Consider the following 280,069-nt stretch of genomic DNA (forward strand, 5'->3'; position numbering starts at 1 on the left):
CCAGCCCTGCTCTTCCTACAGCAGCCATTACTTCCCATATTCCATTACTATGGGCCTTACAAAAGGCCAGGGCCCAAACTAGACCTGCCCAAATCAGAGCGCCCTCCTTTTGCCTGATGGGGGTTTCCAAGTTCAAAGCCAGGCTCCCTGGCCCAAGCTGCAGGGCCCAGAGCCCCAGCAGGTGCAGCATAGTTGCTAAGCAACATCTCCAGATCACTGTGTGTTCCTGTCACATGACTATTGTTGCTAAGGAAACAAGTCCTCTGGCATCCCAGGACACAGCCAGGCCTAGGCTGTGGTGTATTACCTGCGGCCTAACAAAAATCTTTCTGTCCCATGTTCCTGATGAGTTGTGAGTCCCTAACTGCTATAAGGGACTATCAGGTTGGTCCTGTCCTTTACCCAGGCTCTTAGAAGGGTGTGTCTACACTGGAGTCTTGGTCACTCACTGAGTACTCCTGGAGCCTACTTCTTTGGGGGAGGTCAGTAGTAAGAGTTGCTACAAAGGGATGTATTTAATATGCCAGGGTTCAGGAGATACTCTTACATCCCAGATTCCTCCACTCTTTACCCAGAGACTCAGCTATAGAGGCAGGAGGGAAAAGATCAGGACTGGAGGATGAGAAAGCTGATGAGGAGCTGTGGACAATAGCAGGGTCCCCGTACTATACCGGCAAGAGAGCCAAACAGGGATTTGCCCCCCATTACCACCTCCCACACCCACACTCAATCATAACAGGAGGATGAATGCGGCATTATAGGATGTCAGTCTCCCTGGAGGGCTGGCCTCCATGGATTCTCCAATCCAGACTTCCTGGGATCCCCTACCGAGGAGTGGCCCAGAAATGAGGTGGAAATGAGGAAACCTTTCTGAAAAGCAAAATGATGAAGAGATGGACAATAGAAGAGGAAATAGAATCTGAGCACCCATGAGGAGATGGAATGATTGAATAATATGAATTCCAAAAATAAAGAATGGAGAGAACAGATGGGAGGAAATTAACAAAGAAATAATAGAAATGAAAATGATTGGGATATCCCAGAAAAGATAGTCATGAGTGGCAAAGAGTGCAACAAACACTGAAACTATTTCTACCCTAAGTCACTTCTTTGGGAAGTATCAGATCCCTGGGGATAAAGAAGAGACCTTAAAAGCTCCCAGACTGTCAAAATATTTTCAAAAATCATAATGGCATCAGACTTCTCAAGTAAAAGATGAAAGATCATGCAGCAATATCCTCTAAATATCCAAGGAAAATAACTTCATCCTTCATATTATATCTGTTTTCATTCCCAAGACTTCTTTTTTGATCTGATTAATCCCCTTTTTATAACCCTCTTTTATTTTTTCATGGATGCAGTAGCTAATCTTTCCTCTATGTCATCTCGAACTCCTGTTAGTTTGTGTCTGCTTTTCACTATGGAGGTGTTCCTCAAATGATTGATGTCTAGTGGTTGTTTGAATTATTAGGTGAGGTTTAGCTATTTAGATTGCCTGATCAGACCTTAGAGTAAAGCACCAAAAATTGATCAGAAGCTCTTTGCACTTGGCTTGGGCATGAAGTTTGTGGACTTCACTGTAAGTAATCCACCCCTAACAGAGTCCATCTGTTAGGTCTAGCTTAGGCTGCCTAGGTTCCCCAGATTAAAGGGCTGCCCACTCGACTGCCTAGAGAGAATGATCCTGGCTGCCAGCATTCTAGCAAGGGTGAGTGAAGGAAAGGGTAAGTGTTTCAACTTTTTGTGTGCAAATTTACATCCAATCCCCCTAATTTCATCAGGGACCACCCCTGCCTTCAATTGTACCTGGCATCTCCCAATCCAGAAAGCCCTTTTTTACATTCTAGGGAAAATAAACCTGCAATCTTCTGCTGGGGTTATGGAGAATCAGGGGTCTGCATCTTAGATTTGTGGACCCTGAGAAAGAAGAGACCTACTAAAAAGGGCTCCTGGTGGCTAATTGGGCTCACAGTGTAGCAGCTATTTCTACACAAGGGGTTTCATGCAAACTGCACTTCAGGGAGAAGCCTGCACTGAATTGCCTACCTGCACTATATTTCTGCCACCTGACCCCTTAATAAAGGAGTTTCTGGAATCCTATTTCAACCAATAGGACTGAGGCTCTCTCCCTCCAATTGACTCTATATTCCCCCATCAGTTTCTTCACCAACCAATCAGAATAGGTCCATGCTGGCCAATCAAGACAATGCCTTTTGGACCAATCAAAGTTCAAGGATTTAGCATTCTCATTTGCATATGGATGGCACAATCAGGGACTGGGGCAGGACTTCTGTCTATATAAGTCAGCTCCCATCTGGCTCTGGAAGCACACGTTCCCTTTCCAAGAAGGCCATGTTTCCCCAGCTGAGCTGAAACACCGAAGATGTCTCTCCAGGGTAAAACAGAGTTGTCTAGCCTGAGAGGGACCTGGCCCCATGGCCACCTAACAGCCTGCTGATTACACCTCAAACTAAAAATGAGTACTGAATAAACTTTCCTTCTTCACCTCACCTCAAATTGGGGATTCCTGTTGGTGTTGAATTGGCACCAACAACTGACCGTAGGTTGACAACTTTAAACCAATCTTTCTGTTTTAGCCCCATCCAGGGGTGCTACAAATCTCTGAACTTTAGGAGTTTCTTCTGTAAAAACAGATTGGCTTTTTCCACAGCCAGTCTAGGATTCAGCTTTCTGGGCCTCCTAAATCAGTCACCATTCATTCATTTGCCTTCCAACTTCTAATATTTTTATTGCCACTCAGGGATACTCTCTCTCCCACCATCTTTATCTTTGTAGATTAAAACTTTTTTAAAATTATGGCACGATTATTTTAGTAGAATTTTGAGAAAGAGGGTTACTAATCAATTTCACTCATTCAATCTTCCATCTTGAACTGGAAGTCTTCATGTTGAATAACAGCCAGGCTTGAAGCTTGCATCCAGACTGCCTGGGTTGGAATGCTGGCTTTAGCATCCTGGCTATAGCACATTGTAGCTGCTTAACCATGGGTAAGTGTAGGATAAACAAGTGTTTTGGGTTTTTTTTTAATTCATTTTAGAAAGTAGAGAGAGAGGGAGGGAGAGAGAGAGAGACAGAGAGAGAGAGAAGAGAGAGAGACAGAGAGAGAGAAGGGGGGGAGGAGCAGGAAGCATTAACTCCCATATGTGCCTTGACCAGGCAAGCCTAGGGTTTCGAACCGGCGACCTCGGCATTTCCAGGTCGATGCTTTATCCACTGCGCCACCACAGGTCAGGCAACAAGTGTTTTTTTACAAGTTTGCTCGCTTGCATTGAGGCTTGTATTAGGGCAGTACCATGTGTGCATAGTCTATGGAAGGCCATGGGTGCTTGCCCTCAGGGTGGCAGATTGCAAATTGTAGGACTTCCTACCTCTGTGTGGAGAAGCAATTGTTTGCTATTATTTGCTGGAGAAGGGTCCCCCCCCCCCCAGCCTGTTTTGCTGGAGAGTGCAGAGAGAGAGAGAGAGCTGAGGGGCTTGGGAGTCCTGAGATTTCAGCCTAACATGTTTGGCTGGGGAGTGCTGGGGCTGGTGGGGGGTATGAGTCCGGGTGAGTCTAGTCTGGAATGCTGAGGGATTTGGGAGCCCTGCCTGTTTGCTCGTCCACCATTATGAAACTTTAATAAATGAAATGGCCTACCATTTTCTGGCTCCACAGTTTCTTAACAGTCTTCCCAAATCCAATGGGAACCTGCACGACGATGACCATGGCCACTGGCCTTACAGTAAGTTACAGAAATTTTCTGTGCTCAATTTCCTCATCTAAAATGTGGATAATAATAAATACTTCATTTAACTATTGTGAGCTCTTAAAACAGTGCCAAGCAGCCTGACTCGGCGGTGGCGCAGTGGATAGAGCATTGGACTGGGATGCAGGGGATCCAAGTTTAAAACTCTGAGGTTGCTGGCCTGAGCATGGTTCTCACCAGCTTGAGCGAGGGTTTGCTGGCTTGAGCGTGGGATCATAGACATGACCCCCTGGTCACTAGCTTGAGCCCAAAGGATGCTGGCTTGAAGCCCAAGGTCTCTGGCTTGAACAAGGGGTCACTGGATCTGCTGTAGCGCGCCCCCCCCCTTCAAGGCACATATGAGAAAGCAATCAATGAACAACTAAAGTGCCGCAATGAAGAATTGATGCTTCTCATCTCTCTTCCTTCCTGTCTGCCCCTATCTGTCCCTCTCTCTGTCACAAAACAAAACAAACAGTGCAAGCATATAGAAAACCATTCTGTCAAAATTATTATTATTATCATTATTATAATGTGTTTACTATGTGCCTGTAACTATGACAAAAATAATAGGTCTTCCACTCTTTCCAGCCTCAAACTGGTATGACCAGTTTCTCCAATCTGGTCTATACCATGTAAATACAATATGTGCCCTAAGTAAATTACAAGCAGGTGAAAGTTCTAGTTGTGCAAATTTATCTGCTACCAATGTAAATAGAGTATTCAAATGAACTGGAAGCCAAGTAACACAGGACAGTTGTTTTCAAATATGGTTCAATTTCTTCTGTTTAAGGATAATGTTGCCGGTATCGTTTTCCAAATGACTGACTCACGCATTTATTTCTGAGCATTCAAATCATGTTGTCTCTTAGTTGTTTTGCAGGGCAAATAACACCAGCTGGACAATGGAAACAGCACATGCTTAGGGCAGTGTCCCCCTCCCGCCCCAGTGACTTCAGCACTTCAGCAAAGTCTCCTCCCCCTTTTCAATGAGCTTCCCGTGTTTCCTTTCTTCTGGTCGGCACTGGCTTTTCATCTTCCTCCCTCCGCTCTCTGTCCTGCCGCGAAGGCGGCAGACCTGCAGGTTCTGTGATCCTGCTGCTCAGTTTTAAACCAAAACAAAACAAAACAAAAACCTCTGAACTTCCCCGTCCTGGAAGGCATAAGCCATCAGATCAGCCCTTTGGGAAAGTAGCTGCTATAAGCCCTTGAAATTGTGGAAGAAAAGACTGGAGAGAGGAAGAGAGACAGAAGGAAAAAGAGAAGCAGGGAGAGGAGGGAAGGAGGGAGCAAGAGAAAGAGGGGGAGACGACAGCCATTCCCCCAGGTAGAACCCTGTCCCTCAGCCTTTGAGAAACAGGGCTTGCCTAAAATGTATGCATATACCAGCTCAAGTATTCCCATTGCAGATTCAGTCAGTACCAAGCTGAAAATGACTAAACACTTTTAAAGTGATAGCAGCTGGGCCAATCCTGAAAGACGCAGTGATTCGGGTTATTATTGCTTCCACGCCTCCCACTCCCTCTGCTTGGAACAGTCTTCATTCTGTAACCTGTGTTCTGATGGCTCTTGCTCCCGACTTCAAACACAGAATTCCCACTTCCAGGATAGAATCTCACACCAGATCCAGAGATGCAGGGGTGGTCTTACATGTATTTACAGGCCTGGGAGGTTATCCTGGGACATCTGCAGGTATAGTCTTCTTTGGTTCCCGCCACCCTGCAGTGGGTACAGCCGTGTCACTAGGCAGCGCTCTTCTCCTCCAGCACTGCCGCTGACACTGAGATGCGCTGAGGGAGCAAGGTGTCATGGCGTGGGAACCCACAAAAGACCAACAGCTGTACTGTGGTTGAAGACAGGACTTTACGGAGTCCTACTGTAGCAGCTGGGATACATTTACAGTATGTTTTCACTCTGCAAAGTTTGGTATTCCCCCTCCTTCTCAATCCCCCCCCCAACACCTTAGCCTTCAGATATGTGCCCACTGGTCTCAGATCTAAGTGGAAGTCACCTCTCTGGACTCAGATTTAGCCAGGATAAGGGCCTCACTCACTAGGTCATCTTGTTTTGGGATTCCCTCTTTGTTGAAGGTGAGTTTTCTCCCAGGAAGTCCCTCATACCCTCAGGCCAAGAGATGTGTGGTTGCTGAGCTGAGCAGTTTTATAGAGAACATACCCGAACATATCTATACTCCATGCATGGACACAGCGTACACCACGACAGGCTGGCTTTCCTGCTTCCCTGTTGACTCCCGTGAATGTTTAGTCCCTTTTGTGCACCTCTGCTTTCATCCACTGATAGCTCCTTAATAAGTGAAGATGAGATGATTGTTCCATTAACCAGGACCCTTGAGTGCTTATTCAGGGCTTAGCTTTCAGGGACAATGATGCCTCACGCTAAATAACTCTGTGCTAAGCTCTAAGTACAAACAATAGCTGTTCTGACATACCCTCGGAACAAAGTGAAGCGGGCTCTACTCCTGCCCTGTGCTGTGGCCCCCTGTCTGGGAACCTGCCTCCGCCACATCTCGTTCACCTCCAGAAGGGGTGCTGATTGGTTTGGGGATCACCCTGCCAGGCCCTGAATTACATGCAAGTAGGCAGCTGTCTTTGGCTTAAAAAGTAGAAGTAAGACCATAAGAGTCATCTGGTTCCCAGCCAGAGTTTCTATCTACAGCCACGTCATCCTCAGATTGGCCTTCATTTTGGTTCTTGGTCAGTTTTTTGGCTGGTGAAGAAGACTCTCCTGTTTCCTTTTTGGACTATTTCTTCCTGCCTTACTCTTGATTTTTTTTTTTTTTTACTGTGGACCCCAGGGTACAAATAACACAGCTTTCCACCTGTTGTCTTTGGGGAGAAAACTTCTCTGTCTGCATTGCATTTGGCCTTAGGGTCCCGCTCTCTTGGGGGAATGTCTAGCACTTAAGTCATGCTGAGCCAACCAGACCTTTTTGCTCCCTCTCTAGGTTTTGAATCTTGAGAAAAAATGATCCAAGGACCAAGCTACTCCAACCAAGCTTTTTAAAAAAAGAGATGGCTAATTTCTGCTCCCTAGGTCCTGGAGCTACCTTTGTTCCTGATCTTTCCAAATGTTGACTTTTCAGCTTTCTTTTCAATCCTGTGACATTTCCTAGTCTCCCAATGACTCCCTTTTTTATCCCTCAGTTAGCCCAAGTCTCTATCCGTTGCTTAATTCCACAGGGATGGCTCTCTCTCTCTCTCTCTCTCTCTCTCTCTCTCTCTCTCGCCTCGGTGTCCTCGTCCTGAACCCATTCATTCCAGGGCAGGGAAAGCCCAGGCAAGTCCCAGCCAAACTTCAGCTTCTGGTTCTCTGTTACCTCCTTTCAGAAGCTGACCGTCCCCAGTTTAAATAACAAAACTGTTCTGCCCACGATCCGTCTGCATTAACAATACGTTTATCAGACAGGGCTCTACCAGGGAAAAAGAACCATGCTATGAATCCAAAGAAGAGGGAATCAACTCAGGGAATTGGTTATGTAAGTGATGGAAGAACTGATAAACCACAGTGAGGATGAAGCCGCAACACAGAGCTTAGCAACAACAGGGAGGCACGACCATGCCTAAGCCCTATGCAGGAGGGAGGACAGAGGAGGTGGCGATACTGGAGGGCAGGGTTTCGGGTCACTAGGGGACGACATGACAGGCATGTCTGATGAGAATGGAGTCACAGAAACGATAGATGCTGCTGGAAAGGCTGCCCACGGCAGAGAGGGAGAGCAGCACTCTGGGTCCTACTTCCCTCCCTGCTCTCCAGTCTCACGGCCGTGCCTCCCACGCTCAACTGGCTGTAACCCACTAACAGGGGAGCGCGGCTGTAACTCACAAACAGGGGAGCCCGGCTATAATCCACTAACAGGGGAGCCCAGCTGTAACCCACTGGCTGGGGAGCCCGGCTGTAACCCACTGGCAGGGGAGCCCGGCTGTAACCCACGGACAGCGGAGCCCGGCTGTAACCCACTGGCAGGGGAGCCCGGCTGTAACTCATGAACAGGGGAACCCAAGAAAGGAGCCTGTGGGGTCAGCCCCGCTGTGACACAGAGCAAAGCAGGCGAAGGACCAGGAATGGATCTGAGAGCAAGCAGACCTCGACGGCACGTGCTTCCACGTTTGACTTGTATTTCTTAGAGATTTATTTAATTTTTAGAAGGAAATTAATTTAGCACTTAAATAGCACTTAAGTCTATATCAACATTCAAAATGTATGCACTGGGTTTTTTTGTGTGTATTTTTCTGAAGCTGGAAATGTGTATGCACTGTTTTAATTTTTTATTAATTACAGATATTATCACAGAAAATGGAAAAGTCTTTTTTTTTTTTAATTGGAAAACTTGGTATCATTAAGAGGACAGTTCTCTCCAAGTTGGCTTACAGATTCAATGTGATCCCAACCAAAATGTCAGCCTGAATTTTTGCTCAAATTGACAACCAAACTCTGAAACTTATACAGAAACACAAATGATCATATAAAAAAACAGGAAGGTCTGTTCTCCTAGAAAAGGCTCTGTATCTTGATTATGTTCTTGACAGAATCACTGAACCTGTTCCTTTCTGTACTGTTCATATTGACGACACTTTCTTTGGCTCACAAGCCTGTAGGGCAGGGGTCCCCAAACTACGGGCCTGCGGGCCACATGCGGCCCCCTGAGGCCATTTATCCAGCCCCCGCTGCACCTCCGATAGGGGCACCTCTTTCATTGGTGGTCAGTGAGAGGAGCACAGGATCCATCCTCATCCTGTGTTCCGGGAGTACTGTATGTGGCGGCGCCACAAAGTGCAGCATGGCTCACGTACAGTACTACTTCCGGTGACGTGGGATGCACGCATCACGGCTCCGGAAGCGCGTCATATCACCTGTTACTGCTAGCAGTGACAAAGATGGAACCGGACATTGACCATCTCATTAGCCAAAAGCAGGCCCATAGTTCCCATTGAAATACTGGTCAGTTTGTTGATTTAAATTTACTTGTTCTTTATTTTAAATATTGTATTTGTTTCCTTTTTTTTTTTACTTTAAAATAAGATATGTGCAGTGTGTGTAGGGATTTGTTCATAGTTTTTTTTATAGTCTGGCCCTCCAAAGGTCTGAGGGACAGTGAACTGGCCCCCTGTGTAAAAAGTTTGGGGACCCCTGCTGTAGGGCAAAGGGATGCAGTCACCCCTCAACAGCAGTTTTAGGGATGTCCCATAGTCTCCACTCCTCCAGGCCCTGGAGAGGCAGACAACAGAGCAGCTACCATTTGATGACTGAGCAACACAAATCACTCAATTGATCCCTACCCTTCCTTGCCTTCTCCTCACCTATTTCCGGCCGCTGACGACTCCAAGCCCGCTGGCCTCATACCAGAGCCCGGACGGAGAAATGGGTGCGGCACCGCGAGGCGACATCAGCACAGTGACAAAACGGCATTCTTTTTCTTACTAGCCTAAGGGTCTGTTAGAATATATAGAAAGAAACATTTTTTTTAGGTGATTTGTTTTCATTCCGTCTCACAATTATAACTATAAAAGCGCTTACAAGTCCTACGTGATCTGAGCACTCCGTTTCGTCAGTCTGTGCTGGATGACATCAGGCTCCATCCAGCATTTGTAGCAGTGTACTTAATCCTGAGACTGGTTCTGGTGCGGGGTCTCGGCTCAGTTCCCCTCACAGCAGCGCTGGCCTTCCTGCAGCTGTAACGGAACAGCAAGCCCAAGGACGGGAGAGGGGAGGGCAGACACCGGGGACGAGGCTCCAAGTAAGTCCTCGCTGTTTATTACGTAAATGTTTAATGACAGAGACAGGGCCAGAGTCTGGGCTATAGGACTTCCCAGAGTCCCGGCGTCCTGGGCTCCGGTTTCCCAACTGGCACAGACCCTGGCTTTGTTCTCTACAGAAGCTGCTAAATCTCTCTGCCTGTAATCCATCTGGGTGTGGGTGGGTTTTCCAAGGGATCGTTCTTACAGTGAGTTTCCCAGTGGGAGTCTCCACCCGAATGTTCGTTCCATAGATGCCTAAAATGGTGTATTGATGTGTGAATTTGTTCATCTCCACCCCAGACCTCTCCCTCCGCGGTTTCCTTTTCCAGGTGCTAGTACTGCGGCCGTTCATCCGCCTATGAAAGGAACCAGGACATCGTCCTTGATGCCTTGCTCCTCCTGCCAGCATCATTACACCCCAAGCAGCATTTAATTTATTCTGTCGCCCAAACATCCCATGATTCTGGCCTCTTCTCTCCATCCCCACAGCCAGCACTACAGTTCAGGTCGCCTATTACTGAATATTTGGCTGACACGGTCAACTCCTAACTGAGGATTTTCCACAGTAGTCATTCGCCCGTTTACAACTGTTTACCAAGCACCGACAATGTGTTAGGTGCTGGTCATTCAGTGACAAGCAAAACAAAGTCCTAGTCCTCATCCTCGTGGAGCTGACATTCTTACAGAAGTCAGTTGTCCCTCCTAAAATACAAATATTGTCACTTCTGTCCCCAACTTAACATATACCAATGCCAGCCCACAAAATCCAGACCCTCTAATATTTCTACTGCTCTGGCTCATCTCACCTCACCAGCCCCTTTGCTTATCTTCCCAGGTGTGTGGAACCCATTCCAGTTGCTCAAATGCACGAAGGCTTTGCACACCCTGGAATAAGCCTCTGCCTATCCCTCCCCCTCACCCTACTCACCCGTCAGGTCTCGGCTTAGTGCTCTCATGGGCCAGCACTGCCGACTGTAGTGAGTTCAGTCGTGTTGGGAAGGACAGAATCTGAAGGATATCCAGGACTTCTCGAGACCTGAGACCCATCCTGCCACAACCACTGTGCCCATCCCTTCCCCCAAGCCTTTGAATGAGAACGAGGCCAGAAGTTCTTTCTCTGCGATCGTGGCCTCTAGTTGTGCTGGATTGAATAATGTGAAGATTTCTTTGACCTGGGCCGGAGGGAAATCAAACTGACCTCAGAGGAGGACATTTACCATTTTGGGCTGCTCGGCATCCGAGCTCCCATCCTATTTGCAGAAAACCAGAGCCCAGCACAGGGGAGGTATTTCTCCAGTGGCAGCGGAAACTGGCTGACCTGACCCGATGGGACTGTCCCTGTAGTACGATCTTAGCCAGTTTTCCAGCCTCCCTATCAGTTCCATGAGCTACTTAAGAGTCTTCCAACAAACCCCTCTCTCTTTACTATCACTGGTGATCGATGGTCTCTGTTGTTGGAAACCAGAAACCACAAATGGTTCTATATCATTCCCACCTTGGAGCCCACCCTTACTCTCTACTCTACTGGTGCAAAGTGGCAAGTCCAAGGACACATACGCTGAGCAGGTCAGAGATTTTAAGTTTCATAGTCGATTTTTTTTTTTTTTTTTTTTGTGGCAGAGACAGAGAGAGAGTCAACAGAGAGAGAGAGACAGATAGGGACAGACAGACAGGAAGAGAGGGAGATGAGAAACATCAATTCTTCATTGTGGTTCCTTAGTTGTTCCTTGATTGATTTCTCATATGTACCTTGACGGGGGGGGGGGGGGGGCTACAGCAGACTGAGTGACCCCTTGCTCAAGCCAGCGACCTTGGTGAGCCTTACTCAAACCAGATGAGCCCGCGCTCAAGCTGGCAACCTCCGGGTCTTGAACCTGGGTCCTCCACATCCCAGGCCGATGCTCTATCCACTGCGCCACTGCCTGATCAGGCTCATAGTTGATCCTGACTTACATACCCACCCCAGGTTTTCCTTGAGGGGCTGGAAACGCAAATCCTAAGTGGAAACAGACCCAGACCTTTTTCTTTCTCAGCCACATGAGAGAAAGAAAGGGAGGATTTCAAAAAATGACCTCATCCTAAAAAAAAGAAGATTAACCCTTAGCCCCATGGCCTTATTAGTATCCTGACCTGAGGCCCATCCTTGCTGGCGTGCCTCCTGTTTAAAGGCAGAGTCAGGGAGACAAGAGCTGCCCCTCTCCCCGGAGTCCAGCAGCTGTGGCTGAACAGAAAGTGTTGTCTTTCCGGGTATTCCATGGTTCCCTGAGAAATAGGCACCGTTGCTCTCTGCCTTTGTCACGTCCCCATGCTCATGATTTCTTGCCTTTCTAGCTCCACCTCCAGCTCGTGGCTTCTCCCTCCGGTGGGTGTATTGATTTCTCCTCTGCCTCCCAACCGTGTATTCTCACCGGGTCATAGCTTCTTGACAGGCTCCTTCTGTCCACCCCATCGTCTCTTCTGCCTGGTGACTCTGCTGCCTCCTTCCTTCCACTCACTGCCTTCTTTCTGTGGTTCTCAGAAAGTGAAGGTCACTCTGCTGCTTAAGTTAATCTCTTAGATCCCAACTTTCCAAAAGATGGTGTGATTAGATCTGTTGGTCACAACTCATACAGAGAAAGAAGCCTACTCCAGGCCTAAGGTCTATTGCCCCTTTGTTCAGAGAGGCTAAAATGTGGCAAATACACAGAACTAACAGATTCCGCTCTAATCCAGTGTTGCAGACTCAGCTTGCACAAACTGAGCACACCATCTTCACTCCCAGGTGTGTTCCTTTTCTTGTGTTCTTGAGCCCAGTGGATGTTCTGCTATTGAGATCTTGTCTTGAGAAGGAAGTCCTCTTCTATAACCTACCTTTCCAGCTTCATCTCCTGTCACTTGCTCTGTACCACAGCCATCTGAACTTCTCAATGGGGAATTCTAAAAGTGAAATCTGCTGTTCCAACTCTCTGGCCAGTGCTCTCTCCTTTCACCCACACTGCACACAGAGGAACTTGCTTTGGACTACTTTGTCTCCCTTGTTTGTTTGTTTTTTTGGTTTTTTTTTGCTCTGCAAAGAGCCCAAACTGGAATGCTTTAACATCCTCACGTGCTGGACCATGAACCCTCCAGGGCGGAAATGATGACTTGGTAGTCTTTGGGGCTGATCTACAGTGAGTGTCGGTGAGTATTTAAAGACCAACTCAGGCCCTGGCCGGTTGGCTCAGCGGTAGAGCGTCGGCCTGGCGTGCGGGGGACCCGGGTTCGATTCCCGGCCAGGGCACATAGGAGAAGCGCCCATTTGCTTCTCTACCCCCCCCCCTCCTTTCTCTCTGTCTCTCTCTTCCCCTCATGCAGCCAAGGCTCCATTGGAGCAAAGATGGCCCGGGCGCTGGGGATGGCTCCTTGGCCACTGCCCCAGGCGCTAGAGTGGCTCTGGTCGTGGCAGAGCGACGCCCCAGAGGGGCAGAGCATCGCCCCCTGGTGGGCAGAGCTTTGCCCCTGGTGGGCGTGCCGGGTGGATCCTGGTCGGGCACATGCGGGAGTCTGTCTGACTGTCTCTCCCTGTTTCCAGCTTCAGAAAAATACAAAAAAAAAAAAAAAAAGACCAACTCAGCTATGACCCTCAAACATCCTTCCCCTATGGCTCAGATCACATATGCCCCATTATGTGGTCCAGAAGTTCATCTTAAGGAAGTGTGCAAAAGTGAGGGTCTGAAGACAGCCTGATAGGGGTCTCACAGTTCTTCCCCTGGGCCAGAGACTGCCTGTGTATGAATGGTTCTGTGGGATTGCTGTTGAGAGCACTTGTCTGCAAAGAGTAGCAACAGTTGAGAGGACACAGTAGTGATCTAGGCGGTCCTTTGCCTGGCCTGCCTGGGACTTTAGGCTGCCTGGCTGCTCTACGTGCCTCTCTGTGGAATGAGCTAATTTCCTCTTGTTCTGTTGATCTCACTCATGATGGTGATGCTGCAGGACTCCTGGCCCAGGAGTGACTCAGCTGATTTGCTCTCCGACATGCTTGAATGGACTAGGAGCAGGGCAAAATGGTAGGAGGCAAGTTGAAACCAAAGTTTCAGTCTTACGGTCATAGGAGGCCTAGCCTTATGTCCATAAGACCATGAAGATGACCAGAAGGGTTAGACCTGGTCCTGTACTGACCCTGGAAGTATGGCCGGGTTGGAGAAACTGCCAGCCCAAGTAGGATTTAAGAGTTTGCAGGGTTCTCAGTAAAGTCCAGGCTCTGAGACCTTCCCAACAAGCAGCCAGAATTAGTGGTGAGAATCCAGCTGGCTGACGGTACAAGCAAGAGATATACCAGGCCCTTGTAGCAAGACTGGGATAGAAACCTTCACAGAAAGTTGGAGAAGGAAGCAAATTATTCAAAGAAAGGCATCAGAGTGAGATCTCAAGCAGGAGCCAGTCCTGTGAGGATGGGTTCAGGCTGATGGGGAGAGGAGATCTCAGGTTCGGAAGCATCGTCCTCCAATCATCGCCCTGTGCTAGGCACTGCAGATGCGAGATAACTGAGCGTGGTTTCTGCCTCGGAGGAAACCCTTGTTTGAGTTTGGTGGGAAACCCAGGCACACAATTTTTTTGTAAAAAATATTAAATTCTTTTTTAGAGGGGGGGAAGGAGAGAGGGAGAGAGAGAGAGAGAAACATCAAGTTGTTGTTCCACTTATTCATGTATTCATTGGTTGATTCTTGTATGTGCCCTGACCAGGGATCAAACCCACAACCTTGGCATGTTGAAATGATACTCTAATCAACTAAGCTACCAGGCCAGGGCTCCAGACATACAACTGAAGTGGTCAAAATAATCATAAATGCTCTCCTTGTTAGCTGGGTCAAGAGGATGAAGTTTCACCACACACAGCATAGGGAAGGGTAACCCTAAGAGGAAAGTGCTGGCCTGGGGTAGCTGGGACTGAAACCGCTTCACATTTGGATCTCCTGAGTCTCGCCGCTCTGACTCGAAGTTTCTCACGATGTATTTTCCTATGAAGATGTGAAGACACGGCTTCCCATCTACGTGTGAGCCCAGGGAGAAAATGCATGCGTCACACAGACGTGAGTATTCTGGTCCTTTCAAAAGCTCTATTGCTCATTGAAAACTAATTGACTGTGGTCTGGTTTATACCTTGGTCTAATGAGTTTGGTTAGTGTGACTCTGCCCTAGAGATGAATCTGTTCTTGGCGCTGACAAAATCAGGCTCCTGAGCTGTAAGTTTGAGAGTCTGACTCTGGGCTGTGTTAATTCATCCAGACCTTTTTGAGAAATGTCCGTCTAACTGCCTTTTCTGGGAGATAATCCCCAACATTTCATTGGCTGTGCAAGTATCTTTCTCAATAATGAGTGGTGAAGGTGACTGTCCCAGAAAGTCCATAAATAATAATAATTAATAATCACATCTACCCCCTCATGAAGCATTTTTTGGGAGCCTGGCATTGTTTTTTGTTTTGTTTTATTTTTTTTAGCACATTCAATGGACTATTTAATACCCAGACAATTTATATAATATAAACAGTATTAGTTTCTAATTTACGAGTGGAAAAAAGGAGGCCCAGAAAGATGGATAACTTGACTAAAATTACAAAGTCAGAATGTTATGATGTCAGAATTCGAACCCTGGACCATCTGCCTTCTTCTGTGCTTGTGTTTGTAATAGCTGATTATGACTCCATCTTGACATTTCTCTGTAGCTTAGAGATTGCCACTATTATCTAATTATTCCACGAACTATTCCAAAAATAAGTTCATAACTCCTTTCCCACCAATTTCCTCATGTCTTTTTGAATTTTCAGATCTTCGGTATTAAATGATGCACATGAACACCCTGTGGGTAACTCACGGGGACTTCCTGCCGAATCTCTCTTCCCAGGAAATGTAGGCCTCCATTCTTCCACCGGCTTCACGGCTGCTGTGTCCAATTTAAAATATAAAGGGTTTCTTGTGCATTGTCTTCCAACGGCAGCAACAGGCTGACACATTCCACATAAAGTCTTAGGCCTCAAAGAAAATGTCTTTTCCTTACTGGTTTCCAAAGTATTGATTTAGCTCTCTATTTTCTGAATGTGAATACAGAGCTTTATTTACCAGTTTCAGATGGTTTAGTAATGCTCAAATAACTAAAATTGACCAGCCTATAATTAAATGGAGTTATTTGGAGGATATAAAAATACTGTGCAATTTTGTTTCGTGTAGTGCTATTTTTATGAAGGCTAGAAAGTGTTCTGTAGACAGAACAGTGGGAAATAGAAAGGGAGACTGCATTGTGCCTCAGGAAGAAACAAGAGAGAATCCTGGTAAGAAAGAAGAAAAATTAATAATTGATTGTCACTTGCTGTTGCCAGTCGTTGTGTTAGATGCTTCATTGATATCATCAGGCTTAATTGCTACAATCACCCTGGGGCATATAATTTTAGTGCATCCATCTCATGGACTAGGAAATAGTCTCTGAAGGATTAAGTACAATAACTTGCTCAAGGCACACGACTAGTTCATGCAGAATTTGGAGTTCGGATGCAGTTTTCACAGGTACAGAAAGGAAGAGTAGATCACAAAACTCAAACTGAAGCTGAGCAAATAACTGGAAAAATCACAGTGAAACTACCTGGGGATGAGAAGAAAGAAGGATGATCAGAGTAACAGAAGAGGGTGCGCTAGCTGTTTGTCAGAGGTGTGGTCTCTGGATTTGTCAGCTGGGAGCAGGGCAGGGGCTGGTGGCTAGAGCTGGCAGTGATGGCGGTCAGGGTGGGAGATGGCTAAAGAGCCTCATCAAATCAGAGAAGCTGCTGGTCCCAGGACCGCTGAGGAAGGAGGATCTGAGTTAAGGCAAAGAGATAGTTGACCTGGCCCAGAGACCAGGGCTCTGGTCCTCTCTGGGGCAGAAATAGACTTGAACTCAGTGGATGGTTCTTTCTTTTTGGAAGAGCGCTTTCCTGGATAAAGTCTGCCATCAGTAAGCCAGGCTAAATTGCCAGGGTATCAATAATACCCCAGCAACCCATCAAGAGTTTCTTGATGATTTCATTGGGAATGCCACTGGAAGGTTCCAATCTATTCAAAAAAGTACATTTTCTATGTGCCAAGCATGACTTAAGGGACAGGGATAAAATGGTATGCCAAAATACTTGGATCCGTTCCCCTGTGGTGCTACCGTCCAGTGGAATAGACATATGCTAATTAAATGGTTATACAAATGCATGTAAATTTGAAATTTTAACTAGTGCTTCAAAGGGAAGATAGACAACACTATAAACACATTTTAAGTAAGGCTTCCCTGCGAAAGCAGTGCTAGTGCTGTGACACAGGGAATGAGTAGAAGTCAATTACTTGAAGGAAGAGTATTACATTCCAGATAGAGACACCATCAAGTGCAAAGGTCCCTTGTTTTTAATGTTTCATCTTAGAGGATGGAGGCTTAGTGCTGGAGGCTTTGTATGCAGCTTTTTTGTCTATTTGGACGTCTCCCTTCTAACGGGAGACTTGTCTACTGGGCAATAGTCCACTTTTCTGATCAATGATAGTACTTATGTGTTTTATTGTTTTATGATTTTAATTTATTGTGTTTACAAAGATTCAAGTGTCCCACCGAATATATCTCCCCCCACCCCCGTGTTCCCCTCGGCCCCCGCTTTTGCCCCCTCCCCTCAATGCCTTCCCCCCTTCCCTCCAGGATTTGCTGTCCTGTTCTCTATAATGCTGTGTTATGTATATATAATTTCATTAATCTCTTTCTTTTTTTTTTTTTAAGATTTTATTTATTCATTATAGAGAGGAGAGAGAGAGCGAGAAGGGGGGAGGAGCAGGAAGCATCAACTCCCATATGTGCCTTGACCAGGCAAGCCCAGGGTTTTGAACCGGCAACCTCAGTGTTTCCAGGTTGACGCTTTATCCACTGCGCCACCACAGGTCAGGCTCATTAATCTCTTCCCCTTCTCTGATCCTATCTTCTCTTCCACTTTCCCTCTGACCGCTTTCCTTCTGGTCCCTTTGATCCCGCCTCTGCCTCTGTTCCGTTCCTCAGTTCACATTGTTCATTTGATTCCTCAAATGAGTAAGGTCATATGATATTTTTCTTTCTCTGCCTGGCTTATTTCACTTAGCATGATAGTTTCCAGGTCTATCTATGTTGTCGCAAAAGGTAAGATTTCCTTCTTTCTCATGGCCACGTAGTATTCCATTGTGTGTATATACCACAGCTTTTTAATCCACTCGTCCACTGATGGACACTTGGGCTGTTTCCAGATCTTCGCTATTGTAAACAATGATACAATAAACATGGGGGTACATTTCTCCTTTTGAATCAGTGGTTTGGTATTCGTAGGATATATTCCTAAAAGTGGGATAGCTGGGTCAAAAGGTAGTTCCATTTTTAATTTTTTGAGAAATCTGCATACTGTTTTCCACAGTGGCTGCACCAGGTTGCATTCCCACCAGCAGTGCAGGAGGGTTCCCTTTTCTCCACACCTTCTCCAGCACTTATTCTGTGTTGTTTTGTTAATGAGCATCATGCTGACAGGTATGAGGTGATATCTCATTGTGGTTTTAATTTGCATTTTTCTAATGATTAGTGATGTTGAACAGTTTTTCATATGCCTATTGGCCATCTGTATGTCCTCTTTGGAGAAATGTCTATTCATTTCTTTTGCCCATTTTTTGATTGGATTGTTTACCTTCCTGGTGTTGAGTTTTACAAGTTCTTTATAAATTTTGGTTATTAACCCCTTATCAGATATATTGGTGAATATATTCTCCCATTGTGTGGGTTGTCTTTTTATTTTGTTAATGTTGTCTTTTGCTGTGCAAAACCTTTTTAGTTTCATATAGTCCCATTCGTACATCCTGTCCTTTATTTCACTTGCCCATGGAGACAAATCAGCAAAAATACTTCTTTCTTTAAGTGTAAAATATCAATCCATACATTGTCTACCCACTCACCATACAATCATTTATTTATCTATGTATCTATACATCTACCCACATTCTATTCTTCCATGTGTTTATATATCCATGTATATGTCCACTTTCCACCCACCTATTTATCCATTCATTTACCCATGTGTTCATCTATCAATTTATCCATTCATGTATCCATTTATTCATTCATCTGCGACATAAGAAATATATATGTTTGTTCTCTATCTCCAGATTCTAACACAGTCCTCCTAAAACCCTTGTAATTCCCTGAATGTTAGGGTGATAGAGTGTGTTACACAGAGCTCCTAAATCCCTTGGAATTTCCTGGGTGATAGGAACATCTTTTGTTCTGAAGAGGAGACTCTTGGTGAGCTCCTGAGTAGCTTCTGGTTGGGGCTGGTCACCAGAACGATCAAGCTTTGATGAGAAGCTTGGAACTTTCAGCCCTACCTTCCCTCATCCTCTAGGGCAGGGAGAGGGACTGGAGATTGAGTTAATAATCAATCATGCCTATGCGATGAAACTTCCATAAAAATCCCTAAACTCTGAGGTTCGGAGAAGTTCTGGGTTGGTGAATGCCTCCACGTACTGGGAGGTGGTGCACTTCAAATTCTACCAGGACAGAAGCTCCTATGTTTAGGACTCTTCTAGATCTTTCCCTGTGTACCTCTTCATGAAGATCATGGAGGCCTATCTTGGAGGATAGCTCCCATGCTTTATCTCAGAAAAAAAACAAACATGGAAACTAATTAATTTTAAAAACTGTAGTGCTTTATTCCTAGAGCATAAAACAGCATTGCTTCTTTTATTGTCAATTTGCAGATGGTAGTCCCTCTAAATTGTTCAGTAATGCTAATGGTAGAATTGCACAGAAGGGAAAGCATTCCACAGCAACTTGAGGCTTGGTAAAAAGCCTCAACTTGTGCAAATTTTCATAGCTAAAATTGTCTGTCACTGCAGGAGAGTACACTGCTGAGTGAGAATGAAGGATTTATGGAGCTGTTTCAGGACAGGGTGACCAGTGTTTTTAGAAAAAAATCTTGCCCAAGAACATTTGAGGTGTGAATTTCCACATATCATAGTTACTGACAGTATTTCAGATTTAACAAAATCAAAAATTGTAGTTGTGCTACACATGGGTGCGAGAGCTCTGCAGCACTTTAAGAGTTCAATCAGTCAGATCAATACATAAGGGATGGAGGCCATATATAAGCAGAAGTCTCTCTAAAAGACATAAGGTCTCTCAGACCAAAGACAAGAGGAATAGAGATTGACTTCAGTCAAGATAATGAGATTAATATGTTTCAGAAAGAACAAGTCAATAAAAGGGAGAAGAAGATCAACACAGAATGTGGGGGAAAGGGATGGAGGCCAGAAGAAAGGATGTGACAGTAATGTAATAACAACCAATTTGTTAAGCAGTTACCATGTGCTGAGTAGTTTGTATGAATCACTTAATCCACACAACAACCCTATTACTGGAATCAAGAAACTGTAAGTGAAGTGACTTTCCTAAGGTCACTAGTGGTACAGTTAGGATTTAACCCAGATTTCTCAGGTTCCAAAGCCTGTGGGTTCAACTATTCTTAATCCAGTTTTGTTTTGGGGAAGGGTGCTTTTGGCAGGTCACTGGCTGTACACATTCTCTTATTACTCTTTGGGAGTTCCCGCTATATGTCATGGGCCACTGGAATCTTCTCAGGGGCAAATCATAGACACATGATTTCTGAGCTGTAAGGAAGAACAGAGCTGATATTTTCCACTCTCCTTCTTTTACATCTGTCAGTTTATTTTTGCAAACTGCCATGAACCCCTCTCCGCCAGCTCTGGGGAATAAGGTTCATGATTGAGCTGAGGAATTCCATGTTTGGCCATAAGTGAGATGTGATTCTAAAGGGATGCAGTTCATTTTCTTACATGGCTTGTTATATGAGTCATGGTCTAATCAGAAGACAGAACACTGAGAGGTTAAAACAAAAAGACTGGGGACAAATAGGCCTGGGACCAGCACACCAGTAAACTGGCTGAGAACTATTTCCCACCCAGGGCAGCATTATTGTAAATAAGTGTATGGCCTCGTAAGTTATTATTATTTAAAAAAAATTTTTATTTTTATTTTTATTTTTTGTTATTTTCTGAAGTTGGAAACGGGGAGGCAGTGAGACAGACTCCCGCATGCGCCCCACTGGGATCCACCTGGCATGCCCACCAGGGGGCAATGCTCTGCCCATCTGGGGCGTCGCTCTGTTGCAACCAGAGCTATTCTAGCGCCTGAGGCAGAGGCCATGGAGCCATCCTCAGTGCCCAGGCAAACTTTGCTCCAATGGAGCCTTGGCTGCAGGAGGGGAAGAGAGAGACAGAGAGGAAGGAGAGGGGGAGGGGTGGAGAAGCAGATGGGCCCTTCTCCTGTGTGCCCTGGCCGGGAATCAAACCCAGGACTCCTGCACGCCAGGCCGATGCTCTACCACTGAGTCAACCGGCCAGGGCCTAAGTTATTATTTTGAAGAACAAAATTCATTGGGATGATATGAATTCATATCATACTTCAGAGCTCAGCTCACGGGCAGCTTTTCTGACCTCCTTGACCAAGGAAGATCCTTCCAGCATAGATTCTCACAGCACCGTGTGCTCCTCCTTTATGACACTTAGTGCTGTGATGCTTATTATATTTGTTTGATATATTGTTTGATTATATGACTAATGCCTGTCTCCTCCACAGACTGCTAGTCCCATGAGGGCTGAGTCTGTGCTGAATTTTATTCACCATTGTATTCCTAGCACCCTTGTCAGTCTGTAGACATTCAATTAAAATCCTTTTAATGAATGTGTTCAGTTTTAAACATCAATCTCTTTAGGTATCTGCCCAAGAGAAATAAAAACGTATGTCCACACAAAGACACGTATGTGAATGTTCATAGCAGCAACATTCATAATAGCTCCAAAGTAGAAACAGTTCAAATGTCCATAACCTGTTGAATAGATAAACAAAAGTGGCATATCTATACAATGGGAAACCATTCAGCAATAGAAACTAGTGAGCTGACAATACATTTTACAACATGGATGTACCACAAGGATTATGTTAACTGAAATAGTTCAGACACAAATGACTATACATTATACAATTCTGTATATATGAAATTTCTAGAAAAGGCAAAACTATAGAGAAGAAAGCAGATCAATGGTTGCCTGAGCCTGTGGTGGAAATAAGGATTGACTACAAATGGGAAGAAGAGAACATATGGGGGTGATGGAAAGGTTCTAAAATTGGGTGATCGTCACACAACTGTATAAATTTACTAGAGGCTTGACTTGGAGTGGTGATGATGTATTACAGAATAGTACACCTGAAACCTATGTAATTTTATTAACCAATGTCATCCCAATAAATTCAATTAAAAAATTATCAAACTGTACATTTGTAATAAGTGAATTGTATGGCATATAAATTATACGTAAATGAAACTGTTAACACTTTAAAAAATTAATCTCCTTACTTAGTTATTTTATCCCAACTTATGTTCTGTGGAACATTATTTCTGTGGGGAATTGTGCCAGAGGTTTCTAGTTGAACCTCTCAACTCTTTAGTGAAGGGACCTCAATTTTTTTTTTTTTTTTTTGTATTTTTCTGAAGTTGGAAACAGGGAGGCAGTCAGATAGACTCCCGCATGCACCTGACTGGGATCCACCCGGCACGCCCACCAGGGGGCGATACTCTGCTCATCTGGGGCGTCACTCTGTTGCAACCAGAGCCAGTTTAGCACCTGAGGCAGAGGCCATGGAGCCATCCTCAGCGCCCGGGCCAACTTTGCTCCAATGGAGCCTTGGCGGTGGGAGGGGAAAAGAGAGACAGAGAGGAAGGAGAGGGGGAGGGGTGGAAAAGCAGATGGGCGCTTCTCCTGTGTGCCCTGGCTGGAAATCGAACCCGGGACTCCTGCACGCCAGGCCAACACTCTACCACTGAGCCAACCGGCCAGGGTGGGACCTCAATTTTTAATGTGGCATGTAGTCAATCAGAATAAAATAGCATATTTCCCAGCCTTCTTTGCAGCTTGGTGTGACCATGTGACCAAGTTCTGGCCAATGAAACATAAGCAGAAGTGATGTGTAGTATTTCCAGGAAGATGGTTCCAGCTCCACTTTAATGCCATTTTGCCTTTCTGTTTTTCCTCCTAAGGTCATGTGGACTGGGGCTGCAGTAGCCATGTTGGGCCATGGAAAGGAAAGCTAAGGATGGAAGAGCAACAGTACTGCAGCCTGGATTGCTCATAGCATCATAGAGCTGCCATACCACTCTTGGACTACCTGCTTCCCAGTTTTCTTTAATGCAAAACAAAAATAGACTTAATCATATTACGTCCTTGTTCTTTTTTTCTGTTATGTATAGGCAAATCTAATCCTAATATCAGTTTTAGGAATTAAATGAAAAGGGTGTTCTCGGGTCAAATAATTTAGAGAACTATTATGTTACATTTAATAGATTTCATTAATTTTCAGAGTTTTCAATATGCTACTGAGCAACAAGAAGTGGCTAGAGTACGTACAACTCACCAAACTGACTTGACCCTCCCAAACCTCATTTTAATGACACATCACTTGGGATGATTTGGGGCAAAGGGAATTGTTAGTTTTAAAAATCTGTATTTTTTGCTTCCTCCTTTTAAATCCATTCTTTTAGGCTGCTAAAAGTATTTTCTTAAATATAAACTTGATATCACATCCTTGTTTAAAATCCTTGAATGATTCCTGCAGGATACGGTTCAAACTCCTTCTGTAATGAATAAGACCTTTTGTGATCTGGCCCTTGCCATCTGTCTAGCTTCACCCTAGCCACCTCCTTCTCACACATCTATCATTTGCACTATTGAGAACTATGTAGCTTCTCTTCAGTCTCTCTGCTCTTCACATGCCATGCCCCTCTGAATACATCACTTTCTATCTGTCACCCTGCCTGACATTCTACCTTTGATCCTTTAAGACCAGGCTCAAGTATCAGCTCATTCGCACCCATTTATACTTTGAGCAATGCCTACTATGTGTCAGGCATCACACAAATACTTGAGTTACAAAACCACCTGAACATGATCCCTGCCCCTGAGGGAGACAGAATCAAATGAAGTTAGACCGGTACTGTATCAGTCGGTGTGCTAAAAGCTGTGGCAAACAACCGTCATATTTCAGTGACTCGACACTGTGACACTTTATTTCTCCCTCACAGCACAGTCCACTGCAGGTAAGCACAGGGGTTCTGCTCCACGTAGTCAGTTAGGGACCGAGGCTCACTCCACTGCTATTTTCTGGGACCTCTAGGTCTTCCACTGGGTATCTTTGCATCTGGCCAGCAGATGAGGGATAGAGGAGAGTTTGCGGATCACATAGGAGGTCTTAGGGGATGCCCAGAAATGGGATAGATCTATCACTTCTGTCCAAATTTCATTACCCAGAGCTCAGCCACGTGGGCCTATCTGATTACTGAGAAATGTCGTTTTGCTTTGAGCCTAGGAGGAAAATGAAATGGCCTGATGAAAATAGCCTTTTCTCTGCCACAGTTACATAAATAAGAACAACAAGGGAGCTCACCATCCAGCGGAGGAAACAGACAAGTGGACGGAGGCAGAAAGGCAAGAGAGAACATGGTCAGGCGTGCTGCAACTTGTGTTAGTGGAGTTACTATTAGAATGTTCTACAACTGCTTAAAGCCTTTCTGTGGCTCCCCTTCAGAGATCTAAAGGATTTGTTCTTCTAGGGCCTTTGTAAACATGGACATGCTTTATGGTACAGAAAGTTGTGCATCACTGGTGTCACTCCCAGAGCAGACCTTCAGAGCCTCTTAGTGTCAACCATCTCTTGTTCCAGCAGTGGTTGTGGCATCCAGCTCTGCCCGTGCTCCATCTGACATGCAGCTGCACCCTGATATTGCTGTACCTCATGGCCCTGAATTTTGGGACTCTACAGAACCCCACTTGGCACCTGTGAGTGAACAACTGGAGTAAATTTTTAAGCAGTGGGGGTTGAGCTGGTGGATAAATTTCCTTCCTTCCCTTCCCCCTCCCATAGGCTGCACTGAGACTCATTTTATGCGGCTTCTCAGAGGATAATCCCTTGAGCAGAAGCAATCAGGCACATGTAGTAGAGGCCAGATGAATAACCACCCTGCCTTACTCCTTTTGCCTCTTCAACCTGCTGGGTAAATCAGGCTCTGTATTCTGGTGAACCCAGGCTATGACATCTCTACAAATGGTACTGCTAAAAGCTACCTGGCTGTCTCTGTTTCCCCTCCAGTGCCTGCCCACAGGTCCCTGGAAGCTGTGGCTTGTATTGAATACTTTAGGGACAGATTTCATTAACCCTGCTCAGTTCTGCAGGTAACTCTTTGAACGTCAAGCCTGCTACCTCTCCTGAGTGGAGCTTCCTGATCTTTCCTTTTCTGTACCTGTTCCACTCATCTGTGAATCAATCATGTACTCCTATTGATTTATTTAGTCATGTAATGTTTGCGTCTCTGTATGTTTAACTTCTTACATGTTACTGACTTTTCTCAAGTTTAAGAACAGAAATTACTGAGAGATCTACCTTCTCTCCCAGTACCATACTTCCTAATGCTGTCTCTTGCTTTTATGCCTTGGTATATACATGGTGCTTCCTCTGTCTGGATCTCTTTCCTTCCAACTCATTTATGTCATCTTTTGTGGATAAGGAACTTAATTGTGCAAAAGGAGGGCCATGTAGGACTCCCATCTAGGACTTAAGTCTGTGTCTGTTATAACTCTGCACCCAGACCCTTTCCAGAAACTAGAATGCACAGATCTGAGCCCCATGATCACTCTTGAGAATTTTGGACCCCTTTATTCCGGTGTCAAACTGGAGAGGTTGTGGCTACTGGCTGTCTGTCTTGCCTTAGTCCCTGTAGCAGTTGATTCAGGAGGGCAAGTATATTGTCCCTGTGAAGCAGGAGGGCAGAAGCAGCTCTCTGCATACTCACTCATCAATCGTTTGGCAGGACTGGAGGTCAACAGTGTAAATCTCCATCTTGCCCTCAACTAGCTTATGAGTTCCCTAAGGATAGGGATGTTGTCTGGCTTATTTAATGCTGTATTCCTTGTGTCAACAACAACACCTGGAACACAGCTGGGGCTTAGTAAATATTTGTTTAAGGAAGAAAGATGAGGAAGGAAGGGCCATGAGCCTTCTTGGCCAGACCTGAATCAAATGAGAGACAGACATATGCACAGGTGAAGTACGGGTGGTAGGTAGGGGGCTGCTTGCTATCTCTGTGTTTTCGAACTGGTGAAATCTCTGTTATCTACCCAGAAGAGAAGAAGTGGTCCTCAGAAGAGAGTTAGGACCACAGGCTGAAACCACAGGAATCTGGGGTTTCAAAGACACTAAAAATATCCTCTCTCTGGGGGTACAGTAAGGCTCTGCTAAAGCAGTACCGCTACCCCTGACAAAGGCACATTATGTTCATTTTAAATGTATCCGACAAACTGCTCTTGCAATCATAAGAACTCAAATCATTGCGACTTTAATTAGGATGAAATGAGCCTCTACAGTCAGAATCCAACCATTTCTTTAGCGGGTACTAAGGAAATACCTATAGTAGGGACAGGGAGAGGGTGATGGGCAGGTGACTCACAAGGTCCTAGCAGGGGGGCATTCATGGGATGCCATACACAGTACTCAGCAAGGCAAGGCAAGCTCCCCACCCCACCCTGCCTCCATCTATTTTCTATATAGCATTTATCACTGCCAGCTATTGTATTTATCGTCTTTCTTTCCCGTTAGCTCACCTATTCCTTGCGGTCTTTATCATATTGACTACTGTATCCCCCGTCTTAGATCAATGTCTGGCATTTAGCGGGCACTCAAAAATTAGCTGCTAACGAACGAATTAAAAAAATTTTAAACAATTAGTTGAATCTCTGCCATATACTGGGCCCTGTCCTTGAAGATGCTACAAGGATGGTGCGGGAGAGAGGCCTGAAAATATATACACCTTAGCTCGACACCTGCTTTCACGGAGATATACCCAAGGCGCTACAGGATCTCCGGGACTGGAAAACTCCCGGGGTGTGCGAGGGCCTTGGGAAAAAGCTGGTCGAGCGCCAGGAGTGGCAGGGAGCCCGGCGGAGTGGCAGAAGATGAGGCTGGAGACAGAGCAGAAGTCCTTGGCTCTTCGCTTGGCTTTTGCGCATCTTTTATTCTTGCCTTGAGGGATCCTCGCCTCCCCTCGATTCTGTCCGTGGGACCTAAGTCCCAGCGGAATCTCTGTCGCGGAACCATCCCCGCAGACGCTTGCCCGCTACCTGCGAGACGTCCACCTGCCGGCTGAACCCCCGCCCCGCCGCGCACCCTCCACGTCCCCGCCCCCTGCCTGTGGTCTACAGCGTGCAGGACCCCGCTCCACCCCCTAGGCCCTCCCTACAGGACCCCAGCCCCGCCCCGGGCTCCGCCGCTCTGTCCCAGGGGGCGGGGCCGCGCGCCTCGGCGTCTTCAAGGCGGGGGGCGCGAGGCAGGGGGCGGGGCGGTCCCAACGCCGGCCAATCAACGCCGCGCTCACATCCATGCAAATATGAGCACAATGGAGCGAGCCCATCACTCGCCCCTGCAAGCAAGCTTGAAATGGGCTTCTACCTGAAAGGCAGCTAGGCTGACCAATGACTCTATGTTTTGGGCTGGTGAAGCCCAATGATGTGGCAAGGGAGGCGGGCCCGAGCCGTGTTAGGGTGTCCTTGCAGGGTGTCTGAGCTAAACTTCACCAAATAATAGCTGTTTGTATTTTGGCTGCTGCAGGAGCCATTTTAGGTAAGTTCTTCTCTTAACTTTTTATTTTCCTCCCCGGCCTCGGGGGGCTGGCCTTGTCCGCGGGTCCCCGGCCCCGCCCCGCCGGCCGGGCTAGGGTGCCCCTATGAATGGAGTCGGGATGAGGGGCTGCGGTGGCGCCGAGGCCAGGCCCGGCCGGGGTCCGAGCGGAGCTGGCGGCGGGCGGCCTGGCGGAGGGCAGACGGCGGCCTGAGGCCTGGGAAGAGGGGCCGGCCGCCTCCGCGTCGCGCTCGCGCTCGCGCTCAGGCCGCGCTCGGGGCCGGCGGCCGTCCTTGGGAGTGCACCGCTGCTGGCCGCGCGGAGGGGCGGGGGTCCGGGCAGCCCCCGACCCTAGGCCTGACGGGCGGGGGCGGGGCGTTTGGAGGACCCCCCGGGACGGGCCGAGGAGGGACCCCTCCAGCCCCCCGAGCCCGGCCGCGCCGCGCTCGGCTCGACTCGGCTGGGGTGACCGCTATTCCGCCGCCGCCCCCGCGGAGAAGTTGCTCTATTGGCGTCCTGCGTCTGTTTGCAGGGGTGGAGGAGGGTCGGCTGGTGCCAGGCTGCTGCTTCGGGAGGGGGCGGGGGCCCCGGCGCGTCCTCGGAGCGCGCACCCCTCCGCCTCCTCCTTACGCACTAGCGCGCACTCGCCCCCAAAATTGGAACCCTGGAGGTGCCTAGCAATCCCGCAGCCAAGTTTTTATGCATTATTAGATTGCGTGTTTGAGCTTTTTTTTTTTTTTTTTTTTTAAAGGAAATCTGTCCCCTTCGGGGTATTTATTTCCTTTGCTGTTGAGAAGTAACGGAGTCTGTAGCTCCCAAATTTCCAGGGACATGCCTGTCAGATATGCAGAGGGTTGGCAGCGACTTGGTTTTTAAAAAAGACGCTATTAGGAAATCCACTCACTAGTGAGATAATTGAAATTTGAGTTTGTTTGCAGCTTCAGTTTTATTTGCTCCAATTAAAAATACATAAGCAGGCACTTATATTTGTGTACATAAAGTATTTCTAGTTCCAGTTATGACTGATGGGACTGTGGTTTCGATAGTGTGGGATCTAATAAGGCAGTATAATTCAATTTTGAACTTGTAGGCTCGTAGACCCGTGTGCTCCAAATTAAGGTTTATGAACCATTAGTAATCTGGCCAGGGGTTTTAGAGAATCCTTGGCATCTCCAGGCATCTTTGGGGCTGTGTGTATGCATTATTCTTCACCCCCTCAAACCTGCCCAACTCTGGTGTAATCAGATCTGTGAATGAGAAAATACACATTTAAAATTTTTACAATTTTCGTAATATCTGCCCTGTTGGTCTGAGATTTTATTGTTTCTCAAATATCATAGAAGAATACCATCCTAGCAGGCCCCAAATTTTGACATATTTTTTAGGGATACACTTGTGGTCCTTAAGAAAGTCCGGACAGAATCCACTTTTCCTGTGATCCCAAGGCTAATTGTAAATTATCTTTCTCACTGAGGATGTGTGCTCATTAAGTGCATGAACGTAGACTTTGTTGCTAAGCCAAATTGAAAGATCAGGGTGGCAAACTCAGGGAGCTAGCTTTTGTGAACTTTGAGGCTCTCTGGCAATAGAAAGGAGGTTTGAGATCCATGTATGATAAAACGATTAGGCATGAATCTTCAAGTAACATGTTTTATGCCAACCAGAACAGGTGGTTTCATATAAGTCATGCATGACTGTAACTGCTGGCCTTGCAAAATGTGGAGTGATAAAATTATTAGTTTTGGACTTCTTTCTGGACCAGGGCAATTTCCAAAATGAATTGTGATGAACTATTGAAACGTTTTTCTTGATTAATGGGCTATTAAAAGCTCTCCTTTATAACATTTTTTCCCATTTTGCTAACTTTGGAATCTCCCTTATAGTAGTAACCAGACTATGGTATTGTCCTTGCTGTAGGTTGGCCATGGGCAAAGTAAATCCAGACCTTTGTGAAATTGGTCGTGTCTCATCGTGGTCTCACAGTCTGTCTCGAATCACATCTTTTATACTGTGGTTATCTCTTTGCTTATTACATTTAGCTTTTTTGTTGTTATAGCACTGAAAATCTCAATATGATCACTTTTTACCACAACTTTTTAATCTATCTCTTTATAATTATTTTTATAATTTATTATTAGTAGAGTATAGCTGAAAGTCCCCTTGATCTCTTCCGTATAGTAGTACTTCATGCGAACCACCCAAGAAGTTGAAAGGCCAGTTGGAAGGGAATGGGGAAGCCATGACTAACCCTGCTGTATTACTGGAAGATACTTTGGCAGTTAGTTTTTTATGTTTAGTGATTTTCTTTTCTTATAACTATTTTAAATGCCAGATTAAGTCTGAAGCAGAATTGCATTTCTTTAGAAACTAGATCTCAATTGTGACTGTTGTCTTTACATTACAAGAAGCCTATCAGAAGCAACAGGCCCTTGGGCTGCTGTGTCATGGAACTCTTTGATTCATTGAAGTTTCAAAGGTTTTCTTGAAAATATGGCTCAGCCCTCAAGCAGGGTTTATGGTTTGTCTTCCGGGTGTTAAACCTTGACAGAAAAGGGTTTCATATCCTCAAGCTTGAATCTCACTGTAGGTGCCTCTGATTTTTTGTTTGTTTTGTTTTAGTTATGACCAAATGGAGTCACACATGGATCACTCATGTTCTGAACCCTTTTATAGGTGTTAGGATTCAAGGATTTTTACCTGCAAAGATATCTTTGGTATATGATAGTGACAGCATATAGTACAGTGACAATACCTAAGTCAAGTGAGGAGACTGTTCTCTTTTTCCCTCCCTTCTTCCCCAGGATAGCAAGGTTTAAAATAGTTTTACTTTTAATAAATATTTAGTGGTTCTCTTTATACTTTCATGCCTCATACAAAGCTTTAGTTTAATTTAGCTGAAGGGCTGAGTGAATTTCATGGGACTGCCTGAATTCTTCTGTACTGGTTACTGTGATAGCCTCCCTTAAGTCCCCCTTATCCATAGGGATGTTCCAAGACCCCCCAGTGGATATGTGAAACTGCCGATAGTACCAAACCTTTTATGTACAGTTGACCCTTGAATAACACGGGTTAGGGGCACTGAATCCCTACAGAGTTGAAAATGCACAACTTTTGACTCCCCAGAAACTTAACTAATAGTTTACTATTGATCGGAAGCCTTACAGATAATATAAATCAATGGTTTTCAGCCACCAGAAGTTTTGTGCTGGTCCGCAAAAGAGTTAACCACCTTGATGTTGTATGAAGGTTATAGTGTCTATAATCATTGGCATAAACACTGACATAAGTACGATTAGCCCATATTTGTATGTTACATGTATTATATACTTATAATAAAGTAAGCTAGAGAAAAGAAAATGTCATTAAGAAAAGTGTAAGAGAAAATACATATACAGTATTTCTGGAAAAGAAATCTGCATATAAGTGGAACAGTGCATTTTAGTCTGGGTTGTTCATGAGTCAACTGTATGCTTTTTCCTTATACATACATATGATAGTGTAACACAGGGGTCCCCAAACTTTTTACACAGGGGGCCAGTTCACTGTCCCTCAGATCGTTGGAGGGCTGGACTATAAAAAAAACTATGAACAAATCCCTATGCACACTGCACATATCTTATTTTAAAGTAAAAAAACAAAACAGGAACAAATACAATATTTAAAATAAAGAATAAGTAAATTTAAATCAACAAACTGACCAGTATTTCAGTGGGAACTATGCTCTTCTCACTGACCACCAATGAAAGAGGTGCCCCTTCCGGAAGTGCGGCAGGGCTGGATAAATGGCCTCAGGGGGCCGCATGTGGCCCGCGGGCCTGTATTTTGGGGACCCCTGGTGTAACATAAAATTGACACAGCAAGGGATTAACAACAATAAAATAGTAATAAAATAGAACAATTATAACAACATACTGTAATAAAAGTTATGTGAATGTGGTCTCTGGAAATATCTTACTGTACTGGGTACTGGATCTGCTCTCCTTTTGATGACGGGAGATGATATAGTGCCTGTGTGACTAGATGAAGTGAGTTGAATGATGTAGGCATTGTGGCAGTATTAGGCGACTGTAAGGGTAGCTCGAACACAAGCACTGCGATACCGAGACAGTAGATCTGATAACTCAGAAGGCTACTAAGTTGATGAACAGGTGGGTAGCACAGGTGGTAGCGGATGGAGTGTGGGGATGCTGGACAAAGGGATGATTCATATCCCGGGTGGGACAGAGTGGGATGGTGCGAGATTTTTATTTTTTAAAAAAATTTTTCTTTTATTAATTTTTAGAGAGGAGAGAGAGAGAGAGAAGGGGGAGGGAGGAGCAGGAAGCATCAACTCCCATATGTGCCTTGACCAGGCAAGCCCAGAGTTCAGAACCAGCGACCTCAGCATTCCAGGTCGATGCTTTATCCACTGCGCCACCACAGGTCAGGCAGTGCGAGACTTTTATTACACTATGCCGAACAGTGCACAATTTAAACTTATGAATTGTTTATTTCTGAAATTTTCCATTTAATGTTTTGGACTGTCATTGACTGTGGGTAGCTTGGAACTGCAGAAAGCAAAACCATGCATAAGGAGGGACTACTGTATATTGAAGACTCTTTGAAATACATAAAGTAATAGTGAGGGCTTAGATATCTGTTCCCTAGAGAACATACTTATGAGGGTAGCAAAAAGAAGTATCACTGAATGAAAATCTGGTATGTGTTCAGCACTCAGCCAGGTACTGGGGCTAGATAGAGAAGAAAAACTTCCTGTTTTCATAACCACGTGGTGAGGCTGGACTGCAGCTCAGTGAAATGAAGTAATTTATTCAAGGCCATAAAGTTAGTAAATGTTAGAGTCTGAATTTGAACCCAGATCCTCAGGTTGCAAAGTAAGTATCCTTTTCATCAGCAACCCTTTCTTGAGATTTTTTTCCAGAGCTGAAGTGTGCTGTCATATTTTAGTGGTAAGGTGCTAGGTTAACTAACTCACTTTGCCTGCGTTCTTCCATACACACATCCATTTCTATTCCTCATTTGAAGAAGTTGTCATGGAAGAGGCATATTGGAATATAGTGAGGGCACCCCTTCTCCCCTCGTCTCTAGTGTAGGAATGGTCTTCCTAGGGCTTAGAATTTTCAGGCGTAGCTGGGTACAGTAATAACCATGAAATGCAGAGGGAGAATGCAGGCACTTTTTCTTTGCCAAAGTGTTCTTTTCAGTAGTTCATTTTGTGGATGCATTGATACCATCATGAGAAATGCTGTTACTTCCGTAAAAGTCCCAAAGGTAGTACAATGATTATTTTAAAATACCCGCCCCTGTTCTCATTTCTGAACTAAATCTATTTGCATTAAAATGTAGAGAAAAGTATTTATTTTTGCTTATAGTACCTATATTCATTGGTTTTTATAGTTGGTAATAGTGATTCTTTATATCATTCTACATTTATTCCTTATATCACTTGTCATTATTGAGACTTAGAATCTTTGATAATGTATATGACATAAATAGCTCCTATTTTGAGGAATTTAAAAAAATTGATGAACCTTTTTTCTTTATAGTCATGACAGAGGACTTAAAATTTTTAGCAAGGAAAAAATGATTTTTCTATATATTTCCATGGTGCTTCTAACGAAAAAAGAAGTTTTTTTTTTTCTGCTCCTATATTAAAGATTCCTATAGAGCAGTGGTTCTCAACCTTTCTAATACTGTGACCCTGCAATACAGTTCCTCATGTTGCGGTGACCCCAAACCAAAAAATAATTTTGGTGGCTACTTCATAACTGTAATTTTGCTACAGTTATGATTCAGAATGTAAATACCTGATATGCATTGTGTATTTTCCGATGGCTTTAGGCGACCCCGCTGGGGTCGCGACCCACAGGTTGAGAACCGCTGCTATAGAGAGTATTCACTGATATAATATTTCATTAGTAAATTCTTAATATATGTTTTGGATTATCTTGTATACTATTTTGTATATGTATTTTTGGAATCTCTATGGTTTTTGATTCTAAGATTCTTTATGTAAAATATCAAGCTTCAGGTTAAAAGAATGTCTAACCACTGTGGTAACATTGACCTTTATTTCATACCTGTTATAGGTTGAGATCTTTATATTTTAATTAAAATTTTTTTTCCATTGAGAGAGAGAGAAAGGGGAAGCATCAGCTTGCAGCTCCACTCAGTTGTGTCATTGATTGCTTCTCCCACATACCCTGACCTGACTGGTGATCAAACCAGTGACAGTGCTTTATCCATTGAGCCACCTGGCCAGTGTAAGGTTGAGACTTTTTATCCTGGGCTTCATGAGCCTGTAGGGAGTCATTGACTGGTCTGTGAACTTCCCCAAATAGTCTGTGAAATTTTGTTTGTGCATTTTTATGGGAAGCAAATCCTTGCTTTTCAGGATTCTTACAGGGATCTGTGACTCCCACTTTCCTTTCCTCTCCCCCAATCTCTTCCCACAGGCCTGCAAAAACAGTAAAGGGACCATTGATTTAGGTCATTCCAAAACAGTTGTTTTGTCTGAGAAAAATCTTTTGCCTAGAGGCTGACTTGGTTGGACTCTTTTTTTTGTTTGTTTTGCCCTTTAGCACAGAGGTCGGGAACCTTTTTGGCTGAGAGAGCCATGAACACCACATATTTTAAAATGTAATTCTGTGAGAGCCAAAACAACGACATTATGCATTATCCAATAAAAATTTGGTGTTGTCCCGGAGGACAGCTGTGATTGGCTCCAGCCACCCTCAACCATGAACATGAGCGGTAGGAAATGAATGGATTGTAATACATGAGAATGTTTTATATTTTTAATGTCATTATTTTTTTATTAAAGATTTGTCTGCGAGCCAGATGCAGCCATCAAAAGAGCCACATCTGGCTCGCGAGCCATAGGTTCCCGACCCCTGCTTTAGCAGGTCCTGTGGTAGATCAGTTGTCTTTGTCTTGGGCTTGGGGAAGAACTGCTGCAAACCCCCCCCTCCCCCGCAGCATCCAGGCAAGGCTCCTCCCACAATTCTCCCTTGCCTTGTTACACGTACTTGAGAAGCTATTCCCTGCCCTTGCTCATGCAGTCGGATGGGTAAAGGTTGGAGTGGGAGGCAGGAGGGCAACTGCAAGACAGTCTTATAAAGTCCTGGGCCTCAGTTTCAGCCATCTGTCTCTGCAGATGGGACAGGAGGGGTGGCCATGGCAAAAGCTCCTGACATTTTCTTGCTTTGAAAACTACTTCTTATTCATTCTGTTACTACTTCATTCAATATGTTAGAAGGAAAAGGGTTTTCTTTTATACATTGTAAGAGGAGCACTTTAAAAGAATCCCTCCGTTTTTATATTCTTCGATTATGTATGAGGTACTTCACAATTTGCTGTTAATATTGTACATTTTATTTATTTATTTTTTTATTTTTTAAATTAGTTTTTTAAGTTTGGTTGTTTTTTTGTTTGTTTGTTTATTTATTCATTTTAGAGAGGAGAGGAAGAGACAGAGAGAGAGAAGGGAGGGAGGATCTGGAAGCATCAACTCCCATATGTGCCTTGACCAGGCAAGCTCAGGGTTTTGAACCGGCGACCTCAGCACTTCCAGGTCAATGCTTTATCCCACTGCGCCACCACAGGTCAGGCAATATTGTACATTTTAAATGGAATTTATCTTAAAATAATGTTTAGTTGAGTGTGTAATCTTACTTGACACGCTTATATGTCAAGTTCTAGTGAATCACTTTGTTACTATAGGAAAAAGAATCATATTAAAGCTCTCTAGGCCTTATAATTTGTTTAGGTAAAAGTCAAGCAAATTGGTAAAACAAAATTCTGGAGTGACAAGAAAATTCTAAAAGTAGTGTCTTTAGGAAGTGACTAGAACTTGAAGCCACCCTGCAGGTTTTCATAGAAGTCTGTTTGTGGAGCCAGACCACAGGTTGAAGAGTCTGTTTGGTTTGCTAGGTAAATTGGAGAAGACACCTGAGAATTAGGTAGTTCTTAAGTGTACATAGGTAAAGACGTGTGCCTGGACTCTTTACTTGGGGATGAAGGAAACCATCAGTATTCTAAGAAATCTTTTGCAAGGTTATGTTTGGTAAGCTGGGTCCAGATCATAAACTTTATTTACTGAAAGAAATTTTACATTATTTAACAGAAACTTTGTTTAATGTTTATTGCATATTTTAGCATAATACCTCTTGCAATGTTAGCAGCTTACATTTAACCATGAGTTAGCATGAAAAAAATCAAGCCATCTTGTTTACCATGTGACATAATTGGATTATATTATAACTGATGTCACGATCAGATTGCTTCTTTAAGGGAATCCTGTATAGTGCTGCTTGAAGGGACTCGGATATTCTGCGTAATGGAATTAACGGTTTTGCCTTGAGTTGTAAAAATCCACTGAGGAAATGATAGAGAATATGAAAGAGATCATTAATGACCAGGTCCAAAAAAGATTATTGTGAAAGTGTAAATAAAATAAGCTACTGAAAGTTAATCTGTGGATCTGTGCAGATCTGTGGACTATTTGTGACATGTCTGTGACGAGGTAGATGCAGAACTTGAAAGGAAGCATTTAGATACTTTTATAGCATTTTATTTAAATGACTTGTCTGTTGAATCTAATAGTAAATAATGTAAGTTTATAAAGTAGTCCTTGTCTTTAAATTTTTTTTCTAGTATTTTATGAAAGTATTGATCCAGACTATGGCCCAGTGGCTTAGAGGATAAAGCGTTGTCTCCGCACACTAAGGTCGTGGGGGTTCAATCCTGGATCAGGGCATGTACGGGAAGCAATCAGTGAGGGCACATCTATATAGGCAGAACAACCGAGTGGGACGGCGAGTTGATACTCTTCTCTCTCTTCTTGCTCTCAAATACAATAAATGGAAAAAATTTAAAAAAGATATTGGTTCACGATGCATTGGGAAAAATTGAAAACTTGTCCTTTACCATAGAGAGCACTATTCAGGATGATTGGCAATATTAGCATTATCTTGGAGCTTGTTAGACATGGAAATTTTTGGCCCCCACCCCAGACTCACTGAAATAAACTACCTTGGGTGGGGACTCAGTAATTTGTGTTATAACAATCTATCCTGATGATTTTCGTACACATTAAAATTTGAGAAAGTGTTTTATTGTAGATCATTGCTGTCCAGCAGAACTTTGTGTTGTGATGGAAATGTATCCATGTGGGACCTAGTAGTCACTGGTGGTTTTTGAGTCCTTAAAAGGTAGCTAGTGATGAGTGAGGGACAGATTTTTAAATTTTAATTACTACAGTGTGTCTGTAAAGTCATGGTGCACTTTTGACCGGTCACAGGAAAGCAACAAAAGACAATAGAAATGTGAAATCTGCACCAAATAAAAGGAAAATCCTCCCAGTTTCTGTAGGATGATGTGGCAGCATGTGCGCACGTACAGATGATGATGTAACACCATGTATACAGCGGAGCAGCCCATGGCCATGCCAGTCGAGATGTAGACGGTACAGAGGAAAGTTCAGTGTGTTCTGTGGCTCGCTAAATTCGAATCCGTGACCAAAGTGCAATGTGAATATCGGCGCGTTTATAACAAAGCACCATCACATAGGAATCACATTACTCGGTGGGATAAGCAGTTGAAGGAAACCGGCAGTTTGGTGGAGAAACCCCGTTCTGGTAGGCCATCAGTCAGTGGTGAGTCTGTAGAGCAGAGGTCCCCAAACTTTTTACACAGGGGGCCAGTTCACTGTCCCTCAGACTGTTGGAGGGCCGGACTATAAAAAAAACTATGAACAAATTCCTATGCACACTGCACATATCTTATTTTAAAGTAAAAAATAAAACGGGAACAAATACAATATTTAAAATAAAGAACAAGTAAATTTAAATCAACAACTGACCAGTATTTCAATGGGAACTATGCTCCTCTCACTGACCACCAATGAAAGAAGTGCTCCTTCTGGAAGTGTGGCGGGGGCCGGATAAATGGCCTCAGGGGGCCGCATGCTGCCCGCAGGCCATAGTTTGGGGACCCCTGCTGTAGAGGCTATACGGGATAGCTACCTAAGGAGCCTTAAAAAATCTGTGCATGAGCCCACATCGAACTGCACTGAATAGGTATGAAACTGGGAGAGTTTTCCTTTTATTTGGTGCAGATTTCACATTTCTATCATCTTTTGTTGCTTTCCTATGAACAGTCAGAAGTGCACCATGACTTTATGGACACACTGTACTATTAGGTAATTTAAATAGCCACATATAGCTAGTGGCATTAGCATTTGTCAGCAAAGAGACCCTTTAGTTGCCCCCCTCCCCGCCCTTTTTAGGGGGAGGGAGGTAGACTTTTTCATTCATTTAGAAAGGAAAATACAATATGGGGCTAGACTACCTTTCAGCCTAAAATGAGACTAAGCACATCATTTAATAAAATCTGGTACTGTTTGCCCATTTATATTTACCTATTTATTTTATGTAAAAGTTGATTTGATGTTACGAAATAGTAGGATCAGAAAATAAATTTAGGTCTGCGTCGTGTAAGGTTTTTTGCAAACAGGGTAGCTCTTCCAGGGAGGCCTTTTGGTCCTTCATAGCTGTGCCTGATGTGCGTGATGTCTTTCAGCATGACTGCTGAAGCTTTTTTTCTTTCATATGAAGTTTTAAGACAGGCAGCTTTTAAGTGCAGTGTTGTAGTTTTTCGGTTCTCAATATAAAAAGCTGGTTATTGAGGGTTCTCATATGTTTAGACTAGTTAATGGAGATTTTTCTATGTAAAGTATTTATGGTTTTTCAGCTTATCTAGAGGATGGTTTTTCAGTTTACAAGGGTTGTCTTTGTATTTAATAATACTCACGAAGGCTCCCTTGAAAAATTGAGACTTATTCTTTGTCCCCAATATATTTAAAAGTTGATTTGTTAAAAGAAAGGATTTATTTTACTCATTCAGGGTTGTATATGCTTCCCTGCCTCCAGTCTCACCTACTTGTACTTCAGATTTTAAACTCCTAATAATCAAGGATAACATCGATTCTAATATATTGCTCAGTATCAGTTGCAGTACTGGAAATTATTTTGTAATTGACAAGTAGAAGAACACATGGCTTTTGAAGTTCCTAGATGAAGAATGCACAAGTAGAATCTTAGCTTTTTAAAATGCTGTCCAGGCATAATAAAATGAATCTTTCTAACTATATCATAATTTTATTAAATATATTGGCCAGGTTTTAGATTTTCAAGCAGGAGATTATTAGTCATTTAGGCAGTGACGCTTGAAGCATGAGAGGCAGTAAGGGGTCCCAAGTGCTTTATACTCTCATAGAACGTTAGAATCAGAAGGCTTCTTAAATCTTAAAGATCATGGATAGGGCTGTAGGAATAACAAGATTATTGATGCAGTAGTGTCCATTGCTTTGTTTATGGCATGAATTAATGCTATATTGTCTTTCATTGGTGTTCATTATAAACAGCACTGTTTTTCCTTTCATTCTGTTGTAGAAACAGGCTTATATGCTCAAAGTCATGGTAGGTTGAGATGTCATGGTAGGTTGTCTGGGCAGGGGCTTTTGTTTAGCCGAAAATGACACAAATATCACTAATTGGGGGGCTTATTGCTTTGCAACATACTTTAGGCTCCTTTGTTTGACTTTCTCTGAAGGGTTTCAAGTTATTGCTCTCATCATATATTTGTATTACTGCTTCAGGGTCTTACGGGCTTGGAAAACCTGATCTGTTGCAATTGAGATCTGATAGTTGACAGATTCCAAGTTTAGAAGGTTTGAAAGTTCTTGTTTGAAGTGTATATCCATCACTGTTACTGGTTCCCAGAGCTGCTACTGGAATGTGGTGTGAGATGTTACTAAAAGACTGATTTCATAAGCCATACCCTAATACCAACCAGTCTCCTTATTTACACATAATAGTCAAACCCCATTCACTCTTACCTACTCCAACTTCAGCTTTCCTTCTAGCAGTGCTCCCTGCGTACTCCTGACTTTCTTCCATGTTTGCTCTTGAAGGAAGCTTTGTTACTGCCATTATTATAGCTGTGGTTGTGGCAGTCATTTCTAGTTCAAGATTTAATAAGCATTATCAGGTTTCACACAATTCAGCATCTTAACTAGGTTCTTCTAAACCAAAGCCTCTTTCTGGCTTCTTAGAATTGCAGACGAGTAGAGTTGGAAGGGACTCCAGAGACCATGAAGTCCAGTTTTGTCAGCCTAGGGCTGATGGCACAGAGTCCTAGTTGAGTGAATATTTTTTGAAGCCATAGGGCTGGTCTAAGCCAAGTTAGGATTAGAATTCAGTTCTCATCTTACTAAATAAGATTCTCCCTAACTGATCGTTAGGGAAAAAACTTACATAGAAGAATTTTTCTTAAGAACTTTGGGGGAGTCTGACCAGGCGGTGGCGCAGTGGATAGAGCGTCGGACTGGGATGTGGAGGACCCAGGTTTGAGACCCCGAGGTCTCCAGCTTGAGCGCGGGCTCATCTGGTTTGAGCAAAGCTCACCAGCTTGAGCCCAAGGTCACTGGCTGGAGCAAGGGGTCACTCGGTCTGCTGTAGCCCCTAGATCAAGGCACATATGAGAAATCAATCAATGAACAACTAAGGAACAGTAACGAAGAATTGATGTTTCTCATTTTTCTCCCTTTCTGTCTTGTCCCTATCTGTCCGACTCTCTGTCTCTGCCACAAAACAAACAAACAAACAAACAAAAAAACTTTGGGGGAAAATATAGGGAAGGTTTTGAAAGTTTATGTAATCTTTTTTATGTTCTCCAAAATAAAATAAAGATAATTATCAATGAAAATTTATGTGTCTTAAAGAGTAAGACTGAGTGGTACTATTTTGGGAGCTCTTGTTTACTAGAAACATTTTGGCATGTCTTTCCTTTTGGTAACTCTGTTTACTATTTTTTGCTTACTAGAAACTTTTTGGCATGCCCCTCTGTTATGTCATAAGTGAGATGCTTATAAATTTGCTTTGCTTTATTGCAAATAACCTGCATGTTAGATTTTTCGTATCTGCATATTCATTTCAGCTTTATGACTTAGGGTTATTAGAATAGGTTTTTCCTAGGCCCCTCAATAATCATGATAATAATAATAATAGCAGCTCTCAATCATCGAGGGCTTACTATATGTTGGGTGTGGTCCTAGGCTCTTTCCTGATATGGTGGTTATTTGTGCTGTTCACCCATACTTTGGGTCTCTTTCTTCTGGGTACATTGTTTGATTGCATTTGTCCATTACCTTGAAGTTGAGCATGGCTATGTGACTTGCTTTGGATATTGAAATTTGAGTGAAACACTTCTAGGCAAATGCCTTTTTTTCTGAGAGAAATCGGTAACAGTTACATAGTGTAAGCAAGGAAACTAATGCTTTAAACCACTGAGTTTTAAAAATAGTTTTAACTGCAGCATAGCCAAGTCATCCTGATGAATACACATGGATTATTATCAGTTATGCTGATAGCTAAGTGCTGATACTAAGCCCATTTTATAGGTGAGGAAATGAGACAGAGGAATTAAATTGTAAATGCAGAACTAGTAACCCAGCAGCCTGAGCCCTACATTCTTTTCTTTAAAATTGATTATTTTATTTATTTATTTATTTATTTATTTTTTAAGTAGATGAAGGGAAGTAGACTTCCACATGCACTCTGACTATGATCCACCTGGCAACCCACATCTAGGGCTGATGCTCGAATTAGCCGAGCTATTCTAAGTGCCTGAGGCCAATGCTCAGACCAGCTGAGCTATTGGCAGTATCCAGAGCCAAGCGTGACCCAGTTGAGCCAATGGCTGCAAGAAGGGAAGTGGGATAGAAGGGGTATTGGGAAGGGTGGAGAAGCAGATAGTCTCTTCTCCTGTGTGCCCTGACCAGGAATCGAACCTGGGATGTCCACACACCTGACCAACGCTCTATTCACTGGGCCAACCAGCCAGGGAGCCCCACGTTCTTAAGTACTACAGTTTGCTGCTGTTCTCTATGCTGTGCTCTCTCAGTACCCACCACTATATACACACTGTGGGCTCTGCCCATGGTAACTTCATGACAAAGCTCACATTTAACTCTTTGATCCCTTCCTACAGATGCTTCTGAAGTTCTAGTTCCAAGGGCGATTGTCTCTTAGCAGTGTTTGTCCTTCCCAATGTTGTACTGTAAAAATCCCCATTCTTTTCTGTCACCTGTTATCTACTTTTACTGCCCTCTGAAATTCTGTCTTTTCTGTGATGAGGATCGTTTTTTTGCCTTAAATATCTGTACGTCTAATATTTTCTAATTATTTCCTAAATTTCTCAGAAGGTCACATCTGGCTTTATGAATAGGAGTCTGCCTGGCAATCACACAAGCATTACAGGTGATGGTTAAATGCGTGGATTCTGCAGCCAGACCACCTGGGTTTGAATCCTGGCTCTGCCACTTACTGGCTATGTGAGCTTCTCTGTGTCTGAGTTACTCATCTGCAAAATGGAGATAAATAATACCTATCTCATGGCTGTTTTGAGGATAAAATGAGCTCATTTATTTAAAGTCTTGGAATATACCTGACATATTATAAGCATAGTATACGAGTATTGGGTATTTTATTTATTTATTTTTAAGTATTAGATATTTTAAAGAACCAGGTATCATAGAACCAAAGTGAGTTGAGATAGGTCATTATTGATCTTAATCTTTCTACTGTTAATATTGATATTAAAGGTTTAATACCACTTTCTATTCAACGGGGTTTACTGAAAACTTGACAAAGCCCTATGCTCTGGAAGGCTAGAAGCTGGGGCTGGGGGTGGGTGACCTAGAACTTGCCTTCAAAGAATTTAAAGTATAAAGAGGAGATAAGATATACTTACACACAGATAATTGTGCTATTACAATGTTGCCTGTAAAAAGTGTCATAAGATAAGGATGATAAAGGAGCTCAGAAAAGGGAGAGGGGGGAGTCAGAAAGTTTGAGTCAGACAGGGCATTTATTAGGGTTTCGAAGGATAGGCAGGATTTGGGTGTGTGGAGACTCGGTGAGGTTGGCAGGAAATCTCAAGGTGAAAGGTAGTGTTAGAGCAGAAACCTGTCATAAACCCATTAAAGTTTTTTTTTTCAGGCTTTTTTTTTTTTTTTTTTTTTTTTTTTGAGGAAACCCAGGGCAGCTAAATGATTTTTTCCTAGGCAAGGGGTCATGGTTTAGCTGTTATCCAAGCTCATAGTTCTCTGCCCTATCTTGGCCTATCTAGATATTTTCCTTCCTTGGAGACTTGAGAACAAGCCCAGTGTCTTCGTGGGATCTTCCCTCTGCATATCTGCCGGAAGCACTCTCTTTGCCTGTACACTTCTGGAGTCAGAGTTTGTCTATATAATAATTTGGCATTTCATATTCAACTGCCTTTCCCTTTTTTCATGTTGTTGCTCCTTTATTCCACATTAGGTGATGACCGTTTATTTAGTAAATAATTGTTGAACTTTCATTTTGTTTCAGCCATTACTGGGCACCGAGAAGTTGATCCCTGTCCTTGAGGAATGCACAGTTTATTAGAAGAGAAGGAAGTGTAAACTGCTACTACAAACATCATGGTAAATGTCAGATTAGAGCTCTGTCCAAAGTTTTGTTCGAACGCCAGAAGAGGGAGCACCCATCTATCCAGGGGAGTTTGTTAAGGATTTGGAAAGGAATAAACTTTTCAAATGTTTTTTGAAAGTTGATTTGGCATTTAATAATCAGAGACTGGGATTGGTGTCCGAGTTAGGAGAGTCTTGTAAGTATAGGAAGTATCCTGTGAGCAGATGGAAGCACCTGGCAAGTTCCTGGTGGTGGGAGTGCTGGTGGAGAGAGCTGGAGAGCTGTGATGGGCGATGGGGCAGAGAGCAGGTGGGAGACACTGCCAGCCTTTCAAGGTCATGGTCAGGGCTTTAGAGTTGTTTTGACAGTGAGGAGTCATCAGAAGTTTGTGTATGTGTGTTTTAATTTTTAAAAAATTATTTATTGATTGATTTTAGAGAGACAGAGCAAGAGAGGGAAGAGAGAGAAAGAGAGAGAGAGAAAGAAAGAAAGCATTCATTTGTTGTTCCACTTAGTTGTGCATTCATTGGCTACTTCCGGTATGTGCCCTGACCGGGGATGGAATCTGCAACCTTGGCATTTCAGAATGACTCTCTAATGGACTGAGCTAACCAGCCAGGGCCAACTCATCAGAAGTTTTAACTCAGGAGAGGAGATTGTATTCTACATTTGGCCAGCAGAAGTTGGTTTAGAACAGTGGTGCTCAAACTTGGCTGGGTATTAGAATTTTCTGGAGAGTTTTAAAAAATACCAGTGCCCAGGCTGCACACAATAACATCAGATTGTCTGGAGGAGAGGCCCAGGTATTGGGTTTTTGATAACTCCCTCAGGTGACTCCAGTGCGCACCCAGGTTTGAGGACCAGTGGTTTAGTGAGGCCTGATGACAGGTTAATGAATTCCAAGGCTGTTGGCAGTAGTCTGGCTTGGATTAAAATCTTTAAATTGAGACATTGGGAGTGCAGACAAGGGAAGATGGAGCAAGCCATTATTATTATTATTTTTTAATATTCCGTATGTTTGTCTTCTTTAGCAAAACTGTGGTCCCCATGAGCACAAGCTTCAGTCTCTGTACTTTGAATTCCTCATAGAGATTTGTACATAGGTTCTCAATAAATATTTGTCTTGACTAAAGTCAGTTTTCTTTTGTTCAGGTACTCATGGTTGCATGCTTAGAGCATTTTTTTTTCTTCTTTCCTTTCTGTTATTACTGGTAAATAGAAAATCCTGCCCTGGCCATTTGGCTGGACTGGTTGAAGCATCCTCCCGATGCGCTGGGGTTGCGGGTTTGGTCCCCAAATCACACATGCAGAAAGTCAACCAATGGATACATGGATGGGCAGGGCAGCGAACTGATGTTTGTCTCTCTCTTGTTCCTTCCATGTCCCCACCACTGGCTGGGAATTGGCCTTCTTATAGACCGAAGGCCAAATTCTAAAAGTGGCCCCTGGCACCCAAGTCAGATCTGCTGTGCACAACTTCCTGAGGGTAGGAGAGGCTTTGTCCTAAACAGGAGTCCTTTCCCATTTTTGGATTAGAGCCATTCAGGTCGCTCAGGTGCTTAATTAAGAAAATGTGATAGTGTTAAAGAGACTTCGAGAAAAGATTTTCCTAGTTGACTAAGTCACCTGAAACATTGACGCGTTAGGAGTCATCTTCCGCTGTTTCTTGAAGATCACAACTCATCATGACCGTGTCTTTTATAGTTCATGGGTTTTAATTTTTTAAAACACTATTAAGGACATCCCTAACCCTTTAAATATTCTCCAGTGGTCATGTTCTTTCGGTTCTTAGCCCTCTCATTTTACACTCCTTTCTTGACAAATGACTTCTTTGCTGTTGTTTCAACCCTTGATGAGTCTAAAAATCTGTTTCCATCCCCACCCTCTTCTGTGCTCCAAACCCTCATTTCTAACCACCTGCGGTATCTTTTCGTGTAAATCTGAGCACTGGTTTGAATACTGTGTGGGAGTGAGAATGAGATGGTGGACTAGGAACATTAGGTTCATGTCCCTTACCAGCCTTGCCCTCCCTCACCTCCTGCCACGGTTAACCCAAGACTTTGCTTACAACACCATTGCTGGCTAAATAATGGAGTCTTTGGAAGTTTGGCTTCATGAAGCGAGTTCTTTTAACCCAGGGTTTTTATTTTCTCTTCTTTTTCTGTGCTTATTGACATTTTATTTTTCATACTTTGATCCTTATTTTTTCTTTTTCTTCTTAAAGAAGACCCTTTAACATTTCATGTAATACTGGTTTGGTGGTGATGAATTCCTTTAGCTTTTTCTTGTCTGGGAAGCGCTTTGTATGTCCCTTGATTCTAAATGACAGCTTTGCTGGTTAGAGTAATCTTGGTTGTACATCCTGGCTTTTCATCACTTTGAATATTCCTTGCCACTCCCTTCTGGCCTGCAAAGCTTCTGTTAGAAATCAGCTGACAGTCTTATGGGAGCTCTCCTGTAGGTAGCTAACTGCTTTTCTCTTGCTGCTTTCAGGATTCTCTCCTTGTCTTTAACATTTGGCATTTTAATTGTGATGGGTCTTGGTGTGGGCCTCTTCGGGTTCATCTTGTTTGGGCCTCTCTGTTTCCTGGGCTTGTCTATTTTCTTCACCAAATTAGGGAAGCCTTCTGTCATTTTTTTCAAATAGGTTTTCAATTTCTTGCTCTCTCTCTGGTTCTTCCGGCACCTCCAGGATGTATTGGTACACTTGAAGTGGTCCAGGAGGCTCCTTATACTATCTTCATTTTTTTGGATTCTTTCTTCTTTTTGCTGTTCTGATTGGGTGGTGTTTTTTGCTTCCTTATATTCCAAAGTGCTGATATAATTCTCAGCTTGATGTACTCTACTGTTGATTCCCTGTAAATTATTCTTCATTTCAGTTAGTGTATCCTTCATTATGCTTATTTGCTGGTCCTTTTTTATGCTTATTATTTCTTTGTTGAAGTTCTCACTAGGTTCCTTGAGCATCCTTATAACCTTTATTTTGAACTCTGTATCTAGTAGTTTGCTTGCCTCCATTCTGTTTAGTTCTTTTTCTGGGGATTTCTCCTGTTCTTTAACCTGGACATGTGCCTTTGTCTCTGCTTTTGGGCTGTTTCCCTGTGTTTGTTTCTGTGTGTGAGGCGGAGCTGCTACACCTCCAAGCCTTGGTAGAATAGCTACCTTGTAGGGCCCAATAACACAGCCTCCGCAGGCCTGCCAGCTAGAGCCTCTGGGTGCACTCCTGTGTGGGCTGTGTGCACTGTCCTGCTGTTGTCAACCTTGTTTGCTGTTTGCCTCACTGGGAGGGATTGACCCCCAGCCCAGGCTGATCAGCTTTGGTGACTCGCTGCAACTGGAGCAGAGGTGCTGCTCTACAGAGCAGCAGGGCATTGGTGCTCACCGAGCCAGCTCCTTGAGTGTCACTGGTAGAGGTGGTAGGGTTGCAATCTGGTGTGACCCGAAGCTGACCACCAGGTACACTGGCTTTGGGATCTCTCAGAAGGTTCAAGATCAGCCACTGCCCGTGCCCTGCCTGGGACAACCCAGCACAAACTACAGAGCAATGTGCAGGTGGCCGCTACTTGTGCTGGGCTTGGAGGTGCCCAGGAGAGGCCAAGCTGTCAACCAAGGCTTGTTGCTGCTAGTGCCAGGCTGGGACCACTTGGCAAGGTGTATGCAGAGGCCAGATGCTGTTTGTTTGAGAGATTTAGGAAGTCCAAAGCATGAACCAGGACAGTCCTTTGTATGAAAAAGTCACTGAAAATGGCTTGGGTGGGTCTGCAAGTTGGGTGGGGTGGGGTGGAGTCTCAGAGAATCACCTGGGTGGGGCAAACTGTGTGAGCCAGGTTGGTGGAGAGTTAGTTATGGCGCCCTCCTGTGGGCTCTGGGGGTGTGTGTGTCTCAGAAGAGGAGCACTGGCCCCTGGCAACACTTTCGTCTGGGAGAAAGCTGCTCCCTAGCTCTTCCCTTGATGCCTGACAGTCTGGTTCCTCCCTCTATGTCCCTGGGTCCTTTCACGCTGCCGCCTTAGTGCTGGAGCTCAGAGGGCCTCCGAGTAAGTTTGTGCGAATGCCCTTTAAGGAGAGCTGCCTGGGACTCCCACAGTCCTCAGTCTCACGCAGCCTCAGTCCCCGCTGGTTTTTACAGGCTGGAGTTATGGGGACTCCTCTTCCTGGCGTGGGAACCCTGGGGTCGGGGTCCTGGTGTGGGTCTGGAACCCCTTGCTCATCGTGACTCCACAGCCACGATATCCCTCCCAGTTTTTATCTGACACGTCTGGGTGTGAGATGAGCCTGTTCAGTGTCTCTGCCCCTCCTACCAGTCTTGGGGTTCCTTTAATTCTCTAGTTGTAGGACTTCCATTCAGCCAGATTCCAGGCAGTTCTGAATGACGGTTCTGTAGTTTAGTTTTCATTTTGATGTGGTTGTGAGAGGGTACAAAGTACTGCGTTTACCTGTGCCGCCATCTTGACTGGAAGCCTCCATAACCCAGTGTTTCTCAACTTTTTTTTCATTATTGTTGCCTAAGGAGCCCTTTTAGACTATTTTTTTTTAGCATTATTGCCTTTCTACTCATAAAATTTTAATACCACATATATAGTGAATCTGTTTATGTGTGTATGTCTGCTTAATATAAATACATAAAGAAGTAAGATATTTTAACCCCCAAGAACCAAGTTTTATCTCCTTGGGGAGATATTGTCCCATTGAGAATGCATGTTTTAACCTAGAGACAAGGCAGGCCAGCGTCTGCTTGCTATCTCTCCTACCCACAAACAGTTTGCCTTCGGCTCTTATCTGACTGCAGAAGTTAGAGTTTGCTAATCTTGTTGTGACCACAACTCACAGTAATAACAGTGCTATATTGTGCCTAGTATACATAAGTATGTAATACAAACATTTTGATATTCAATATTTATTCTTCTACTTGTAACGGACTCTGCTTTTATTCTGATTCTTTTAAAAACAGCTATTGAGTTAATTTACATACCGTAAAATTCACCTGTTGTTTTAGTGTATATCTATTTTTTAATTTAAAAAGAAATGCTTGTCATGATTGATTTACAAAAGCATGACAGCCAGCAAGAAGAGCAGTGCCTAGGAGTAGCTGATCTAGAGACTACCCACTGTCCACCTGAGAGGCAGAATTCTAACCTTGAACCATTGTGCTCACTATAGTCATTGTACATTGTTTCAATAAATATACTTAAAATCGACCAAACAGGCAGTTTTCCTCCTTGGTACAGGGTGAAGGCTGGAGAGCTCATGGCAGTGGAGGTCTGCAGTGAGTTTTCAAGCCCACAAGTATAACTGCTCTGGTGGCAACCAGAGGGCTTGCCTTCTAGGAGGGTGACATGGGCATCTTCATTCTGTGAGTCGTGGTGCCAGCACCCCTCTTCCTGTTGAAATAAGAAAGAAAGAGATCAGAGGGGAGTGGAGAGAGGAAAGATTGATTTAATATTAGAGAGTAGAGCCTGAAATTCTTGAAATCCTTGTTACTTAACTGGGTTTATCCTTTAGAATATTTGAGAGAGTGACTATATAGATCTATATATCTGATTAATTTACTGTATCATTAATCTCTCTTTTTTAAAATTTACTGTCATTAATCTCTTAAAGGGATAGAATACTGGGGAAATGAAATAGGAAACAAGTTTTCATTAGGAAAATAGAAGAGGAAAGGGTCTAAAAAATAAGGTGTATTCATGGTGAGAGGGAGGCCCTACATATAGCTAGGGGGAAGCAGCCATGTAAGAACGGAAGTGGGAGGTAGAAAGGCCCAGAGAGTACGTTTGAGCCCAGTGCCAGGTAGGGCGGGAATATGATAGGACCAGATAAAACCCAGGCATCCTCATCCCATCCTAGAGCAGCAGAATAATTAGAGCAAACATTTAACTGACTACTATATGCTAACTAATTTAATCCACTAAAACTGTGTGAAGTTGTGGGCTGTTATTACTCCCTACCCCCCTCCCATTTTACTGATGAGGAGACTATAACTGAGGCACAGGAAGGTGAAGAAACTTGTTCTGGGTCACAGTTACTTGTTCTCACATATGCTGTAAGTGCAGGACCTTGGAGACCCTGTCCTGAAGTGAATGAACCCACTGCTCTGGGAGCATGTCTGCTGCACCAGACCTCTCTTCAGGAGCATAGCCTCTCTGGCAGGTTCCGTGATCTTCATTTAAGTCATTTCGTCTCCAGGTTGCCTCTCTGAAGTTCACTCTTAGAGGCTGGTGACTACAATACTAAAAATAACATCGTCGAGAGAATATTTATAGTTTTTTTCACTCTCTCTTGTTGAGTACAGACTGTGCCTTATCTGGGAAATACCACTTATTTTAGAACTCTGTAGTTGGACATTTAAATGGTAGGGCTTGTTTGGTGGTAGTCATATTTCAAGTCAGGTCAACAGATACTTGCATGCCTCCAAAGTATCCTGCCATGCACTTGGTGCTGGGTTGAGAAATGTGATCACAGTCTGGAAGTGTAACAGTGCCAAAATAGACATGACCAATATTTAAGTTGCAGTGCAACCAAGTATGTAGACTAGTAAAAGGAACGTAGAGGAGGGTGGGGAGGTTCAGAAGAACTTTCCAAAAGATTTAACATCTGAATTTGGTTTTGAAGGATGAATAGGAGTTTGCCAGGTAGATAGACAATTGCAGAATAATTAAGTGATAGTTGCTAGAAAGATGGACAGAGGCTTCCTTTTGATGTTATTGCTGATGTAGTAGAGCTTCCAGTTGTACAATTCCCTTTCTTCCCTTAGACTCTTAAAATGCCATTGAGATCCTGTGTCTCAGCAGTAGGGCAGGTCACCTAGGGATTATGTGGACCAGTTTTAGGAGGGAAAAATTGCTGCCCATTTAGTACCTTCTGGCACACTGCAAATTGGGGACAGCAGTGAATTTTCTGCTTATGTGGGGGAATGATGGTGTTACCTAGTCTGGCTAGGACTGATTGCAATTGTTTGCTGAGACTTTTGTTCTCTTATGAAAATAGTAAAATAATTACTGTTATTCAAGAGGTATTTAGGCATTCAGCCACACACATTAATGGAGCTATTTTAGTGTATATATATATATATATATATTTTATTTTTATTTTTTTTTTCATTTTTCTGAAGCTGGAAACAGGGAGAGACAGCCAGACAGACTCCCGCATGCGCCCGACCGGGATCCACCTGGCACGCCCACCAGGGGCGACGCTCTGCCCACCAGGGGGCGATGCTCTGCCCATCCTGGGCGTCGCCATGTTGCGACCAGAGCCACTCTAGCGCCTGGGGCAGAGGCCACAGAGCCATCCCCAGCGCCCGGGCCATCTTTGCTCCAATGGAGCCTTGGCTGCGGGAGGGGAAGAGAGAGACAGAGAGGGAAAGCGCGGCGGAGGGGTGGAGAAGCAAATGGGCGCTTCTCCTGTGTGCCCTGGCCGGAATCGAACCCGGGTCCTCCGCACGCTAGGCCGACGCTCTACCGCTGAGCCAACCGGCCAGGGCCTAGTGTATATATTTTTTAATTTAAAAAGAAATGCAAAAACTAAACATTTCTGGGTGGAGGGTAGGTTAGGTCGGACCATACATAGAAATTGGTTTTTGAAGTATAACATACATTCAGTAAAGTGGACAAGTCTCAAGAATACTGTTCAGTGGATTTTTTACCTGTATTACCACCACCTCCTCGTGCCCCTTCTCGGATAATGCCCATACTCCAGTCCCTGCCCCGCCCCTGCACTATTCTGACTTCTGTCACTACAGATTAGCTTTGCTTGTTTTTAAACTTTATTTAAATGGAATTGTACAGAATGTATGTTGTTGTTTTTTAATCTGGCTTACTTTACTCAACTTTTTAATTGAGATTCATCCAAATTATCAGGGAGTACTGATTACCAGACACATGGTTAGTAATAGACTCAGAATAATCACATATGCACTACACCATTGAAATTTAGTATGAATTATTTGGTAGCATTCAGTTATTCGGTACACATTTACAAGTACCACACACCAGGTACCTCGTAAGAGCCTGGGATCAAAGATGAACACGTTTCTGCCATGAAGGAGCTTTCAGGCTAATGAAGGAAATACTACTTTGGGAAGAAATTTTGAGGAAGACTGATGTCTAAGTTTGAGTGAGGTCTTAGGCTGGAGCCATGGGAGATGACCACTTCAGCTAATGGTTGTAATGTATCATTGTGGAGAAAGCAAGGAAGTGAACTTTGGTATTGCTGCAGAGCTAAGGAAAGGCGTCCAGCGGTGCTTTGCTGTTGATGTTGTGGAAAACTTTTATGAGGTTAGATAAAACTATAGAGGTGCTCATTAGGAATGTGGGTTTTTTTCTTCAATAATTGAGATGACTTGAGATGTCCCATTAAGCCAGTATCCACATGCGGTAGTCTTTCTCACTATCTCCCCTCTTCTCACATTAAAAAAAAAAAAAAGAAAAGAAAAAAAGAACCTAAACCAATAAAGCCAGATAGACATCACAAGGAAGGTAATTTCATAGCTCTTAATAATCTGTCCCAGTGCTGAACAAACTATATCCATCTGTCATTTAACCCTTTTCTTTGAGTGGGGTAGAGTTAAACAGCCTTGGCATTCTCCTTATCAAAACATTTGAATACCAAAGAGCTGGTTCTAAATCAGATCACTTCAAATTTTCCTCCTTTGTGTCGGCAGGACACTCTTTTCTCTAGCAGGATTTTATTTTGAATTTTTTGTTGCGATGGCCACCTAGGAGGTGGGACTTTTTCTTTCTTTTAAGGGCGTCTCTTTTTAAGGAAGTGATTTTAGATAGTCACATCTTAAACTGGTTTCACTGGAGACAGAAGTCTTGTTAGGGTGATTTTTTTCAGAGACTGCTTTTGTTTAATCTGCATTGGGATTCTGTGGTAGCAGATGAGACTTGTTAAATAGGTACCAGGAACCTGGAAAGCTCTAGTTTTCAGTGTAATGGTGTTTTTCATAATGGTGTGTGTCCTAGCGTCTCTGTAAGACCCTATTCCAGAAGTAGAACTTTAAAACTTAGAGGTTAGACCCAGCCCTGAACAGGGATCTTGGGAAGTCACAGCACGCTCGTGTTTTCACGTTGTATCTATATTAAGGATGATGCAGTTCTGTTGCCTTTTTGTTCCTTTCTTGTGGGCTGGTTGACCATGAATTGATTCTGCCAGGATGGCCTGGGTCAGAAGTAAGCATTTTAAAATCTTTGAACAACAGTGAAAAGTAGTCTTGTGTGGTGGCTCTAATTTCTGTTTATATTAATATAATACTTGTGTTATCTTTGACTTGCTTGGCTCTTTGCTGAGGAATGAGGGTTTTTTTAAAACAGATATTACTGAGTCATCGTTAAATCTTATAACAAGAAGTAAGTTCATTGTTTGAAATGGGTCACAGTTCAAAAGTGTATCCAGAATTTTACTTAACTTTTTGAAGAAACAACTGTCAGTTTCAAAATTCTCTCTGTTTAAGACAGGAAACAGTATTTCTTATACCTCCAGCAAATTGAATGTTGTAACTTTCCAAGGTTTTCTATTTTGTTTTGATTCTGTTTTCTACCATTTTGTTCTACTCCACTTTTAGATTTGACTCTATTCACTTTTTTGTGGTAACTTGTTAATTTTTTCTTTTTTATAAACTAGGTAGATAATACTATTCTAGAAAAGTGGTTTTTAACCATATATATGCTGACAGAACTCAAAAGCCTTGGCTATAGGAATCTATGACCTTTGGACCAGCAGTGGACTAATCTGAAATTCTGTGTTAGAGTTGTCTGGTGTGTGTGTGTGTGTGTGTGTTTGTTTTTTAGAAAGAGAAAGAGAGGAAGGGAGAGAGAATGAGAAGCATCAACTCATAGTTGCTTTACTTCAGTTGTGCATTTATTGCCTCTTGTACATTCATGCCTTGACCAGGGATCAGACCTAGGGCTCAAGCTGAGCTAGTGACCTTGGGCTTTTCATGCCAGCGACCTTTGGGCTCAATCTAGAGACCTTTGGGGTTGTGTCAACATGCATTGCTCAAGCCAACAAGCCCATGTTCTAGCTGACAACCTCGGGGTTTTGAACAGGCATCCTTAGTGTTCTGGGTCAGTGTTCTATCCACTATACCACCACCTGTCAGGCTGATCTAATTTTTTTTAAAAGATTTATTTATTTATTTTAGAGAGGAGAGAGAGAGAGAGAAGGGAGGGGGAGGAGCAGGAAGCATCAACTCCCATATGTGCCTTGACCAGGCAAGCCCAGGGTTCGAACCAGCAACCTCAGCATCCCAGGCTGGTGTTTTATCCACTGCACCACCACAGGTCAGGCCTGATCTGATGTTTTATTAGCGCCTTCCATCTGTGGAAATTCTTGGGTAGCTGCTGCCATATTTTTAAAACATGTCTCCTGACTTTCTTAATTTTTCCTCTTTTTAAATTAGAAGTATTTCAACAAACTAATTCAGATGGTATTCTACCTCTTAAGGGGAAAAGGGAGAGATGGGATACATAGGTAGCATTGCACTGGGGAGTGGAAGCTCCCAGTGTAGTGTCCCCTTGCTCCTAAGGAATTTTCTAATCCTGTGTTTTAGTTTGATTCTTTTTTTTTTTTTTAAAGCAGTAGAGAACGGGGTAGACAGACAAGCAGAGAGAGAGAGATGAGAAGCATCAACTCAGAGTTGCAGCACCTTAAGTTGTTCATAGATTTGCTTTATTATATGTACCTTGATCAGGGCCTTTCAACTGAGCCAGTGACTCCTTTGTTCAAGGCAGCGACCTTGGGCTCAAGTCAGTGACCTTGGTCTTCAAGCCAGTGACCTTTGGGTTCAAGCCAGCGACCATGGGGTCATGTCTATGATCCCACGCTCAAGCTGGTGAGCCTGCACTCAAGCTGGCAACCTTGGGTTTTCAAACCTGGGTCCTCAGCATGCTAGGTTGACACTATCCACTGCGCCACCACCTGGTCAGGCCAGTTTGATTCTTTGAGTTGCAAGAAACAGAAATTTAAGCTAAGTTAGTTTAGAAAAGTGGTGTAGAAGGTTGAGTTGTTGGCCCTGATTCTTTTTTTTTTTTTTTTTTTTTACAAGGACAGAGAGAGTCAGAGAGAGGGATAGATAGGGATAGACAAGAATGGAGAGAGATGAGAAGCATCAATCATCAGTTTCTCGTTGCGACACCTTAGTTGTTCATTGATTGCTTTCTCATATGTGCCTTGACCACAGGCCTTCAGCAGACCAAGTGACCCCTTGCTCGAGCCAGCGACCTTGGGTCCAAGCTGGTGAGCTTTTTTGCTCAAGCCAGATGAGCCCGCACTCAAGCTGGCAACCTCGGAGTCTTGAACTCTGGTCCTCCGTATCCCAGTTCGACGCTCTATCCACTGTGCCACCACCTGGTCAGGCTGGTCCTGATTCTTGACTCTCCTATAGTAGTATTTCACGGTCATTCCCTTGCCGTAAACTCATGATAGATGGAAGTATGTTCCTACCCTTTGATTTTGGGTTTGGCCGTATGACTCGCTTTGGCCCCCTAGAGTGTTTGTTACTGGACATGATAAAAAGTTTGCGGTATGCTTGTGCCGATAGGCTTGTCTCTCCTGCGCCTTTGCCATCTCTGTTTTGATTGTTTTCTACCATTTTGTTCTACTCTACTTTTAGATTTGACTCTATTCACTTTTTTGTGGTAGCTTGTTAAGAGTCCTGAGTAGCTGCAGCCTTTTCAGGGTGGGCCACAGTGAGGCCATAAAGCAGGGCCAGTCCAACTCCGATGCCTGAGGGGAAGTTAAATGCTTATTGTTGTGAGCCACTGAGATTTTGTGGTTTGTTGTTGTGTAGTATTACTGTGGCAGTCAAGAACTAAGAGTCACTCTCCTGGATCCAGGGCAGCTCCAGCCTTTAGTAGTAGCCCTTCTTGGATGGCCTTTCTAGTATTCTGCCATTTACCTGGTGCCCAGTGGGTCTGCCCCACCCTTCTCTTCTCACCCACTAGCTTCCTTATCCTAGGTATTACTCTCCTCTATAGCTTCTGCCTGCTTACATATATCTGTTCTCTGTTAACTTTTCCATGTCCAAGGCCCCATGTAGCTCCTCAGGCTCTCTCAGCCTCATGACTTTTCAGCTTCTACTCCTGTTGCTTTACGCCTTGTTTTATCAGAACTTTCCATTTCTAATTTCTGACAAAATTGATTTTGCCCAGCAAGGTTTTTTGTTTTTTTCCCACCCCAGATATGTCATGTCCTCAGTACTTGGCATGATTTTAGGCATTGGTGCCGTTGGATTAGGGATCCACTTGTGGTCCAGTTAGATGTCTGGGAGTGTTTGGGAGGAATGACTTGTCTTGAAATACATGGGTGCAGTGAGCAGCTTTACTCTTGGAGACTGTGAATGTGTGGAAGGCTTAATGATAAGACAAGTCTTTTACGCAGTATTGTGTTTCATCTGGGGATTTTAGTATTAAAGCTTGTCAGTTTCTGGATTCATCAGTTCACCAGAAGAGAAGCTTTTAACTTGGCTCTTGCAAGCTTTTAATTTTCTGGAGCTGCCTTCCATTTTTCAGTTTCCTAGTTCCAAGATGCCGTCACAGCATGAATTCTCAGAATGAATCTCTTCTAAGGGAAAGTGTGAGAGAGGGACCACCTACTGAAGGGAAAGCTTACTCATGCAAAACATTCCTCTGAAGTTTTAGACTATGGAGGCTTTTCCATGGCTTTTCTGTACAGAGGAGGAGACTGGTCAAGTTAAAACAGGTTTATAACAATTATAAGGTTGTGCTTAATTTCAGTTTATCTATAAATATTTCATATATTGGGGTACTGTTGTAAATGATGTGTTTTAAACATGTTTATAGTTGTTCCTTGCTAGTATATAGAAATATAATTCACTTTTGTATATTAATCTTATATCCTATGACCTTATTAAAATAATTTACTGCTACTAGAAGCTCTTTTTTTGAATTCATGGGATTTTCTACATTGATAGTTAGGTCAAATAAAGACAATTTTATTTCTTCCAGTTTAACTTGTATGCCTTCTATTGCACCGGTTAGGACCCCAGTGTGATGTTGGATAGATGTGATGTTTCCCTGAGTTTAGGGGAAAATAATTCACTCCATTTATATATATATTAACTATATGTATGTAGTTAATGTATTTGTTGTCAGTGCCTTTTATCAGGTTGAGGAAGTTTTCTTTTATTCCTAGTTTGCTGAGAGGTTTTTTTTTGTTTTTTTTTTTTTATCATAAATAGACCTTGGAGTTTATTAGGTACTTCTTGTGATTCTATTGAGATGATCATGTGGGGCTTTTCCCTTAGTCTGTTGAATTACATTAATTGATTCTTGAATGTTGACTTCAGCTGAGCCAGTGACCCCTTGCTCAAGCCAGCGACTTGGGGCTCAAGCTGGTGAGCCCACGCTCAAGTCAGAGGAGCCCATGCTCAAGCCAGCGACCTTGAGGTTTTAAACTTGGGTCCTCAGCATCCCATGTTGACACTCGATCCACTGTGCTACTACCTGGTCAGGCTAAAGTAAATTTGTTTTTTTCTGAAGTGAGAAGCAGAGGGAGGCAGGCAGACAGACTACGCACGTGCCCGACCGGGATCCACCCGGCATGCCCACTAGGGGGTGATGCTCGGCCCATAGGGGCATTGCTCTGCTGTAACCGGAGCCATTCTAGCTCTTGAGGCAGAGGCCATGGAGCCATCCTCAGCGCCTGGGCCAACTTTGCTCCAATGAGCCTTGGCTGTGGGAGGGGAAGAGAGAGACAGAGAGAAAGGAGAGGGGGAAGAAAAGTGGGAAGGGTGGAAAAGCAGATGGGCGCTTCTCCTGTGTGCCCTGGCCAGGAATCGAACCTGGGACTTCCATACACTGGGCCGATGCTCTACCGCTGAGCCAACTGGCCAAGGCCTAAAGTAGATTTTTTTATAGAATACATATTAACTGAGTTTTGTGATAAAATCTGCCTTTTAATTGGGGTGTTTAGGAAATTTTCATTAAATGTAATTATTGGTATAGTTGGACTTAAATCTCTCATCTTGCTAGTTACTTTCTATTTATACGTTTTGTCTGCTCTCCCTTTCCTCTCTTTATTCTCCCTTTAGATTGGGAGTTTTAAAAATTTCTTTTTATTTCTACTATTGGTGTACTAGTTACGCCTTTAAAAAAAATTTAGTGGTAGCCTTAGTTAGTACTTACATCATTCTACCTTCACGTAATAGTGTACTTCCCATTTCACATACAGTATGAGACTCTAACAACACAGTGTACGTATAGGCTTGTCCTCCTGTGCCTTGGCCACCTCTGTGAGAAGAGCCCTGAGAGCTGCAGCCTTTTCGGGGCGGGCCACAGAGTGAGGCCGTAAAGCAGGGCCAGTCCAGCTCCAGTGCCTGAGGGGAAGTGAAATGCTTATTGTTGTGAGCCACTGAGATTTTCCCTTACATCTTGTGGTACTGTTTTAATATATTTTACTTTTACATATTTTATAAGCTGGACAATACACCGTTACCACTCTTGCTTTTGAAAGTTATCTTTTAGAATGATTAAAAATATAGAAGAAAGGTCTTTTATATTTAATTCCATTTTTATCATTACTGGCAGCTATTAACTTCTTTATGTAGATCCTCCTTTTTGTCTGGTATCATCATTATGCATGCATTCTACTTTGAGAATTTTCTTTACCATTTCTTGTAGGACAGGTATGCTGACATTGAATTACCTCATCAGCCTTTGTTGGTCTGAAAAGCCATTATTTTGCCTTCATTTTTGAGAGATATTTTTGCTGACTATAGAATTCTGGGTGTTGAAGTCTCCCTCCTCCCCTTTTCAGTACTTAAAAGATGTCACTCCATTATCTTTTGGATTACATAAATTCTGCTGAAATTTTTGTTTATTTATTTATTTATTTATTTATTTATTGCCTCAGAAGGTAATGTCTTTTTTTCTCTGGTTATATTTAAATTTTAGCAGTTTAACTATTTAGTGCAGGGGTCCCCAAACTTTTTACACAGGGGGCCAGTTCACTGTCCCTCAGACCGTTGGAGGGCCAGACTATTAAAAATACTATGAACAAATCCCTATGCACACTGCACATATCTTATTTTAAAGTAAAAAAACAAAATGGGAACAAATACAATATTTAAAATAAAGAACAAGTAAATTTAAATCAGCAAACTGACCAGTATTTCAATGGGAACTATGGGCCTGCTTTTGGCTAATGAAATGGTCAATGTCCGGTTTCATATTTGTCACTGCTAGCCGTAACAAGTGATATGACACGCTTCCAGAGTCATGACGCGTGCGTCCCACATCACCAGAAGTAGTACTGTACGTGAGCTACACCGCCACATACAGTACTCCAGGAGCACAGGTTGCATCTCACTGACCACCAATGAAAGAGGTGCCCCTTCCGGAAGTGCAGGGGGTGGGGGCAGATAAACGGCCTCAGGGGGCCGCATGCAGCCTGCGGGCTGTAGTTTGAGTACCCTTGCTAAAATTTAGTGTCTACGTGTATGTTTTTTATTGTATTTATTTGTTTATATTCTGTAGCACTCTCTGAGCTTCTTGGATCTACAGTTTGAAGACTTTAGTTTTGGAAAGTTCTCAGTCACTTTTTCTTCAAAAAAAAATTTTTTTTTTAATAGAGACAGAGAGTCAGAGAGAGGGATAGATAGGGACAGACAGACAGGAACGGAGAGAGATGAGAAGCATCAATCATCAGTTTTTCGTTGTGATACCTTAGTTGTTCATTGATTGCTTTCCCATATGTGCCTTGACTTTGGACCTTCAGCTGACCGAGTAACCCCTTGCTCAAGCCAGCGACCTTGGGTCCAAGCTGGTGAGCTCTGCTCAAACCAGATGAGCCCACGCTCAAACTGGCGACCTCAGGGTCTCGAACCTGGGTCCTCAGCATCCCAGTCCAACGCTCTATCCACTGCGCCACAGCCAGGTCAGGCTTAAATATTTTTTTTCTACCTTGTTCCCTTCCTTCTCTTTCTGGGACTCCAGTTACATGTATATGATATCATTTAATCATATTCTACAACTCTTCATTGTTCTTTCTGTTGTCTCCCCCTTACCCTCACCTTTTTTTCTCTCTTTATGTTTCAGTTGGATAACTTCTGTTGACTCTTCCAGTTCATTGATTCCTTCATTGATTATGTTGAGTGTTCTGGTGAGCCCATTAAAGGAATTTTTATAAAAATCTCTAATACCTTAAAAAAAGAGAACATTTCTGTTTGACTCTTTAGTACATATTTTATCTTTCCGTTGAAATTTACCACCTGTTTATATGCATGTTGTCTACTAAATTCTTTAACATACTAATCATTGTTACTTTTTTTTTTTTTTTTTTTTGCATTTTTCTGAAGCTGGAAACAGGGAGAGACAGTCAGACAGACTCCCGCATGTGCCCGACCGGGATCCACCCGGCACGCCCACCATGGGGCGACGCTCTGCCCACCAGGGGGCGATGCTCTGCCCATCCTGGGCGTCGCCATGTCGAGACCAGAGCCACTCTAGCGCCTGGGGCAGAGGCCAAAGAGCCATCCCCAGCGCCCGGGCCATCTTTGCTCCAATGGAGCCTTGGCTGCGGGAGGGGAAGAGAGAGACAGAGAGGAAGGCGCGGCGGAGGGGTGGAGAAGCAAATGGGCGCTTCTCCTATGTGCCCTGGCCGGGAATCAAACATGGGTCCTCCGCACGCTAGGCCGACGCTCTACCGCTGAGCCAACCGGCCAGGGCCATTGTTACTTTAAAGTCTCTTAACTAATAGCTACACAGCATGAGTCATCTCTCAGTTTGGTTCTCTTCATTGCTTTGTCACAACGCCCTCCACCTCCTTGCTTTTTTTTGTATGTCTTGTAATTTTTGATCAAGTGCTGGACATTATTGTAGAACAGTAGAGATTTGAGATAGTCATTTAATACTGATGTTGAGACTACTGTTACTTTAGGGGTAGGTTGGAGGAGGGAAGTTGTTGTTATGTTTGTGCATATAGAGTATAGGACTATAATTTTGCTGTATTCAGTTATAAAATTTCACATTTCTATGTCTTGTTTTTTTATGTATCCCTCCTAGAAGTCACTTTATCATGACTTCTCCTGTAGTTCCTTCCTCCTTTATTTCTGTTCCTGCTGTGTCTAAAGCTCTTCATTAGTTCTGTCTGTCACACCAAATGACATTTGTTCACAGGTGTGTTTGTCTTTTCTTGACTAGCCATGATTTCTTAAAAGTAGGTAGAGTGTCATATTTGGATCTCTGTGGTCTTTTAACTACATTTTAGATATGTCTTTTTCCGGTTAGAATTGAATTGAGATAATTGAATGGCTTATATTCCTTAGCTGGAAATACACTCTGTGCCCCTGCCAGTTAGTGGGAAGATTGTCTCTTATTTTTCCATAAACAACTGTGAGGTATCTAAAAAATGCACTGGGGTAAGAAGTGAGCACTGGCCATGGATGAATTTGTGAAGAGATAGCTCTTACACAGGGAATACACTCATTTTCTCTACTAGTTTTTTTATGTACATTTTGTTTCCCTACTTGACAGTAAGATTTTGAGAGGGAATAGCTGTTTTCTGATTTTCTAGTATCTGCTAATAGTTACTAGTACAATGTGAGTGTACAGTAGATGCTTGGCAAGTATTTCTTCATGAAGTTTAACGATATGTAATGGATTTTGGAATAAGTTACCAATAGCTTTACTTTTTCTGTTTATACCTAAAACATTTTGAGCACTGACGATGGTGATATTATTCCATTACTTACCAGCTACTTTTTTTTGGCAATTTGCTTAACATCCTTGTGCTTTTGTTGCTTTATCTATACAATGGGAATAATAATAGTATGAGCCACATGAGATTATTTTGATGATTAAGGAAAACAGTGTAATACATGTTAGTTGCTACATTCCAGTTTATTATAAACAGTGCATGTTAGAAAGGCAAATCCAGTGAGTTTTTAGAAGCTAAGTTCTTTCAGTAGGAAAAATTTTAATATCTTAAAACTTTATCTCAGTGTGGATAAATGTAACTACTTCTGTATTAATTAAGGAAGTAACCTGTGCTCAGAATATTAACAGCAGAAGGGGATCAGAGCTAATTAATTTCTATCTTGCTAACAGTAATGTAACGTTGTACCTTCTCTCTTACCCTAGGAACAATGTGCCCTATTCCCAGGGGACTAAGATCAGTACAGAAGTAGATTTCCCTAGGACCAAAGGTACTTAATCTTACAGTTCTTTTTCAATTATATGTTAAAACTATATTCATTCTTACCTTTAGGCATTATTTGTTATTGTTTGTTTTTATAGTGTCTCTACTTTTATTACCACCAAATTCACCAAGTCTTGTTCAAAGATATATAAGCCCAGAGGGAATCATGGAAAGATGACAATAGTCTGGTAACACTTATAAAAAATTTTTGGCAGGCAGCTGTTGGGAAAATATTGTTAAGACTTCTAAGGTGCATTCAGGAGTTTCTTTAGATGTATAGTATTTTAGGGAAAAAAATCAATAAATACTTGATTTAAAAATTTATAAAAAGAAAAAAAGACTTCTAAGGTGCAATATTCTGGATCCACTGTTTTTCTTCCCTAACTAGAAGGGGTACAAAACACAGTTACAGACCAAAGAGAATTATTCCTTGCATGGCCGTGGTGTCTGTTTTACTGAACACCCCCCCCCCCCCCCCGCTCTTTGTTAGATGAGTGGTTATGACATTTGAACAGTACCCTCTTCTGTAAATGCAGTACACTTCAATTATATGTAGGATAAGGATAATTATTCCTATGTCTTTTAAATTTTGGAAAGAAACAGGTGATATATTTGATCTATAAATCTGTGGTATAATCAGTTAATGTTTTGAGATGATAATAGCATATGAGATGATAATAGCATAGCATGAGTTATGTTAGGAGCCATACGAATGGAGTAGGATTGGAAGAAGGGAAGTTTAAATAAACTTTTTTTTTTTTTTTTTTTCTTTTAAGGAAATACATTTTGGTCTTTTTTTTTTTTTAATTTTTTTATATTTATTTATTATTATTATTATTATTATTTTTTTTACAGAGACAGAGAGGGAGTCAGAGTGAGGGATAGACAGAGACAGACAGACAGGAACGGAGAGATGAGAAGCATCAATTATTAGTTTTTCATTGTGCATTGCGACACCTTAGTTGTTCATTGATTGCTTTCTCATACGTGCCTTGACCTCGGGCCTTCAGCAGACCGAGTAACCCCTTGCTGGAGCCAGCGACCTTGGGTCCAAGCTGGTGAGCTTTTGCTCAAACCAGATGAGCTCACGCTCAAGCTGGCGACCTCCGGATCTCGAACCTGGGTCTTCCGCATCCCAGTCCAACGTTCTATCCACTGCGCCACCGCCTGGTCAGGCTAAATAAACTTTTTTAAGTCACATTTTTTTATTGTGCTAAAGGTTATTTTTTGAACTTGTATAAAAACATATTGATTGATTGATTGATTGATTGATTTTTATTCAGTGAGAGGAGGGGAGGAAGAAAGACTCCTGCATTAACCCTGACTGGGATCTATCCAGCAAGCCCACTAGGGGGCAATGCTCTGCCAATTTGGGGTGGCGCTCTGTTGCTCAGTAACCAAGCTCTTCCTAGCACCTGAGGTAGAGACCATGGAGCTATCCTCAGCTCCTGGGGCCAACTCACTCCAATTGAGCTATGGCTGCAGGGGGGCAAGAGAGAGAGAGAGAGAGAGAAACGAGAGGGGAAGGTGTGGAGAAGCAGATGGGTGCTTCCTCTGTGTGTCCTGACCAGGAATCAAATCTGGGACATCCAAATGCTGGGCCAATGCTCTGCCACTGAGCCAACTGGCCAGGACCTAAAAATATTTACTGATATGAATGTTGGAGAAATGGAAAGATATAGAGACAGATTGCTAAAGACTTAGGACTATAAACACCCCATTTAAAAACATGTTTCGGTAGTTAGTTTTCTTGAATAACTTTTCTCAGGGTAAAGAGGGTAGGGAGAGTTCAGTTTAGTATCATGCCATCTAGTTTACACCTTTGTAATAGACCTTGGCCTGGTGGAAAGCACAGCTCTACAGGGATGTTGTAGGGAGAGTTTCTGCTGATAAAAGAAATCTGTCCGAAGTATCTCACATATAGTCTTTAAGGGCCACTAATGTCAGCTTTTTTGGTGGGTTTTTTTTTTTAAATACAGGTTTCTGCTCTTTTTCATGCCTCATGGATGGTGGCCATGAATTCCTGTCTGTTCTTTCCTTAACCTTAAAAAGATTTTTTTATTATTGAAGATTTTAAACATACACAAGAGTAGAGAGGATGATAGCGAATCTGTATAACATTCTTGTTTTGTGTATCCCCTGTTGTGTTCTTTTTGATCTAGAGTATTTTAAAGAAAGTCCCAGACAACCTATTATTTCCCCTATATTTTAGTGTGCATATCTATCAGGTATGGGCTTAATCTGTGGTAATTCACCATCTTATTATTATTATTTTGATTATGCTATCTATTTGTTGAAGAAACTGGGTCAGTCCCCTTTCCCACATTATAGATTTTGCTGGTTTTATTCTTGTGTTGTATAACATGTTACTCTTTTTCCATATTACTTGTAAACAAGTAGTTAGAGGGTTAACTATTTTTGTAATCATTCATATTTTTTATTTCTCATTGGTGTTATATTATACTTCCTATTCACATTAGAAGACAATAATCCCTGATTAACCCACTATGTATACTAAGAATGATTAGAGGGCTCATTTTGATATAACCCTTTGTTGTCAAGTTGCTTCCCCTATTTGACCAACAGAATCCATGGGGTGGTATCTGACAATCTGTGGATTTCCAGGTCTACCTTTCCTCTAATACTGTACTCTTAATTTAACATTCACTGATTAATCATTTATTTCACTATGTTGAATTTTAAGAAGACTGTAAAAAATGAAATGAAAATTGTTAAGAACTCTTTATAAAAAAAAAAGGCATGTAAACTCTGAGGTGTCTAGAAAATTTATTTATGCAAAGTATTTTTTCTCTGATTATATCTAGTAAAAGAAGTTTCATGTAGAAAAGAATGTTTAAAAATTGTGTGTTTAGCTAAATTAAATGCCCCTCTATTTGTTTTTGAATGAGTTGTCTTTAACAGGTTTTATGATAACAGGTTTGAAATATTTTTATCTACGTTGGGGCTTGCTCCAAGGTTTTTGAAGTTCTAAGGTTACTTTGGTTGGGGGTTAGGGATCATGAATGCATATAGGTCACTTGAATCCATGTAGGTCATTTATTCTCACTGCTGATCACATATTTTGCCTGTAATCCTACCTAGATGACTACTGTATAAATGTCACTAGTAATATTTGACTTTATGTAGTGCTTCTATATGCCAGACACTGTACTTTGTAATTTGCATGTACTAATTTATTTAATCCTCACATAATTATTATTCCTGTTTTACAGAGGAGGAAACTGAAGTAGAGAGATTAAGTGGTTTGCCCTGATCACACAGCTAAAAATAGCTAGCGCTAGGATTTGGACTTCATTTGATTGCAGAATTTGTGCTCTTAGCAGAACAGTGGATTATATAGTCTCTCTGTTACTAGAAAAATACCTCAAGTGCACTGTCCTACTAGCCCTGGAGGATAATCTGTTTATGTTTTATGCAAACAATCTACATTTATATATATTCTGTTTGCTGTATGTGTCTGTATGTAGAGACAGACACCTACAAACATAGTATGTCCACACAGAGGAGCAAGTGTGGGGGGTTTCCCTAGGGAAGTCCTTCTTATTCGAAAACCTCTTGACTCTCTTAACTTGACCTTAGAGGCAGAAACAGCCCAGGATCTGGTAATGTCTGGAATAGAGGGACTTAGGAGCACAGGATAGATGGAAAGGGCAAAAGGAAGCCGAGCAGACAGCTTGAGGTCACAGATTTACTCACAGAGGCACAGGCTGTGACTGTCCTGAGCACCCCTTCTGCCTGGAAAACCAAGTAGCTTGCTCTCTAAACAGCCACCCAGATCTTAGCTACATAATTTCAGATTCTTTTTGGAGCAAAAAGTCATATAGCTAGTATCTGGGACCATAAAAGAAATTTTTAAGTTCTCCAAATCATGATAAATAGCAGCCACATATCTCTGTTACAGAACGAGGAGTCAGGAGGCATTGTAGATAATCTTGTCCGGTTTATCTCTGCTGTCTCTTTGCTAAGTGATTTTTTTAAATTGAGGTAACGTGTCTCATATTTTAACAAACTATTAAATATGCAATTCTTTTTCTCTCTTCCCATCAATCTGTATTTATTTTAGCAAGTGAATTTATTACTTCCACCAAATATCAGCTCAGATGGGAGCATGGAATAATTTGAGTGGTCATGTTCTTTCATTTAAAAAAAAATCTCTGTTTCTTTATGTTTTTTATTTGAATTATGCTGTTTTGTCCTGTTCCAATAAGAGGTTAATCTATGTGGGTAAGGAAATTACTGGATTCTCAAGAACAATCTCAGAACAGATTGTTCTGTTGTAACAATCTGATGGTTTGAACAGTTAGATATCATAGATAGGGTTAAGAGCTAGTCTATCCTCCTTAGGTCAGGAGCTGAATGAGATGGTTTATCTAGTTGTCTCTTGGTCTGTGTCTGAAGCTTCAAGCAGTTTTGTGCCAGTGGTAAAATTAACAGAACAGTCCTGAAGGGATTGACTCTCTAGGTGTAAAAGTGAAGATGGATTTAAAGACAACATGTTTCTTAATATTTTAAATTCTATTTGCAGATTTAAATATTGACACTACAGTGTGTCCATAAAGTCATGGTGTACTTCTGACCGGTCACAGGAAAGCAACAAAAGACAATAGAAATGTGAAATCTGCACCAAATAAAAGGAAAACTCTCCCAGTTTCATACCTATTCAGTGCAGTTCGATGTGGGCTCACACACAGGTTTTTTAGGGCTCCTTAGGTAGCTATCCCATAGCCTCTACAGACTCTTCACTGACTGATGGCCTACCAGAACGGGGTTTCTCCACCAAACTGCCGGTTTCCTCTGAGTACTGTAATTCTTACGTGGTGGCGCTTCGTTATAAACGTGCCGATATTCACGTTGCACTTTGGTCATGGATTCGAATTTAGCGAGCCACAGAACACACTGAACTTTCCTCTGTACTGTCCACATCTCGACTGGCATGGCCGTGGGCTGCTCCTGCGCACATGCTGCCACATCATCCTATAGAAACTGGGAGGGTTTTCCTTTTATTTGGTGCAGATTTCACATTTCTATCATCTTTTGTTGCTTTCCTGTGACTGGTCAAAAGTGCACCGTGACTTTACGGACACACTGTATATAATTTTGGTAATCATTATTACATGGTTACATTTCCCCAAATTTAGAGAATTTCTCAAAGTAAAGATGTTCATGCCTTCTAATTGAAATAAATTTCCTGAATCATCTTCCTGGCTTCTGTGCAGCTCTTCCGTTTTAGTAAGTGTTTTTGAAGGAAAAAATAAGTTCATTACACTATATTAAAAAAAAAAGGTAGTTTTCTTAATCACCTAAATATTGGAAAACTCAGTGAAATAGCGAACATATTAATGTTTCTGCACCATTCATTTTCTATAGTTTTTTTTTCTCTTATGATGTAGTTATTATATATTATATATAAGATTTTAGGACATAGGATCCTTAGGGAAGGATTTCTTAAATCTTTGGTCAAACACCCTCTTTTGTAGTTGAAGAAAGAGTCAGTTCTTTTTTTTTTTTTTTTAGATTTTATCCATTTTAGAGAAGAGAGACAGATTGAGAGAGAGAGAGAGAGAAAGAAAGACGGGGCGGAGGAGCAGGAAGCATCAACTCCCATATGTGCCTTGAGCGGGCAAGCCCAGGGTTTTGAACCTGTGACCTCAGCATTCCAGGTCGACACTTTATCCACTGCGCCACCACAGGTCAGGCAGGAGTTGGTTCATTAGTTTCATTGGTTTTGCGTCTCCTCTCCTTTTGATTTCTGAGTAAGGTGGCCAGCTCCACAGATAGATGATAAACCATAAACCAAGATTGAGAAATTTGAGAAATGGTTGGATTTGGTGTAACAGGGATTCAAGATGAATATTATGTTGGGCATATACTAACATAATTCTCTAAACCTGAGTTGCCTTTGTGTGGGCTTTTGTCTGACTGGTTCGTTCCATTATGGCACTGAGCTGTATACTACAGGAGGTTGGCTGTCACGTCCAGCCTGTTGTAAGTGAGCCTTTGCCTTGGCACTGGTCCCTGAGTAGTAGATTGGTTTCACTTGGTATGCATGACATGAACAGCAGCAACTGACACATGAAGGAAGCTGGATGTCTCTTTCCGCAGTTATTGATGTTTGCATAAATATATATATATTTTACTGTCCCTCTTCAAAACCCTTTTTCTTTTTTTTTGTCTTTTCATTTTTTTCTGAAGCTGGAAACAGGGAGAGACAGTCAGACAGACTCCCGCATGCGCCCGACCGGGATCCACCTGGCACGCCCACCAGGGGCGGTGCTCTGCCCCCCAGGGGGCGATGCTCTGCCCATCCTGGGCGTCGCCATATTGCGACCAGAGCCACTCTAGCGCCTGGGGCAGAGGCCACAGAGCCATCCCCAGCGCCCGGGCCATCTTTGCTCCAATGGAGCCTCGGCTGTGGGAGGGGAAGAGAGAGACAGAGAGGAAAGCGCGGCGGAGGGGTGGAGAAGCAAATGGGCGCTTCTCCTATGTGCCCTGGCCGGGAATCGAACCCGGGTCCTCCGCACGCTAGGCCGACGCTCTACCGCTGAGCCAACCGGCTAGGGCAAAACCCTTTTTCTTGATTCTCATAGTTCTCAAATTGTTTCTTAAGGGCTTAGAAGAAGAACAGTCATATTGTATATAAATAATAATTTTGCATCTTTCTCTCCAGTTTATACATCTCATAATTTCCCCCCATATTCTCTAGAATATCCAGAGCAATGCTTGATTGATGGTATCCTTATCTTTCCAGATTTAAGAGGAGTGCCTTCAGCATGTGACCATAAGATTTGACTTGGTTTCAGTTGGATATTTATAAGGGTTCGTACTGCTTTAACCAGATACACAAAATATATGGAGTATTAAATAATAATGTTTATATTAAATATCTGGGAATATTTATCCTGGAGGAGGATAAAAGAACTATGGATTGATTTCATTACCCTCAAGTATAGGTAAGTCATGTGCTGGCAAATTAAAGCTTCCAGGTCATCTCGGAGAATGAGAAAACAGTCTAATGTTCTGTGCTTGGATGGGATCAGAGCACCACCAGATATGTGTCCTTAAATATTTTCACTGGTGACCATGGAGCAGGAGCAAAAACAAGCAAAAGCACTGCACTTAAACCAGAAAGACAAGTTCCCTTCCTCCTGCAGTGTCCCTCCAGTGTCCTCTGCTGACCAAGCCTAACATCATTCTCTCCGTAAAGGAGAAATGCTTAAGGCCAAGTGCCTTATCACAGAGCAGATACTGAAGGGTAAATCTGTAGTTGAGAGGCAATAAATTGATAATTGGTACAGAAGCTGCACATAAGAGTACATACTGTTTAATTCCACTTTTACAAGTTACAGAAACAAGCAAAACAAACCTGTACGATTAGAAGTTAAGCTAGTGATTAACGTCGGAGAAAAGTTGTAGTCGCCAGAAAGGAGCCTGGCCAGGGCTCTCTTCACGCTGATACGTTCTGTTCCTGGGTGTGGTTGCTGCTTACACAGATGTGTTCAGTTCATGACCACCTATACTTGTTTTAAAAATGCATATTATACTTCAATAAAAGTTAAAATGTGGTATAGTCTGATTCCAAAAGTAAAATTTAAAAACAGCCATGGCCGGTTAGCTCAGAGGTAGTGTGTTGGTCTGGCATGTGGGTGTCCCAGGTTCGATTCAGGGCACACAGGAGAGGTGACCATCTCCTTCTCCACCCCTCCCCCTCTCCTCTTTCTATGTCTCTCTCTTTTCCCTTCCTGCAGCCATGGCTCAGTTGTTTCAAGCACATCGGCCCTGAGTACTGAGAATGGCTCCATGAAGCCTCCACCTCAAGTGCTAAAAAAACAGCTCAGCTGCGAACATGGCCCCAGATGGGCAGAGCATTGGTCCAGACAGGGGTTGTTGGGTGGATCCTGGTCAGGGTGGGTGCAGGAGTCTGTCTCTCTCACTCTCTTCCTCTCACTTGGAAAAGAAGGAAAAACAACAACAAAAAACCCTTAAAAACAAGATTCTGTCTAGGGGAAATACAAAATAATCCCTGATATCTCATACCTTTTTTTACTTTTTGAAACCTGTTTGAGGGCTGTCTAACTTAATGTCAAAACACAGGTATCTCATTCATTCAGCAAAAATATTAATTGCCAGACCACCTTTTCTTTTCATTTGGGATCAAACTGTTATTGTGGAGCAACTTACACTTCCTTCTGTTGCCATTCTTACCACATCTTTGAATAACAGCTTCTAAGTTATATTTTTTTATGGCCTTTCAGATACTTCTGTTCTTAGTCTACATAAAATACCACTGCTCTCCTCTGAAAGCGTTGTCTTTGCTTTTGTCTGTGTCATGATATACCCTTCTTGTAGCAGCTGGTAAATCACCAGATCTCTTTTCCTGGCTAGGAGATTCAGGAGCACACAGTGTAATGCCCGTGGAAGGGGTAATGATGATGGGAACCATGGAGTTTGGCTCAGGAATTAGTAGTGACAGGAGAGACTCAGTGTGTGGTTTTATCAGCAGACGCAGCTCAGCACACTGACTGATTTGTTCAGGAGTGGGTAACTCTGGGTGCAGAATCCAAGGAATCCACCGTGTTGGGAGTTGAACCTGGATCTGGGAGATGGATATGGAATCTAGATAGCAGTCTCATTCCTGGAAAGCAGAGGTTGCAAAGGAACTCCGGCATTACAATGTGGAGAGAAGGGTGAATTTAAATGTGGAGCCAGCTATTGAAAGCCTAGTCATTGTTAGATTAAGTTCAAGTGAAGAGTAGTAGGAGACTTGGAATTACTTACCGTACTTATATAGAGAGAGCTTGATATCTCCACATCTACAGGATATGAGGTTATTTTTACACTTTGGATGGCTGGTGGTTTTGGCCAAGGCAAGAGTGACCACAAACGTTAACACAGAGGGCTGAGAACCTAAAGTGAGTCCCTTGCAAAAATGAGTGAGACCCTTACGTGATTTGAAGAGTAGAAAATAGTGTGAGTGGTGAAACGAGCAAGTGGGTCTTTACATTTACAAATTCAGTCCATGTACTCACCCAGCCAGTAAATGTGGGTATTTATTAGTTCTTAGGCCCTGTCCTGGGCACTGGGGGCCCCAAGGTGAGTCCGATGCAGTCCCTTGGTCCTCTGGAGGGTTATTATTTTGTATTCCTCTGTTTGAGGGCTGCCATTATTATACTTGTTTATGATGTGCAGCTTTATCACCAACTCCTTGAGGATTCTGTTGAGCTCTTAAGAACTGATCCTCGGATTTCGTATCCAGGCTGAGGAGAACGTTTCCAGATTTATTTACTTCCTGTTATTACTGGCCTGCATATTTAGCATCATAGGGAAAGGTGCTTGTGATTGAAGGTGTAAATCTCATTCTGTGCCTGTACCCCAGAGTGGCAGTTCGGAAGTGTGCTGTCTTCCAAAGTGGTCATCTGTATCTAGAACAATCTTAAATTACACTGTGGCTGGTTCTCAGTGCTGGTGCTGATAATGGAAGGGAGCATGGGAACAGGTAATAGAAATGAATGTGAAATAAGCAGGACACGGAGGGTATTAAGTCATTTTCAGATGGTTGTCTTTTCATCTGGGAATTGATACTAACCAAGTAAGCTAACAGGCTCCTCTCCGTGGCTCCCTCGCTCATTCTGGATGAATTGTGTTATCTGTCACACCAGTCTCTCTAAAATAGCACCACATGCCAGTCTGAAAACTTGCTGAGTTTTATTTCTAGTTAAGTATTGTTTAGCTGTAAGAAGTCAGTAACTTTAACAATACAGTGTTTGCTAATATGTTAATTTAAAATAGATGACTACATCTATACCAATTTGTAGGCACATTAGATGGACCACATATAATAATGTAGATCAGTGTTTTTCTACCTTCTCTCCGTGGACCCGTCCACCAGAAATTTTGTGCCTGCCCGTGAAAGAGTTAACCACCCTGGTGCTGTAGGAAGGTTATAGACCCAGTGATCTTAGTCGAATTGGCTTTAGCTCAGGGTGATTTCTGCCTTAGCAGTCCCCAAAATAATTCTCCTATTTTCACTGGTCCCCACGTGTAAAAAGGTTGAAAACCACTGATGTTGATGGTGTTAACAGATTTTAGCTAACTTGCTTAAATGTCGGTCCCCTTTTAAATATTCTGCTTATTACCTGCAGTTTCTGCTCCTGACGCAGCACAACCAGGGTCAGAGTCCCCGAGCACGTTGTCCCAGCGCTGTTCTCGTCCTTGCAGGTCTCAGGAAAGGGGGAATTGAGAGTGAGAGAGGATTAAGAACTGTCTTAATATTTCTCTAAATCTAGGGCTTAAAAAATCTTTCTCAATTTCTGTTAAAACGAAAATTCCTAGACCCTAAGGAAAGGGCAGGAGGTGCCAGAATGGAACAGCTTCTAGGAGCCTGAAACGACCACGGAATCCATCAGGGTGCAGCATCCTCCTGGGTTTGCAGCAGGCAGTGCAGTGTAGGATGTGGAAGTTAGGTTTCGGGGTTTGACCTTAAAACTTGAAGGAAATTTGTGTCAGCTTCAGAATCCATTGTTTGTCTTGGTCTTTAAACAATAGGAAAGAATACTTTGGAAAAAATTCTGAGTTTTAAGAAAACAGAGTCTCATCTTTTTAGTGCTAGGAATTTCACAAATGTCCTTGATAAAATGTTTTCAGATTATACAGTGGTTTGCAGTTGGGCAAACCTATAAAATAAAGAGTGTGGAGCCTGGATGACAATAAGTACGTTATTTTCCTTCTATTACTCATCTCCAAGTAGAAACTCTGAGTGTTGTCTGTGTTACGATTCTGTTGATGTGTTTACTTTTTTCCAGCTGTCATGGATAGCTATAAGATACATTTTGTTCCTAATTATAAATTGCCCGAAACATTTTTGTTTTAGCAATTCAGAATTCAAATGAAAAACTTTTTGAAAATAGATAAATAATTTAAACAGAATTACTTGCAAGTTATACCCTAAAGGTTTTATTTATATTTATTGTATGAATAATTTGTATATTTTGTTTTCTCGTTTATAATATCTGAAGGGTTCATCCGTCTTGTCTAAAATGTGCTTAAAAGGTTAACATGAATGATAGTTAAAAAAATTTTTTTTTAAATTGATTTCAGTGAGAGAGGGAGGGGGCAGGGGAGAGAGAGACAGGAACATTGAGCTGCTCCTGTATGTGCCCTGACCGGGGATCAACTGGCAACCTCTGTGCCTTGGGATGATGCTCTAACCAACCACGCTATCTGGCCATGGCTGAATGATAGTTTTATCAAGCTGTTTTAATTGCTTCCTGTTCACCCCATGGATGGATTAAATTCATCCTCTGCTACAGCCTGCATTTTTTGTTGTTGTTGGCATTTGGGCTTTCTTTTTTTTCAGACTGCTGTAATTTATCTACAGAATAGCTTTCTAACCTCTGCCCACACTCTTGAGTGTCCCAAATAGAACATCTCCAAATCCTGACTTCTCATGCTACTTTTATTTGATGTAGGGCTGAATTGGAACCCAGGAAATCTAATTCTTGTACTCCTGAATAATTGTGAGCTTTGGGCAGCCAGGCAGCTCTGACTCTTAGTTTCATTATCTTAAGATAAAAGGACTGCATTGCCTGAACTTTAAGTTCCCTCCCTTCACTGTGTTGCAGTCTTACTGTTCTTTCAAACTTAGCCTGTCCAAAATAGAACTCATCCATCTCCTCTCCAAAAAGATGGTTTTGTCCCTTTCCTACAAATGACAATCTCCCAGGGAGATCAAATAAATTGTACAAATAATACTACCTGAGTATTCAGAACCTAGATATTGTTACTTCCAAGTCTACCAGGTTATCATCTTCCTCCACAAAAGGCATTAAAGTGTAACAAGTCAAAAGGTTTTATGTTACCGGTGAGACCTATTGAGACTGAATATAGAGTGTCATTTATAACACCTTTTGTCTTCCCACAAATGGTTATACCTTGAATTTTCAGGGCTCTGATCCTTGAGTGGGCTGGACTGTCAGGGGATTGGTTTCTTCAGTCCTATGTTCACAGATGTGATCATTCCTGATCTGGATGAGTTGACATTATGGTGTGTAGGGTCTAATGACAAAAAAAGAAGTGCAGTCAGGTTTTACTTTACAATGTGATATTTGATAGCTCTGGCAGTACCTGGCCATTTGCTTCTACTATCCTTAATAGTGATTCTTATCAAGCAAGTTGATTTTTATCACCAGATTAGGAGTTAAAATGATTTTCTCTGATTGAAAAGATGAACTGGGATTTAGAGTTGATATTTCTTCTCCTGTATTATGCAAATATGTTTCATTCATCAATAAAATCCAAGTGTTTAGCTACATAAGCCCAGAGGTCCCATTCAGTTCTGATTCTGTGAATGCAGTATTGTTGGAGTGTTTCTAGTCAATAGAGCTTTCTTTGTTTACACCTTTACACTATCTCAGGCACAACAGATTGTAGTAAAGAATTATAGCTACACAAGACATTGAAGTCAATTGTAATTAGTTTAAATAATGAGAGATTGATTCAGTTAGTAAAAGCCTTGTTATTATGCAGTTGACCAATAAGAAGCCTTTCAAAACAGACTTTTCTAAAACCCTTGATCCAGTAACAGTTTACTAGAAGGTTTTTATTACTCTTACTGATGATTGTCTCCTTACAGACAAGGATTAAAATCACTGCTCCTGACTTGTCTTTTTAAAAATTTTATTTATTTTTATTTTTTCTGAAGTTAGAAGCAGGGAGGCAGTCAGACAGACACCCGCATGCGCCCGACCGGGATCCACCCGGCACGCCCACCAGGGGGCGATGCTGTGCCCATCTGGGGTGTTGTTCCGTTGAGGCCGGAGCCAGTCTAGCGCCTGAGGTGGAGGCCATGGAGCCGTCCTCAGTGCCTGGACCAACTTTGCTCCAGTGAAGCCTTGGCTGCAGGAGGGGAAGAGAGAGACAGAGAGGAAAGAGAGGGAGAAGGGTGGAGAAATAGATGGGCGCTTCTTCTATGTGCCCTGGCTGGGAATCGAACCCGGGACTTCCACATGCCGCACTGACACTCTACCGCTGAACCAACCGACCAGGGCTTACTCTTGACTTGATTTTTGACTTACATTACCCACATACCGAGTAACATACAGAGTAGGGTAGCTTTTACAGGCAGTTCCTGGATTATGAACGAGATAGGTTCTGTAGGTGTGAAAATGTTTAAGTATTTATATGCACAGAAAGGTAAAAATAAATACTGTGTTAAGACAAATATCTGTCTAAGCTGCATTTAGATTTTTTATTCATTTTTTAGAGAGAGGAAACAGAGAGAGAGACAGAGACAGAGACAGAGAGAAGGGAGGAGGAGCAGAAAGCATCAACTCCCATATGTGCCTTGACCAGGCAAGCCTGGGGTTTTGAACCAGCGACCTCAGCATTCCAGGTCAACGCTTTTACCCACTGCACCACCACAGGTCAGGCCTAAGCTGCATTTAATAGGTAATTGTACCCCTGTCCCTATTTACATACAAATTCAACTAAAGAGCAAAGCTACAGAATATATCTTGTTTCCAACCCCGGGACTGCTTGTACTGTAATACGTTATGTGTTTAAAACACTTCTTCTGAGGAGTGAAGTGTTTAAATTAATGTTGGTGATGGTCATGTGCTTTCCAGCCAGCAGAACAGAGCCACCTCAGTTTGGAAGTTGACGGTACTGTGCCTTCTTACCAGTAATGTCTGGCAGACATTTCAATTTGGGCATTTATATTTTTGGAGAGAATGGTTTTTAGTCCAAGCCTGGTATGTTTCACTTAAGTCAATACAATCCTTCCTTTTCACCACCCCCATTGATAAATTATGTGTAATATTAACATGAATTTATTCAGCAAATACTATACTAGAAATCAGCTATGTAGTAGTAGTCAAAGTAGAGAGGTACCCATAGCCAAAAAAGTAAAAAAAAAAAAAAAATTAAAAGCTATTAGAAACCCCTCCAAGTATCTATCTATATAAATATATAGATATATATGTATTTGTATAGATATGTATAAAATCTCCATCCTCAGTGTTTTTTGGTGATTGGCCACATTGAATGGAAAACTTCTCATCCAGAGCCTTGAAAATATAGGAAATCCTTAAAATCATTACAGAAGAATTTTCTCACATCAGTTTGAATTTTCTTGTTGTGTAGAAATGTTTCCACTAGATCATAGGGTCTCTTTTGAAAGGAAAGAATGACCATTTGTAATATGAATGTCCTTCCATTGTTGGTTAGTTGGCATGAGCTTAGGAGACAAAAAATAAAACATCAGAGTACCAAAAATATATATATTAAATGTTAAAAATGTTAGTCATAAAAATAAAGAAGGGCTAGAAGATAAAGTTTGAGGAGTCTCCCAGAAAATAGAACACAGAGATAAAAACATTTTTGAATGAGAGAAAATTAGATATATAACCCAGAAGATCCATCATTTAAATATAGTAATAGGAGTTCCATTACAAGAAAACTGTAGGGAGGGAATTATGAAGAAATAATACAAGAGGGTTTCTGAGAACTGAAACAAGAATTTCCAGATTGTGATAGAATCCACCAGATGCCTAGTCTCATGGATGAAAATGGCCCCAAGGCACATGATTCTGTCAAGATGATCCTAAAAGCTTTCTGAGAAGAAAAAGAGGTTATATACAAATGGTTAGATCAGATGGTTCAGACTCCTCAACAGAGGTAGTGGAGGGAAGGAAGAATGGTACAATGCTCTCAAAACTCTAAGGAGTAATCACCCTAGCCTGTGATTTGCCACCCACCAAACTATTTAAGGTATGGAAACATTCAGACATGGTGGTCTCAAAAACTCCTCTCTTTCATATATTTCCCAGTTACTGGACGTGATTTACCAAAGTGGGAGCAAACCTAGAGAGACAAAACACAGCAGCCTATCTCGAGAGGCAGAAAGGAAATGGACCCCCAGGAGGATGGTGGTGGGAAGGCCTAGGAGGATGGCTTAGACAGAATTGAAGCCGATGAGGGAGAATAAGACTCCAGATACAGTGACCCATAACTTAGGTTGAGAGGAGTTTAAGGTTTTGTGAGAGAATTTTGAGTAGTGATTCAAAGAAAACAAAACAAATTTTAAAATAAGGTATTTTTAGGGGGAAAATTACAAAAAATTTTCATCTATTATAGTTCATGGCTCAGCTGTGAATTAAATATTGATTTAATAAATAATGGTAATAATAACTATATTGGGGATACCTGTCTTTGTAAATAAAGATTTATTGGAACACAGCCAGACCCATTTCCACAGTGTCAGAATTGAATAGTTGCAACAGAGACCGCAAAGCCTAAGATATTTATTACTACCTAGCTTTTCATAAATATATTTGCCAACTCCTGTCCCATAGGAAGGAGCCAATAGAATAATGTTTAAAATGTGAGGATAATCTAATGTCAGTATTAGCTTATTTTTTAAAAAATATTATGTAAGTAGCAGAAGGAACAGCTAAAGATCAAATGATTACCTTTGGGCAGAGTGAATCAGGAATGGCATGGAGTAGAGTCAAGGGGTTGTTATTTTTTAAGCTCTATATTATTGACTTCTGCTAAGCACATGTGTTTGGAAAGTCTGAATGAAGAATGCTGAGAAATTTGATTGGCCTAGAATAAACAGGAAATGAAAAAAAGGTACAGGCCACCAGTTAAGATGAAGAAAGCAGGAGCTCAAAACCTTTTCTGTACACAGGCTTTCTCATCTATTCTAATGTTCCACTTTCTCATTTATTCATTCACTCATTCCACAGATAACCATGTAAGAGGCCAAATGTCAGGCACTTAAGAGCTGATGGCACGCACAGAAAAGACAGTATGGTAATATAGCTACTTTAGTGCTTTTCACGGGATGCTTTCATGGTTGAGGCAAGATGGGTAAGGCATCCTGGAGAAGATGAGACCAGAGCTCAGCTTTGAAGGACAATAGATGGGAAAGGAAGGGAAGTGGAAGGATTTCCCAGATGGAGGCATAGCCTTAACAAAGACCTGAGGGGACAGGGCTGGTTTCAGAGTCTGCCAGTAGTCAATATACAGGGTCCTCGGGTTATGACAGTCTCGACAGCTGGCATTTTAAGCTTACAACGCTCACTCCCATAAAAAACTTTAAAAAATGGAGATGTGAGTGTTTGGGCTTATGCCGTTGGCTAGGGTGTGTTTTGACTTACACCAAAATTTGGGTTGCGTCACTGCCGTAGGAACAGAACTGTGTTGTAACCCGAGGACCCCCTGTATAGTTAATATTTTAGGATAGAGTTGAACCGGTTTTTTTTGTCAAGGAGAGAACTGTGGAAAAAGAGTTTTAGTGATAACCTAAAGAGAGGCAAAGATTCTTCCATTCAAAAGGTGTTTATTGAGCACCTGTTATGAGCCCCCCAGTGCTATTCCATACTCTGGGAGCAATAGCATGAACAGAACAAAACTTATAATCATGGGTCTCACCGGCCCTAAATTTGTGATCAGCTGGACATTATGTAATGTCAGGTAATAACAAGTGCCAAGAAGAGAACTAACTTAGGGTAAAAGAGAGGGGGTTGGGGATGGGGGGAAGGCGTTTTCTGTAGGGTGCTTAGGGAAGGCATCACTGCTAAAGTGGCGTTAGAGGAGAGACCTAATGAAATGAGGAAGGACAGACTGCAAAGTAATCTGGAGTCTGCGGTGGCTGAGAAATGGGAGAGGACAGGTTGCAAGTGCCAGTGGGAGGAGTTGTTGACCTCCAGAGAGGGCTCCTTCCTCTGACGGAGGGAAGCCCAGGACAGCCGCCCCTAGTGTTCGCCATGCGGTAGGCGCTAGACTCTCCCTTCTACTTCTGAAATGCTTTGAGGTTGTTATTGTCACCATTTTACAGGTGAGGGGAAAAGTCCGGAAGAGGTTTTACCTGGCTAATCATTATTAGAGCATGGACTTACACTCTGCTTTTTGACACTTCAGACAGACCCTTGCTGTTATCCTCCTGTAGAATGCTCCAAGTGGAGCAGAAGACAAAGATACATTTGTCTAGGTTGTGAAAGGTGATGGTGAAGTAGTAAGTTGAGGAAGATCTTGCCCATTTCACCCTCTTTGTGGTCAAGGATGTCTGTCAAGAGTTTTTTGTTTTTGTTTTTTTGTTGTTGTTCTAATGGCAGAGACAGAGAGAGTCAGGGAGAGGGACAGATAGGGACAGACAGACAGGAAGGGAGAGAGATGAGAAACATCAATTCTTCGTTGCGGTTCCTTAGTTGTTCATTGATTGATTTCTCATCTGTGCCTTGACCGTGGGGCTACAGCAGACCAAGTGACCCCTTGCTCAAGCCAGCAAACTTGGGATCTTGAACCTGGGTCCTCTGCGTCCCAGTCTGACGCTCTATCCACTGCGCCACCGCCTGGTCAGGCTGTCAGGAGTTTGATAAGAAATGGATGGAGAGGGGTTTAAGGAAAGTGGCATTCTTCGAGACTTGACTGCCTTCCCAAATGAGTTATTATTCCCCATGTTCCTTTCCTATTTCCTTCTAACACCCCCACCCTGTAACAGTGCCTGCAGCCAGTGCATTATTTGTGCCTGCTCATGCTAGAGTATTTCTTAGGAACCAGCTTTGAGGTTGAGGGTGGGCATACATAGATTATAAAAATACATGTTCATTGTGGAAAATTTGAGGTGTATCTGAATTTATAGTTGCTTTCCCCATTCTCCTTGTCCCAAGGGGCCTAACAGAGAGGAAGGGACAGGGCCTCTTAACAGCAAAGGTCCCAAGGCTTTCTGCCGTCAGTGTGTCCTCTTCTTTTTGCATATAAAGGACCGTGGTAGCCGTGGGCTGTGTGTGAGCACATCTCTGCGTGTGCATGAACTTGCACTTTCATAGTGAAATAGGCTGAGGGGACTGAGCAGCCATTGTTAGGATGGCATAGAAAATATAAATTTCTGTGGATGGTGGAGCAGTGTGTACCTGATGTTTTATGAGTTTTAAGTGTTTGTAACAGCACCGAGGAACTTGAAATGGCACAGGCACTGTTGCAGAATTTTTTAAATGAAGAGAGAGATAATAATAAAAATAACTTTATTTTTTTCCAAGTTGGAGGAGGGGAGAGAGACATTACTGTCTGTGTCCTGACCAGGATCCACCTGGCAACCCGTCTGGGGCCGATGCTCTGCCAGTTTGGGCCATGCTCGCAACTGAGATCTAAAAATAACTTTCAAAATGTTCTTTTTTGCCCCTGGCTAGGTAACTCAGAGCATCAACTTAATATGCCAAGCTGGCAGGTTCCACCCCTGGTCAGAGCACGTATGAGAATTAACCAAAGAAGGCATAAATAAGTGGAACAACAAATTGGTGTTTCTCTCTCTAAAAATTAATCAGTAAATTTTAAAAAACGTTATTTTTGCAACCTGGTACCCCTCCCCCCCTTTTTTTTTACCTTAAAAATTTTTTTTATTCCCTGGCCGGTTGGCTCAGCGGTAGAGTGTCGGCCTAGCGTGCGGAGGACCCGGGTTCGATTCCCGGCCAGGGCACATAGGAGAAGCGCCCATTTGCTTCTCCACCCCTCCGCCGCGCCTTCCTCTCTGTCTCTCTCTTCCCCTCCCGCAGCCAAGGCTCCATTGGAGCAAAGATGGCCCGGGCGCTGGGGATGGCTCTGTGGCCTCTGCCCCAGGCGCTAGAGTGGCTCTGGTCGCAACATGGCGACACCCAGGAGGGTCGCAACATGGCGACGCCCAGGATGGGCAGAGCATCGCCCCCTGGTGGGCAGAGCGTCGCCCCTGGTGGGCGTGCCGGGTGGATCCCGGTCGGGCGCATGCGGGAGTCTGTCTGACTGTCTCTCCCTGTTTTCAGCTTCAGAAAAATGGAAAGGAAAAAAAAAAAATTTTATTAAATGTATTGGAGTGATGTTGGTTAATAAGACTATAACAGGTTTCAGGGGCACAGTTCTACAGTACATCACCTGTATGTTGTGTTGGGCATTCACTACTTTTTCATTAATGGCAGCATCATTAGGTGGGTGAGAGGAAGAGGAGTGGGAATTTTATGTTGTTTTCTTTTTAGGTTATTAGCTTATCTTCTTGTGAAGATAATTAAATGCTACATTCATACGTAAGCATTGAAGTCCTACCAGTTTTCATATCATTCAGAAGTTGTACACTTTTTTCCCCTGCTGACAAAGTTCTTGCTTTGCCCACACAGTTAGAAGTTTCAGAATATGTTTGTATTACATTTCTCATTAAGTTTGGATGCTGCAATTACTGTTTAATTTTTTCTTTAGTGAGCCAAAAGATTTAATCACAACTTTTGAACGTTGACAATGCAGCAACAGAGGCTGTAAAGCCCTTTCCAGTGTTGTGAGGAGGTACGTGCTTTACGGTGGAGCTATTTATTCATCCACTCCAGCTGCATAAAATTTAGCCTTACAAAATGATTAGGTAGTTTGTATTTTTTTAAATGTGCGCCGTAAAAGAGGTAAAATAATAATAATAAATAAATAAAAGCAGAGGTATTTAAGAGAGAGTGCTTTGTAAATTATTCGGTACTACTTGGAGAAATAAAAAGTCAGTAAATGCTTGCTGAACACCTATTGATGTGGTCGATGACATCTGTTATCCTGCAGAGTGGCAGCATGCTGGTGTGTGACAGTCCATCTGGGTGCTATACACAATTTCACAGTAATAACATGTGGTTCGCCAGATACTGTTTTCAGTCAGCTAGAGCAGTTAGTTATTCTTATAGTAGCGTCACTCCCACCATTGAAATTCACACGCACAGGCACAGACACACACCTCACAGTGTGTGATGGGCTTATCTGTACTGCACGAATACTGCTGAAGATGCAGGTGGCAATATCTTGAATGTGAGCAAATTGGAGGGAGGAATATTTGGTTTCACCCATCTCTTCCTCCAGGCGGTCTCTCTGCTGAGTAATCAAATTCAAGCCACACGTGAGTGGGCCCCACCTTTTCCCCAGTCTTTCCCAGCCTGTGTTCATCTATCTGCCTTCTCCGATCGTCTCGGGCCCTGTGATGACACAGGCCCAAGGAGAGGTGGGCCTGCGTGATCCCTGTGCCTGTGTGACCTCCGTGACCGTCTCCAGTGCCTGAGCTCTGCTGTTACAGGCATTTTCCCACTTTGCCTGCCTCATCCCTGAGCTCCTTTTAAGGTGCAGGTTTATTTCCTCCTGGCTTGTGGAATTGGCAGAGAAGACGATGCAACAATGTACCGATGTCGCGGCACAGGGCCTGAGTGCTCTTCAGAAAGCTTGAAAGAGTTAAGAGTGCCATTAGCAGTGATACGGGGGACCTGGTTTCTCCACGTTTCTGGCAGTGTGGTGGCCCTGCGTATTAGTTTGTGGTGCATCATTGGAAATTTTTTTTTTGATGTCTCTACTGCATTATACTTGTTATTTCTTATATTAAAAAGTAATTAGCATTTAAAAATTATTTTTTAAAATGATTTTATTTTGTTGGGCAGAATTTTATTTGAGTACATATGTCTGATTGCTGATAATATATATCCCTTTTTATTAGCTGGATTATTTTTCAGACATCTTCATTTTGGAATTGGGACAGTTTGGAAGTGTTGAGAATGTTGGTTTTCTGGGGTATAATAATTTAAAGTTGAGAAATAAAGGAGATAAATTTGTACTAACATAATTTACCTAGAACTCACTTCACTGTTGTAAAGATAGGGGGTAAAATTTATTTACCTGCCCTGATTCAGAGCACTTACCATTTGTCTGGAATTTAGTTTTCTTGAGGTGAATAACTGTTTCAACAATTGCTAATCCTCATAGTGATTCTTTATCTTTTTTCTCTTCTTTTCTAAGTGAGACGAGGGGAGATAGAAAGACAGATTCCTGCATGTACCCTGACCAGGATCCACCCAGCAACCCCGTCTGGGGTTGATGCTGTGCCCATCTGGGGCCATGCTGGCAACTGAGCTTTTTTAGTGCCTGACACAGAGGTACCAAGGAGCCATCCTCAGAGTCCTGGGCCAGTGCACTTGAACCAATCAAGCCATGGCTATGGGAGGGCAGGGCAGGGAGGGAGAGAGTAGAGAGAGAGATGGGAGAGGGGAAAAGGGTGGAGAGGCAGATGGTTGCTTCTCCTGTGTGCCCTGATTGGGAACCGAACCTGTAACATCAACATGCCGGGCCAGCGCTCTACCACTGAGCCAACTGGTCAGGGCCCACAGTGATTCTTAAAAACATCATTTACTAACTTGACTTTCCTTTTCCAAATTCTTCTATGCCCTTCTCCATAACCCCCATGGTCTAGGTAGGCTCTGACTGCCCATTTTGAAGCTTGTTATTACCTCTTTGGTTGTGCTGCTCTTTTTAAGTAGCAATATTCTTGCAGCATTTTAGGGTCATTTTAATAGGAAATGCCTCTGACTCTTAGAGGGGGAAAAATCTAAATTGACAGACATTAGACTAATAAACAGTAATTGTGACCCCAAGGATGATTGGAATCACAAGTCCTTCATTTTTCTTAGCTTGCATCAAACACACGGTGAACACAGAAAATGGGACCATCTCACTTTAATCCTAAAAGTTCTACTTAATTGCCTACATAGCACATCATTTGGACATGAGAAATCATTATGCCGTACTGTAATTACGTGCCTCTGTGATGGTCTTCTGAGGGTGTGGTGTTCTGTAGCTCTGTGGGATGTCTAGGAAATCACAGTAAACAATAAATGGGAGGCAGTGTGTATGTCTGGGCTAGAACAGGCAGCTGAGATTCTGTGATCCCTCCATTGTTTGTGTATGAGGAAGGTGAGAATTTCAGATCGAAGGCAGTACTACTAGTTAGTTATTCATGCAGCTACAAACTCCAGGTGTCCTAGACTAGGGTTCTTTCTGTTCCTCGGATGCCCAGTGTACTTGTAAGACCTCTGAAGCCGACAGGGTCTCAGTGTTATGGTGCTCCAAAGTCATTCATGAGGAAAAGGACAATGTCATCAAGAGCATTGTGGTTGGAAATGGGGGCTTAAGTCCTGGGTAGCATAAAAATCAGTCATTTAAAAAGTCACATGAAATACTGTCATGGAATTTATTTTATCAAGTAATATATGATCATGATTTTAAACAAATAATAAAGGAAAGCATATGAGGAAATGCAAGCGTGACCTGTTGTATTTTACACCAACGCCTCTCTGACTTTTTCAAAAGAACTGATTTTAACTCTTTTAGTTCTTTTTTCTATTGTGTGTATTTGTATTTCTATCCCCTCTCCTCCGCTCCTCTGAGTGTAGTCATGCCGTCATTCTTTGCTTCCTATTCTGGTTTCCTTTGTAATTTAATATGCCAGCATCTTTTATAACTCGTCTACAAAAACAGTATCTTTTTTACCCCACCCCCTCTGGAGCAATCGTAAGGGTGTGGGGTAGGGTTGGGTAGGGTCAGAGCAATCCTTGTGGCTCTGGGGGTGTTGGGCTAAAAGACTACTGATTAGAAATGTTCTGTAGAAGTAATCCTTTACTCTGTGCTTTTCTCATGTCACAGTTAATTCGGAGATAATCGGAAATGTTTTATTTTGGATTTTACCAGAATCTTTGCTTTTTTTTTTTTATGTTTTACAGAAATAAGTGTCTTCCTTCAATAGATGATAATGAAAATACAGAAGAAAGAGAAGCAGGTAAGTGGTCTCATGTATCTTTTACGAGAACACGTTCAGCATACACGGATGCTTTCCTAACGAGAGAGCTGGCAGTTTGGGGCTCATCTTTTAGCCTCTGGTAGTTACCCTGCTGCCTGTTTCCAATTCTGCACGTGGTGACTAAGAGCTCGGCTCTGAATTACTTAGTATACAGATTTTTACTTGTGTTCAGGCTGGCTCTATATAAGAATACCTGTAATGAAACTGTAAATCAGAAATTTATTCGAAAAAGGATTCTCATTCTTAAAATTCCTAGTTATGATGATCTGTGGATGTTTCCTCCTAGAGAAAACAGTGCACTAATTGAAAGGATGTAAACGATAACTATTTGGTATTTGGTTTCTGCAGAAGATAAGCAAGTTAATAAAAACATTTGGCTCTGTGACCCATCCTGCCAGGATCCTTTTCCTTAGTTGATATTTGTGCTCCAGAGACCCCAACCAGTGTGGCTCACCTGCCTCACTGGGGCTCCTGCCTCTGTCTCTTGGAAACGGGCCATGTCTGGGCTGGTTTTCCTTTTCTGGAATAGGATGACAACCTGGTAACCCAGGGGATCTGAATTCCTGCCCTTCACTGGCCCCCTGTACAAATATGTTGGATGGGACCAGCCAACTTGCCTCTCCACTCTGCTCCTAGGGAGCACTGACCAGTTAGATAAAGGGCAGCGTAAGGGATTTGATTACAAGGACTGCCCTCTGGTCTGTCCCCAGTGGATAGGTCCTTGTGAAACCAAAACATCCTATTCTGGAAAATTAATTGACTGATCTGCTGCCAATTCTTAACAGGAAGAGCAGTGATTAAACACTTTCTATACACTGATTTCTTTCTGTCCAGCCCTATGGAGGTATTAGCTGGTCGACAAAACACTATAGAGAAGTGGTTTTGAACTGCCGGTCACAGACTGGTGCTGTTCCACCCGAAATTTCGTGCTGATCTCCAAGAGAGTTAAACTGGAAAAGAATCACATGTCCATCAAAAAGGGGACTATCTAAATCATAGCATATCCACTTAGTGTTATATCATGCTGTTGTTAAAAATAACACATTACTGAGGGGAACCCCAAATGCTCAAAACAATCAGCACATTTAGTTTTTATGACATTTTTCAAGGTAAACATTTATTTCAATAGAAACAATATTTACCAAAATTACCAAAATGAATTAGAATTTCTTTCTTTTGAGATTTTACTGGTTCATAGTAAGACCTTTTGTATGTCAGCCAGCTATTAAGTAGCCTCAGTTAGAGGGCTTTTCGGTTGATGAACAGGGCAGGATTTTTGTTTAAAAGTTAATATATTAGCTGTGATAGAAGAGCAAGTCAAGTGGAGACATTTTCAGGGGGATTGATCCTGTTTCTCCTGTAGCACAGGTGACAGGCCATACTGATGACTGAACTCCAGAGATTGCAGAGCATGACAATAGAAAATTACAGTCATGCTAAAGCAATCCACAGACTTCAGGACTGAGCGTGTGTGTAGAGAGCTCACTGCCTGACAGAGAGGAGGCCCCTCTTCTGGGGTGAACTTGGGCTTTGATTCCAGTAGAACAGGATTGAAATTCTAACTCTGTCACTTTGTAACTTTGGACAAGTTTAGCCTCATTTTTTTAATCACTCAATTGGGAGCAGTCATACATGCCTCATAAGGTATTGATAAAGATTAAATAAGGCAATTCATCAACATACTTGTCATCCAGTGTGTCATTGCAAGGAGATCTTTCAGTATAACAATAAAATTAACCGTCAAACTTGGTCCTCTCTTACCACAATTCTAAGGTATTAGAAGTAGCAGCGAACAAAATGCCCACTCTTGACTCATCACTGTCAATTTCCTTTCCTCTTCTTTGGAGAAAATAACATTTAAATATATTCTGATCTTGAAAACTCATCATTTCCTTGTCCAAAATGTTATCAAGGTAAATTAAACTAAGATGACAAATTTTACAAGTTAATCAAAACTCAGTAAGAAGTAACCATGCTTCTTAGTTACTAGAAACAGCCTAACAAGAGTAATGTGACTGTGCCAAGAGCAGTGGGTAAAGATTGGTTTTGTATTGCTTGAGGAAGGATTGTGAGAAAAAATAGACTTAATAAAACATTAAAAAATGAATCACTGGCTATAGTCTTTTATCTATGTATATTAAAAAAGAAACTGCTTTGAAGAAATGTATATTTTAATACCTAAGATGACCAAGTAGTATCAGGCAGAAAAAAATTAGCTAAAGAAATAAAATGTGAACTGTAATCATTTGAAAACCTGTAGCAGTACAGATATATAGTATAACTAAAAATAACTTCTTTGTGTTGGACAAATCCTGATGTTAGTGATAGAACAAATCTGTAATGTGGAAATGCTGATTTTTATTTATCCCAGCTCCTTGTTTGGTACTGAGAGAAGTATAAATATGATGATTTTATGTGATATGTGATCGGTGTTATGGTCTGCAGGCACTTGTGATCCTAAGGGGTAGGTGGGTTTTGGGTCACGTGCACAATGTAGAGGAGAGGTAATAAGCATGAATGCAATAGAAGTCACTTATATAAGTACAATTAGAACTTGGAGCTATGGCCAGGAGTTAAAGTCGACTTGCAGTAGCTAGGAGAGAAAAATTGTGAATAGCGTTGCTGTCCTGACCAAAGCAGTCTGGGCAGTTCTGGGCTCAGAATCTTCAGAAGCCCAAGACGACAGTAAAATGACAGGTGGGCCAGGAATGAAGAGGTAGGAAAATAATCTTCACTCTGTCACTACTGTATGTGTTGAGCATCTATTTCGCTTAGAAGATAGCACAAAAAATTTCTAGAAGAGGTCTCTCCTGGCCTTGGTTGGTGAAACAAACATTGCACTTTGGCAGATAAAAGATACTGAATCACTAAGGTTCTGGTTTGTCCAAAGCCATAGTTGTTTGAAAATAAAACTTACCGTTTCTAAAGATAACACAGGCACTTATTAAATATTATTTTTTCTCTGTTCTCCTAACTCTTCCAAGACTATCTAAATTTAATAATCTACCTTCCTTCAGTTTTTGTTACTGCCTGGAATTAACAAAGCTTAGATTGACTTTGCCTATGGATTTAGAGAAGTGAAATATTTAAGAGTCTTGAAACATCATAAGAGAAAAAAATAAACCACCACTGTACCCACCCCACCCCCTTTTAATGCAAAAATAAAATAGAGGTGGAGACTGGAAAGGACAGATTCAAGGGTCTTGGCGTGGAGGGGAGATGTATCAAAAGTTACATTTCCAAATCTGTTGATTACTCTTCAGTCCTTAACTTGCCTGCTTTTCAGCAGCATTTGACACCTGTGATCATTCCGTCTTGAAACACTGTCTTCAGGCTTCAGGGATACCACGTTGTCTTACATTTTTCCCACCTGTAACCCTGACCTGACTGCTCTTTCCCACTTTCTCTGTCGGTTTCCCTTTCTCAGAGGGACCCTTATATATTAATGTCCTCAGGCTCTGGTCCTGTTTCCTCTTCTTTCTTTATCTATTCTCTGGAGCAGTTGAATTCATCCTTGTAGAATTCTCTCATGGAAAGTATATCCAAGACCAACTGGATACCTCTACTTAACTTACCCTTAAATGCCTGAAACTGAGCTCTCCTCCTCCTAGTGCTAGCCCCCTGCGTGCAGTGAGGAGCCACATCGGAATCCCCATTTTCAGTGTGGCCATTTAATGCCCTTCTTGGTAGAGCTGAAACAAAGACTTTATTTAGGTTCTTTGCCTTTTCTGCCCGCTTATTTTGAGACACATGGAAGAAATAGTTTTTGTCTTATGTTTTTTAATCCTCAGCAGTTATCTTTTCCAAACTCCCAGCAAGGTGCCTTAAAAAGAAAAAAAATAGACCTTGGCTGGTTGGCATCAGCCAAGTGGTAGAGCATCAACCCGGCGTGTGGATGTCCCAAGTTTGATTCCTGGTCAGGACATAGAGGAGAAGCAACCATCTGCTTCTCCACACCCTCACCTCTTGCTCCTCTTTCTCTCTCTCTCTCTCTCTCTCTTTCTCTCTCTCTCTCACCGCTCCTCCCACTCTCCAGTCTCGATTGGAGTGAGTTGACCCCAAGTGCTTAGGATGACTCTTGGCCACTGCCTCAGGTATTAAAATAGCTCTGTTGCTGAGCAATGGAGCAACACCCCAGATGGGCAGAGCATCCCCTGTAAGGGACTTGCTGGGAGGATCCCTGTTGGGGCGCATGCAGGAGTCTGTCTCTGTCTCCCTTCCTCTCAAATAAGTAAATAAACAAACATTTCTGGTGGGTATTAACAGATTATAATTTTATATTTTTTTCTTACTAATATCTGCCTTTTGTGGAAAATCCTCCTTTTCATCATTGATTAATTATGCTGCATTTCTTGGGTTTTCCTTCTCCCTCTGGGATGTCCCAGCTCTGCCACTCTCTAGGAATGTAACTGTGACAGATTGCTTCATCTCTCTGAACTGATGGTCTTGTCTATAAAATGTGGGGTAGACTAGATGACTGACTATGATTCCTGGGAGTACACTTGCTGGGGCATCAGTTAGGTATATGTTTAGTTTTACAAAGAACTACCTGACCTTTTCCCAAAGTGGTTGTATATGCCATCACACATAACATTTCAAACCAGGTTTGATCGTACTGGTCTGGTGGCCCAGCAGTCACTGTGATTCCATAGGATGCTATAAAGTGCTCAGTGAAGTGAGCATTAGCTTTTAGCCAGCAGATTCAGGACCAAGCTCCTCACTCACTAGCTTTATAGCCTTGGGTACATCATTTGATATGAATAATCTTCCGTTTTTCTATATACAAAATGGTATCTTTATACTAACCTTATAGGATTGTTGTGAAGATTAGAGATATCATGAAACATGCTTTGAATAATAATCCATATATGTGTCCAGTAAATGTTTGCTGCTATTGTTATTGCCGGTTCCTATGGATTGAACATCCAGTTGCCTGCACCTGCATCAGCTTCCTTGGAGAGCCCTGACCTTCACCCCTGCGTGCTGAAGCACAGACCTCTTTCCTGAGGGCCAAGGGTCCTGGCACAGAACTTTGTATACCAGGATGGTGTGCACTCACAGGGTCTGAGCTTTAACTGGGCACCTGTTACTGCATCGTATTTTCTTTTCTTATTGTTGTGGTAAAGAACACATAACAAAAACTAACATGTTAAGCATCTTCTTGTATTCCATTTTAAATTCCTTTTACGTTACTCAGCTCCTCCTTAAGCCTGCTCAAATACTAAAATCGGCAATGAGGTAGTCCAGCTGACTTGTTTTTCTTGTTTCCTCTGGCTGTAGGCTTTTTTATGAGGCTGGACTTTAGTTATGATAAAAAAACCAAAAAAAAAATCCTAGGCCCTGGCCGGTTGGCTCAGCGGTAGAGCGTCGGCCTGGCGTGCGGGGGACCCGGGTTTGATTCCTGGCCAGGGCACATAGGAGAAGCGCCCATTTGCTCCTCCACCCCACCCCCCTCCTTCCTCTCTGTCTCTCTCTTCCTCTCCCGCAGCTAAGGCTCCATTGGAGCAAAAGATGGCCCGGGCGCTGGGGATGATTCTTTGGCCTCTGCCCCAGGCGCTAGAGTGGCTCTGGTCGCAGCAGAGCTACGACCCAGAGGGACAGAGCATCGCCCCCTGGTGGGCGTGCCGGGTGGATCCCCGTTGGGCACATGCGGGAGTCTGTCTGACTGTCTCTCCCCGTTTCCAGCTTCAGAAAAATACAAAAAGAAAAAAAAAATCCTTTTCTTTCATCTTTTTCCTCCTGGGACTCTCAATGTTAGGTTTGGGAGTATCGGACGAGTGGGGGGAGCTGGAAGCGACAGAAGGGGAAATGTGCAGCTGAATTTTGTCTCTCCGTCACTCCCAGGCGGGGCTGGGAAGTCTGAGCACAGATTGAGTAACCAGAACGCTGGAGGCAGACCTCACCACCTGGGACAGTGTCTGTGCCTTTTCGCACAAGCCAGGCCTCTTGTTAGGAGAGCAGGCCACTCCCATATGGTGCTGTGCCTGAGCCATCTGAGGTCCCTGTACCAGGTTCCTGGAAAGCCCGCTCGTCCCTCCCAGGCTCTCCTGAAATCTCTTTGTTCCTGATCCGGGAGATGGTGCTGCTCCGTAAAACTAGCACCCATGTTATTATCAGGTTATTGCCAGCCTTAGCTTGGTTATGAAATGACTGCCATAGTTTGCCACACCAGGCCTGGAAGCATGAGGAGACTGCACCTTTATTTGATGGTGCTCAGGAGCAGCCGCTGTTTTTGTTTTTGAGGGACATCCCGTGGCTAAGCCCCCCTTGTGAAGAAGGAAGCTTGACTCTGTGCAGAACAGCTCCGTGGTGGTACGGCACGGCTGTAGAAGAGCTCTGGGGGCAGGGGCTCTGGGAGTGGGGGGGCTGGGGGTTCTGGGGGCAGGGGCTCTGGGGCCAGGGCCTCTGGGGAAGGCCTCTCTCGGGCTGGATAGGTGTGCTCTGCTCCTCGAAGGTCGGCTTCACTCTGGCGATGGTGCTCCAGCTCGGCCAGGGAGACAGAGCCTTCGGTCCTTGGTGGGAAGGGGAAGTGCGCTCAGAAACAGCTTTGGAACTTCCCTCTTAGGGTGGCCTTCAGCATCTCTCACACATATTCTTTCCAATGGCATCCGTCACGGTAACGCTTCCGCCTGTATATGTAGTTTTCTTTTTTTTCAAATTTGTATTGATTTTTAGTGAGAGAGAGGACGAGGGGGCGGGGCGGGGTACAGGAACATCGATCTGTTCCTGTCTCTGCCCTGAGCTGGGAAGGAATCGGCAGCTGCTGTGCTTTGGGACAGTGCTCTAATCAGCTGAGCTATCTGGTTGGGACTGGAGTTGTTTTCTCAAGTGACCAAGGGTAGTTTGGTGCTGAGTCTGGTGAACAAGTTAGGTGATGCTGTAGCAGGACACCATTTTTAGTTAAAAATAAAAGGTGTGTGTAGTTTTGAATGGTGCAGATTTTCTTGTTGAAAATCAAGCCACTGACTGTTGGTGCTGCTTGACGTACGCGAGAGCAAAGACTTGGAGCCATAAAGCAGCATTCTGAGTTTGACCCCACATATCTCCCAGTAATTCCGCCTTTATCCGGGAAGACATTTGAACAGATTGTGTGTACTGTATTAGCATGATGAATGCAATTCTGGGTCAGAACAGTGTGCCTAAGGTTTTGTGTCTGTTAGTGGCATTGAAAAGTATTTGTGAGAAGCTATTTTGTTACCTGTTCTAGACATGGAACTTAAAAGGTGTTTCAGGTTCCTGCACATAATGTAAGAAACCCTTGAGGTTTTTACATAGGAAGTTCTTACACAGTATGCTAACAAGAACTCGGTATAGCTCCACCAGGACAAAGACAAAACACAAATAATGTGTGTCCTGTTTGCCACCATCTTCCCAAGGCCTAGCCCAGGAGGAACTAACGCAGTAGGAACTCAGCACATGTTGAACAAATCCATGCCTTCAAATTCAACAGCGCTCTTTGCATGAAGCATGCAGGGGAAGAGTAATACTCTTATTTCTTTCTTTTTTTACAGTTGTCACATTTAAAAGTTCTGAATCACTCCCCAATGTCTGATGCCTCCGTCAATTTTGACCACAAATCCCCCTCCCCGTTTGACCACAGCACCGATCAGGAAGAGAAGGTTGAGGATGTTGCCAGTCACTGTCTGTCCCAGAAGGACCTGTATGCCGCTGAAGAGGAAGCCGAGACCCTTTTCCCTAGGAAAGTGACGCCTCATAACGGGATGGAGGACAGTGGAGGAGGCGGAACTGGCGTGAAGAAAAAAAGGAAGAAAAAGGACCCAGGAGAGCAAGAGGGGGCAGCCAAGGGAAGCAAGGACAGGGAGCCCAAGCCAAAGAGGAAGCGAGAACCTAGAGAACCAAAGGAGCCCCGGAGGGCCAAGGAGCCCAGGAGGCCCAAGGAGCCCAAGGAGCCCAAGCAGAAGGACGGAGTCAAGAAAGCACGGAAGCCCCGGGAGGCCTCGGGCCCCAAGGAGCCCAAAGAGAAGAGAAGCGGCGCGGAGTCAGCCGCCAGGACGAAGTCCAGGAAGGCCAGGTGCGTCCCTGCTCCCCACTCCGCTCTGAGCGCTGGGCTCGGTCTCCACAGAGCAGTTTGCCTCTGGGCTTCCTCCAGCCCATGCACGCAACTTCACTGCCTTCAGCCAAAACGAATTACTTTCTCACCTCCTAATGACATAACCTGGTACTGGCCCTGCAGTTTCTTGCCACTCCTTCTGAATTAGAACTAAATGATCATGCCCAGGGTCACAGGTGTGATTCGGGTTGAAGGCGGTTCTGGAACAGCAGCGGTGTGCAGTGGCAGAGGGGGTGTCCAGGCCGGGAGTCAGTGGTGCGGGGCCCGGGGGGTGTGCAGTGGCAGAGGGGGGTGTCCAGGCTGGGAGTCAGTGGTGCGGGGCCCGGGGGGTGTGCAGTGGCAGAGGGGGGTGTCCAGGCCAGGAGTCAGTGGTGCAGGGGCCGGGGGGCCCGGGGGTGTGCAGTGGCAGAGGGGGGTGTCCAGGCTGGGAGTCAGTGGTGCAGGGGGCTCGGGGGGCCCGGGGGGTGTGCAGAGTCTACACCGGAAAGCACTGGCCAGCTTCCCTAGACTGGGAGCTCTCCAGTGCAGGGCTGTTCGTTCCTGGTCTTCTCTCTCGTTCAGTAGTTAACATGGTGCCCGGCACATCCATGGGTGCTCAGGACGTGAGTGAGTGGGAGCAGAGGCGACACAGAGATGGCAGAGGGAGAGCAGAGGCCACGGGCACAGGTTCCGTGCAGGGGGTGGGTGATAGCCGGGGCGCTGGCTGAGATCCTTCCGGGACCCAAATGCACTTTCTCCCTGGGGAACTCAGCGTTGTCCTTTGTGTACAAACGTAATGTTTTACATCTTGTTTCTCAGTTCTTTGTGCAGAACCTATTTTGAGGACATACAAAACAAAAATTATATAACTTGATATATATATATATATTATATTTTAGAGGAATTTAAGTTTCTAAAATCTAAGTGCAGAGGTAGAATGTAAACGAGGGACACCCAGAAAAGCGCAGGATGTGAATGCTAAGAGAACATAGAGGAGTGAGGCCATCAGACCTGTGGGGGTGAGGCACGGAGGAAGCAAGTTTTAAGGGGAAAAAGCCTTGTCGGTGTAGTCTGCTGCGACTCAGAACTTACTACAGGGTTCAGTTCATTTTCAGCAGGACAGTTGGTTGGGACTAGATGGGTGATTTTGTGATCCAAGTGACGACTGTCTTATCATAGTCACTCCCTTCTGCCTGGCAGGAGAGTTGTCTTCTGTCTAGCATAGAGGCTTGGGTGGGGTCCTAGGAATGTAGCACCTAAAATACCTTACAGAAGGTCAAGAAAGACAGGTGACACCAAGATCCTGACTAATGAGAAACTTGTGGGCCCTGTTTCTCAATGAACTTCCTGAGTATACTCTGGTCTCTGGTGTGTGTAGGGGTAGAAGAGCGAGTTTCTGTCTTCTGCCAGTAACTTTCCTCTTCAAATTACTTTGGAGGAGCTGAAGTCGTTCATAGGGTAATAGCAGGTGTGAAAAGGAGAATCAGACATGAGCTAGTGGAGTGACTTATTTTGGTTATTACAGAGAACAGAGAGGAATCCTTGGGGATAATGTTTTAGAATTCGAGTAATCGGAGGAGAGTTCCAAAGCTGTAATAAAGGGGTTGGTTTGTGTGTAAGAAGACTATAGGTGTCTGAGCTCCCTTTAGCCACTGGTCGCTGGTGCTTACAATTTTCTTCTCTTTCTAAAAAGAACTCGACATTTACTTAGTGTGAAACATGAAACAAGGTGATGGAGGCATTCCCCAAAACAAGGTTGGGTGTCAAAATGTATGTGTAGCAATATTGAAGGAACCTGATTTTGATCTGATTTAATCTGTATAAAATATAAATGAGTTGGAGAAGTGCTTGGTAGTGTTTTCAGTGGCTGCTAACTTAGAAAACAGAAAACTTCTTCAGGTTTAGAAATTCAGAAGACATCCGACACCCTTTAAGAGGATTCTGATGGATACATATGGCTAGTTATTCCTTTAGAAATGTGGGCAAGTTACATGAGGCTTTCTTTGTCTTGATTTGTGGTCTGTGGAAGAGTGACTTGTAACATTATAGAATTCTTCTATGTAGCCCAAATGGAATTCTGGTGGTGAGCCTTTCATTTCTTGTCCTTTATGTATTTATAAAATTGCTTTGGTTCCTTTAATTAATGACCCTGCTGGTCAGCAGAAGCAATTTTAGTTATGACAGGATAACATTAATTGATAAAAATATATGTTGGTAGGCCTTGGCTGGTGGCTCAGTGGTAGAGCATTGGCCTGGCGTGCAGGAGTCCGGGGTTTGATTCCCGGCCAGGCCACACAGGAGAAGCGCCCATCTGCTTCTCCACCCCTCCCCCTCTCCTTCCTCTCTGTCTCTCTCTTCCCCTCCTGCAGCTGAGGCTCCATTGGAGCAAAAGTTGGCCCAGGCACTGAGGATGGCTCCATGGCCTCTGCCTTAGGCACTAGAATGGCTCTGGTTGCAACAGAGCAATACCCTAGATGGGCAGAGCATCGCCCCCTGGTGGGCATGCCGGGTGGATCCAGGTCGGGCTCATGCGGGAGTCTGTCTGACTGCCTCCCCGTTTCCAACTTCAAGGGAAAAAAAAAAATTATATATATATATATATGTTGGTAATTAAGTCTCAGTTTTTTGAGCTCTTTGATTTATTCTCCTATAGATTGGCTCAAGTCCATGTTTTGCTGTGAGCAGTTATTGATTAGCCCCAGGTAATACTTGATGATTTACAAATGGTTCACTGAATGCTTGGATTATTGTTGTAAGGGCTTCCAGCCTTCTTCAGTCATCTTGCTGGCTGTCCCCTGGCTAATAATCTCTGAAGCACTGCTGTTATCTTATTCATGTTTGTAGTTGGTGGTGTAAACCAAACTTCCTATCCCCCCCCTCTTCATTCACACCAGTTGGGAAGTAGTCAGCAGAGATGGAGATGCAATTAGCAGCTTTATTATTGGTAAACTGCACTGAAGACCTTCCCATTGGCTTGTGGCCAGAATCGGGAGTTTACCCCCCAGCACTGTGGTGTGTCCCTGAGTAGAGAGGACGCTTGGCCAGGTGTGCTCCACTCCTTTTTCTGGTCTCACCAGTCCAGCAGGTCCCTAGTCAGAGGAGTGAGAGAGGTTTGAACAAGAGCTGAAAGTATGTTTCCAATGTTGTTCTCTGCTTGGAAATAAAACATGATTTTTCCCATAAAAACATGGTTATGGGGAAATGGGATTCCCTCTAACAGTCTGTGCCTGCTTAGAAACTTCTGGCTATTCCTACTACCGCCAGGACAGACGCCAACTCCTTTCTCTGATATTTAAACCCTTGGGGTCTGACTGCTCCCTGCCTCTCTGCCTCTGACCACAGACCTCGCTAGCTAGGTTGGTCTCACTAGTCCTTAAAGGTACTTTCATTTCTCCTTCTGATTGCTCGTGCTCTTTGTCTCACATGATGCCCCTCGTCCTTCTCCCAGCACACCGAGTCCCCTCCGTTTCTTTTTTTCCCTTTTTTTAAGAAGAGAGGAGAGGAGATAGGCAGACTCCCACATGTGCCCCTACCAGGATCCACCCGGCAACCCCACCTGGTGCCAATGCTCAAGTACCTAGCTACTTTTAGCACCAAGGCTGATGCGTTCCCTCAGGGCCTGGGACAACTCTCAAATCAGCGGAGCCACTGGCTACGTGAGGGAAAGAGGGAGAGAAGGAGGAGAAAGAAGGGGAGAGAAACAGGTGGCCACTTCTGTGTGCCCTGACTGAGAATTCAGTCCGGGATGTCCAAATGCTGGGCTGACGCTCTATCCACTGAGCCACCGGCCAGGGCCACCATTCTTTCAGTCTTGGTGCAAGTCCCAGTTCCTCCACAGAGTCCCCCAGACCAGTGTGCTCGTTCACCTCTTCTGAACTTCCATAGCCCTTGGAACCTCACCGCATTGTCAGGTGGAGACGTTCGCACCTGGGAAGACTGAAGGGGACCTCGTCCCACCCTGTACTGCAGCCAGGGAAGCAGAGGCCCACGGAGCAGCGACTTGCTTACAGGAGTGTGCTGTGAACCCAGAGCCCCGGATTCCCAGTCCTGTACATGTTCCTCTGCAGTGGCCACCTCTCAATCATAGACAGGCAGGATCTCTCCTCAACAGAGCTGAAGTGCCTGAGGTCAGGACCACCATGCTCTTTGTTTTTTATGACCCTGGGAGTCAGTCACCAAAGAGGTTTGTCAGGTTATTAGATACGTGGGCATACAATTTATTCTATATAAATATATTTAATTTACATATAATATAAATTTTAATTTATGTATATAATATATATTTATATATTATAAATATAATTTTACTATGATATACAATTTGTTTTCTTAAAACAAATGGATAGAGCTCTTCTCCCTGAAAATAGGACCCATATAGGACACCATATAGTAACTTCTGTTGTTGTCTCCATTTTATAAATAAAGAAACAAAAATCTTTAAAGTGACTTGTGCAAGGCACAAAGCTAATGAACTGTACCATCCGGATTTGACTCCAGGCTCCTGCAAATCCTGCTGCTCTCTCCCATGGCTCAGTGCTCGCTGGGGAGATGGCGGGAGGGTCCAGGGTCAGAGAGACCACTTTATCGTCTATGGGAAACAGCCCCTCTTCCGTGCAGTTTCTGTTTGTGCACTCTACAGTAGCTGTTCTCCTAAGGACTCAGGTGGCTTCTGCTTTTTCCTGAGTGTGTTCTCTTTGTGTTTGAGGCAGCAGCTAGATAAGTGAACATTAAACAGGTGATAGTTGGAGTCTAGCACATTTTCTTTTTCAGGAATGATATTAATAGTGATAAATACTTACTTATTACTTAGAGGGAAAAGTTCAAAATGCCCAAGTGGGAGAATCCTCTTTTAAAAACCACCCTCTCTTCCTTTTCTTTCTAATTATTTTGGAGCGTGAGTTCATTTCACTCCTTTGTTGTATTAAACTCAGGTAAGGAAGCCCCTCCAAGAAGCACAGACGGGCTCTCGGTCACATCCCTGACTCGGGAACGTCAAGTTCACTTAGCTGATTTGCTTTTATGGTTTTTTACCTCTACCCAAAGAGGATGGGGCCACTTGCGATAAGAAGACATACAAAGGTATACACGTGTGTGTACATACACACACACACACAGAGACCTAGGCATGTTTGGGCCACATGCCTGTATAGCTGCAGTGGCGGGGGTGGCGGTCAGAAAGGTAGGCAGGTGTCAGATCTTTGGGGTCAGGTAATATGATCAGGGCTTTGGTATTAGAAAAGCACCCCACCAATTCCTCAGGGAAGCCAGATTTTTACAGGTTGAGAAAAAAGTTTCTCTTGATGGGGAACATTACATAATGTAATGGATATTGTCCTCAACGAGAGTTTTTGGATCAAGTGCTTCTGTGTGTCTGTGAATTGCATATTTCTCTTTCTTGAAATAGCCTTTAGTAAAAGTCAGCTTCTCTGCATCCAGGCACGACTCTGAGCAGGAAAGACGGCCCATTCTTGTGTGCGCGAAGCCATTCGGTGCTCTTCACTCTACCTGGGAGTCCTGAGGAGTAGGGGAGCCCTCTAGGTTGTACTCTCTGGAGCTGGGAGCTGAGCGTTGCCCTGAGCTGGAGGTTGCTTTTAGAAGCTGTGGTCTTGAATATTGGTGTTCATGTTGTTGATTGAGGGCAAAGCATAAGCATTAGAATTTTCACAAATGGCAGAATGGCTTATATTCTCTCTCGAAAGTCAGGAAGTTAGTCAGGCCCTGGTCAGGTGGTTCAGTCGATAGAATGTCACCCAGGCATGCCAAGGTCATGGGTACATTCCCCAGTCAGGGCACATATGAGAAGCAATCAATGAGTGCACAACTAAGTGGAGCAACTAAGGAGAACAACAAGTTGATGCTCCTCTCTATCTCCCTTCCCTCAACCCCTCTCTCTTCCCCTCTCCCTCTTTTTCAAACCAATGGGAAAAAAAATTAGTATGCTGGCCCAAGTGGAGGCCTGTCTACCTGGATCTCTAGTTCCCGCACTTGCTGTGCCTAAGAAATCACCTGGACAGCTTGTTAGAAAAGGAGGTACCCTGACCTCGTGCCCATTAGGTCGAGGTGGAGCCCAGGAACGTGCAGTCAGAGAAGCAGATGAAAGATCACTGGAAGTATGGAGAATATTTATTTTTCATATTGAACATCTTCTAGGAATTAAAAACCGAAAAGGGGGAGAAGTGAATGGTGTGATTAACACTGTGAATCACTAAGAAATACAGTATATGTATTGGTCTTTGCCCCAGTTGCCAGCACAAAGTTCCTGAAACCCTTGTAGATTCCTGAGTGATGAGAATACTGGGAACATCTGTTATTCTGGTACTTGTATTTGACCCTGTCGCTTACATGTAAGGCTTCTGAAACCATTGTAATTTCCGAAGTGATAGGAGCACTAGGAGCATCTTTTGTTCTAATGAGGCGATTCTGGGTGGGCTCCGGCGTGGGGACTTGTCACCATGGTGGGAAGCTTGGGATTCTCAGTCCTGCCCCTCATCCTTCAGCGAGGAGGAAGGGCCAGAAATACACAGTTAATTGATCATGCCTGTGTGAGGAAGCCTCAGTAAGATCCCGATAGTAGGGGGTTTGGAGAGCTTTCCAGTTGGTGAACACATTCACACGCCGAGAGGGCGATGCACCCCAGCTCCACAGGGACAGAAGCTCCCGTGTTCGGGACTCTCCCAGACCTTCCCCTATGCATTGCTCCCCTATATCCTGCACCATAGCCTTTAACAAACTGATAAATGTGTTTCCCTGAGTTCTGAGGGCCGCTCTTGCAAAGTAATTGAACCCAAGGAGGATGTCATTGGAGCCTCTCATTTATAGCTGGTTGGTGAGAGACATGGTGACAACCTGGGCTTGTGACTGGCATTTAAAGTGGGGTTGGCGCAAGCCGTCTTGTGGGACTGATCCCTTAACCCAGGGGTAGTCAACCTTTTTATACCTACCGCCCACTTTAGTATCTCTGTTAGTAGTAAAATTTTCTAACTGCCCACCGGTTCCACAGTAATGGTGATTTATAAAGTAGGGAAGTAACTTTACTTTATAAAATTTATAAAGCAGAGGTACAGCAAGTTAAAGCACGTAACAATAATTACTTACCAAGTACTTTATGTCGGATTTTCACTACGTTTGGCAGAATAAATCTTTATAAAACAACTTACTATAGTTAAATCTATCTTTTTATTTATACTTTGGTTGCTCCGCTACTGCCCACCATGAAAGCTGGAACACCCACTAGTGGGCGGTAGGGACCAGGTTGACTACCACTGTCTTAACCTGCTATCTATGGGTGGAGATTCTTTCTTTCAGAAGACTTGTTCTTACATTCTAATCACTTATTAGAAGAAAGAAGACAATGAGTAGAGACCCTGACTTTGAATCTGCTGGGCTTAAGTAGGGAAGGGATCTAAATGATAAGAACAGAGACCCACCTCTGAAGCCTCGACCAAGTTTCCATTCCTAGTTTTCTAAGAGCACCTGGAGTGCTTACCCTGTCATCTCCAGGGCTTTCTAATTAGGGGCTGGTGTATGGTGGACTTGCACCCACTCTGTGAGGAAACAGTTACTAAGTAATGCTGTGTGACTTGTTTACCCAGCATATAGTCAGAGCTTCCTGTGTGCTTTGCTTGGCTTAGGAGTACTTTTGTTGGGAGGGGAGGCAAGGAAGGAAGGTGTCACAGAAGGATCATCTATGGGCTCTTTCCCTCAGAGGCTGTCAGGAGTTAGAAGAACAGCCTAGCAGGTATTCAAATAAAAAAACAGGCAAAAATACAAGCAAACGGAAGAACCTAGTGTAACTGTGTACAGAACAGCTGAAAGGATTTAGAGGATTAGGAGTGTTTCAGTTTTGGTCCAGGGAGTCCCTTGGAAGAGCTGAGTATTGAGCCAGGTATTAAGGAATTAATACATGAGGAAAGACAAAGCAAAAGACCAAAATGCACTTAAATAACTGTTCTTTAAGGGGCGTTTTCAGTGTTAAGATGATAGACTGAGCATACTTTTATTTTTCCTTTGCCATATCTTACTGAAATGACTGGAAGAACAGAGGGAATACATTCTTCAAAGATGAGCAGTGTTAGGGATTTCTGGATGAGGAAGGCCAGTGGTGTCATACGGATGGATAAATGCTCTGGAGGGCACCCCAGCTGGGAGCATGTGCAGGAGCAGTGTTTGTAGCAAAGGCAGAAGTGTTTCCTCCTCATAGTGGACCTGGCGGCTTGGAAAGGCTGCGAGGGGGACAGGAAGTGCAGGCGGCTGATTAAGGGACTATCTGCAGAGTGGCTGTGGGGCTTGTCGGCTCCAGGCTGGAGTCAGGCAGTTAATCTAGAGATACTGAACTGTTTGCTCTGGGGCAGGGTTCAGGGCTCCAAGTGGAGACACATCCATGAGAAGGGAGCGAGGGGCACTAGCTTCTCTTCCTTTTCCTGCCCATACCCTGCCCATACCCTGAAGAGGGGCGAGAAGGGCAGCCACCTGTTTATGAACAGTCCCAGGCCAGCCCTCCCATTCAGGGGTGCAGCTTGTTGGAGAAAGCGACTTATTAGACAGCAGACAGCCTCACCAGCCACCTGCGTGGTCAGCCTCATTCATTTTAAATAAGAACAGTCCTAAGGTCACAAGACCATGAAGGAGAATAAAGAGCAAAGAAGAGGAAAAAGAGGAACGAGCAGAACAGCTGTCTGCAGAAGAAACAAGTCAAAGAAAAGAACTTGGTAAAAGGTTTTAAGTTAGAATCCTCAGATTCAAGATGAAACTTGCAAACCAAGGATGGGTTATGGGCCCTGGCTAGTTGGCTCAGTGGTAGAGCATCAGCCCAGCATGTGGAAGTCCCAAGTTCATTTCCTTTCAGGGCACAGGGGAGAAGCAACCACCTGCTTTTCTGTCTCTCTCTCTCTCTCTTTCTCTCTTTCCCCTCCTCCTTCCCTCCTTCCTTCCCTCCTGCTCCTTCTCCTCCTGCAGCCATGGCTCAGTTGGAGCAAGTTGACCCCAGGTACTGAGGATGGCTCCATGGCCTCACCTCAAGCGCTAAAATAGCTCAGTTGCTGCCAGAGCAAGGGCCCCAGAGTGGATCCTGGGGCACATGCAGGAGTCTGTCTCTCTGCCTTCCTGCTTTTCACTTAAGAAAAAAAAAAGAATGGGTTATGAAAAAGGAACAGTCATAACAAGAAAAATTAATGAAAATTTGAAACATGCTTGCCTTGACTAAAAGAATTCAAAAATACTGAGTAGAGAAAGGGATGGGCAAATATATGAGATCTAAATTCGTTAACTTTCATATCAGGATGTCAATAGCTAGTGCTTAATGTGGCTAAATAAAGAACTAGAGGCATGACCATGTCTGAGCTAGGAAAGCATCAGTGAGGAGCTATTCTGTCTAGCAAGTAGAGATAACTTGTATGTTTCATTTGAAACCTTTCTATACATTTTTGAGTTTTTATTTTCATTTACTTTTACCACTTTTAATAACATTTGTTAAAAAATCTTTTCCATCGTATAAGTATATAATGTGTTTGTTTCATCTTTTTACTAGGATAGCATAATCTTTATAATCCTTGTTTTGATGTTTTTAAAGGGACTGAGGACAGGGTGCTTTGGTTCTCATTTTGTCAACAGCTGACTGCATCTGTACCAAAACAATTAGGTTTTTTCTATATATTTCTTTTATTCAATATCTTTAAAATCTGTGCCCAACTCAGTTCTTTGGAAATAGGCTGAACTAATAGGCTAAACTAAGTAAAAGTTGAATTAAGTATGCAGATGAGCTCTTTGAGGGCAATATCCATTTTTGCGGTATTGCCCTCCTGGGAGTAGGATCAGAGCCTGTGGCGAGGCCTGGACTGGAAGCTTTTCGGAAGAGTTGTTCCCAGAGTGGAGCAGCGGCTCTCGGGCGGGACCCCCCAGACAGGTGCATGTCTGTGAAGGCAGTGATTGGCGTCATGAGCTATTTTCAGTCTTCCTGAATTTGGGAATTATGGTAACTCACTATGGCAGTAACGGATTCTTTTCTAAGACTTTGAGGGACATGTTATAAGATTTAATTTTAAAATTTGAAGAAGAATCTTGTTGAAATAATGCAATTTGTTTGGTAAAATAAAACTTTTTAATACTCGGAATCCTTGGGGGCAGAGTAATAAAAAAGTCGTTGTAGTACAGTATTGTGACACATGAGAGAGACCTTTTCCCTCATACAGACCCAACACCCAGTTTCTAACTATCAATTCTAGCAAAGAAAGCTAGAGGTTGAGAACTGGAGATAGAGATGGGGACAGTCTGTCTGTCTGGTACTTTAATACCATTAGGTAATTTCCCATTCGGAAGTTAAAAAGAGTACTTGTTTTCTTAATACATACTGCAGAGAGTAAAAGATGCTAAAATTTCCTGGTTCATGAAGCTGGGGAGAAGACAGAAGGAAGCCAACTAATAAACTGGGTGGTGATCATACCCGACAGTTCTCCTGCTTTGAGAGTGTAGTTTATATATATTGCAATTCTCTTGCATGTTATAAATAGATGCTTTCTTTAAAGTAAATATATGTTTTATTATGAAATCAAGTTTGATTTTGTTACTAAAAATAAATACCTTGAGCCTAAAAATATCTTATCTGCCACTTTTTTCTGTCCTGCAAGTTAGTTGGTTCTAACTCTGAAAGCTAGAAAAGAGGATTATAAAAATAAGGTTGCTTTGACTCAGCCTCACGTGCCATTAAATGGTGAGGGTTTTAGGCCTTTGTATTATTTAGAACTCTCTTGGTTACAGATGACATAAACCCAACTTTAATTACCTTAGGTTAAAAAAATAAATAAAGGGGGGTGTACTGGCTTGAGGAATGAGGACCAGGAGTAATAGTCAAGGATCCCACCACAGTTCTTCATCTGCAGCCCTTCCCTGCACGTCTCTGGGTGTCAGTTCCACCCCTTGCAGCTGCTTTTATTCTCAAGGTTAAATTGTGGCTGTCGCAACAATGGGCGTTTCACAGCTTAACAGCCTTGTGACCTACGAAGAGCAAGATTTATTTTCTGACCCACTCCTGCCAAAAATTAACTTAAAAAAAAAAGACTGGCCCTGGCCGGTTGGCTCGGTGGTAGAGCGTCAGCTTGGCGTGCAGGAGTCCCAGGTTTGATTCCCGGCCAGGGCACACAGGAGAGGCATCCATCTGCTTCTTCACCCCTTCCTCTCTCCTTCCTCTCTGTCTCTTTCTTCTCCTCCTGCAGCCGAGGCTCCATTGGAGCAAAGATGGTCTGGGCGCTGGGGATGGCTCTGTGGCCTCTGCCTCAGGCGCTAGAATGGCTCTGGATGCAACAGAGCGATGCCCCAGATGGGCAGAGCATTGCCCCCTGGTGGGCATGCCGGGTGGATCCCGGTTGGGCGCATGCGGGAGTCTGTCTGACTGCCTCCCCGTTTCCAGCTTTGGAAAAATGCAAAAAAAAAAAAAAAAAAAAGACTCCCAAGTTGGTTTGGCTGGGTCATTTGTCCATCCCTGGACCAGTCACTACGGTGTAAGGAATAAGATACCATACCCCAGCCTGAACTTCTGTCCACTCTTGTAGCCTAGGGCAGTGTTTTTCTTTTCTTTTTTTTTTTTTAATAAGTTTTTATTAATGGTAATGGGATGACATTAATAAATCAGGGTACATATATTCAAAGAAAACATGTCTAGGTTATTTTGTCATTAAATTATGTTGCATACCCCTCGCCCAAAGTCAGATTGTCCTCCGCCACCCTCTATCTAGTTCTCTGTGCCCCTCCCCCTCCCCCTAACTCTCTCCCTCCCTCCTTCCCATGTCCTCCCTCCCCCCACCCCTGGTAACCACCACACTCTTGTCCATGTCTCTTAGTCTCGTTTTTATATTCCACCAATGTATGGAATCATGTAGTTCTTGTTTTTTTCTGATTTACTTATTTCACTCCGTATAATGTTATCAAGATCCCACCATTTTGCTGTAAATGATCTGATGTCATCATTTCTTATGGCTGAGTAGTATTCCATAGTGTATATGTGCCACATCTTCTTTATCCAGTCTTCTATTGAAGGGCTTTTTGGTTGTTTCCATGTCTTGGCCACTGTGAACAGTGCTGCAATGAACATGGGGCTACATGTGTCTTCACGTATCAATGTTTCTGAGGTTTTGGGGTATATACCCAGTAGAGGGATTGCTGGGTCATAAGGTAGTTCTATTTGCAGTTTTTTGAGGAACCACCATACTTTCCTCCATAATGGTTGTACTACTTTACAGTCCCACCAACAGTGGATGAGAGTTCCCTTTTCTCCGCAGCCTCTCCAACATTTGCTATTACCCTTCTTGTTGATAATAGCTAATCTAACAGGGGTGAGGTGGTATCTCATTGTAGTTTTGATTTGCATTTCTCTAATAACTAATGAAGCTGAGCATCTTTTCATATATCTGTTTGCCATTTGTATTTCTTCCTGGGAGAAGTGTCTGTTCATTTCCTCTTCCCATTTTTTTATTGGATTGTTTGTTTGTTTGTTGTTGAGTTTTATGAGCTCTTTGTAAATTTTGGATATTAGGCCCTTATCTGAGCTGTTGTTTGAAAATATCATTTCCCATTTAGTTGGCTGTCTGTTTATTTTGATATCAGTTTCTCTTGCTGAGCAAAAACTTTTTATTCTGATGTAGTCCCATTCATTTATCTTTGCCTTCACTTCTCTTGCCATTGGAGTCAGGTTCATAAAATGTTCTTTAAAACCCAGGTCCATGATTTTAGTACCTATGTCTTCTTCTATGTACTTTATTGTTTCAGGTCTTATATTTAGGTCTTTGATCCATTTTGAATTAATTTTAGTACACGGGGACAGGCTGTAGTCGAGTTTCATTCTTTTGCATGTGGCTTTCCAGTTTTCCCAACACCATTTGTTAAAGAGGCTTTCTTTTCTCCATTGTGTGTTGTTGGCCCCTTTATCAAAGATTATTTGACCATATATATGTGGTTTTATTTCTGGGCTTTCTATTCTGTTCCATTGGTCTGAGTGTCTATTTTTCTGCCAATACCATGCTGTTTTGATTATCGTGGCCCTATAATATAGTTTAAAGTCAGGTATTGTAATGTAGGGCAGTGTTTTTCAACCTCTGGTCTGCAGACCGATCTGCCAGAAATTTTGTGCCAGTCACGAAAGAGTTAACCACCCTGATGTTGTATGAAGATTATAGACCCAGTGATCTTAGTCAAATTCGCTTATACTCAGAGTGATTTCTGCTTTAGCAGTCCTTGAAATAATTCTCTGGTTTTCACTGGTCCCCAAGTGTGGAAAGGTTGAAAATCATTAGTCTAGGCTCTAGGGCAGAGGTCTCAAACTCGCGGCCTGCGGGCCACATGCGGCCCGCCGAACAATTTTTTGCGGCCCGCAGACTAATCCACGAACTACAGTTTCTGGTCGTTTTGTGACACTGAAAAGTGTTGCGTAACAGTTGCCTTTTGTAGACCTAGTGCGGCCCGCCGAACGGCTGTGATCTTGCTCTGCAGCCCACATGCTGAGTTGAGTTTGAGACCCCTGCTCTAGGGGATTAATACTGGTTATCAGCAAAAAGGTGCTGAACAAACATGGTATCTCTTTCAGCTGTGAAATAGGTATATATCAAAATAAATTATGTTTATATGTATTTGTATATTTTTTTCCTCAACCATTTGATAATAAATTAACTTAAGTCTTTTTATCCCTAAATACTCCAATGTGCCTTTCCTTAAGAGTAAGGTCATTTTCTTTTTAAAGAATTAAAAAAAGCCTGACCAGGGGGTGGTGCAGTGGATAGAGTGTCGGAGTGGGATGCGGAGGACCCAGGTTCGAGACCCCGAGGTCGCTGGCTTGAGTGCAGGCTCGTCTGGTTTGAGCAAAGCTCACCAGCTTGAGCTCAAGGTCGCTGGCTCGAGCAAGGGGTTACTCAGTCTGCTGTAGCCCCACGGTCAAGGCACATATGAGAAAGCAATCAATGAACAACTAAGGTGTTGCAATGCGCAACGAAAAACTAATGATTGATGCTTCTCATCTCTCTGTTCCTGTCTGTCTGTCTGTCTTTGTTCCTCTCTCTGACTCTCTCTGTCTCTGTCACACACACAAAAAAAGAATGAACAAAAACCCCGGCCCCGCCCCTGTTCCCCTCTACTACCGCTTTCCCCTTTCCCTCTGGCGGTCACCACACTGCTGTCTGTGAGGTGCTTTATGTTGTTGCTGTCTTCCTTAATTTGTAGAAAACATGAGTTCACATCGATGCCTCCAGCCTCGATTCTTCCCACAATATTGCCCTGGCCTTACATTTCTTACTTCCACCGTTTCCACTTTTCCATCTTGCCTCTTCCTCTGTGAGAGCCCCAGCTCCCAGTGCCGACGCTTGTATACGTTTGCCTCATGCCATACCGCGTCTGAAGTGGTTTCAGAATTGTTTTATCTACATGCCTACCAAAAATTGTTCAGGATTTGTTTGCCATTCTCTCCACTTCTCCCAGAAGCTGAGAGCATTTAGTCGAATACTGTGTTCATAAATTCATGAGGTATTTTTGCCCTTTATTCAATGTGGTTATGTCATTTGTTTCAAATACATTTAGATTCATTTATTTCAGGTTGTTTTCCCTCTTAGGGTTTTTTGTTGTTGTTGTTTTTAATACGGAGAACTTGAACATGTTTTCAAAAGTCAAACCCCTGTAAAAAGATGTGCTCAGAGAAGTGCCACTCCCCTTCCTATCCCTTCCACCCTTTCTCTGTGGCTGTCCCTTTTGGGTGATCATTGTTGTTTGGCTTATCTTCCCTGAGTTTCTTTTTGTAACATAAATAGACGTATGCATGCTTTCTTTACTGTCTATTCTTTCACAGAAAGTCGCATACTCTTCTGCTGTTTTCACTTAAGACTGTCTTAGAAATCATTCCATATCAGTTCATAGAATTCCTTTCTAATCATTTTTTTTTAATACCTGTGTGGTACTTCATCACATCTGTTTGGATGTTTAGACAGTGTTCATTATTTTGCAGTTACTAAATAATGCTGCAGAGAATAGCCTCATACAGGTTGGGTTTATATTTTGGGAGTGTCTTTAGAATATATTCCTATAAATGGAGTTGCAAGATCTAAGGGTATATGTGTACATAGTTTTGTTACACATTATTTGGCCACTATTTTTGAAGAACCTGGCACTTTAAAGATTCAAACAAGCGTTCACGACCCAAATCCATCTATGGGTATGAGGATCTGGAGGCTAAAATATCTGCCTCTGATAAAATTCTCAAGCATAAGGTTTTCAAAACTTACTCCAAAGAAGAGAAAACACGTTTTATCTAGTCTTCCTGGAAAATGATTTTAGGTGATATTTTCTTGATGTCCTACTTGAAAATCTCATTTTTAAGCTTACTAGGAACCTGTTCTTCCTGACATTTGTCTTCATCAGAAGAGCTCCAGGAGGAATTTTTGGAACTCAAAATTGGTTCTGTTGCCAAAAGTAACCTCCAGAAAATCACTTAGAAGATTTCTCAGGTAGGGTATCTCCTTATTTACCCCGGACTAAATAAGCAGTTTCACCAGTCATTTTCCTATTTTACTGACATCTAATTTGCCAAGTTCCCTCCGTTCCACCCTGCCCCCAGCCTTTGGCTAGACTTGACTTTGGAAGCAATTCACTATGGCTTCTCCTTATTTTCATTATTTAATGGGTTTCTGAATACATGGAAGGCAAATACATAGGAACCTAGTAGTAAAGTTTCGTATTTTAAGGAGGTTTTATTTCTTAATTGTGGCTTGAGCTTCTTTAGTATTGGGTATGATGTTTCACAGTGAAGCGTGTATGTCTGGCATATGAAGATGAAACGTACAGACCAAGTTTTCTAATATGATGAAGTTATATTTATTAGCTCGATGAAATTGACTTCAAATGTTGGAAGGAAGGCTTTAAGATTTTATGGAAGATTAAATGGGGCTCTGAGCCTGTGATTATTGTGGCGACTTTGGGTATAGCCTGCTTTTGTTAGGAGGTCCATAAAATCTACCACCAACTATGGATTTTTGAATTTGGGGCCATTGGAATGTTTGGTTGCTGTTCTTTTGGTCATTATTTTGAAATTCAGGTGACATTAAAGGAGATTTGAGGTTTTTACATTTATCAGAAGGGAGACAGATTTAAAAGGAAGAGCCAGGAAGCAGGATGTGGAGTGAAAGCAGCAGTGGGTTGGGAGTCAGGAGCTGCGAGCACGAGCACGCAGGGTTTGCTCTGCGGGTGGCCTGGGGCCTCTGCTGCTTTTAAACTCCTCTGGAATGTGAGACTCTTTGCCCTGGCTCTCTCCGGAATCATGATTTGAATAGTTAAGTGAGACTCAGAACGCAAAAGTGCTTTTATAGCATAGAAATTGCTGCAGTTTTCTTAGTGAGAAGCCACAAAGCATGAGATAAATATTCCTATCATTTAGTATCTTTTAGACCAGGGGTCGGGAACCTTTTTGGCCGAGAGAGCCATGAACGCCACATATTTTAAAATGTAATTCCGTGAGAGCCATACAACGACCCTTGTATGTTACGCATTATCCAATAAAAATTTGGTGTTGTCCCAGAGGACAGCTGTGATTGGCTCCAGCCACCCGCAACCATGAACACGAGCGGTAGGAAATGAATGGATTTTAACACATGAAAATGTTTTATATTTTTAACGTTATTTTTTTTTATTAAAGATTTGTCTGCGAGCCAGATGCAGCCATCAAAAGAGCCACATCTGACTCGCGAGCCACAGGTCCCGACCCCTGTTTTAGACTGTTTCACCCAAGTGTCCTGTCCTGAACTGATCAATAGAAGTAGTGTCCGTGTCCCATCCCGCCCCCCCACCCCCCCTCACCCCGTTTGCGAGTACCACAAGCGTCTTGTTAAACTGTATCATCCTGTGAAATGGCAGGACCCTGTGAGTTTCATTGTCTCAGATTGGAGCAAAATACTTTTCATCAAGACCTTTTCTAATAGGTGGGCCAGCCATTCACTAGCCTGGGGGATTGAGGGTGGGCTCTGCTGGTGCCGACCTGGTTGGGGATCCGTGAGGGCCGAGGGGTGTTTGAGGGAGGCAGGCTGATTGGCAGTGTCACTGGCTGGTGATGGCACAGTTTATTGTGCTGGGTTTCCCTCCTCTGAACAAGGCTCTCGGTTCTCCTCTCCCCTGATGCCTCCCAGCAGCTCACCTGGTGGAAAATACCAGTAATTTTGGCTCTTCCTCATCATTCACGTTCTGTCATTTGCCCAGACTTACTGGTTCTACTTCAGCTGCATCTTTAAAATAATTTTCGCCTTTGAGTTTTCATTCATGTGCCCAGCCTAGGTCTTCATGCCCTGCGTGAGTGTGCCATCATGGCCTTTTCACACAGAATGAAGTCTGTACCCTAGGCTGGTGTCCCCCTGCTTTCTCTCCAGCTCTCTCACTTGGCACTTCTGTCCACTTCCCTGTCACCCAGCTACACAGACTATTTTTCACTAAATGTGCCCTTACCACTCTTCCACTCCCCAAGAATGTCATGGTGGTTAAAAGCATGGCTGGGTTCAAATCCTTTCTCCACTCTTCAGTAGCCATGTTACCCTGAAAATCTAATTAAACCTCACTGTGCCGATTGATAAAATGAGAATACTGTAGTGAGACTATCTGCCTTAAAAGGTTGTTGTGAAGAGTAAAGGAGGTAATCTGTGTAAAGGACTTAGCAAACTATGCCTGCATGTATTATATAAGGCAGAGGTAGTCAACCTTTTTATACCTAACACCAACTTTTGTATCTCTGTTAGTAGTAAAATTTTCTAACCGCCCACCGGTTCCACAGTAATGGTGATTTATAAAGTAGGGAAGTAACTTTACTTTATAAAATTACTAAAGCAGAGTTACAGCAAGTTAAAGCACATAATAATAATTACTTACCAAGTACTATATGTTGGATTTTCACTAAGTTTGGCAGAGTAAATCTTTATAAAACAACTTACTATAGTTAAATCTATCTTTTTATTTATACTTTGGTTGCTCTGCTGCCGCCCACCGTGAAAGCTGGAATGCCCACTAGTGGGTGGTAGGGACCAGGTTGACTACCACTGGTATAAGGACTAGCAATGATGATGATGATGATGTTGATGATGATTCCCATCTTCTGTCAAAATTCTATATATATATCCCCACTCAAATGCATTTTTCAAAATATCCCCAATGATAAGTAATCCATCCATTGATGCATCCATCTATCTGTATATATTCAATAAATATTTATTTAATACTTACTGTGTATAATGTATAAGACTGCTTATGGCGAGGAATACAAAACTTAATCAAGTACATATTGTTCTCTAGCAAAGGTATAAAATAGTCCTCCATTCGGCAAGTGTTTCTCAGTAACTGCAAAGGATCCAGGTACTGTGTGGTTCTGAGCCTGGTGTCATAGCTCACGACTAACCTTGCTGACAGATCAGAGCTTGAGTACCTTAAGCAAAGAACAGTTGAAGTACTTTGGTAGTGGAGGAAAGAGATTCCCTCAGCTAGGAGGGTCAGGAAAGGCTTTTTAGAGATGTTGCCATCTTAGCAGAGCAGCAGGATGGGGGACTTGGCCCGCCTCCACCTTGCTCAGGAAGCAGTCGTCTGCTTCTTTGGGCCGTGACTCTCTGTGGTCTTTGGAATTTTCATAGTTGTAACTTCCTCAAGGGCAGGAACAGTGTTGTCCCATGTTTGAGTTTTTAGTACTCCAAGTCTTAGACATACACTAGAGGATGATGACACTTCCCATGTAATTTAAAGGGAGATTGAAATCTGATGATTTCTCAGTATTTGCAAAGCAGTTACATTTCCTAGAGAAGATATTTATATAAACTGAAAGTGAGGTATTTGGTGATGTTCATATGACTTTATTTCTTATCACATTAATCATAGCCATAGTAGTCATAATAGGAGTATAAAAAATTCTGCATCGATTCATGTAGCTCTTTCTTCCCATAGTTTTGTATATTTCTGGGAAGAAACTTGTTGATTCCATTAAAGGCCTACCCTGGTCCAAGAATTCCAGGATGTGATATCATAAGTTTGGTCACATGAGAGATCTTAGTTTTAAAAACTGCCCCACAGTTTTAATTCTGAATTTCTCCTTGTAGCAAGGAGCAAGGACCAACCCCAGTGGAGAAAAAGAAGAAAGGAAAAAGGAAAAGTGAAACCACAGTGGAGAGTTTAGAGCTGGATCAGGGCCTGCCGAACCCGTCCCTGCGGAGTCCTGAGGAGTCCACTGAGTCTACAGACAGCCAGGTACAGCTGTGGCCGGGAGCCTGGTGGAGGTTACAGCTGCCAGGGGGGGTCTTGCTGGCGCTGATCCTTGCTTCTCTCTCCCTCTGTCAAGCTTGCATCCCTTGTGCACGAGCCTGGGCCGGGCGTTCACTGTTTGGTGGGTGAGCACCAGAAGACCACAGGCCTTTCCCTAGCATCCTGATCTTTAGCATAAGATTATCAGCATAAAATAACCTCCTAGTTCCCTTTTTTTTATTTTTTATTCATTTTAGAGAGGAGAGGGAGAGACAGAGAGAGGGGGGGGGGGGGAGCTGGAAGCATCAACTCCCATATGTGCCTTGACCAGGCAAGCCAGGGTTTCGAACCGGCGACCTCAGCATTTCCAGGTCGACGCTTTATCCACTGCACCACCACAGGTCAGGCCTAACCTCCCAGTTCTTTAGTGGTGCTTGCTTCTTTCTTGGAAAGTAGCACATTCGGCTGCGGAGAGAGTGAATGTGGAAAATGGAGTTGTGAGCCAAGCTAGGTAAGGCTCAGGGCCCTGTTTTGCCCTGTAGGTAATGCCTTTTGGACTCAAGGCTGGACCAGTCTACACAAGGACATTTTTATAATCCCAGATACTGGAAAATTTAGGGATATATTTATTATGAAAAAATAGGAAGGAAAGTTTTGCCAAACATGAAAACAAGGAGTTGCTCACTTAAACAAGATTCATAAAAATAACGCTGAAGTGCACCCATGACATTGATAGGAATGTTCTCCCTCAGTTGAAGCAACGTCTCTTGGACTTGAGTTCTAATGTTTGAAAGTGCTCTTTCCTCTGGTGGCCACAGCAGTTTATCTGAACTGTGCTGCTGCAAGGAGACCGTTTAGAGCAGGGGTAGTCAACCTTTTTATACCTACCGCCCACTTTTGTATCTCTGTTAGTAGTAAAATTTTCTAACCGCCCACCGGTTCCATAATAATGGTGATTTATAAAGTAGGGAAGTACTTTATGTCGGATTTTCACTAAGTTTGGCAGAATAAATCTTTATAAAACTACTTACTATAGTTAAATCTGTCTTTTAATTTATTGGTTGTTCCGCTACTGCCCGCCATGAAAGCTGGAACACCCACTAGTAAGCGATAGGGACCAGGTTGACTGCCACTGGTTTAGAGTAAGACCAGCTTTTTGCACCTTCAGGTATCGTCTGGACACTGATAGGTTTCTAGGTGCTCTTCGTTGTAGGAAGCTGTTAGCTCCTGATGTCATAGTGGTAATAAGTAGTAGTGTCTGGGGTGTCAGGGTCAGGATCCTCCTCACTGCCTATGAATTTGAGCTGTGGCTGTTAGATATCCTGATTGGCAGAGGAGAAAGCACATGGGTTTATGGAAGTTGGCAGGGCGTGAAGTGTTTCTAGGATGGTGATTTGTACGTGGAATTGGGGGCAGGTTTTCATGTAGAATCCTTCACCTAAAATCAAGGTGGCACAGAGAAGAAATAGCGGGGACACGGAGAAGAGCCTAGGAGATGTCTTTTAGAAAATAAGAGAGGTGGGGTGTTGCTTCTGTTTTTGTTTTTCAAGGTGTCAGTAATTGAGAGTGAGCTGGCTGGTGGGGGTTCCCAGTGTGTTTCTGCTGCTGGGATACTGTGGGTGCATAGAGACAAACCATGTGTTTTCCTGTTGGGGAAAGCCACTGGGCTGCTTTGTTGCAGAATGTTGTCTCTAAAAGGTCACACGCTACTTAATTATAGATGAGCCTTCAGATGGTGACTCACAAGTCTTGTTTTGTCACACTCAAGATGTCTCCTTGCATTTCAAGGGGAATTATGAGAGTCTAATAAAATTGGCATTATTTAGGAGTTTATGTGGTAAGTATGGTAAATTCAAGCAAAAACATTATCAACTATCATATCATTGTCATGAAATCAGAGCATCCAGCTATGTTTGAAGGATTTTCAAAGATGATGGAGTTCCCCTCCTACCTGCTTTCCTGGAACAGAAACCAACTGCAGAAGGAGGTGAAAATCCACTGCCATTGCTGAATAAAGCACATGTCACGGGGTGCTCAGACTGCACCTCCGTTCCTGGCAGTCTGGATTCCCTCCCTCAGCTAGACCCCATTTTGAGTGGATTGATTCTTAAAAGAGTTGTGTTGAAGGAAGATTCCTTCTGTCAAGTCAGAAAGGTCTCCTTTGCACATTAGTGAGTGTAGCTGAAGGTGTTCTTGTACAGCTCTTGCCTCTGACTCACAGAGCTTCTCTCTCTGACGGCATGTTTGCCCCACAGAAGCGACGCTCCGGGCGGCAGGTGAAACGCAGAAAATACAACGAGGACCTGGACTTCAAAGTGGTGGATGACGATGGGGAAACAATCGCTGTCCTCGGGGCCGGCCGAACGTCGGCCCTCTCGGCTTCTACCCTGGCCTGGCAGGCAGAGGTACAGCCTTTGCATGGGGTGCTGGCCCACCTGGTGGAGTTGTTCTGTGGCTGTTTGCTGAGGCCTCAGTTGGATCATTTTAACTCCTGCTTATAACTTTCAGACGGTTTTCTGTTGCACTTAGAGTAAAATCCAGGCGTTCTTGTGCCAAGCAGGACTCTCTGTCATTACTACTCTGCATTTTGCCAAATACGTTTTTCAGATAAGCAACTTTTCCTCATCCCTCCCCTGACTCTTTAGCCAAAAGACTTGCCACCGTTTAATGCCTGAACTAGAGGTTCTTTCCCACCTCCTGGCCTTTGTGTGTTTGTCCCTTCTTCCTGGAATGCTGTTCACCACGTGCTTTACATTTTACCTGACTGGTTCCCATCTTTTAAAGTAGGTCCGTGCTGCTCAGCCCAGTGATTCTCTGTTTCACTCCTGTGGACTTCCTGCATAGCACTTGCCATAACTTGTAATTTGGATTTATGATTTTATTTTATTTGTTGTCTCTCTCATTAGAAAGGAGAAGTCTGATCCATGGTAAACAGTTGTTCAGTGAATAAAATCACATGAGTTAGTAATTACAGTTGGAACTCGGATTCTACAAGTGTGAACTGAGAGTCTAGTGCAAGGCCAGGTCCTGTTTACAAGGATAAGCATGAAGGGATGGCGCTGCCTCCCACGAACTTTACTGAGGAGAGGAGCATGTGGCTGGACTCCCACTGTGATGGGTGCAGCCCTAGAAGTGTGTGCTGGATGCTTAGCTATGCAGAAGGGGGCCTGAGCAGAAAAGGGAGGGCGGGTAGGGCTTTAGGGGCGATGGTTTCCGGCATGAACTAAAAGCCCCAGAGCCTGAAGGGTACCACCGGTTGTGATATGACAGGTAGACAGGCTTGGCTGGATGTTGACCTCTAATTTGAGGAGCAATAGGAGATGAACTCTGAGGCTAGAAGTCACATAGGACAAATCCTTGAATGTCAGGTAAGGTGTTTGGCCTTTATACTGTAGATCAGAGAGGGGTAGTAGGCATTGATGGGTTCAGGCAGAGGAGCAGGGTGGCCATGTTTGCATTTTCGGACTTTCCACCGGCAGCAATATCAAGGAGGAAGAGGACTGCATTAGGACCCGATGCCCAGATGCTAGAAAGGAGGGGTGGCAACTGCAGAAGAGGAGGAGGTCTGTGCCAGAGAGCTCACAGAGAAGAAATGAGAAGCAGGCTGAGCACGTAGGAGGGCGTCATTGCCGGCAGCATGTTCTGGGACACAGGCTGTCTTTTGTTACGGAGTCGCCGTCGCTGACTTGGCAGAATGCACGCTCTGCTTGTGCCACAGCAGCACAAATACCTGTCCTTGCTCCTGAGCACCAGGGGCTTACGGAAGCCGGTAATACTTTATCTCTGCAAACCACCTGGCCTTCTACTTGAAGCATTTTTACATCATTTCACGTGAGATTTCACTCTGTTGGCGTGGCAGGTAGCTAGGAGCCGGGGTCGTGGTCCCTTCTGTAACAGTCAAGAAACAGGCCCAGACTGGTCCAGGTCGCAGAGGGTTTATGACCTGTAGCGGTTGATGAGTGGCTAGCACTAAGAGTTGATTTCATGTCTCTGTGCTAAGGGTTATCCAGCTGATGCATATAACACTTAATAGGAACGATACTGATGTATTGTCATTACAGTACTCTTCAAGCAAATAGTTCAGAACTGCCCCCACAGGCTGCCGTGAGTTGATAGGATTATATTGCTTTGTAATCGGTTTTCCTTCCTTGGAGATTTTATGGTTGGTTTGGTATTTTAAAAACTATAAGGGATTTTATTTTCTCCTACTAGCCATTTAGCCTAAGTCATTAACCATATTTCAGTTGTTGTTATGACTTCTCCCCTGGTACCTGAAGGGCAGAATTAGCTGATCTGACAGAAACAATTCAGGAAATTTTATGTATCTCAAAGTTCGTTTTATCCTCTTTAGGGTACAGCAAGGAGTGTTATATATATATTATGAAATACAGGATAGAACCTGGATTTGCATTAATTATGCCTCAAAACTTGTTACTAAATTTAAGCAAGAAAGAAGCCTGACACATGGTTTTGGTACTGATGTAATAAAAGGAACAGGCCACAGTTCTGACCGACAGGCTTGGCCCAACATGCAGGGCAGACCAGACAGCTTGCAAGGGAATGGAGGGGGTTTCAAAGTCAGTGCTCTGTGGAGCCTTCGATTAGCTGCAGAACCCAAATGGCTTCTCTTGCATCTGCCGGGCTTCCCGAAGACTCCCCAGGCCTGTGCAAAGCTTGAGAGCCTCGGAGCTCATCCTGGACTCCAGGCAGGCCTCACAGCATCCAGTGGCACAGAAGATCAGCTGAAGAAGATGAGGTTTTTCTTGTCTGTCTCCCGAGCCTCTGTGGATGGTTCCTACTTGCTGGCTGGCTTTAGCTCGGGGTAGGGAAGGGTGTGGAATAGGCACAAAAAAGGCCTGTCTGGCACCTCTTTGCAGTATCTTATCAGCATGTTCAGCCCGATTCTGTGGCTGCTGGCCCCTGTCCCAGCCCCGAATTGCAACCTCAGCATTGGTTACCTAGTGGTGAGTTGCTAAAAACATCTTTACATATGATTCATTCTAGCTCAAGACTGGCAGATTAGCACCGCCTGCTTTAGAGGCCAGACGGTCCCAGACGGGGAGCTGATTCAGGGGCTGGAAATAAGTTTGCTTCCTGACACCAACTCCTTGCTTTCTTCTTCTTTGTCACACTGATGTTGGTGCCTGAAACAGACACCTGGCACAGTAGCACAATTACAATGTATAGGTTTTTACAAAGTTGTCTGGGTTTGTGCCTCCTACACTTGGTGTGGTTTGTATAATTTTGCCTTCTGGAACCAAAGGACTTGAATTTGAATGAGATTTAGCTCACAGTGTCCGCCTGTGCGTGGCCGCCATGTCTTTGCTGAGGGGATCTGGCCTCTTGCTGTGCCTGGCAGGCCAAGCTCAGCCACTCCCTCCCCCAGGAAGCGCCCTGCTCCCCTGAGCTGGGGATCAGTGTCCCTCTCTGATGTCCCATAGCACTGTAATATGATTAACTTTTTAATTATCCTTTCAACACCTGCCAATTCTTTGTTTCCTTCTAAACCAGCAATTTTCAACCTTTTCATCTCATGGCACACATAAACTAATTACTAAAATTCTGCAGCACACCAAAAAAGATACTTTTTTTGTCCATCTGACAAAAAAATTAATATAATTTTGATTCATTCACACTGGACGGCTATTGTTATGTTGGCTTTTGTCATTTTTTAATGTAATCTAAGGGAAAAGAGGTCAGTGCTCCTGACTAAATATAGTCAGGTGGTTCATGTTTTAAAAATTCTTATGGCGCCCCAGTTGAAAATCATTGTTCTAAACTGTAAGCTACTTTAGGATAGGGCTTGTATCTTTTTATTTTCTTCTTCCCTAAAGTAAAATTTACATTACTTCCCAGGAACTATTCAGACAAAAACTCAGTTATGCTACTTTTTCATGGTGTTGCAACTGTTGTATTTATTATTTCCAAAGTCAAGAGTTACCTGGAACCCATGTTCCATGTGTTCAGAGCCTGTGACTGTTTCGATTTGTCAGTGCCACATTGTTCTGAATGTCACTCCTCATTGTTCCCTTGGTCTAATTGTAAACTTTTGCAAAACGTGTCACCTTTTACTTTTAGTTTAGCATAATGGTCACCTCACATAGGTAGTACTTTTTATTAGATAGTAGCTGACATAAAGACTTGCACTCAGTTGTACTTACTATATTTTTTAATATATGAATAATGAATAATATGCTTAAAACGCATCATGTGCACTCCTAGATTGGAAAGACGAGAACGGGGTGTTTTCCTTTTTCCTCCCAGGCTCTTGTTTTCTCCATTTCTTTACACTGGCAGATTGGCGTACTCTCCCCAGTGGCATTCACTTACCTCTCACTCCAGGCAGACACTTCAGCCTGCAGACAGACCGCCTGGCAGATAGATTCCTCGGTGCCCTTTGGCATTGCTCTCGCTTTGTGCCAGCTTCTGGGATTGAGCACTCTGGCTCCTGTCCCCGTGGCTTGCGTGGGTGGATGGTCTTGATTCTTCCCGATTCTTCGTTGGCTGCAGCCATCATTTCCCACCCCGAACCTTCCTGCAGATGGTCTCCTGCATGAGTGTCCTCTTGGTTTCTGCTGCCACCCCTTGTGCCGAGGCCAGTGTTCAGGCTCTTGAGCACACACTCTCACAGTTCCCTTCTGTGCTCTGTCCTTCCTAAGCCGTTACCAGACTAATCTTCTCACAACACCAGAGAAACTTCTGGTGTTTCTTGATGTCCCACTCAGGAATCTAATAAAGTGGTTAGTTACTTCTTAACTCCTATAATAGATGGAAATGGCCCGATTCTTTAAAAAATGTGGCTTTACCTGTTTATCGTCACTTATTTCCACTCCTCATTGTGTCTAATGGCCTTGCTCTACTAAGACCGGATATTGAGCATTCCAAATATGCATCCTACTTCCCATAAATTTGCTCATCCTTCATCTGGGTTCATTTTGGGTTTCCTTCCTATTTGCTGTCCTCTTATGAGCCACTTCTCTTTTGGGCCCAAGTAAAATGACTCATTCTGTGAATTCCAAACTGCATTCTTGCCTTCTGCATTCTGGTTAGACTTATGGTTACTCTCACAACAGTTAGCTTTGCCCTGGGGCGTGTATAAGAAAAATATGTTTAATTTTGCTTTCCCTGAGTGTAAGCCCCTGAGACCTGGCGTCTTGTTTGATGGTACTTCTGTGCCCCCATGCCACTTGGGAAATACTCGATGATTGGGAAGTGATTTGCTTATTGCTCCAGTCTCTCCTTGTGGTTAGCTAAATAGAAGTAAATCAGGTGGTTGGTTGAGGTTAGGAGCAAATTGGTTTGAAAATTTTTGGAATTTTCCCTAAGAAAAAATGTTATACGAGTCTCTGACATGAGCGTGAATGAATTAAAATTGTCTTCTTTGAAGAATAATTTGAGAAAATTCCAAGCAGTTGAGAACAGATGGCTGTTATGGGAGTGTGTTTGGCAAGCAGATTCAGTTTATAGCTGTGTGTGTCTGTATACACTGAGTGTTTATACACACATGACCGTGCTTATGCACAGTCTCTGTCTAGGGGAAAAGTCTCCATCTCCCAGTGTCCTTCCTACTTTGGTATATATTTTGGAAATGCTGCTCTCTTTTCCTCTAGTTAGGATAGAGTGAAAACCTGTTCTCAGTATTTTGATGATGATCATTGGTTCTTTAAACAGTGCCAAAAAGTAAATTGAAATTTTATTTCAAATTTCTTTTTACTTTAAAGTTTTTTATAATGAAGAATGTTTTAAGTCCTCTATCCTTTTAATACCCAAAGTAAAGCCCTGTGCTTTCTTTTTTCTACCCATGTGTTAATGTTTCCTTGAGTTTGGTCTTGTTAAAAACTCTATAAATAGCAATCAGAATCCTACCACCAGAAGCTGTATTTTTCTGATCTTCATGGTAAGTAAGCATAAGAATATTTGAAGCAATCTGCTAGTGAGGGAGAGGCATTGTTCCCCTCAGTGTGTATGAATGCTGACTTGCTTGCTGGACTGGGTTATACTAGCGTGGGAGTACGTGGGAAAGGTAGTCAGCGACTATGAAACTTTAGTGCCGGCTAGCAGAGGTCTGATTCAGGTGTCGCTGCATTTCCAAAGCCTCTGCTAATTTTCCCACGTGCTCTGGCATCAGTGGTCCCCATTGCACTTTCTTTATACTGGTACCATGCTGTGTTTGCAAAAAAATCTCTTAACATTATTTATCCAAAAAATATTTATTGAGCACCTACTATTGGCAAGTAGTATTCTGAGTGGTGGAGATAACATTAAGAAACAAAAGAGACAATTTCTGCCCTCTTGTGGAGGGAGGCTACCATGACTAAAGAAGAGATTTGCATCTAACACATAACCAGTCTCTCTCCAGATGTTTGCCAGATTTTGAACCTACATGGGATGTGAAGCCAAAGGGATAAGTTCAAAACTCCCAAAGGGTAGAAATGTCTAGGGAGAGGCTAGTAGTAAACCCAAAAATAGGAAAATTGTGTTGTTAGTGTCAATGATGATAAGTGCTATGGAAAAAAAGATATCAGAATAAGAGAGTGATGAGGAATTCAGGAGTGAGGGTTACAATTTTAAATAGGGTGGTCAGCGTTGGCCTCACAAAGGTAACATCAGAGTGAAGAGCTGGAGGAAGTAAAGGAGCAAGAGAGTCACATAAGGGAGAAGAGTATTTTGGACAGTGGGAATAACCTGTGCAAAGGCCCTGTGGTAGAAGCATGCCTGGTGATACAAGGAACAGGCAAGAAAACCTTAAAGGTAACAGATGGGTTTGGAGGCTGGGTACAGACACTGTAGAGTTTTGGAAGATTTTGGTCCTTTTAAACAGTTTAAGCAAAAGGTGACAGAATAAAAAGGACCATTCTGAATGTTGGTTTTAGAACAGAGTAGCAGATCAGGACTGGTGAGGAGGCTCCTAGGAATAATCTGGGTGAGAAATAATGGTGGTTTAGGTCAGGGTAGAAGCAGTGGAAGTGGTGAGAAATGGTTGGATTCTTTCTTTTTTTTTTTTTTTTTTAGAGAGAGAGAGAAGGGGGAAAGAGCGGGAAGCATCAACACATGGTAGTTGCTTCTCATATGTGCCTTGACTGGACAAGCCCAAAGTTTTGAACCAGCGACCTCAACATTCCAGGTCAAGGCTTTAATTTATCCACTGTGCCACCACAGGTCAGGCTCTGGATGTATTCTGAAGGAAGAGCCAACAAGAATTCTCACTAATCAGATACAGTGTATGGAGAGAAGAGAGAAGAGGCAAGGATTACATCCAAATTTTTGGTTTGAGCATCTACAAGGATGAGTTCACTTTAACTCAGGGGAGAAAACTGATAGAAGGGGTTGGGTGGGTGGTTGGCAGGAGACCAAGAGTTTAGTTTGTGGGTATTTTAAATGTGAAATATTTCTGAGATACTCAAGTGGCGGTGGTAAATAACAGTTAGATATATGAGACAGTAGTCAGGGTTGAGGTCCTGAGCTGGATATATAAATTAGGCAGGCATCACAGTGAAGCCAGTATTTATAACCATGAGACTGGAGAAGACCATCAAGAAAATGAGTATAGGCAGAAAACGGAAGAAAACCCAAAAACTAGGCCCTAAGGGACTCCAGAGATGAGAGTTAAAACAGGAGGATTTCTACTTCCAGGTGAGATATAATAGTAGGTCATGGCAGGCCAGCACTCACTGCAAAAACAAACAATAAATTACAAAGAACTTATTTTTGAAGACACAGTCATGGAAGCAACAAGAATTAGATGAACTAAAGTTTTAGACAGTGAGGAGCTTTCCTTGATGAGCTGGCAGTTGTTGACTCTTCTCTGGGGACAGTCACAAATCTGGACATGCGTTGTGGATCAGGGTTGGCCCAGATGGCGACTATCTGTGTTGAGGAACTGTCTGATCCTGCTGCTGATTGATTTTATGGGGCTGGTGGAGTGATAGGAGACTAGAGGAATCTCCAAAGCAAGGGAACTCCCCCGGGAGACTTGGCTGAATTCTGGAGTCGCCCAGAATTCAGGAATGAGGGTTACAAGAAAGTGTTAAATTACATATGTGGTTTAATGAATGACTATGGTGGCAAGTCATTTTGTGTCCTGTTTGATATTCCTTAAACAGGACACAAAAAATACCTAAGAGAAAAGATTGATAAGGTGGATTATAGAGAATGTTCATCAAAAGACACTTACGGATTGAAAGGCTCCTAGATTGGTAGAAAATGTTTGTATATCTGATAACTCTTGCAAATCAAAACAGAGGACAATTTTTAAAACAAGCAGATGACATGAATAGGAGCTTCACAAAAAGGAGAGCCACATGCTCTATAAGCACATGCAAAGGTGTTCAGCATCCCCAGTTATCAGGGAAATGAATACTACACACCCACTAGAATGGCTAAAAATGTGAAGACGGACAATATCAAGTCAGCTGAACTGCCCATACTCTACTTACTGGTGTAAAAATTGTTACAGTCACTTTGGAAACAATTTTGACAGAATCTGTTAAAACTAAACATATAACCAAACTCATAGTCTAGCAGTTCTACTCCTATGTATGTATCCACGATAAATGAATGCATTTGTCCAACAAAAGACATGTATGAACATTAGAAACAATCTAAATATTCCTCAACAGTAGAATGGGTAAATAAATGGTGGTGTATTTATACAACAAAATACTACACAGTAATAGAGAAGAATGAACCATGTACTATATGATTCAATTTACATGAAATTTAATAATAGGTAAGACTAATTAATAGTGATAGTATTCTAAATAGTAGTTATTTTCCATGAGGGCACAGAGTCTTTCAGAACATTAGAAATGTTATATAACTTGATCTGGGTGGTACTTATACGTGTTTGTGTGTAAAAATCCATCAATTGTACACTTGAGGTCTCTGCATACTGTATGTACGCCATACCTCAGTATCTTTTAAAGCATTATGTTAGCATGTCTGGTTGTTCCTTGATAATGAAGACACTAGTGCATAAACTTAAGAGATGCTCAGTATAAATGTGGAAAAATTAGGAAGGAGGTTAGGAAGTTGGTTCATTAATCTAGCACCTGTTCCTTTGCTCACTGTCCACTGGCCATAGAGTGCTGTTTGTTGACCACAAGGTTGGGGTATTGATCTTGACTGCTCAAGAAAGTACACCTAGCTTTGGCCCTTTGATGTTAGCCATCCTGATAGTATAGGATAGGTTCCAGTATATGGAGAAGGGGAGACTTTTTAATTAAGTGATATAGATTGGGAATAATAACTATCTCCAGTCTGTGGTCCTGGTGAGTTTGATGCTTTATTTCCTCATGTATTTCTTTTTCTTTCTCTCTTTCTCTTCCTTGTTAGTTAGCATTCGATATTCAATATTTGGTAGCCACTCACTGTTACCTGGCCTTTTTGAGGCATTTAACTACATCAATGAATAAAATAAATAAGGATCTCTGCCTTCAAAAGGTTTATATCGGAAAAAAAAAAGGTTTGTATCGAATGGGAGAAGACAAGCAATAAACAATAAACTGCCTCCTCCTTTTGTAACTTGTGCTTAAGAATCAAGCAGAACAAATACTTAAACAGAAAAACAAAAGCTTCCTCCTATTGTATGGCAGGCATAGTTCCCTCGTCTTCTTGCTGAGCGGTGGGAAGAGCCTTGTCGTTTTGGATTAACTTCTGCGTGGCACCTAGCACAATTCCATGTGTCTAGGGGAATGGAATAAATAGTTGTAACCTTTGGGAGCATCTGTCAGTGCCTGCTGATTTCCATACTTCTTTTCTACCATCCATCTGCCTCCTCATCCTTTTTTTAAAATTATTATTATTTTTTATTAACAATCACTTTTCTGAGAAAAGCCTGATTTAAGATCTGAGGACCCAGGTGCGAAACCCCGAGGTTGCCAGCTTGAGCGCGGGCTCATCTGGTTTGAGCAAGGCTCACCAGCTTGAACCCAAAGGTCGCTGGCTTGAAGCCTGAGGTCGCTGGCTTGACCCCAAGGTCGCTGGCTTGAGCATGGGGTCACTCACTCTGCTGTAGCCCCCGGGTCAAGGCACATATGAGAAAGCAATCCATGAACAACTAAGGTGCCATAACAAAGAATTGATGCTTCTCATCTCTCTCCCTTCCTGTCTGTCCATCTCTGTTTCTCTCTGTCACAAAAAAAAAAGTACTTAAAGCCCTAGGAAGAGTGTTAAATGCAAGAGTGTTCTGATTCAGTGCATCTTCTTTTTTGTTTGTTTCATTAAAAAAATTTTTTTATTAAGGAAGGAAGCATAGTAGTTGCTTCTCATATGTGCCTTGACCGGGCAAGTGTGGGGTCTTGAACTAGAGACCTCAGCATTCCAGGTTGATGCTTCATCCACTGCGCCACCACAGGTCAGGCTGTTTTATTTCTAATACAGATTTTTAAAAATCACATACTCTGGCCCTGGCCAGTTGGCTCAGTGGTAGAGCGTCGGCCTGGCGTGCAGGAGTCCCGGGTTCAATTCCTGGCCAGGGCACACAGGAGAAGCGCCCATCTGCTTCTCCACCCCTCCCCCTCCCCTTCCTCTCTGTCTCTCTCTTCCCCTCCCGCCGCCAAGGCTCCATTGGAGCAAAGTTTGCCCGGGCGCTGAGGATGGCTCTGTGGCCTCTGCCTCAGGCGCTAGAATGGCTCTGATTGTGGCAGAGCAACGCCCCAAGATGGGCAGAGCATCGCCCCCTGGTGGGCATGCTGGGTGGGTCCCGGTTGGGCTCATGCGGGAGTCTGTCTGACTGCCTCCCCGTTTCCAGCTTCAGAAAAATACAAAAAAAAAAAATCACATACTGTGTAGAAAGGTATTTCATGGAGTTTAGGAGACTAGAAATGTTGATGTGTGTCTAGGGTAGGAAAGGAAGGAATTAATTTGTTTTCGATTGGGACTTATAGTCAAAGGATGATCAGTGATACCAGCCATTTCCAGGCACAGAGGGAAAAGATGGTACAACTTAGAAGGGAGTAATTACACCTTCTGCTCGCCTAGTGATTCTCTCTAAAAATGTTTTCACTATGCATTTTTAACTTCTGTATTAATCGATTTGGAAACCATGAGGTGTGGGTTGACTTGCCCAAAGTCAGTAGCTGGTAGGTATTAAGAATTGGAACCTTCTGATTTTAAGGCCCCCAGACTCTTTTACGTTAACACCTTTCTGAAAATTATATGTGGCAACATGTAGCTGTTCTGGCAGGGGAAGGAAGTCATCGGACCAATTTTTGTGATGCTAAAGAATTTTGATGCTAAAGGCAGATCTGAAATTAAGGAGTCTGCAAAGTGGAGTAACTTCTCAGCGTGTGTGTGAGAGTGTGGGAGGGGTGATTAGGTTGTGCCCAGAGGTTAGTAGCTTTCCTAGTTTTTGATCACTCTGTAGTCTGATAGGAGGGAGGCCTTGGTATTCAAAGGTGAACTTTTGGATGCAGTAGTCTGTTGTAGTATTTCTTAACAGGATGATTTCTTGGATTCTGGGGTACAGTGATTCTCTTCCCTTTTAACCCCCATCTCCAGGAGCCCCCAGAAGATGACGCAAACATCATTGAGAAGATCCTGGCATCTAAGACTGTTCAGGAGGTCGGTGACCCTTGTTTCTGGCTTTTACATCACTAGCACAGATTATGTCCTCTGGGAAGAGATACTTGGCTGGGGAACCTGGAATGCTCACTCCCGGCTGGAGTGAAAGCTAGGCATGAACATTGTCTGGCTAGTCAACACTTATTTTTACCCCGACAGAAGATATTGGGACGTAAATTCTTAAATATTTGAGAATGGCCCAAACTGATTTTTTTCTCCATTGCAGTCCTAGCAAAAGATTTTTACCCCTTAGTTTCTGTAGCCCACTGAAAGTCATCAGAGAACCAAGAAGAAGAGATGGCAAGAGTCCTAATGAAAACTCCGGGGTTCTTTCTTCTTTAGCTTTCCCATGGCCATTGTAGGGATCCTCTAGGCAGTTCCAAGTGAACACCATTAGTGAAGGCCGGTGGGGGGGATGGGTGTCCAGAGATAATACATACTTGTTCTTACTTCTGCATAAGGCTGTGCTCCTGATAAGTCTCAGAGCCCTGGGCCAGTGTGCAGTTATCTGCTGAATGGTGTCTCAGCCTGGACCTTGGACACCAGGAGAATCATTGCTTCTTTACCTTATATAGCCAGTAGTATATTCAGCCTTAATAAACCTGCCCAACAGCTGTCAGAAAAAGACCTGCAAAAATGAAAACATCCTCAAGAAATCGGTATTAAAAAAGGCAGAGATGTTGATTACCTGTTTTCTTTTGGAACAAAGGTGATCTGGGCTGATTAACTGCTTCTTCTTGATTACAGGTTCACCCAGGAGAACCCCCATTTGACTTGGAGCTATTCTACGTTAAGTATAGAAATTTGTACGTCTATTTAATGTAGTATTTGTATTTTAATTTAGATTAAAACTTCCTTTCCCTATCACATCGTCTGTATTTTTCAAGAACAGCCCCTAAGGCATGACCCACAGATGTTAGCTGACTTAAATTTACCATAGGCAGAAGCGCTCAGTTTTGCCTGTACATATAATCATTTGAGAGCTTTGAAACTACTCAAGGCCTGTTGACTCAGACCCTGGGAGGAGGTCCCAGGAATTGGTGTTTTTTTTAAAACTCCCTGTGCGGTTTTCACTTGCACCTAGGGTGGAGGACCGCTGTTTTTATAGCCTATACTTTCTCTGCTCTTGATTTTTCTGTACTTCTCTGCTCCTTGCCCAGCCTCCCTGACGGGAACCAAGGGCAGCTGCCTACATCTGCCCTCCCTGTGCCCTGTGCCAGTTTCTGTCGAAACGGCAGTCTTCCGCGAAGCTGCTGCACTGTTTCTGCTGCCTTTGCCTGTCAGGGCAGAGCCCTTCTAGACCCCGTCTGCATCCGTTTCACAGCAAACCGTTCCGTTGCCTCTGTGTTCGATGGTTGCCCTGTGTATTGACACACTTGAAGCCCCAGGACTTACTGGTTCTGTGCTTGTCTCACAATTTGTGTCCTTGGACAGTTCCTACCTACACTGTAAATGGGCCACGATGGAAGAGCTTGAAAAGGATCCTCGCATCGCACAGAAGATCAAGCGATTTAGGAATAAACAAGCCCAGATGAAGCACATTTTCACTGAGGTGAGCAATGGGGACTGACTCGTTTGACCACTGCTCTTCGTGTGGTATTAAATTCTGGATGTACGTTTCCTACAATTGAAGTGTTGTGCAGATCTGTTGCTCAAGTCAAATTGCTAAGTGTGCACTGATTTATAACAAAACCAGTCCAGATTCAAGCCAAAGAAAACAAATGACCCACCAAGGCATGAGGAGCAAACCTTCCAGACTGACAACCTGTAAGAGCGAGCATCTTGGTCAGAGTGCCAGGAAACAGCCAGGGCAAGACGAGGTGCGCACCGCTCTCTCCCCCCTCGCCCCACCCACAAAGGCCATTCGGAAAGACCCAAAGTGGGATCAAAAGCCAGGATGCTAGAAAATAAATAAATACGTTTATATAAACTCGGGAATTTCTAAGTATGGTACCTACAGCAAGGGGAAGGATTGGTAGATTGGTATGTTGACAAATCTACAGTATCTATACATTAGAAAATGCCACAAACAAATCTTAAATATGTATATATGCATAGTTCTTAATGATACACATATGCATAGTGATCAGAAAACATGTATATGCATCATATGTACATACATACTTTCTAATTATATACTTAGACACAAACATACAGTGTATATTTTATCTTGTATGAGTCTTCCTGTTTATATTTTTACATGTACACACGATATACACACACATGTACATATGACCAGTAGCTTAATGAGAAATGCACTTATAATTAAGAAAAATAGCCCTGGCTGGTTGGCTCAGCGGTAGAGCGTCGGCCTAGCGTGCGGAGGACCCGGTTCGATTCCCGGTCAGGGCACACAGGAGAAGCTCCCATTTGCTTCTCCACCCCTCCGCCGTGCTTTCCCTCTCTCTCTCTCGTCCCCTCCCGCAGCCAAGGCTCCATTGGAGCAAAGATGGCCCGGGCGCTGGGGATGGCTCTGTGGCCTCTGCCCCAGGCGCTAGAGTGGCTCTGGTTGCAACATGGCGACGCCCAGGATGGGCAGAGCATCGCCCCCTGGTGGGCAGAGCGTCGCCCCTGGTGGGCGTGCCGGGTGGATCCCGGTCGGGCGCATGCGGGAGTCTGTCTGACTGTCTCTCCCTGTTTCCAGCTTCAGAAAAATTAAAAAAAAAAAAAAGAAAAATATAACATACCAAATAGAAAAAAATGAACAAATTACCCATATAAAAATGTAGTCCGTTTTACTAGTAGTCAAACAAATGTAAATTAAAATGGTAATCTTCTAGTTTTCCCTTATCAAATATTTGAAGGTGTTTTTTTTTTCTTAAAAGTATTGTCCGTTGCCCATGAGGGTGTAGGGAAGAGATACTCGTACATCTCTGGGTAGGAGTATAGCATCGTATGACCTGTCAGAAGAGCAGTATGACAACAGACATCAGATGTCTCAGTATTTGCATGTCTTCTATCTCTGCAATTCTAATTCTATTACTTATTTTAAGGAAATTATCAAGTCTTTGTGCAAAGATTTAACGATGACCAACAGTTGTTAATAATAAATTTATATAAACTTGGGAATTTGGTGATAAATTGAAAGCAAACTGTTAGATAACAAATTTATTACATTATGATACATCCCCCAGAATGGAATAATACTGTACAGCTAATAAAAATGATGTTGGAGAACAGTTATTAATGACATAGAAAGTCTCTTCTCTGATTGATGGGATTGTGGTAGTTTTTATTATTTTTTAATATGTAAGTTTTCAATTTTATTTAGATAAAAAGAAGCAATAAAAATTATTCTTAAATGTATTCATAAGTACTAGGCCGTAAGAGTGTATACTCAGATGCCATCAAATTATAGTGAATTGCTGCACATCCTTCCCAATTCATAATTCATGTTGTAAATTACTTTAGGATAATGTCAGCAAGCATTCTTCTGTCCCAATGTGGAGCTCTCCTTCCCAGCCCTTTCCATGTTGTTCTAAAGCTTGTGGGAACTGTTGTTCATGTTATTGTTCATCTGGTAGAGAATTGGGGAAAGGAAGGTGACGACTAGAATTAGAAAACCATCTAGAAGCCCTGTTGTATACTCTCCCTCTGTTCTTGGAACATTTTCTTCACACCTCTGTTTTACTTTACTAATTTATTTTAAAAACTTTTTATTATTTTAGAGAGAGAGAAGATGGGGGGAGGGAGAAAGAGAGAGAGAGAGAGAGAAACATTGATTTGTTCCACTTATTTCTGTATTCATTAGTTAATCCTTTTGTGTGCCCTGACCAAGGATCGAACCCACAACTTTGGTTTATTGGGATGACACTCGATCCAACTGAGCTACCCGGTCAGGGCCCACATCTCTATTTTAGCAAGTATTTGCAGTATAGTAACTTGCTTACAACAAGTGTATCTCCCTTTTGAGCCCTGAGAGACAGACAGGGCTGGGCTTAAGTCTTCCTCATATTTCTATCCCTGGTGCTAGGCACAGGGTCAGTACTCAGTAATTATTTGGCTGTTCACAGGTAAGTGTGAGGTGTGGTTGATTCCTTTAAATTAGTCATGGAGAGCAGGATTTAGAGATGGTAGGATGTCTGTGAGGTGATTTTATTCTCAGTGACCTATTTCCTGTTTCTTGATAGGGCCCAGAGTAGGGGCTCCTACTTAGTGGTAAAGCCCTGGAAGTGGGATTTGAGGGCAGGGGGACACTTTTAAACTCTCCTCCTATGTTTGCATTAGCCTGATGAAGACTTGTTCAACCCAGACTATGTAGAAGTTGATCGCATCTTGGAGGTGGCCCACACCAAGGATGCAGAGACAGGAGAGGTGGGTGTTCTGCTGTGTTGACTCTCCTAAAGTGTCTTCCCTCCCTACCTCTTATTTTACTTGTTTTGTTAACATGCGGTCTTTGTCATATGGCATTCGTGTATTGTATCGTAGGCGGGTTTTCCATAGGTTGTGCCAGGGTAGGATTGACTCCTTTATTCTGGCACAAAGAACATGAGTTTCTGTCCCATTTCCCACCAGGAGGTGACGCATTACCTGGTGAAGTGGTGCTCGCTGCCTTACGAGGAGAGCACCTGGGAGCTGGAGGAAGACGTGGACCCTGCCAAAGTGAAAGAATTTGAGTCTCTTCAAGTTCTCCCAGACGTCAAGCATGTGGTAATTCACCAGTTATGCGTGGAAGTCGGTGCTTCACGGGGAAAGATAAAGTCATGAGACTGCTGTTGTGTCTGTGGGGAATTGAAGGCTTTCTGCCTGATGTCCTGACTCTAGAAACTAATCAGAATATTTGACCCACTGTACTTTCCTGATCTGATACCACAGGCACAAAGAAATAAAAATAAATTCTGTGTATAGAAACCAAAAACCTGACTAATAATACTGAGCTTGCAGGGAGTGACAATCTAAGAGTTTAATAAAACAGTTGAGCACAGGTTTTAGGTGGGTCTGTTTCTCTTCATTAACTGCTTGCAGACTTGAAAGAGGTGTTCTTAGTGTAGTCTGGTGAAACAGGGACACCATAGGGCCTGCACATTGCTCAGAAAACAGCCACTGCAGTCGGAAGCCAGTTTTCGGCAGTGTTGTGAGGTTTACCACCTTCCCCATCCTTATTCTGTGTCCCTCGCTGTGCTCTGCTTCTAAAGCATCTTTCTCTGTGTGCTGTGCTGTCTGCTCTTCCCCACTAGGAGCGGCCTGCTTCAGACGCCTGGCAGAAGCTCGAGAAGTCTCGCGAGTATAAGAACAGCAACCAGCTCCGGGAGTACCAGCTGGAGGGGATGAATTGGCTTCTTTTTAACTGGTATAACAGGTGAAGTCCCAGAGCCAGTCCTGTCTTCCTGGGCGGTTGTTTTGTTTGTTTTTGGTGTTCTTTTTTTGAAGGAGACAGACAGAGAATCAGAGAGAGGGACAGATAAGGACAGACAGACAGGAAGGGAGAGAGATAAGCATCAGTTCTTTGTTGAGGCATCTTAGTTGTTCATTGATTGCTTTCTCATATGTGCCTTGATGGTGGGGGTGCCTACAGCAGAGCTAGTGACCTCTTGCTCAAGCCAGCGACCTCGTGCTTCAAGCCATTGACCTTTGGGCTCAAGCTAGCGACCATGGGGTCATGTCTGTGATCCCACGCTCAAACTGGTGACCTAGGGGTTTTGAACCTGGATCGTTTTCCCACTCCAACGCTCTATCCACTGTGCCAACCGCCTGGTCAGGCCATGGGTGATTTTTACCAGAAGTTTCTACCTGGAGGTGGGCAGCTGGCTTGGCTGCTCAGTGCCGGTGGCAGAGTGCTGGGAGTCCGCGCAGCCGCGGGCCAGGCTCGCAGCCTGCACCTCCGCTGTGCCAGGACCGTTTCTCTGTCAGGTAGTTCTCTAGCCAAAAGGAGTGGTCCGTACACATCGACTTGTGCCTTTTTTCTCCTTTGCTGGTCTAGCCACAAGGTTAGGCTTTACTTGGGTTTTGCTCCAAAGATCCTTTAAGCATGTTTTCTATCTCTAAATCTTTAGCAAAAGTTGTCTTTAAAGTGGCCTAGATCTGGAGTGTAGCCCCAGCTCCACTACGTGTTTGTGAGTCACAGTTGTTCTGGACTGGTCCCGGGGCACTTGGTTCGGTCTCTGTGCTTTGATTTCTGTCAGAATTTGATGAAACAGATGAAATTTGAGAAGGATGGGTTGAGATTTTCTTAACATTCTAGATGTCACCCCAGTATTGACTTTGAAGACAGCATGTTGTAATGGGAAACACACCGAGACGAGACTCTGCAGGCACGTGTTCTAGCCTCGTCCCTGCCACTTACTCTCAGTGCCTCTCGGAGCACAGCTCCGCCCGTGGCTGTCCAGGTCCCAGGCCGCCATCTGTGCAGCGAGGGTGAGGCCGGGTGGGGGCCGCACCCCGGTGAGTGTCACAGCTCTGGGCGATCTGTGACCCTAGGTCACCAGAAGAGACCAACATTTTTGCTCTGATGAGGATCTTATTATGTGGATTAAGTTTACCTTTTGATCAAACACAAATGATAGACAATGAGAATCATGTAGCTTATTACTTTATTTTGCTTTGGTGTCCATTAAGTGTGTTAGGTACAGAAACTGGCTTTGGTTTCAGACATATTTTTGTTCTCTGTTATTTTAATTTTTAGTATTTTTAATTTATACTTAAATAGACCCATTTCATGTATTTTTGCACAATTTCTTTAGTTCCTTTGTGGAAGTAGGCAGAGTATGAATAATGATAATAAAAAGTTGCCTCAATTGCATCTCCGGAAAATGCTAAGGAGGCCTCACTGATGATTTGACAGGTCAAGGTGTGCTTCTAAAGTGTCTTTTAGTTATAACCAACTCTACCCCTTTCTTGTATTGATGGTCAATTACCTGTATTTCTTACTCTCTGCAGAAAAAACTGTATTTTGGCTGATGAGATGGGCCTAGGGAAAACCATCCAGTCCATCACATTCCTTTCAGAAATCTTCCTTAGGGGGGTCCACGGCCCCTTCCTCATCATCGCCCCCCTCTCCACCATCACTAACTGGGAGCGGGAGTTCCGGACGTGGACGGAGATGAACGCCATTGTGTACCACGGCAGCCAGATCAGCAGGCAGATGATCCAGCAGTACGAGATGGTGTACAGGGATGCACAGGTGAGCTCCACGTGCCGCAGGCCCCGCTGCACCCGATGGAGGAGTTCTGTCGCTTGTCTTCTGGAGTTGTGCCGCCTTGTACCCTGGGTTCTGGCCGACGGACTTGAGAGACGTGCTTACTGAGGCAGACTTCTTGCTCATCCCTGGTCGTTTAATTTAAAATGCAGTATTTTAGGGAATGTTTTTCACTCTCTGAGATATGTCAGAGGTTCTTTTTAGGACTCTGAAATCTTGGCTTCTTGGTTGGCTTATGAAGTTGCTTTTACCTGCAAAAATTTTATCTGAATTGCTATGTGCTCAGTGAAGAAAGTGAGCGGAAGCAATAGTGTATAAGAATGGGTTCCCAGCGAGGGAGTTTGGAGAGAAGGTTAACTGATTTGACAGGGAAGGATAAAGAGAAAACAGGATCCAGATTATTAAAAGCACAATAGAATTTTTAAAAATCTTTTGTTAAGTGTCAGCATTTGCTGAGTATGCTTATATTCTTGTCTTGAGCACTGGGTTTTATAATTAATCAAGGTGAAAATTAAATGAATCTTAGAGGAAAGCTAGGCAGGAGCTTTATAAATAGCAGGAGACCCTTGGAAGAAATTTACGATGTGCCTGCTCCTCTGCTCTCTTAGCTATGATGGCAGCACCGAGACAGGCTAACAGACAAAGAGTTGCCCTGCCTGGTAGCACCTGTCCCAGGTGAATTAAGACCATTACTTTGAATCTGTGCTAGAACCCAAGTTACAAGTCGAAGTTAATTATATCTGAAAAGTAGCAAAGAAGGTTTCCTTGGGAGTTGAAGCTATGCGTGGTTTAGGCAGACTTGTGACTGAGACTGTGTGAGTCAGTACCCACCTGCTTTCCTGGCAGTTAATAAATAAAAAGCTTCCTTGCTGTGCCATCCGTACTGCTCATCTGTCTCACCTTTGTGAGGGCACGTGCTCTCTTGCTTCTGTTTCATCGATGCAATGAGATCTGTCCCTTGTCGAAATAGCTGGTTCACTCTTACGTTCTCTCTTTTCTAAATGGAGGAAGAGCAGTGTTCACTGGCTTCCCACCTAGGTCCTAGCATGTCTGGTGCTGGCTCCTCCAGTCCAGCGGGTGCCCATTAGCTGAATTCTATAGCCATGGCGTAAAGCTTTGCCTGCTGTTGTATCATCCTCAGGGAAACCCCCTTTCAGGAGTCTTCAAGTTCCATGTCGTCATCACAACGTTTGAGATGATCCTGGCCGACTGCCCAGAGCTGAAGAAGATTCACTGGAGCTGTGTGATCATCGATGAAGCACACAGATTAAAGAATAGGAACTGCAAACTGCTGGAGGGTCTAAAGCTCATGGCCCTGGTGAGAGTTGTAAGCTCTTCACATAAGCACAGATTGCTTCTCTTCACTATGGAGGAAGCATTCTTCAGCCATGCTGCATGTAGCTTACTTGTGTGTGGTCTGTTTACTCTAGATTTTCTTTTTGCCCTCTATAGCTTAATGTAGGAATCAGATGTTTTTTAGCAATGACTTAACAATTTGACCTTTGCCACAGTTGATTCCCAAAAAGACCCTGGGGGAATCTTAAATACCATGAAATTTGTGACCTGGAAATGTAAGGTGTTCTGGTTTGTTTCTGGGTCCCTGAATGATCTGGTACTAAAGATGATGGCCTTTTAACATTATTGTCTTGGCACAGTGCCCAGTTTGTGGTGGGAAAGCCTCAATAATACTGAATGAATGAACGGTTGCTTTAATTAACATGAAATTGCTGCTGTAATTAGTAATGTGAAAGGAAGGTTGATCTGTCTATTGACTGTACTCCCATGAAATGTTGGCACCCTGTCTCTTCATTAAAGCAAAATGTAATTGTCCCGAATTGAACACAGAATGCCCTGGCTTTGTTTTCCCACCAAAACCCACTGATTTGGGAGCTCAGACACTCTTCACCATGTAGTGTTACTTCGTGCAGGAACACAAAGTGCTGCTCACGGGGACACCCTTGCAGAACTCCGTGGAGGAGCTCTTCAGTCTGCTCAACTTCCTGGAGCCATCACAGTTTCCTTCAGAGACTGCTTTCTTGGAGGAGTTTGGAGATCTGAAAACAGAGGAGCAGGTACATGGGGGCCTGCAGGACTGGGGGGACGATGTGATGATTACTTTCACCATCCAGGAAGAAACAGCCCCTGTGGGGACAGGAGTTTGCAAGTTCTAACATCCTTTATCTAATGTATTTCTTTATGTTGATGAAGTAAGATGATTATTAGCAATTTTTATCACTCCAAAGAACAAAGGAAACAGCATCTAAAATATGTTAACATAACAGGCCTCTAGCCTTTCTGATTTCACATATAAGTTCAATGATTTTGCTCATAGCTCTGGTTTCAGGGTCATGGTTCTTTTTTCTGCTTTTTTCATCCTCCTTCCTTCCTCTGACATAATCTGCAACATGCCGTATTTCCCCATGTATAAGTCGCACCCTTTTTCGGAAAATGTGGGGGCTAAAAACCGAGTGTGTCTTATACAGTGGTTGTGGCATTTCAAATGCCATAGATGGAACTGAGGACGAGGCAATATATGAAAACAGTGATTTATCATCAAACTCAGATGAGGACAAGCTAATGGATGGGAGTTTTGACAGTGATGAGGAGTTGTATGAATTTTATGATGAGTAAAACTTGAGTTCAGTAACTTTATGTAATACTGTACTTTTTTTTTTTTCTTCAAATTTCGGGCCCTAAAATTAAGGTGCATCTTATACTTGGGGAAATACAGTAATTCCCATGCTTACTTGTTTACTACAACACAGTACTGAAGAGCAGTGAGACAAAGGGGACAGCCACATACTAGAGTAGTTGGTAAGTCCAGCTTTGTCCATGTTAACTAAATTTTACCTCATTTTTCAAAGATCTAGTCCGAGTCTGACTTATTAGACTCAAAGCTGATTCAAAACAGCTGACTTTAATAGCTATCTACTGTGGGTAGAAATCTTTACTAGAGATTACAGAAATAAGCCAGACAAGTTAAATGTCACAAGAGGGACAAACAGTGGAATCGGGGACTTAAAGGAGAGAAGGTTCGCTTCTGTCTGGGAATCGAGAAAGACTTCATGGAGAGATTACAATTTGAGAGTGGACTTGAAAGAGTGGGTAGGTTTTCAGTAGGTAGAGAGAGAAGAGATGGTGACCACTTCTACACAGGAAAAATCGGAATTTATTATTTATTAAATGGAATGTATTCAGGAGGAGGGAATCATCCAAGTAAGCTGGAAACAGGATGGATGACTGGTGTGTGAGGACAAAGGAGCTTAGGATTGTATTGTGGGTATATCTTAAAAGACAAGTTGAAGAATTCAGTAGATATTAGAGAAGCAGTACAAGGCTTTGATGGCAGGAGTGACAATTTGTTGCGCTAAATTAATCTAGCAATGGTGTGAGAGTGGGTTGGGGCAGAGAATTTGGGGACCGAGAAGGCTTGGGAGTTTTTCACTCACAGATGCCTAGAGTATACTCTGGTTCCAGCCTGTTTGTTTCTACTTCTATGGCACGTCAGACTTTGAGAGCAATAAGTAATCAAATTGAATTTCACTTCTGTACATGTGAAGTCTCTGTTGATCCTTCAAAAGCCAGCTCCAACCCTCTCTCCATGTTTGGCCCGTTGGAAACGCAGCCTCTTCTCTCGTTGCGCTTATTTTGTGGTATGCATCTTTTCTTCTTTCTAGACCATGACCTTCTTGAGGAAAAGGTCCACATCTTCTCCAAAGTTGTGTTTGTTGTACTGACCAGCAAAATGTCTGGCACATAGTATACTCTTAATGATCCAAGGTATGAACCAAGTGAAGGGCAAAAGCTGAACTAGCATGTGGAGATTGGCATTTGTGCCTGTCCTTAACAGTTAACTAGCTGTGTCTTTTCTCCTTGGGTTCTTATATCATAATTCCTTTGGGGATTAGATTCCTAAAAGCTATTAGTTGGTAAAATGAAAGTCTCATAAGTGGGTTAGATTGAAGATTGGGGTTAGTTAGGAGAAAAGCACAAAAATGATGTCAAATGTCTGTATTTTAAATCACAGTAAATAAAGTTCTAGAAAATACCTGCTTCCAACATGAAGCATATTCGTCATTGTCTAGGATCTGCTCCAGTAGGTAACTCTTCTAAATCACTCTCTTCAGGAAGCATCGGCACTTAGCACACAACTTATTTACGGGGAGTCCACCCCTTTAAAATATTTTGGACACCCTTTTGTAACTCAAAACTTGATCTTTTGCACTTCCATCCTCCCTTATTTTGTTTTCCCACCAGGATTAATCTTACAAGTGTTATGTTTTAGCTCAGGGTTAACTTAGGTGCCTTGAATTTGAATCATTTCTCAGTTGGTGTCTTCTTGGGAGAGGGGGCAAGTCTCCTGGTCGGAGCAGTCAAGTGAGTATAGAGATCTGCTGTCCAGGCCTGGGCTGGTAGAAGAACAGGAAAATCACAGCAAGGAATACTGTCAGGCTCCAAGTGCCCCTGTTGTGACAGCTTGTGTGATGGAATGGTAGCTCTCACCTTACAGCATTAGCTCTCTACATACTGTTGCCCCCTAACCATGTTTGCTGCCGTTGCTTACACGATGTACAAAGAATGTTTCTAGATTGCCCTTATTTTCCTTGCGATATAATTGACAGACTAGTTTCTCATATACCTCATGATTCATAGTCTGTATATGTTAGGAAATGATTGCAGTAAGTCTAGTTAACATCATACCTCACACAGTTATACATTTTTTTCCTAGTGATGAGAACTTTTAAGCGCTGCTCTCAGCCACTTTCAAATACTGTATTATTAATTATGGTCACCATGCTGTAAATCCTCAGGGTTCATTTGTTTTATAACTGCAAGTTTGTACCTCTTGACCACCTTTCTCCGTTTCGCCATCCCAGATTGCCTCTACTTGTTTGTTCTTTCAGCATCTAAGTCTTCCCTTATGTCTCTTATGCCTCTTCACGTGGCCTGTGAATTCCTCAGTTAATCGCTGCACTCACATGCATGTTAGAGGGAGAGAGGTTTGTGTTCTCCATGCTAGAGAAGATGTACTGTTCTTTGTATTTTTCTTTACGTTTTGTAAGGTTGCCACATAGTTTCTCAGTAAATACCAGTGAATGGAAACCAGACCCCTTTTCCATTTCAGCTGCGTGTTCATGGATCGGTCACGCTCTTCCATTTAGGCTGCCACCCCCGTCCTGTGCTCGGGAGATTGTAGTGATGGTTGGGATACCCCAGTAATCATTAAATCAGGGTTTCCCTGGACAGGTGAAGAAACTGCAGTCTATCCTGAAACCAATGATGCTTCGGCGGCTGAAAGATGACGTGGAAAAGAACCTTGCTCCCAAACAAGAGACGATCATTGAAGTAGAGCTGACCAATATCCAGAAAAAGTACTACCGTGCCATCCTGGAGAAAAACTTTTCATTCCTGACCAAGGGAGCAAATCAGCACAACATGCCCAATCTCATCAACACCATGATGGAGCTGAGAAAGTGCTGCAACCACCCCTACCTGATCAACGGTGAGTGGGGAAGCAGGGACATCTCGGGCCTCCTGTGGGCCCCTGCCACACAATGTGGTAACCAGTGATCTGAGGTGGGAAGTTCCCATTAAGTGCTAGGGTGTGTGTGTTCTCACCCTTTACAGTGTTACACTGGGGTTCAAAGAGGTTGATGGATCTACCTCGGCAGTCTGACTACTGAGTACACAGAGCCACACCTTAAACCTATCTGCCTATCAGAGGATGAGAAAGTTAGTCATCAGTCTGCTACCCTTTATCTGCTTGTGGTTTAGCCTACATTTTCCACTGTCAGACGGGGACCTGTGTTACTTCATTGAGTAAATGGTTATAATGCAATGAGATTAAAACTATAGATAAATGAACAGTTGCCTGTAGCAATAACAGAACCTGTTGGAACCTTTTTTTTTTTTTACAATAAAACATGATAAAATTTTAACTCAATATGTGGCTTGCATTTGCATATAGCTAAGTTTTTATGACTTTAAAAGGTACATCTTTTTGTCAACTTTCGTTGAAGGTTTCTTTACGTGCACAAGTCTGCTTGGTATCTCAAATCCCTCTTCTGCCTGGTGACACCTCCCAGGAGAGCAGAGCAGCTGAGCTCCCATGCCCGGTAGTGCAGAGCCCTCTGCTGAGGGCGGGCGCAGAGCAGGGTGCTCACCGTGGCCTCACCGGACTGTTGGTCTGGGACTGGAGAATCCACTTTGTTTCTCCTGGGATCTGTAAAGCAGAGAGCAGCTTGTAGTTTGTTCAAGGAATCGTTTTGTTGTGATTTCTTTTCAGGGGCAGAGGAAAAAATTCTGGAGGATTTCCGGAAAACCCACAGCTCCGATGCCCCCGACTTTCAGCTGCAGGCCATGATTCAGGCAGCGGGGAAGCTGGTGCTGATTGATAAACTGCTCCCCAAGCTGATTGCAGGCGGCCACAAAGTACTCATCTTCTCCCAGATGGTGCGCTGTCTGGACATCCTGGAAGATTATCTCATCCAGAGAAGGTGAGACATGTTGGAACTGGGCGTCAGATGCTGCAGGCACTTCCTTTCCTTCCAGACCTTTCTGAGTCAGTAAAAAATTGTGCTTTAACAACAACAAAGCATTCAAAAAGAGAGAAAAGGAATCTCTTAAAGATTCACTAAAATTCAGAGTTAAATCTTATCCAAGTTTAACTGTCTAGAGTGAATTTCATAGCCTATATTGTAGAGCCCTTGCTTTGCTTGAAAAGGATATTCTATGTGATTATTTATATTCTCCTTAGTTGGAAGAACCAATTCAAACAGCATTAGACAAAGTTAAGAAAATAATGTATTTACTCTTTCTGTTGTTTTTTGTTTTGCTGGATAATGATGAGAGAAATACATCCTGGGAGCGGCACTATGTATCTACTGAGTTACTAAAAGAGCGAGATCTGACAGCTCACAGGAAAATAATCAGGATATTTTATGTCCTCCTTCAGCAAGCCCTCAAAGGGTTTGTGACACATTAGCTCTGACATCCCAATTTATTTTCTTGTTCACACTCCTATAATTTCTTGAACCTGAATCCATTACTCATGAAGGTGAGAAGTCTCTGGGGTTGTTTGGATTCTGTGTGGGCACGGCATGTGTTACATTATACACTGTACCTTCCATTTCCAGCCATTAGGATACATCAGTGATCTAAAGATGCTTAATGATAAAAGATTTTTCAAGATTATAGAAACTGTTAGCCTAGGCATTGCTAAGTTTAAAGGAAATTTTTGTTTTCTTAAAGCAAAATCGTAGTAAATTATAGCTATCTGAAATAGTCTTGTCCTTGAAGATTCTGCTTGCTCTTATAGCTTGTAATTTATAGAAAGAGTATTAAATGTCAAAATTAGCTATACAATATGCTGACATTTAATGTTATATAAATAATTCTCTGAAATGGGATTAGACAATAAAAGAATTTCTCTGAGCCCTAGGTATTTTAGGGTAAAGAATTCTTAAGACTTGTATTATTATTTTTTCTTTGAGGAAGTTGTAATGAACAAATTAAAATGAGTAAAGTAGTTTCATTTTTTTATAAATTCACTTTAGATTAGGAACCCACTGCCAGAACACTTGCTTTTTATACATATTTATTATCTTTTCAAAATATATACAACTCCTAGTTTGCAGTCTTTTTTAAAGCCCCCCCCCAGTAAGTAACAGGATAATTAACATGCTTTTGCTAAGTACAGATGTCCTCATTTAGCTCCCTTTATGCTGTTTTTGTCATTTATTGTTCATTTTGATTTCAAGTTCCTTAAGTATTGCAGTCTCTTCTGAAAATACAGGCACACATAGCACCACCACCTGTGCCCAGAGCCTCCATTCAGACTTGGGTGTTTACTTTTTTAGTCATTTTCCTTGTGCATACATGGATTTAGTTTTGTTATTTATTGCTCAAATATCCTACATCCTATTTTGTAGGTCACATTTATGTTGAGAAATTTTTTCTTTATTTTCCTAAAGCACAATTTTGATGACCTATATCATATTCTGCCTTACGTGTTTTCAGTTTTTCAGCATTTTAAGGAACTCCGTCAAACACCCCCTTTACGTTAATTGTGAACTTTTCCAGTCATTTCCTTAGGATGAATTCTGACATTTTAAGCATTTGGTACATATTTTTTCATATATGTTATCTATTTATATTTCTTTTTTTGTTAATTGTTCTTGGTCTTTCTTTGTTTTCCTTTGCTCTTTGCGTTTTTGTTTATTAATTTAAAGAATTATTTACTTAAGAACATGGTCCATATACTTCCCCAGGATTGTTTTTCACTTTTTGTTTATGGGTGTGCATTTTTGTATGTTTATTTTTAGAAGTGTTAAGTTTTATAATAGATAAATCTCTCAATCTTAAAGCAGCTATAAATAAATTCAAATGCTTAAATGAATATACTTAAAAAAGGCTTCACTTACCTGTTAACCACTACAATCGTATAAATATTCTGAAATATTTTCTTTTATGGTTTCCTCACCACATTGGCATCTAACAGGGTTCTTCTGGGCTTAATATCATCATTACATCATTACTTTTCTCTAATTCAGTTTTTATTTTCATTAAAATTATGCATGCTATAACTTAAAGAGCCAAATTATTCTATTAGACTTACGAAAAATTACATTTCCTAATTTACTCTTCCTGGCCCCCGAGTTTTCCCACTCCCAGAAACAATTGCTTTAAAATCTTGATGCTATTTCTTCTGGTATTTATAGCTATTTTTAAAAAATGTTGGTAGTTATCATTTTCTTTAGTGTTAAGTATTATCTGTTCTCACTGTGGTTGTCTAAATCTTCTTGTGTTCAAGCACATCAGTGTCATCTTTTCAGAGCCTCCTGGGACCTTCTCATGTGCTCCTCCTGTGCGGCTGCTCTTCCTGCCTACTACGCAGTTGTCATCTGTGGTCCCCTTCCTTCATCATGCTGACAAGTTTCTTTCCCACTGGAATCAGATCTCCTTTTTTTTTTTTTTTTTTTTTTTTTTTTTTTTTTTTTTTTTTTTTTTTTTTCATTTTTCTGAAGCTGGAAACGGGGAGAGACAGTCAGACAGACTCCCGCATGCGCCCGACCGGGATCCACCCGGCACGCCCACCAGAGGCGACGCTCTGCCCACCAGGGGGCGATAATCTGCCCATCCTGGGCATCGCCATGTTGCGACCAGAGCCACTCTAGCACCTGGGGCAGAGGCCACAGAGCCATCCCCAGCGCCCGGGCCATCTTTGCTCCAATGGAGCCTTGGCTGCGGGAGGGGAAGAGAGAGAGACAGAGAGGAAAGCGCGGCGGAGGGGTGGAGAAGCAAATGGGCGCTTCTCCTGTGTGCCCTGGCCGGGAATTGAACCCGGGTCCTCCGCACGCTAGGCCGACGCTCTACCGCTGAGCCAACCGGCCAGGGCTCAGATCTCCTTTTTGGTGGATCTCATGTTCCTCTCTGGGAACCTCTGAGAAAGGCTGAATGATAAGTGAATTTTGAGGCTTTGAAATGTTTATGGTGTACTCTTATTCTTGAGTAATAGTTTGGCTGGGTTTGAGATTCTAAGTTAGAAATCATTTTCCCACAGAATTTTGAAGGGTTATTTGTCTTCTAGCTTCCAGGGTTGCTGTTTAGAAGTTCAAAAGTCTTTCTGATTTCCCATTTGAATGTGTGACTTTTTTTTGTTCTGTTTAGGAGCTTTGATATATTGTCTTTGTCCCAGTGCTGTGAAGTTTTGCAGTGAACTGTTTTTTGCATGGGATGCATTGAATTAGAGACGGAGTAGTTTGTTCTGATCTGAAATCTAAGTTCTTCAGCTCTGGGGAATTTTCTTGAATTTTTTCTTTCATTATTCCTTTTTATTTTGTTTTGTCTTTGTGGAACTCCTGTTATTTGTATGTCAGACATTCAGGATCACCTGTCATCATATTTTGCTATATCTACTGATACAATTCCTTTACTCTTGCTTCCACCTTTAACTTGAGGTTTTCATTTTCTTTAACCTTTCAGTTTTTTTGGTATTCCACCGGTTATTTCACAGATGCAGTATCTTCTCTTGTCTTTCTGAAATTAATCGTGATGAATTGTTTCTCTTCCTGCAGTTCTCTCCCAGTCACGATTTTCTTTTTGTTTGTTTATATCTTTGTCTTTTATATTAGAATTCTGGATTGGCTTCTTTTTTTTTTTTTTTTTTTTTTCTCTCAACACCCTAAAGTGTTATTCCACTGTGTCCTGGCCCCCTGTGGTTTCTGATGAGAAGTTCTGCAGTCATTTAAATCGCTGTTCCCTTGCACATAACGTGTTTACTTTGGTGAGATTTTCTTTTGATTTTTGATTCTCTGCAGTATGACTGTGATGGGTTGAATTCATCCTGTTCAGAGTTCATTGAGCCACTTGGATATGTAAATGTACATTATCAAATTTGGGAGGATTTGGATCACCATTTCTTCTATTTCTTTCTCCTGTTCCCCCAGTCTCTTGTTTCTTTGTAAAACTCCAGTAACCTGTGTATGACCTTTTAGTATGGACCCCCCCAGTCCTTGGGCTGTCTTCTCTGTTTTTTCGATATTTTTTCTCTCATTTTGATTTGTCTGTCTTCATGTTCTCTGACTCTCTGTTATTTTCTTCATGCTTATTAAATAGCTTGTCCAGTGCTTTCTTTATTATGGAGATTGTATTTTAGCTCTAAGATTTCTAATTCTTTCTTTGTTTGATATTTCTCTCCCGTGGTTTCCTTTCTTTTCATTCATTGCATGCATTCCCTCACCTTATTGAGCATAAGTATAATAGCTGATTTGAAGTTCTTGTATGATAATTATAACATTTTGGATTTGACATCTGTTGATTGTTTGTTCCCTTGAGAGTGGGTCACATTTTTTCTTTTTCTTCATATGTTAGATATTTTGGTGTTTCTCCCTGGACGTTGTGAGTGTTTTGTTGTGGAGGTTCAACATGCTGTTATGTTGCGTGAAGATACTGATGGTTTTTATTTGGAGCATTACAATGAGATGTGACTCAAAAATCAGATTCTGTCACTGTCTCTGGTGGGTGGCAACTGCAGTCTCGGCTGGGACTGCCATCAGTCTGCCCCACGCAGGTGTGAGTCACAGGTCAGCCAGAGACTCGTTTACGTCGAGTTTGTAGCCAGAGTTTGAGGTGGACCCTCTCTGTCTTTCTTTTTTCTGGAGATGTCTTCTCACCCTCTGCAGTCCTGGTTGCCCCGGACTCCATCCCCTTGTGCCTCTGGTTAGAAAGACAGCAGGTGTTTTGGGTTTCATTTTTTTATTATTATCAGATTTCTAGTTGCCCTGCATCTCTGCCACCATAACTGTGGCTTCTCTGATCACTACAAGTTTCTGTTTCTTTCCAAAACCTGCCTGCTTCCCTGAGCTCTCCAGTGCCCTCAGCAACATTTATCTGTTCATTTGTTTTCTGTATTGCGTCTGCATTTTGTGGTGGTTATTTGCTGAGGGTTGGTGTGTTGGGACCGTGCCCCTCCACAGCGGAAGAGGAGCCTCTGTGTTCGGGATCACAGGCTTTCCTCCGTTTGGTCTCAGCCATCTGATGGTGGGCATTGACGAGCTCATCGGAAGCTCTAGGATAGTGGGCTAGGCTTGCTGGCTCTGGCTTCATTCTCCATATGTAACCACTAGCCATCTCGATGGACCACGTCCTTGGGGAACCTCCAGTGTCAGCATTTTGAGGTGTTTCTCTTCCTCTCTCCAGCTTAAAGTGATGGTAACTTAGATTGTACCTGGAGCCGACTGTGGGGAAGCGGAGTGAAGAGAGGTAGGGAGTTCCAACATCTGTCCCTCTTCCCCTTCTTCATTCTACTACTTCTGTCTTTAACTATGATTTGGTACCAACTAGAGTATTAGCGAGGGGTCTGGGTCTCCTGATTTACCCTCGCAAGGCTGGGGTGGGTGATCTAGCAGCTGCTGCAGCCAGGCCCCTAGTTTTTAGATACTTCGCACCGCCATTGTCAGAGGTGCCTGCTGCCACCGACGCCTGATCCCTTTGGGTATTATGCAGTATTGAGTTAGGTTACTTCTCACCTGGGATTCTGCTTTCTTTAAATTAAATACCATCTGGCTGACCTTCCAGCATCCAGAATTTTGTCATGACTTCTCCTGTTCTGTTTGTGGGTTTAGTTGGGGGTGGGCATTATTATACATTCCTTAAAAAATCCTTTTACTGTCATTTTACTAGAGGTTTGGGAAGATAAAAGTATCAAGCGTACACATTAATTCATAATCTTTATTGGATTTCTTTGGAGTTGTGTTTTTTTTTTTTAACATTTCAGCCATTGCCCTGGCTGGATAGCTTGGGTGGTTAGAGAATCGTCTCGAAGTGCAGAGGTTGCTTGTTCAGTCCCTGGTCAGGGCACATACAGGAGCAGATTGATGTTCCTGTATCCCCCCCACTTCCTCTCTCTCTCTAAAATCAATAAAAACATTTCAATTTTCAATCTGTCTGTAATTTTGATAAATGGTATCCAATGAGCACCTAATTTAGTTCCTTTCCAAATATGTTTAATTTTCTATTTACTAAATAGTCCGTCTTTTCCCCATTTATCTAAAACACTATCCATAAAATAGACTGAGATTATATAGGCTGGGTATATCTCTAATCTTTCTATTCTTTTGATCAATATTTCTATTCCTTTGTGGATATATTATTGCAGGTATACTTCAGAATTATTCTTTTTTAATCTGTCCCTGCTTCAGTCCCTCACTATTAAAAAGTATTTGCACATCTGTGTTTATATATACCCATTTGTTGAGATTTTGATTGGCTTTTACACACTTAGTAGAGTGGAGTTGACATCTTTGCAAAATTCACTTATCCAGGTCTTTTCTAGACACTGTTAATTCAGCAAATATTTGGAAGGTGCCCCCTTGTGCTGGAACCTCTGTAAGTGTTAGGAGATGCTGAACAGACCAACGTGGGCCTGCTGTCAAAGTGCCACGCCCTTCCTATTTCTTACTGGTTTAGTCCTAAGTATTTTACATGTTTGTGGCTGTTGTGAATGGGAGTTTTTTCAGTCTTTATGTTTTTCAACTGGGTGCTTCTGGGAGACGAGAGAAAGCCATTCATTTTCCTTTAGGCCTTGTGAAAACAACATTTCCGTTGTGCTGAGACGTGTTACTCCACCATTCCCTCCTCCCAAACAAAGCACACAGAGGTTTTCCAGATTACCACCTGCTTCTCTTGATACTTGGACAGTGACTCAGAATTACAGTTTGACGAACCACATCAACTCCTAGGGATTTTGTTTAAAATAGTTGATGTAGGGGTTAATTGCTGCACTGATGTTTGGTGTGGAAAATTTTAGGGTATCTGATTTCTTCATTCAGACTTACTAGTCCTCAAGATTTTCTTTGTTCTTGAGCCTTGTTGCCTCTCCAGCTGTCAGCTTGGATTTATTCCTGTTTAATTTCATGCCACACTCTCATCCTTGCTGAGGGCGTTAGCTATAGGACCTAGTAGCTCAGAAGTGAGGAGGATGAGGAGCAATTCAAGACTCAATTGAATTTTTGTTTTAGTTGTGTGTCCTTTGACAGTACTCCCTCAAAGCTGAACAAGTGATGGAAACGAGGGTTAATGTTCCAGTCATCCTGCACAGTTTCTAAAACCCTTGTTATGCCATGACTGGCGGGACACGGTCTAATTTTATGGAAATTTCTTCTCTGGGTGATGGCCGCACTATGTCATCACTTTCATTGACTCCTCCTTCTCTGCAGCTGTGCCCTGCCTCACTCAGGTCCGTGGGCACCTCGCTCGCTAGCGGCTGGCTGGGGGTGTCTTATCAAAGAACAACAATGTATCCTCTGTGCCTGTGGTACTACTCGTCTACATGTGTGGTGGTGGCGGCGGTGGTACTGCTTTGTTGTTCCAGCCCTGTCCCCAGACTCCAAACTCGTGCTGCTTCTACTGCATCACACATGGGCCAGCTGCTGTGAGAACCCGCCCCAGCCAGGCCCTTGGGGCACTGATTTATCAAAATCATTTTGATACCTGTAGTTTCTTCTTTAGTCCTCCACCAGGGCTACAAGTTTCCTAAGTGTACGAGTATCTCTTATTTAACTTTCTCTTTTAAGTTCTTAGGGAACCTTTCTGTCCTGCTGCATTGGAATGTAGGGTACAACCTGGAGGCCATACAGCAAACTGGTGCGGAGTGTGGACTTGGAGTCAAATGGATCTGAGTTCAACTCACCAGCTAGGTGACTGAGCGAGTTACTTTGCTTGTATGGGGGTTTTGTTGTTACCATTGTTTCTGAAGTTTCTTCAAGTGTAACAGTAACACTACCTTGTAGGATCCTGTGAGAGTTAAATGTGACAATGCACATAAAGAACTTGACCCTGAAGTTGCTGCTGATGCTGTTTTTGTGGCTGTTAATAATAGAGATAATTATAATTATATCTAATTACTTCATTGTTTTGTAGAATTCCAAATATAAGCCTTAGCTTTTATCTTATGACACAGATCTTCTTAGTCTGCCTTTATGACAATCCTGTTACCACCACTTGTTTTGTGTGCTACTGTAGTTTCACATATTATTCTTAAGTTTCTTACATTACAAAAGGAAGAAGACAGGGAAAGTGTGCACCTGTGACCCTGGGCCTGGGTGCACTGTAGCTCTGTGAACGGCAGATGTTTTCGGACTTGGTTCTTTGCTGTGTTACATGCCCCTTATGAGTGAGTTGGTCTGGTGTCTTCACATGTACGTATTCCCTTGGATGGTTTCTTTACATGGTTTTCCTCTTCCTCAATGAAGTTAGGATCCTGTTGCCCAGTTTAGTTTTTTAAGTCATCCTCACACATAGTAATCTACCCTCGACTGATTTATCCTTATTCTCTTGCCAATTATTTGAATTTTTAGAGATCAGATTTCCCCAACTCTGAGCTACTGATAAGATTTTCATCAGGGTTCATGTTCTTGGTGTTGTCGGGTCTAGGATGACTTAGTCTTTTTCTCACAAGGTTCTGTTACTTCCACTTAACCAACCAGTTCTTGCTCAGAGGTCAAATTTGGCCCAGCGTAACATCTCCTTGTTATTTCATTTGTTTTGGGATAAATAAGAAAAGAATAGCCTGACCTGTGGTACTGCAGTGGGTGGAGTGTCAGCCTGGGACACTAAGTTCTCAGGTTCAACCCTGAGGTTGCTGGAGGACAGGTTCATCCGGCTTGAGCACGGGGTCGCTGGCTGGAGTATGGGATAATCAACATGATCCCATGGTCACAGGCTTGAGCACCGGGTCGCTGGCTGGAGTGTGGGATAATCAACATGATCCCATGGTCACAGGCTTGAGCACGGGGTCGCTGGCTGGAGTGTGGGATAATCAACATGATCCCATGGTCACAGGCTTGAGCACGGGGTCGCTGGCTTGAGTGTGGGATAATCAACATGATCCCATGGTCACAGGCTTGAGCACGGGGTCGCTGGCTTGAGTGTGGGATAATCAACATGATCCCATGGTCACAGGCTTGAGCAAGGGGTCGCTGGCTTGAGTGTGGGATAATCAACATGATCCCATGGTCACAGGCTTGAGCAAGGGGTCGCTGGCTGGAGTGTGGGATAATCAACATGATCCCATGGTCACAGGCTTGAGCACAGGGTCACTGGCTGGAGTGTGGGATAATCAACATGATCCCATGGTCACAGGCTTGAGACGGGATCGCTGGCTGGAGTGTGGGATAATCAACATGATCCCATGGTCACAGGCTTGAGCAGGGGGTCGCTGGCTCGGCTGGAGACCCCCAGTCAAGGCATGTATGAGAAACAATTAACAACTAAAGTGACGCAACTACAAATTGATGCTTTTCATTGCTCTCCCTCCATCCTCTCACTAAAAACAACGAAAAAAGGGAAGAATAAGACTCTTAGCAGCTGTCCAGGTTGCTCCAGTATTTTCATTTTCTGTTAGTTACCTGGTCTTCGTCATAAAGGAACCTTCTGTGTTTTCTAATTGGATAGATAGCAGTGGAATCCCATAGCAGATTCAGTTCTCATTCTTTTCCCGTTTTTCCTCTCCGTAATGCTTTCCACCCGTATTTCTTAACTTCCCACACAGGTGTATGCCTTCTTAATATATTTAACTTGGTTTCCTCACTTTATTTTCTTTTAAAAATTCTTTAGTTCCCTCAGCTCAACGCAGCACAAAACATTTTCTCTGATTTATCCCCTTTTGCTTAGCAATATACTGCCCGGAAGACCTTGGTTTCAGCTGTACATGCAGAGGTTGCTGTGCACCTCGAAAGCTTTGAGGAACTGTCAGGCTAGAAATGACCAGCCCAGGCATAATGGACTGCCTGTCTGTGTGCTCTTCCCATTCTCAGTTTACCAGACAGCAGCTACTGAACCTAGGTGGTTGAGGCTTTTATTTGCTTTTCCGGGTCTTATGGTTACATTCAGTGCAAGTAGAACCTAGGAACTAACTTGAGAATAAGGTGCTTGGGCAGTGGGGATTGATGTTCTTTACGTTTAGTTTGTGGCTGGTTTTTGTGTTGGTTTGGTTTTTGTATGTTTTGTGGGTGGGGCAGTCACGATGCAGTTTTAGGTGTCTGCCCTGTAAGCATATGGACAGGGTGGGATTCCTTCTAGGCTGCTGACATTTGGTCCACATTTAGAAATGAAGGATTGAAGGCCATTGGTCAGCAGCCTCCTGCATTGTTTGCCGTTCTCCTTTGAAATCATGATTAACGCCTGGGCTTTCGTTCGTTTGGGTCCCCTCAGATACACCTATGAGCGAATTGATGGGCGAGTACGGGGCAACCTGCGCCAGGCAGCCATCGACCGGTTCTGTAAGCCAGACTCAGACCGCTTTGTCTTTCTCCTGTGCACGCGAGCGGGAGGCCTGGGCATCAATCTCACAGCTGCCGATACCTGCATCATATTTGATTCAGACTGGAACCCACAGAATGACTTGCAGGTAACCATTAGGATGATTGCTGTTTGCCTTAGCCCCTGAGTCCAAGGACATCGTGCCGGGGCCTCGCTCGGCCATGTCTGCCATGCTCTGTGCGGTGGTGTCAGCCCATGGCAGGCTCAGGGCCTCGGTCACGGGGCAACTGAATGAAAAGTAAATGTCCACCCTTCCCGCTAATCAGAGAATGGTTCTTTCCTTTTACTGTAAATCAAATGCTGTTTCACAATGTAGAGAAGGACTACTTTGTTATCATCATCACCAGACATAAAGTTACGGCGCTTGACCAGTCATCGTGAGATGGCCGTGTCATGGACAGTGAGGGCAATCGCTCAGAGTGGAAGGTCCCACGGTGTGGCAGAGGCCACAGGGCATCCTCACTGGTTCATCTGCTCTGCATGTAATGTAGAGTTTACATACACCCTTTTAAGTGAATTTGCAGATATTTTCTAGTTTTAACCAAATTACTGGTGGCATTAAATAATTATTGCAAAGACAGCTTATTGAAATGATTGAAGTTATAACATTTTAAAAGCAAGCATAAACAAACAAAAAGAGGGCAGAGGTAACACTTGTAGTTTCAAGTTCATCAAGCCTGTTTGAAAATAAAAACAATGACTAGATCAGACAATAAATCAGTCAAAGAGATTCTAACGTGTCAAGAAGATCATTTAGTGTATAGATTTATATCCATTATCATTAACGATGAGCCTCGCCCTAAGTGTACCCTGGAATATTTGCTAATACTCGGGGTGTGTGCGTGTCCGGAGTATAGGGGGTGCCTCACAGCCTTTTTCATGGCACAGTGACTGGGCTGAGAAGCTTGGAGGCCTCTGTTTCCGCAGACTGAAGAGGTGCGGGGAGGGGGGGGTACCACAGGGAAGGGAGGCGGGGCAGGAGCTCAGCTGGTCAGTGGTGGGCGGGACTTCTTCACTGGCCACCACTTCACAGTCGCCCTGCTTTGTCTTTGTCGTTTAATGAGTTTCCAAGTAACATTTTACCTGAAGAAAGCAGTCTACTAGTTGAAAAACCAGTGCTTTAAATGATTAAATCAGTGACAATTGGCTAAAACTCAGGGAGAAGTTATTGTAAAACAAATTGTGTGACACTGTGTTGAGTAAATAAGGAAAAATACATGAGTTACAGAGAGCAATACTTACTACAAAGAAATAAAAGCAGAATAAGAGGATAAGGATGAAGGGGGTGCCCTGATTTAGAGAGGGATCTGGAAGGTGACATAACTGAGCGGAGAACTAACTGATGGGGAATGATCTTAAATTATAAGGCCAGACAGGGAATAAAACGTGGAACCAGGTCAGGTGAGGAGGAGCATAGGCGGCACCCCCCCACACACACAGGTCTAGGGGGGCACTTCCTACACAGCGTGGTCCCAGGTGGGTGGTCCCAGGTGGGTGGTCCCAGGTGGGTGGTCCCAGGTGGGTGAGCCGGCTCTCTTCTGAGTCCTCTCCTGCCTCTCTTTTCAGCGTCCTCTCTTTTTCACTCCCTGCTGCTGCTTTTCTGCTGCCCAAAAGCATCCTTTTCCATTTCCCATGCTATCAGCTCCTCTCTCCCTGTTCTCAGCCAGCTCTCGCCTGATTGATGGACGCATGTATTGAGCCCTAGACACCAGGCTAGGCCCCGGAAGAGCAGAGGTGCTCAGGATGTTGATTTGGGTGCCTCAGCTGAATCACAGAGGAGAACTAGTGATTCTGTTTCAGTGGGCACATGTCTGCCCTGTTTCCAAAGACGTTTACTTTTTAGGCAAGGGAGGATGATGCCTTTCCCCAAGGAATAAATCTGGAGGTAGAAATTTCAGATTCCAAAGGCAGTCTGCAAGGGAGGGCCCTTTGCTGGTGCTTCCTGATTGGTGCTGCAGAGAGCCTGATTCCTTTTCTGCAGGGGAAGGGGACCTGCAGAGGCAGACCTTTAGATTGACAGGGGAAATGTAAAATTGCCAGGCTTGAAATAAAATACCTGTACGTAAAAACTGGGCTGGGACTGACCTGTGGTGGCGCAGTGGATAAAGCGTCAACCTGGAAACACTGAGGTTGCCGGTTCGAAACCCTGGGCTTGCCCGGTCAAGGCACATATGGGAGTTGATGCTTTCTGCTCCTCCCCCTCCCCTTCTCTCCCCCCCCCTTCTAAAATGAATAAATAAAATTAAAAAAAAAAAACTGGGTTGGGACATTATACCAGCATGCTAACCGTGGTGGGGTTCAGGTGGCAACTGTAGTAATTTTTTTTAACCTCTCTGATTATGCAAACTTTTCATCAAGAAACAAGTAGTATTTTAAAGTATTAAGGAAAATGTGCTTTTAAAATAGAATAGAGTGAATGATTTGAAAGGTAGTGTAAGGGTCAAGAGAGGAATCAATATTATGCTTGGTTCTTTGTACCAGCCATTTTATTTTCACATGATTGTAAAGACATGGCGTGAGGTTTTGCAGCTTCTCAACTTGAAAGTGACTCATAGTAAAGGCCTGAGTCAATTTGAAGTCTCTCACTGTTTGGGCAACTGAGCCACTCCCCCTTCCTTCTCATTGCTGTCACTGGGTTCTGAACGTCACTACTTGTTTCTCAGAGGCCTTTGTTCACCTCAGGTAGGCTACAAACTACAGGACAAACCGTGGGCCTGCACATGGTGCAGGAGCGTACAGAGCGTCCTGACTCCCCGTGGGGCAGCGCCGCTGCTCCTGCTCCAGCGTCCTGTATTTCTGCCTTTGCTGATGGGTCTCACTTGGACTTCACTTTTATCTCAGTTGCTGCCCTAGTTCTGAATGTTTCTCTCTTCACCACGTTTTTCGTATGTGAGTTTATTTAGATTAGGAAAATGAGGAATATATGACTGTTTGAAATTATCTGACTGTAAAATGACAAGTCTCTTAAACACGACAGGACTCATCCTGTTATCTTTCAGGTAAGTCATCTTAGTAGAGCGTTTGTTTATCTCCTGGTATCTTGTAGTTGCTTGTGGCAGCGGCATCCAAATCAGAGGTTTGTTTTTTTCTGTTAACGAGACATCCAAAGATGGGTAGTCCAGGACTAGTGAGGTAGCTTCAGAGTGTCCTCAGAGTCCCAGGTCCCTTCTGTGTTCTGCTCCACTGTCCTCAGTGCGTGTGGCTTACATCCTTTGGTTCCAGGGTGGATCCTTCACGTCCCAGGCAGGAAGGTGTGCTGCTGTGTCAGGAGAGCAGCACCTCCCTGGACATCCCCAGTAGACGTCCACGGCTCGCTGTCAGAACTGTACCCCTGCCATCCCTGGGAGGCTGCAGGTGGCCTCAGCGGAGCGCACTGCTGCCCTTTGCAAAAGCCAGGGCTCTGGCAGTGCGGAAGAAAGGGGGTGTGGGTGCCACAGAGGTGATGAACGTATCCTCAGCACTCCTCTTAATAGCCCTTTGCTCAGAACATTTCTTAAACTTCCTCTTGTCATTTACTCTCAGCACTATTGAGCCAGAAAATCAGTGTCAGTGCTTACGGCCACATATTACTGCGTTACAGATCCCAGAAACCAGTGTTTTTCAGCTGCTGGTCCACAGATTAGTGCCAGTCTGGGCCTGTAATCTTCATACAGCAGCAGGATGGTTAACTCTTTTGCGGACCAGCAGAGAATTTTTGGTAGACAGCACCGGGCCAGTGGTTGAAACCGTGCAGTAAACCGTATTACTTATCTCTGTCCCTTCCTTTATTTGCCAGGTTAGGCACTGAGTCCTCCTCTAATACTAAAGATTTCCTGCCACCAAAGACACAGAGCCAAAGAGGGAACAACTTACTTATCCAGCAATAGAAGACTGATCATCTAAACCAAAATATGTATAAAACAAAGGAATATTTTTCTGCACACTCCTGAATATAGTGTTGGGTGAAAAATATAAGGTGGAAAAAGTATGCATACTATGCTAGTACTTATCTAAAAAAGGCTATTTCTTCCTCTCCCCATCTCCCCTCATGGAAAGATAAAACAAACAAAACTTGATTTTTAAATGGTAACCTATAGGGGAACGAGGGAACAGGATGAAAGTGACAGGGGTAGAAGCTAGTTTTTCCAAATATGCTTTTTTGCATATCGACTCTAGAACCAGCCTAAGTATTTTACAACATTATAAAACAAAATTAATTTTTAAAAGCTTTTCTGAAAGCATTTTGATTTTAAAAATGTTCTAAATAAGTACAGAGTTCTAGGACCCTTCGCCCAGCTTCCCCTAATATTTTATATAACTATTAAAACCAGGAGATTATCTTGATACGTACTGTACAGTCTACAGACCTTCTTCATATTCCTTCAGTTTCCTACAGATGTTCTTTTTCTGGTCCGGGATTCTATCTAGGATCTCAGTGTCCTCTTGAAGTCATGACTCCTTAGCCTACTCCAGTCCGTAGCAGCTTTAGTCTTTCCTTATCTTTCATAACCTTGACATTTTGATGGGTACTGACCAGCTGTTTTCTAGAATGTCTCAGTTTGTGTTCGCTTGATATTTTCTTATGATCAGATTTTGAAGTTCTGCATTTTGGGCAAGAATATCCTGGATGTGATGTTATGACCTTTTCTGTGTACCACATCATGGGTGCATGATATCAGTAATCTTGTCACTTTTGATGTTAAGCTTGATTGCTTGGTTCAGTTGGATTTACTAGGTTTCTGTTTACAGGTTACTATTAAAGTAATTATTTTTACCTTTAAAATTAGTCAGTATCTTAGAAGGAGATGTTTTGAGACTTGAACCTGTTTCTCATCACATTTTTGCATATTAATTTTAGCATCCATCAATGGTTCTTGCCTTCGTTAATTATGATTATGTTTGGCTAATGGTAATTTGCTGTTTTAGTACTTCTACATTTATTAATTGCAATTCTACTATAAAGAATAGTTGCCCTTGGCTCACCATTAATTTATATCAGTATGGACTCCAGGATACTTATTTTACTTTATGGGTTATAATTCATTACTCTCATTATTATTTTGTTCCGATTTGGTCATCTGGAGGTTTTTCACGTTGGCTCCCATGTCATTGGACAGGCTCCCATCAGTTTTTGAGCACTTCCTTACTTCTCGCACCACAAGATGTTCGGGTTCGGGTCCCATTTTTCCTGTCATAGCCATGGAATTGACTATTTCTTGAAGGATTCCTGGTTCCCTTTGTTCAAGAATGGCATTTAGAATCTAAGATTTGGTGACTAGGTATACCATTGCTACCTAGTATCACTGCTTCTAGACTCTGAGCAGACAGAGCTAGAAATGTATGTGCGTGTGCGTGTACTAACGCAAACACTCATCCCACGTGTTTATATTTATTCCGTTTCTGTCCATCAGTGGGGAGATTTCACCACAGAATTCTTTCTAGCTTCCTCTCTTCCTTGATTGTAACTCCTTTTTCTGGCTGTGAGAATTCTGGATCTCATTATCGTAACAAGGTGTATTCTTTGTTTGATCCTAGTGTCCATTATGTAAGTTGTTTTATTTTTCACTTTGAAATAAGCAGTTTTAGAGAGTTACTTTGAGACTATATATACCTTGTCAAAGTTTCACCCACTGATTTTAGTTTCCATTGATTATTTTTTTGCCTGAATCAGTCATCATTATGCTGCTTGCAAAGTAGTGGTTCTCTTTTACCCTATGTTTTGTTGGTTACATTCTGCTGTAAGGAGGAGTTTTCTCTTTTGTCCGATTTATTTATGTCTCTATGTTCTCATGATTTTTTTTTATTCAATGGGATATAGTCCATTGCTGTCTTTACTTATTTTGATGTTCAAATAGTTCTAGACTTAGCTCGTTGTAGCCTCCTCAGGTTTCAAGTGTTATTTTGATATGTCTCTATCCTTTGAGTGCTTCCTTACAATCCGACACAGTAACATGTTTCAGACTCATCGTTTATGTTGTCTGCCCCAGCCCTGGAATTAACCATTTCTCTAACTTCCCTTTGTTCTGTCTTATGAACAATGGTATTTAGAACCCCAGATCTGAGCATTAGTTGTATTCTTTGCCACTGTCATGCCATTGCTTCTAGACCCTCAGTGAACGTGGCTAGAGTACAGACACACACAAAATATAAATACACATATATACTATACACGACATGTCTTCATATGTATATATGTATATATGAACTTGTGTATATATAAACTTAACTATGAATACACACGTATCCACATCTATTTCTATGTCTGTATATATGCATGTTTGTATGCACACATGTGCACACCTAACCATGAGTTAATGCTGATACACCGCCACCTCCAAATCCATTCTAATACCACAGTTGTTCTAGTTTTCCTTCTTTCCATATTCTTAGCTTCCTATTTCAACAAGAAAAACACTGACTCCTGTTACCCTCAATATATGTAGTAATTTGCTCAATCCTAGATTACACAGAAAGTAGTTTCGAAACTACTAACTCTGCCACTGTGAAAAAGAAAACTATACCTGCAAGGTTGTATTTAAAACACTATGATTTAGCCCTGGCCGGTTGGCTCAGTGGTAGAGCGTCGGCCTGGCGTGCAGGAGTCCCAGGTTCAATTCCCGGCCAGGGCACACAGGAGAAGCACCCATCTGCTTCTCCACCCCTCCCCCTCTCCTTCCTCTCTATCTCTCTCTTCCCCTCCCGCAGCCAAGGCTCCATTGGAGCAAAGTTAGCCCAGGCACTGAGAATGGCTCTATGGCCTCTGCCTCAGGCGCTAGAATGGCTCTGGTTGCAACAGAGCGACGCGCCCCAGATGGGCAGAGCATCGCCCCCTGGTGGGCGTGCCGGGTGGATCCCGTCAGGCGCATGCGGGAGTCTGTCTGACTGCCTCCCCATCTCCAACTTCAGAAAAATACAACAACAAAAAAAAACCCACTATGATTTGACTCTACATACTTAGTGAGTATAACCTTCAATGGGGGAAAACAAAAATCTTAAATAGTTTTCAGTAATGATGTTTTGGGGAGATTATAATAGTGCCCTTTTTTCTGAGACATATGTATGTATTATAGGATAAACCAAATAAGTGATGATACTATTGTGTAGAGAACTGAGCTTTTAAATGTGGCTAAAAGAAATATAGATACCTGCTTAATGAAGTTTAAATCTCATAGTACTGAATTTGAATTTAAAATATCAGTGTGATCTTATTATGTGTTCTGTATTACATGTGCATATGGCTGTATATACTATACACACACAAACACTTCTGTTTTTGCCCCCAGAAAGGGCCTAGAAACAGTGACCAACCTAGTAGCAGCGAGCACCTCTAGAGAAGCCAGACTGTGCTCTCTACTGTCATTTTCCAATATAAGAAACTAGGACTGCTTGAAAAAAAGACAATCTCTATAGTTCTGGGCAGGAAATCGGCAATGGGCGTGTGAAACACGTTGTCATACCAGAAAGCAAGGGAGCTTCAAAGACTGCTGGTCTCTGCTATAACATGCAACCATAAACATAGACATGTCCTTATGTTTTTCTTTATCTCTATGTGTATGTATGTATGCACACTCACACATTCTAACCTTGAGCTCACCCTGATACCGCCACATGCCTTCTAATACTGTAGTTTATTCTAGTCTTCCTCTTTTCCATATCTGACTGGATCATGTCAGAAGAACTCAGAAGCCAACTTGAAGAGGTTCTCACAGGCCACTTTTGAACAGCAATAAAAATAATAACAGCAATGCATATATTTAAATGCAACTTCATTGTGTTCCTTAACAAAGTGATGATAAAAATCTCCCTTGGTCACTTTTGGAGAATGTTATTTTGGAAACTGATTAAATAAAGGGAAAGAATTAAACATTTAGCTTGACTCTCGTGTATGAAGTGTACGTCAGGGCAACCAAAAATTTGGTGAGGAAATTGTAACCTCTAATGAGATAATCAATCTAGACAGTGATCAACAGATCAGAATAAAGACAACCAGACATCATGTGCCTCTTAATGGAAATTCAGCACTACCTATGAAATACACTTGCCAAAAATGAGATCTTATCCTGGTTAAGTCTTAAGATATGACTTCCAGTTTAGAGAGATACAGGAAGAAAGGAACCTATTCTGTGACATAGCCAGAATGAAGACAGCAACATGCAGGCTGTGAGAAACTGGAAGACAGATACCTGGTGTCTTCAAAAAATAAATTGCATTTGGAAAAAGTATCAAAGGCAGGGATTAAAAGAGACTTGAGACATACCAAACAAATACAACTGAATGGCTTTTATTTGTGTTCTGATCCAAGCAAGCTTTAGAAAACATATTTGAGATAAGCAGGGAAATTGGAACCTAAGTATTAATTTTTTGAAGTATGGCAATGGTAATATGTTTTACAGGAGCCCTTATCTTTAGAAATACATATTAAAATGTATAGAGATGAAACAATATGGTGCCTAGGATTTGTTTAATAATAATCTTGGAAGGTAGAGGCATCAGAGAGATGAAACAGGGTTGTCTATAGAAGTTATCGTCATTTTCTCTACTTTTGTCTGTGTGTGAAATTTTCTAAAGTAAAATGAAAGAGTTAGAAGGTGGTGCCGCCAGCTCTGAGACAGTTCCCCAAAGCAGGACAGCGTTCTGGGAGTAAGTGCCTCCACTAGGGTCACAGGCGCGGGTGGGAGTAAGCCCATTCCTCTCATCACTTCGCCTTAGCGCAGTCGTCACTCAACAAAGAGTGGGTCACTCAACAAAATAAGGGACCTTGAAAGGGCGGCTCATATTTGGATGAATTCTGTTCTTAGGTCAGTCCCAGGACTTATACCTGTGACACCTGGCCACTCATAGCATGGAATTTAAGCATTTCCCTATTTCTTGGGCCACTGTCTTTATATCTGGTGACATGATGTATATGATCCTCCTTTCCTCCTAGGCTCAGGCCCGATGTCACCGGATAGGCCAGAGTAAAGCCGTGAAGGTATATCGCCTCATTACTCGGAACTCCTATGAGCGAGAAATGTTTGACAAGGCCAGCCTGAAGCTGGGCCTGGATAAGGCTGTTCTTCAGGACATCAACCGGAAGGGCAGCACCAATGGAGTGAGTATGATGTACCTGCTCTGGAGCCTTAAGCGTTTGGCACACAGCTGGGGCCTCACTGGATTCATCTTCCCCACAGCTGTATTATGATTGACTTCCACTAAACTGAGTCAGGCCATGCAGGTTTGTTGGGTAGTTCCCTACAGTGGACGGTAATTCAGGGTCAGGTCTTTGATTTGATAGATGGATAAAGGAAATCTTGAGGAACAATTATGAGGTAGGGTTGCCCAACATGCTGTGACGTTTCAGTAAACAGTTCAGATCAGTACGTCGTAACATTTTTAACTCTAAATTGTCTGTTGTCACCATGCTTTGCCTCATACTCCAGATTTTGAGCTCCCCAAGGGTACAATAGAATCTATTTTATCTGTGTTCCCCAAGCCCTCTAACAGGCCTTGGCATGTTAAAGATTGTTCAGTGCCTGATGATCAGTGAATAAATGAACGAATAGATTAACAGCTTGAAATATGGCCATTAATAAAATAGTTTTACTGCTCATGGAGGGAATAAAAATCGCAGCTAAGATTCTTACATTGTTTTAAAGTATAGGCAAACAAAGCAGAAGATCGCCTTAATCTCTGGGTTTAGGCTTCAAAGGTGGAGGATGAAAACCTTCTAAATGAGCTGTCTTTCGTCCAGATGTTCTGTATCCTCTTAGATGTGCAGATGTTGCTGAATAGAATCCTCCTCGTTACCAGTGCTGCGAGTCATGGAGTTCCCTCTTGTGATTGATATAAAGAGAACCAGATTCTTAATTAGAACCAGGAAAGGGTGTTTTGAACTCCCATTTCCTGTTTTCAACAAGAAATCGAGAAGATCACACTTGGCACAGAATCCTTTCTTTAGTTAAGAAATGACATCATATCCAATACTAATGTATTTATTTAATAATCAAGAAATCATTCTTCTTTAGCTCGTTTGGTACATCTGGAGATTTTGAAAGGTACTAACTCAAACTAAAATAGAAAATAAACATTAAATATGTCCTCTTCAATAGTGCATAGTGTTCATGGCTTGTGGCATTTACTAACAACCAACGTCCTGAAGAACATTAGGGTCATGTGCTGGGATTTAGTCCAGGGCTCCCTATAGAGGATTGTCCGCCTGCCCTCCCCGTAGTCCCGTGAGTGTCTTTATCTGGGTTTTATTTTCTGAAGCTTGTTGCCCATGTCTTTATTCTTCTGACATGTGCAGTTAGTGGAGGTACTGTGTACTGTGTCACAGTGGCCCGATTTGAGGCTTTCTCCTGTGCATATTCTGCTTTGTGAGTGCCCTTTGGTGACTGTCCAGGTACAGCAGCTTTCAAAAATGGAGGTTGAGGACTTGCTGCGGAAAGGTGCTTATGGAGCCTTGATGGATGAGGAAGACGAAGGCTCCAAGTTCTGTGAAGAAGACATAGACCAGATTCTGCAGAGGAGAACCCATACCATCACCATCCAGTCTGAAGGGAAGGGGTCCACTTTTGCCAAGGTATCGGACCTTCCCTCCAGAGTCCGTGTTGGCGGGGAGCGCAAAGAACATTGTGTATGCTTTGACCTTCATCAGCCAGGCTTCTGTTTCTCTAAGTGCAAACCACTGATATTGTCTGGCTACACATTTATCATGTGACACTGATGATATAGGTTCTTAGAAGGAGTGTTAGTGATGAGCCAGAAGCTACAGAAAGAACACGCCACCCCTGACCTTTGGGCTGGTCTTCGGCGGGTAGGATAGACGCCCGAGTTTGCAGCTCGCCCTGTTGGCTCTGTTGGCTCTGCTCACCCTGGTTCCCTTGCGGAGCAGTCCTTGGTCTGTATTCCAGTGAACACTCCAGTCCTTAAACTCAAGCAAGTATTTTGTTCATTTCATGAGAAAAGGGATTTTTCTCAAGACTCCCAGCTTCTAGTCCAGGTGTCTATTCCCTCAGCTCTGCAGGTCACTGGATTATAATTCAGCTCATCAGGTCGCTCTCAGGGTTCCCTGCGCACAGGATCCATGAGCTTTGTGGCTGTCTGATTAAACCCCCTGTTTGGTGACTTATGTGGGACATGTTCAGTGGCTGTCTTAGGCTCTGTAGCCAGTGCTCATCTCAGTCCAGTTCGTACTGCCCACCCCGGTGCCTTTGCTGCAACAGACCTGTGATAACTGGTGAACCGAAAGAAAAGTGTTATCTAGGGAAGTTTTAAGAATTAATTCTTCCACAGAAAACTAGACATCAGGTAATACTTTGCCATTGACTGCAGGGCTTGTCTTCTTGCTTCCAAGTTTAAGTTCCAATATAATATAATATAATGGTCCTGTAGGTTAAAATGGTAATTTCTCCACCCAGTCATTTTTTAAAAAAGGAGAAGAAGAATAGCTGTGAGATTTTCACATTCATTTTGGAGGCTCTGTTTGAGTTTCTAGTGCATTTAGACCAGTGGTAGTCAACCTGGTCCCTACCACCCACTAGTGGGCACTCCAGCTTTCATGGTGGGTGGTAGCGGAGCAACCAAAGTATAAATAAAAAGATAGCTTTAACTATAGTAAGTTGTTTCATAAAGATTTATTCTGCCAAACTTAGTGAAAATCTGACATAAAGTACTTGGTAAATAATTGTTATTATATGCTTTAACTTGCTGTAACTCTGCTTTATAAATTTTATAAAGTAAAGTTACTTCCCTACTTTATAAACCACCATTACTGTGGAACCGGTGGGCGGTTAGAAAATGTTACTACTAACAGAGATACAAAAGTGGGCGGTAAGTATAAAAAGGTTGACTACCCCTGATTTAGACTAACACGGGTGTTTTATTCATTTGCACTGTGTTCAAGCACAGCTTATTGCCTTTTGTCTTTTTCACAGGCTAGCTTTGTGGCTTCAGGAAACAGAACAGATATTTCCTTAGATGACCCGAATTTTTGGCAGAAATGGGCTAAAATAGCTGAACTGGACACTGAAGCAAAGAATGAAAAGGTACAGCATTAAGAATACTTCATTCCGGCCCTGGCCGGTTGGCTCAGCGGTAGAGCGTCGGCCTAGCGTGCGGAGGACCCGGGTTCGATTCCCGGCCAGGGCACACAGGAGAAGCGCCCATTTGCTTCTCCACCCCTCCGCCGCGCTTTCCTCTCTGTCTCTCTCTTCCCCTCCCGCAGCCAAGGCTCCATTGGAGCAAAGATGGCCCGGGCGCTGGGGATGGCTCTGTGGCCTCTGCCCCAGGCGCTACAGTGGCTCTGGTCGAACATGGCGACGCCCAGGATGGGCAGATTATCGCCCCCTGGTGGGCAGAGCGTCGCCCCTGGTGGGCGTGCCGGGTGGATCCCGGTCGGGCGCATGCGGGAGTCTGTCTGACTGTCTCTCCCCATTTCCAGCTTCAGAAAAAAAAAATGAAAAAAAAAAAAAAAAGAATACTTCATTCCATTGAACATTTTCATTGGTGTCTGTAGCTCAAGTCATTATTTACTGAGCCTTCATTCTTAAACGAGGTGCTAGAGCCACTTACAACATGCCTAACACATAGACAGAGCTTCGTAGATATTGTCAGAATTTAAAATTACCTAAGGGGATGCAGTGAGCACCTGGGAAATCAGACAAAGGCACTTAGAACTGGAACTGGCCAAACAGGTCGAGTTTAGTCCTCTAACCCAAGCCGACACCCCATCCTTGGCATGTGACTATTTTACATCAGTTTCACCATTTCTGTGGAAGAAACTTCACCTCTGATGAATACTGGGGAGAGGGAAAAAACATGATAAGGAAAAATTTGTTGGCTTCCCTTCCTTTCAGTATCTTGAATTTTTCTATTTCTGTACATAAGAGAGAGAATATTCTTGGAGTAAAACCAGAGTCTGAATACTGGCTCTGCCCCTGGCTGGGTGTCCGCCACTGGGTAAGGTACTTGACCTCACTGAAACGGTGGAAAACGGCGGTGGTCAGGCCCATGTGGCAGAATTGGAAATAACGTTCGTGAATATGACCACCCAGCCCATTGTGAGGCACCCTTCAATACCAGCTTCCCTTCCCTCCACCTTGGACCCCATGGCCTCACTTTCGGATGAGCTTACGTCACCTCTTAACCTATCTTCTCAGGTGTCTGTTGAACGCCCGTGGACCCACAGACCCTGGGGTTCTAGCTGGTTCAGTAACTCTTCTCTTTAGGATGACCAGAGATTGCTTCTTAATTAACCTCTTTTCTCCAGATAGGAAATCCCTGCAGTCCTTTAGAAGCCTGTTTTACAGAGCCACAGTCAAGGAATTATTCTGTGGGCAGGACAGCTAGCAGAAGGGGGGAGAAAAGGGTCTTGCCCTAGAGGCAGTAAGAAGCTGTTGGGCATTTCAAGGTGGGAAGTGAGGTGATTGCAGCAGGGATGACACTAGAAATTGAGCTGGGCTACATGAGGAGTGTTCAGGAGCTAAGCAGACTGTGGGAAGAGCTTTGAGGGGGAGGGTGGGAAGCACGGAAAGATGGAGACTAGGGAAGAGGCGATGGGAGTGGCCAGGGGAGCGGCCAGGGTGAGCGAGGCTCCTGAGTGAGGCACTACGTTTTTGGTAAAAGACAAAAGGTTAGTATTTAGTGCCAATGGAAGGCAGAAAGTGGAACAGCAGAAATATGTTTGTCTTCAGAAAGTTGCTGAGCAGATGGAATTCTCCGACTCCTCTCCAGAGCGCAGCCTGCTTCTGCGTGCTGGGCAGAACAGCTAGGGGGCACCACTCCAGTCTTTGCTGGCGAGAGCAGACTGCTGCTCTGGGCGCTGGGGAGGCCTGGCCTGCCCATGCCCGTTAGAGTGACCACAGAGACAGCAGATGGTGGCGGACAGCACTGGGGCTGGGGATTGCGTCAACCTCGGCAAGTCCGAGAATTTCCTCTGCTTGTCGTGGACACAGGTGTGCTGGGGAGAGCCTTTCCTGCTGGAGGATGAGACGGGGTGTGGCTCCCTCCCAGTGAGTCCGAGGATGGGGCAGGATGTGCCTGGGCCTTGTGGGGTGGGGGCAGAAAGAAGCACGGCTCTTTCCCGAGCGGTCCTGTCTGTTTCTAGGAGAGCTTGGTGATTGACCGGCCTCGCGTGAGAAAGCAGACCAAACACTACAACTCCTTTGAGGAGGACGAGCTTATGGAGTTTTCCGAGTTAGACAGCGACTCTGATGAAAGGCCCACAAGGTCCAGGCGCCTCAATGACAAAACCCGGCGCTACCTCCGAGCCGAGTGCTTCCGGGTGGAGAAGAACCTGCTCATCTTTGGGTGGGTATTGGTTCTGCCTATTTGTTGCTATATTTTGGTCCCTGAGGTTTGTCCAGTGTCTCTTAGAGCAAGAGAGAACTGTGCTTTCTGCCCATGAACACCTCCCCTCCCCCATCATTGGACTCCGCTGTCGGATTGCAGACATGCCATGATTTTCTCATGCTTGTCACAGCGAATCTCTGCTACTAATTTGCTGGCTGGTCCTGATTTCCTGCTTTTTTCCCCCAAGGATATATAAGGAGTCAGTGCAACAGATGTTACCTTTAAGGCCTGATTCATGCAGGACTCTGGCTCTGGTAGAACAGGAGGTTTAGCTTCCAGGAGGTCGGTCACCATTGCTTTTGAATACTGCAGCTGGACTCTGTTTTAATTCCAGGTTTTTATTTCCTGCTCCAAATATTTTTGTCACTTTCTTAACAATGTAGTGACCATATAAAGCTCTCAATGTCCAGTGTCCAGGTCACCACAGTGATATTTGGCATGCTGTAACAGTTAGTCCTCCCAGGCCTTCCAGGACAAAGCCCTCGGGGCAGTTGGCAGACCCAGCAGAGGACGAGCTCTCTGGGCTCCTGTCCTGCGGTGCTGAGGGCACACGTGGCCCTTGCTCCTCCCAACACCCTCTGCATTTCACTCAGCTGGGGCCGGTGGAAGGACATCCTGACTCATGGGCGATTCAAGTGGCACCTGAATGAGAAGGACATGGAGATGATTTGCCGGGCCCTGCTGGTGTACTGTGTCAAGCACTACAAGGGGGACGAGAAGATCAAGAGTTTCATTTGGGAACTGATCACACCTACCAAAGACGGGCAGGCCCAGACTCTCCAGAACCACTCAGGTGAGGGGTGGCCAGAGAAACACAAGCTCTTCTGCATGTCCGCCCTTCCCCCTGGGTTGGTCGTGGGCTGTGCTTTGGGGGGGCCTCTCTCAGATGGATTTCAGAATGCTGCCTGTGGGAAGGGGGCGTCTTTCAGTTGGCCCTCAGAGCCACCAGTGCTACGGGGATGCTTTTTTTTTTTTTTTCCTGAAGCTGGAAACGGGGAGAGACAGTCAGACAGACTCCCGCATGCGCCCGACCTGGATCCACCCAGCACGCCCACCAGGGGCGATGCTCTGCCCCTCCGGGGGGTCGCTCTGCTGCGACCAGAGCCACTCTAGCGCCTGGGGCAGAGGCCAAGGAGCCATCCCCAGCGCCTGGGCCATCTTTGCTCCAATGGAGCCTTGGCTGCGGGAGGGGAAGAGAGAGACAGAGAGGAAGGAGGGGGTGGGGGGTGGAGAAGCAAATGGGCGCTTCTTCTATGTGCCCTGGCCGGGAATCGAACCCTGGTCCCCCACACGCCAGGCCGACGCTCTACCGCTGAGCCAACCGGCCAGGGCCTGGGGATGCTTTCTTAAGCACCACCGGGCCCTCTGAAAGTTTCCCACGCACCACTGCTGTCCCCAGACTTGAGCATCACAGGTTCCTCTTCTGAACTGGGGATGCACACCAGGCGCACCGTGCATCTTTGCCTGTCGGTGCCTGTCGGTGCTGTCTCGGCTCCGCCTCTGCCTCTGCCTTTGGCTGCACTTCTCCCCTGTGCTGGGCTACTGCTCCCCTTCAGGCTCCAGATCGGCCATTCCTTCCCTTGATTGGGTTGCAAGTTCCCAAAGAGCACGCCTTTCTTGATCCTCACGGGCCACTTGGCAAATTATTACTGAGTGAACAGTTCTGGGGTTTACTCAGTTGGGGACCTGGCACGCCTCCTCACCACCATTGTTTGGCGGACTGAGGAGTGGGGTCTGTTGTCCAGAGCCACCACGCACAGCCTGGCTGCCTCCTCGCAAGCCCAGCCCTGCTCTGTCTAACACCCATGTATAAGCTGCCTTGTCTTGTCAACCTGCCTCTCTGTTCCAGGCTTGTCTGCTCCAGTCCCCAGAGGGAGGAAGGGCAAGAAGACAAAAAACCAGCTGCTGCTCCCAGAGTTAAAGAACGCAGATTGGTTGGCCACCTGCAACCCCGAGGTGGTCCTGCATGATGAGGGCTACAAGAAGCACCTCAAACAACACTGCAACAAGTGAGTGTGCCTCCCCACCCCACTGCAGCGCCACCTGCTGTCCAGGCCCAGGGACGCCTGCGGAGCACTGCTGTTCCTGTGCTGCGTGCAAGGTCTGGAAAGGCAGGATGTGGGTCTAAGCTGGTTCATGACTCACTAGTTTTATAGCCTCTCTAATCCCATTAACAATCTTGCTTCTCCCCCAGAGCCTGACCTCTCTGCCGGTGCAGTCTGTACCCCCCAGGGTAGTTTTTTTTTTACTTGATTCGGGTGATTTCACTTTTCCCCTTTCCTTTCCCTCCCTGTGCTTCCGCGGTCATACTAGCATGAGCAGAAGACTGGCCATGGTAGCCACTACTCTCAGCCCCCAGGCCAAGTTACCTCCTCTTCTAATTTGCCTACTTTGCTGTTGCCATTCATAGCCTCCAGGTGTTTGACAGACATGCATTTGAGATAGTATTCTTACACCCCTGGCTGACAGCTGGGGTGGAGTAGGGAGAGAAGGAGGAAAGTGATAGGAAATGAAACTGTTCTTCTGGTGTTTAGTTTGAGGAGTTAAAGCACTCAGCCGCAAAAACAGTGGCAAGTTTGCACACAGACATGTGCATCACTGTACAGCACAGTGTATCTGTTAGAATTAAAAGGACCCTTGCAAACCACACAAGAATTATACCCCTGGCATTCCTGGTAGGCAGTGAGAAAGGCCTCTACACACCTGATTATAGAGTTTAGTGCCTTAGAAATTAAGAGCTTTTGCTAGGTTTTCCTTCCTCCTTGTAACATCGACCTAATGGTTCCATAATTGTTGGGGTTTTTCTTCTTTAACATATGAAGACCATCATTTCCCTTCATTCTTCCAAATTATTTGAAAATAGGTCTCATGTCCAGTACTGTAATAAAAACTACTGTATGCAAAAGTTCTTTGTAGACAGTCGATCTCAGTTGCAGGCGTAAAGGTCGTATGCTGTTGAAAGTAGACCCTGACTGGTGCGGGACCTGCTGTCGTATCTGATGTGACTGCATGTCTGTGTCCAGTTTGTTGAAATCCCACCAAGCTTGAGGTGTATGTAAAGCGCACTTGGAAAGTATAGTTCATGGCACCAAAATGTTTGTGTGTGTGTGTGTGTGTGTGTGTGTGTGTGTGTGTGTGTGTGTGTGTTTAAGAAAAATCAATATTACCACCAATATATTAATGGGTTTTGTTTGGCTAAAGTAAAGGTGTTGCAAACCTGATCCAGCTCTCCTTCCTCTGAGTTCAGATGCCAGCTGGGCTTAGCCTCTCACTCCGGCAGGAGGAGAATAAGAGGAATTGTCTGTCCACTGGACTGATTTGCTTTTACATGGAGAAGAAGTGACTACTGTTGGCGTTAAAGTCTCTTCTCTCATGCTATAGGTACTGCCGAGTATTATCGCCTTGGCTTGTCTTCAGTGAAATCAAAGCAGTTCTCTTTATCTGACATCTTCAGGAAAGCCTTGCACCTACTGAGCTAGATCTTTCTGCACCTGTGGCACCCTTGTTCCAGTCCTCACTAAGGAGGTCATCTTCCACTGCCAGCCAGGCAGAAGGATCGGTGATGGTTGTCAATTTCAGTTATGATTCTCTGAGTTATTTTAAAAAACAACTCAAAATTATTTGAGTTAATTGACAGCTAAAGTAAGGAACGGTTTACCAGAAAAATAAGGGTTCTTTCCAAACTAAAAGTTCACGCCGTGTGTTGCCACGTACAGTATGAGCCCACACTGGCATTTTCTATCTACATCTAAGAACTTATGCTTTCTTAGAGGCCTAAACCTTTTCTTATTAACGTCTTTTGAACAGATAATAGACATATGTGTTAAAAATGTTTTCAAAAGTAAGGTTTCCTCCCACCTCCAATTCCCCGTCTCCCTCCCCAGAGGCAGCCACTGTTGGCCTGGCTCTTCCAGAGATACTCTGTGCACAGATCAGCGCAGGTAACCATGCAGCCTTGTTTTATCTTCCGTAAAGTCATACACTGTGCTGTCCGTCTGTCTTTAGAACAGCCATGTGGAGCTGAGTTCCTGTATCAATATATGTGAGTGGCTTTGTGTTCAAGAGCTAGCCTTTACTCATGCTGGTATTGAGCAGTTACAGGTGCGAGTCTGAAGCACCTGCCAGAGTGTGGGCAGGTTCTCTGCCTGTTCTTCCTCTCCCCCGGTTTCTGCATCCCGGAGCCTTTCCCTCCCTCCACCCCACTGGCATCCTCTGGGTTCAGATTCTTTCTTGGCTGGTGTCATTTCACAGTTAGACTGCTGTGGGCTGCTCAAGAACATGGCTAGACTGCTTATTTCCGTTACGTACCTCACAGTGCCCAGCATGGTACAGGGCACACGGTATCTGCCCAACAGATACATCCGTCCTGGACTGCCTTGTCTCACACATGTTGGGGGCATTCCCCGTGGTGGGGCTTGAGTGTGGCCCATGCAGAATCACAGTGAACTGAGCATCTCAGGAGAGGAGACATTACTCTCTGACAGTATTGCCATGGAAGGGACTTTAAAATGTCCGTTTATGGACAAGGGAGACTGTTTGAAAGCAAGGTCATTCGGCAAGGCTCACTCCTCAGTAAGCTGGGAAAGTGGTAGCCAGCCTCTTGGGAGGCAGCTCTGCCTAAGGGGTCCCATGGTCCTGGAGAAGGGGGAGCGCGCTTACAGACCAGGAGGAATGCTTCTGCTGGGCCCCGCCCCACATGACTCACAGGGTGATGTAACAGATGCCTGGTCGGACCCATTTTCTAGTGGGAAGTGGGGGTGATCACAGTAACGTCTGCCACTGGTACTTGGTGTTCTTTTTTTCTAGTGCTTTCTCATGTGTTGCTCTCACATGCTACTCGTGCAGCATGAGACGTGGGAAGTGATGGGGGCTGCCCAGATTCCCCTGTGTCGGCGGGGATGGCACGTCCCAGGTTGCGCCAGGGTTCTGACGTGTCTGCATTAACGTGCTCACCTTTCGTAGGGTACTTCTGCGAGTCCGGATGCTCTACTACCTAAAAGCGGAAATACTGGGAGAAGCAGCTGACAAAGCATTCGAAGGAACCCCCGCCAGGTAAGACAGGTCAGCCCTCGCTCTCTGAGGTCAGGAGTGCCTTAAAGCACCTGCTCCTGGAAATGGGCACACGTGCCTGTGCCTCCAGGGGCCACGCTCCCGCCCAGCAGGGACCTAGAGGGGAGGGCGGGCCGCGGAGTGGGGGCAGCTCAGCCAGGTCCTCTGCAGGAGGCAGGAGAAACCTGTTTGACACACAGCTTCTCAGCATTTGTCCATGTCCAGATTTAACCACTCGAAGCTGTTCTGCCTTCAGATGAATAGTATATAGGTGGCTTTTGCTGGTTCCCACCTGAAGGTGCACATTAGAGCTACCTTGTGCATGCAGCTGCCACGGCCCCGCCCCAGACCGACTGACAGTGAGTTCCCAAGTGTCGGTCAGTCTGCGTGGGGCCTGGACGTCAAGTGCACGTGCAGAGCTGGCTCCCTGGGTGATCCTGACGGAAAGCCCTGGTTAGGAAACTGTGACCCACGGCCTACGCTTGTCACTTCATGTCTAAGCACGCAAGTAGGCCTGCGGCTTACCACGCGGGTTCAGCCAGCAGCTCTTACGTTGTTTTCTGTCTGTGTTGAAGGAACTCTGAGTCTACCCCTTCCTTCCACAGGGACCTGGAAGTGCCCCTGCCCGACATTGACTACGTGGAGATCCCAGTGGATTGGTGGGATGCTGAGGCCGATAAGTCCCTTCTGATTGGCGTGTTCAAACACGGTGTGTATTTCAGCGACTGTCCCCCCTTTCCCGAGCTCCACAGGCCTGGGGCACGTCTCTCTTAGAAAGTAGAGCCTTACCTGCCCTCTCGGAATTTCAGCCAGCTGAACGTGTCAGTGACGAAGTTCTAGTGAATGTTAGTTTCAGCAAAGAGCTTTGAAAGAGTAACTGTGGCCATAAAGACCCGTGTCTTCCTCTCACTGGCCTGTCTGCACGCTCGGCCTGGGACTGCCCGTGCTCATGTACTCCTTTGCTCCCGAAGGCTGGTCTAGTGCCGGCACATGGAGGGCACGAGTGTTTCTTGAGTGAAAGAATAAACGGAGAAAGTGTTCAGGTTTTAGCATCTCATATGTATTCCGAATTCTAAGGTCATCCTAGGTAACCTACATATTTCTAGTTTGCCTTATTGGGTATAAAAACTTGAGAACAGAAAATGGCATGGGCATCTTTTTTTTTTTTTTTTTTTTTTTTAATGCAGTAAGAATCTGAAGGGGACTGAGCAGTTTTAGAGTAGCTTTGAAAACTGAACTGAGTGGCCCGTTCCTTCACTCTGGCGCTGTTCTTAGCACCTGCCCTTGCTTCCAGCCAACAGTTAAAGTGACTGACACAAGTGCCAAGTGACAGTCACTGCCATGCGAGTGAGATGTCTCTTCCCTGCCAGGTGAATAACTGACATGCTAACCTGGAGAGCAGGGTCTACGGTAGGGAGAGGTAGTAACACCTGGCTTGTACTGCTAGTTCTGCCACTTACTTAATGCCTGACCTTGGGCACATCATAAACATCTCTGACCCTGTCCTTGCCTATATGGGGGAATATCATCCAAACAGCTGGCCTGGAGGGCTGTTTGAAGTTAAATGAGACACTGTCGGTAGCTGCCTAGAACAGTGCTGAGTACATGATAGAAGCTTGGTGCTGTCCGCTGTCGCTTATCCACTCTGCCTTTGGAAAGTAAACTCTCTAACACGTTCCCTGTGAGTAGGATTTTTCAACATTTACAGGCTAATCAGTTGCATTTCCTCTGTGTCTGTGGGTTTCACATTCCCAGACTTAACCACACATGAGTCAAAAATACTCCACACACACAAAAAAAGTCCCAGAAAGTTCCAAAACTTGAATTTGCCATATGCTAAGCATGACACTGAGTTCACGTGAATGAAGTGTGGTGTAGGCACACCCTGCTGTAGCCTCTGCAAAGAAGGGTTCTCTGCAAATACTGCACCGTTTTATGTAAGGGACTTGAGCATCTGCAGATGTTGGTACCCTCGGGCGCAACCTAGACCCAGTCCTCCCTGGACACGGAGGGAATGAGTGCACATATTTGAATGAGGAATCCCCGTGCAGCTTGGATTCTGGTGTTACCAGTGCAGGCTGTGGGAGCTGCAGTGCTGCTGAGCTCACTGCCCAGCCACTGGGCTTGGGCTAGCACAGAGCTGCTGTGGAAGTGCCTGTGATTATTGGAAGTCTAGTTCTGTACTGGAAGTCTGCTATGGCGGAGCCACATGTGGCTCCTCTCTTGGACAGTACAGGACTAGGACTCAGCTCTGAAGTGGGAGGAAGAAGCATGTGACCTCCCTATTAAGCACAAGGGGCCACAGTGTAACTGAAACTTGGTTTAATCTAATTTCGGAAAGAACCCAGAAGTGGACAGGCTGCCAGATTCGGCCGTACCCCGGAGCACCCGACCTGAGTGTGCGGCCCTGCGCCTCATTTCAGGGCTGGGTCGGAGCACACTGCCGGCTCCCCGCGAAGATGGCAGTTAGGGCTCTGTACTGAGTTTGTGAACACAGAGGTAACAAACCTGTTTCCTCCAGTTGGTGGCCGTAGTCCTCTATATTTCTTCCTTTGCATCTATCACTGTATTCAGCTTCCCTCTTTAATGTGTGGGATAAAATTGGACGATTAGAAAACAAGGCCCATGCAGGAAGTAACGAGGTGTCTGGAGTTGAGAGTGAGGGGAAGACCTTGTAAAACCAGCGTACTTCATTCCCTTTGTTGTCCCAAAGGAAGCAAGCGATTTTTGTGTCTATACATGTTTGGGACACGTGAGATTGAAGTAACTTTCATTTTTGGTCAGGCAATACTCAGAGCTGTCTACTTTAGCTCAAGGATCCTCTCTTGATAAGAAATCTTAACAGATCCAGTTAATCTTGAATAAGTATTTTTGTTTTGTTTTACTTAATAAGAGAAACAAAATGACTGTCTAGGGCCCAGGGCAAGTTTTGTGAGTTTGACACGACTTCTGACATTTCTCATGACTCCGATCAGGGTATGAGCGGTACAATGCCATGCGGGCAGACCCGGCCCTTTGCTTCCTGGAGAAGGTCGGAATGCCGGATGAGAAGTCCCTTTCTGCAGAACAGGGTGTTACGGATGGGACCTCAACGGATGGGACCTCAGACATTCCCGAAAGGTGAGACGCTGCCCAGGCCAGCTGTGAGGTAACATGTCATGCCACCAGTCTGTGACCCGCGCCTCACGTCTAGCACTGTCACAGTCTGGCATCTCCCTTAAACCTTGCCCTGCTGGAACGGCCTTCTGCATGGCTGCTGGGTTCCATACTGTCACACCCAGGCCTTTTCTTTGACTTCTGAGCACTTGAAGCAAGTACCAGTTCCTGTCCTTCATGGGTTCCCCAGCTGCTCGCCATCTTTGTCTCTCACTGGTAAGGGGATTCCTTAGGAGGAGCTCAGACCTCCCTTACCTGGCAGGAAGCTGAGAAGAGGCACAAGTACAGGCTTCCTGACCTTGCAATTTCTCCGATGAAATTTCAGCATTATTTAAGGATTGTATGGTCTGTGACTTAGGTGGATTTAGGAGCCACTGCTTGATGACCATGGCATTTAAGCCTTTTCCCTCGATTATGTGCAAAAAATATGGAAGTATCCTCTTTGGCTGAATTTTATTTACTGTTGTCATAACCTCCAGATGTGTAAATTTACAGGAAAGTTAAATAGCCAAAAACTGGCTCTCTGGGTGTGTGTGTGTGTGTGTGTGTGTGTGTGTGTGTGTGTGTATGTATGTGTGTGTGTGTTTAGAAAACATAACATGTATTTCTTTCTTTGTGTTTGGTAAGCTTTGACCTGATCTTCTACCCCCAGTGGCAGATACTGCTTTTCATTGCCTAGGCCCCTGGTCGGCAAACTGCGGCTCGGAGCCACATGCGGCTCTTTGGCCCCTTGAGTGTGGCTCTTCCACAAAATACCATGTGCGGGTGCTACCTCGATAAGGAATTTACCTACCTATGTAGTTTAAGTGTAAAAAATTTGGCTCTCAAAAGAAATTTCAATCATTGTATTGTTGATATTTGGCTCTGTTGACTAATGAGTTTGCCAACCACTGTCCTAGGGCTATGGCCAGGCCAGGGTGTGTGAACGGGCACAGCCAGGAGCCCTTTACTTCAGCTAAGGCTGAGATAACTTTCTCTACCCCAGATGTGTTTCCTATGGACAGATACCAAAGATGCAGAGAGTTAACAAAAGCCCAAGTGGCCCGTGTTGCTATTGTTAGATTCAAGGGCTCAGGGAAAACACTGCCTGAGTGAGGTACCTGAATGGTACACAGTTCATTTCTTATGGGTGGCAGTTCTTTCTGGGGTTAAGCAGTGAAGGTAAGAGGTTCTCCTGCCTCCAGGATCTGAGCAGCAAAGACAAGAATATTGGAGACAGGAACACTTCAAAGGCAATTTTAAAGGGAGTTAGGAGAAACAGACATCAGCAGTAGTTAAGTTCACAAGAGAGAAGACATCAGGCAGCTAACCTGGAGGCAAGTGATTGATGGTACAGAGACCAAACTGTCCTTTCTTGGAAGTTTCAGCAGAGCTCCCTTTCGAGGAAGTGATTGCTGCCAAAAGCAAGTGCTTCTGCGTGGGTTCCTCCCCCTGCAGTCCGGGGCTGGCGCTGGCTCAGGTTGCACAGCCTCCGACTCTGGAGTCTTCCTTTAGCAAAGCCGCGTGTCTGGGCAACCCCTGGTGGGTAGCAGTTACCTTTACTACGAGGAGATCACTGTTGTAGAGCTGGCTCTCGGCTTCAGTGAGTAGATGCTGAAGTCTCAGTTGAGTGGAGGTCCTTGCCCATAGAAGTTAAAAATGAAATTGGGATAAAACAAGATTTCAGAGCTGTGGGGAAAAGGATCTACTAATACTCCCTTTGCTCTGTGATTTAGGGTTTTTTTTAATAAGCATCCTGGTTGCCAAGTAGCTCCTAGGTGGTGTGTGATGCCTTTTTCTTGTTTGTTTTTTACCTTTTATTTAGAGGCAACACAGATAAAGAAGACAACGCTGAAGACAAACTAGATGGCCTCCAGAAACAAATGGTGAGTCAGATAGATGTGCTGTATCAGTAATGCCCACCATCTGTATATGAGCAGAGAAATCCCCGTCTTAGCAGTAGTCTTGGGGACCTTGATTGCATTGCTGCATTTCCCCCAACATTTCATTTTAAAAACTATCAACACACAGATGGCATTTTACTCTCATTCTAATAAAACTTCTGATTTTAAGGTAACTAGAGTTTTGGTATGATTGTAAGATACAGTGCAGAGTGATCCCTTGCACCGTTTATGTCCACTTCCCCACCTGGAAACATCTTGCAAAACTGTAGTACAATGTCCCAAGTAGGATGCTGACCTTGAGAGAGTCTTGACGTTTCCATGACCACAGAGATCCATCATGTTGCCCCTCTATAACCACCTCTGCGTCCCTCCTGCCTTCCCCTCCTTTTTAGTCCCTGGCACTACTAAACTGTTCTTCATTGCTGTCATTTTTGTCATTTTAAGAATGTGATGTAAATGGATTAATACAATATGTAATCTTTGGGAGTTGGTTTTTATCACTTAACATAATTCTCCACAGGTTGTTATCTGTAACAGTAATTCATTTCTTTTTATTACTGAGTAGTATCCATGGCTTGGGCATATCACAGTTTGTTTCATCATTTATCCGTTGAAGGACATCGGATTGTTTCTAGTTTCTGACTACTAATACCTCTATAAACATTTACATACAGCTATTGTGTGAACATTTCTATTTCTCTGGGATAAATGTCCAAAAGTATAATTTCTGGGTGATATGACAGTTACATGTTTAGGGGTTTTTTTGGTTGTTTTTTAAAGAAACTACCAAACTGTTTTCCAGTGTGGCTGTACTATTGTGCATTCCCACCAGTGATGTATCCTCATCCTCACTAGCTTTTTGTATCATCATTATTTTTTAATTGAGCCATTCTGATAGGCAATAGTGATATATCGTGGTTTTAATGTGTATTTCCTGAATGGCTAATGATGTTTAACATCTTTTTATATGCTTAACTGCCATACTGTACTTCAGTGAAATGTTTCTTCATGTCCTTTGCCCATTTTCTAATTTCATTGTTTCTTTGTTTTACTGTTGATATTTGAGAGTTCTCCATATGTTCTAGATTCTAGTCTTTTATCAAATATATAGTTTTCAGATATTCATATGACAGAGCAAGAAAGAAATATTGCTCTGTTGTTCCACTTATTTGTACATTCATTGGTTGATTCTTGTAAGTGCCTTGAGCAGGGATCAAACCCTCAACCTTGGTGTGTCAGAACAACACTTTATCCAATTGAACTGGGGCCCAAAACTTTTTAAACTTCAATGAAGTCCAGCTTACCTTTTTTTTTTTTTTTTTTTTTTTTTTTTTGTATTTTTCTGAAGTTGGAAACGGGGAGGCAGTCAGACTCCCGCATGGGCCCTACCGGGATCCACTCGGCACACCCACTGGGGGCAATGCTCTGCCCATCTGAGGCATCATTCTGTTGCAACCAGAGCCATTCTAGTGCCTGAGGCAGAGGCCACAGAGCCATCCTCAGTGCCCGGGCCAATTATGCTCCAATGGAGCCCTGGCTGCGGGAGGGGAAGAGAGAGACAGAGAGGAAGGAGAGGGGGAAGGGTGGAGAAGCAGATGGGCGCTTCTCCTGTGTGCCCTGGCCGGGAATCGAACCCGGGACTCCTGCACGCCAGGCCGACGCTCTACCACTGAGCCAACCGGCCAGGGCCATTTTTTTTTATTGATTATGTTATTGATGTCAAATCTAAGAACTCTGCCTAGATCTTAAAGATTTTATTCTATTTTTTCTAAAAGATTTATAGTTTTACATTTAAGTCTATGATTTATTTTAAGTTAATGTTCATATAAAAGGATAGCACTAGATTGAGGTTCATTTTCTCTACCTGTTGACATCCGATTGCTCTGGAACCATTTGTTTTAAAGAAACAATCTCTCTTCAATTGAACTGAATGTACCCCTTTGTCAAAAAATCATTTGATCATATTTGTGTGGATCTGTTTCTGGGTTCTTCGTTCTGTTTATTGATCTGTTTATGTATCATCCACTAATAGCATTGGTATTGCTTACTGTAGCTATATAGTAAGTTTTTAATCGTGTGGATGTATTCATCTCATATCTTTTTAGAAATCATTTTAGGTTTTCTGTTTCTTTGCTTTTCCATATAAGTTTTAGAATAACTTTATCGTTATATACAAAAATTTTTTTTCTGGGATTTTGATTAAGAATTGTAGCCCTGGCCTGTTGGCTCAGTGGTAGAGCGTCGGCCTGACGTGCAGAAGTCCCAGGTTCGATTCCCAGCCAGGGCACACAGGAGAAGTGCCCATCTGCTTCTCCACCCCTCCCCCTCTCCTTCCTCTCTGTCTCTCTCTTCCCCTCCCACAGCGAGGCTCCATTGGAGCAAAGATGGCCCAGGCGCTGGGGATGGCTCCTTGGCCTCTGCCCCAGGCGCTGGAGTGGCTCTGGTCGCAACAGAGTGACCGCCCCAGAGGGGCAAAGCATCGCTCCCTGGTGGGCAGAGCCAGGTGGATCCCGGTCGGGCGCATGCGGGAGTCTATCTGACTGTTTCTTCCCGTTTCCAGCTTCAGACAAAAATACAAAAAAAAAAAAAATTGTATTAAGTCCTTTTCTTTGAATATATGTACCCTGATTTATTGATGTCACCCATTAAAATAAAAATTTATTTATAAAAAAAAAAGAATTGTATTAAGTCCATATCACTTTAGGGAGAATTTTTACACCTTTACAATATTGATTTTTTTTTTCTTTTTTTCATTTTTCTGAACAGGGAGAGACAGTCAGACAGACTCCCGCATGCGCCCGACCGGGATCCACCCGGCACGCCCACCAGGGGCGGTGGTCTGCCCCCCAGGAGGTGATGCTCTGCCCATCCTGGGTGTCGCCATATTGCGACCAGAGCCACTCTAGCGCCTGAGGCAGAGGCCACAGAGCCATGCCCAGCGCCCGGGCCATCTTTGCTCCAATGGAGCCTTGGCTGCGGGAGGGGAAGAGAGAGACAGAGAGGAAAGCGCGGCGGAGGGGTGAAGAAGCAAATGGGCGCTTCTCCTGTGTGCCCTGGCCGGGAATCGAACCCGGGTCCTCCGCACGCTAGGCCGACGCTCTACCGCTGAGCCAACCGGCCAGGGCAATATTGATTTTTTTATTTTATTTTATTTTATTTTTTTACTGTATTGAAGCTTACTCTATATATCTTCCCATTTAGAAGAGATTTTGGTTTCTTGAGATTTTCTACATCAACAAACATGTCATCTGCAATTCACCTGCAGATAAGTATGGTTCTGATTTTCCTTTCTGATCTGTGTGCCACGCGTCTCCGGTTCTTGCTGTGTTGCACTCAGACTCCCAGCGTTGTGCATACGAAAGGCGAGAGCAGGCGCCCTGCCTTGTTCCTGATATTAGGAGGAAGGCGTTCAGTTTTTCTTTTTTTTTTTTCTTTTCATTTTTCTGAAGCTGGAAACGGGGAGAGACAGTCAGACAGACTCCCGCATGCGCCCGACCGGGATCCACCCGGCACGCCCACCAGGGGCGAAGCTCTGCCCACCAGGAGGCGATGCTCTCCCCATCCTGGGCGTCGCCATGTTGCGACCAGAGCCACTCTAGCGCCTGGGGCAGAGGCTACAGAGCCATCCCCAGCGCCCGGGCCATCTTTGCTCCAATGGAGCCTTGGCTGCGGGAGGGGAAGAGAGAGACAGAGAGGGAAAGCGCGGTGGAGGGGTGGAGAAGCAAATGGGTGCTTCTCCTGTGTGCCCTGGCTGGGAATCGAACCCGGGTCCTCCGCACGCTAGGCCGACGCTCTACCACTGAGCCAACCGGCCAGGGCTCGTTCAGTTTTTCATTCCTGAGGCGCTGCTTAAATTTTTAAGTCTATTTCTCTCTGTTGTTCACGTTGGGCACTTTCTGTTTTTCTGTCTTCTAGTTAACGAATTCTTTTCTCTTCGTTCTGCTGTTGAGCCTGTCCATGGAGAGTTTCTTGGTTTGATTTTGGTTATTGTATTTTTCATATCTGACTCTGTGATTCTTTGGATTTTGTTTCTTTGCTGGGACTTTGTTTTATCATTAGTGATGTGTTCAGAAGGAGTCATTGATGACTACTTTAAAGTCTTATGTCAGATAATTATAAGATGTCTGTCATTTCAGCGTTAGCATCTGTTGATTATCTTTTTTATTCAGTTTGAGGTCTCCCTGATTCTTGATATGATAAGTGACCTTTGAGAGAACTCTGAACATTTTGGTATTATATTGCGAGACTCGGGATCTTACTTATAACTTCCGTGTTAGCTGACTCCCGCTGACATCTCTCTTGCAGAGGAATGGTGAGCGGGGACTGTTCCTCCTTGTTGCTACCAGGTGGGAGCAGTAAAGTTCTTGTCCCCAGTCAGCCCCGATGACATCACTGTTGGGCAGGCAGGGAAGTTCAGCTCTCTGCATAGTCTTTAGACACCGTGAGTAGGAGTGGGCCCCTCGTTACTATCGGGGATGCAAGTCCCACTCCCTGTTGTCTTTTTGACACCACCCCAGCAGGGGAACGAGGTGCTCTATTACAGCCTGGTGAAGGTGGAGGTCAAGCCTCCCTGCACAGTCTGCTGGTATGAGTATCCTGAGCCACAGTTTTTTTCTTTGTCACTTGACTGGAATATAGTGGGTATTGTCATAACATTTTGTGTATCTCTAACCTGCCCCTTTCCTGGGCCTTTGCTAGAGCAGGCTTTTATTTTACTTTGGTCTGCACTATTGGTCATTTCCAGGTAGCCAGCTTCTTTATTTACCTCCAAAGCTCAGATCTGTAAGGCAGCAAAGAAAACCCAGAGAATTCACCACTGTGTCCTTCCTTTGGTCCCGGTGTCCCTAAATGGTCTGCCTTCTTCTCTTTACCTCTCAGAGTTTTATGTTTGTTTTCTCTATGATATCCAGGGGTTTTAGTTATACATAGAGTGAGGAATGAAGAACTATGCCACATTCCAGAAATAGAAGCCTGCAGTGCATTTTACAAATGAGTGTCTGGGACTTTGCACGGGAGGGCTGAAACCTTACCAGGACCCACACACCACTCACTACATTGTCTCTGGCTTGGAGGCGTGGAGCAAATGCATCTGTTAAAACTGCATGGATTCTGGGTCCCAGAGATTACTGTATCATTGTCCCCAACTTGCTCCTTTGCCAAAATAATCTTTCCACTTCTGATTACCACCTAGAAGTTATCAATTCTTTCCTTTCAGTTCTGGTAGAAAGTGTGTGATGTTTACTTTGGCTTCCCTCAGCTCTGGTTCCTGTAATAGCAATAATGACATCACTTTTCCCAAAGTAGGAAATCGTTATTTTTCAAAGCTGTGTTTCCATATTTCCCCCAAGGTTTGAGAACCAGTGGATTGAAGCAAGTCAGCATGAAGCTTCAGACCATGTACCTGAAGGAAATTGGGTTCTGCTGTTGACAATTAAAATCCCAAATTCTGCCGTTTTGGTCCCTAGTTTATACTAATACTTCTTTCGTCTAGAATTTGGGGTGTGTTTTCCCATAGGAAACAGTTCTAGAACCAAAGACGGGAAAGTACTACCTTATACTTAGGAGGAGCTTTACTCCTTCCAAAGTACTTTTCCCACTTGTTCATCTGATTTTCATCTCACCCGTGTGAAGCAAACCCTTCAGGTGCTCCTGCCCTCCTCTGAGAGCTGAGCAGTCAGGCCCAGGAGGTTAAAGAACATTGCCACATTGCCACGTTCTCACAGCGACTAGATGTGAGCATTCCAACCAGATAACCTCTCAATATTCTGGTACTCTTTTCTCCATCAAGGATTCTTTTCATAAAAACCAAGAAAGGAGAAAGTATTTTGGCTATATGCACATGAGAAAGGGCAACCACCAGACCACCTGCAGGCCAGGCCGGCAGAGAGCTGTGCCCAGTAAAGTTGACCTGCTTAACCGGTCAGTCTTTGATCTTGGAGAGCTTTGGACACTGAAGCAGTTGTACCAGAACTGATTAAAAAAGAAAGAAATGTAAGTTTTCTTATGGTGAGGTAAACTGCCCTGGAATTACGTTTTGATTCACTTATCAAGTTAATGTCTATATTATTTATTTTGCTCTTCAAACACCTAAAACCTGGGCTATAAATAGAATATAATGAAAAGCAGATGGAATGGAGAGTGGCTTCCCCCACATTCTGAGGGGGACAGATTGTGTAACAGATTAAGCTTAACTTCTGGTCCATGTGCTGAAGTAACAAATGTAGAACAGCCAGCATCTGAAGCAGGCCTGCTGCCCCCCCTCCCACACTCACACACACACACACACACACACACACTCCCCACCCAGCCCACACCTCCTGCGCTGCTGCTTGGGTTTCCTTCTCCCAGTTCTGTCCTCGGGCAGAGCGGCAAGCAGGGCTAAAGCAGCCCGCAGAGCCTGTGTGCCCAAACTAGGGTAATTCCTCCAAATTCAACGGACCTGCCCATAGAACGGTTAATAGTCAGTAGATTGGGAGAATCTCAGCATTGTAAGGAGCCCTGACACACATCAGAGTGTTCCATCTCCTCTGCAGCTTCGCTGTCAGGAGTTATTCCAGGTGGGTTCAGGTACTTCCAGGAGCCCATGGGGAAGAGATGAAGAATGTGCTCCTTCCAGGGAAGCCCATTTCATTGTTGGGTGATACCCTTTTATTGACCCAGATATCTGGCTCCTAGTTGGTTCCATAGATTGTGTCTAGTTTTCTTGGGGCGGTGCTCTAACGACTGAGCTAATCAGCTAGGGTCTTATTGCTCTTTTTTCATAGCTAGTAGTTGGAAGTGTAGACTGCCATCAGACTACTCTGAAACCCAGCTCTGCCCCTTACTAGTCATGGAACCTTGGGCGGGTTACAGAACCTCTCTACAGCCTGTTTTCTGTGAGATGTGGGTAGCAGTTTGAGAACTAAATGAGATTCATATAAAGGCTTTGCACGGTGCTTACGTAACACACAGTCCTCAGTAATGTTAGCTGTTCTCACTGTTCTAGTAAGAAATGCATTCAGAAAGTGTGCCCCTGCTCCTTTTTGCCTTTTCCGAGTTTTCTCTCAGGTCCTCCTGTGGTATGAGGGGCCCAAGAGAGGGGTCTGAATGTTAGCTGCTGCCCATCGTAGGTGTCTCCGCATTGCTGCTGCTCCCTGCTACAGTCTCCTGCACTGTGTGCATGGGGCCAGGGCAGCGGGCCCTGCAAAGGACCAGATAGGACATTTCTTGGACGTTGGCCCATGTACAGCCTGTCACATATTCTTCTCCCTCACCCTCTCCCTTTTCCTGCTTCCTCTTCTTCTTCCCTTGAAAAATGTAAAACCCATTCTTACCTTGAGGGCCACACAAAACAGTTTGCTGGCCCTTATTTCTTGTCTGACCCGTGCTGATGTGGCCAGAGGCTTGAATCTGGGGTTATTCTCTCCTATCATTCAGGTCAATAGATTCTGGTCAAAAAGCATGTTTTCATGTTAAAAACGGAGTCCGGTGGAAAAATAGCATTCTCCCCTCCCACCCCCAAGCTCCCACATGCCTTATGTATATATAAGGAGCTTTTGAAGTTTCATTCCTGAGGCCAGGAAGGGGTTCGTGAAGGAATCCATCAGAGCCAGTTGACAAATGCTTCCACTTGGATAAACTTCATGCCTGTAATATCACTACAGATTCATTTGGAGCCTCAGATCGTGATTTTAATTTTAAATTCCTGATGGATTTTGCACCATCAGGCCTCATGCCTGGGGCAGTCGTGTTTGGGGAAACAGCGTCTGTGGCTGTGAAGTAAGCTAACCGCAATGAACCGCGGCATGGTACTTTCCCCAGCAGAAACGCAGGCACAACCTCTGTGAAGCGACTGTTAAGTTGCGAGTGACGATGGTTAAGCAAATATTTAAATTCACAGCTAAGATATTGCTTGTAAAGCCGGAGAGAACAGTCAAGTTCATCATTCTACAAGCTATAATTCTCTGCAGGCAGAATCATTCCACACAGTTTCGGGGGGAGGGGGGGAATGCTTATTTTAAATAAACTGCTTTCTGGCTCTTTTAAAACTGTGCCTAAGTGAGCTTTATTTCTCAGGAACCGTTCTGGTCTTTGAGAAGTTGATGGGCAGGAGCTCTCTCCGGGGCGTGTTCGCTCCTTCCACGTCGGGGCTGGCTAGGGTTTCTTCTGAGGGCGGTTTTGCTGACGGCATGGCTTCATTGATCCCTAGGAGAGTTCCAGAGATGGAGGTGATGGTGTCTTCGGCGAAAAGAAGGATGACAGCCGGGCAGGTGAGCTGTGTCCTTCTGAAGGCAAAGAAAAGTAAGGTCCTGGTTCATAGTCATGGAGTTCATACGTAATCCAAATGCTCTATTTTAAGGAGACTCTTTTAAAAAGCCAAGTAAGTTGACCTGCATTGAACTCTCCTGGAGTCACAGGAGACATGGCTGTGACAAGCCTTCTCTACCTGGCGTTGACATTCAGGGTGCAGTCTGAGAGAAACGAAGGAGTCGTGGTCTCATTGATTGATTGGTTTTTTTCATTTAAGTTTTTGGCAGAGGAGAAAAATGTTAGAGGGTTTAGTTTGGTTTGTTTGTTTTTGTTTTTATTTTTGGTTTGCTTTTCTAAATTCACACTTTATAGAGTCTCTGGCAATTAAAGACCCAGCTACACAAAAGGCCATAGTTCTCTATGGAGAAGGCCACAGAAAAACTGTTTGTTCCTGGCTTTAGAGCAGGGTCCTCGACTCAGTTTTGCCCCTACAGACAGACACGTTTGTATTTGAAACAGCCGCCAGCCACAACCAAGCGGTTTCTAAAACAAAACCGCGGCCCTATCAGCTCTGCCTAGCTCCAGAGCTGGTTAAGTTCTTGAGTCACTTCTGTTTTGGGTCTGTTCGCAAATACTAATGTCCTCACTGATGTTTGAAGCCCAGGATGGCTCCGACCCAGACAAATCGCCCTGGCCAGTTTCATCCGCGCTCACAGCCCGGCTCCGACGGCTGGTCACCATTTACCAGCGCTGCAACCGCAAGGAGCTCTGCCGGCCTGAAGTTCTGGGCCCAGGGAGCCAAGGATACTGGGTCCAGGAAGAGATGTTCAGGAGAACCTCCGAAATGGACCTCATCAACAAGGAAGCCCAAAAGCGGTAAAAGCCAGTGGCCCAAGGCGTGTTGAGTTGCCCGCTGCATAGAGGGGTCAGAAGGGAAAGCGGATAGTTCAAGGGCAAGTGAGCTTAGTGTCCTCATATGAAGTTAGGTGGCCTCCAGAATTATTAAATAATTAGCTTCCAGATGTTATTATTGTCCCGCTGACCGGGGAATCTGACGAGGTTGAGGACAGTAGTTTTTAACCACTGGTCTGCCAGAAATTTTGTGCTGGTCGTGAAAGTGTTAACCACCCTGATGTTATATGAAGAGTATGGTTATAAACTCGACTCTATAATCTGAAAAACACTGTTCTAGGACACCCTCTGTTCACAATTCCCTGACTTTTAAGATTTTACAACTTGACCCTCTTTCCTGAGTTGGACCACAATCTTTGGGGATGGGGTTTAAAAACACCGTGCTGGGTAAAGATGACAAAAAGCATGTGTCCGACAATGTTTTTTAGCAGCAAAGTGAAGTGTGTATTGACGCTGTCTCACTATAGCTCCCAGTCCTTGTCAAGCCTTTGAGAACAACTACAATAAAATGGCCAGCCTAGAACAAAGATATAAATGGCCAGGACTTGCTTGCCTGCCTGAGAAGGAAGCTACAAATGGCTGCAGAAGGCCAGCACAGGCTGGGAATGAGGCCACCAGGAAAATTAATGAAGCTGCAGTTCTCTGAGTCTTAATATCTCTCCATCCCTCTGATGCAGCATCCAGTGAATTAAAACAATACCACATAGTACATTCAGTTACTTCTTTGCACTCCCTCTGGTTTAATGAAATTTGGTAATTTAGGAGAAGTATTTCCTCCAGCCAGAGCCCCTCCTCCTCTGCTTCTCCCTCTCCCTCTGGGCCCCTCGGGGTGAGGAGTGCGGGCCCCAGAGCCCCTTCAGGAAGACTGGTGGAGTGTAATCTTTCAGCTTCCTCAAGTCGTCATCTTAGTCCTACAGGATTTAAAGACTAGGGAGCCTTTGTGTCCTAGAGAAAATAATGGATCCGGGCAGCCTGCCTTCATAACCAGGAAGAAAGCCATCGACAGGGACCGGGGGAGGTGTGCGGCTGAGGGGGTGCTTCCCTCCTGGACCAGTTTCCTCGTCTGTAAAATGACGGAGGTGAATGTAATGGTCTGGAAGGGCCTTCCAGGACTCTCTGATTCCGGATGTCATACAAGGGGGAAATAAGGCAAAGTGTAAGCATAAGTAGAAGTACATAAGCCTTTATTGCCCACAAGAGGAAATTAAGTAGGTGATTCTCAAGTTGATGAATTAGGAGATCACAAATATGCACACATGGTTTAGAAATTGAGAGAGGAATACCAGAGGAAAGAGCTGAGAGGTTTGAAAGTGCTGGTCAGGTGATAGGTTGTTTTCCTTATAAGCCTCTCAGCCCAATTCAATGTAAACAAAAATAGACAAGGAAATAGATCAGCTTTGCCTGCCTTCTTGACTTCACGGGCTCTTCTCGTATGGGTTTAATAAGTTAGTTGGTTTATTTTTTTTAAAGGAGTAAAACCAGCTCATGTTCCCTTTATGATTAAATCTCAGGTGGACAAGGAGGGAACAAGCAGACTTCTACAGAACAGTGTCTTCTTTTGGTGTCGTTTATGATCAAGAAAAGAAAACTTTTGACTGGACGCAGTTCCGCGTCATTTCTCGTCTGGACAGGAAGTCGGATGAGAGCCTGGAACACTACTTCTACAGCTTTGTGGCCATGTGCCGGCACGTCTGCCGTCTGCCCGTGTGGAAGGATGGGGGTGAGAAAACTCTGTCACGCTATTCCAGATGAGACCAGGAAGGAGCCCACTAAATTTCAAGGTTCAGAATTACTTTAGCTATAATTATAACAGTGGAGTCTACCTGAAGATTTCAGGTAAAGACAAGTGAGTTTTCACAAATTTACGAACTCCAAATTGGGTCCACCCTCTTAAAATAGAACTCTCTCCCAAAATGGTATAACTCCAACAAAAATTTAAGTTAAAATCTCAGAAACATTGAGAGACTATACTATTAATTTCCTTTTCCAAAGTATAGTTTTATTTCTTTTTTAAGTCTCCTAGAGTTTTATCCTACTCTGAACTGTACCTTCCTTAGATTAAATCTTTAAAAAAATTTTTTTCTTATTCAATGAGAAGTGGGGAGGCAGAGACAGACTCCCACATGTGCCCCAACTGGGATCCACGTAGCAAGCCTACTAGGGGATGATGCTTTGCCCATCTGGGCATTGCTCAACAACCGAGCTGTTAGTGTTTGAGGCAGAGGCCATGGAGCCAGCCTCAGTACCTGGGGCCAACTCGCTCCAATCAAGCCATGGCTGCAGGAGAGGGAGAGAGAAAGAGAGAAATGAGAGGGGGAGGAATGGAGAAGCAAATAGGTGCTTCTCCTGTGTGCCCAGACTGGGAATTATACTCAAGACATCCACACGCTGGGCCGACGCTCTACCCCTGAGCCACTGGCCAGGGCCTAGATTAAATCGTTATAACTATTTTCTCCCATGTTGATGTGTAGCTAGAGTAAGGACATGGCTATCATTGAACACCTAACCCTGGTCCGCTGGAGACCTTGGCTGAGAAATGTCTTTCTGGTTGGAATTTTTTGCAGCCGCTTTCTCCAAGACCCTCTCCAGTCTCCCACTTGTAGATAAACTTGCTCTGGGCCATGTGACTATATTTTAGGAGAGCTAAAACGTACATTGAGCCTACTCAGCAGGGTGCTGGACTGTTGGCAGCATGCAGCCCCCTTTTGGCCCCCGAGTGGCATGGTTAGTTAGTGTGTTATCATTAAAGCTGGGGAGCAGGACAGATTGGGAAGACCTGGACCTTGGAGTCACACTTGTCAGATCTGGATTTGAATCCTGGTTCTGCCACCTTGAGCAGGTTAGCTTACCTGAGCCTATTTCCTTACACAGGATGACGCTGGTATATCCTAGAGTTTTTGTGCGAACTAAATAACTGGTGCCAAGTACCAAGTGTAGAGGCTCGCAGTACGGGCTGCCAGAGGGGAGCTACTCTTATTACAGGGCTAACATTTTCCTGTTCTCCTGTGACCCTCGCTGGGTCTGATCCTTGTTTCATAGAAACCCCCCCTTCTCTTCTAGTTTTCCATGTAGCAGGGGCACAGCCACCTGAGGAACTAGGCAGTTAAACTGTAAGACCGAAGAGCAGGGACTCGGGTGGCCCAGCGGCTTCCTGAAGTGATGGGCTCTTTGTTTTCCTCTCCAGGCCCCTCAGACCCCACCATCTATGTGGAGCCCATCACGGAGGAACGGGCCGCAAAAACTCTGTACCGCATCGAGCTGCTGCGGAAGGTTCGGGAGCAAGTGCTGACGTGCCCTCAGCTGCACGAGCGCCTGCAGCTGTGCAGGCCCAGCCTCTACCTGCCCGTGTGGTGGGAGTGCGGGAAGCACGACCGGGACCTGCTCATCGGCACCGCCAGGCACGGGCTCAACCGCACGGACTATTACATCATGACCGACCCCCAGCTGTCCTTCCTGGACGCCTACAGAAACTACGCCCAGCATAAAAGACCTGACACCCAGGCTCCGGAAAGCCTCTGTTGCCTTTACCAGAGCAACTCCAAACTATACGACTCGCTTACATATCCTCCAGTGAGCAGGACTTCAGAGTCCCTTGAAAACGAGCCTGAGAATGTAGGGAAAGTAGAATGTAGGGAGGATCACCTTGGTCCACCTGGCGGCAGCTTAACTGACATGACTTGTGAAAACTTTATTTCTAAAGTTCAGGATATCATTTCCATCACCCACGACGAAAGTCTACTGCCAGAGTCCTTCGAGAGCATGATGTACGGGAAGAAGGTGCTCGGCCCAGAGCCAGGCCCCTTCCAGGACAGCCCGGGTACCCGTGCAGAAGCCAGGACAGACGCCGCTGCCACCCCGGCCAGCAAAGAGGCCGAGTGCCGGGCTGGCCGCCACGAGGCAGAAGTGGCTGTGGGCCCCTCGCTGATGGACAGTTTGGAAGCAGGAGTAGCTCAGATGAATATTAAAAATGGAAAACACTTGCTGATGTCTCTTGCCAGGGAAGGAGGAGACCTCTGCTGCAGTGAGGCCAGGCAGAGACTCGAGAGCATCGGGCAGTTGGAAGCCAAGTGCCTGGTGTCCCCTTCCTTGGATCAAGGACATGAAAGTGGGTTTATCGATATGTGTAATCTTAGCGTCTGTGACTCCAGAAGAAACCTGTCATCAGAGCAGCAATTAATTGACTTATTAGAAGATAAGAGTTTAGAAAGTAACCTGATTTTGAGTCAGAACCACAGTGATGAGGAAGAGGAAGAAGAGGAAAATGAGGAGGAGAGCTTGGACATGGCAGCAGGCATGAGGAGAGGGCCAGAGGTTTTGCCGCTGACCCAGGCCGCTGCTGAGGTGCCGAGAGAGTGGAGCCAGGGCTTCCACGTCGCCGAAGCCAGGAAAGGCAGCCTGGAGGCCGGGAGCCAGGAGGCCAGACTGCAGGGGGCTCTTCCTCAAGCAGCTTGTCAGTGTCACTGCAAGCACTTGGAGGGGTGGGCACGCGGCCTGGAGCACGAGGAATTTGAAGTGGAGAAGCCCAAGGGCTACACCCCAGAGCTGTACAAAAGCAAGACAAATAACATCACCGTGGAGGGTGAGCTCACCGCTCTTCCATCAGAGCCGTTTCAAGTGAAGCATGAACTTCTAAAAGAACCTTGGAAAGAAAGTGCAGAGGGGAAGAAAGTTTTCCCTGCATATCCTCCTGAAGGGAGTGAGCTCAAGTTGGAAGACATGGATTTTGAGAGTAAAGATGATTATGATAGAGACGGAAACTGCCACAGTCAAGGTACAGTACTCGGGACTTGCGGTGTTTCCGGTAAGCCAGTTCTCACACGATGAGGGGGAGAGGGCAGAGTGCTAAGAGAATGGCTTCTGACACGGCCCTGCCTACCCTCACCATGTGTGTCAGACCTGAGGTTCCAGGCCTTGGTCTGACAGTGAGACAGAGGACCTTCACTCTGGTCACTCCAGAGATGTGAGGAGGGTTGTGGACAATCATGGCACCTTTGCTGCCTCAGCCAAATGACTGGGGCGAGGGCTATGTGCTTTTTACACAACAGACGCTAGAGACAGCCCCACGGAGAGCGCTTGGTTATTATACTTAAACTCTGCATAGAAAAGGACAGCCAGAGACCCTCAGGCACCTGCAACTTAATACAGGGGTAATTTCTCAGGAACACCACAAAAATATTTATACAAATGTGGTCTGTATTAAGGTGAAGAGAGGTGGCACCGTTTCTCATGTTGTTGTCAAGACCCTCTGACTTCATGTTGGTGCATCAGGTTTAGAGTCTTGTTAGCTCAATAGAAATTAAAATAAAATTATAAGTAACACAACTAAAATACAAATAGATTTGATCTTTTCAAATAGGGAATCTTAGATAAGTGTTCAAGTCAGAGGGAATTTTATAATGTTAAGACTCGAGATGACCCTGAGAGGTTTATACACCTTGCAGAGATATACCGTAAACACAATGATTTCCTAACCTGTGGTGTTAGTCATTGTTATGAGGGATTATCTTGGGAAGTCTTTGGAACCCCAGTTAAACTTGGCACTCTGGGATAAGGACAGAGAGCTGAACTGAAAGTATCTTGCAGCCTTCGCTGACTCACGCGGAGCCAGTCGACCTTGCTTGCCCTCCTCACCCTAGGCCACAAAGGATGGCTGCCATGTGTTGAATTATAAAACCCACTTTGCTTTTTGAACCTGTCAGATGAGTCTGAGTCCAGGGTATAGAAGCGTATGGTTAGAGGAGAGCTGTTGTGCACTTGTGTCCTTTGGTGGCAGTAGCAGCCTTGTGCAGTTGAGGTATGAGGTGGTAATGAACTTGATAAGCTTTGGTGAGCTTCCTCATGTTTGTGGGTGGGGGTCCCTTGCACCAGTGCTTTTAAAAGGGCTTCTACAGCCCTCCGAAGGCATCCTCCACACTTGTGCGGTGTGGAGCGGGTGGGGCAGGGGGGGTGAGCCCTGCGGCTGAACCCGGAAGTCTACAGTTGGAGGAGCGGTGGTCGGCCGGCTGTTGGGGCCAGCCCCCAGAGTTCCTGGTGCCTTTTCCAGGGTTCTCTCATGCATCCTTTTGCTTTTCCTGAAACTTAAATTCAACTCCTGCTTAAAGCTTTTCAGTGGTGCTCCCATCAGGATCTAGAATAAATGGTACCTTTTCTTTCGTGACCTAGAGCAGTGTTTTTCAGTCTCCGCTTCTCTGACTGACACGCAACTCCTGTTGGGCCAGCGGTTGAAAACCACTGATCTAGAGGATTCTGCCCCTCCCGCCTCATCTTTGCTCCTTCTCCTGGATGTCTGAGTTCCTCAGTATGTCCAGAGCACCCTTCCCCATTGCCTCCTCATCTTCTTGGGGTTCTGTCCTTTGAGAGGCGCCCCCTCCCAGCCTTCCCTCCCAGTAGGTTTCCCTCGTATCTGCCACGGGACCTTGTTTCTTTCCCTTCGCAGCACTCACCGCGGTCCAGAACTGTCGTTACCTGTTATTGCTGGGGGTCTTTGTATTTGCTATTTTCTTTTCTTTCCCCACGAAACTCTTAAGATCCTTGTGGGACAGGGCCACATCGCTTGTGTCCTTGAATCCACTGGCCCAGCAAGGCCCTGTTCATGGTGAGTGTTCTCCGCAGCCCCCCATAAGACTCATAGTACAGTCAGAAGTGAAATCCGTGTGGTGCCCGGTGGGGACGGGAACTGCTGGGGACCACTGTGTAATGTCAACTGTGTGATCATCTAACCACTCTGCTGTACACCTGACACCAATACAGAATAATACTGAATGTAAACTGCAACTGAAAAGTAAAATTTTTTAAAAAGTGAAGTCTCTACCTGTCAGAGGATAGACATTCCTCATCATTTCACCAAGAAAAGATGTTCACAACTTTTCCTCCCCTGGGCATTTTGTTCCCCGCTGGTCACTCCTGGTCATATCTGATAAGCGGATCTTTAAGGATCCACCGGAGCTTGGAAGAATGAGTTGCGTTTCCATTTCATTCTACCTGTGAAATTATTTAAATATTCTAGGTTTCTTTGCATCATTTTTTACATGAATCAGGTCTGATTCACCGTTAAGTTTCATGACTTTTTACCCCTTTCATTAATGTCAGCCTCTTGCTCTGCACTTCCTGGACTGTGCCTTCAAATGCATCAACGTATTATAATGTTGAGTTCCTCTCATTCACTGCACCATGTGGGACGGTCTCTGTGGCGCTCTCTCTCCTCACTTTTGGATATACAGAACATCCCTTCTCTTTGATTTTCTTGTTTTTGTTGGGATGTGGAAGCAACTGTCAGGTGATTTCTGCAGGGAGCCCTAGGGCGGCACCTGCCTGTGTGGTTTAGCTGACATGCTTCTTCTGGAGACGGAAGGCATGTTAATTAATACTCACTTTAAAATAAATTAGCACAGACTGGGCTTATTAAAAAAAAAAAAAGCCCTGATCTTTCTATCACTTCTATCTCCCAAGTATCTAATTAATTTTTTAACCTTTTTTTCCCAGACTATCCAGGGAAATACTCAGAAGAGGAGAGCAAGAGTTCGACGTCGGGCATCACGGGGGACACCGGGGACGACCTGCAGGAAGCACGGGCGCCCACCATCGCGCAGCTGCTGCAGGAGAAGACCCTCTACTCCTTCTCGGAGTGGCCCAAGGTACCTCCCGGCCGGCACGCATCGAAAATCCTGTGCTTTTGAATCCTTGATCTTTCCTTTCAGAGTATTTCTGAGTAACAGGTTCAAAAAGATGTTTACTGTCTTTAAAAGCGTTAGTATGGTAACATTTGAACAGCAAAGGTGTACACAGTTGATTGATTAAATCACAAGACAAAAGTGTCTAATCATCTTATATTTATAGCACGATGGCTTTCGTTTTTATTGTCCTGACTGTGACATTTATTTTAAGGCTTATAAAGTGAGTGCTCTTTTTTAATTAGCTCATTCTGGTTAGAAATTTTGATCTCAAGGGACTTTGTGAATATGTATTCCTCAGAAATTTTGTCCTTTTTTTTTTTTTTTTTTTTTTTACAGGATCGAGTGATCATCAACCGCCTAGATAATATCTGCCACGTGGTGTTAAATGGGAAGTGGCCCTCCAGCCAGCAGTACGAGCCCTCGAGCGCCCTGCCCACCGCTGTGCTGACCAGCAGCGCGGGCTCTCGGAGCAGCCTGTCGGAGCCGGAGGCGTCAGAACACAGCTTCAGCCCCGGTGCGGCTCTGGGGGCCCCGATCCAGAAGGTGAGGGTGCGCTTACCAAGGTGTCGACCTTGGTATGCAGAATCGGGGACAATTGGCACTTCTCAATTGTGGCATTCATTCAACAAATAATCTACTGAATGGATAGAAATTTTTTTTTTTTGGTAGAACCATTAGTGTTAATTGAGGAATTTGGAAGTCTGCCTGTAGGCAGCGAAGAGCTGTGAGAAGTTTTAGAGCAGGGAAATGTGTAGTGAAAGAGGGTCCTGCAGCTCGCTGAGTGGAGCAGGCGCGTGGGAGAGGAGGGTCAGGACGCTGGCATCTGAAGAGCGCTTGAGGCTCTAGACAAGGTTGGTGGCCGAGTGGATACAAAGAAAGGTGTGGAGATCGGCAGGCCCGTAGGGAAGGGAGTCGTGAATGGATGGATTTGGTGTTCAACATTTGAAGGGCCAAGAGAAGGGTGGCAGCTGATAGAAAGTAGGCAAATCAAAGAAGGGTAATGACTTTTGTAAACTCAAAGTCAGGATTAATTTGAGATACACTAACAAGCACATTGGCCCTCGCTCTTGACTCCACGTTGGAGTTCACTGGGGCCTTGAAAAGCTGCTGATTCCGGTCTAACTGATCTGGGTTGTGGACCGAGGACTGAATTTTTTTTTTAACATCCCAGTTGGTTCTGATATACAGCTGAAGTTGAGATCCCCTAAATTATAGTCTTGCAACTCAAGTGTAGTCCATGGAGTAGCAGCTGTAGTAGCATCTGGAAACCTGTTAAAATGCAGACTCTTAGGCCCACTAAAGTAGAATCTGCACTTTAACAAGCTGTCCAGTGCTTTGGCACTAAAGTTTGAGAAGGCTGAAGTTAGAAGAACTTCTGAGAAGATGGTTAGAAATTATACTGGGCCCAAAGATATGGGGCCTGGAGAAACAATTGGCGTTTGGCCACGGAAGAGGCAGGCATTCACACCTCTTTTGCCACGTGTGTGTTCACAGGACAGCTTCTTGGCCCCAGTGTTCACAAAGGATGAGCAAAAGCACAGACGTCCGTTTGAGTTTGAGGTGGAGAGAGATGCAAAAGCTCGGAGCATGGAGCAGTTCTCTGCCACCCACGGTCACCCCCGTGTTGTCCTTAATGGCTGGCATGGGGAATCAGCAATAGACCTCTCCTGCACATCTGATGGGTCCCCAGGAGCCACACCCCCTTTCCCAGTGAGTACCAGCACCCCTAAGATTGGAGCTATCAGCTCACTTCAAGGAGCCCTTGGCATGGACTTGTCTGGGATCCTGCAAGCTGGCCTGATCCACCCAGTGACCGGTCAGATCGTCAATGGGAGCCTCAGAAGAGACGACGCTGCCACAAGAAGGCGGAGAGGGAGACGGAAACACGTGGAGGAAGGGACGGACCTCATCTTTTTGAAGGAGCAGACACTTCAGGCAGGAATCTTGGTGGGTATGCGAGGCTGTTAAACAAAAACATTGCCCTTTCTATACTGAGCAATAGACCCTTCTTTCTCAGACAAAATCTTTTTATGGTTTGTGGCACTTCTTCCTAGTTCATTAAGGGCCCTTAATCTGCAGGCAACCTGGAGAAATGGTTTTGCCATTTCAAATAGAAAGAACTCAGATCCTTCGGTATTTCGGAAGAGCCACGGGTGGTTGAATGGGCAAAGCGAAGCAGCGGTGTTGAGTGGGGGGGGGGGGGGCGGCTCCAGGCTAGCGGGCTGGCAGGAGCCAGGACCGGAGAGGGGTCGCAGTCAGGGCTTCCTGCGTGTTGGTCCTGGCTCCACTACCGGACTTTCGGGCGACGTGAAGCACGTCACCCAGCCGCACTTTGCTTCTCTGTAAAGTGGAGACTGCAGCATCTCCCACAGAGAGTCACTGTGCGGACTCACCAAGACCACACTAATGCATTCTGAACTCAAAGAAGATCGAGCAGTCAGGGGAGATTGCTGTAGACTTTGTTTAATGTTTTGAAGACCACTGACTTCTACTTTGGTTTTTCCCATTTATTTATTTGTTTGTTTGAGAGGGAGGCAGACAGGAAGGGAGAAAGATCAGAAGCATCAACTCATAATTGTGGAACTTTAGTTGTTCATTAATTGCTTCTTATTCCATTTATTGATTTTTGAGCTCTAACACGAATCACGGTTCATGTTTTCTTATTTTAAAAGGAATATAATCACCGGTATTTGTGGAGTACTTATTATGTGCAGGCACTGTGTCCAGGGCTTTCCATGATTGTTCTGTGTGATCCTCACAACAGCTCTCTGAAGGTGTTGTTATTTCCATTTTATAGATGAGAAAACTGAGGCCTGTGTGTATAAACTAATTTGCCTAAGATTATCCAGCTATTGTAGTAAGGAGCATATCAGGGAGCCAAACCAGGGACTTAGTTCTTGGGAGCTTTGTTACTAAGCTATAGTGTTTGGGGTGCGTCTTTTACTTAGACTCTCTGTATAATTTGGGAAGCTGAAGCGGCAGGTTATTTCCCCGCCCAATCCTACAAGCTTTTCAGCAGTTGTCTAGTTTCTTAGAGGTGCAAAGCCCTGGTTTCTCTGTGATAATGGTAGAATTCCATTGGCATGACTGCTAAAATGTTTCCCTTCAAAATGTTTTTAAATTAATGAAGCAACCATTTATGTAGCATTGACCGTATACTTTATTAGTAGACCGGACTGTAGACATGACCAGCGTTTACCAAGTGGACAGGAAAGGGAGCAGCATCTTCAGGTGGAGGAACACCCCACATGCAGGGCTTCTGTGTGGGTCAGCAGTGTGGGCGCGGTTCTTCCTCAAGCACCCTGCAGGGTCATCTTCAGGTGGAGGAACACCCCACATGCAGGGCTTCTGTGTGGGTCAGCAGTGTGGGCGCGGTTCTTCCTCAAGCACCCTGCAGGGTCATCTTCAGGTGGAGGAACACCCCACATGCAGGGCTTCTGTGTGGGTCAGTAGTGTGGGCGCGGTTCTTCCTCAAGCACCCTGCAGGGTCATCTTCAGGTGGAGGAACACCCCACATGCAGGGCTTCTGTGTGGGTCAGTAGTGTGGGCGCGGTTCTTCCTCAAGCACCCTGCAGGGTCATCTTCAGGTGGAGGAACACCCCACATGCAGGGCTTCTGTGTGGGTCAGCAGTGTGGGCGCGGTTCTTCCTCAAGCACCCTGCAGGGTCATCTTCAGGTGGAGGAACACCCCACATGCAGGGCTTCTGTGTGGGTCAGCAGTGTGGGCGCGGTTCTTCCTCAAGCACCCTGCAGGGTCATCTTCAGGTGGAGGAACACCCCACATGCAGGGCTTCTGTGTGGGTCAGTAGTGTGGGCGCGGTTCTTCCTCAAGCACCCTGCAGGGTCATATTCAGGTGGAAAGATTCAAAGAACACCTTACGCGCTTTCCTTTTAGAAACTAGGTTTTATTCTGTCACGATTAACTGGGCGTACTTGCTTTCCCTTCATCCAGGAAGTCCATGAGGACCCAGGGCAGGCCCCCCTGAGCACCTCACACCCTGACAGGCCTGTGCCTGCCAGCCCGGCCCCTGAACCGGCCCCACCAGCCGGCAGCCAGGCTGAGAAGGTCATTCCCAGCAAGAGCCTGCTCGACTGGCTGAGGCAGCAGGCCGACTACTCCTTGGACGTCCCCGGCTTTGGAGCAGTAAGTATGCTTCGGGACTGCCCGAGCTTGCTGTGTTCTTCCTGCTGACTCGGGTTTGATACGGAGTATGCTGGGGAGACCAGGGCGTTTGGGAGAAATCTCTGTCAACTGAGAACATCCATTTCTTCTAGAGTAAAAAAAAATATATAAAACCATGTCAGATACACTGCACCAGGAAGTAGGCATTATAGTCTAATGAAGACAGAAGGAGCCTAAGCTCAGCCCTCTTGCCCCTAGAATTACCACCCAGTGTCCAGCATAGGCTCACAGAAATCTGTCCTCTGCTGCTTCATGAAGATGTCCCTGTGTGTTCAAGTTAATACCTGATCACTTTTCAGGAGGCGTGTCATTCTCACACAGTGACTGCTTTGTGAGTTTTCCTCACGTCCTCTTACTGCCTTTGCCCAAAAGCCTTCAAGATCAGAAACCTGGAGGAGAGGGCTGCTGAGCACAGATGTCTTGTCTTGGCTTTTCTTTCCTTATCTGCCCATCTACGCCCCACCATCTTGGACTTGGGTGCCTCTACCTAATAAGAAACGGTGGTAGGGAGCTCACGAGAAAAGGAAGGGAATGCACTCTGAGACCCCCCCCCCAAGGACAGACAGCCTGCGGGTCGGTTAGCAGGGGAGAGAGAATCACTGAGTGACGAGGAGGAAAGGGCTGGGACTGAGCAGTTCCTGGACGGCCCCGGGGTTCCAGTCTGGTGGCCAGGAGGCCCGCACGGCCTGTCCTCCAACTGGCTGTCACTTCGAGAAGAGAGCCTCGGTGACAGCCAGGTGGCTTTCTCCACATAACCCCGCTGGGTCCTTTGCAGGGGGCCATTAATGAGGAAAGAGCAGAACCAGTCGGCAAGCACCACCCCCATCAGGAGACTCTGTGACAGAATGTTTTGTAATGTTGATTTCCATTTGTCTCCTAGAATTTTTCAGACAAACCAAAGCAGCGGAGGCCACGGTGTAAGGAACCTGGAAAATTAGATGTCAGCTCCCTGAGTGGGGAAGAGAGGGTTCCTGCTGTCCCCAAGGAGCCAGGACTGAGGGTAAGGAAAAGGGCCGTGCCCCTGTAGAACCCGGCCTTGCTGACAGGCAGAGGAGGCCCCTGGGAAGTGGGTTTCCCAGACGATGCCCAGAGGACATGTGTGCAGGTAGTTACAAGTGGTGCTGTGGGCATTTGTTTTCAACCTTGACCCACACAACTTTGGGTTTACTTTTGTACTTAACCCATCACCAGAGCTTGATATTTTCCTCCTATTTGTAGAGATCAGGGAAAAGATACCTTAACTCATCAGCAGTCTGTTTAACAAACTTAATTATTGGACATTTTCTTTTCTAATCTAAGCTTTCCTGGCTGCCATTTGAGACATTTCCTCCTCCTCTGCCCTGACTGGCAGTGAGAAACAGCTGGCTCCACGCGTGGCCCTCTTCCTATTATAGAATCATAAGTCTGGAAGAGACTTCAAAGACATCTGCAGAATACTTCTAGTATAACAAATATGAGTTAATTATAGTTTACAGATGAGTACAAATTTGGAGTAGAAATTTCATAACCTCTAGAGGGCGGCAATATCATTTCAACCTCAGAATGCGTAGAGCTTGAGTGAATTATACCTAAATGTGATTTTAACTTCCTAAATGTGCACTCTGCCCAAGGGGGAGGGGGCTCCTGAAGGTCCTCGGGGGGTCTGCTCTTCCCGGTTGTCCCTGAAGTCGCAGGCTTTCTCAATGCCTGCTCCTTAGCCGGCCGGCCACGCCTTCCCGCGGTGACATGGTCTGGGTGTGAGCTCCTTGTTTTAGCTGCAGGGGACCACCCACCCTAGTCACTTCCTCCTCCTCGGGTTGGTTCTCCAGGAGCTTGTTACTGGTTCTGTCACCAGGTGGGTGACCCCTCCTCTTTCTCAGAGCTCTGTGAGTGTAACTGCCGCTGCCCCACCCTGTATGAGAAAGTTGGTCACATGGGAAAAGCAGCCCTTTTTCTAACTCTTGCTTTATCCTCGGTAAAGGCTCCCCCCACCCCGTCCCTATTAGACCAGCTTGTGCTGTGTGAGCAGCTCCGCCTCAGCTCCTCCCCAGCTGGGTCCCCTCGGCCTACCCTGGGCCGTCTCAGCACACGGCACCATCCCATGGAGACCTCCACCTCTCGCTCAGTTGTAGCTCGGAGCCCTTGGTTAGAGACTTGTCAGAGAAACCATGTGGTTTCCCCCTGGCCCTCTCGTGTCTTTCTACATGTCTAACAGTTTCCCTCATGTTCTCTGGAAATTAATGTTCGTAACTCCCAGACACTGACCCCTTGCCAGAAAACCCATTTCTAAGCTGTTCTTGCAAGCCAGCCTCTTAGCAGCGATGCACTTTCCCTCCTTCGTTAAATAAACACAGTCCCTGCCTCGGAGGCCCTTTTCCTGCAGTGACCCAGAACAGGAAGCACTTGTCCACCTGTGGCCCTTGGGGCTGCACGGCCTTCCCCTCAGGCAGAGCAAGCTCGCCCCGACAGCCACGCTCCGCTTCGCTCCAGAAGGGCCGTTCTCAGCCACGTCACCGTGTCTCCCACGGCCTCTCTGGGACAGGAGCACTCCCAGACACCCCCTACCCCTTCTAGAAACAGGCTCACAGCCTTAGACCTTCCCTTCCTCAGCCCTCAGAAGGCCCGTATGGAGTGGTTGCTCGTTCAATGTGTGTGTGCACACGTACATACTTCATACATCTTATATGTGTAAATTGCATTTGTTTCACATTATATACACACATGTGTGTGCGTAGTTTTTCTGTTTGCTTCTTGTTGAGCCATTTGACATGATACGTCACCGTTAAATACTTCAACATGTAGCTCCTAAGGGCATTTGCCTATGTAACTATTTCCATTATCACGCCTGTGAATATTAATATCTAATATGTAGTCCATATTCAAATTTTTCCACTTGTCCCAAAAATGATTTTTAGAGCTAGTTTTCTGTTTTACTTTGTTTTGTTTGTAGGATTTTTTTTGTTTCTGGGGTTTTTAAATTCTGGATCCGCGTGCTGCATTTGGTTGTCCGTTTCAGTTTACCGTGTTTGTCGCTGGCCTGCTGACCTCTGCTGGCGGAGGAGGGAGGTTTGGGCGACCGCCATGCCTCCCCTGCCTGGGAGCTGTTGCTTCGCATTGGTGTCCGCAGCCTTTGGAGTGAACGCTGCCAGGTGCTAATGCAGACAGAGGTTCCTCTCGGGCTGGCATGCCGTGGAGTCCTCTGCGGCAGCAGCCCAGCCTCGGTGCTGCTCCGGGGCTGCCTCCCCTCCCCCCCGTCCCCCTTGCCCTCTCCCCAGGCCTCCCCTGGAAGAGGAAGCAGGTCTGCTCCCAGGGTGTAATTACCAGGAGGGAGTGCTGCCAAAGCCCGGCCTGGCCGCTGTGTGTGGTCGCAGAGCTGCTAGGGTGGGTGGGCAGCAGCAGCTGGGTGGCTGGGCCGACTCCCGCCCACAGGAAGTGGTGAGAGCCGACTTCCTCTGCCAGCACGCCTCGGGCTTTGCTGTGGGTGAAGACTGTTCTCATCACGCCTGGGGCCTTTCTGCTGCGGCTCTCCAGTGGAGGGGGCGGCAGCCAGCCTGTGCCTCCCGGGCACGTTCTCAGTTCTGAAAGTGCCCAGCATTCTCCTGGCATCAGTGGTTCATAACAAGGGCAGGGAAGGGACATTTTTGGACATCCGGGTATCTGAGGAGTATGACATGAACTTAGTGGACAGGGCCAGAGAGGCCACAGCCCTGCAGGAAGCAGCTGTCCACGTGCGCTGTCCAGTCCTCAGTGAGCTGATGGGTTCAAAACCATGTATGTTAAAAAAAAAAAAAAAAAAAAAGCCTGGTCTATGGCAGATTGTTTGAAAATAAGATGGAGGCACTATTCATCGAGGTCTGAGTTCTTCCCCACAGAGACTCTTCCCACTGGAGAGCATGGGAGGCTTATGAGGGAACTTTTGTGGGTATAAAGGAAAAGGACACACCTTGGCCCCTTTCCCTGGCTCCTGCTGTGGGCGGGCTGCCTGGAAGAGGGCCTGGGAAAGCGTTACAGTCAGCGGTGGTGACCCTGGCCAGGACCCCGGGCTGCGGTGCGGTGCCCAGCAGGCGCCTGGAACTGTGCTGCCGTCCAGCATGAGCCGATGATCCCTGATGGGCTCAAGGTGGAGTGGTGAGAAATGCCTGTGGCCTGGCCCCAGCAGGCCAGTCCTGCAGGCACCAGGTGGACGTGCTCCGAGCACGCGTCCCCAGAAGCAGAGCAAGCAGTTGCCCACATGCTCTAGGACAAGCAGCCATGCGAAGCACAGTGGCTGGTGAAGGGGTGGGGGTGGCAGGAGGTGAGTGTGGTGCGGTGTGTGCAGGGAGCCCTGCGCTGGGGCCCCGGGCCTGACCACGGCACCCCCAGGGGCAGTTCCCTCAATTTGTAAGAAAGAAGGGCAACCAACTGTGGCAGCATTGGAGTCTCCCCTCTGCTGCTCTGGACTGAGGCTTCCGAGCACAGTTTTCTCCGTCATCGTGCTTTTTGCCCATGGCTTGTGATGACCTGGTTTTCCTTTAATATTCTGTGGGAAGCAGATGTGGGACTTCAAAACTAACATTATTTGGGGGACTTGGAAACATTCAGTGGCACATTTCTCATGTGTCTGTATTGGTGAACACCCTGTCGAATGGCTGTGCCGGCGGTGCTGACCCCTCATGGGCTGTGGTGATGAATTGCAGCGATGCAGGCGGAGCCCCTAGCGCAGTATCTGACGCGGCTCTGCGCTCACTGAGGGCGCCGTCAGCCCTCCCACAGCTCTCCGGTTAGCGCTACTCCGCCCGAGCACCCGCAGAACCCGTCCTGCCGCGTGGGGACCTGTGCGTCCCAGCCGCTTCTCGATCTGGAGCAGCCACGCAGGTGTGTGCTCACAGCCCGCAGAGAACCAGACCAGCATCACTCACACTCTCTACCGCTGCCCCTTAAGCAAAGAACTGTTGGATCTTCTAAGGGTTTGACGTAACAGTTAAGGGAGAAGAGAGGCTGTGAAGCAAATGGAAATGCCAGCGCGACTCGGTTAGAGTTCAAGGAGGTGTCCGTGGGAAGGTTGTGGACAGGCCTGGTCGCTGGTCGCAGCTTCGTGTCCTTAGTTAGCTTCCCTGACTTCTTTCCCACACTCCCTAGGACTCCTGCCTCTAACAGCTTTTCTGGTCCATCTCGTGTCTCTTGGTGAGGCCTCTCCGCATTTCTTACTCCAAATACACTCCACTGAGGAGTGCAGCTGGGTCCCTGCCCCTAGCCTCACAGGGACGGAGGCCGTGGGCCGGTGGCCTCCGCCACTTCCTGCCGGGTCCCCGCTCCCTCTCATTCCCGGCTTGCAGGAAGGGACAGCGTTTCCACAAATGCCCGAGAGGCAGCAGAGGCAACCTTAGGGAAGCTTCTCAGCTCCTCCAGCACCCGAGAAGCCTCTGGTGAGCCCCCCCATCGCCTGCCTGCTCAGGGGCCTCCTGAGCCCACCCTGCCTCCACACTCCAGCCTGTGACCTGCACCCTGAGGGCAGAGCAGGGTCACACAGACCACAGTGAACTGCTTTCCTTTAGGGTTACCATTTCTTTGATCAAAGAGGAGGTTGTAGAAGACGACCAGCTCTTTGACAGGACCCACAAGGAGAAGCTCAGGCAGTCAGAGCCACTTCCCTAGAGTGGCGCAGGAAGAGATGGTGACTGCCTGGGGACCCACAGGGGAAGGACTTCTCCTTCATGCTCCTGAAAGAGCCGACTGAAACTGCTTCACAGCGGAAGTATGGGTTGCCTTTAATTCTGTGGACGTGTCACCTTGGTAAGCTTGATGGTAGCAGTGAGGAGTGTGGGGTATAGGCATCACCCGGGAGGTGTAGGTGCTTTAGACACGAGTCCTGGGTGAATATCTCCCCTTCTGTGGGGAACATTCTCCCTTTACATGGGGACTACTACGGCCATTTTTGAAACACATCCTGAGTTTGTTGCCCTGTCAGTGGTTGCTGTAATTCTCTGCGAGCCGGCAGAGCAGGTTCTAGAGCAGGTTCTGGCTGCATCCTCGTTCCCCTGCATAGCTCCTGAGCTGCAGTCACTGGAAGGAGCGCATGCGGCTGCAGCAGGCCCACCCAGGGGGTGCCCCCCACCCCAGCCACCCCCTCGCCTACAGCTCACTGATGTGTCAGGGCAGTAGGTCCTGCTTTGTGAGTCCCTGTAGCTCAGTCACCCAGGTGTGTCGTGGTCAAGTATTCGGATGTGTGGAGCAGAGCTGTGAGTCCCGGGCACAGTCGCGGTTCAGTCCATTGGAGCACAGTGCTTAGTTCTGGGGCTGTCCACTAGGACTCCTGGAGAGGACACCTCTGAACAGAGGGGAAGTAGACCCACTCCCTTCAGGGCACCAGAGCATTGCTGCGTTTCGATGCATTTCCCCAGTGATCTTCAAGAGTGCTTTCACATCCTCAGACGTGTGGGCGTGTCAGTCACTGCCCTCTGGGAACTCGTGGTCCAGAGGAGAGTGGGTGCCCACACAGCCGTGGGTTCCCTTCAGTGAGACTGCTTCCTGTGGTCGGGCAGTGTATCGGATACTTCACTCTCAGTAACCCTACAAGACAGGTGTCCTTGTCCTTTCTCACCAGCATTCTGACCTTGAATGACTTGGCTCAAATCCCACAGCTAGGGGGTCAGAGTCAGAGTGAAAAGTCAGGTCTTTCTGCTCCAAAACGCTATCCTACCTACTCTGCTTTGTGGCCGTAATTGAAAACCTTCCTGTGTCCTGAGACGAATGCTGGGACCTGATCAAGGGGGTGCAGCCACTAGAGTCAACTGTGCTCACCTCGGCAGCGTGGACTAAAATCGGAACAGTTCTGAGAACATTAGCAGGGCCCCCACGTGGGAATGACATACACCATCGTGAAGCGTTCCATGTGGTTTTCACATTGTACAACCAAAATTAATGTAATGTTATATCAACTATACCTCAATAAAATTTTTTAATCTTGACGAAGACATAGGTATCTTTAGTGCTGATCTCGAGCTCCCCATCCTCTGCTAGCTTCTCCCCGGTGAGCATGCTGTGGGCACTGCCCAATGGTGCCAGGCTGCTGGCCTCGAGAGAGGAAACCCTCAGGTGCAGTTGGGCAGGAGCACTGTCCGACCCCGTGTGGGTCGGGGCCGTATGGGGGCCCTCGTGGAACCCGGACGGGATGGCTGTGCAGAGCCCCCAGCTGAGCGCCCGTTATCCAGTAACCTTCAGCTTCTTGTGTTTCTTTGTCCTTTTCCAGGGGTTTCTCCCAGAAAACAAGTTCAATCACACCCTGACGGAGCCTGTTCTTCGAGATGCAGGCCCCCGCAGGAGGGGGCGGCGCCCTCGGAGTGAGCTCCTGAAAGCTCCCGCCATTGTGGCGGACTCTCCCTCTGGAATGGGGCCACTGTTCATGAACGGACTGATTGCAGGGATGGACCTGGTGGGACTTCAGAACATGAGAAACATGCCGGGCATCCCCCTCACAGGGTTGGTGGGATTCCCGGCCGGCTTTGCCACAATGCCCACAGGTGAAGAGGTCAAAAGCACCTTGAACATGCTGCCCATGATGCTGCCGGGAATGGCCACCATGCCCCAGATGTTTGGTGTCGGGGGACTCCTCAACGCCCCCATGGCAGCCACCTGCACTTCGACTGCGCCAGCGCCTCTGTCAAGCACAACAAAGGGCGGTACACCAGTGACCGACCAGACTGCAGAAGACAAGCCAAGTAGCCACGACGTAAAAACGGATACTTTAGCTGAAGACAAGCCTGGTCCTAGTCCCTATTCTGATCAGTCCGAACCTGCAATAACTACAAGTAGTCCTGTGGCTTTTAACCCGTTTCTTATCCCAGGAGTGTCCCCTGGACTCATCTACCCATCCATGTTTCTCTCCCCTGGCATGGGCATGGCTCTGCCGGCCATGCAGCAGGCCAGACACTCCGAGATGGCAGGGCTGGAGAGCCAGAGCCAGAAGAGGAAGAAGAAGAAAACAAAAGGGGACAGCCTGACCCTGAACCCTAACCTGGAGCCTGCTCCCGGGGCGGACAGGGAGCGAGGCAGTGATCAGAACGGCCCCGATTCCAGGGCCCCTGTGCCCTCCAATAGAGAACACACTGCACAGGCCGGGGACGGGGGCCTCAAAGACTCCAACAGTGACACCAATTAGAACTTTTTCATTTAAGAGATGATGTGACTTGTAAGTTTCTTATCCCATAAAGGTTTGTTACTTCCCTCCCTTCACCTCCATAAGAACCTGTGTTTCCATAAGTAATATTTACCTACCTAATTTCCTGTCTGAGAACTATGGTAACAGATGTTAATAGTCAGGGTCTTGCCACTTCATTAGATAAGTGTCGTCGACCTAGTCTAGGAGGCACAGAATTCACACTCTGTTATCCAGTTGTTCATTCCAGCAATCGTAGTTAATACAGTACTTGGTGACACGCCCTACCCCCTTCTCTTCCAAGTTTCCCACTTATTTGAGGAGGAAAAATGGCACAGAAAGCCGTCTAGGGATTTGCCATTGAAGGGCCGAAGAGCAGACAAAGTAGCTCTTTTTTCCGTGAGCTGCACTGAGTGGGAAGAATGTAACGGGGAACCAAAAAGCACAGGAAAAGGAAGTGCTGGTGCACATTGTTCAGTTAAAATAGCTCCCTATTTTATCATGATTACTAAACGAGTAGTATAGACAGAAGTATATAACTAACGGTTGAAAATGCATATATTCATTTTCTTTATAAAACAAAAACCTTACCGGTAGTAAATTAATGACCCCCTTTATGGTTTTTCAGACACCTGCAGCAGGAAGAAATACTGACTAGGCATGACTTAAACGTGTACACTCTGTCTCCCAAGCTAAAGGATGCGTCTCAGTGTGAGGAAGCTTTACACACCTGAGTAATGGCGGCCGTGGGGGTGGCGAGGGGCGCACCCTCCTGGAGCCGCACGCTGTTCGCAAGCACATGGCAAGCACTCCACCTCCCTCATTCTCCAGAATTGCGCCAGCCACTACCAGGGCCCAGTGGGGTTTTATTTTGTGTTTTCATTCAGCAAGAATCAGGCTCTTTCTGGAGCCTGCGAGAAAGGAGTCACTCAACACTTTTACACCTGCCTAGGTCTTTTTGTCCAAGTTACCAGGTTGTCTAAACCTGTGCATACCACCTCTTGTAATAGGCCTGTGAAAAGTTGTTGTTCTCCATTTTTTTTCTCTGTTTGGTTTTATATAGCATTCTGCAGTTGGACCCAGATTTCAACTCATCAGGTTAGTCAAAACCGTTGCAAATTAACATGACTTTCCCCTCTTCCTGCCTGAGCAGCACACGGAAGGAAGCCCGTTTCCTTTGGCCTTCCCACGCGTGTTCTGTCCCTTCTGCGCTCTTACTCGTCACTGACAGTCCACGCGCTGAGACTTGAAACAAGCTCATGGCTCAGTCCTCGGGGATCACAGGGCGGTGCAGGACCGTTGGGAATGTTGGAAGTGTTACTAGTACCTGTTTCACTTTTTTGTTGTCACAATTTACTGTATTTTTTACTTTTTCTGTTACGGTTTTTTTGCTAATTTATCAGAAGGTCCAAAAGTTTGACTTAACTATTTCAGTTTGCATTATTTATTTATGATGCTTTTGTCATTGTCTTTTATACATTTGGGATTATAAATTATGTAAATGTTAAAATGAGCATCTCAAAGAAGTCTGTTAAATCGTGACGGGGGGGAAAAAATCAAATGTATTTTCAAAAAGTCGAGTCCCAGTTTTGTGAATCAGAGTTATAAATCAGAAAATCTATAACTGATCATACAAGAAGAAAAAATCCAGTAATTGAACAAGTTCTATTTAATGACAACTTTGTAGCACAGATGGTCTAGAATGCTGACCACAGATTTCTTAGAAATGCTGCTCTCTCTATTTAACTAACATTTTGTTCAGTTTTGCCTCCAGTGGAAGCAGAAAGGGTTTTTTCAGCTGTTAAATCCTAAAAAAAAAAAAATCAATATAATTTATTTATGTAAAAAAAAATCACTCAATCAATATATTTTTGAACCTTTTAAGTACTAATTTTCTTTTTATCAAGTAGAAAAAAAATGTATTTGCCCTAAATCCTTAAAATACAAATGCTATAAAAATTCCTGTATCTTGAAAGCCTTACTGCAAATGAGTATTATAGACGCCCAGCAGAGCCTGGGTCTCCCTTTTCCTGTCCCTGTCCCCATCGTCCTCGTCCTCGTCCTCGTCCTCGTCTTGTATGGAGAAGCTGCTTTTCCCCGGGTTCCACTCAGAACTTCAGTAGGCCACAGGGTTCAATATGGATTTGATTTGAAAACCCACCAGCATGCTATAAAACTCCTTGTTACAGTTATCAAACCTGTATGTTAACTCTCTGGGCGTTTAGGCTTATATTTGACTGCTATTGTGTCCCTGTTTGCAAAATGAAAATGACACTTCTGTGGATTATTTTCTCTGTTGTAAGGCATAAGTGCTTCTTATGGTTATTTTGACGTTTTCTTCTTTTTTCAAGAGCAAAAGCCAAATTTAAACTCTTTTTCAGCCAACTTGAGCCTTTTCATCGAATTCCATGTCAGTCACAGCCATAACTTTCCTTGATCGTTCCTCACCCCATGTCTTACATAATAAATTGTCTGTGGTCTTGATCCTGGATTTAAAAAAAAAAGAAAAAGTTGAAAAGTCACATTTGTACATGAGGACCTCAGTGGCACGGGGGTGTCTCTTGCTGCCTAGATACTTTCTGAGTGAATCATCTGCCCACAGGAATCCAGTCTTACCTGGGCACAGCCTGCTAGGGACTTCACCTGGCTCTCAGCCCAGCGGAGCACCTGGTTGACACAGATGCCTTGGCAACGCTGCCGCCCTGAGCCCCATTCCAGATGCCCCGCCTTGGCTCACCCAGCAGGGACTCCCAGGCGCAGACAGGCTTCTGTGGGTTGGCACAGGACACAGGGATGCCTGGGTAGCTCAAGTTCTTAAGGCTCGTTCAGCACTTTATAGTCCTTAGTTTTGGGAAGGAAGCGTCACTTCGCAGGCCTCAGGAAGGATGTGTCAGAAATTACCAACAAGGCTGGCAGACCAGTGCTGGCATCTTGGTGAGACGGAGAGCAAGAGACGACCCCCTGTGCCTTGCTGGGTCCCTACTAAGTGCCAGCACCTGGTGGGTGAGTAACCTGGAGAAGGGGTGGGATAGTGTTTCAGAAGGCCTGAGAGTCCTTACACCACTTCCATTTTTTTAAAGATTTTATATATCAATATTTATTGATTTTACTGGGGTAGGGGAGTGAGAAATATCAACCCATGGTTGCTTCACTTTGGTTGTTCATTGATTGCTTTACCATATGTGCCTTGATTGGGCAAGCAAGCCCAGGGTTTCAAACCAGTGACCTCAGCATTCCAGGTCGGCTCTTTACCCACAGCCCAGACCCTGCTACCATTTTTAAAGTAAGCATGTATTACAGGCTTTGTAGGTGTATTTAGTCAAGACTTGGAAAGCTCTCCTTCTGGGTAGAGGAATAATTAATGCAGAATAAGTAGAAAAGAGTATGTTTCATTCATGACCTCAAAGCCTTACCCCAGTAGATGCTTCCTTCTCGGACAGGGCAGAGGCGTACAGGTAGCTCAGGACATTGGGGCAGTGTTTCATTGTTTTGTGTGCATTTGCCATAAGCAGCCTCATTTGTCCTCACAGTAAGTATCTTGGTTGCTGGGCAGAGAAACGCTGGCATCCAGTCTGCATAATGAAAGCCAACAGAAGGCTGCAGAGCTATCTCATCAATCACCGAGAACAGCTGAGGCTAGACCCCTGCATCCTACCGGCCCGAGGTTGGAACACTTTAGCCTTTGTGATCGCAGTCTGGGACCCCTCAGACTCAGAAACCAGATCTGACCGGATTATACTCAGAAAAATTGGCGCTAGGGAGAAACAGAGCGGTCGGGTCACACCCTCTGGAAAACTTGATGCTTGATTCATTTTCACCAAATTTTGTAAAATGGTTTCTTTGCAAGAATGACTATTCATTTGTCTGGTCTGCCAATCACAGAAGGATCTCTTTCTAGGTCATCAGTGGAGGATTTCACCCAGCCCAGTGGCTAGACCTTGGCTGCTCAAGACCCAGTCTCTGAGGTACAGGAGCGTGAGGGCAGGTCCTCAGGACTTGCAGCTCGGGCTGCCAGGGGCCTCATCTTCCCAGCTCGGCCGAGTGCCCACGGGCAAGGAAGGAGAGGGGGAAGCTAGGCACTGGCTCCTACAAGGAGGTTGTTCCATCTTGGACGGGACCTGAGGGTGGTGGTGACTGGAGTGGGTGCCCTAGGGACGGTGGCTCGGCCCTAGAGGATGAAGGGAGGGACAGAATGGGGAGGGGCAGGGCGGTGGAAGCCAGGAGAAATGCGGCTTCCCTGCAGGAGGTGGGAGCCACATCCTGACCTTCCGCAAGCCTCAGTTTCCTCATCTGTAGAACAGGCCTCATTCTATCTTGAACCTTACAGGTTTGTTGTGGGGTTGAGTGAAATAGTCAATGTCAGGTGATTAATACTGTGCTTGGTGTACAGGCAGTCCCCAGGTTACGAATGAGGTAGGTTCTGCAGGTTTATTCTTAAGTTGTGTTTGTACGTAAATTGGAACAGGTACATTGACCTATTAAATGCAACTTAGATGTTTGTCTTAGCATAGTATTTATTTTTATCTTTCTGTGCATATAAATACTTGGAACATTTTCAAACCTACAGAACTTATCTTGTTCATTAAGAGGGACTGCCTGTATCTGACTTGTGTATCTTTGTTGCTTTTGATAAAGTTACAGAGGTGAGGATTATAAATCCCCCTGGAAAGATAAGATAATCAAATCAGTGTTCTAAGGATAAGGAAGATGTTGCTACCAGCCCCAAGTCAAGTACAGAGGGAGTCTGGGATTAGACTCACACACTGCAAGAAACCGGCTTTCTAGCCTGATTCTGCCCCCACAGCCCTGCACACTGGAGAGAAGGGCCCTTGCTACGTGAACCCAATGGCCTGAGTGAACTAAGGGATGAGACCACTGGGGGCCGTGGAGCAGAGGGGCCCCAGATCTGTGAAGCCTCCCTCAGTGTACGGTTGCCAGGTTGCCAGATTTGGGGGGGGGGGGTGACACCTAGTTAAATTTCAACTTCACATAAACTGTTCTTCTTGGTATAAATATAATTCATGCAATATGTGGTACATAATTTTACTCAAAAAATTATATCTGGAATTTAAACGTATGCGTTCATACATTTCTTCTGCTCACCTTACTCAGTGTAATACACGTTCACGAGGCACTTCCTCAGGTGGGCTTGTTCTAAGTGCTCTGTGGCCATGCTCTTCATCCCCACAATAACATGGCAAGGTTATCCCTATTTTACAGATGAGAACCGAGGCCTGAAGAGGCTAAATAACATTCTCAATCACCCAGCTGGTCAGTGGCGGAGCTGGGATTTGGGGGCCCAGAAAGACTGATTTTAGAGCCATCAGCTGATGAATGGAGGCTCAGGATGGGCCTCTAGTCTGAGGCCTGGGGCGAGCTAGCCCTCTAAGGTGCAGCTTCGTAGACAGGCAGTCGTGGGATGCTGTGCAAGCTGTAGTTAGCAAGGGTCCCAGGGAAGAAGATTTTCTTTCTCTCCCTGCTGTGCGAGCCTAGGGGCATTCTCGGTGTCTGGACTCCCCGGCCCAGGTCTAAGGGGCTGTGGAAGGAGCAGCAGCCAGTCTCAGAAGGTGGAGAAAGGGTTTAGGGGTTGGGGTAACTGCCTAGCTAGAAGGGCCCGAGGGCGGGGGGAGGGGAAGGGCCCTCTGGGACTGAAAAGAGGCAAACTGTGATGCTGTGACACGGGCCCTCTGGCCGTCTCTGAAGACCAGAGCCTGGTTTTTCCACCAGGAGGTTTGAGTCTTGACTCAGAATCGCAGCTGGGAGAACTTCAGGCCAGGGCCAGCCTTTTAGTGTGAAAACCGCTCACCTCTCGCCCTAGAGTGTTCATGTGTCGTCCGCCTCCTGTACCGGGTGCTCCAGGAGCCGCCCAGAAGGAGGCCGCCCCAGCCCCCAGCCGGGACCTTCCTGCACCCAGCCTGGCTCAGCCCCAGCACGGGCTTCAGGGGCCCTCTCTGCGGCTCGCTGTGCCCGACCTTGACAGGCAGGACGTGTTCTCCTGACAAGGACAGGCTCAGGTAGGGGGTCACCTGCCTTCAGTGGCATGGTTAGCCAATAGAACAAAAAAAACTTAGAGATAGGTTCGATCCCACAAGCTCAGGCCCAGCACTCTCTTCCAGAGCGGCGTGGGCAAACCACCGCCTGTCACCAGTCTGTGAGGCCTGCAAGCGAAGAGTGGACTCACATTTTTAAATGACGGGAAAATCAAAATATATACTATTTCATGACACATGAATATCATGCCTCCCAAAGGCACTGAGCCCTTGCACACTGCCTGGGGACTCTTAGTATCTCCTGCTGTGAGCCAAGCTAGACTGTGCTGACGAGACAGACACTGCCCTGCTGTTGGGGACCTCAGAGTCTGGTTGGGGGACAGGAGCAACCCAAGGACCACAAAATCTGCTAGATGTTGCCCTCTCCTGACTCAACACCAGACATTGAATAGGTTGCTGCTTTGCATTCAGCCCTCCTGCAGCCGGTGTGGGTTACAGGGAGCGAGAGCAGCTATGGCGGAGCTGATGTCAGCCTGCGCAGTTATGGTGACGGCTAAGGAGTGGAGACAGGCAGGCGGAATTGCCACCATTCAAGGAAGATGGGTGATTCAGCAAAGTTCAGCCCAGTAAATACGACATCAACCTAGTGGATGTAATTATAGGAATGATTTTTAGAGGATTATGCCGAGGATTTACCTCCATCCCTTTTTTGCAATGACTGCTGGGTGAAGCGAGAAGTTCTAGGCGTTGTTTATGGTGATAGGCAAAGTAGAAAGCTGTGGGATTTTGTCCCTGCCTGAATGGCTGTACCCAAAGGGAACTAAGAAACAGGTTTGTGCTCAGATGGGCACACCTGAGTGGCTCATGGGCCCTTTTGTCAAAATATAGCAGCGTTTGTAAGCTCCCACTCCTGCCAGGAGAGGCAAGTGACATACATGAGTGACACAGGCCAGATTTCAAGCATCGGGAAGTGGTGCGGATTATGGAAACAGGAAGCCTCTTGCCCTAACAGCAACATCTGCTACCAGCTACAGCCAACTGATGGCCACACAGGAATGTGAGCCCTGTATTGCCTAACACCCTGATTTATTTTTTCCCCAAAAGATGGAAGTTCATAAAATTATATGAAATCCCCTGATCTTTATATGCAATAAATTAAAATTTTCAAAAAATCCTCTGAGCAGACAAATACCTGTCTGCAGGTTGGATCTGGTGCGCAGAACACTCTTTTGCTACCTGAGTAATTGGGGAGCCGCGGGCTGTGGCAGTAATTGGAGAGCTGCTACAGCCAGCAGGTGACGTGAGGAATGCAGAATCAGGTTGCAAAAGGGAGATGACCGTCCTGTCCCCCCACTGGGATGCTCAGCTGGCTCTCAGAGGCAGAAGGCCAGGGAAGGCTCAGCAGTTCAGATCCGTGCTGTGCTGGCCAGTGGCAGCCCCCAGAGGGCCAAGGAGCTTCCCCCCCCAGAGGGCCGAGCTCCCCCCCCCCAGGAGAGGGGTGCTATGCTGGCCAGTGGCAGCCCCCAGAGGGCCGAGCCCCCCCCCAGGAGAGGGGTGCTATGCTGGCCAGTGGCAGCCCCCAGAGGGCCGAGCTCCCCCCCCAGGAGAGGGGTGCTGTGCTGGCCAGTGGCAGCCCCCAGAGGGCCGAGCTCCCCCCCCAGGAGAGGGGTGCTGTGCTGGCCAGTGGCAGCCCCCAGAGGGCCGAGCTCCACCCCCAGGAGAGGGGTGCTGTGCTGGCCAGTGGCAGCCCCCAGAGGGCCGAGCTCCCCCCCCAGGAGAGGGGTGCTGTGCTGGCCAGTGGCAGCCCCCAGAGGGCCGAGCTCCCCCCCCAGGAGAGGGGTGCTGTGCTGGCCAGTGGCAGTCCCCAGAGGGCCGAGCTCCCCCCCCAGGAGAGGGGTGCTGTGCTGGCCAGTGGCAGCCCCCAGAGGGCCGAGCTCCCCCCCAGGAGAGGGGTGCTGTGCTGGCCAGTGGCAGCCCCCAGAGGGCCGAGCTCCCCCCCCAGGAGAGGGGTGCTGTGCTGGCCAGTGGCAGCCCCCAGAGGGCCGAGCTCCCCCCCCAGGAGAGGGGTGCTGTGCTGGCCAGTGGCAGCCCCCAGAGGGCCGAGCCCCCCCCCCCAGGAGAGGGGTGCTGTGCTGGCCAGTGGCAGCCCCCAGAGGGCTGAGGAGCTTCCCCCCCCCAGAGGGCCGAGGAGCTTCCCCCCCCAGAGGGCCGAGCTCCCCCCCAGGAGAGGGGTGCTATGCTGGCCAGTGGCAGCCCCCAGAGGGCCGAGCCCCCCCCCCAGAAGAGGGATGCTGTGCTGGCCAGTGGCAGCCCCAGAGGGCCGAGGAGCTTCCCCCCCCCCCAGAGGGCCAAGCTCCCCCACCCCCCCAGGAGAGGGGTGTCCAGAAACGAGCTGCAGTCCTTCATGGGGCGAAGTTGTTTCCTTGCCAATATCAGGTGGGAGGCGGGACTGGGGCAGCTTTTCTGCCCCTTTCATCTCATGGCAGACATAAACTAATGCCTAGAATTCTGCCGGACAACGGAAAAAGGTGGGTTTTTTGGCTGATCTTGTCAGATCGGGCAAATTTTGATGTATGCACACCAGACAGCTATTGTTTTGGCTGTTGTCTTTTTCTTTCTTTTTTTTTTTTTTTTTGACAAGTCTTAAGAGCAAAGAAGTCAGTGCCCCTGACTAAATAGCCAGGTATTGTGTGCTTTAAAAATTCTTGTGGTGCACCGGTTGGAAATCGCTGCCTTAGTCTAATCATCAGACCCCTCGACTCTGGTCCTTGCTGAGGGTGTGGGCCTGTTGTACCATCTGTAAGAAGGACGCTCGGGCCTTACCCTTCTCTGTCCCCTGAGAATCCTCAGGGTCTCCCAGAGAGTGAGTGGTCGCCCCTGTGGCCCCTCCGCCAGTGTGAGCTGGGGGGAGCAGGACGGGAGAGGGGTCCGGGCCGAGCAGGGCAGGCGTGGCAGTGGACTGCTGAGGTGTCCTGCTCACTCCTGGCTCGGACCAAGAGGAAGCCAGACTCCACGCCCACCCGCCCCCCTCCCACCCCCATCCCTACTCCAGCTCTGATCCAGGCTTTTCCATTCACAGTTCCCAAACTTTCCAGGGCAGCAAAGAGCCCGAGGGGCTGCCAAGGCCCGGTGGGGGCTGGGGGACGTGCAGGCCTGTCAGGTGGATTTTAGGGGCCCCAGCCCCTGGAACCCGTGTTTGGAAGACCTTCCTGCTCTCACCCCGGTTTTTCACCGAATTCCCCCATCAGGAAGCAGAATGTAGGTAGATAATCCTAGTGTGGGTGTGCATCTGAGAGAGGGTTGGAACACAGTGGGCCGGGAATGTGGGTGCTCCTGCTGGCTAAGCTACAGCCACTTCCTCCTTCCTCTCCCCAGGTCAGTTAGAGGTCATAAGCATCCCGTTCAAGGGGTGTGGAGAGGCAACCCCTCCCCTGGACTGAGCGGGGGGGGGGGGGGGAGGGGAGATTTAGAGCCCCTCCAACAGTACTCATTATAACCCAGCACCCAAAACAGTCCCAGAGGGCAGGGGCCACGTTCCACGTTCAGACCCCGCCCAGCCACATAGCCTCTACAAGGAGCAGGAGTTCACAGTTTCAATGTCCATTCAGCGTGATACACAGCGGGTGGCACAGTGTGCAGGAACCCTGGCCTTGTGTTTCAGTTTTCAGCTGTTCCTTGTCCCTTCGGTTCCACTCTCCCTTCCACACCGTGCCTGTCATCCAGCTGTGCTCATTTCTCAGGGACAGTGAACATCGGGGGAAAAACAACAAGATTTTCTGCCTGGCTTTTGAGTTTCAGAAGTGCCTGGCCTGGACACACCGCCAGGTAAGAGCAAAGCTGTCCAGCAGCCTTCCTCCCCTGTCTAGGAAAGGGTTCCTGGAGGGAAGAGGAGAGAGGGTGTCAGTGGGGGCCAGGAGAAGCCAGCCACCTGAAACACATCCTGTCCCCCGGCACCCACCGGACCCACGCCTGCCCTCCTCACACGGCCGTGGCACCTCCTTCGGCAGCAACTCCCGGGTCCTGTGAACAGGCCAGTGCGAGTAGGTGCCACCATGCTTCAGTCGTCCCAGATCCTACCCCATTGGGCAGTCCTCCTTCCGACACCCGCGTACACCCGCAAGACCCCCGTGCTGTTAGGGGTGGACCCCCGCATATCAGTGGGGGGAGAGCAGTGTGGAAAGCTCTCACCCTTCTGCTTCAGGGGACCGAAGAAACCAGCCAGAGGGCCCTGCACCCCCAGTTTAGGTGGGTGCTGGACAAAGCCGCCCTGTGACGACAGCTCTGCTCAAACGCTGACTTTCTGTCTTGGCATCAGGGGCTCTGGCTCTGTGCAGGCCAGGAGTCTCCTGTGGGGCTGAGACTGGTCGCAGGTGGGCAGACCCAGGGCTACCCGCAGATGGGTCGCCAGGGCCAGGGGCAGCAGGGTGTCCGGGAGGGCTCAGCTTCCCAGCGTGGCCTGAAGCGCCTCTCTGGGCTTCACCTTCCTTGTGCTGAGTCCCTCCAGCTCGGCCACCCTGAGCAGAGACCCTGAGATGCTGAGTCCTCCTCATCAGGGGTGAAGGGTCCTCAGACAGAGCCCAGCCTCGGGCCACAGGGCCCTTTCCTTGTGGGGTTCTGCTGGCTGATGCCCCCATTTCATCATGAGGGCTTGGAGCGGGGGTCCTGAGCCCCCTCGACAGGGTCCCCACCTTCCTGTTAGGCTATTCCCCATGAGCCTTTTTGCAAAGAGTTTGGCTGGGGGCCAGGGAACTTTCGGAGTGTATGGGCCAAGCCAAGTCGTACAAACCTGTCTTCCTCCCAGAGCTGAAAGGGGCCAGGTTGTTCCCAGACAAACGCAGAGACGGGGGCGGGGGGGGGTCCCAGAAGGGACAACTTGAGGAGGCCTTGCACACTGCAGAGCAGCAGCCGGGGGTGGAGAGCGGAGGGGACCAGCGGGGAGGCAGGGCCCGAGGCAGCGGAGGTGGGGGCCTGGCACCCAGCGTCTTGTGTGGACACACGTGAAACATATACAGACACGTGGGAGTGAACATGTGTGGGTGTGTGCTGGTGTCCACAGAGATATGCACAGGTATGTGCATATACCTAGGAGTCACACATAGAGCTGCAGAGACGTACACACGTGTACACACCCAAAGATGTATACAATGGATGCAGACTGAAGCCTGGGAGGGAGAGAGGGAGAGACACACACACACACACACACACACACACCCTCTCTGGGAGGGAACCACTTCCTTCACAGGAACTTCTGGATCCAGGGCAACATGCAATCGAGACCTTGCGCTGGGAAAGAAAGCGCCTTTGTCTGCTGGGACCAGGGCTGCAGGAGCAGCTGCCGCCTCCTCCAGGATAGCGGCCAGGCCAGCTCCTCACCCAGGGGAGGAAGGTCAGACGAGGCCGGGGATGAGGGTGAGGGAGCTGGGGGCTCTGGCAGGCCTGCCACCAGCCCGGGCCACGGCCTCCCGACTGGCTGCACAGAGACCAGAAAGCCAGTTGTTCCTGGCCTGGCCACTCTGCCTCATGGGCCTGGTCTGGCCTTGTCCTCAGACTGACCCCCGGCCCTGATGCTACACTGACCCAGACTGGCCCCGGGCACCAGGCCTGGCTTGTGCCAGCAGCCTTGCTTTTTTTAGCAGAGTGAAAGAAGGTCAGGCCCTGGAATTAGAGAGATGTGAGACAGTCCTGGCTCTGCCACTCACCAGCCGGGTGAATCTGAGAGCAGACCTGACCCTTGTGAGCCTTAAATTCGGGCCCCTGTTAACAGAGCTCGAAGCCCAGAGGCCCCTCCTTACTGAGCCCGCAGTGCACAGTGGCCTGCTCTGGGCACACATCACCTCCTGCCGCCCTAGGAAGTAGGGTGGGGTTCAGGCCATCCGGGGCTCCGTCTCTAGAGCTCTCCTCCTCCCTTTGGCCCTTTCCCCCCTCCCTGTGGTCCTCGCCTTGACCCTCAGGGGCCTCTGAGCCTCCTCATCACGTTCTGGAGGCACCTGTCCCTCCTCCCCTAGCCTAGGCCCAGCCTGACCTCTGCTCCCTCAGAGCTGGGTCCTCACCAGGCCGAATCGCCAGTGAGAACAGCCCCGTTTTCTGACTTGAGTATTCAGCCCAGGGACTCCATCCCGAGGTGACTTCAGTGCCTTCTCTGGACCAGATCCTGGACATTCAGGGATGAACAAAGACAAAACCCCTGCCCCTGTGGAATCAGGTCCTGGTTGTGTAGTTAGGGGGCTCTTAAGCTTCACACGTTCCCCCCATCTGCTCCGAGAGCTCGAATCAGACTGCAGACACATCATATCCTCCTTTGTGTCACCACAAAACTTGGGAATGTTGCTTTATTTATTTATTTATTTATTTATTTTTTACAGAGATAGAGAGTCAGAGAGAGGGATAGATAGATAGGGACAGACAGGAACGGAGAGAGATGAGAAGCATCCGTCATCAGTTTTTCGTTGCGACACCTTAGTTGTTCATTGATTGCTTTCTCATATGTGCCTTGATTGTGGGTCTTCAGCAGACCAAGTAATCCCTTGCTTGAGCCAGCGACCTTGGGCTCAAGCTGGTGAGCTTTACTCAAACTAGATGAGTCCACGCTCAAGTTGGCGACCTCAGGGTCTCAAACCTGGGTCCTCTGCATCCCAGTCCAATGCTCTATCCACTGCGCCACCGCCTGGTCAGGCGGATGTTGCTCTCGTAGCTCTTTCTCCCCCCCAGACAGGGTGGGAATCTCAAGATCAGGGACATGCTGGCACAGAGTCCAGGATGAGGCCATGACTATCAGACTCAGCCTGAGTATCCGTAGTTCAAGTTCGTTCAGATTCCACTGCCCATCAGTGTGTTCCTTTCTTTTGCTCTTACTGGAACTTGGCACCTCAGTTCTAATGTACTTCTCATAATTATGCAGTAGTCAGGAAACCTATGTCCAACAGTTTACGACTTTAGAAAGTAACTTGATTAACCCTGAAACTCAACCAGCCAAGCATAGGGGGCGGGGGCTGTCATTTCAAGTGCCCTGCGCTGTCCCCCCACGGTACAAGTAATTTGTTCATGCAGAATTGGTTGAACCCCTGTTCCATGCAAGACCTGGTGTGGGGGAGGGGACCCACAGAGACCCCTGTCTAGAGACGCCCCTACCTAGCAGGGGGACCAGGCAAGTAGCAAAGTGCAATTAGGTGATAGAATGATGGGCAGGTGCTGCTGGAGCCCAAGGGGATTTTAACCAGTGGTCCGGGCGGATCAAAGATGGTTTTGCAGAACAGGGGACATTTGAACTGACCCTTCAAGGAGCAGTTGGATCCTTTTCTGGGAACGAGGAGAGAGAGTGAGCCAGGCAGCGAGACCAGCATTTGCAAAAGTCGCGGAAATGGTAAGTGCCGGAGGTGTGTGTGAAGGAATGGGAAAGTGTTAGATGTGCCCGGTGGGGCGTGTGTCAGGCCGGGCTGGGAAAGCTGGCACCAGATAGGATTGTGGATGCCAGGGAGACTGGGGAACCCCTGCCACATGGAGGGCGCCCAGCCCTGGCCCTGGAGCTGCCCCGCTGAGCTCGGTTCCCATTCTGAATTCCCTGGACAGCCTCACCCTCCAACCTCAACCTGCACTAGGAAACTCGGGGCTTACTGTGCTCCAAGTCCCTTCTATTCTTGGCTTAGGAAAATATTAGGGGCAGGAATTTTTGTAAAAAGCTCTTTCTATATTGATGCCCTGGCAGAATAGCTCAGTTGATTGGAGCATCGCCCTGAAGTGCAGAGGTTGCCAGTTCGATCCCCGGTCAGGGCACACACAGGAGCAGATTGATGCTCGCTCCCTTCCTCTCTCACTAAAAAAAAAAAAATTTTAAGCTCTTTATATATTGAAATGTTTGATTGTTTGTTACCTAGGTGTCTTAGCTGTCTTTTTTTTTTTTTTTCCAGTTTGACCCTTATTTGATTTTGCTTTGATAGAGAAGGGGAGCCTTATGTAGTCTTGTTTTCAAATCCATCAATCTGTTTGTTCATTTGAGGTTTTCCTAGAAAATTGTTGCCTATCCTAAAGTTGTGTACATTTCAGGATTCTCTCATGGTTTTTCCTTCTAACAATGAAATCTTCAGACCACCTGAGGTGGTTTTGGTGTAAGGTAGAAATCTAACTTTTTATTTTTTTCCAAATTATTAGCCAGTTATACAGTCCCATTTGCTAGCAGTCTTATCATTTCTGCATTGGTTTGCTTACATTGTTCAAAATTCATTCCTCCTCGTTTTGATTTTTAAAGTCATACTTGGAATCAGAGAGACAGGATAAGAAGTGGTCCAAACGTCGTGGAAATATCTCGGTGAAGAACCTCCGCTGAGCCCACCTCCCCAAGGTAATAATCGCCAACAGCGTGTTCTATGTCCTTTTATTAGTAGTGTTATAACATCAGTCGGTTTCTCTTGAATACATAAATGTACAAAGGAGCAAACCCAAAAGGGATCAAAATCTCCAGGTAGCATATTGACATAATAATAGGTTGACATTAAAAAAAAAGAGAAAGAAATACATATACGAGGTTGGAAAAGTCAGACACTCTGAAAGAAGCAAACAGAAATAAGTCCTCCCTCTCCTCTCCCACACAGACCCTAGCCCCCAAAGTAACCAGCTAACATTTTTGCTTTAGTTTGAAATGAACTTCTTTGCCACATTCCATATTCTCACCTGTAGATGGGTCTATTTCTGGGCGTTCAGTTTCATATGCCTTTTATTTCTCTGCTATTCTAGTGCTCATGCCATACTGTTTAAACTATAGGAGTTTTAGCCTTTTTTTTTTTTTTTTTTTTTTTACAGGGACAGAGAGAGAGTCAGAGGGAGGGATAGATAGGGACAGACAGACAGGAACGGAGAGAGATGAGAAGCATCAATCATCAGTTTTTGTTGCGACTCCTTAGTTGTTCATTGATTGCTTTCTCATATGTGCGGGCCTTCAGCAGACCAAGTAACCCCTTGCTCGAGCCAGCAACCTTGGGTCCAAGCTGATGAGCTTTGCTCAAGCCAGATGAGCCCGCGCTCAAGTTGGCGACCTCAGGGTCTTGAACCTGGGTCTTTCCGCATCCCAGTCCAACGCTCTATCCACTGCGCCACTGCCTGGTCAGGCTAGCCTATGTTTTAACAGCTAGGAGGGTCAATCTTCCCTTATTCTTCTTCATTTACAGAGATATCATGACTGGCTTAGTCCCTTTGGGTTGCTATAACAAAATACCATAGACTGGGTGACTTAAGCAACAGAAATTCATTTCTCCCGCATCTGGAGGCTGGAAGCCTGAGATCAGGGCGGTAGCATGGTCGGGCTCGGATGAGAGCTCTCTTCCAAGTGACAGATTGCTGACTTCTCCCTGTGTCCTCACGTGACAGCAAAAAGGTGAGAGTTCTCTGGGGTCTCTGCCCTGAGGGCACTGATCCCATTCGTGAGGACTCTGCCCTCTGTTCTGGTCACCCCCTCCCCAAAGTCCCCGCCTTCCTAATACCATCACATTGGGGGTTAGAATGTCAACAAAGGAATTGGGGGGAGGGAACATTTAGTCCCTGTAATGACTATTCTACACTTAGTATTTTTCCTGTCCCCATTTGATTGGGAGCTTGTTGGAATTGCATTGTTTCTATGCATTGAATTGGGGGTGCCATCTTCCTTACTATAGTGAGTGTTTCGGTGGTGGGTAAGGGCATGTCTGTCTCCCACGATTGCATTTAGTCTCTGTGATCTTTCTCATTCAAAACCCTGAACATCCTCTTTAGGGCACCGTCACCTCACACCGCCAGGTGTTACAGCCACAGCCAGCTGACAGGGAGGTGATCAGCAGACTTGGTCACAGACCTCCCGCACCTGAGGGCCAGCAGGTGTGAGAGGGAGTGGACGTGCTCAGCCAGGCTGCAGAGCGGGACTCCCACCCGCTGGGGGCCACCCAGGGGCTGCCTTTGGCTTGGCAAAGGGAAGAGCGTTCTACCTGTTGGAGCGGTGGTGCCGCGGAACACGTGCTGGCGGCGGGGGCCGGGGGCCGGGGCTCTGCGGAGTGTTCCCCCATTGACGCCTTTCCAGCGTTCCAAAGAAAATGTCCCCTGTGCTGCCCAGGGACCCCCCAGTTTGGTGGGGGCAGTACGGGTCTGATGGGTTACAAGGGCCCAGTCCTTCACCGACCGAGGGGAAAGGCCCAGGCTTCCCAACACCTCCCCGTACCCCTCAGCTCACTTCCCCCTCTGCAGTGACCCATGCAGGTAGAATGGTGTTAATCCACTTTACCTCCAAGGATGGTGAGGCGCCGAGTCCGAGAGGCCTAACCGGGGTCACCCGGCAGCACTGGTGCAGCCCTGATTCCCAAGCACACACACCCCCAGGCCGTCTCCCTGTGCTGTCCCCAGGGAGCCCCTGCTCAGAGTCACGACTGACTGACAGGGGCCTGGGACGCCCTCCTCACTCCCGCCCGTCAGAGGACAGCTGCTGGGCAGGTGAGTGGCCCAGTGGGCTGCAGGCAGGCACCAGCAGCTCCTCTCCCATCCCGGGTTCTGCACGTACGTCTGCTCTCTCCCCTAGGCAGCTCTTGGCTTGGCTTGCGGTGTCCCCAGGGGGCCAGTGGGCTTCTTGATTCCAGGCTGCACATCTGGAAGTGGACGCTATTAAAACAAACCCCATTATATAACAAACAGACATCTGGAACCCGTTAGCGCTGAGTTTTTAGAAAAAGAAGTTGTTTTGGATGTGCTCTCTCCTAAAAATATGGCCAGGCGCCCTCACCCAGGCTGTCCGGAACCCAGAGACGAGGCAGGCTCTCCTGGGCATTGCTCAAGGTGTCTCAGGCTAGGCCAGGGGTGAGCCCGGGCAGAGGTGGAGGCGGACTCCCCCCGCCCAGCAGGCTACTTCACCGTCTCCTGAGGATTACGTCCTTGGAAGGGCCTTTCCAGTGTCATTACATCCAGCACTAGTGTGCCTACTGTGCGCTGCCCACTCCGTATCATCCATGTGCCCACCCCATTACCCCACTGAGCCTAAATGGAATCACCATGGCTTAAGGAAACAGACCATGGACTTCCCTGGATCCTACACGCAATGCTTAAACAGCTTGCACCCTGGCTTCCTCTGACACTCGGACAGAGCCTGCACACCAGAACTGGTCCCTGGAGCTCCCTGAATTGCCTTCCTACCCTTCCCTTCCTCCCGGGACACCAGCGTCCTGGGGGTAAGCACGGGGGACAGGGGGGACGGGACAGGGACGGGGACGGGACACACGCTGGCCCACAAAGGACTTGGCACGAGTTGTGGTCATTCCCTCCATGAGTGGAGCTTGATCTAGCAATGAAGAGGCTTTATGAGAAATGTCTGGCTAACACTTTTAAGTGGAAATTTAATTTTTTTTTTAATCTTTTACCCCTAACATTTTATGACAATGTGCAAACATATAAAAAGTTGAGAGCATCGTACAGTGAACACCCACATAAACCCCGGGTTCTGCACTTGTTAACAGGCTGCAGCATCTAGCCATCTGGTCACCCATCAGTCAATTCCAAAGCAACTTGCAGACACCACTTCTCTGGAGAGTTCAGTGTTTGTTCCTGGTTTTCTTGGGAGTGAAATTGATATCCAGTGAAATGCACAAGTCTTAAGTGTACTATTCCAGTGTGACAAACCCAGGTAACCTGTGTAACCCCAATGCCTATCATCGTATACAATTTGCCATCAACCCCAGAAAGTTCCCCATGGTCCGCCCCAGTCCATCTCTGCCCCCCACTCCTCCCCGAGGCAACCACTCACTATTCCAATTGCACCACAGACTAGGTGTTATGGGCTGAATTGTTTTCTCCACAAATTCCCATGCTGAAGTCCTAACCGCAAGAACCTTAGAATGTGACTCTGTTGGAAGACAGGACCTGTAAAGAAGTCACTAAGGTAAAATGAGGGCATATGTGTGGGCCCTAATCTAGTATAGTTGGTGTCCTTACAGAGACCGATTAGGACCCACACAGGACACACACACGTGGCCACACGGAGGAAAGACCACGTGAAGACACAGGGAGAAGATACCCACCTACAAGCCAAGGAGAGAGCCCTCAGGAGAAACCAACCTTGCCCATACCTTGATCTCAAACTTCTGGTCTCCAGAACTGTGAGGAAATTAATTTCTGTTGGTTAAGCACCCCCGTCTGTGGCAGTCAGTGCTAGCAAACTATACACTAGGTTTTCCTCTTCTAAGACTCGAGATACAAACCCGTACGCTGTCTGTCCTTTCGTGTCCGGTGTACTTTACCCAGCACAAGGCTTCTGGGATTCATTTATGTGGCTACCCAAATCAGTACTGTGCCCCTTTTCATCACTGAGTACTATTTCATGATATAAATATTCCATTGTCTGTTTAGCCAGGGCAATTTATATTTTAATGACAGAGGAATTGTTTCATAATCGCTCACTCTAATGTCTGTCCTTTATGTCATCCCAGCAACAGAGAAAATGTTTGTTCACCAGCCAGCGCTACTCAGCAGAGAGCTTCAGAACCCCACACAAATGTCTAACCATCCAGAAATGTATGTAAAACACATTATGCCTCCTGCAATGAAAAGTCCTTAGAGATGAGATGAAAGCAGCACAGCTTTATCTCGGCTAACGCAGATGACGCCATGATGTCACCGGGGCCCCAGCTCTTCATCTGTTTGCTTACAAATGACGGTGATGACACTGGCTTTGGGGTCTGGGACTCTGGGTTTGAGGCTGACTTGCTGTGTGACCATTAACCTTTCTGAGCCTCATTTTCCTCACCTGAGAAATGAGGCAGTCGTCCCTTTCCTAAGGGTCACTTGAAGACTGAGTTGAACTGAGGAGTTCAGGGTGTTTCCCATGGCTGGAAAGAATTAAGGACTCCCATGTTCCCTCTGGTTATGTGTCCTCCATGGCAGCCATCAGAGTCAGAACCCTGAGGTCCCTCACAATAGGGCAGCAAACAACAGTTTCTGCACCACAAACAGCAGAAAGTGAGCTTTCTGCATGGCTGTCTCTAATAGCTAAGGCAAAGGAGCAGGGTGATGAAGACCAGGTCAAGTCAGCAAGCTACCAAGACCAATCGTGCAGAAGTGGTGCTCTCAGAGTTCCAGAAAACATGATGCTCTGAATTGTCACATCAGAAGTTGCATGTGTTTGACCATTTCTGTTTATTCTTTCATTCCATCTGAATGGGGCACTTCAAAAATGGGTTTCACTTTTTCAGGATTGTTCCTACCAAAGTGTCAATTTGAATTGGACAACCTAAGAACTGATCCTGTAGAACAGTTATTTATTTAGTACTTTTCTCCTGCAGAAGAAATGCCTAATCAGAATTGCCATCATTTATTTTATTTCAGATGTGGTGTGGTTTTTTTTTTTTTTTGGAAAGAAATATATTTCATCTTTGAAGTACTGAGGAATTGTTTTTTGGCATAATTTGTCTGCTCTGTCCCAAGTGGCTTTGCAATGTTCATAATTTCTCTCAGATGACGCTCCTTGTTGGCTTTTAAAGACAAAGAAAATGTCTATAGTTCCACTTTGAAGCTCTTTAGAAAAAAAAGTTCCCATGACACCATGTGGTAAAGAAATTTAAAACAAGATTAATTCAAATTTGGAAATGGGGCTATCAAGCGGACCACTGCTCACCTGCAGGACAAGAAGAATCCTTTCCCACGATTTCCTGTGGCCTGGCGGCGTCTGGACACTTCCTCACAGCTGCAGGTGTCTTCAGGAAGTCACCTGGCACCTGCACACTTCATCTGCACCCGCTTCTGAAGGTTGGGAAGCTCCCTTCAGAGGGGCGTTTACTTAGTATTATACCAAGAACAGAACTGAGTGCCTGGAGGTCCTTTCCTCCCCTCATAAAATGTCATTTATGATCAGAACCAAAAAATACGCAGAATTTCTCAAACTTCCTTCAGTGTTATTCAAGTCAGTCCCACTTTACTGCAATTTTTTTTTCTGACATGTTTTTATAACCCCACGTGAGATGATGGATGCCAGTCATCTCTTCGACACCCACGGAACACGAGAATCTCTCTTTAATTAAGCCCCCTGGATGAGGGCTGCCCTGCGTCCCAGCCCTAAGCGTGCTACTGCAGCGGAGCTCCAGGGTCAGCCAGCCGCAGGCCTGGCTCCCTCCCAGCTAGATGGCAGGGACCAGTAGCAGACAGAGCCTTGGATGACAATCGGACCTCCTTAGTGTCAGGAGAAAGCTTGGTGCAAGGATCCGTCGGAAAGCTGGGCCAGCAGCCTTGGGTGCTGCTGGGAGGACCTCAGAACCCACTCCTGTTTTTGGGGAGATGGGGACCCAGAGTGCTGTGTCCTGGGACACCGTCAGACCCGAACCAGCCTGTCCACTGGACCGGGGCCGTGAGCAGTGACAAGAACCGCAAGAAGGCAAAAGGATATGCTTCTCTCTTAGCACTGCTTTTGCGGCATCCCATAAGCTTTGGTATGCTGTGTTTTTGTTTTCTGTCTGTCTCGGGATATTTTTCCAATTTCCTTTTGATTTCCTGTTTGACCCAAAAGCTGTTCAAGATCATGCTGTTTACTTTCCACGTTATTTGTGAGTGTTCCTGTTTCCTTGCTGTCACTGACTTCCCAGTGTCATTTTGTCATGGTTGGGAAAGACACCTGGAATGATTTCGGGTGAATGGCTGAAGAAAATGTGGTATATACGAGGGTGGGGCAAATATTGGTTTCCAGTTGTTTGTGCATAAAATAATACAATAATGAATGAATGATAACACAATAGTAAACTCTCTTTCGCATATTCAGAACTGTAAACCTACTTTTGCCCACCCCCCCATACATAGGATGGAATGTTATTCAGCCTTTAAAAAGAAGGAGAGCCTTTTACAATGGCATGGGCGGACCCAGAGGATATTTGTGCTAAATGAAGTAAGCCAGACCAGAAAGACAAATACTGTATAATAATCGAATTCATAGAAGCAGACAGTTGAATAGTGGTTGCCAAGGGCTGGGAGGTAGGTGGGGTCAGGAATTGGAGATGTTGGTCTAAGACAGGGGTCAGGAAACTTTCTGGCTGAGAGAGCCATGAATGCCATATATATATATATATATATATATATATATATATATATATATATATATATAAAAATTTATATATAAAAATTTATATATAAAAAATATATAAAATATATATTTTTTTTTATTTTTTTTTTACAGGGACAGAGAGAGAGAGAGAAGGATAGATAGGGACAGACAGGAACGGAGAAAGATGAGAAGCATCAATCATCAGTTTTTCGTTGCGACACCAGTTGTTCATTGATTGCTTTCTCATATGTGCCTTGACCACGGGCCTTCAGCAGACCGAGTAACCCCTTGCTCAAGCCAGCAACCTTGGGTCCAAGCTGGTGAGCTCTTTTTCTTTTTTTTTTTTGCTTATGCTAGATGAGCCCGCGCTCAAGCTGGTGAGCTCGGGGTCTCGAACCTGGGTCTTTCCGCATCCCAGTCTGATGCTCTACCCACTGTGCCACTGCCTGGTCAGGCTGAATGCCACATATTTTAAAATGTAATTCCGTGAGAGCCATACAACAACCCATGTACGTTACGCATTATCCAATAAAAATTTGATGTTGTCCCGGAGGACAGCTGTGATTGGTTCCAGCCACCCGCAACCATGAACATGAGCGGTAGGAAATGAATGGATTGTAACACATGAGAATGTTTTTTACGTTATTTTTTTTTTAATTAAAGATTTGTCTGTGAGCCAGATGCAGCCATCAAAAGAGCCATAGGTTCCCGACTCCTGGTTTAAGTTTCAGTAATGCAGGGCAAATAAATCCTAGGGATCTAATGTACAACAATATGACAACAGTTAATAATCCTGTTTTATTATTTTTTTTTAATTTAAGTGAGAGGAGGGGAGAAAGACTCCCGCATGCGCCTCAACTGGGATCCACCTGGTGACCCTGTAAAGGGCTGATGCTCAGTACCTGCAACCGAGCTACTTTTAGTGCCTGAGGCAGAGGCTCCATGGAACCATCCTCAGTGCCCTGGGCCAGATCAATTGGGCCATGGCTGTGGGAGGAGGAGAGAGAGAAGGGGAAGAGGGGGGTGAAGAAGCAGATGGGCGCTTCTCCTGTGTGCCCTGACCGGGTATTCAACCCGGGACTTCAACATGCTGGGTCGACACTCTACTGCTGAGCCAACTGACCAAGGCCAATAATACTGTATTATATAATTGAAATTTGTTAAGAGAGTTTTTCTTGTTGTCATTAAAAAAAGTGACTATGTGAGGTGATGGGTGTGTTAATTAGCCTGACTTGGTGATCATTTCAGTGTATCAGTGTATACCTGTATCAAAACATCATGTTGTACATCTTAAATATATGTAATTTTTTCTTTTTTTTTTTTTTTTTGGTATTTTTTCGAAGTTAGAAGCGGGGAGGCAGTCAGACTCCCGCATGCACCTGACTGGGATCCACCCAGCATGCCCACCAGGGGGCAATGCTCTGCCCATATGGGGCGTTGCTCGGTTGTGGCCGGAGCCATTCTAGCACCTGAGGAGGAGGCCATGGAGCCATCCTCAGCACCCGGGCTAACTTTGCTCCAGTGGAGCCTTGGCTGCAGGAGGGGAAGAAAGAGATAGAGAGAAAGTAGAGGGGGAAGGGTGGAGAAGCAGATGGGCACTTCTCCTGTGTGCCCTGGCCGGGAATTAAACCCAGGGTTCCCACATGTCGGGCCGATGCTCTACCACTGAGCCAACTGGCCAGGGCCTGTATGTAATTTTCATCTGTCAATTATACCTCAGTAAAGCTGGAAAAAGTTGGAACTTAATAAAATTTACATTGAACTTCTGAAGAAAAGAAAAAAGAAAAAACGACGAAGTGAAGACCGTAGGCACCTGAGCAAACCCAGCAGTCAGGAGAAAGAGCCAGAAGAGAGAGACCATGACCTGCTCAGCCATGAGGAAAAGGACACGGAATGATAAATCAGACGTAAAAGAAAGTGCCTTCCTGAACTAGGAAACGTGATTTTAAATTTAAAATAAACTGGCGGAGAGGATGGAGAACTGGAAAGCCAAGCGGAAGAAATGATGCAAAAACCCAAAGCAAAGATAGAAGAAGACAGAAGTCGTGTGGAGAAAAAGTGCCAAGGAGGAGAGAGACCCAGGAGACAGTAGGGGAATAATAAACCTAGAAGGGAAAAAAAAGGCAACAAATGGAGGAGAAGCAATAACTTTAAAACGAGGAAGAAAAATTTCCATGGTTTGAAGAAAGACTTGGGTTTGAAAGGGTTCATTGAATTCCAGGCAGGAATAACGGAAAAACAGAGACATCCAGGCATAGCCTGGGAAGATTCCTGAATTCCATGATTAAAGGGAAAAGTCCTACAAGCTTCCCAAGCGGACGAGTTACCTGGCAAGGAGAGAGAACCAGACTAGAAGTGCACACCTCAGTGGCTAGAAAAGAGCGAGGCATCCCGTGCCACCAAGGGGCCAGTCACCTACCCAGGATAGAAAAAACATAAGGGTCCAGAGAACCTCCCCGTGCAGTCAGACTCCCGAGAAAGGAAATAGAATCAGGCAACCAACGAGTCAGATTGAAGATAAGGGAGACGAAGAAAAGAGGAAGAGGAAGCCATCCTTGGCGAGCTGAGAACCTAGCAGTTCATGTGTAGTTAGCTCCAAATGGGTAATGATAGATTACTTGGAATCTGTAATAGAAGCACTAAATAAGTTGTGTGTGTGTGGTTTTTATTTTTTTTAAACAGAGGACATGCAGTCAGACCTATTGTTAGTCTACAACTGCAAGTGCTAAATGATCTTGGCAAAATGTAGGAGTTGAGGAGGAGAAAGGGAGCCAGCAAAAGCATTTTAAATATCTCTATTGGGTGGGGGAGAAGGAAGAAGGGGAGGGAATCCCTTGGTGGGAAGAATTGCTTGATACCTCGTTGACAAGTAATAGAAAATTTTTTCATTATGAAAACCAAAAAGGGGCAGATCAACACTAGTGGAAGACAACATTTAGAACAGTTTACAAAATGAGAAGGGAAAAGACGAATGACCAGCAGCTATCATGAGTTCCATCCTTTGCCCTCTCTTTGTTCAAGTTAAAAAAAAATCTTTTATTATGGAAACTTCTAAATACACACTACAGGAGAAGGAATAATGCATGGAATCTTCATGGAACCAAGGCCAGGGTCCATTACTCATTTTTTTTTTTTGTTCATTTGTTTAAAGATGGGGGAAACATTTGGCCCTGGCAAGTTGTCTCAGTGATAGAGCATCAGCCTGGTGTGTGGATGTCCCGGGTTTGATTCCCGGTCAGGGCACACAGGAGAAGCACCCATCTGCTTCTCTATCACTCCTCCTCTTTTCTCTCTTTCTCTCTCTCTTCCCCTCCAGCAGCCATGGCTCAATTGGAGCAAATTGGCCCTGGGTGCTAAGGATGGCTCCATGGCCTCCGCCTCAGGCACTAAGAAGAGCTTGGTTGCTTAGCAATAGAGCAACACCCTAGATGGGCAGAGCATCACCCCCTAGTGATGCCTGCTGAGTAGACTTGCCAAGTGGATCCTGGTCGGGATGCATGTGGGAGGTATGTCTCTCTGCCTCCCCTCCTCTCACTGAATTAAAAAAAAAAAAAGTTTTGGGAAAGCATATATTGTTGCAAAATGCTGCAACATTCCATTTTTATTCTGCCCAATTTATTTGTAATATGCGCACTTTTGTAGAAATTGGCCCTCCATGATCAAAAGAGTTCTTCTCTAGTTCTTATGCCGATCTCCAACAACTCCAAAAATATGCCTTTATAAATTGACTTTATAAGGCATGCCCTTTTCCTAGTGGATATTTTAGCTTCTCTGTGGACTTTTTTTTTTTTTTATGGCAGACCACTGGAAAGAGTCACAAAATGCTAACTCTTCTTGATTACCAAGACTTTAAAACCCTGCAGTTTGCACAGAACTCTTGTTTCTTGACGGGTCATGGGGACCAGCCCACCTTCACTGAGTTTCCCCTGACTTGGAATGGAATCGGTCACTCCACTTTGGCACCAGATGTCCATGATTCTGGAAAGCTCTGTACCGTCACTGAATTCTCTGGGAAGCCTCGAGAGTCTTGGTGGGGTGGGGGGATGGCAGTGGAGTGTGCTTAAACAATCACAGTTACTAAACCACAGCCAGCTTTGTCAAGGCATCCAATAGTCTCACAGGAAGCGTTTGCAAGCACAGCGATAAACAAGCCAGGCAGGTGGGCAGCTGGTGACACCAGCCAGCCGGCAAATGGACACGGAAAGGCCAGAATGAGTCGGGTTCTTCCCAGACATTCATCTTTTTCTTTGTTATTTTCTCCTTTTCTTTCCCATTGGCAATGTGTGATCTCTTTTATTGCCACAGAACCGATAGTTGAGCCACAGTATGTCATTGTCGTACCTGGTTGCAGGTCATTTTTGAAGGCACTGTCATGTTTCTGCCAACCCTCTGTCTGTTTTCCTCTGGGCACCAGAGTTGGGTTGGGGAACACGCAGTCCTTACTCTGCTGGGTCCCCCCCACCCCGCCCTTCCCAGATCTGCACTTACATAAGCCACGTTTTGTCCTCACCCTCAAGCTGCTGAGGGCTGTGGTCAGTGGGAAGTCACTGGGGCCTTGCAGCCACCATACACCCCGCTGCGACACACCCTGTGATCTACTCTCTCAGAGGCCTGTCCCTACAGCCTTTCCTCAAACCCGTACTCGGCCCCAAGCCCTTGGAGGAAGCCTCCCCTGCCCTTTAGCACAAGAAGCCCCGGCCATCCGTCAGAGTCTCTTCTTCCTGCCACTCCCCCCCCCCAGGTGCTCTGCTCCCCAGGCCTGGGTCCAGTCCCTTTGGGAGGGCGGGGTTTCCTTCTCTCTAGGCCTCTGTCCTCCCCCCCTTTCTGCTCGGAAACATGCTCAGCTCTCCCCTCTCAAAACCCCAGCCTTCTCTGGAACTCACCCACTCATCCGCCTTTGTCTTCCCCCACTCCTCTCTGCCACAGCCTCTTTCTCTCTCTACTCCTCACCCCCTTCACCATCCTTCACCCTGCTTGAGCCCACTTTGTTCTAGGCAAATGGCTCCGCTGCCTTCTGTCTGGGCCGGGACGTCCAGGGCCTCCCTCGCCTTTGGCTTCTCTGAGTCCTCTCCTCCCCCTCTTCTCGCCACCAGTCTCCTCGCTCCTCTGACCACATCTCCACTGACGCTTCCTCCTCGGCTGTCACCGTGACTGTCCCCAGCCTCCTTTCACAACACCCTGGGCCCCTCTGGAGATCTCTTCATTCCCATGGTTTTAATTTTTGCCAATGAGTTCATTTCTCTCCAATTTCAGATCAATTAGATGGGGCAGGATTTAAACCTTCAACTTATTTTTGCTGTGCCGACTTTTCGTTTGTTTGTTTATTTGTTTTGGTCTTTATTTGCCCCTGCATTCGGAGTCATTGGCCCATTGTGAGGAGGGTGACCCTCTTCAGGGTGGTATGTAGACATCTCTGTCCTCCGGGAAGTGCCGTTTGACTGGCCCTTAGATATCTAACCTCAGAGCCCTCAAGTGGGAAATCATTTCTCTATTGCTGACGATTTGGGCTCCGGATAGAATGGGCCATCAAGGTTCTTCCTGACTGTGGGAAAAGGAGAAGGGTAAGATTTGGGGGAGAGAGAGGAGAGAGCCTGGGGAGATGAGGGAAGGCTGGAAAGGGTGGGGATGCAGCAGGGACCAAAGCTGAAAGGTGCCTGGTGGTGGCACAGTTGCCCGGGAGGTGCCCCAGGGGCAGCAGGGGTCTCTGCACTTCACCCAGCGGTCCAGTGAGGTCGCCAGGACCACAAGTTGGCCACTTCCCTGTGGCTTCGACAGGAACTCTGGATACCAGTGGGATGGCGAGCGTGGGGTGGACTTACCAACCTCACACTAGAGGGCCGCCCGGAGCAGAGCACAGCCCCCAGGCTGGGAAGGGGCAGTGGACAAGGCGGACGCCTCAACTACTTTGTACTCCGGCCAGCCGTCTTCTCCAGGGCACCTGCAGGCACCTCCAGTTTAACATGTGCACCTCCCCTCATTCCTTGTTGCAGCAACACAGGCCCCCAAGGCGGACACGTGGAGTCATGCTGGCACCCCTTAAAAGCCACCAAGGCTTCCCTGTTCTCCTGATCTTTCCGGACGCTTTCCGCCCCCTTCCATCCGCACCTGGGTGGCAGCAGTCTGGTCTGCGCCCTCGGGCACCAGCACGTCCTCCTAACCAGCTCAGCTGCCCTTCCCCTGTCCCCTCCCATCACACACCCTGGCACTCCCCCATGGGTGGCTGAGGGGACAGCGGGGCCCTTCTGTAGATGGGAGCAGGAGGTGTGAGGGCGGGAGGAGCTGAGAGTGCAGATGTGGTCTGGTCCAGGTCCGGTCCGTGGAGGGGCAGGGAGGAGACGCATTGCGGGTGGGCAGAGGATGCCCTGATATCCACGCGGCCCCAGAGCAGGGGAAGGGAGTGAGGGGTAAAGTCCCCAGTGGGAGCCTCCTGCCTGCCTGTTCCCAAAGGGGCTGGGGCTTGCGGCCAATGCCGGAATAGCCAGGAATGCAGGAGCCACTGACTGCAGAGACTCCACCTGGGGCAGGCCCCGCTGGTCACATGGTGGGTGGCAAGAGTAGGTGGGTGGGCTGCTCTGGGGGGTCACATGGTTGGGCCCTGGCAGGGAGCCCTTTGAATAGATGCCAAATATATCATCTAGCCATAAGCACAAGATGGGCCGGGAGACCCAGGCCTGGGACCCTGCCGGGGTGCGGGCCCCATGACTGACCTTGGCCCTGTCCCGTCTCCCCAGCCCGCTCATGGAAGCCTGGCAGCCCTCCCTCCAAACGCCTGCCCGGTCTCCTTTCCAGCATCTCTCCCCTGGATATCACTGCTGGCCTGCCCATGCACCATCCTCATGACTGGAGAGTGGCCTGTCTAAAGCCCGCTGTTTGTCCAGCAAACAAGCAGTAGGTGGCCCCTGCCTCGGGCAAGGACTGCCAGTCAGGAGGGGAGCCCGATGCAGAAGGACAATGGCATTGGCATGTAGGAAGTGGCCGGTGAGTGGATTCGCGGGAACAGAAGACCGAGTGTGTCTGTGCAGCACCTCCCAAGGCCCAGGCCTGCGCGCGCCCCTCCCTGATCCAGCTACACGCCCTCTAAGCCACTTTGCTCTCATTGGAGTGTGCCCCCACCCACCGGGGAGTCTCTTGCCCCTCTTTCCTCCCCGGGCTCCTTTCCTGACCCCTCCTGGGATTTCTGCCAACTCTCAGCCACCTCTGCCTGCCTGCCCCTAGTCTCTGTGCTGCTAGCGTCAAACAGGTGCCGGCCACTGTCCTGGAGAATTAAGGAATCTAGGCAGAGCAGGTCTGAGATAAGGGCAGCGTCTGCGGGCAGGTCAGGTCCTGCCTATCTAAGCATGAGTTTCCACAGCAACGACCTCCCTCCACCCCCGCCCCCGGGGGAGGGAGCCCCCTCCCCTGCCTGGCGTGGCCTCTGCCCCATCCCATCGCATGCCTGCCTCCTCTGTCACCGGTCTTAATCCTGTGTGGTTTTTACTCCACTGCCCATGAATAGGAGAGTTTGAGAGGGGCCAGCACGAGCCCTTCCCAGGGCCTTACGCCCCGCCCCTCCAGCGGGTAGCAGCTCCCAGTCCCCCTGGAGTCCGGCCAGCTGTGCCACCCACTCTTGTCAGCGCCCGCCTTCAGGGAGGCCTCCCGGCTCGAGGCGCAGCCTCGTCAGCGTGGCTGTGGTGGCCCTGTGGCCGGCCCCGGGAGCACAGCCTGCCCTGCGCAGCTCGTTAAACTGCCTCCCTCCCCACACTTGCCCACACATGGCTGCCCCTGTCCTGATGTTTTGTCTCTCCTCCGCCTGGCACCTTCCGGAATCCTTCCCGCACTCACAGCCTCCAAATCCGCCACCAAGGCCTGTCAGCTCTCTGTCCCCGAAGCCTCTGGGATCTGCCCCGGGTCCTGCCTTCAGCCTTGGCTACCGCCGCTGCCTCCCTGGCAGCCTCTCCCGGTGCCTGCTCTGTGCAGTGACAGCCAGGGGACATTTTCCCAGACAGCTCTGTATGCATCGTCCCCCTGCTGCACAGTCAGACTCTCCACGGGGGCATCCAAGGCCCCTCTTTGTCTGGTCCCTGCCTGTCTCTCATGGAGACTGGCCCCCAGAGCTCTGCAGTGTCCCCAAGCACACTGGGCTCTCCCACCTCCCAGCCTTGCACACGTTGTGCCCACCACCCGGGAGGTTCTCTCCCCACGGGTGAGCCCCAGGAGACATCCGTGACCCATGCCCAGGCTCTTCTTCCTCGGCCACTCCACGCCTCCCTGTGGTCCTCAATCAGAATCAGAGTGAGTGCCACGTGTGACATCCCTCTCTGCTTGCAGGCCAAGAATGGGATTTCAGATGGAGTCTACACATGGCCTGACCCAGAGGGGCCTGGAACATAAACCTTGAAGTGAGGAGGCCAGCCCTTTGTATCTTGTGTCAGCCAATCATTGGCTATGGGCTGGGCGGGTTTGTACCTTCCCAGAGGGGTGGCTCTCATCATCTGCGGGCAGTCCGCAGGAAGGGCAGCATGAGCATCAGCAGTCCCCACGCCCCCAGTGAGGGGTGGCAGGGACGCTGTTGGGTAAGTGGGGGCTGGCAGGGCACCAGCAGCATCCACTATACCCCTGTCAACTGGGACCTCTGGCAGATTTTTTTTTTTCCATTGATTTTTGAGAGAGAGAGAGGGAGGGAGGGAGAGAGGAAGTGGGGAGGAGGGTGAGAGAGAGAAAGAAGCATCAACAGTTGTTCCACTTATTGTATTTAGTTGTGCACTCATTGGTTGCTTCTTATATGTGCCCTGATCCAAGATCTAACCAACGATCTCAGCACACCAAGATGACTTTTTTTTTTTTCTTTTTCTGAAGCTGGAAACGGGGAGAGACAGCCATACAGACTCCCGCATGCGCCCGACCAGGATCCACCCGGCACGCCCACCAGGGGCGATGCTCTGCCCACCAGGGGGCAATGCTCTGCCCCTCTGGGGCGTCGCTCTGCCGCGACCAGAGCCACTCTAGCGCCTGGGGCAGAGGCCAAGGAGCCATCCCCAGCACCCGGGCCATCCTTGCTCCAATGGAGCCTTGGCTGTGGGAGGGGAAGAGAGAGACAGAGAGGAAGGAGGTGGGGGGAGAAGCAAATGGACGCCTCTCCTATGTGCCCTGGCCGGGAATCGAACCTGGGTCCCCTGCACGCCAGGCCGACGCTCTACCGCTGAGCCAACCGGCCAGGGCCACACCAAGATGACTTTATCCATGGAGCCACTCGGCCACAGCCGGCTTTCGAAATGAATGAGGAGCACGTGGATACTTGGCCCATCAGCACCACCCTTCCCCAAGCCCGCAGCCGTGAGGCTGCCCCCGGAGAAGGTCCTGCCCACAGTAGTCACCACTCCAGTGAGTTAGAAAGAAGGCCAGATGTCCGCGCCTCGGAAACGCATTCTGAGTCTTTCCTCCTCACTCATGTGTGCCCTTATGTGCCCAACCAGAGGGATGGGAGCTTAGCCAATGTTCTCATTTAGTCCTCATAGCAACTATTTTACAGGTAGGAAGACAGAGGCGCAGAGTGGTGACATGACTCTGTGAGGGTCAGGCAATTTGCAAGTGGAAAAGCTGGGATTTGAACGCCGGTCCAATGAACACCCTGTCTGGTTTCTTCCCTCAGTGTGTGAACAGTCTCAGAGCTAAGCCCTTCATGCCCACCATAAGACTAGAGAGTCCAAGGTCATCTCTGTGGCCCACACCAAGCTCAGCTAAACTCAGGGTCCCCCAGGGCCACATCTGGCATTTGCCAAAGTCGGTAGGTCCCTGCATATATTTTGCATAGCATTTGCATAACAATGGCATCTGGTTTGCATGTGTCCACATAGAGGGCCCATCAGTGTTGCACAGTTTTTTTCAGTTCCTTCTAAGTAACTCTCACTCGGTGGAGGTCTATCCCTCACTCAATGGCGGTCCATCCAGCTTTACAAAGTCCAGTGTCCATGATTTCTAGCCTCTCTCCCAGTCCCTCCCCTTGGGGCTGCACATCTGTCTGCATACCCCAAAGTCCCAGAGCGGCCATGCTTCTGCCCAGCTAGAAGGTGTCATTCCAAATACCCTGTCCCAGAAACGTGTGTGGGTTTGACAGAAGTGTTTGGAAGCTGTGGATGTGTAATCGAAATGCCGCCTGGGCTTTGAGGGCGCTGATGTTTATGTTGTGGACAGAGCGAGCTGGGCAAAGAGCGCTGCTGCACAGAACTCCCGAAGGTGGCCCCGTGTGCAGGGAGGCAGACTGAGCATGCTCAGAAGAAAAGAACTAGGGTGGGCGTGGTGGGCAGGGACAAAGGGCTGGTGGAGCTGGGAGCCTGTATCCTAGGGTGGGTGCCACCACCAGTTAGGAGGCTCTGGGGTGGGTGAGTTTCTGCCATTGGCAGGGGCTCATCTGCAGTGGGAAAGGCTCTTGGCAGAAAGCTAGCAGGGTCAGTGCTTTCTACGTCTGTCTCTTTTAGGGGAAAAGTAAAACTTCGTGAGGCTCTCACTGGTCTTCCGTGGTGGCCTCCAGTGAAAGCAGAGAACATCCTGGGTGAGGCAGAAGGAGCCTGGAGAGAGGGGAGGAACCTGGGATTCTGAGCAGCCCACGGAGGCCTGGAAGGGCCATCCCAGTGAGCGGGTCATCCCCCTGCAAGCCGGCCTCTCTGCGCCCGGAGCCCGTGGAGGAAGGCCAGCGGCTCCAGGGTGTGGCAGAGGCACCTACTCACGCCCCCCACTGTGCCATCTACTGATGGACCCTGAATGCAAGACTTGATGCGCCCTGTCCAGGGTCACCTTGTTGTCCTGATGGCGCCTTCTGTTCCTCCTGAGAGAGGTGGCACATCTGCCACCAGGGGCTAGTGGAGGTTGGAAGAGTATGCTTCTACGTGTGCTTGTAGGGAATGGGTGTGGGGCAGACTGGGTGTGTCTGGGTATGGCCGTGCATGTCCCCATGAACAGAAAGTGTGACCCTGTGTGTGGCCTCTCAGCCCGCCTCCATCCAGGTGTGGAAACTCCAGTCTGAGTGGGGGGAGGATCCAACTGTCTGCCTCCCTCCCCTGCTTCTGGCCTGCCGAGGTTTCCTGTCTGGCAGACGCAAAGGGGCTTCAGTGTCTGCGGGGGAGACCCCAGCCTCTGGCTGGGTCCAGCCAAGCCCCTGAGCATCTCCCCCACTGCTGTCCTCCACACCCCTCCCCCGGGAAGGGGCCCCAGCGCTGGCTCCTGAAACTGTTCTATTGAAAGAGGGAACATGGTGTTTGATGTCAGCCACCTGGGAAAGGGGAAGCGGGGGTCCGACTATCCTTTCAGCCCCTGTTACGTGGACTTTTCCACGTTCAGACAGGATCTAGCCTCCTCCCTGTGAGTTGTGGGCCCCACATCTGGGCTGGAGAAAGGAGTGAGAGGAAGGGGCGGGACCCCTTGGAAAAGGATCACAGTTTCTGGAGTGGGGAGGGGGTTTCTCGCAGGGCCGGCTGGGCAGTGTGCTGCCAGGCACTCAGAACCCAGCCTGGGCTGAGAAGCAGGGCTCTGTTCACCTCCACTCAGATGTCTCTCACTTTCCAAGAAGCGGAAAGTCTGGTTACCAGCTCCAGAGCACATTGTGGGTACTCTATATCCTGCCCTCAGCAAAATGGCTCATGGCATCTCTGTCAAAGGCTGGAGGTTATACATGTTCAGTGGATTGGTGGTGGAGGAGGATAGACTGTCTTAGGCATCATTTGGTTGCCGAGGTCAGCCCATTCAATCTAGGTCAAGCGAAGTGCGTTATTGGAAGCAGACAGTGGAAGACGGTCACCAGATGGCCACGCGCTGTGCTTCTCCGCGTGCCGCAGCCTCTGGACTCTGCCCCGCTCTCCCGGCGAGGTCTCTTCTTCAGCTTCTCCATAACTCTCGCAGAGCTATGGATACCCCATGGCATGGTTTGTCCTCTTACTACCCCTCAGGGACCCTGAGGTGGGCTCAATAGTATTTGTCCCCCCCCCAAAAAAAAAATTAATGTCCACCTAGAACCTTACAATGTGGCCTTAGGTGGAAACAGGGTCTTTGCTGTGTAATCACGTCAGATGAGGTCATACTGGATTTCTGTGGACCCTGAATTTAATGACTGGCATCCTCAAAAAAAGAGAGGACACAGGCACACACAGAGAAAAGGCCGGGTGGAGATACAGGGAAAAGGTCATGTGAAGACAGACCAGACACTGGAGTGATGTGCCTACAAGCCAAACAACACCAGGGATTGCCAGGATCCTCCAAAAGCTGGGAGAAAGGCAGGATCCTTTGCCGGAGTCTCCGGAAGGAGTCTGGCCCTGCTGATCCCTTGACTTCAGCTTTCTAGGCTCCAGGATTGGGGAAGTATAGATTTCTGTTGCTTTAAGCCATAAGTTTGTGGTAACTTGTTATGGCAGTGCTAGAAAATTAATACAGCCCCCCCACCTTGAAGCTGGATCCCCTCCGCCTCTCTGTTCCAATTCCCAAGCCCAGGAGGACACACAAGCCACGAGGGCTGGGAGAGGGCAGAGGCACAGATGTGGTTTTCAGAGCTGCCCCATTCTAGCACCCTTGATGCCATCACTTGACCGGAAGGGTGTGGTTTGCATCTCAAAGTCAGGTTAGAGCGAGGTCTTTCCAGGTGCGCCTCAGAGTGCCTTGCCTTCTGCGTACCTGCCAGCTACTTAGGTAAAGACACAGAGGCTGCGGTCACCTGTGTGGATGAGGCAAAGCCAGGGAGAAGTGCTGCTCTGTTGAATGGCAGAATCAGGATTCAAAACGCTTTTTGCAGTTTAGAATGTCAACAAGATGATGTTGAATAAGGATGTCTGCAAAGGCCAACGCTTGGGTTCCAAGAGTCAGTTTCACAAGGGAAAGATGGAGGAAACCTGGCTTACCAGCAGCTCTTTGTGGGAAACACCTAAAGGTTTTCTTTGACCAGATGCTAGTAATGAGCCAGTATTGTGGTCCAGCCAGCTGAGAGCTTGAGCTGCACAAAAAGCAGCAGGGCATCCTTGGCTGGGCTGGCAAGGCGAAAGGCGTTTGGGGCTCATGCAGGCCATACCTAAGAGACACAGAACAGGGACCTCACCAGGAAACCCGAGGGACAGCCTGGCCACCCGACTGAGTTGTTGCAGAGGCTTAGGGAGGAGTCGTCAAGCTGCCTGTGCAGGGGATAGTAGTTATCAAATGTCCTGGGCATCTCGGGACCACGATGGGTGCGTGGAGGCAGAGCTAACCAACAGGGACGGTCTGGGGCCTATTCCAAGGAAGGGGCTGCGGAGGTCTTGCTGGTGCGCCGCAAAATACGCTCATCTCAGCTCCAGAGCCCTGGACCGCGATCCCAGGTGCACACCGGCTTTTAAGACCAGTTTTGCCCCGCGGGTGGGCGGGCGGCTTCTGGACAGCCCTGCGTTCAGGCCGGCCCTAGGGGTTTGGCTCTGCTCCTCGCCGATGCACGCTGGCCGCGGCGGGGGATGGGTGTGTTTTTCGGGAGGGGGTGCTCCCAGGGCGCGACGGTCTGCGCCCCCGCCACTTCGGGGCTGCTCCCTTAACCTCTTGCTTGCAGGCGGCCCCTCGCGCGTCAGCTCGGAGCCAGGGCGGGGGGCTGGCGGCAGAGAGGGGGCCGGCGGAGGAGAGCGACACGGCCCCAAGTTTATGCTAATCCGCGCAGAGCCCGCCTCCCGCCTCCCCTCCGCGGCCCTAGCTGCGAGCAGCGCCGGCCACTCCGCGGGACGCAGCCGCTGCGAAGCGCCAGGCGGCGGGGCCAGCGAGCTCCGGGGGCCGTGAGCGGCGGCGGGACCCGGGCGGCGAGCGGCAGGGCGGCGCGGCGGGCGGACACCGGCGGGGGCCCCGCGCGGGGCCAGGTGGGGACCCGGGAGCAGCGATGGGCCGCCGCCGCCTGCCGGTCTGGCTGTGCGCCGTCGCGGCGCTGCTCTCGGGGGCGCAGGCCAAGGGCACCCCGCTCCTCGCGCGGCCCGCGCCGCCTGCTGCGTCCCGCTACAGCCTGTACACGACGGGATGGCGCCCGCGTCTGCGCCCGGGGCCGCACAAGTAAGCGCGGGCCGCGCGGCGGGCGGGAAGCGGGAGGGACGGGCCCGGCGGCGCCGCTCCCACCTGCCCGGATCGCGTGCGGGGGCAGCAGGGCGCCGGGCGCCCGAGGCCGAGGCGCGGAGGGGGCGGCTCCCGGGGCAAATCTCTCCCGGGCGGGCGCCCCACGCTTCGGGAGGCTGCGGGACTGGCAAAGAAAAATAAGCCGAGGGGGCCTGGCGCGGCGGCGGGGATCCTGGCAGTGCCCGCAGAAACCTTTCCAGCAAAGTAACATTTTCCAGCTGCGCTGTGTGCAAACCTCAGGCGCAGCAGACCAGGTGGAGGGAGCGGAGGGAGGGCGGTCCACACGCGGGGCTCTCCCACACACGGCGCCGGGGCCTCCCATCACTCTGCCCCACCAGATAGGAGATGGAGCCATGTGCCCCGCGGCCCACCCTCTCTCTCGCTCAGCCTGGCCCAGCAGCCCTTGGCAGCCTCAACGTGCCTGGGCCACAGAGCTGGTGGGACCTCCTCGGTCCTGGGTTCATGTTGTGGCTCCAGAGCCCAACAGCAGTCCACAGGTGGCTGGTTTACTCCAGACAGCCGCCACCCCAACCCTTGTGGCCTGTTAGTGGGGTTGCGGCCCCTCCCCTGCTCCAGCTTCTGGTCTTTAGTAGACAGTGGCTGCCAGATGGCCTCCCATCAGGTGAGTTAGGGGCTCTGCCTGGGGTGTTAGCTGAACAGGAATTCTAGCTAACATTTGAAAGGTACTGTAGGACAGTGTCCAGCCCATAGCTGACACTCTGTGAGCCCGGGCACATCAGAGCAGGCTTCCTGGAGGAGGCAGTAGAAGAAGTGATCTGAGAATAAGGAACTAGGAACAGAGGCAGGGGTCAGAAAGCTACTAAGTGGGGTGCATTTCCCTAGGGGCCGGTCAGGGGAGGAAGAGAGAAGTGTGGTCTCAAAGGCATCCAAGCACTGAATTGAGTATTCAGAATACTTAAATGCCAAGATGAGGAGTTTGGAGCCAGTGAAGGAATTGGAAAAGGGTGGGGAATGTGGCAAGGCCCTTAATTGGGAATCCAGGGTGGGCCTCTTCCTCGGGGAGGGAAGACAGAGGTCAGACCAAAGAAGTCCAGTTGCACCATGCTTCTGGTTCACTTAGCCCAGTGACTTAGCTTAGTGACCAATCCATTGGGAAGGCTGGGATCTGGGAGATGAGCAGCAGGACTGGACTCCTGTCAGGGCCCTGCAGGGCTCCAAGGAACAAGGAGAAGCAGTAGAGAAAAGATGGGGTCACGTTTCCTACTGAGGCCTGTGGAGGCGGTGGGTGTAGGAGCTTCAGGGGGCCTGGCCCGGGCCAGGTATTCAAAGGATGCCATTCTCCCCTGCAGGGCCCTCTGCGCCTACGTGGTGCACAGGAATGTGACCTGTGTCCTACAGGAGGGAGCAGAGAGCTACATAAAGGCTGAGTACCGCCAGTGTGGATGGGGGCCCAAGTGCCCCGGGACAGTCACGTGAGTGTACCCCATCCCGCCCGCTTGGGGTCCCTGGGCATATGCCCCAGGTCTGCCTTCAGCTGAGATGAGCAGCCAGCTCTGCAAGCGCTGTAACTTACTAGACTCAGAGAGCCTATCCCAGCTCCAGCCCCAGCCCCAGCCCCAGCCGGACTGAGGGGACCAGGGAGGAGCCGGGCAGGCTCCCTTAGGAGCCGACAGGGGGACCAGTGGAAGGTTTCTAGGGCAGAGGCAGCACCAGGCAAGGGGTGAGGGTACAGGGGGTCAGGGGATAGAAGTAGGTCCTGGGGCCCTGGGCAGACTTGAGGAGGGCAGGCCGGGGGTCGAGGGACAGGAGCTGGATGCGGGGCTCACGCGGACAGACGGGGCCGCGTGAGGACATGTGGTATTGCACACAGTGGGATGCACAGGTCTGTACTCGGAGAAGTTCAAACGCAGGTCTGAAAACAGTTTACATGGGATCTCGGGGCACATGCCCCAGGCCTGTCTTCAGTGGGTGAGCGGGTACACTGCTGCACAGTGGGTGAGCGGGTACACTGCTGCACAGGTGCACAGTGGGTGAGCGGGTACACTGCTGCACAGGTGCACAGTGGGTGAGCGGGTACACTGCCGCACAGTGGGTGAGCGGGTACACTGCTGCACAGGTGAGTGAGTGGTCCCTACTTTGCTTTCCACCCTGGACCCTCCCCCTCTGGGCTCAAAATCAAAGGTGCGTTGTCACCAGCCTCTGTGACAAGAATGAGTCCTCTGAGTAGGTCAGGGAGGAGTGGGAAGGATGGGGGAGCTGACGGGAGCCCGGAGTGGTGTCTGGGCAGTGAGAGGGGCTACCGATCCCACTTTAGGGAAGTTCCCCTGACCCACCCACAGTACAGGGGCTGGGCTTTGTCAGAACTCTTCAAGGTACCACCAAAGCCAGAGTGAAATTTTTGATGGCAGTGTGAGCTCAGGGGGTGGTCCAGGTGGTCGTAGGAATCGTGGGGCTAAATCCCTGTTTGCCTTTTCCAGGCAGACGGGCTGGGGTGGAGCTTTTCCCTGCACCCTGCCCTGCCCTGACCCATCTGAGTCTTGGCAAGGCCTGTTTTCCACCCCGTGGCCCTGTCATCTTAAACACAGAAAAAGGAAACCCCTGGAGGTGTTGTGGAGGCGGAACAACATCTAGATCATATCCAAGTGTCTAAGAGTGGCCTTGAATACCAGCCAGGGGGCAGGAGCCTCAGCCCGCAGGTACAGAGCCCTGCCCTCTTCCCGTTCCTGGCCCAGGTACCGCACGGTGCTCAGACCCAGATACAAGGTCGGCTACAAGACGGTGACGGAGCTCTCTTGGCGCTGCTGCCCTGGGCTCACTGGAGAAGGCTGCCCTGAGCACCTCACAGACCACAGGGCCACCGCACCCCAGCCGGAGCCTGAGCCCCGGATTCCCTCCGGGCAGCTGGGCCCTGGGCCCAGGCCCCCTCCTTCCAGCAGAGCAGTCCCCAGCTCCCATGGTGAGTCTGCCCAGGGTGACCCTGCCAAGGTGGTTGGGTTTCTTGGGGGAGGTGGGAAAGGGATAACCCAGGCTAGCTGGACTCGGGCAGGGCTAGAGAGGGTACAGCTCATGCTGAGCAGAGAGTGAGTCCCCAGACCCCTCCCAAGGCTGATGGAGCTGTGCCCGGCAAGCTTGGCTTAGAACAGAAAGTCTCTCAGGTGGCTTGGCAACAGGAAATTCTGAGAGAGCCAGGCCAGTGACAGCCCCGGGGTTCTCTCCTTCTCTTCCCCAGGAAGGAAAGGCCCAGGGTTGTTTGGTGAGCGGCTCGAACGCCTAGAAGGTGATGTCCAACGGCTGACACAAGCATATGGCACCCTCAGTGGCCTGGTGGCCAGCCATGAGGACCCCAACAGGATGACTGGTGGGCCCAGAGCTCCTGCTACCCCTGTGGGCTTCGGGGTCATCCCCGAGGGGTTTGTGAACCCCAGAGACAGGGCTGGAAGGCCACTCGCACCTCCCCTGGATGAGATCTTGAGCAAGGTGACGGAAGTGAGCAACACGCTTCGGACCAAGGTCCAGCTGCTGGACGAGGTGCACGGGCTGGCCCTGGGCCACGAGTCCCACCTGCAGCGGCTGCGGGAGGCGCCCCCGTCTCCGCTCACCTCTCTGGCCCTGCTGGATGAGTATGTGGACCAGCGGCTGCACCGGCTCTGGGGGAGCCTGCTGGACGGCTTCGAGCAGAAGCTACAAGGTGTCCAGAGTGCGTGCGACCTGCAGGTGCAGGAGGTGCGGCAGCACTGTGAGGAGGGTCAGGCGGCCAGCCGGAAGCTGCACCAGAGCCTGGACGGCCGGGAGCTGGCCCTGCGCCGGGAGCTCTCCCAGCTGGGCACCCGGCTGCAGGGCCTGAGCGTGGCTGGCGGGGGCAGCTGCTGTGGCCAGCTAGCCTTGATCAGTGCCCGCGTGGACAGCCTCGAGAGGAACCTGCAGGCGGCCACGGAGGCCCAGAGGGGCCATGGTCCCTCTACCAGGGATGAGCTCACGCGGCTCTCGGCTGCCATGCTTGAAGGGGGGATAGATGGACTTCTTGAGGGCCTGGAGACCCTCAACGGGACCGAGAGCGGAGTGCGGGGCTGCTGTCTCGGGGGGAAGGAGGGGGACTGGGGTGTGGGTGGCTTCGGGACCACGCTGGAAGAGCGTGTGCAGAGCCTGGAGGAGCGTCTGCTGACCCTGGGCGGGGAGCTAAGCCGGGACAGCACCCCGCCGGGCAGGTCGGCCCGGCCGCTGGTGCAGACGGAGCTGGCCGTGCTGGAGCAGCGGCTGCTGTCGCTGGAAACCTCGTGCACGCCCAGCACCACCGCGGCCGTCCTGAACAACCTCGTGGCGGAGATGAAGGCCTGGCAGGGCCAGATCGAGGCCCTTCTACGCCAGGTAGCCGGCCACACAGCCTTGCTCCAGCAGCTCAATGGCACGGTGGCCGAGGTCCAGGGGCAGCTGGCGGGAGCAACGGGCAGCTCGCTGCAGGGCGAGATCACCCTGCTCAAGGTCAACCTGAACTCTGTGAGCAAGTCGCTCACAGGCCTCAGCGACTCCGTCAGCCAGTACTCTGATGCCTTCTTGGCCACTAACACGTCCCTGGATGAGCGAGAACGCAAGGTGGAGGCCGAGGTCCACGCCATCCAGGAGCAGGTCAGCAGCCAAGGCTCGCGGCTCCGGGCCGGCCACAGGCAGGTCCTGAGCCTGCGGGGGGAGCTGGAGCAGCTCAAGGCTGGGGTGGCTGGCGTGGCAGGCGGGCTGAGCCGCTGCCAGGACACGGCGCGGGAGCTCCAGCACGCCGTGGGCCACTTCGACCAGAGGGTGGCACAGGTGGAGGGTGTGTGCCGGAAGCTGGGCCTAGTGGCCGCACACCTGGACAGCTTGCCCAGCGAGTCCCTCAGGCCCAGGGAGGGCCTGTGGGGCCACGTGGACCAGCTGAACCGCACGCTGGCCCAGCACGCACAGGACATCGCCCGCCTCCGGGACGACCTGCTGGACTGCCGGGCCCAGCTGGCCGAGCAGGTGCGGCTAGGGCAGGCCAGCTAAGGGGGCTGGACAGGACCCAGGATCCCTCCAACGCCGGGGACAGCACCCCAGAGCCCAGACCATACCTCCTAGCCCACCCTGGCCTGTGCAGCTGTGACTTCAGAGGCCACTGGAGAAAGCCTTGGTCCAGCTCCACGTGACTGTCTCAAGCACCAGCCCGTGCTCAGTGCTGTACCACCCAGACAGTTCAGCACAGTGGTCAGGGTGAGTGTGACATGCCTGAAGGCCAGGGTGGACCTGAGACCTCACAGTCCAGCTGGCCAGCTGCTTTTCTGTGGACACGAGTTGGCCCCGTGCAAAGACTGGAGGCCCGTTCTCAGACCGTGGCCCGTCCACATCTCCCTTTGCCCACTGGCAGGAGGCCCCGGCCCATAGAGGTTTCTGGTTCCTCTGTGCCTCTCCAGTAATCTGGGCCCAGTTTCTGCAGGAGGGTGCCGCCTACGGACCCCATCCTCGCACCTGGCAGCTTCACAGATGCTATTTCTGAACCACGGACCAGAGGTTTCCACCACCCACGGGTCCTTCAGGATGGAACAGGAACACGGACGGACTCAGCCAAAAGTTCTCTTTATTCCGCCCCTCCCCCAAGGTGAGGGCTTCGGCAGCTGTAGATTCTCAGAGGGGGGATTCGGTCCAGGTGACCTGTTTGGAGACCCCTCTCCAATGTATACGTTTCCTCTCTTCCCTTAAGATGTTTCAGGGACCCTCTGGTTCCCCCCTAGTCCTCCTTTCCATTTGCGGAGGAAAGTATCCGAGAGTAAGGGGGGCACCCTCGTCTACGTCACGGCCCGAAGGAGGCCAGACCCTGGGCAGGAGGCCCTGGCTGGAGGGAGAGGGCTCCAGGCCCAGTTTCCAACGTCCTTGCAAACGCAGCCCCGCCTGAGGTTCATGAAGTCATGAGAAATTCAGGTGGAACGCTACCAAGGAACAATCTAGAAACACAGGCGTTCATCTGGCCTGTGCAGTTCCGTTCCCGGAGTCCCTGATGCCGTGCTCTGTCGAGGCTCTGGGTCTCTCGGTTTCCCCACATCCGCAAGGGCCCCCGGACTGTTCTGCAGGCCCGAGCCCTGCCCTCTGGTTCTCCCGACGTTTGGTACTCTGCCCTCCACTGTGGTGCTACTGGGGGAGGGCGGCCCTGGATTAAAGCTGTTAGCCTGTCTAAAGGTACCTTCTTCCCCAGAGACAGTGGGAGGGGAGACTGAGGGGGGCGTGGGCACTGAGCTGACCAGCAGGGGCTAGGAGAGGGTGCAGCCCAACCGCCACCTGCCTGGCCAGGGTCTGGGGCTGCATCCGCGGGGGATGTGCTCAAGTGTCTGGCTCGAACTGTGGGCAGGGGCTGGGGCTCTGTAAGGGTCTGGCCTCAGAGGGGATGGACTGTCCAGGCCCTGCAGAGGGGGCGGGAGGAGCACTGTCCTTCCCAGATGCCCATCATCTGTGTCCCACTGCTGCCACTGACCTTCCTTGTCCTCCAGTTCTCTGTCCTGTTAGGAGCTGAGGCCAAGTCCCACAGTAATAGGGACAGAGATGTCAAGGGCACAGGGTACAGAGCAAGGGCCCAGGTGACATTTAATTGCCACAGGCCAGGGCCATGCTGAGGCCTAGAGCAGCTGCCCCTCCTGCTGCAGCTCTGCTGGTTGAGACAAGGGACAGGACAGGGAGGAGAGGCTACCAGCCAGCCTCAGCCCCCTCCTCCCCGTTGGGTTGGTCCTGTGGTCCTAACCCCTTACTCCCTGGGATACCCAATCAGCTCTGGCCCAGCCAGGGAGGAGGGGGCAGCCAGGGCCGGTTCAGGCCAGGGCGTCAAGGTCCAGAGTGGTCAGTGGTTCCCGCCAGTAGCAGAAGGTGCTGTACTCAGGGTTGGCCAGATCTGCGCTGGGGCCACGAGCCACCGGCGGGAAGAGGAGCTCAACCACCTCGCTGAGCCGCTCGTACCTGTGAACAGAGCAGAACAGAACAGGGCCGGCACTGAGGGCCCGAGCCACCCCGGGCCATGGCGTCTGTCATGGCCTGGGTGCCTGGAGTAAGGGATAGAGCCCCCAGTGGGGAGGTAGAATGGGGGCCCAGGGAGAGGCTGGGGCATGGGAACGTGGCAGGGCCTGGGGGACACGGGGCAGGGATGGGCCTCACGTGGATTTGTGGTTCTTCATGGGCTCCCGGATGAGCTCTCCCCGGGGGTTGACTGTGAAGATTCGTGATTCAGGTAGGCCCACTTGCCGGTAGGCAGTGACATCCTGTGAGAGACAAGGAGGGGGGGCTGGTGGGCTGGGAGGTGGGGACAGGGGTGCCTCGGCCCTCAGGGAGGCGGGTGACACTCACATTGGGCCTGTTCCCGAAGGCGGCATAGAAGGGTTGTCCGTGGGGCAAGAACAGCTGCTGGATGTCACTCAGGCAGGCGATCTTGAACACCTCTGGCTTCTTCTCAATCACCTCCCTGGGGAGCCAGGGGCAGGGCAGGCAGCGAGGAGGGGTGGCAATCACAGGATGGCAGGGACAGGTGGGGCTGGGCTGGGCTGGCCAGGGGCCTCCCCTCCCCCAGGGCTGTGCGCGCTGTCGCGTGGGGGTTACCTGTGCAGGGCGGAGAAGAGGCTGCTGGGAGACAGCAGGGCGGGGCCGCTGGGGAGGCCGCAGCCCCGCTCGCTCACCCACTGCAGGTAGCCCTTGGTGAGGTCAGCCATGCCGATGGCCCGGGCCGAGCAGTACAGGAACTTGTACCCATTTCTGGGGGTGGGGACAGGTGGCACAGAGCCTTCAGGGAAGAGCCATTGCCCATTCTGCCCTCTTAGCTTCAGCCAGCTTGACCCAACTCTGAGGCTCTGGCCTCCAAGCCCAGAGGCCTTTGTAGGGACAGGACTTCAGGAGAACAGCTGGGCCAGGCCTGAGAGAGGTGGCCTCAGTAGAACGAGCATGGACAGTCCTGAGGCCCAGGGGGACCAAGATGGATGAGGGTTGGAGCAAGTCTGGAGACTTCCTCTATAGCATGACTTTCAGCAGATTAGATCCCAGACCACAGAAGAAGAGTCTTCCGCAGGAGGAGGACCAGTAGGGGGGTCTTAGCCCTCTAGCGACATGGCCTGGCTTCCTAGCGCCGAGACGTCCTGTCCCTCCCTCCCTGGGGCGGCCCTGGCACTCACAGATGGATTTTGTGGTAGAGACTTGTAATGCCTTGGTGTGTCCAGTCTTTCCCCAGCTGTGGCAGAATGTGGCCCAGAGCATCCGACCTGGATCCCAGAGGAGTAGTCACTCCAAAGCAGCCTCATGTGGCCCTCACGTTCCATGCATGGGGCCCAGGATGGTACCCTGGAAGGGCCTCTCTCTCCATCCCCCCCACCCCCCAGGACAGTGGGAGGCAAAGCTCCAGACCCCACCTCCCCTGACAACTAGGCCTCACTTGGTGATGGTGCCGTCGATGTCCGAGATGACCACCCTGTCGTCCCAATTCCACAGGTAGATGGTGGCCCTGCAGCGGCAGGTGCCTTGGTACTGGGTTGTCACGCTGAAGACCACATCGTTGGCACCTTCTTGCAGGTTCAGCTGCCGCTGGGGCCGGACAGAGGCAGGGAGCTGTGATGTGCCACATTCAGGCACTGCCTACCCCCATCATCCCAAACTGGCCTTTTCTCCCAAGGCCTCTCCTTCTCCTCTCCCTCCCAGTTCAGAGAACCTGCCTGAATCCGTCACAGAGAGCCACACAGAGACACATCCGCGTGGGCCGGGGGCAGGGGGGGCGGCCAGGAGGAGGAAGTGAGGGAGAGCTGGTGGGGCTCGCACAGTGCCGGCCGAGGAGCCCCAGCCTCCCTCTGTGCCCTTTTGGGGTGAAGCTTAAGGACGAAGCTTGGCCTTTGGCTTCCATTCAAGTTTCCCCCGAGGCTGGCATTGCCCTTGGCAGGGAGACACCCCACTGCATAGAGGGGGCCCTGTGGGGATCGCCACCTAGGGCTAGGGTACCTGGGGCATCCTCCAGAGAGGGACCCTAGCCCCATCCTTAGAGAGGGTCAGGGCCGCTCGTGCCCCAGGCGGTGTGCGCCCCAGGGTACCACACAGCTGGCAGCCACTCTGCACCAGGCTGCCCCCCCCGCGCCCCAGGGTATCACACAGCTGGCAGCCACTCTGCACCAGGCTGCCCCCCCTCCCACGCCCCAGGGTACCACACAGCTGGCAGCCTCTGCACCAGGCTGCCCCCCAGTCCCACGTCCCAGGGTACCACACAGCTGGCAGCCACTCTGCACCAGGCTGCCCCCCCTCCCACGCCCCAGGGTATCACACAGCTGGCAGCCTCTGCACCAGGCTGCCCCCCAGTCCCACGTCCCAGGGTACCACACAGCTGGCAGCCTCTGCACCAGGCTGCCCCCCCTCCCACGCCCCAGGGTATCACACAGCTGGCAGCCTCTGCACCAGGCTGCCCCCCAGTCCCACGTCTCAGGGTACCACACAGCTGGCAGCCTCTGCACCAGGCTGTCGTCCCCCCCCCCCACGACATCTCTCTGTCCATGGAGTCATTCTCGGGAGAAAACATCCTTAATACGGGAGCCACCAGTTACTGAGCTCAAATGCACGACTCTGGAGTCGACCGGAAGGGCTGTCATCCACATTTGATTCCTTTAGTGTGGTTTCCAAGGGCCGAGCCGGAGCCAGCCGACCCACTGCAGGTCGGTATCTTAGGCACAGAGAGGGCTTTTCCAGTGAGAGCATTTGACAGGGAAATGGACCGGCACATAAACAAGCAATCCCCCTGCCCTCGGGGGGGTATTGAAGCACAGGCTGTTCAATAGGGAGGCTGCCAAGGGGGTGGGTCTGGGCTTCGGTGAAGGCGTGGCTCCGTGGGGCCATTCCTTACGGGGCCCTGTGGGGCTCCGGGACAGTCCTCACCGCCTACCATCCCTACACAAACACCCACACACACACTTACGATCTGGTCCGAGGAGAGGCGGAGGGACTTCTTGTAGGTGGGTGTGTAGTCGGGAGGCCGGGGTGGCAGGGGGGGCGCCTCGAGGATCACAGGGCTGTCTGGGGCATCGTCCTCACTGCTCAGGACGTCGGTCTTCTCCCTGCGGGCAGCCCAGCTCTGAGACCATCGCCCTCAGCCTCAGGATCTGCACCCCCAGTGGACACCCTGGGCCCAGGCCACAAGTAGACTGGGCCTGTCCCTACCCCTGCAGGGACTACCCAGGGCATCAGAAGCCCCTCCCTCTAGGTGCCACCCATTTTGGTGGTGGGAGCAGACTATGGAGGCGGGCTGATGAGGGCAGAGCTGGAGCAGAGGGCGTGCTCAGCCGCTCGGCCCTCCGCCTCTCCTTGGTCAGAATTCCAGTGCCTAAAAACCTCACAGTGTGTTTTAGGGTTTATTCCCAACGTCACTTCCTCTGGCTTCAGTTGACTCCTCTTTGGCCACCTCCCCCACCCCCCACCCTGGCCATTCTGGATCAGGTCAGAGGTAAAAAGGAAGCAAAGTCAGCGGGCCCCTGGCGGAGAGGGGGGGCCCTGTCTCCTTAGTGCAGTAACCCCTTGTCTGGGCCAGGAGTCTGGGCACGCCTTCCAGCTCTGCCTGCCACTTCTCGGCTGTGGGACCTTTGGTGTATCTCTAAGTCTCAATTTTCCCATCTGTGAAATGGGAGCATTTCTCAGGAAAAAGAAAGGGTGTAGCTGTCACTGGGGAGCGACAAAGAACCGCAGCTTGGGGCGGGGTGCCGGCTGTGCCCCTGCCCCCCACCGGCCATCTGCCCCAGGCTCCCAGCCAAGAGGTCCACTCACCCCGTTGGCTCCCTGGCTGTGGGGTTCTCCTTCTGGGCACTTCGCTGTGGGGAGAACAGCCATCTAGTGAACAGTCTGCTCCTGCCTTGGCTGGCCCCACCCTGTGACCGTGACCACCCACCTCTTCGGCCGGGAAGTCCCTGCGTCGCCAGGAAAACCACCACCGCCCACCCTTCCTGGGCATCTTCTCCTTCTCCAGCTTGTCCACGGCGCTCTGTGGGCAGACAGTGGTCATGGCATTTCCCCCTGCATCACACAAACCCACCTCAGGTTGCCCTCGGGGCCACCATGCGCCCAGAATCTGAGGCTGACCATCCGGCAGGGTACTGCCAAGCTCTAGAGCCTGAGGAAGCATACTGTGTCGGTCCTGGGATTCATGTAATAGCACAGGAGACCAAGGGCCACTCCTGTCCATCCCTGCTCCGCCCCAGCCCTGACCCCCTACCTCTAGCCCAGCCTCGACCTGGCTTCCAAACCTTGTGGGTCAGTTTCCCTCGAATAGCTGAAAACAGTGCTTTGGGAGTTTCTCAAGATCTGGTACTGCCTGCAAGATGCCACCAAGTGGCAGCAGGAAGGATAGTCTAGCCAGTGTTCCCCTCAACCTCCAGGACCAACACAGGCAGTTCTATAGTTAATGACTCCATCCCATAAACACTTCCCTCTGTATTTACCGTTTCTGTCTGGTAGGGACAACGTGACCTTGTGGGAAAAAAAGCTGATTAGATTTGTGTTTCCTATGAACACAGAATGGTGCGCCCATGTCAAGAAGACATGGGCTTGGGCTGGGTCAGCTAGGTTGCCCACTTGGGCTGGGAACAGGCTGGGGCCTCAATGCTGGCTTTGTCCAGGTGGGGACAGTCAAGCAGGAGTGTGAACCTCTTCCCACAGGCTGTGGTCCTAGCTCAGACCCAGAGCCAGTCAGAGGATGGAGCTGAGCGTCACCTCGTGGAGGCACCAGCTGCTGTCTGCGTCTGGTTAGTGCTGTTCCTTGGCTTGGGCAACTCTAATCAAGTGGAGAACAAGAGACCAGGGAGGGGCCGTGGACCACTTCCAGAAGGGGCAGAAGAAGCAGGTGCAGATCAGCACAGGGTGGAGGTTCTGGGAGGGACTACAGCGGCTGGGTTCCTTCCCACCTCTGAGCATCTGCATATGCTCTTCCTGCCCCTCGACTGCTGAAGGCTTACTCACCCTTCGATCTGTGCCCACCGGGTACTTACTGAGCAAACCTCCCTGTTGCAGGCTCTCAGATTACCCCAGACCTCTCCTCCCCAGGACTCACAGTTGAATTTTACCTTCACATGGCTAAGTCTGATTAACTGTCTTTCTTTGAGAGCATGGCTGTCCCCGGCACAGAGTAGGTGCACAACGAAGGGGTGCTGAGAAAGCGCACGAGCGCGTGCAGCCCCGCCTGGAGAGGTTCTCAGGGTCAGGAGGAGTGGGGCCCCATCCCCCCCGGCCTCATCGCCGACCTGAAAAGCTCTTTTGAAGGCGTGTCCCTTTTGAACATTTATCCCCCTGTGGTCTGAGCTCCTGTGAAGTCAAGTCCAAACCCAGTGGGATTCAGGTATGCCAGGAAACCAGGGAATGGCGTGGCTTTGTCCACACAGCACGGAGGCAGCTTCGTGGGACCTCGGTCCCCTCTGCCAGAGTGGGTCTTGCAGCCAGGCAGCCCCAGGCCCATCTCTGCCCATCCTCCACTTGCTGGGTAAGGGTCCCCTACTCTGGGGCTGTGGCCACTTTCCAAAGGAAGTCCAGTGCTCTACCCATTACCTTGGGCAAGTTCTTCTGGAAGGCTTGCAAAGAGAGGACTATGGGGGCAGCTACAGCCCAGTTGTAGTGCCTAGAGGGACAGAACAGGGTGTTGGGGCCACAGGAGCTGCAGGGCCACGACGGGGGTGCAGTGACTGTGGCAGCCGGCAGCCCAGCCCCGGTACTTACTTCTCATTGATTTTCACCACCAGGTTCGGGTCTTCTAGGAGGCCAGGGTTTTTGGCGAGGTCCTGGTAGGAGACTCTGTGCTTGTTGAACTTCTCTGGACACAGAGGCACAGAGTGAGGGGGAGGCTGACATACCCTGAAGACTCCTTGCCCCAGTCTCTCCTGGTCCCTCCACACTCTACGACTTAGGCCTCCCACGGGGCAACTCTCTTCCTGTGGTTTTGCACCTGCTGTCCCTACCCTGGGCACTGGCCACCCTGGATTCACAAGATAAGTCATCGCCGAGCACTGAGCCTTTGTTTCACGGGGCCTTTGGAATGCCCACCCTTGCTGGCCGAGTGTGGGCTCCACAGGGCGGAGAACGCAGGGGTGCCTGGCCTGGCGTGGGTGGCCCCTCCCTCCCCAGCCCCCACGCTCAGGGCCAGTCCCCAGAAGGGCTCATATTTGGACCTACCCAGGGAAATGTCCTGGCTGTCAGCCAGTCCACCACAGAGGGACAGTACTATCGTGTCCACTGCGTCCAGAGTGGGTTCTGGCTCCTGTTCAGTGTTGGCATCCCCCAGCGGCCTCTGGCTACTGGGTTCACTCCACCTCCTGGCACCCAATCCATAGTCACTGGGAGGAAGGGGGCCGACAGTGGCAATGAACACAAGGAGGCTAGGAGGAGGGGCCTCACCCTCCCAGGCCCCCGACAGCCAGCCCCTGGCCCACGGACCCCGACCCCAGGGCACCCCGGCACCCAGGGCCCAGCACCTCTGGGGAAAGTAAAGGGCTGCATTCTCCGAATCCAGAGAGGGCAAGTCATCCAAGTAGATGTCGCTGGGGCCCAGGTGCTGGCTTCTCTTCAGGGAGCCTGAAGGCAAGGGAGAGGACACCTGTAGACCTAATGTGTGCTCAGCAGTATGAGCAGTATGTGACCCCCTTGCCTTTGAACCTAAAGCAGCATTGTCCAGTCAACTTTCTGCAACAATAGGCAGCCAACAGCCACAGCCGACTATCAACACATTTAAAATGTGGTGCGATGGAGACATGGAATTTTAAATGCTACTTGATTTTAATTTTAAATAGCCACATGTAGCCAGTGACTGCCAATTTGACCACTGAAGCCCAGGGCCTCCCCACACACTCAGGATAGCCCACTGGTGGGGAGCAGCCTCTGCTCATCTCCCCACTTCCTGTCCCAGCCCTCCCCCTGCCTCGGTCAACACACACCAGCTGCCTCAGTCCCTAGACACAAAACCTCTCTCCTTCCTCATGGCCTCGACACGTTCTGTCCCCTCTGCCTAGAATTCTCTTCCCCTGGTCCTCACTCGGCCTGGTCTCCATTGTTCATGTCTCAGCTTACACACAGGGCCTTCCTTGACCACGTGCTCCAAATAGCCCCTGTCCCACCCAATGATCGGTCCCATATCACCCCTGTACCGCACTTCCTGGCTTACGCATGCGTCATCTGTCTGCCCCACTGGCCTGTGAGCCAAATGAGGGCTGGTGCCAAACACAGTGCCTGGCACACAATTGGTGCTCAAAACATGCCTGATGTCCCCGAGTCCACCCAGGGGGTGACATGAGGCTAGGGAAGCACTGGGGGGAGGGTTGTCCAGCCACCACTCACCTTTCTTCCTAGACACCCCCTCTGGCTGCCCAGTCTGCGCCGGACCCTCCAGAGCGGCCCAGCTCCATGATTTTGAGGCCAGAGAGAGATCCCTCGACTTCTGAGTCTTGGTTTCCTCTCTCTCAGGGGCAGGGAGAGGAGGACCCACCGGAGTGGGCGCCTCCGCGTCAGGCCGAAGGTCAGGGGTCCCGGGCTGTCCCTGAGGTGGGGCTGCCCCCGTGCTGCTGTCAGGGACCGTCGAGGACGCAGGCCTGTCAGCTTTGGCCACCTTCAGTCAAACAGATGGGGAAGGATGTGGGCCGGGCTGGGCCGAGGCAGGACCTGCCGCCCACACCCCACAGGGCCGTGGGGGATGTGGCCCAAGTCTCGGCCCTCCAGCCCTCATCTGCAGAGGCCGTGGAACTGATCCGGAGGAACTCACCTTAGGCAGCCTCCCCCATGCCCACTGCATGTGGGACTCCGCTCTCAGGGGGCTGGGCTCGGGGGTCCGCACCTCCAGCTCCGAGTCGCTCTTAGGGGATGTGAGCCCACCTGACGAAAGGCTGCAGAAACAAGAACTCAGAGGCCCCCAAGCCAGACTGCCGCCCGCCCACCCCAGCCTGGGAAAAAATATTTGCCACACCTATTTATGTCTGTGTTGGATCCAGAATATGTAAATATATATATAAAGAACTCCTCCAAATCAACAATAAGAAAAAGGGAGGGGGGACACGCTTGTGACTGCTTAATGGGTATAAGGGTGATGAGAAAATTCTGGAACTAGACAGGGTCACAACACTGTGACTATATTAACCATGTAAAGTGCACAGTTCAGCGGCATTTAAAATGGTAAATTTTCTGTTTGTGCAATTTACCACAATTTTTTTTTACTTTTTTTAATTTATTTATTTTTTCTTCTGAAGTTGGAAACAGGGAGGCAGTCAGACAGATTCCTGCATGTGCTCGACCAGGATCAACCCAGCATGCCCACCAGGGGGCAATGCTCTGCCCATCTGGGTGTTGCTCTGTTGCAACCAGGGCCATTCTAGCGCCTGAGGCAGAGGCCATGGAGCCTTCCTCAGCATACAGGCCAACTTTGCTCCAATGGAGCCTCGGCTGCGGCTGCGGGAGGGGAAGAGAGAGACAGAGAGGAAGGAGAGGGGGAGGGGTGGAGAAGCAGATGGGCGTTTCTCCTGTGTGCCCTGGCTGGGAAGCGAACCCGGGACTCCTGCACGCCAGGCCGACGCTCTACCACTGAGCCAACCGGCCAGGGCGCCACAATTTTTTAAATGGGCCAGAAGACTTAAACACTTTACAAAGGAGATATACAAATGGCGGGTAACACACATTGTGTTCTATTTATTAGAAAAATGTAAATGGAAACCACTCTGAGACCTTGGCTTTGAGCCCCTGCCTGCTGCCCTCCCGGACTCTCACCTGGCCTGGGAGGGCCACTCCCCGTCGGAGTAGGGGTAGATGTCTGAGGGCTGCGGAGAGGACTCCCCTTCCAACTGGATGCTGCTGAGCGCCACAGGGAGATAAACGGTCACTGATTGCACAGGGCCCCCTGCACAGGACATGGGAGCCTGGACATCAGGGGCTTGGGGAGGTGGAGCAACTAAAGCCCAGAGAGATCCCGGCCCTTGCCCAGGGTCACACAGCACCAGGAGAGGAAACAGTGCTTGAACCCTGCTGGCGTCCTCACACCCTGGGCCCCACCTGGTCCCCACACACCCTAGGGGCTCCAGCCTCGGCTTTTCCAGCAGGGCCGGCTCGCTCTCGGCGCCTGGCTCCAGCTCCTCAGAACTGGAATCATCTGCCGCTGTGTCCTCTTTCCGCCTGGGTTTCCTCCTACGAAGCCTCTTCTTCCTCCCCGTGGAGGCCGCCCCCGTGATGACAGGCTCGGGTTCGCTGGCTGTCCCCAGCTGGGAGTCTGAGGGGAACCCCGGCAGGCCTCCCCAAGGCAGGGGTGATGTGCACAGGCGGGGAGGCACGTGGTCCTGTGGAGAAGGCCGGGGGCAGCACGGAGGGGCTATAGCGTAGGGGGGCCACTCTGGCCACCAGTCATCCTGAACCCGGACAGTCTTAGGCCCTGGAGTGAGCTCATCTGGGGTCAGGAAAACAGGCATGGAGGCTGGACCAAGGTGGCAGCAGCATGGCTTTGCACCGGCTGCCGGCCTCAGAGCTCCCTCAGAGACAAAGGATGCACGCAGCCCTGGCAGCCCACAAACCAGTGCGAACCACAGCCTGAGCAGAAACCTGGGCATCTTCTCTGCCCACACCTACCACACTAGACACCTACTTCTCTTTTAAGACAGCTAAGTGTCACCTCCTCCAGGAAGTTTGCCCTGACTATCCTCAGCCTCAGTTCCCACCCACCCCCTTCACTGCAATGACCAAAGCATTCCATCGCCCGTTGTTTATGTGCCTGTCTCCAGTCTGGGAACCTTCCTGGAAGGCAGGGGTCACCCCTCATCCAAGCCCGCTGCACAGTATCTGGCACACAGTAGGGGCTGCTTAAAGCCTGCCAAGCTCAAACTATGTAAACACCTCTGCTGGCTTGTACAGAGCCTGCCTCCCTCCTGCAGACACCCCTCTCGTCACCCCCACCCCACACTTCCATGATCCAGCTGCACTGAACCAGCCCCAGGTCCTGAACAAGCCATCTGAAGCTTTCCAGCCCCCAGCCACGACTCAGCACCCTCCTCCACGCTACGGGGAAAGTCTCCTTTTCACACCCCAGGGGACCAGCACAAGTGTCCTCTTCTAGAAACCATCCCCCGCTCTCCCTGGGAAGGAAGTCAGCGCGTGCCCCTGCCTCCCCCCCCCCCAAAGCCTTCCTAGGCTCTAACAATATTGCACACGCCAGCACTAACCCATCTCCCTGCGTCAGACCCTTGCTGACGGGTGCTCTCAGGGGTGGGGACAGTGACAAACGCCACAGCCCTGACCAGAGGGGGCACTATGGAGCGGCAGGGGCAGGTGATGGCAAGGACAGAGGTACTCACCTCATCGCTGTCCAGCTCCTGCACAAAGAAGGCCTCCCCGCTGTCCCCCAGCTTCATGTGCAAGTCCACCGGCTCCCCATTGATCTCGATGTCTACCTGTGACGGGGCGTGACGGGTCAAGGCGTGCGTGCTCCCCACCGCCTGCCCTCATCCCCACACTCGGTTCCACAGGGCCCTGGCCTCCCGGCTGCCCCCCGCGCCCTGCGTTAGCTGGGGCTGCCTTCCCCTTGCTGTGCCTGGCTTGGCTGAGCTCTCCGTGTGCCCCCCATCCCGCCGACACGTTCCCCCGTTCTTGAGGCTTTGTTGCACGTCTCATGGTCTAAGTATTCTTGCTTAAGCCTTGGTTTCTGTGTCCCTCTCGCTCCCACACCCCGTAAGAACAAGGATGTGAGTCATCTTGTCACTTTGAGTCCCCAGCCCAGGATAGCGCTCAGACATGTGTTGAGTACACTGACAGGTGGTAGGAATGATCATTTCCTAGGCGTTAAGTACTGTGTTTTGTCTAGACTCTTATTCAGTCTTCACAGCCCCTACTGCAGCTGTGTGCAGAAGCTCCTATCATTATCCCCGCTTTATAGGTGAGGAAACAGAGGCTCAGAGGGATTACGTCATTCTCTGGGAAGCGGCCAAATGAATGCAGAGGCCTAGTCCCCACCCCAAACACTTAACCACTGAGCTATCATCTCTCCTACAAGGTTACATGGTCCTATTTGGATTCTGGAAAGCTCATAGTCACTCCAGTGTGAAAGGGGCCGAGGCCCACCAGACCTCTTTTCACATACCAGCCCTCTGTGCTATCAAAGGTCTCTGTTGCATTCCCCTGAGCCCAGGGACGACAGTGCAGGTTTCCTAAGGGACAGGGACTAACCTCTGAGTGTCACCCACAGGCCTGGCCCAGGGATGGCGTTACCAGCTCCTATTTAATCACCAGGCATCTAGATGAGTGTGTCCATTTGCACAGGTGAAGTGCCTTACCAAGAACACACAGGTAAGGCCCTGGCCGGTTGGCTCAGCGGTAGAGTGTTGGCCTGGAGTGTGGGGGACCAGGGTTCGATTCCCGGCCAGGGCACATAGGAGAAACGCCCATTTGCTTCTCCACCCCCACCCTCTCCTTCCTCTCTGTCTCTCTCTTCCCCTCCCACAGCCAAGGCTCCATTGAGCAAAGATGGCCCGGGCGCTGGGATGGCTCCTTGGCCTCTGCCCCAGGCGCTAGAGTGGCTCTGGTCACGGCAGAGCGACGCCCCGGAGGGGCAGAGCATCGCCCCCTGGTGGGCAGAGCGACGCCCCTGGTGGGCGTGCCGGGTGGATCCCGGTCGGGCGCATGCAGGAGTCTGTCTGACTGTCTCTCCCCGTTTCCAGCTTCAGAAAAATACAAAAAAAAAAAAAGAACACACAGGTAAGGTCTTAGCCAGCTGGAGCCGTGTCTGATGGTTCCACGCGCTGCCGCCGGGGTGGGGGGGATGGGGTGGTGGTGGGGAACAGGAACCCTCTTGGACCCAAACCCCAACGCAACCCAAACTATCAAAGAAAAGATAACAAAACGGAAGCCTGTCCAGAGGACGGATCCTCTGCTGGGACTGCAGCGGCTGCCCTGACTTCAGAAGTCCCTCCCACCCCCACCCCACCCCCGGCGGCGGCCGCCAGCACTCACCACCTTCTCCCGTGACCGCAGGACGCCCAGCTTGCCGAAGCGCACGTGGAAGGGCGAGCACCGGAAGGAGCCGTCCACCTGCTTCACCACTAGCACGTCAATGCAGCCACTCAGCGTGGCAGGGTTCAGGCCCTGGTACAGCTCCTTCACCGTCCCAAACACGGTCCCCGCCAGCTGGCCCACGTAGTTCATGGCCGGGGCTGGCAACAGGAGGCAGCACTGGGACCGAGCTCAGCGCCCCCCCCCCCCGGCCCCCACCCGGCAAGGCTTTGCAGCTTGACCCCCTGGGTCCCCGGGCTTACAGTGTGTCGCCTCAGAGCGCCTTCGAGGATGGGCAGCAGTCACGGGACGGGGGTGAGGGTGGGGTGGGGTGCCAGCAACGTGGATTCTAGCTCTGGCTCACCCACTGACCAGCCATGGGACTCCTGGACCGCCACCTCCCTTCTCCAGGTGCCAGTCCCTGCATCTATCAAATGAGGGCACAGGGTAAGGCGGTCTGGGGTTCTCTGAGCCTCTAAATGCCATGAGTAACGATAATGATGACGGCGCTCAATGACAGGGCTCATTTCATCTTCACAACAACCTACCAGGCTGGCCAAGTGGGTGTCATTACTCTTGTTTACCGTCAGGCCAGCTCAGGCCCCGAGAGGCGGAGCGACCTGCCCAGGACTGGACCTCACAACCAGGAAGGAGAGCCGGGATTCCAGCCCCAGCTGCAGAACCCAAGATGTGAACCACTGGGATGGCCCACCTGTGGGAACAGGCGGTGGTGGGCACCCCGCCCCAGGGGTGCTGGGGGCAGCCTCATGATGTATCAGGCAATAGCCCTAAAGGCTGATATCTGCCCAGGATATGGGGATGGTGGTCTCAATTTCTCCATATGAGAAATGAACAGTCTTGCTGGCTCCTGGTCCCAGGTGTTGGAAGGGGCCCTGCTGGGCCACTGTGGCTGATTTGTGAGGAACCAGGGATGGGAGTATCTCAGGCACCTAAGGCTCTGCCCAGCTCTATTCCTGCGGTCAGAGGCTTGAGACAGGGCATCTCCCATCGCTGTGGGTGGAGCGAGCTCCCAGTTTAAGACTCCAAACTTCAAAGTCCTTCCCAGTTTCCGTGGGAGGTTGGGAATTCTGGCCATGGCCCACTGCTGACCCCAGTGTCCCTCCCTAGGTGATCGTCTTCAGACCCGACCCCCAGTCCTCAGACCCACATTCAGGCCCGGGCTGGCCCGTGGTGCCAAAGCTGCTCCTTCCCCTGGCCAGACCGGTCCCGCCAGCTCACCCACACCACGCACGGCTGGGTGATCCAGAGGCAGGAGGCTGTGGCAGCCGCGGAAAAAAGCCAGAGCCTTAATGAGAGCCACCTCCACGCTGGCGTGGTGCCCACCTGCCAGCTTCAGCTCACTTCCCTCCCTGATGGTCAGGCCAGTGGCCCACTGACCCTCTGGCTGCCAGGACACAGGACATCCACTTCCACAGGCAGGGCACTTCTCTCTCTCAGACCCTGAATCGGAATCCCTGGTGGACCACCTGCCATGCGAGACCACCCCTCGAAGAAGTCAAGTGACTTATCCAAACTCTATTAAGCTAAGAGGCCATAGAGGCGGGGAGGAAGTGTGACTCATACCCCGGTTTCCTGACTCCCTATCATGGTTCCTTCTACTCCACAGTCCCCAAACCACACCACAGAGGTCTGTGGCAAGGGCAGCCGGCCCACTGCCCCCTCCTGCACAGCCCCGTATTAGCTGGCTGCTCTAAGTGCGGTCCATGCCCAGGAGTACCAGCATCACCTGGGGACTTGTTAGAAGTGTGGAGCTTCACAAACGTACGGCACGACCTCCATTGCTAACGCAAAAAAGGATAAAACGAGGCTCCCTGGACCCTGGACATGTCACTCGTTTTGTAACTATTATATCTGCAAGGCACCAACTCTGTGCTATGTGGAAATTTCCACTTTGGTTTCTCCCTACCTAACGTCAGACTCTAGGGTCTATAGGTCTGGGGAGACAGACAGACAGACAAGGGCAGACATAGGCATCTGGTGGGCAGGACTGGAGATCACTGTGTCCAGGAAAAGCAGAGAGGACTCTAGACGCTTCCAGGAATAAGGGAGCAATCACGGGAGGGGCAGACCAGGGGCAAGGGCAAAGGTCCAGCCAGCTGGAGGCCCACGCCTGAATTATCTGCCCGGCTGGGGGCAAAAGAGCTTGGGGTGTGTGTGTATGTGGCACGCTCAGCTCGACCGAGTACAAGGCCTCGACTTTGGAGTCACTGACGGTGGGGAATTATAGGGTGTTTAGTAGCACCCCTAGTCTCTACCCACTAGATGCCAATAGTACCCCTCTTCCGGTTGTGACAATCACATTGTCTCCAGACATGATCAAAATTGACCTTGAATGACAGCACTAGGGTAGTAGAAAGAGCCAAATGGAAGAGATGTCACCCAGGGTGGTCCTGGGTCCTCTGCTGATCGACCCCTGGTGTGTCCTCAGGCCAGTACAGTGCTCGCCTCTGTGTGGCCTTCTATGAAACAAGGCTTCAGTTTTCCAGACCCTTCTCAGTCTAGAGTTCCCCTCCCCCGCCCCTCACATCTGTCTGCTCAGCATTTGGAGGGACTCCTGTGAGCCAGGCCCTGGGCTACCCTCCTCCACCTGAACCCATCCCTGAAGGCATCTCCTCTCCCCAGGACCCGGCTCTGCCGCCTTGGTCTTCTCCAGGCGGAGGGAAGCTCTGCTTGGCTTCCTGTGCCACCCTTCACCCCAAACTAACACGTCTAACATCAACTACTTCATCTAACCCCCCCAAACCCTGGGCAGCTGAATTTCTCTCAGGGGACCTCTCTGCCAAACCCTCTGAATCCTGTTCCCCAATTTCCTGCTCATCCGGTCCCTCCTTTCTTCTGCTGTCCTAGGTCAAGGCTTTATTCCCGGATGCCTACATCTTGGACGGCAACAGGACACTGAAGGTAAGGCACCAGACTGTCTAGGTTCTAATTGTCTCCCTGACACTTATTAGTTGTGACCTTGGGCAAGTCTCTTCACATCTGTGAGCCTCAGTCTCAGCCTCTGAAATGGGGATAACATAAGGGATGCATGAGTAATTAATGACATAATTCATGTAAAGCACTAACATGCAATAAATGCCCATACATGTCACCTATCAGCAGCAGCATCTTGGTTGGCATTGTGACAGCCACACTCACCTAGTCTGGTCCTGACAACACTACAGGTCAGACTCCAATGCACTGTCCCTGCCCACAGTTGAGAGTTTAGACTTTTAACTCAGCATTCAAGGCCCTGCATAACGGTGGCTTCAGTTTGCAAAGTGAGCAGGTGGGCTCCAGGCACGCCTCACAGGGTGCCCAAGCTTCAGAGCCCACTCTGGGAACACCCACAGGCCCCCCTAGTCAGCACACAGCTCCACCACAGGGAAGCCAGAACAAGCTGCCCTGGGTAGGAGCTTTCGGCTTTTCTGGGGTCCCCGATTTGGGGAGAGGTGAGGTCAGAGCTCTCTACCTAGGACCAGAGGGAGGAGGGTAAGAATTCCCATAGCTCTAGAAGGGAGAAAACCAACCCAGCTTCCCAGCGGCCTTCGCTGCTGCACCAGCTGACCTCACCAGTCTCAGGGCCGGCAGAGTAAGAGTCAGACCCTGCTTTGCAACTGAGAATGCTCAGAGAGGGTGGGTGTCCTCCCCAAGGTCAGTCAGCCTGGGCTGATGCTGGGTGGGCCTCCCTGAAAGCTTTTTGCATCTCATTATCTCCTGATCCCACATTCTGGATGTCCAGTGTCCTCGCAGTCACTGGGCCAGGAACAGGGACAAAGTGAGTTCATCCATCCCTGAGAGTTCCCATCTAATGGCTAGAAATGGACTGACTCAGACCCCAGGACAGGAAGGAATGAGGGTCGAATGGCAGGATGGATGGGCGGGGCAAGGCGGGACAGGGAGAGGGGTACCTCTTCGCAGGCCCGGGTTGGGCCCTACCTTTGGAGCTGCCCACTGGACCTCCGGGACCCGGAGCCGCCGCCTCTACCCGAGTGCACAGGGTCAGCAGGTAAGTGTTCTTGGCCCCAAACTCACTTGGCGCTTCCGGCTCCTCTAGGACAGAAATCCCGACTCCTCCCCTTCCACGAGCCAAGGGCGGGTTCCATCCCCGCCCCGTAAAGATCCCGCCCCCGTCCTGTCCCCACGCGCAGGGCCGCCCTTGCACGTATAGAGTCTGGGAGGCGTGAGGCTTCAGGCCCCGCCCCCAAGGCTCCACCCCTGACCCGCCCTGCACCCTAGAGCTGCTAAAAACATTGCGCGGGTGGCGGGTTACCTGCCTCACTTCCAGGAACCGCAGAAAAAACGGGACCCTTCGAATCTGGCGGACTTAGGACTTTCTGGCTTTCCTTCCAGCTCGCTGCGTGACTTTGGATAAGTTTTTCCCAATCTGAGACCGTGTACTGCTTTGTCAAAGGGGATATAGCCACCTTGCAGAATTTTCGATATTACATGAAATGACTTTGTGAGGCACCTGGAGCTCAAACGTCCCACTTTGAGGGCAGCCTCCCCTGACCCCTCTACCACCACCCCACTACCCCAGGCTGGACAGGACCCTCATATCTACCATACGCTCACATAGCCTACAATTGTAATTTCATATTTGCTTGAGTTACTATATGATTCTTTGCCTCTTCATTTGAATTTGAACTCCGTGAGAACACGTCGCGTTTATTCTTACATCCCAGCTCCCAGTTCAGTCCCTGACATCCGGCAGGAACTCAATAAATGCCGCTTCCTTTCATTCCGTTCTATTCCGACGACCTGTTGGAGGCCAGCAGACTCAACACCGCCACTGGCCAGCAGAGGGCAGGCGGTGACCAGCCATTTTGCCCAGCTGAGCTTCCTCTCCAGGTCCGCAAGCGCCACGGGATGGGAACAGGTGAACCCAGGTGCGCGCACTTCTGAAAAGCTCGGTTGGCCGGCGAGGCTCGGGCCAGGGGACGCTTTTATTCCTGTGGATCTGTGATTCGCCGCCTGTCCTGTATCAAAGACCCTTCTGACAGCTTGTGAGGAAGTGGCCCCTGCAAAGAAGATGCACTGAGAAGGCTCAGGAGGTGAGGGAATTTGCTGTAAAGAGGTCGGGCACTGAGGAAAGGCTTGGAGGGGCGGGGCGCAATGGCAAAGAGCTGGACTTGCGAAGGACTGGATGGTGGAGAGTGTGAGGTGACCACCATTGTTCTGTGACCCAAGGCGACAGGACCTGGCTGCAACCTCAATTGTCTTGACTTTAGCAAAATTTGGTGTCGGTTCTGAACCTAGGCAGTGTCTGGCCGGTGTTTCAGAAGAGTCCTGATGGGAGTAGAGCTATCTCGAGGTGGCCAGAGGGCAGCGCCACACCACAGACATGTCTGTGGAAGCATTATGTACATATAACTGTTATGTATAACTGTGAAACAGTGTGTTGGTGGTCAGCAGTCCTTCCAGTGGGCCTAGGAAGGAAGGAAGGACGGACAAGTCAGAGGTGTGGATGCACAGGCCACAGTCTCTCCTCTTTGAGCCTCAATTGCCTCATCTGCAAAATGGAGAGAAAACTAACCTTTCAGGATTGTGTTGTGAAGATTAAACAGTATGAACTAAATCAGTGGTTCTTAACTAATGCTGCACGTTGGAATCATTGTGTCCTGGGCAAATACTGGAATTTAAAACAACAACAAAAAAAAACCCCGACTGTAATGTGTGGCCAAGGCTGAGAACGACTGAGCTAAATAAAACACTGAACACACGCAGGGAATACACTAGGCATTCAGTGATGTTTATGGCATATATATATATTTTTAAGATGGAGCACAAATTGCCCTGGCTGGATGGCTCGCTTGGTTGGAGCATTGTCCTGCAATGCAGAGGTGGCTGGTTCGGTCTGTGGCCGGGGCACATACAGAAACAGATTGATGCTTCCTCTTCCTCTCTCTATGGATTCAATAAAAAATAAAAGAAAAAAACAATAGAAAAAATAAAGACAAAAAAAATAAGGCAACAAAAAACATTAAAAAAAAGACGGAGCACAAATTGTTTTCATTGTTGTTAGAGGGGGGAAAGTTGATATAAAGTTTTGTTACCAAAATTGAATTTCCAACAGGCTTGTTTCTGGAAGCATGAATCATTAGCAATTTGGTGATTATGGGCTAGGGGGAGACAAAGGCACACTCTGGTAATATGTCCAAATGAGCTGAACGAGGCTGAGCCCACCCTGTTCTAGCTTGTGGTTTACATCAGCGTCTCCAATGTATCCTTTTAGCTTGCAGGCAGCGTGGGTACTGGTGTTTGCCCCTTTCTGGGGTGAAAGTTAGTGGCTATTGTCTTCTCTCCTCAGCTACACTTACCAGATGGGCCCGGACTATAGGCAACTGTTGGTTTCTTGATTAACCCATGAGTGCAGGCTGCACTTCCTTCTTTATGGAATTAGGTGGTCTTCTGTGCTTTAAGTCACCGTCCCAGTGATTATTTACCTTGTCCCACTACTCTCTTGCTGGGTGAACTTGGCATGAGGTTGAAGGACCCGCCCACCCAGGTCCCCGGCTTTGGCCACTCCCAGTGGCCTCTCTGAAGGTAGGAAGGGAGACAGAAGAATCAGGGACCTTCTCTCTCCAGCCTGTGGGCTTGGGGGCTGGGAACTAGGCAGTTGGTATTGGTTAGGGTTGTCAGATTTAGCAAATAAAAATAAAGGATGTTCAGTTAAATTTGTATTTCTGGTAAATAACATAAGGGTTTGTTTGTTTTAGTGTTTGTCCCATGCAACATTTGGTATGGACTTATACTAAAATTGTTTGCTGTTTATCTGAGATGCAAATTTAACTAGATAACCTTTATTTTTATTTGCTAAATCTGCCAACCCAGTGCCTGGCCAAACGGCCAAGGAGAACCCAGCATGTGGCATTTGCTGCCGGCAAAGGCCTCCTGCCCAGTGTTGCCACATTCAGCTTCCACCTGTCACTGCCTTGCTCCAGAACTTGACGTGGCTCCCAGCTGCTTCCATACGGGCTACTTGGACTTTCTGGCCACTGCGCTTGGCCTTGTCTTCTGTCAGCCCAGCTGCCCTGCTTGGGCCCCTTCCCACCTCTGCTCCTGCTGTGTTTTCTGTGCTTGCCATGTCTCCTGCCCACTCCCAGTAGCAATTAGCAATTGCAAACACTTATTGGGCACCTACTGGGTGCAGGCGTCCTGCTGAGTTCTTCATTTGCATTGTCTCACTGGAGCAGCCCAAATCCTGTTATGGTAGGAACACCAGTTAAGTAGCTATCTTACGCTCTAAGGTAAGTGGTTCTTTTTTTTAATGTTTTATTGATTAGGCAGGCGGAAGGGAGCAAGAGAAAAAGCACGAGAGAAGCATCAACTTGTTTCATTTAGTTCCATTTAGTTGTGTACGCATTGATTACTTCTCACACGTGCCGTGACTGGGGCGGGGGGGGGGGGGGACGGTCAAATCTGAGACATCTGGCAGGCCAGGTCAACGCTTTATCCACTGAACCACCTGGCCAGGACTTCAACTGATTCTTTTTTTTTTTCCATGTCCACAGCTAAACTTATCCCCAGGTCCCAGGGCAGGAACCCGGAGCCCATGAGCGGTGGAGCTTGCTGTAGCAGCCATCTGGGCCAGCCCCTGCTATGGGGGGAGCAGGGGCTGAATTTGACTTGGCTGCGGTCAACTGATTCTTCAAGTTGGTCCCTGGGCTAGCAGCAGCACCTGGGGACTTAATAGAAATGCAAACTCAGGCCCTACTCCAGACCTACTGAGTCAGAAACTCTAGAGCAGGGGTCTCAAACTCAACTCAGCATGTGGGCTGCAGAGCAAGATCACAGCCGTTTGGCGGGCTGCACTAGGTCTACAAAAGGCAACTGTTACGCAACACTTTTCTCACTGCAGTTGAAAACAAAAAAAAAAAAATCAGTACAACAAGCACAATCGTACATGCAGTTTACTCAGTGTCACAAAACGACCAGAAACTGTAGTTCGCATCACAACTGCTGTTAACTAAGCTAATATCTAGCTAGGATGCTAGAGAAATGAAAAATACAAGTAGGCCCCTAGGCTTACTTAATTTTATCCAAAATATTTTGAACTTCGTGGATTAGTCTGCGGGCCGCACAAAATTGTTTGGCGGGCCGCGAGTTTGAGACCCCTGCCCTAGAGGTAGGGCCTAACCGTCTGTATTTTATAACCCCACCACCACCACCAGGTGATTCTGATGCACACTCTAGTTGGAGACCTGCTGCTCTAAGACATAAAGACTGCAGGAGTGTCCCATCCAGGCAGAGGTTTAGAGCAGTGTTTTCCAACCAGTGTGCCGCGAGACATGGTCAGGTGTGAGTATCAATTCATTTAGAAACTATATTATTAACTATATGTATAATATGTACTGTGTTAGAGTGTCATTTTGGTAGGTGGTGTGCCCCAGGATTTTGTAAATGTAAAAAATGTGCCGCGGCTCAAAAAAGGTTGAAAATCACTGGTTTAGAGGACCATCAGGCAAGGGGTTTATGATCTTACGGAGTACCATGCCTGAGCCAGACCCTGGGAATGCTACAGCCACCGCACCGTCTGGGGGGAGGGGAAGGGGGAGAGGGAGGGGGAGGGGGAAGGGGAGAGGGAGGGGGAGAGGGGGGGGAGGAAGGAGGGGCAAAGACCAGACAGACAGGCAGTCATCATGTGAGATGATGAGGGCTGAGGTGGGCCAAGCCCTGGATGCCATAGCAGGATGGGAGGGTCAAGGAAAGCTTTTTCTAATAGATATCTAAGCCTGAAAAAAATGTTGAGTTTGTTAGGTGAAAAAGGGTGGGAACGATGTTCCAGGTATAAGGTCTAGTTTGTGCAAGGTCCTGGGTCAGGGGTAGCTCACTGTTGACGATGGAAAGTAAAGCGAGGTGACTGGCGGGGGGGGGGGGAGTGGGGGGCTGAAGGGGGGAGGAATATAATTGTCTCAGGTCCTTACACCAAATGAAGCTGTAATGGGTATTGAGAAGAAGCCTGTTGGCTTCCAGGTGGAGCAGGAGAAGGAGAGACTCGGGGAGCCAGGCCTTTCCCCACCTCTAGATCCGGGCTGCTTCCGTGCTCCCAGACATCCTGAGAGATTCAACCCCCTATCGCAGCCGTGTGCAGGTGTGGGGTCCAAGGCTGGAGTCCCTCGGTCAAGGCTTATGTATTCTGGGGCTAAGGGATGGGGCCGGGGAAGCAGCGCTGGCCCCACCCACCCCGCCCCGCCCCGCCCCCTGCTGCAGGCCCGCGTAAGCCTGGCTCAGGACCGCTGGCTTGGTTTGCTTTTCCCTTGCATGTTCCCTTTACCTGTTGATATGGCTAAGGCTGTGCAGCTACTGGAGTCCCTTCTCCCCGCCTTTCAGGGCCTGGCCCTGGATGTGGTAAGGGATCCTTTGTCTGGGAGACTTCTGTTGCTACTCCCTCCTAAGCTTTTGGTGCCAGCCAAGGACTGAGCTGGCCTGACCAGGTTGCCTGGCAGTGTGGGCTGCCGCTGGCCAGTTCCCCACTCCAACTCTCCTCCCTGGAAAAACGTCAGTTTGACCGAACCCTTTTGGAATCCGCTTGTCATTTCCAGCCTAGGGAAGAATACTGAAAGACCATGAAGCATTGCGTGAAGTGGAGCTCTCTGTGAATCTAAAATCCCTGCAGGACTTACCAGCTGCCCCGTGAACTTGACCTTCAGCAAAGGAACCTTCTATTCTTCCTCTTTTTATTTGAATGTACCTTCTGCTCCCCACCTGTGTTCGGCTTTCTCAGGACCATGTCTCGTTATGCTGCTGTTCAAGGGGGTCTAGCCTGGTGCTCTTCACTTAAATAGATGTTCAAAAAATATTGTTTAGGGAAGATCAGTTCATGCTCAGCCTTGAATTAGGTGTAGATTTTGTAGCATATACAGGAGAGGCAGGGAAGCCTAGTGGGTAGAAGTGGAGAATGAAGGAATGGACACTGGAGAGAGAGACAGAGAGTGTAAGGAGAGAGGCTGTCTGACCTGGAATATGGGGCAAAGCCATGAGAATTGAGAAACGATGGTTGTTGAGCAGGAGAGTGGCACAATATTGCTAGTCATTGTACTAGGTCCTTTGTAAATATTAAATATATGCACTGTCTGGTCCATATTGTCCTGTCTGGAGAGAACTTCCCTTTCCCTATCCATATAGTTGATGTAATGCCAGCTCCATTGTTACTTCTTCAGGGAAGTGGCAGACAGACTCTAAGGTGACCCTCTTCTATCCCCGCCTCCTGGTGTTCATGCCTTTCTATTATCCCTTCCTCTTGAGTGTGGGCAGGACCTGTGACTTGATTTTAAGCAGTAGAATATGACAGAGGTGGCGGGCTGTCACTCCCACAATTATGTTAGAGGCTAGCTCTGGAGACTCCCCTTGCTGACTTGATGAAGTAAACATCCATGCTGAGGAAGGTCACATGGTGAGTGGCAATGGGTGGTCTCCGGAGCCGTGGCAGCTTCCGGCAGGAAGCTCAAGTCTCTCGTCCTAGAGCAGTGATGGGCAATTTTTTGAGCTTGGTGTGTCAAAATTTGTCAAAAAAACAAGCATAACTTGGGTGGTGTGTCACTTCGAGAGAAAAACCATAATTTCGCGATATTTATAGTTTAAATAACAAAAATGTATAATTAATTCTAATATATAACTGTAGTTAATAAACCAAAAACTAATTATTTAACTTACCCGCTTAGTGACTTTTTTTTTTTTGCATTTTTCTGAAGCTGGAAACGGGGAGGCAGTCAGATAGACTCCCGCATGCGCCCAACTGGGATCCATCCGGCATGCCCACCAGGGGGCGATGCTCTGCCTCCGAGATCAGACGAGAACGGGCGCGTTCAGGGTGGTATGGCCGTAGACTCGATGCTCTGCCCATCTGGGGCATTGCTCTGTTGCATCCAGAGCTATTCTAGCGCCTGAGGCAGAGGCCACAGAGCCATCCTCAGCGCCTGGGAAAACTTTGCTCCAGTGGAGCCTCGACTACGGGAGAGGAAGAGAGAGAGAGAGAGAGGAAGGAGAGGGGGAGGGGTGGAAAAGCAGATGGGCGCCTCTCCCGTGTGCCCTGGCCGGAATCGAACCCAGGACCCCTGCACACCAGGCCGACGCTCTACCACTGAGCCAACTGGCCAGGGCCTGCTTAATGACTTCTTTGTTTATCTGTCAGTCGGTTTCTTTTGTTGGTCTTGATATTATTTAACTTGTGTGGAGTAACGTGATCTAATAAGATAAGTGTGTGTGTGTGTGGGTGGGAATTCTTTAACCTGCCTGAATTTTTTGTTGCTGAATTTCATTGGCTAAATCTTCAGTTGAAGGTTGTTATTTTGTACACTTCAAGCCCAAGCAAGCGCTACTAACTTCATCTGTCAACCTGTTTCTTTTGTTGGCTTTGATATTATTTAACGCTGAGAATAAGGTCTCACAAAAGTACGTAGACGGAAAAATTGTGAGTAAAGCTATTGCTATGTTTTTCAGGGTGCTAAAAGTGTCTGGTAATCGGTTCCAGGCACTCCAAATTTCCTGTTCGTAGTGGTACTCCTCTTGATTCTCCAAGCGGCACCTTTCCAGATTCTCAAGCTTTGACCTCAAGTTGACAAACACCTGAGCCCAGATGGTTGTCTTGAAATTCTGCAAGTTGCATCTTATGTAAATGAAGATGGCTGCCGCTATTTCTAATGGTGGGAAACGGCACCCATAGCACAGGCCCTCACCTCTCCCAGCCTCCCCCTCACTTATCTCAGTAATGATGGTCAATTAGAAATCCACGACACCCCAGAACAGTGGATTGGATGATAGTTGCTGTGGTTTTGTGGTTGCTGGTAATGGCAATCACAGGGCCCCCAGAGATGCGTCCCCCATGGCATTCCGCTGCTCCCTGCTCCACTGGCCAGAAGTGAGGTCAAAGATCCCCTAACGGCCTAACTGGAAGTCCCAGAACTAGACGCTCTGTGCGGGAGTTCTGTTGTTTTGGCCTCCGGCACAGAGTGTCTACACTACAGCAAATATTTTATCCTTGGCTACTGCACCTGGCCGTGCAGGAACCGAGGATGAAACATCTTTCTCGGCATGTGGCCCCATACTTCTCTGGTATGGGGCCACATGCGGCCGCGTGTCATTGAAAATGGCTTCGCGTGTCAGTGCTGACACGTGTGTCATAGGTTCGCCATCATGGTCCTAGAGTCACGAGGAAATAGATTCTGCCAACAACCTGAGTGAGCTGAGAAGCAGTTCTTCCCCAGATCAGCCTCCAAATGAGAATGCAGCATGGCTGTTATCACCTTGAATGCAGCCTTGTGAGTCCCAAAGCAGAAGGGACCCAACTAAGCCAAGTCCAGACTTCTGACTCACAGAAATAGTGAGCTAATACATGTATGTTGTTTAAAGTCTCTAAGTTTGTAGTAATTTGTTACACAGCAATAGCTAACTAATACACCTTCTGGCTAGGCTGACTTTCCCTTTCAGAGGCTCTCATAGCATTATGTGTCTGTTCTTAGTGTTTTATGTCAGACTTTATATATACACCAGTCAATAAAAGCTATGTCTTTTTTTTTTTTCTGAAGCTGGAAACAGGGAGGCAGTCAGATAGACTCCTGCATGCGCCTGACTAGGATCCACCTGGCATGCCCACCAGGGGGCGATGCTCTGCCCATCTGGGGCATCACTCTGTCACAACCAGAGCCATTCCAGTGCCTGAGGCAGAGGCCATGGAGCCATCCTCAGCGCCCGGGCCAACTTTGCTCCAGTGGAGCCTTGGCTGCAGGAGGGGAAGAGAGAGACAGAGAGGAAGGAGAGGGGGAGGGGTGGAGAAGCAGATGGGCGCTTCTCCTGTGTGCCCTGGCCGGGAATCGAACCTGGAACTCCTGCATGCCAGGCTGACGCTCTACCACTGAGCCAACTAGCCAGGGCCTGAAAGCTATGTCTTTTCAAGGGCACTTTTCGCTCATCACTGTATTCTGATGCCTCCTTGGTGCATGCTGCACAAAAGCAGACCCACCACAAGTACTAGTTGCATGTGCTTGTGATTGAATGATCCTATTTAATCTTTATAACAAAGCTGGTGAAATAGGAGCCATTGTTACCAATGAAGAAAAGGAAACCAGTCATTAACTTATCCAGATAGTGCTCAACTTAACGACCAGGGTTGGTTCCGACAGACTGGTCATAACATGATTTGGTCGTAAGTTGAGTAGGCTATATGTACAGTACTGTGGAATGATGTTATAAAAATCTTTAAGTCATATTTTATCATAATTTTCTTTCATTATTGTTATATATCATAATTTTCTTTGTTCATTTTATGCCACTTGTATCATCTCTACACCATTTTGTTTCTTATTTTTACATTCGTCAGGTTTAAGTAAAACACTGCATTACTAGTACAACTGGTTTAATATTTGCAAAACATACAAAATTAAAAAATACAGGTGCATACAGAAATACAAAATACAGGTGTAAAAAATACCATAGGAAACATTTTCCCAATTGCAAAACATATCAAAATATATTGATATAAACATGTACGAAACATTTTATTGGCCGCTGGTACTTGGCTGCGGATTGTTGATGTTGTCATCTGAGGCAGCAGTTGGGGTTACCGGAGTTGGTTTTTTCATAAACATGTGCGATCACATTCACTTTCTTTCCTCCTTCGTACTTGTTCATTGATTGATTTCTCATATGTGCCTTGACCAGGGGGTTACAGCAGAGCGAGTGGCCCCTTGCTCAAGCCAGTGACCTTGGGCTCAAACCAGTGACCATGGGGTCATGTCTATGATCCCATGCTCAAGCCAGCGCCCCTGCACTCAAGCTGGTGAGCCCACGCTCAAGTCAGATGAGCCAGCGCTCATTTTCGTGTTGAGATTGATGGCCTTTCTTTCCTTCTTGGCAGGCTGAGGCATAGACAAAGACAATTTCCTCTTGGTAGATGTCTTGGGAGGGGTTTGATGAAAAATATCCAAGACACAAAACACAAATTGCTGTACCGAGTCTGGGATAACAGTTGAAATAGTAGTGCTGCCGGAAGCTGGTCCGCACTGTCCTATGCCCAGCTGGGCAACGCTCGCGCTACCAGATGTGGAGCAGTCGTGGCTAGCGATTGTGGTCGTAAAGTCGAATGGTCGTCAGTTGCTTAAGTCGTAAGTTGATCAATATCTGTAGTTAAAAGTATCCTGAACAAAATCTTATCCTGTACTTAATAAAATTTTGGTTGTGCATGTCACCTCATCCTAAATTTTAGTGTGACCGGAGAATAATTAATTTGGGAGCAGGTGGTGTTGAGTGCATGGTATGACAGCCTGTATGTAGTATTGTTATTTTCTAAAAAGCACAACTATCCAGGAATAATTCCGGGCTTCTTTGGTTTTCCCAAAGACTTCTCTTACCTCTTAAATCATTCTTCTGAAGCGCCTGCTTGGTGACTGTCCTTTTCTAACACTGCCAGACCCTTGTCTGTCAATGCTCTCTGTGGTTCCAGCTGTTCCCAATATCACTCTCATGGACATTATAAAATTTGACACCTTTGGCAAGACATCATTCTATTCTATACAGCAGTCAGAAGCCATGAATTAGATGTGCGCACAACAGCCTGGATGGGACTTCTAGTGTTAGGTGGGGAAACAGTGAAAGATTTAAAGCACAATACTACTTACAACCACTTCATTGAGGTTCGGCTGGTGTACAGTATACCACACATATGTAAGGCGTACGTTTGTGGGTTTTGTTTTGTTTTGTCTTTTTTGTATTTTTCTGAAGTTGGAAACGGGGAGGCAGTCAGACAGACTCCCGCATGCACCCGACTGGGATCCACCCGGCACACCCACCAGGGGGTGATGCTCTGCCCATCTGGGGCATCGCTCTGCCGCAATCAGAGCCATTCTTAGTGCCTGAGGCAGAGGCCACAGAGCCATCCTCAGCGCCCGGGCAAACTTTGCTCCAATGGAGCCTTGGCTGCGGGAGGGGAAGAGAGAGACAGAGAGGAAGGAGAGGGGGAGGGGTGGAGAAGCAGATGGGTGCTTCTCCTGTGTGCCCTGGCCAGGAATCGAACCCAGGATTCCTGCATGCCAGGCCGACGCTCTACCACAGAGCCAACCGGCCAGGGCCACATTTGTGTTTTGATAGGCATGGATACCCATGAAACCATCACCACAATCAGCAGTCTCATTTTGTACTCCTCTTGCATTATACTCTCGGAGGTCAAAGCCATCTGACAGTGGGATGCCATTAAAGCCAGAGTCCATTCTGGTTGGGGCTCTGCTCTAAACCCTCCCATGGCTCCCATCTCCCACGCCCCTGCCCTCCTCTCCCACTTAGTCCCCCTCATTCTTTTCCAGTAGCCTAATCACCTTTTCATATGCCATCTAATTGGTATCTAGTGTTTGTCCACCCCCCCCCCCAGAGGAATGGAGCCCCCAAAAGGACCAGGCATGTGATCTGTCTTCACTGATCTATCCCAAGAATGGTGTCTGGTACAGAGTAGGTCTCCAGTCAAGGTTAGTCAGTCAACATCTGCATCTTTGATGGTCTTGCCTCTACCTGGAGTCTCCGTCCCTTGTTGCAGTCTGTCTTCCTCTGGCCCGTCTCCGGGACTCTGGACCACGCCCTCAGTGATATGACTTGTTGCTGGTATCTGCCTGATTCAGTAGGTTGCCAGTGTTTTGACCTCATGGTGTCCCCCGCCAGGTCTCCAGCAGGTGTGAAGTCCTAAATTTCTGCCCTGCACCCCATTTTTAAGGCCAAAGAGGGTTAAAGAGGAAGGAGCAAGGAGAAAAAGGGGAGATACTGCAGGAAGCAATGGACAGAGCAGAGAGAGTGAAGAGAGAAGACAATCACGGACTTCCCCATCCTGCCCCCCTACCCCCCCCCAGCCAGTTTTCCAAGCTGCCCAGAGGAGTGGCCAGCCGTGGGCGAGGGTTGGGAGCCACATATCCTGAGCTGCGTGCCACGTGGCAGAAGTGTCCCGTTGAGTCATGGGACACCCAGCCACACAGCTTCATAGAGTTTGGTGTGCGGAGTATTTTTGTTTTTTACAGCCCAGCTGTCTGGGTAATGACTTCCTTCCCCACAGCCTTGTGCGCCGAGGTGTTCTTGAGCGACCCGCTGAGTCACTGCATTCCTTGCTGCTTAAAACACTAGCTAAGCCCTGAGGTCCTGCTCCCTCCTGTAGTGAGACCTCTGAAGGCAGCCAGGGACTGCCAGGGAGAGACAGGCCATAGCACTCCTGTCTCCAATGTGCATCCGTCCCCAACACAGGATTAATGCACAAGTAAAAAAATAGGAGAGCAACTGCATCTGTGAAAGCACTTAGGGAATGGCCGCAGCCCTGTGCCAAACCCAAAGGATTCCTTGTCGGCAGCCATGAAGTCGATACCAGATCGAAGAGGGTGGAGGGACACGAGGGACCTCGCGCTTGCCGTCTGTCTCTTTACGGTGTGCAGGGATCAGAAGCTCACGTGGAGGGACGGGAGTGCTCACATCCAGCAGGCTGCGGTGGAAACGTGCCCAGCCCTCCTGTAAAATAAGCAGGCGGTGCTCAGCAAAGCGTCATCTGCCTCAGGCCCGTCGTTCACCAGACTCACTCCTTGAAATATATTCTGAAGAAAGTTTGCTCAGCTCCATGAGATGACAAGGAGAAGGTCATTTGTGATAGCGTTGGTGGTGGCGTAGGAGAACGGGAGGCAAGGACAAGATGGCTGAGAGTGTGCCCTCTGCAACCTCATTTCACTGAGAACTGTCTGTTTAGTTCACAGCAGTGCGATGCGACGAGTTAGACATGCACACAAGAACCTGGATGGCCTGACCAGGCGGTGGCGCAGTGGATAGAGCTTCGGACTGGGATGCAGAGGACCCAGGTTCGAGACCCCGAGGTCGCCAACTTGAATGTGGGCTCATCTGGCTTGAGCAAAAAGCTCAAGGTCGCTGGCTCCAGCTAGGGGTTGCAAGGGGTTACTCGGTCTGCTGAAGACCCACGATCAAGGCACATTATGAGAAAGCAATCAATGAACAACTAAGATGTCATAACAAAAAACTGATGATTGGCCCTGGCCAGTTGGCTCAGCAGTAGAGCGTCGGCCTGGCGTGCGGGGGACCCGGGTTCAATCCCTGGCCAGGGCACATAGGAGAGGTGCCCATTTGCTTCTCCACCCCCACCCCCTCCTTTTTCTCTGTCTCTCTCTTCCCCTCCCACAGCCAAGGCTCCATTGGAGCAAGGATGGCCCGGGCGCTGGGGATGGCTCCTTGGCCTCTGCCCCAGGCGCTAGAGTGGCTCTGGTCGCAGCAGAGCGACGCCCCGGAGGGGCAGAGCATTGCCCCCTGGTGGGCAGAGCATGCCCCTGGTGGGCGTGCCGGGTGGATCCCGGTCGGGCACATGCAGGAGTCTGTCTGACTGTCTCTCCCCGTTTCCAGCTTCAGAAAAAAAGATCCAAAAAAACAAAACAGAAAATAAACCTGATGATTGCTGCTTCTCATCTCTCTCTGTTTCTGTCTGTCTGTTCCTGTCTATCCTTCTCTCTGACTATCTCTGTGTCCCTATTAAGAAAAAAAAAAAAAAAAGAACCTGGATGGAATTCAGAGTAAAAACAGTGGAAGATTTAGTGCACAATACTTTTCCAGTTTTATTGAGGTATGACTGGCATACAGTAACCATACATATTTAAATTTTTTTAAAGATTTTATTTATTTATTATAGAGAGGGGAGAGAGAGAGAGAGAGAGAGAGAGAGGAGCAAGAAGCATCAACTCCCATATGTGCCTTGACCAGGCAAGCCCAGGGTTTTGAACCAGCAACCTCAGCATTTCCAGGTTGACGCTTTATCCACTGCGCCACCACAGGTCAGGCCAACCATACATATTTAAAATGTATATTTGAGGGGTTTTTTTTGTATTTTTCTGAAGCTGGAAATGGGGAGAGACAGTCAGACTCCCACATGCGCCTGACCGGGATCCACCCGGCACGCCCACCAGGGGCCACGCTCTGCCCACCAGGGGGCGATGATGCTCTGCCCCTCCAGGGTGTCACTCTGCCTCAACCAGAGCCACTCTAGCGCCTGGGGCAGAGGCCAAGGAGCCATCCCCAGTGCCCAGGCCATCTTTGCTCCAATGGAGCCTTGGCTGCGGGAGGGGAAGAGAGAGACAGAGAGGAAGGAGGGGGGGTGGAGAAGCAAATGGGCGCTTCTCCTATGTGCCCTGGCCGGGAATCGAACCCGGGTCCCCTGCACGCCAGGCCAACACTCTACCGCTGAGCCAACCGGCCAGGGCCGTATATTTGAGTTTTGACGCGTTTAGATACCCATGAAACCATCATCACAATCAAGATAATGAATATATGCATTAACCTCCCTGTGTGAAGTAGGTCTATCTATGTTTTAAAGTGGACCGACATTTAACACTTAATGTTCAGTCACAAAAAAAAAATAGACTACAAAATAATGTAAGCATAACTTTTACATGCACTGGGAAACCAGAAAAATTCATTCCTATATTCACTTTATTGCAGTGGTCTGGCCTTGAGCTTATAATATCTCTTAGGTATAAACAGAGCCATAGAGTGACCGACTTATTTCACTTAGTGTTATATATTCAAAGTTCATCTATATTGTAGCCTGTGTCAGAACTTTCTTTTAAAGGCTGAATAATATCCCACTGTATAAATAAGTTACGTTTTGTTTTTCCATTTTTCTGTTGATGGACATTTGGGCTGCTTCCACTTTTTGGCTATTGTGAATAACGCTGCTTTAAACACAAGTGTATAAACAGCTCTTTAAAATCCTGTTTTTCAGTTTCTTTTCCATTGAAATTTTAGAGAAACCACTTTTATATATTTTTAGTGTGTACTATAGAAATTAGAATATACATCCTCAATTTATTGCAGCATAATTTGGGTTTGTACTTTGCAATTTTCCAAACGATGGAAGAACCTCACAGCAGTATCATTCTCTGTACTGCTCCTACCCTCATGACTATCTTTGTCACATACTTTGCTTTTACATGTTACAAATCTCAAAATAAATTGTTGTAATTGCTTCAAACCATAGTTTATTTTATAGAATTTAAGATAGTTTTCGTATTTAGCCACATAGATACTCTCTCTTGGGATCTTCATTTGTCCTACAGTTCTGTGTTTATTCCTAGAATTGTTTTTCTTTGACTTGAAAAACTTGTAGTGCAGGCTGGCTGGCATTGAATTCTCCACATCTCTCTCTCTCTCTCTTTTCTGTCCTGAAAATGTCTTTATTTCACTTCAGTTTTTGAAAGTAGTACAGGGTTTCTTAGTTGGCAGTTTTCTTCTCCCTGTAGACTTTAAAGATACCATTTCAGTCTTCTTTCTGTTCGTCATGAGAAGCAGGCTGTTATTCTAATTGTTGTTTCTCTGAAATCTGTCTTATTTTTCTTCTGCCTTACTTATCAGACTGTGAGCTCCATGGCGGTCTCTGGGTTTATTCACTGTTGCATATTCAGAACCTAAGAGAAGGCCAGCTGTGTGGTCAATGCACTATACATATTTATTGGAGAGTGGTGGTGGTGGGGGCAGATAATGCCTTGAGCTTGAAGAGTTCGTAGACACTCAAGCTCATCTCTGGTCCAACAGAAACTGCATATTTAGAAAATAAGATATACAACTCCAGGTCCCACTCTGTGATAGGATGGGGATCCTGCTTATCATGTCTGGCTCAGGTCCTGGGCTGGGCTGGGCTGGGCTGCTCGTGGAGGCAGCGGAACCCTCGCTGTGAGGGCTGGAAGAAGACATTCCTGACATCAGGCCTCATCCCGATCCTTCTCTGTGTTGTGCCTGCATTGTGATGCTCATTCTTGAAAAGGAACTGGCATATATATATGCATATATATATATACATACACATATACATACACATATACATATACATATATATATATATAAAGTAGAATTTTCAGCTTCTCTTCCTGCGATTGTTCAAAGCTCAAACTCTTTCCCTCAGAGCTATGCAGTGAACAGGCATAGTTGGAATTCTTTTGTTTTCAAGTATAATAGAGACTCCAACTCAAAATAGAATCAACAATAAAGGGAATGCATTGACTTATGTAACTTTATTTGGAAGATGGATTCAGGTAGGCCTTGATCAGTACTCCCAACTCTGTTTCTCTTCAGTTCTTTCTGCCTTTCCCTACTCCATGCGTTGGCTTCACCTTTAGGCTGGCTTTCCTCATGGTCACAAAATAGCTGCCAGCAGCAAATGGTTCCTTTCTGACATCCGGGGAGACGTGCTGTTACTGTGCGTTTTGTGCTGTTGCTGTGATGAGGTGAATGTTGGGTACTGACAGAGGTAGGCCAGGGTGATAGGGCTGTCCCTGAAGCAGTCAATACAAGGTACATGAGATTACTTCCCCTGGCTAAGAACAGTCAGGGTCCACACCCACTTGTGGGAGACGGGGGTCCATCCCACTCAAATTGTCTCAACGCTGTACAATGGGGCATAAGGTAGACTGGATGTTAGGAAGACGTATCTGTCAGGATAGGCTGGGTTTTACTATGGTTACAAACTAGCACCAGTCTTGTTTTTATAACAGCAAAGGTTTGTTTCTTTTTATACTACATGTCCCCTGTGGGTCCCCTTGGGGCATTATTCCATGTTTTTTCACTCTAGGACTCCAGGACCCAGACTGATGAAGTCATAACTATCTCAAGCATTGCCTATTGCTGTTATGGAGGGAAAGAGACAATGAAAAATTGCCTACTAGTTCTAAAATTTGGACCCAGGAGTGACATACTTCTACTCATACTTTATTGATTGCAATAAAAGCAAGTGACATGGCCAATCCTGACTCCTAGATGTTAAGAAGTACAATCCTATTACATGTTTAGGAAGCAAACCCAAAATCGTTGGTGGCTGGCATTAATGTCAACTACCACAGGAGACCATCAGAACACCTGCTACAGAGGAGCTTATGGAGACCACCCAGTTTTTGTTCACTTTTTGTTGGGAAAAGAACAACTTCCTGTCTGGTTGTTACCTAAGAAGAGACCTCTCACCCATGCAGAGATCAGAATCAGTAATCATCTCTGTGTTGTAATCAAATGTCTCCCAGATGTTTTCTTACTGGGTGAAATCAATGGTTCTGTGAGAGATTTCTATTAAGATACCTCTTCAGCTCAAATCCCTTTTTTGTGGTCTTGATCCACAGAGGTGGGTTCCTGGTGACCTCCATCACTTATAAGCTGACCATCATTGTTCTGTGGGGGTGGGAACTCTGACTCAAGTTGGGTCACTGAGAGCCTTTTCTCTGGGATTTGGAAATTGGAATGATTAGGGCTCCGTAGTCGCTCTGGGTCATTGGAATTGTCAAGTAGTTAGGGGCGGTTGGCAGGCATATATTCCATTTTGGTTATCTGGTAGCAGAGAAAAAACAAGTTTGCAGAGAGAGAGGGTCCTACTGGTAATGCTTACTCTGCTTCCAATTCCCGCAGAAGTCCAGCTGGGTGCTTGCCCTCGGCCTGGGAGAACCCTCCTCTTCTCCCTCCCTAAGGCTTTAGGTTCTCCTTTCATTTTCTTTAAGCTGGCCTCATGGCCAGGTTCCATCTCTGCTCAGGGCACATACAAGACTCAATCAATGTGCCTGACCAGGCGGTGGCGCAATGGATAGAGCATCGGACTGGGATGCAGAGGACCCAGGTTTGAAACTGCGTGGTTTCATCGGCTTGAGTGTGGGGTTACTGGCTTGAGCGTGGGATCATAGACATGATCCCATGTTTGCTGGCTTGAGCTCAAAGGTGGCTGGCTTGAGTAATGGGTCACTCACGCTGCTGTAGCCCTCCACCCCCTGGTCAAAGCACATATGAGAAAGCAATCAATGAACAACTAAGGAGCCGCAACGAAGAGTTGATGCTTCTCATCTCTCTCCTGTCCTGTCTGTCTGTCCCTATCTGTCCCTCTCTCTGTGTCTGTCACACATGCACACACACACAAAAATCAATGGATGCAAAAATAAGTGGAACAACAAATCAATGTTTTTCTCTCTCCCTCTTTCTTTCTCTAAAATCAATCAGTAAAAATATTTTAAGTTTAAAAAATTAAATAAAGCCTGACTAGGTGGTGGCACAATGGAGAGAGTGTTGGACTGGGATGTGGAAGACCCAGGTTCAAAGCTCCGATGTTGCCAGCTTGAGCATGGACTCATCTGGTTTGAGCAAAGCTCACCAGCTTGAGCCCAAGGTCACCAGCTTTAGCAAGGGGTCACTCGGTCTGCTGTAGCCTCCTGGTCAAGGCACATATGAGAAAGCAATCAATGAACAACTAAGGTGCCACAACGAAGAATTGATGCTTCTCATCTCTCTCCCTTTCTGTCTGTTTGTCCCTATCTGTCCCTCTCTCTGTCTCTGTCACACACACACACACACACACAAAAGAAAAAAATATTAAAAAGCCTAACCTGTGGTGGCGCAGTGGATAAAGTGTCAACCTGGAACACTGAGGTCGCCGGTTCAAAACCCTGGGCTTGCCTGATCAAGGCACATATGGGAGTTGATGCTTCCTGCTCCTCCCCCTTCTCTCTCTCTTTCTTTCTCTCTCTCCTCTCTTAAATGATTGATAAAATCTTTTTTAAAAAATTAAAAAGAATATGAGTGCAGGTGACATTACAGGGATCACCTGGAATCTGCTTGAATTATTTTTTTTAAAGAAATATAATTTGCCTCGTTGGGTAAACACGATTTCTGACACTACTCCCAATGTTGGTATTAAGTGCATCCTGTTTCCACCACCTAGTGTCGCTCCTTAGCTGTTTAGACCCAGCCTGATGTCACCTCCTCTGGGAAGCCTTTCCATGCTGTCCTTATCTTATGAATTCTGTCCGCCTCCCTGCTTCCCAAAGCAGTTGGCATATCCATCTAGTGTTACATATTTTCTTCCAGAAATACCTCTTTCCATGTCTGTCTCCTCCGAAATATTGAGTGCCTCAGTGGTCAGGAGAGTGCCTTTATCTCTGCGTCCCATGGGGCCTGGGGCAGAACACATGCTTGGAAAGTTTGTTGAGTAAATGGAACCAATTGGAACACTATATTCCATACATACTTTCCTTCAAGAAATATTTATTGAGTACCTACCTGAGCGTGTCAGACCATGTTCCAGATGCTAGAACCTAAGTTTCTGCCCTTGGGACATTACAGATGACATTCAGGTCATGTCAGGCCATGTCCCAGAGGCTAGAACACAAAGTTCCTGCCCTTGGGACATGACAGATGAGATTCAGGTCATAAAGGTGATGAGGAAAAAATGAAGCAGGATGAGAGGAGCAAGAATGAGAGAGGTTGGGATTTGATAGTTTTAGTAGAGTGGTCGGAGGAGATTTTCCTGGGGAGGTGACTTGAGTAGTTATTTGGAATGACAATACAAGGCTTTTTGATTTCTTGGAGGGAAAACACCAAGTGCAAAGGTCCTGAGGTGTAAAAGTGAGCCCACATGTTCCAGGAGCAGGGAGGAGGCTAGTGTGGCTGGAATGGAATGTGTGAGGGGGTCAAGTGGAAGGCGACGCAGTTCAAGTGTCATCGAATAGGGGACCTAGCCCTTAGGGTCTGCCTAGGGTCAGCCGGTAAAGTGTGGACTCTTTGTGCAGGAAAAACTTCACAACACGAGTGGAGGTGATCTTGAGAGAAAGTGTATTAAAGCTGGGACAGGGAAACAAGAAAGAGCCTAGAATAGAAGAAGCAACAGGAGAGAGCCTGTGTGAGCTGCTCTGTCTAGAAACCTACGGGGAAGAAGTGAGTGGAGAAAAGGGGCCTTGGAGACAGGTTCAGGGAGTTGGCCCGGGACAAGCTGCTGCCGCCCACTGCTACTATGGTTGCAAGTCTTGCGAAGACCCTCAAAGTTTAGGAGATACATGCCTTGGGTGGGGGAGGGAGAGGGGTAGGAGGAAGAAGAAAAGTAAGGGAGAGGGACAGGCACAGGTGTGCTCTCAGGGGAGATGTGCTGGGTCCTTTGTTTTGAGGATGGTGGTGCAATGGATAGAGCATCAACCCGGAATGCTGAGGTTGCTGGTTTAAAACCCAAGGTCACCAGCTTAAGCCCATGTTTGTCAGCTTGAGCACAGGGTTGAGCACTAGGTCACTGGCTTGACCCCAAGGTTACCAGTTTGAACCCAAGGTCACTGGACCAATCCCCACCCAAAGCACATAGGAGAAGCAATCAATGACAACTAAGTTGAGCAACAAGTCGATGCTTCTCTCCCTACCCCCCTCCTTCCACTTTTTCTTTCTCCCTTCTTTCTTCCTTCCTCTCTCTCCCTTC

General features: G+C 47.1%; 3 protein-coding genes, 1 long non-coding RNA gene and 2 other non-coding genes across 15 annotated transcripts; 4 read left to right on the top strand and 2 right to left on the bottom strand.

Annotated features, from left to right (window-relative positions):
• The first annotated feature begins 27,135 nt into the window (after nt 1-27,135).
• On the top strand, nt 27,136-203,357 carry CHD6 (chromodomain helicase DNA binding protein 6). 7 transcript variants are annotated; one of them, XM_066236943.1, is made up of 40 exons: nt 27,136-27,209; nt 42,641-42,735; nt 60,819-60,883; nt 81,673-81,809; nt 83,430-83,485; nt 91,018-91,538; nt 110,642-110,789; nt 113,039-113,188; nt 124,284-124,346; nt 125,094-125,152; nt 125,781-125,898; nt 128,574-128,660; nt 128,862-128,996; nt 129,524-129,645; nt 131,223-131,466; nt 132,623-132,799; nt 133,410-133,553; nt 136,729-136,984; nt 137,768-137,978; nt 148,195-148,390; nt 157,208-157,372; nt 158,663-158,842; nt 160,197-160,307; nt 162,368-162,570; nt 163,206-163,405; nt 164,462-164,621; nt 167,575-167,664; nt 168,267-168,370; nt 170,637-170,781; nt 172,622-172,682; nt 180,889-180,949; nt 181,589-181,805; nt 183,353-183,561; nt 185,026-186,612; nt 189,324-189,475; nt 189,851-190,057; nt 191,009-191,461; nt 193,467-193,658; nt 194,578-194,697; nt 200,905-203,357. In XM_066236943.1, exons 5-40 carry the CDS (start codon nt 83,453-83,455, stop codon nt 201,811-201,813), a joined length of 8,190 nt encoding a protein of 2,729 aa, XP_066093040.1. In that variant the 5' UTR covers nt 27,136-27,209; nt 42,641-42,735; nt 60,819-60,883; nt 81,673-81,809; nt 83,430-83,452; the 3' UTR covers nt 201,814-203,357. The 7 variants fall into 7 exon arrangements, with proteins under 7 accessions (XP_066093040.1, XP_066093036.1, XP_066093043.1 ...); XM_066236939.1 differs by lacking the exon at nt 81,673-81,809; XM_066236946.1 differs by lacking the exons at nt 81,673-81,809; nt 200,905-203,357 and adding an exon at nt 194,997-195,663.
• Nucleotides 200,451-200,553, top strand: LOC136309778 (U6 spliceosomal RNA). Its single transcript, XR_010726420.1, has one exon. It is a non-coding gene; the product is annotated as a U6 spliceosomal RNA (small nuclear RNA).
• Nucleotides 203,358-204,601: 1,244 nt separating the features above from the next.
• LOC136308885 (uncharacterized) lies at nt 204,602-221,019 on the top strand. The gene is made up of 5 exons (XR_010726187.1): nt 204,602-204,813; nt 205,709-205,775; nt 211,541-211,625; nt 216,043-216,135; nt 220,229-221,019. It is a non-coding gene; the product is annotated as an uncharacterized lncRNA (long non-coding RNA).
• A 15,551-nt stretch (nt 221,020-236,570) lies between these two features.
• EMILIN3 (elastin microfibril interfacer 3) lies at nt 236,571-242,296 on the top strand. The gene is made up of 4 exons (XM_066234421.1): nt 236,571-236,841; nt 238,212-238,334; nt 239,595-239,818; nt 240,092-242,296. Exons 1-4 carry the CDS (start codon nt 236,675-236,677, stop codon nt 241,876-241,878), a joined length of 2,301 nt encoding a protein of 766 aa, XP_066090518.1. The 5' UTR covers nt 236,571-236,674; the 3' UTR covers nt 241,879-242,296.
• Nucleotides 242,297-242,452: 156 nt separating this feature from the next.
• LPIN3 (lipin 3) lies at nt 242,453-259,965 on the bottom strand. 4 transcript variants are annotated; one of them, XM_066234418.1, is made up of 21 exons: nt 259,888-259,965; nt 256,116-256,279; nt 255,814-256,013; nt 254,163-254,258; nt 252,889-253,154; nt 252,592-252,675; nt 251,597-251,717; nt 251,176-251,443; nt 250,317-250,416; nt 250,018-250,178; nt 249,565-249,658; nt 249,397-249,466; nt 247,748-247,840; nt 247,627-247,670; nt 246,785-246,923; nt 245,267-245,415; nt 245,010-245,096; nt 244,444-244,596; nt 244,195-244,309; nt 244,006-244,109; nt 242,453-243,810 (listed from the first exon to the last, which is right to left on the bottom strand). In XM_066234418.1, exons 3-21 carry the CDS (start codon nt 256,003-256,005, stop codon nt 243,666-243,668), a joined length of 2,481 nt encoding a protein of 826 aa, XP_066090515.1. In that variant the 5' UTR covers nt 256,006-256,013; nt 256,116-256,279; nt 259,888-259,965; the 3' UTR covers nt 242,453-243,665. The 4 variants fall into 4 exon arrangements, with proteins under 4 accessions (XP_066090515.1, XP_066090513.1, XP_066090514.1 ...); XM_066234416.1 differs by having other exon boundaries at nt 259,792-259,950; XM_066234417.1 differs by having other exon boundaries at nt 259,764-259,903.
• A 3,389-nt stretch (nt 259,966-263,354) lies between these two features.
• Nucleotides 263,355-263,490, bottom strand: LOC136309807 (small nucleolar RNA SNORA5). Its single transcript, XR_010726447.1, has one exon. It is a non-coding gene; the product is annotated as a small nucleolar RNA SNORA5 (small nucleolar RNA).
• Nucleotides 263,491-280,069: the final 16,579 nt, after the last annotated feature.

This window comes from Saccopteryx bilineata, chromosome 6, assembly GCF_036850765.1.
Source record: "Saccopteryx bilineata isolate mSacBil1 chromosome 6, mSacBil1_pri_phased_curated, whole genome shotgun sequence".
NCBI lineage: Eukaryota > Metazoa > Chordata > Mammalia > Chiroptera > Emballonuridae > Saccopteryx > Saccopteryx bilineata.

What these genes read in the sequence shown, in the direction of transcription:
- CHD6 (XM_066236943.1), top strand. Translation starts at nt 83,453, where the DNA reads ATGATAATGAAAATACAGAAGAAAGAGAAGCAG. An exon ending in TACAGAAGAAAGAGAAGCAG is followed by an intron (nt 83,486 to 91,017) that starts GTAAGTGGTCTC and finishes CTTTTTTTACAG; the next exon opens with TTGTCACATTTAAAAGTTCT. An exon ending in GACTCTCCAGAACCACTCAG is followed by an intron (nt 163,406 to 164,461) that starts GTGAGGGGTGGC and finishes TCTCTGTTCCAG; the next exon opens with GCTTGTCTGCTCCAGTCCCC.
- EMILIN3 (XM_066234421.1), top strand. Translation starts at nt 236,675, where the DNA reads ATGGGCCGCCGCCGCCTGCCGGTCTGGCTGTGCGCCGTCGCGGCGCTG. An exon ending in CTGCGCCCGGGGCCGCACAA is followed by an intron (nt 236,842 to 238,211) that starts GTAAGCGCGGGC and finishes TCTCCCCTGCAG; the next exon opens with GGCCCTCTGCGCCTACGTGG. An exon ending in AAGTGCCCCGGGACAGTCAC is followed by an intron (nt 238,335 to 239,594) that starts GTGAGTGTACCC and finishes TTCCTGGCCCAG; the next exon opens with GTACCGCACGGTGCTCAGAC.
- LPIN3 (XM_066234418.1), bottom strand. Translation starts at nt 256,005, where the DNA reads ATGAACTACGTGGGCCAGCTGGCGGGGACCGTGTTTGGGACGGTGAAG. An exon ending in TCCAGAAGAACTTGCCCAAG is followed by an intron (nt 247,841 to 249,396) that starts GTAATGGGTAGA and finishes GTCTGCCCACAG; the next exon opens with AGCGCCGTGGACAAGCTGGA. An exon ending in CTCTACCACAAAATCCATCT is followed by an intron (nt 244,597 to 245,009) that starts GTGAGTGCCAGG and finishes CCCCACCCCCAG; the next exon opens with AAATGGGTACAAGTTCCTGT.